Raw genomic sequence first — 265,099 nt, forward strand, 5'->3', positions numbered from 1 at the left:
ACCTAAATATTCTTAATTAAAATCTGCAGGTTTGCTTTTATTATGAACTTCAAGAAGAAGGGTAAATGAATAGGACTTTCTTTCAGCAAATTACAGGACAGTTATTTTAGTTGTTAAGAGGCACCAAGATCTTTTCCCACTACAATTCAGTTCATTTTTAAACACCCAGAAATGCATACCAAAGAAATTACATTGATCATGTTTTTGTCATTTTAGACAATGAGAAGCTGCTCACTTTGTATATATAGGGAAGCTGGATTTTGTTTCTGTCCAATTAATAATTTATGAAATAGCTAAACATGTTGATTGTTCTAGGGAATTTAACAGAGAAATTTGATGAGGATTGCTAAAAGGAGTTTAAATTAATGACTCAATATTGAGTACCAGCAGAATAATAGAGTTAACCATTTGATATGAGAGTTTACACATACCAAAGAACTTAACTCTGGAGGAAATTGTTTACCTGGAGATTATAAATACCTTATATTAAAAGAAAAAGCATGTGGGAGTCTTTTGTTTTGTGGTGGTTTTGTGTCTGTGTGTTTCTTAAGCATAACGACTTTTTTTTATTATTGTACATTTAGAACCCAAAAGTATGTGGCCAAATTCACCTCTAGGTGGAATTTCTGGATGAGGAAGACTTTACATTAATTTTAAGTGGGTCTATTGCCCTGAGATTCTGATGAATGAGAACTTGCAGTGGACAAGCAGTTAGTGAAGGAGGGGATTGTGGGCAGGGAGAGAAGGCAGCAGATGTCAAATAAGGATCTGGAAAACCTTGATAAGGTATTTTAACTTTGTTCCATTGAAAATTAGAGTAGGTAACTATCCAAAATGTTCTCTCCCTCTTCAGGAAGGCCAATAGATTAGTACAGTACCTTTGTATAAAATGAAGTCTGCAATCGACTGATTTAAAATCTTACACTAACTCTTTAATCTACAATTTTATTGTTTAAATTTTTTTTCTTCAAAATTCCTCTAAATCCACAAAACATTGGCATTTTCCCAGCTTCCGTGTCTAATTTTGGATCCCATCCAAGTCTCCAGTTGCTGCAGATATCCAATGGCAGACACAGAATAGTGGAACTTATTAACATGACATCTTTACCCCACTGCTCTGAAAGAAAACCATGCTAATGGCAGTTATGACAGTGAATGCAATCCACAATCTGCCATTGAGGTTTGTAATTACATCGTTTTAAAACAGTCCTAAATTATGCAGTGGGAAGAATACACTGATTTAATCCCAATTCAGTGAAATGGGAAACCAAGAGAAATTGGTGGGATAATAAGATAATATAATTTGAATAAGTGTCTTGCAGGGGATTTATGTGCTTTACAGACAATTAATTCCATTCCCACAATGATTATAAATTCTTAAAGCTTTTAAACTTTGAGATAATTTATAGTACGTAAAAAGAAAATGTTGCTGAGTTAAAATCAGAATTCATTAGTGTAGAGAATTTTATTTTCTTTAAACCCATTTACAAATGAAATTTTACTCACAGATTTGGAAAACATTAGAGGGATTTCAAGGCTATGCTTCCAAATGATATATAAAAAAAAAGGACAAAAATCCAGTGGTCTATTTGCCAAATACTCTTATAGCCATGATAATTATATACACAGGGTACTTTTTGCCTCATTGACTCTGCTTGTAAAGTTAGTGGCTGAGCAGTGACTCATATTACAGTACACCTGAATGTTCCTTTGTGTTTGTATTTAGGTTGTTCATCCCATTAGGACTTGCATTTCAAGAGTGCAAACTCAATCTTGCATATGCAGTTAGGATGGTCCTGTTCAGTATTAACATCTGGATTTTTTTAAAAACATTACGTGAATTCAGCAATGCCAGACCTTAGATGGGAAATATAAGCCTAATAAGCATTGGCTAAAACTTTGTCAAAAAAATTATTTTCTTGAGATGTAGAGAAGAACATTTGGATAACTCAAAATAAATAAAGGATAAAAAATGAGCAAGAAGAATTTCAAATAAAAGGCAAACCAGAAAGGAATAAGTGAATGGAAACTCATATCCAGGTATCACAGAGAATTTTATAAAAAAAGAGAACAAACATTATTTTACCTAGAAGTTGATTTTATTACTGGAGTTTATTTTAGATGTACAAAAATTTAGGGGATTCTTTCTTGGAATAAATTCAAGTTTATTTTTTATTTTTTGGCCGGTAGGTGAGTACCAGGGATTGAACTCACAGGCATCGAACACTGAGCTACATCCCCAACCCTATTTTGTATTTTATTTAGAGACAGGGTCTCACTGAGTTGCTTAGCACCTCGCTTTTGCTGAGGCTGGCTTTGAACTCACAATCCTCCTGTCTCAGCCTCTTGAGCCACTGGGATTACAGGCATGCTCCACCGTGCCTGGCTTCAAGTTTATCCCCACAGCAAGTACAAAGTGAGATTAGTATCATACATTGGTATCAACAGAAGAGACATCCAGTAATATGAGGCTGAACCTAGACTAATCTAGACTAGAAAGTGGTCTGAAACCAGACTAGAACGAGTATAGAACCCAAGTCAAACTTTGTCATAAATAATCTAGCTGTCACACTGCAGCACAGTTTTTCTCACCTGTTGTCTGTACTCCTGATCTCACCTTACCTCTATGCATGCATTTTTCTGAGGTTCAGGGAAGTGGAAGATGAAGTACCAGGAGGCCCAGGGGCCCTCCCCAGCCTGCTGTAGGCACCACAAGCATTTCGCCAACCTCCTTGTAAAAAGATGGCTCTGCAGATTTGGAACATGGGATGCTTAGCCTTCATGGTGAACCAAGATTACCACTAAAAGATGCAATGTCAGGAAACTACACAGGACTTAGCCTCAGCAGAGGATGGTCAAACATTTGAATAGAATGAGTAGAAGGGGTAACAGCTGGAAACTGTTACCAACTGATGGCAGAATATAACAATCTTACAAATATGCAAAGCAAGGAATTTGGTTGAATTGTTCTATAGCTGAAATGATAAGCTCATAATCATCATGTCAGAGTTGTTAGCATAACCTCATGCAATAAGATCCAGAGTGGAGTGTCTTTATCTCTGGGGTGTGGGACACACTGTTTACCCAGGAGATAAAAATTTCTGGCCCCAAACCATGAAAGAGTCAGTTTGAAGAAGTTGAAGCTCTCTATTCCTGAGTAGATTGACCTGCTTGTTGAGTAGAGGGTTGGGACCAATATGAAGCCTCCTGTGCTTTTTTTTTTTTTTTTAAGAGATTTCCTCAGAGTTACAAGCACCCTGAATTATACATTTCTTTCTAACAGTCAGTCGATAAACATAATTGTTGATTCTCACCCTCCGAGGCTGGTAGCAGAAAACGCTTGCACTTACGTAAGACGTCTATTCTAGTCCCCTCTCTGATTTGCTCTTGGAGCGTTTGCTTACTATATAAAATAAAGAGATGGAGTTTATATTCCAACACTAGAACTCTCTTTTAGTATGCTGCTATTTTAAGCAACTGGTTGTAAAAGTTAACTCCAACAGTGCTCATTGTTTACTTTAAAACAGAAGGCTCCAGCTGTGGAAGGCAGGAGGGAAGGCCAAGAAATATACACTATGATACAGATACTGCCACCATCATGCTGTCGTTTGACCCAGCAATTGAGGTAATCCTGCTATATGGGAACATTGAGCCCCCTCAATCATGTTCAGAACAAAATCACAGCAATGACTTCTTATTATAGTGTCTTATCATTGAAAAAAAGTGTGCTTTGGGGCTCAGGTTGTAGCTGACTGGGAGAGCAAATTCCTAACATGTGCAAGGTCTAGCTGGATCCTCAGGACTGGGGGAAAAAAAAAAATATATATATATATATATATATATATATATATATATATATATATATATATATATATATTTAACTATTATTTTGTTTGCTTCTTATAATTAGTTAATTAGTTCTTGGACAATCCAAAACCTGATTATGTATTCTTGTTTAAACTCATTTTTTTCTTTCCCTTTGATGCCATCCTAGGTGAGAAATGCATCCCTTTAAAGCACAGGGGCCTGGCCACACCCATTTCTTTACTCTTGTTTATCCTCTGTCTAAAATCCTACAGGATAAGGCCAAGCATCCATGCCAGCCATTCAATATGATTGACACTTCCCCCAGAGTGGGTTTTGCCTACTTCTGTCTATTCTGTTGACTCTGTTTGGCATATTCTATCCCCACCCCCCACCCAGAAAACCCTCAATCAGCCTTCAGGACCCAAGAGTTTCTTCCCATTTGCTGCAGTTTGGAGCTTGAATGTCCCCCAGAGGCCCACGTGTTGAAGGCTTGGTCCTCAACCTTCTGGGAGGTGATGGAACCTTCAGAAAGTGAGGCCTAGTGAAAGGAAGGTCATTGGGGAGCATGTCCTTAAAGGGGCTCTTGGGACCCCAGCCCGTTCCTATTTCTTTCCCTGTGTTTTCCAGCCACCATGAGATGAGGAACTTCTACTGCCACAAATTCCCTACTATGATATTCTGTTTTGCCACAGTTCTAAAAGCAACAGGGCTAAGCAATCAAGGATTGAAACCATAAGCCAAAATAAACCTTTCCTCCTTTAAGTCAATTATCTCAGGTATTTTGTCACAGTGACAGAGAGCTTACCAGAGACCATTTAACTGTCACAAGCCTCCCTTCTCCTGGCATCGCCGATGGCTTAACTGGAATACATTCAAACCTGTTTACCCATCATCAACAACCATATTGTATGGATATGGTCACACATCTCCCTGCCCTTTTGAGTATGAAGCTCAGGGAAATTCAAGGGGCAATGCTCATTCCTGGTGTACCTTCATGAACGCCTGGTTAATCTACAAGGATCCATTGAGCCTTTGGCTAGTAGATCTTAGAAGGGCCACCTTCTTCTTTTTTTTTTTCCCTCTGAGGAAGCAGCTGTGTTTGACAGGCAGAAAAAATTTCTGAGAATTGTGAATCAGTAAGAGTCAGAGTCCAATTAGGAGAAAGAAACCATACAGTAATTTGAACAGGGAGTATTTAATATAAATAATTATTATCCATAACAGGGATTGAAGTAACAAGGGATTGGCTACTAAGAAGTAAAGGGAACCCTAATAGGTTGACACAGGAATCCAGGTCAATGAGAAGGCACTGCCCCTTGGGCTAAGACAGAGTGCTCAAAGCAGGTCCCCTCTTCCTTCAGCCCCCTAAGTCTTATTGTAAAGGGTACGGCCATGACTCACTGATTGGTAGAGATGTCTCTGTGGTGCCCCATCAGTAGTAGATTCTGGAAATCCATCTTTTAGACCTGGCGACAACAGAAACAAAAGCTCTAATTGCCAAATGACTTGAACCTCGTGGATGAAGACACCCTAGGAAAGGTTGCTAGGATGGGTGGAGGCAGCAGGGGAGGAAATGGGTATTTCTTCAGGCCAGCCTATCTCATTTCATAACCTCTCCTTTTGTTTGATATCCTCTTAGGAGATGGTGCCCTCAAGATACTCTGAACTCATTGTCCGTGCTTCACAGGCTCTTGGCTGGCCACCTCTGTCCATTCTCCCACTCTCCATTGCAGCCAAAGCAGGCTCCTTTCAACTCACTGACCACTGCTCTCTCTTCCCCCTCCAGGTCATGGAACACTTTCCACCCCCTGCCCAGGAACCCTCCTGGGGGTCAGGTTCCTGGGGGCCTTGTGTTTGGGACTCTTCACATAGGCTTTTTCTTTACAGACTTTCAATGATTTTGAGGACACTTCTGCCGCTTGAGCAACCGTAAGTAAATGGAACTTGGGTGGAGTTACATCACCTCTCTGGCTCCTTTTGCCTTGTCAGTCACTGGAGGATGTAGCAGCAGTTCCGGGTTTGCACAAACCAAGTGCACATGCAGAGCCCTCTGACCAGAGAAACTACGCAGCCTCGCAGAAGCCCCCAGCAACATCAGCTGCTTTGATTCTCACTCCTGAGTAATGAGTTGAGAGTGCCTAAAGGAATTATTTCAGTGGTTTCCTTTGAAAATAATCTGAGGACTAGGGATATAGCTCAGTGGCAAAGCACCTGCCTGCAAGCCTGAAGCTAAGGGTTTCACTCCTCCTCCTGCTAAAGGGAAAAAAGAAATGTAGAATTTAGAGATCCTGCCTCCTAGGAATCCCAAGAAACTTATCTTTTGGAAAACTGTGGTTATGTCTTTGCTCCAAAATTTCAAGGACAGGTAACACAGGGGAGGATCTAGGAAATAAAGAAAGAAAAACGACCAGATATCCTGGCCCTGTGATGACCAAGAGCGGGAGTTGGATTCTGGGCTGTCATCTTTACATTCAAGAGTGGATCCTGAGCCTGGGATTATTTAGTGAATACATTTGAAGTGTTGCCATACACTCCTAAAGGAGGGTGAAATAGAGACATGAAGAGCTTGGGGGAAAAGTGTCAGGAATGTCTGGGGCTGGCTTCGGGTATTTACAGGGATAGCACTTTGTCAGTTATAAAACCTCTAAATCCCTGGAAATGACCATTCTCCCCGCATTTCTGATCCTGGAGACAGGAGAAGGGCCAGGAAGCAGCCTCATCCTCACAGTCCACATGGTTTGCTCAAGCTGTCTATCTCCACCCAGTGGATGGGCATCTGGCAGTGGGAAGGGTTGGCAGAGTCAATCAGGGTGGCTAGTGAGGCAGGGTTCAGGTAGCGTCTTGCCTGTTCTCTGGAGGGTTTCAAGGCTCCTGGGCTTTGGTAGATCATATTTTACAGGAATCCTGTCTCAGGCTGAGTTTGCAGAGGGCTGTGGGTTGGTGGAAGGCAACCACTCATGTCTTCACCCTTGGATGTATTCTGTTTTGTTTACACTGAGGCCAGCTCTCAGGGATTCCATGGGGAGGTTGAGAGGTTGAGAGAGAGAGAGCACAGGCAGACACAGAGCAGAGGAAACAGCCTGATAGGGGACCCAAGAGGCCCAAGTGTTCTGAAAGAAGCCAGGCACGGTGGTGCACACCTGTAATCCCAGCAGGTGGGGAGGCTGAGGCAGGAAGATTGTGAGTTCAAAGCCAGCCTCAGCAACTTAATGAGGACTTAAGCAACTTAGTGAGACCCTGTCTCCAAGTAAAATACAAAAAGGGCTACGATGTGGTTCGGTGATTAAGTGCCCCTGGGTTCAATATCTGGTATCAAAATAAATAAATAAAAAAGAGTTCTGAAAGGAAGTACTCTAGCATCCCACACTTTCCCCAATTGGATGCAATCAGAAAAGGAGGGTGTCCCTGGACCTGCCACAGTCAACACTATCAGCACCATAATGTACTCAGAGGAAGCCACTTCTTTTTGATCCACAGAGTCTCAGAGTTAGGGGTTCTCAGGAATGAAGGATAGAATTTTAACCACTGCACCCTTTAATTGTAGGGCCATTTAGTTGTCTTATTTTTGTAAGGAATACTTAATTTCTGGATTCTATAATTTCAGTGCAATTCAGTAACTATCCATTGAGTACACAGTACACAGAAGACCCAGAGACAAAAACATGGAAAGGACAAAGATGTTATTAGTGCTTTACAGACTGCATAAGTTTAAGCCCTAACTATGTCACTGATATATTCACTTACTTGTTTTGTTCACCAAATGTTTACTGAGTTCATTCAATCTCTTAATTATTCAGTGCCCCCATTGGGGGCAATTAAGCTATAGATACAGAAAAGAAAAAAAATGGATTTTAAGTTTGCCCTAAAATACAATGTGATAAGAACAATAATAGTCTGGAGTCAACCTCTCAATCTCTTTGACTTCTCAAAGATTCACTGAAGTGTGTTGCACCGTGTAAACCGACATTGTTCTCAGATGGGAGTGGCCAGGCATCTGCTCCCACAGCATTCCCTGTCTATATGACAATTGTCAATGAGGGAATGAGAGTGCTCCTTGTAAATTCTGTGTCAACAAGGGTGATGACGGTGTGCTCCTCCTCAATAGTCCACCTATTGTGAAGGAAGTCTGCTGAACCCTGACCCATTTTTAGGATCCATGGGAAGTTCAGTCCTGAAACTAAAGATCTGCCCACAGGTGACTGCTTCCCACTTTCTCCTTTGGTCTTTTGGGGAAGTGCTGAGCATGGATGGCAAGTCCTCAAACCCAACATGATATGCATCCTTTCTTTCTTCTATTCATCCAACCATTGACTTCCTGTTTTTTGAACTCACTGAATGGGACACTCCTTCAAATATTTATTTTCGGGCTCTTTTAGCTATGAAAAAGCAGTGTTGCCAACTGAACCATGACTGCTTCTCTGGTTAATCATAAGGTTTACAGGCCTTTCTGAGAACTCCCTGGGGAAAATGTGCCATGTAGAAACATCTACATTCCCATTCTGTTTTGCTACGGAAGACATAGTCAGTGCTGCCATACAGCAGGCCAGAATGCCAATCATAGTCAACATTCCACAGGGATTGACACTTCAAGAAGCACTTTCACATTGCATGATCTCATGGGATCCCTAAAAAACTGCAGTGTTAGATTATCATTCCTACATACATACTCCTTTGTTACGTGACCTTGCAGATCTCCCTTTTAAGATGTGGCATCTGTTTCCCAATGCTTAGTCTGTGGGTTTAGTCTCATAACTTTCTGTGGCCAAAAGAATGTGGCAGAATTGATATTTAGTCCATGTGTGTTAGTCTGCTCTAGCTGCTATAACAAACACCACAGACTGGGTGAATTAAACAACAGAAACTTATTATCTCACAGTTCTAGAGGCTGGAAATCCAAGATCAACATCTCACAGGGCTGAGCTCTGGTGAGGCCTCTCTTCCTGGCTTGCAGATGGCTGCCTTTTCACTGTGTCCCTCCCTCTGTGCATAGGCTGAGAGAGATCCTTGATGTCTCTTCTTTTTCAGTCGTATTGGATTAGGAGTCCAACCTTATAACCTCATTTAACTTTATTTTCTTCTCATAGGCCCTGACTCTAAATAAAGTCACATCAGAGGGTGAGGGCTTCCACATATCAATTTTGGGGTGACACAATTCTGTTGCTAATGCAAATCTAGGTTTCAAGGGGCCTTCCACTCTCTCAGTATCCTATTCCAACTTGAGAGAACACTGTGGGAAGAGAGACAGATGAGCTGTCCCTGCCACTATATGGCTACTGGCCAAACCGGCCACTAACTGAAGATGCAGGAGAATGTCTAGATGACACCAGAACCACCCAGCTGAGCCCTGTCCAAATTAGCGACCTGCAGAATTATTCCCAGATTCAATTGGTGGTATCTTAAGCCACCAAGTTTTAGCGTGGTTTGTTAAGCTAACTGATTTGCCAAAGGTAATTTTCATTTTGTTGAGCAAAAAATAGAATCTCAAAGAAATTCAGTGATCACCCAAGACTTTATTGCTCATTGTTGCTAAAAGGCTGAGTCTGTGGAATTCCTATCTTTGCTTTCTTCATTCTCCCCTGAACCACTCTGAGATTAGAGACAGATTTGGAGTCTAGAAACACAAAGATATTGAAATGCTGCAACTTATGGTGAAGCTTTTCCTGGCAAATCAGCTTCATTCCTTAGTTGGTTGAACTTTACAGAGAGTGAGTGAGTGAGTGAATGTGTGTGTGTGTCTTGTGTGTGTGTGTGTGTGTGTGTGTGTGTGTGTGTGTGTTGTGAATGCATGTCCCTGCATTTCCTCCAAAGGGTACCCCCAGTTTATCAGGCTTGTGGTGCCCAGTGCAGGCAGGTTTCCTCTGAGTCTAGCCTGGTAACTGCGTGTTGGTCCATGTATCCCCTCGTGGGCAGTGAATGGCTGTACTAGCTGTGTTGAATTTGGGCTTGCGTGTTTATGTCAACTGGACATCCACCACCTCTGGGTAAGAGTGAGCTTTTGCTTCAGTGTGCTCCTTAGCTAACCTTTCCACGACATACTGACGGCTGCTGGAGAAGCTGAGGCAAGAAACAGAACAGCACTGCAGAGAAGCACTCACTGTCTGGAAGATGACGGTGGTTTGAGAAGAGTGACAGTTAAGGACAATGAAGGAAAGTTGGAGTCACAGGACCTTGTGAGGATTTCCTGGTACTACAGTCCATGGAGCTCCCTCCCTCCACCAACAGTCATAACCCCAGCCTTCTGTTATAGCATCTTTGGTTACTTCCAGCGTTCTGCTCCTTAATGCTTCACACAATAATTCGAACACAGCTTTTGCACCCTGTAAAATAAAATCTTAAAAGTGGGCATGTTGGGTCAAAGAACATATACTTTACAATTTTGGAGAAAAATCATACAGATACTGTCAAATTGTCTCTATAAGTTTGTACCCAAACACTCCACAAGCAATGTATGAAAATGCTGTTTCCCCACAGCCTCACCAAGAGAGTCTGATCAAACTTTTGGATGTTTAGCTACCTACTAGGTAAGACTTGTCTATGCTCTGAGACATATGTATCTCAGAGCAGTTTTAGTTTGCATTTTTTTTTACTATGACTGAGCTATAGCATGTTTTCTGTGATTTTTATATGAACTCTGTTCTTATCCTTTGTCCACTTTTTCCATCACTATTGGTTAATTTTTTTTTAGTCATGAGATGTGCTAGTCTTTTTTCTTCAACTAGTTTCTTTTTAACTACATTTACATTATTATTATTATTTTTGCAGTACTGGGGTTTGAACCCAGCAACACTCTACCATTGAGCTATAAACCAGCCTTTTTAAATGTTTTTATTTGAAACAAAGTCTAAGTTGCTGAAGCTGGCCTTAAACTTTTATCTTTCTGCCTCAGCCTCACTAATCATTAGGATTACAGGCATGTGTTACTGCATCCAGCTTATTACTTTACTACTTTATTCTTTATCTTTTTTGTAGGGTGGTATTTTGTGCGGTTCTGTTGCTGTTGTTTGTTTTAGAATTTATTGTGGATCTGCAGTGAGATTGTCAGCTTCCTAAGTACAGTACCAATAGACTTCCATGTTCTGTTGTAGTATGAGGTTAGGTAACATTCATCCCAGTCACTATTTGGCTTACTGTATGAGTGAGAACTGAATGTTATCTGGAGATTGGAATCTCATCCATAAGGCCTTGAATAGTAGTCCCCCCGCAAAAGATAGATCCTTACCCCCAAACCTATGGATATGACCTTTCTTGAAAAAAGAATTCTTACAATTATAATTAAGAATCTTGGGCTGGGGTTGTGGCTCAGTGGTAGATTGCTTGCCTAGCATGTGCAAGGTTCGATACTCAAAAATAAAAATATTGTGTCCAACTACAACTAAAAAATAAAATATTTTTTAAAAAGAGCTTAAAATTGGGGGCTGGGGATGTGGCTCAAGCGGTAGCACACTCGCCTGGCATGCGTGCAGCCCGGGTTCAATCCTCAGCACCACATACAAACAAAGATGTTGTGTCCGCCGATAACTAAAAAATAAACATTAAACTTCTCTCTCTCTTTCTCTCTCTCAAAAAAAAAAAAAAAAAAAAAAAGCTTAAAATGAGCTCATTCTGGATTATCCAAGTGGGTTCTGCATAATTGTTCCCAGCTGTAAGCAGAGGACAGATGTATAGAGAGTGGTGGAAAAGGACATGTTCCTGGGGAGGCAGAGACTGACGTTAGGCATTCATAGCTCAAGGAATGCCTGGAGCCATCAGATGCTGGAAGAGGCAAGTACAGGAGCTGGAGCCTTGAGAGAAGTGTGGCCTTGCCAATATACTGATGGCCTCCGGAACTGTGAGAATAAAGTTGTGTTGCTTTAAGCCACCAAATTTGTGCTCATCTTTTATGGCAGACTCGGGAAATTAATATATCATCCTTCACTTATTTTGTCCCCTCTCTGTCACATTCAGTAAATATTTACTATTCTGCTCACTAGTTGTGAGAGGAGGAAAAGAATGAAGGAGCCAGAAAAAGCACAAACGAGGAGGGAAACTGTGAGGTTGGGGTGTAGTGAAGAGTTCCCATCACAAGAGAAGGAAGAAGGAAGAGAGGAAGAATGGGTGGAAGGAAGGGACGGAGGGAGGGAGGGAGGAAATAAAGGATGGGGTTGCCGTTTCTTTGTCCTCTTCTGGTCCTGATGGCCTCTCTCCCTCAACCTTTCTCAGTCCACTTATCTGCCACACTAAGCAAGTTCCTATTTGTGCTCTTCAGATTTTCTGTCCTAGGTCATTTTTCTGGTTTCCAATCTGGAGGCACCAGTCAAAGGGTTAGGAGCTGAGCAGAAACATGAGCCCTCCCTCAAAACTCCCTGTCCACATTCCACCAGTTACCCTGAAGAGTGACCGAGACCCACGCCATTCCTCAGTGCAGGGTCCCCGCAACCCAGGCAGGCACCCAAGCTTACACCGCCTCAAGCACCCACAGAATGCTTCTGCGGTCACATCGCCCCACTCTATCTGCCACCCACAACGTGAGTGAATTAATCAAAGGCAGTGGATTGCAAAGCAGGCCCTCCAAACAAATCCAAGGGCAGGGGAGGCAGCTGTCCTGACTTTTGTTGTTCTTCTGGGTTTGACCCGAGGTCTTCCGGGTTTGACTAGAGAGCCTCTGTGCTGCCTCTAGTGGTCTCTGGAAGTAATGCGCCCCTAAAGGACCACTGGTGCATGGGCGATTGGTTACTTTACATTTGTGAACAACATTTAGGGGTCATAGGAGCTCATCCTCTGCCCACGGGGCATTACAAATGTTCACCGTTTTTGGAAAATTTCATCTGCATTGTATCTAGGCCTTTTGATCATTTTTACAGACAGAAGATTTTTAACCATTTTAAAGTCAGTTTACTATTTTATTTGTCCATCTCCCGTTATTTAAAAAAATTTAAAATTTACATATCATAAAATCCATTTGAGGGGCTGGGGATGTAACACAGTGGTAGAGCACTTGCATAGCATCTGTGTCAGCCCTTGTATTCGATTCCCAATACTAACACTTTTTTTTTTTTTTTTAATTTTTAAAATCTCTTGCAGTGTACAGTTCTGTGAGTTTTGGCAAATTCAGAATGTTGTAACAACCACCCTAATCAGGAAACAGGACAGTTCTCCTCTCCAGAAAATTTCCCCACCATGCATCTTTATAGTCAAATCCTCTCTGGTCCTTCAAACCCTACTAACCACTGATACTATTTCTTCCCTATAGTGTTGTTTCTTCCAGAATGTCTTATAAATGGAATCCTACCATCTGCCACTTTTTAAGCCTTATTTCTTCCACTTAGCATACTGCAGGATTATCATAATGCATCCATGCTGAGAGTGTCAACAGTTCTGTTTTCTTTTCTTTTCTTTTTTTTTTTTTTTTTAATTGCTGACTGGTGGTACTCAGTTTAGTGGATGTACCATTGTTTGTTGACCGAGTTCCAAATGTAGGGTATCTGGATTGTTTCCAGGTTTTTGCAATTATGAACAATGCTGCTATAGTTATTTCAGTACAGCTTTTTGTCTGATACTAAGTTTTCATTTCTCTAAAGTAAATACATAGAACAAGTACATGTTTAAATTTGTGTACCATTTTATGTTCTTGCCATGTATGGGAATTCTTTACCAGTACTTGATATTGTCAGTTTTTGTAGTAACATTTTAAAAGACATGTAAAGGTTTATCACTGTGGTTTAAATTTTCGTTCTCTGGTGACTAATAATGTTGAACATCTTTCCATATGTTTTTTACTAGATATATAGATATCTTGGTAAAGTGTCCAAATCTCATGGGCACCCACACACACACAATTATTTATTTATTTATTTATTTATTTATTTATTTTATTTATAGTTTTCTTCTATTTGAGTTTTGAAAGTATATTCTGGATATAATTCCTTTGTCAAATATATGATTTGCAAATATTTTCTTCCACTCTGTAGCTTGTCTTTCATTTTCTTAACAATTTCTTTCACAGAGCAAAAGTATTTTATTTTCTGAATTCCAATTCAGCAATTTTTTTCTTGTATGTATTAGACTTTCAATGTCTTATCTAAGAACTCTTTGACAAACCTAATGTTATAAACATTTTTTCTTATTTTTTTCTTCTAAAATTTTATACTTTTATGTTTTACCTTTAGATCTATGTACCATTTAAGTTACTTCTTGCTTGTGATATGAAGCATATATTGACATAATTTTTATATTATATATACATATACATATATTATATATTATATTATATATATATTTCAAATTGTTCTAGCACCATCTGCTGAAAACCCTGTGCTTCCTCAATTGAATTGTCTTTGCACCTTTGTCAAAAAAATAAGTTGGAGCTGAATACGGTGGCACACACCTGTAATCCCAGCAACTCTGGAGGCTGAGACCAAAAGATCACAAGTTCAAGGTCAACCTGAGTAACTGAGTGAAAGTGAGACCCTCACCAACTTAGCAAGACCTTGTCTCAAAATAAAAAATAAAAAAGGACTGGGGCTATAGCTCAGTGGTAAAGAGCCCTTGGGTTCAATACCCTATACCAATAAATGAATAAATAATGGAACTATTTGTAAGAATGAACCTTTGGACTGTATTCTGCTGGTTGATTTATATTCTTTTTTTATCCTCTTGTGAATAACACATTAACTTGTCACTATGATTTCATGTAGATCTTAAAATCAGGCAGCATTAATGTCCCAACTTTTTTTCAAAGTTAAAATATGTTTATTCCAGTTCCTTTGATTTTTTCCATATAAATTTTAGAATCATATTGTCAATAACAAAAAAGAATTCTGCTGGTATTTTTATTGGAATTATAATAAAGCAATAGATTAATTTGGCAAGCATTAACATTTTAACAATATTTAGTCTTCCAGAACAATAGCACAATATCTCTCTTTGTGTTTGAATGCTTTCATTAGTGATTCAGCATTCAAAATATTTGCAAATATTTTGTTATATTTATAACTAAGTATTTTGGGTTTTGGAGCTATTGATAAATGTGATTTTTAAACTTTCAACTTCAAGTTATTCATTAATAGTATGTAAAAATATTACAGCCTGTGGCAGCCTGTGACTTGAAGACTTCAAAATTTTCTTATTGGTTCTAGAAGAATTTTTTCCATTGTTGTCATTTTGTTTTGTTTTTGTGCATTCCTTTAGTTTCAGAGGTAGAAAGCCATGATTATTGCAAATAGTGTGAATTTTATTATTTCTTTCCTATCCTTCCTTTTTACACTAACTATGCTCTTAAACAAGAATTGTGAGATTCTTGCTCTAATTTTAAACTCTGCCCCAATATTCAGGCAAAGTACTTTTCACCACTATGCATGATTTAGCTGTAGTTTTAGTAGGTGCCTTTTATCATGTTAAGAAAATTCCCTTCAAGTTTGTTGATTTTATCATCAATACATACTGAATTTGTTGAAAATTTCTTCTGCATCTGTGGATATGATCATGTCACTATTTTCCAATGTAAATCTACATTGCCTAATTTTCAGAAGGTGAACAAACCTTACATTCTTAAGATAAACCCTGTTTGCTCATGTTCTTCTCTTCCTGAGCTACCTCCTCTCATACACCCCAAACTGACCTACTCCAACTCCTTCTGTTTGGAGACAGTGACCTGAATGGTTAATGATTTGCCCAGGATCAAGCAAGCAGTTAGTGGAATTTGGTGAATTAAAACCCATGTCCTACAGAAAGAAATAAAAATAGGTATTGGGTTCGGGATGTATCTCAGTGGTAGAGCACTTGCCTAGCATACAAGTTTGATTCCCAGCACCATAAAGAGAGAGAGAGAGAGAGAGAGAGAGAGAGAGAGAGAGAGAGAGAGAGAGAATGAATATGAATGGATCTTCTTCAAGAATATGAATAGATCTTCTTCAAGATCTATGTCTTATCTGGACACAGTAGCGCACACCTGTAATCCCAGTGTCTTGGGTGGCTGAGGCAGGAGGATCATGTGTTCAAAGCCAGCCTCAGCAACTCAGTGAGGCACTAAGCAACTCAGTGAGGTGCTAGGCAATTTTGTATTTTATTTAGAGATCTTTTCTCTAAATAAAATACAAAAAAGGCTGGGGATGTGACTCAGTGGTTAAGTCCCCCTGAATCCCTGGTACCAAAAAAAAAAAAAATCCACCTCTTCAGAGAAGAGTATGCCCAAGATTTGAGAAGCAGTATAGTGTAGTGGTTAAGAGCAGGGAATCTGAAACCAGACCACCCTGTCTCAAATCCTGACCATGTGACCTTAAGTTTGTTTTCCCATGAATAAGTTCTAGATTTGCTAGAATATCTAATGGCCACCTAAAACTCAACACAACAAAACAAAAGGCTCTTTTCCCCTCAACCTAAAACTGTTCCTCCTCTTCTGTTCCCAATTTCAATAAATGCCAACCTCAACTCCCAGGAATCCAAGCCAGATACATGGCAAATACCTTTCTCCCTCCATTTCCCTCACCCCCACATTCAAAGCTACCAAATCTATATCCTAAATGTCACATGTAATCAAATCACGTGTTATCCGTTTCCAGATACTCCTATAGTGTGAGGCTATGGTTGCTTTTTTGCTTTTTCCAAATGGCTACAAGTATTCCCATAATTATTATGAAAGAATAAATTCATGATTTACATAAAATGTTAAGCATAATATCTAGATAATAGCAATAGAGTAATTTTTATTATTTAATACTCATCAAAATTTGATATTTATGAACACATAAATCTACAAAATAACAAATTTTAAAAAAATAAAATACTGAGCATTGACGGATATACATGGATTTCCTAATGATGTTTTCCACCCCAAATTCTCTGACTTTCTTAAGGAAGAGCAAAAACTTACTGAAAGTGACTCTTGTACTCTGTCGATTCAATATAGCAAAGGTCAAAGATTACTCTATGTATTTAAAAAGTTCTTTCTGTGAGCAAATCATTTAAACTTCAACCACACCTTAGCAATCCCAAGAAAAGATACATTCTTGGTTGATAAATAGCTCATAAAAAGGATCCTTATCTTTCCTAATTCTCTATCTTACTTTGAACACAACATTAAATAGCAAAGGTCTCATTGTAGAATGGCTAGCTCTTCTATTAAGTTTGGAAAAGCAAATTAATTATGATTGAGTTTTAAGATGATACAAGATCACAGTAAATGACCCTTGATTTAAAGTCTTGACTTTCTGAAGCAGAAAAAATAGCTAAACTATTTAGTGAAATCTTATTTCCTTTAGACTAATGCAGAAATATATTTAAGACAAATACTGAAGACTTCTTTCTATGGGGTATTATGTTGAAATTCTCCCTGTTTAGGTACACCTAAGGAGGAGTTGTAGATTTGGGATTCACAATGAACTCCATAGTAATTTATTCCTCATTGGCAGAACTAATTGATAAAAATAAATCACCAAAAGCACTTTTTCTTATTTCACAAAAAATAACTTATGTTAAATATTCATAAAATCTGTGTCTTATTAGTTTGTCTCCATGAAGCAAAATTACAGGCATATGATCCTTTGTCTCACACCTGCAAATCTCAGTGATTAAAATGTTTCTATTGCAAAACCATAACCTCTTCATTTCGAGACTTCTACAAAACATTCCTCCTCAAAGGCATGTATCTATAGGAATGCCTCATTTTAATAAACTATAAGTTACGGAAAGTTTGAATGTACAAAACAAATGGAAGGGACAGATTAGATGCTATTACCAAAAAAATTCTTTTCAAGGTTCATGAAAAATACTCTTAAATTTGAAACTACCACAGTTTCTGTAGGTGCAAAGAATATCTAGGGGTGAGGGCCCCAAAATGAAGATAGCAAAGCCCCAAGTTGTAGATAAATTTATAAGTAAACAAAACTGGTTTGGCATTACAATGTAAAGCTATTGGGAAAATATGATTCACTATGTTGATTTACATAGAAGATGGTGAATATCTAGTGAAAGGAAGGAGGTACATAATTCTTACATATCGGATTATATGTTTGGAAGATTTTGCCCCTGCTAAAAACCTAAATCTAGTAAGGAGAAAATATAAGCAATCTAAACATAGACATGTTCCAATGTTAATTAAGCTGATAGTTTATTTCTACCTAATTTTTTTTTTCACCAAGAGTGTTGAAGAGCTTATAACAATAGGCCAGGAATGGTGGAGCATGCCTGTAATCCCAGCTACTTGGGAGGCTAAGGCAGGAGGATGGCAAGTTCAAGGTCAGCCTGGGCAATTTAGCACAATCCCAGCTCAAATTTTTAAAAAATTTAAACAGGAATGGGGATGCAGCTCAGTGATACGGTGCTTGTCTAGCACATACAAGGCCCTGGTTTCAATCTCCAGTACTAAAGAGAAAAATTACAAAAACCTTAAAATAAGCATTTAGGAACCCAGGGGGAAAAAATTCAGTGTTATAATGATCTATTTATTAAAATGCTTTCTGATTTCATTTGTCAATTGATTACTGAAAGAAAAGTAACAGACTATAATCTACAGGACAGTCATGTAGGGACAAGTCAGGGGTAGCTGCTTGTGAGGAAGGGGCAGTTTTGATAGTTTCTAAATACAACTCTAAAACAAATCAATGAAAAATATGATGTCAACTAACTCAGGTCACCACACAATTCTCCATTAAGTTTGTAAAATATAAAATAATCTTTGCCTTTCAGTGACATAGAAAGACATTTCTTTTTGGTGTACATTCTTTTGTCATTTTCTAATATATGGAGCATAATTCTTTTTATTTTGTGGTGCTTCAGATTGAACCCAGGGCCAAGTGCATGCAAGGCAAGCACTCTACCATATCCCCAGCATACAGAAGCATAATTTTCCAGAATATAATTTGAGGCTATTAAATTATTAACCAACTTTGAGCTCCAAACTGTTATCTGACTCAGGGTGCCCACATACCCTTGTTCTGACTTCTAGACTATGTGCCTACAAAGGAGCTGGGGCTGGATGATCTTTGTTGAATGCAAAAATTAATAAGTTACCAATACCTCTAATCTCTGAGGATGACCAGGAGAAAGACTAGCAAACAGGATGGGAAGTGACTGTTATCAGATCCAGAGTGGGGTGTGTATTCCCTTGGGCATTTTTCAGGGTCTAAAGCACTTACGAAGTCTTGCTAACATCAAGATGATCTGGAAAAACCTCAAGATTACCCCCCTAGTAGTCCAGCTGGAAGCATCGAGTGTGGGAATTTTTCACCTCAGAGGGAGTTTAAGGAATACTCTGTCAGGACTTAACTTTTACAGACCCACTTGGGTCATTTGCCTACTTGACATATTTATTTACTATCATGGATGAAGACAACCTCCTGTAGCTGGGTATCCTTGAATCTCCTCACCACACATGTTGCTTTTTATAAGATGATTTAACTATGAAGTTGACTAAATAAGAATGACAACTTGGTCTTTTTATTTCAAATAAATTTTTTGAACTAATACATATCTTACTTTGTGATGACTTCTGTTTACTCAATTTATTTCCCAGATTCAGGATAGATAGCAACTATGGATCTGAGAACTGAAAGATGCCAGGAAGACTCTGGTGGGCAATTGCTGTGCATGATAAATGAAACTGACAGGTGTCTTGCCCTGCCCTCACAGGGTAGCAGGGAGTGAATTTGGGAGGATTCAGGTTGGACTTCCAGAAAGGCAGTGCTAGTCTTCGGGAGGGTCTGACTCAGGCAGTTTAAAGGGAATTGCTAAATTGCTTGAAGATATATTGCCAAAGCGATTTGGACCAAATCTTATGGTTAAAAAGTCCATTTATTAAGTAGATAACAAACTCTTGGGCAGATTTCTGGAATGAAAATGTTGCTTGGAATGTAGTCATGGTCCAAGTAAATGTTTTGCAGTAACATTCACAAACTATTACAGCCTACATACTCCCACTCTTCCCAACAGTAGTTAGGTAACATTTTTATGTTGGTACAAATTATTACTGATCAAAAATATGGCTAGCTGAACAAAAGATCAATTATAGGATCTTTCAGCCATACATAAGAAAAAAATGTACTTTATTGACTGGTGATTGTTTTCTCAAAGTATTATTATTATTATTATTATTATTAATTATTATTTAGGACCGAGGATTAAGCCCAGGGGCACTCTACACTGAGCTACATCCCAGTCCTTTTTATTTTTTGTTTTGAGACAGGGTCTCACTAAATTGCTGAGGCTGGCCTAGAACTTTCAGTCCTCCTGTCTTGCCCTCCTGAGTCATTTGGATTATAGGCATGTATCACCATGTCCACCTCCCAGTATCATTTATTAATGAATAGTATACTATTAAGGTTTTAAGGCCTCAGTGAATTACAATAAGACATTGTATAAATACTTCTATTCGTATATGTACTATTCATATAAATATATAGTTGATTCTGGTTTCTCTTGGAAGTTATGTTCTAAAATACCACTGCTTTACTGAAAAAAGTGTTAGGTTCCTGTGTGCCTTTTGTCACAGCATTTAGTCAGCTGATTAATGCATAACTTTGCTTTATGTGCACTTGCATCTAAACAATTCATATTTCCTATATACTGTTGAACAGTTGACATTGAATTCACAGCCAGCAGCACTAACACGTTTTCTTTACGATGCATATCACAGCCTCCTTGCTCTCCGGAGCACTGGTCTGAGCTCCAGCCCTGTGCTTGGGGGCCACCTGAAACAGTGAAATTACCCATGGAAAGCACAAAATGTGAGTCGAAAGGCACCAATAAACTAGGAAAAAGACATTTGTTTCTAGTATGGGAAGTGGTGCAAGAAAGCAGAGCACCCCCCCTTGGGCCACCCTCAGCCTTGGAATGTAAGTGCACAGGGGTGACAAATGCACATGTCTGTGAATGACTCCCTTAGGGACATGAGGACGGACTTTAGGGTTATAAATAAATTTTAGCAAGTCAGTGAATTCACAGATAGGGGGTCTGTGGATAATGAGGGTCCACTGAATGCATGTACTATGTCTACTTCTCTGATAACCAAATTACTCTGGGCCAATATTATTGGCAGTTGTGATGATCTGCAGCCACAGTGTCATTTCTAAAATGTCACAAGAGATTGTTATTCTTACTTAGCAAGTGGAATATTTGTGTACCCTGCCTTCTGGGGGCAAGTATATAGCTATAAAGTGTCCATTTCTCCTATTCCTGAAGATTCTTGAGCCCTTCAAAGACCACCCTATTTCTCTATGATAGGTTTTAAATGAAGAAATGCTAAATTTCTCTTTTTGAAAGTTAAAAGAAAATCTGAAACTCAAAAACCTCTTCCTCTATCTTGCCCTTGTCAGGAGCTGACCGTGGCTTTTTGTGTCTCTTGGCATGGCTCCATGGGGACAGGGTGGGGCGTGTAGACTTTGGATCTACTTATTGCCGGGATTTCCTGCGTGATCTTCAGCTGTACAATGAGGATCATAACATCTATTTCATCGCGCACTTGTGAAAAGTAGCAATAAGTTTTTATTTTATTCTTATCATTATAGAAGCAATAATAGTCCCACTCATACTAAATATGGATCATATATCAAATTCAGACTCCAGAGGAACTCCAGGGTGATTTAACAAAATAAACCTCTCCGGGGGTCACACCCGATTTGGACTGCCCACCTGAGCATTCAGCGTGGCCGTCCGGCACTGCTGCACCTCCTTGCCCCTGTGCTCCAGCCTGTGGCACCGGACAGCGTCCTGAGCACACTCATGTCCTCATCAAAAGCAAGCCATCAAAGCCATCAGCTCTCCCAAGAACATTAACTGCTGCCCCACCCTCTGCCGAACTCTGGTGGTCAAGGTCCGTGTAAAGGGCCCTTCAAAGAACTGATCACAGGATGCAGCCGAGGAAGGAGGGCTCGGCGCCAGCAAGGCTCCTCCCATCCCCTCCTCTCAGTCCCTCACTCCTCTTGGCTGTGTGCTACCTTTTGCATTCACATCACAGCTCCCAGCTACTGAGTCTTTATCTGTACCATGGGTAAAACACAGAGGATAGAAAACATTTTCTTGTTGAAGCCAAAGAGTTTTGATGGGAAGAGAAATTTGTCCCAAAAAGGGTGGGGGGGGGGGGCAGAAATCAGAACAGAAACATATATAACAGATGCTATGCTAGCAAATATATGTCAACATGGGTAGAATAGACACGGGGGCTGGGCCAGGCATGGGCTAAGACATTGATCAGAAAATAAAAGACTGCAATGATATGAAGTCACATTCTCCTGCACAAAGGTGGGAGGGATCCGCAAATAAAAACCCACAGTGGCCTTGCATCACCATGAAAGGCCGGGTGGCAATTTGATCAGCATGCAGCCTTGCATTCAGGTCCATTCTGTCACAGAATCCCTCATCCATCACAGGGCACCTGTGGTCTTTGCTTTTGGCAAGGTCATTGTCTAGAGAGATCATCTTTTTCTTTTTTTCTTGGATTGAACCCAGGAACGCTCAACCCCTAAGCCATATCCCCAGACCCCACCCCCACCCCCCACCCCCTCCTTTTTTAAATTTTGAGACAGGGTCTCCTAAGTTGCTGAGGCTGGCTTTGAAATTGTGATCCTCCTGCCTCAACCATGATTTCTTTAGAGACTTCCAACATTTCCCAACTCAAGGATTCTATAATTCTATATCTACATTTGGAGTGGACGCTCACCAAGCATATAGTGGTACAATCCTACAGGCTGCTTAAATATCAAAACACCTCCCTAACAGTTGCTAAACATTCAGTGTGAATCCTACCATGAGCTCCTAACTCTTTGGAGCCCTGGACCTTTCCAAGATCCAACAACTGAAGAGTTAACAGCTGTCGCAGGACAGGAACTCCAGGAGCTGCCTCTCCCTCAACAGCAGCATCTTTCCAATTAATTAGCCCCTGTGTTTTACCAATTGCTAAATATTTTTAATACCACTCATCCCTATTTCAGTCTCTCAAACTTGTTAAGCTTCATGAAAAATGCTCTGCCTATCTAGCCGTGTACTCCTACACCACTTTGGGAAGGAATTCAATGAAAACAATTGAGTATTTTGTATGAACAAATAAGGGGCAGGCTAGTTATGTATCTATCCACCTACTCCAAAAATAAAAAATTAAATGATTCTTGCATGAAACACAATCATAACACACGTCTCAAAAATCTAGTTACTAGAATTACAATATACTCCAAAACTACTGATAAATAGATTCACCCACCACTACTTACTGTGGAGTTAACTAAACTTACAACAAAATAAAACTTGAAGTTAAACTAACTGTAATTATAATTTAAAAACAAAAACATCAATTAATTAAAAATTATAATCATCTCTAGACAGCAGGATACTCAGAAAGTCTCCTCTCCAAATTCTTGGCATCCTCAGGTTCTGCATGCCACATTCATGACAGAGGCATTTTCATTGCAAGAATTGTGTGGCCATGACTCTGACAGAGGACTGAAGGAGAGTACTCAGTCAACTTAGACCAGTGCTATTTTGAGTATCATTGCTGTTTCTGCTCCTGGCTTCAAGTGGGTAACTATGGAATTCTTCTTAGGTCAAGATAGTACTTTGATGGTGTTCTGCTTACTCTTACTCAGAGCCAGGATGCTTTGGACAGGCAGGCCTAACATTTCTTCTGTGGTTAGAGAGGCACACTGGTCATGCTGAGAGTTCCTGGGGTTTCCCTGGCCCACCTAAGAGGCAGGATCAGGAACCAGGGAGTGGATACTCAGGACTGAAGATGGGAGAAGAGGCTCTGACCTGCAGCAAGCAGACCCTGGCAACTTGAGGAAAGGTCAGCCTGGCCAAGGAGAGGTGCAATCTTTGTGACAGTCATATGCAGATGCCCTGTTGCTGGCTTCCCTTTTCTCCACTGGGAAGTCCCCTGAGAGCCTCAGATCTTCAGTCAAGTCTGTTATGCCACAGCCTTGCTTAGTGGTCCCTGTCATGGGAGACACCCAGAAGCTCTTGGGAAGACCTTCTGAAGGCACTTTACTTGGATTTAAAAGGCTGGAAATGTAGAGAAACTTGGATATACCTAAAAATAGTCCAATTTGATTTACAAATACCAAATTGTAATAAACCATTATTTATGTAGGTTACCTGTTGCATGGAACTAAAGTCTTACATAAAAAAATGAAAGCACATGGCAGTCCACATCAGTCTTCACAAGCACCAGAACCCGAACCAAAGGACTTGGTTTTGTTTTATTTTTATTTTTTCCTTGAGGTTTGTGTCCCTCAGACCTGCCATTTCACATACCCCACATACTTAAGGAACCACTGGGATAAATATCTTAGTGCTGACCATCATGAAAAGCAGAAGAGGTAAGGGTTAGAAGTCAGCTATGACCACAAAACCATAGCATTTTTGTTTTTTGTTTTTCTGATCACCAGGCAAATAAGCTTTGTTCTAGTTTTGGAAAATATTAAAATGAAGAAAGTTTTGAAATTACATATAAATTTCATTTCTCAAAGTCACAATAATATATTTTGTACTTTTCTTCCAGGTTTTTTTCTACATGTTTTAAAAAATAAAACCGGTAAGATTCACTTTTTCTTTATTTACCATGTAATGAATGTTTCCGTCATTCAAAATCCTTTGGAGGTCTGGGTCATAGGTCAGTGGTATAGTGCTTGCCTACCCTAGGCAAGGCCCTGGGTTTGATCCCAATATGGCAAAACAATTAAATAAAAATAAATATAAATATAATTTTTTAAAAATCCCTTGGAAGTATAATTTGTCATGACTACATAGTATTTTATTTTATATAATGTATTGAATACACAAGTTTTCAGTGTTACAAAAATACACAAATAATATGAAACAGGAGCTCATAGCATTTGAAGTACAAATCTCACAACATAAAAAAATCCAAATTTATTAATATGAAAGAATTGCAAATTAGACAGTACAAGGCATTATTGTAAATCATAAATTACAAAACTTTAAAATATCTGAATATCCCTCAGGTTGGTGAAGACACGGAAAATCAATAGTCTCAAAAGCTAGATAGAAGAACTGGGGATGTAGTCCAGTGGCAGAATCCTTGCGTACGTAGCATGTACAAGATCCTGGGTTCAATCTCCAATACCCCCTCCCCCAAATCCAGAAACAGAACTAAAGAGAAATATACATTAATATATCAGAACTGCAGTGTTGTTTATAACATAGAAAACTGGAAATAATCCAAAGGCCCAATTAGAAGGTATTTGATAAATTAAAATATTTAAATTATGGCAAATTACTACAAACATTAAGTAGTCTTTAGAAAGAATAAGAGACTATACACACTCATATGCTCACATGAAAAGGTATTGAGGTATTATATATTGCTATAAAGTTAAAAATTAAAAGAACACTGCAAATACTTTGTACTCTACACACAAACTCCATTTAGTGTTGGAAACTGATTAGTTCCTAGAAATGGAAGCTCTAGCTGAATCAGCTGATTATATGAGTGCTTACAGCCCTGCCTTTAGGGAGATACATTTCTTGCATTCCATGTTGGCAATTGATTTTCTTGCTCCTTAAATTTTCTGAAATAATGGCATGGTTCCGGCTACAGTTCATGTAGTTCTTAGTCCATTCTTTCAAGTTAAGGCCTTGTTGATGACACCCTTCACAATGTCAAAGAATCTCCACAATTACTAATTTGCCCATTACTAATTTGCCATTCACGTCGGTCCTCTATTTCCATCTGCCATGTCGATTGAAGTACCTTGAACATTTGCAGCACTTCCATTTGAGAATCCAACATGATTCTCTTCTTTGCTTCTTTGGACCATGTGCAATACTTTCACCTGCAAACACTTTGCTATCAATAGGGGGTTAAACTTTGTACCTGAATTCAAAATAGCAGAAAAAGAATTATTGTGTTATATAACAATTATGACAGACCATGGAGCTTTCACTGGCTGGAAGCAGTTGCAGTAAGAGGCTGTCACTGGCCAAGAATGTGCAATCAAGTCTGCTCTTCTGGCTGTCCCTGGCTGAGAGTGTAGAACTGTGAGGAGTATGGGAAAAGTCCAACATGGCCTACTGTAAGGTCTATATATGATAATATTTGAGAGAGAAATACTTTTATTTCAATTATAATTAAGGTAGATTAAGGCAGATGTTTTTATAACCCCGTCTTTGGAAAAATATAGTATTACTTAAGGTTAACCTATGCAACATTTGGAGAAAATTACATTAATCAAATAATACTTATATCTGGGTTATGAGAATATCAGACAATTTTGCTTTTTACATTTTATACTGATGTACTATTTGAATGTTTTAGAGCAAGCATGATTACTTTTAAAAGCACAAAAAGCAATAATGATTCTAAAAACAACTTCTTTTTTTTGTGATACTGGAGATTGAACTCAGGGCCTTGCACATACGGGTCAAGAACTCTACCACTGAGCTAAATCCCCAGCCCTTCTTTCTTTTAAATTTTAAGACAAGGTCTCAATACGTTGCTGAGGCTGGCCTCAAATTTGCAATCCTCCTCCCAGCCTCAGTAGCTGGGATTACTGATGTGCACCACCGTGCCTGTCTTTTTAAAAGCATTTTTCATGAACAACTTTGTATAATTCTTCGTGCCCATTTCTGAATATTTCATCATGAAAAGCTCCTAAGAATGGAATTTTGTACTCAAAGATCAGTGATCTTAAAGGTCCCTGATACATTGACCTAGTGTTTTCCAGGATGTGGACCACTTCACACTTCTAGAAGTAGTTATGCATTCATTCATTCATTTATTCATGCAACCAACAAGTTTTTTTATGTAAACTTATTAAGCCTCTTATGTGTCTGCTACTCTGCCTAGAGCTGGGGTTAGCACTGTAAGCAATTCAGACTTGATCTTTACTTTGTAGATTATGTAGATGTTAATCAGATTGATGTGTAATTTTTAAAACTGTGATAGATGCTAGGAAAGTAAAATGCTATGAAAGCCCATTGGTGGAGGTGATGGGGAGAAGGAGTGGAATCCAAGGAAGAAGGAGCCAGCCCCCTCAAAGTCCCCAAGTATGGAAGAAACAAGGTACATTGAAGAAAAGAAGATCCTGGAGTTGGCATCCAAGGGGCACAGGGACAGTAGGCTGGGATGAGAGGTGGACAAGTCCAGATCAAATTGATTAGAGGTTTGGGGATGGCTATTTTAGATTATTGTTCAGCAAATGTTCATTCCCAGGTCCTCCCTCTGTGGGATGCAGTATACTCCCCGTCTTCTTTCCATTGCTATTGATCATGTGGCCAGGTGCTTTGACTAGCAAATATTAGCCATTGTGATATACAGTAAAGGATCAGGAATCTACATGGAGGGTGGAGTTTGGATTTAGGAGATCTCTGTGAAATGAGTATGCCTGGGTGGCCAGTTGCTCTCTAAAGAATGAGAGATGTTACCACCCCAGTTGATCTGGTGACAGAGTCTGGAGCAGAGCCACCCAGCTGTCCCACAGACTTATGAGCCAGTTTATGCCACTGAGTATGAGGATAGTTTGTTATGCAGCAATAACTGACTGATACAGGACCTTAATTCCACATTTAATAGGAATCTGAAGAAATATTTTAAGCAGAAAAGTCATTAGATGATATATACATATGTGTATACATACACACACACATATATATACATACACACATATACATATGTTAAAAACTTTGGGCTGCTGGGTGAAGTCAAGATTAAAGGAGTATAAGAGAGATCCAGGAAATGAGATAGGAAGCTATAGCTATAGTCCAAATGAAAGGTGATGATAGTGACTCATTGGGGTTATCATATCTGTTGTTTTATAATTATGAAGATAGCAGATAATAGGTTTTTTTAAAAAATGGTTGCTGTTTCAAGTTTTTCCTTAGTTCTGGCCCTGGAGCTACATTGCCTGCCCTTTTAATGTTTATTTTGAGACAGGGTTGCCTTAATTTGCCCAGGATGGCCTTGAACTTTTGGTGCCCTGCCTCAGTCTCCCAAGTCATGAGAGATGTTACACAAGTGTGGTGGCATACTCATGTAATGGCAACATAATTTATAATTTATTCACTTTATAAAATTAAAATCTGGAAACCTAATATAGTCCCTAAATTTGGGGAAGGTGTTTTACTTACCTATGAAGCACAAAATATGACAACCTTTTAAAGTTTTTTAAAATTTAATTTTAACTAATAAATAATTGGGTATAATAAGAAAAAATCATGTGATATAGGTAAGCAAAGTAAATATCTACCACTGGATTAAAGGATAAAGAAAATGTAATATATATACACACACACACACACACACACACACACACACCATGGAATGTTCTTCATCCTTTAAATAGAAGGAAATTCTGTCATTTGTGACAACATGGGTGAAATTGGAGGATGTCATGCTGAGTGAAATAAGTCAGATACAGAAAGACAACCTCTAAGATCTCAAACACATGCAGAATCCAGAGAAGTCAATCTCATGGAAACAGTAGAAAGACGGTTATCAGAAGGATCAGGAAAAGGGAGATTTTGATCAAAGGGCACAGAGTTTTAGTTGAGATGGAGGAAGGAATTTTAGTGATCTATTGTGCTATATGGTGACCACTGTTAATTAAAATACCTTGTACATTTCAAAACTACTGAAAGAATAGAATCTTAATGTTCTCAACAGCCCCCAAAAAGATAAGTTTGGGGGGTGTTGAGGTGGCATATATGTTAAACCCCTTGATAGGATCTTTCTGCAGAATACACATAGACCAAAACACCGCATAGCTCCCCACGAGTCTGGGGTCTTTTCACCTCCTGGCACTGTCTTTTCTCCTTGGCCTGTTCACTTACGTGTCTTCTCACACCTCTCTCACACAGACACTCCAAGTGGTTTTCTGGAATTTTCTCCTGTTGATGATTATATATTATTTCACTCTCTCTCAAGTTGTTTCCCAGACTTGTGAGAAGCATGCCTTTCCCTCTGCTGTGGTGTGCTTGGGAGACCATTTGTGACTTTATCAATGGTCAGGTATTCAGAAGGACTCGGGTCCTGTGTGACGTCACATTGGATGCTGGGTGATGTTCTTGGTGCCTGCTCCATTTCACAGACCTTGTGCCTATTTACCATGTGTCGCTCTGCTAGATCTCAGGCTGCCTGGCCTTGTCCTGGCTTTTACTACTCATCTCAGAAGGTATTGCCTGTGCAAAAGGGGGCACTTGATTTTTCTTGGTAAAGTTGCTCAAGACTCTTTCTGGGTTGGCGAGCAAAGATCTGACAAAATGCTTTCCTGCTTCAGTGTAGGCTGGCTGGTTTGTTGTTTCAGAAAACACAGCTCCATGGACCTTGAAGTTAGTACAGATTCTGGCTATCTTGGCAATACAGAGATAGGCAAGCTTAGTTTGGGGTTGTTTTCCATGTTTTCGGTGGTAATGGAGCAAGATTGCATCAGGGACTTCCAGGCATTTAAAAATCCTCAATTCTTTTCCTTTGTTTGAAAGGGGAACTATAATCTGATCACACCTGTCCTGAACTCCTCCAACAGTTTAAGAGTGCCTGGCATCCATGAATATGGCAACACGGCTTTAATAAAAGTATGGTTCACTTTTCTTTTATTATTCCAATGGTCCAGGACACTTAGGAGGCTGTCAATCTACTGGGGCACAAATTCGAATTGCTTCTTGTCTGACTCGTGCATGGGAAGCAAGTAACACAGCTACTGGGTAAACTGGCTAACCATCCAGCACTCACATCCCTCTGTGCCTTTGCCCAAGTACATACCAAGTACTCACTGCCCTGTGCTGCATAGACCAGTTAAGCTCTTGATGAATTCGTTTGAATGGAGATTATGGGAACTGTAAATATTTTGATTCAGGTCCTTGATTGAAGAATGAAGGCTGCAGAAAATTAGCCTGGGAAATGAGCACTTTTTACCATATTTACCCTTTTATTGAGCTCACTAAGTACCACTGTCAAGTATATTATATATGCATTATATCATTTGATCTTGAAAATAAATCCATCCTATTTGATTATTATCTCCTGTTACAAATAAAGAAACAAAAATTCAAATCAGATCAACAAGACTTTCTCTTTCTAAAATCACCCAATTATAAATGGCAGAGTGGGAACCAACTTATACTAGTGAGCCTCCTTAAACTATACCCCTACTTATTTGTACTTTTTAAAATGTAATGGGGCCTTCATTTTATTTCTGGATCCAATAGGAATTAAATAAATGTGATGCTTCTTAAGAGTAAGACCACTGACCCACAGAACCAGCTAGGAAATGGAATAAATCCTGTACCTGTAATGCTCTGTCTTATTCCAGTAGAGAACTGCGACCTGTGTTGACAACACAAGACAAATGTTTAAAATCCTAGCGCTGGGAGCAATTTAAGAGTGGCCTCCAATAGAGCCATTTCATCTTATGGCTGAGAACACTCAGTACAGCAATGTCAAGGAGCATGCTAAGGAATGTTAGCTAGTGTGTACTACCTTGCAAATGAGAGCTCAAACTAGAATTCATGCCTCCTGGCCCCCAATCGGGGCTTATCCAAGAGCACCATATTAAAGAAATATGAAAGTAACCTTTTGCTTTGTTCTACCTCCAACATTTTCATAAAGTCTACACATCAAATTCACAAATGATTGATGATTTCTTCTTTGCTTTTGTGAGCTAGATCCTACCCAGGTTACTTTCCAGTCTCACAAAAAGCAGGTACAAAGCAATATAAACTGAATGAATGTGCTGTTGAAAACGAGATGTTTGCAGAAGAAGAAGAAATGTATTCTGAAGCTCTGAAAAGAAACACACGCCTACAGTACACAGGGTGAGTCAGAGGGTGTGGTAAGAGCAAAACAGAAAACTGCTAATCACTCAGCAAGCCAAACAAAGCAAAGCCGCTTCGGAAACACCATTCTTCTTGCTCAAGGACAAAGGCTAATAGCAATCTGGTGCTTCAAGGCTGGTGCTTCATCCCTTGCAAGGAAGAGGTCATGAGCACAAGCTAAGTGCACAGTGCTGAGAACAGTGCATTGGCCCCTGCACTGCCCTGCCCTCGCCTCCACTTGGCCCCCTCTGGTTAGGCCTGGGCTACGTCAGGCCTGTTTCCCTACGGTGGCCTCGGAAATGGCCTCCCTGCTAAGTCATCATCTGCAGCTGGGGATTTGTCCGATTAATGCTGATTTGTCAGGTCAAGCCGGGCAGCAATATTTCTCTGTATCTTCCAGGCAAAGTCCAAACTCCTTAGCTGCACCCAAGAACTGCGTTGGTCTGGGCAGCTGGTTTATCATTTTCTGGTCCAGGAGTCCTCATTCTCCTGGTTTGTCTTCTCAGTGTGTGCAAAGCGTGCATTACACATTCCTGCCACCACTCTACTGGAAATTCCCAACACTGCCCTCCACCCCCTGCCTCCTCTGCATATTTCTGTGCCCTTCCCAAACATTCAGGCCTATCTCAGCACCACTGATGAGGCTCTCCCGGAGCATCCTAGCACACAAGGCCAGTGATGGTGGAGAAGAGGGAGATTCCTGGAGCACCCCAACACCAGGCACTTTGCTGCAGGTTCCCTCCTAGGGCACCTCATTAAATCTGTACAACCTGGGGGGCAAGTGTTGATATCTTGGCGGCAAATAACAGAAACCCCAATTCAAACTGGATTAACCCATGAAAAAGTTCTTGTTTCATTGAAGTGAAAAGTCCAGGGAAAGAGATGACCCCAAAGATGCCATCTTTCTTTATCTCCTGGCTCAGTTTCTGCAGAGTGGCCACAGAAGCCCGGAGATGTCATCTCTCAGCACCCAGGCCAGCAGGACCCAGTGAGACTCTCTCCTAGAATTCCCAGCCTAGGTCACATTGTGTCCCTATTGTCTCTGAATAGGTCATCAGGTCATATCCGAGGCAGTCATTGTGACCAGAGGAATGGAATTTGTGAGTGGCTTTGCCTAGTTTCCTGTGTTCTGCTCATGCGGGCCCCCATGAGGCACACAGCCCAACTTGGGTTCTGGAAAGGGAAGAGAGTTGCCAGAAAACCAAAAACCATACACTTCATAAAGGAGCCATGGAGCATTTTGATATTTAGTGAAATAAAGTAGACCAGCAGGGACTTTATTTTACTAAAAATAAAGTGCATGCCTCTCTGAGTAGTGTGATACAATCTCATCTCTCTCCATCCCCGATGTGAATCATCTCTTTGTCCAATGTATCCATACTGTATATGCTACCTGCCTGTTAGTCACTTAACAGTCACCTCAGATATTAGGTCAACTGTTGTGGTATCTTAAAACTTGTATTCAAGTAATGCTTTTTGAGAGAAAGAATAAAAAAGGAAGAGTCCATGTTCACATAATTTATATTACAATATTTCACATAATTCATATTATATGTTATAATTTTTCAATTTAATTATTGTTGCTATTAATCTCTTACTAAACTTAACTTACTAGTTAAAATTGTTCATTAGTATATATCTATAAGAAAACATAGGATGCATAGGTTTTGTTATTATCTACTGTTTCAGACATTTGCTGGGAGTCTTGGAAACTATTACCCTGCCAGATAAGAGGGAACTACTATATTTGGAATCAGAGTTCTTGCCAGGTGCATATTTTCATGTGGAGCATGACGAGCTAGCATAGGATAGTTGTGAAGTTAATTTTCATGCCTTGGGCTTTCCTAGTGACTCTTGTCATAAGGTAATGCTTCCTTCTTTTCTTGTGTGTGCTTTACTCTTTTTTCTTTCCTTTCCTTTCCCTTTCTCTTTTTCTTTCTTTCTTTCTTTCTTCCTTTCTTCCTTTCTTCCTTTCTTTCTTGTACTGGGGATTGAATCCAGGGATGCTTTACCACTGAGCTATAACCACAGTCCTTTTTATTTTTTATTTCTAGACAGGGGCCCTTTAGGTTGCTGAGGGTCTTGCTAAGTTGCCAAGACAGGCTTTGAACTTGCAATCCTGCTTCAGCTTCCCAAATTACTGGGATTATAGGCATGCAGTGTGTACTCTTGTGTGTTCTTTAGTTTCTAACTAATTCAGCATTTTTTCTTGTGCTTGAGTTGGTTTTTATTGCACTGTACAATTTCTCATCCCTTTGCAAATTGCCTTTCAAAATTAATAGTAAATTGACCTGTACAAGAAAATACACAAATTAGTTCATATGTTCATAGCCTTGCTAACAGTCCTTTCAAAATATTGCAAAATGCAAAACAAGCCTTCTAAATCATAATGGTAACACTGATAGCTCTGTGTCAAGCACTGGACTAAACCCTTTATGTTATCTACTTTTTACAGATACTTTCTGAGGTACATACTTAACTTGGCTCCACCTAACAGATTAAAGAACTGTTTGCATAGATTAAATTAGTTACCTAAAGCCACCAGGTCAAGATTCAAATGCATACTGTCTGTCTTCTTCACAAACATTCTAGAAAATGTGTTATTGCCATCTGAGCAGGCTTTCATGACATTGATACACACTGAAACAATAACATCCATGCAGTAATAAAGATAACTCAGAAGAAAAGAAGCTCTGTAATGTTCACACACTGGCATAAGGGGCTGACTTCCCTCAGTCTCAGAAGAATGTGGTACTTCGTGCTCTTAGACTTAGTTAATTACAAATATTTAGATGGTCACAAATTCATCCTATTCTCCAAGTGGAAGCTTGTGAAAGTTGGCTTCCTTTCCTTTTTTGCCTTCGATTTCCCACGCAGTAAACATCCTGACTCTCCTCTCCTCTCCCACCTCCAACACCGAGGAGGTGATATCTGCCAATGTGGGGAGAAGAGGCACAGAGGTGAATCACTGCCTCTTTTCTCTGTACCCTTCAGCCCCCAATTCAGACCACAAAGTGAAGCAGGTGTAAACAAAGAAGACCTGGAAGCTTCTCCTAGCTGGGCCCATCCTTCATGCTTTGAGAAACAAGGTAACATCAGAGAGGACATAAGGGTCATCTAACAGAGCTCCTTGCTCATGCAGGACACCCTTCTCCTCAGCATCCTAACAAGTAATGCATGAAAACTGTAGCCTGCATCCTTCCACTGACAGCTCACTGTCTTGAAGCATTAGCCTTGAGCCTTAAAACTTCTCGCGTCCCATGAATGCCTTCTCCCTCAAAATGATTAGAGTGAAAAACATACTCCAGACCTGTGGTGACCCTCAGCGATGCTCTCCCTTAGCATACCTCTACAACACAGCGGCGGGGAAGGGATGTGGGACAGTGAAAGGTAATTGAGTAAGGTGCCCGTCTTCACCCAGGGTGCATGTATCTCCAACATTCACAGCAGGGCAGCCAGGTGCATTAGCTGGCTCTCTGGATACTGCCCTCTGAGCCTCTTGGTTTGTAAAGGAAAAGTCGTCCTCTTTAGGCTTCTCAGCATGTTAAACAAAAATTAAGCCCTTTCTTTTTTAGTAGAATAGGGACTCACTTCCCATCCCCCTCTGTCTTTCTCCACCCTGCCTCTCTCTCTCACTCTCTCTTCTCAGAGCCCTTTCCTTTTTTAAAAAAAAACCTTTTAATCCTCTCTTTCTCTTTCATCTCTGTAAATATCTTCCCGAGGATTAGATTACGTATTTCTCATCCTGCAGATGCAGATAGAATATGTACTTTGGTGGTAGAGCGATGGAAGTCCTAATAATTTGTCCCAAAATGACTGTACCTAAGCCAGTGAGAGTGGAATTCACACATGGGAACACCAACCCTTGGAAAATTATAAGGAGATTGAATGGTGGCGAATTCGAGGATGCCTGAAGATGGCAGGTGAAGGATTCCCCAGAGTGAGTGCCACCTAGTGGCTTACTGGAGTAAGCACAAGGGGAAATTCCTACTGTGTATTGTAAATGCGTCTTTCTCCCCAAGGGGCTGCAAGCACGGTGCCCCCCAAGGGCATTTTCTTTTTTAAATCATCACTTATTATAATCTGAGTGAGGCATGGTGGACTTAAGTAATGCATGGGGCTGGAATTCCAACGCTCACCTCTCTTGCTCTAAAGCTAGTACTCTGTGTAACACACACCAAAGAAATTGCAAAGGTACACATTTGTGTACACATTTCCATGATCTCTATGCTAGAATTTAATACTGGTGATATTTACTTTTTTTTTTTTTGGTACCAGAGATTGAACCCAGGATGCTTAACTGCTTAGCCACATCCTCAGCCCTTTTTTATGTTTTATTTACAGACAGGGGTCTTACTGAGTTCCTTATGGTCTTGCTAAATTGCTGAGGCTGGCTTTGAACTTGTGATTCTCCTGCCTCAGCCTCCGAAGCCATTGGTATTACAGGCATGTGCTAAGCAGTTTGGTTTTAATGACAGCTTGAGATTTACTTTTTGATGATTTCGAGTAGACACCCAGATGCTAAGTCAGATAGGGTATAAGAGGAAGATTTCACAAATTTAAATTCAGACAGTACCACACATTGTAAATAAAAGGCTATTTTTTATAGCTTAAATTGATAGAAATTTGGAAGATGCACATCAGTTTATATTAAAGGTAGTATCTGCCTAATTCTTTACTTTTCAAGAGGGAAGAATTTTGACATTTCTGGTCCCAGAATTGAAGTAAAATGTTTTCCATCCACAGTTAAAAAGACTATGCCCCCCTCCACCATTGTCTTTTTTGAGACTATTAAGTTCAATGAAATGTCAATATTTATCATAAAACAGCCACCACCAAAAGCTGCTTTTGAAGAAATGCTGTCGAAGTGTATTAAATTTAAACAGCAAAAGTCTCTCACATAAATACACAAATAAAACCAGCTGGCCCCCTCAAAAGACCCTCAGGCAGATGTACTGGTGTTGCTCCACAGCCTTTGAACTAAATATGAGAGTCATTCATCTAAGGGATTGGCCCGAGATAAGAAAGGATAGGAGAAAAAGTGGACAGGCCCTTGGGTCACCATCATGAAGTCTCAAGGGGTTGTCTGACTGGCCAGCCCAGGCAGAGACCTGGAATGGCTCGTCCATCCAGCAAAAGCTAGCAGCCCTGACAGGCCCCAGTGCATATTTACAACAGTTCCTTTGCCCCCAAGGAGGGAAAAGGACACCTTCCTCGCTGTGCTTGTGTTAATAGCATGAAGCAAGGGTCCGTGCTATTGCTCTGCTTGGAAAGGAGAGTCATCCATTTATCATGTGAAAAATTCCTTGTACATGGATTCTTTGTGGCTTGAATTTCCAGGAACTCCCTACCAAAGGGAAGAGAAAGGTCACTTCTCTTCTACCCATGTATAAAAACATTGGTATGATATGAAAAAGAGATGTACTTTCTTTTTCTAAATTCCTGAGAAATTCAGACCTGATTTACTAAGGATCTCACAACACCATGCTTCACATGAACTTTTCCTTTTTTGGAGGGGCAGTACTGGGGATTGAACTCAGGGGCACTGGACCACTGAGCCACATCCCTAGCCTTATTTTGTATTGTATGTAGAGACAAGGTCTCACTGAGTTGCTTAGCACCTCACTTTTGCTGGCTTTGAACTCATGATCCTCCTGCCTCAGCCCCCTTGCCTCTGGGATTACAGGCGTGTGCCACCCACCGAGCCGGCTTCAGATGAATTTTGATGCTTGAAATAAAGCTCTCCAATTTCTCAGTAGTGTGTGAGCAGGAGTGGTGGTGAGGGGGACAGAGAAAAAAACTGAGACAGAGACAGAGAGAGATCAACAGAGAGAAAATGCAAGACAATAATCAATAATCCAGTTGATTTGTGAGATTTAATAAAAGCGGGGTGGGGGTGCAGTTTGCAGAAACAAGCAAGCATAAAGAAAATGGCCAGCACCTCCTCTAGTCTTCCGGGCAATGACCACCAGGGGTCCATACTGAGAATTCACTGAGATGGGCCCATCTACCCCGAAACCTAGTGCATCCGCAGCTGACTGGGGAGCCCCTGAGCACCCCTTGGGTAAACCTTCCAAGCAAGGCCACGGCCGACAGAGAATGAAGGCGAAGAGGGACTCAGAGATGGGAAGGATGGGGAGAGCCAGGAGAGAAGGAGGTGAGGTGGGGCGGGGGTGGGGAGGCTGGAGTGGGAAGGGATGGGGGAAAGCTGAGGAAGAAGAGGAAAGAAAGACTCATAAAGAGAGCTAGGAAGGGAAAGAGGGAACCAAAGATTGCCAAGAAGGACGACAAGAGGAAACGAAAAGAGAACACACAGAAGTCTGTGGCACCCATCTTTCCGGCATCACCCTTGGCAAATGCGTTTGCAGCAGCCCCCTGGCAGGGCCCCTGTCCTAGATGCATAGTAATGAAGCCTGGCGGCTGGGAATCTCTGTGTTCTGCAGGACGGACTGGTCTCGGGTTTCACGTGCTGGCTGGCCACGGCCTCTGGGGTCCCCGGGAGCAGGCACACTGCCTGGCACCTGCTGTCAGGCCTCCCTTATTCTAGCTGCGTTGGACACGCCCTCCCGGGCTTCAGGATGGCCAGGCCATGGGAAGGCAGTGAGAAGTCCCCCCGCCCCCACCGGGTGTGGACTTGGTTTCCAGCTCCACTGTCCAGGTTGTGGGAACCTCTCTGGGAGGGTCCGGTGTCTAGCCCTTGGGAGGAGGTCAAAGAGGCGGAAGCACAATAGCAGGCTGACCAAAGAGAAGCTTCTGGGCTTTGCTGTCTCCATTTACTTCTCATCAATAAGAACTCGTTTCCCCTTTCACTTGTTTGATCAAAACTGAGACAGATGCATTCCGTGATGATTTGTAGGGAAACAAGAACTTTCTTCTTCTTTCTTCCCCTGCCCCGCCCCCAACAGCTTACAGGAACAGTTGACTCAAACCTTCAGAAAGTTTATTCAAAAGCAGATCTGACCATGAATCAGAGAGAACAAAAGATATTTAAAAGGAGAGAGGTTAAAAAAGAGAAAGGGCAATTTGTCAAAGGGGCAGGACACAGAGTATTTATATTTCAGGTACCAGCTTTAGGCACACAGAAAATAAGTCCAAGAAGCAGGGAGGGATTTTTCTCCACTTCTGTCTCTTTTGTGCATTAAATCCCAAGAAACTATCCCATCAGAGTCCTAACATTTCAAAGCCGAAGGGACCAGAGAACATCCATTTGTTCTACACTTTTCATGTTCAGGATATGAAAAATGAGGCCGCAAATAAATCCCTGGATCGAGCTGCTTTTCCAAGATATTGGCACTTAAGTGGACACTCCTTGACTGTAGGGACTCAGGTGGTTGAATGGGTCAGTGTTTGGGGGACAGTGAGACTGAATTCCTCAGAGACCACTTTTTGTTTTGAGGAAGACAAAGGGAAGGAGGGAGGACATGGTCTACTCCCACAGGCTTTTCTACTCAGCAGCAGAACATTGCTGGAGCCTGCTGTACTTGACACCTATCTGCACCATTTGACCTTGGGGCAAGTGGCCTAACATTTCTGACCTCAGTTTCCTCATCTGTAAAATGAGGCCTTTGGAACTCCTACAGGGCAGTACAGATGCGCCTCCATTGATAAGGGCTTATATTGCAAGTTGAAAATGCACTTAATCAATCTGACCTACAGGATGTCACTGCTTAGTCACGTAGCATGGTGTAGGGTGATCTTGGGACTGACAGCTCTTGTGTTGCCCAGCATCAAAACGGGACCGCAGTGCATATCACCAGAAGGGAAAACACAAAATCAAAGTGCAGTTCCTACAGAACACCTGTTGCTCTCACACCATCGTAAAGTCAAAAATTGACATGAATCCAAGATAAGACATTGTAATTGTTACATAAACAATAAACATTCAATCTCGATGACGGTTACTTTTACTTAGAATGTTGCAAGGCCTGTTTTTATTCTGGGCGATCAATAAATGCCTGCTGAATGAAAAAACAAATGAATTTTGAAATTCTTAAGGCCAAGTCATCCCAAATTGCCCTCTATTGTTTGCTTTCAGTGACGATAACTATAACTAATGTTCAACTTTTAGTGTCTCTTTACAGAAAATTTTGTCATGTGACAAAAATCCCTATAAAATGGGAAAGAACATAGAGGTCAGTCAGCCTCCACTGGCTCCTGTCTCTCTGGGAACAGAAGCCCACACCATGACAATGGCCTGCAAGGTCACACAGGATTTACAATCCCCCCACCTGGAGCTCAGCTCCTGTTGCTCTCTCTTCTTCTTCATCCATGGAACTGACTGAATTCTGGCTCCTCACTCTTCCTTAGGTATACCTGGAAGACTTCCACCCCAGGAACCTTTGCACCTGTTGTTCCCTCAGCCAGAAATTCTATTCCCCCATTGGCTCTTCTCCCTCACTGTCATATGTCACCATCTTGGTGGTTCTGTCTTATCCCCAGCCCCTAGCAATTTCTTTTCAGCTATAAATCATATCGCTTCTGATATACTATGTATTTTATATTGTTGCTGGTCTATCCCCTCCTTCACTGCAATGTAATTTTCACAGGGCAGAGAGTTTTTTCCATTGTATCACTGCCATTTCACATGATACCATTTCCATTGTATCAAAACAGGACTTGGCATACAATAGACACTCAACACATATTTGTTAAATTTATGAACCTGGTAATTATTATACTGCTTTCCACCCCCCTCACTCAACTCCATAAAGAATCAGGTGAAGGGAAGGAAGGAAAGAAGGAAGGCAGACATGCTGGCTCACATTTACTGATAGTTCCCCAAAGCTAACTTTAAGTACTTTAGATGATGTTATGGTCTGGATATGCTTCCTGTGTTGGGAGTCAAATGTCACCTTCCCCACCTTCCCTGACCACTCCCACTCCCTTTGATTTTTTTTTTTTTGAAGACAGAGTCTCACAGTGCTGCCCAAGCTGGCCTCCAACTCCTAAGCTCAAGTGATTCCCCCTCAACCTCCCATGTGCTGGGACTGCAGGTACCTGCTACCTTTAAAATAGCAAAACGCTCCCATCATTCTTTCTTCTCATTTATCATACTCTAATTTTTTGCTCTTCTATCCCAATATATGTTTCTTTGTCGCCTGTTCCAGCATATAACTGTGGCAAGAAAAGGGATTTGGGGTTTTATTTACGGTTGCCTTCCAGAGCCAAAACAATGCTGGTACCTAGAAGATGCTCACTTAACCTCCCACATTCAGATGTGGGAAAATTGAAGCAGAGAGAGAATCTGATTGTCTTAACTAAAGTTGATAAACACTCAAAGACCTCTGCCTTCATCAAAGCTATCATCTCATTTGTTCTCAGCAGGTCTCTGAGTTAAGGATGGACAGTATTCACTCCATAAAATAGATGAGGAAACTTAGGTGTAGAGTTTTCACTTCATCACCCTGATAGTAAACCCCCTGGCTGTCTACAGGTCTGAATCCTTGTGTGCTTTTTTTGCTTTCTTCAATCCTCATACATGCTTTAAGTCTTGTATTTTTTTAAAATTATATTCTCAAACCATCCTCTCACGGGTCAAAGATGAAGTTGCCTGTCCAGGTGGACACCGTCTATTTTGCCTGAGACACCCTGAACCCCTCCTGCCTATTCCAGGATTCCTTAAGCTTTAGCTACAGTATACATGCCACGGTGGGCAACTTCTCAAAAATGCCTTTCCTATGCCTGGTGAAAGCAAAAACTGCTCTCCCAGATGACATGCTTAGACTCCTTCTCAGTGAGTACATCCTGGATCTGTTGTTCATTCTATCAAGCATTTACTATGTCTACCAGCTACAGTGAGAAACTGTCACAGTTTGCCCAGGACCCAGGGACCTCCCTGGGACACAAGACCTTCAGGGCTAACGCTAGGAAAGTTTCAAGCAAACCAAAATGAGTTGATCATCCAAACAGGCTGAGCTTTGTGGGTTTTGTGCTTGTCGATTTTTTTAAAATGCTACATTAGGGTGAATGAGGGCTGTCCAAAATGTCCACACCTCAATCTCCCAAACCTGTGAATAATGATCTTTTATGGCAAGAGGGACAGTGCAGATGTGATTAGGTTATAGTTGCAGGGTGTGTGAGAACCCCAGGCCACCTCACATGGTAAGCCAAATTGAAAGGGAAACAAAGGTCCTCGAATGGGGATGCCAGGCAAGTGGCGGGGAGCAGCCTAGCGCCTCAAAGGACTCCCAGCACCTGAATTTTGGAAATAAAGTTTATAAAGGCAAAACCACAAGGACAATTGAGGCACATGTAGGTCAGAAAAGGCCTTGTGAGACAGATATTTTGATTACATGGGAGAATTGTTTTGATTATACATTTTAGAGTCATTTTTGTTATACAACAGGGCCATAGTCAGGGACGCGGGAAGGTCCTACCGTTCTGTCAACACAGATACGGCTGTCAGGGGACAGAAAAGAAAACATTCTAAGAAAGCATAAAATGGAATCAGGTCAGAACAAAATGGCGTTACTTTGGTTCTTTTCCATTTCTGTTATGGATCTGAGGTGGGGAGATGATCCTGCACCACCCTGGGACCCTTGAGTGGAAGACAAAGCAGGCAAAGCAAGGATGGAAGGAGGGCGAGGGGAGGCCCTGTGACCACAGGCAGAGGCAGGAGGGACGGGCTTTGAAGACAGAGGAAGAGACTGCAGACCAGGAACGTGGGCAGCCTGAGAAGGTAGGAAATACCTTCTCCCACAGCTTGCAGAAGGAACAGAGCCCCACCAGCACCATGGTTTACAGAGTTCTTTCTTCCAGAAATGTAAGAAACTTGATTCACAATGTTGTAACCTAGCAACCCATAGCACATCTGCCTGCACCTTTTCCAGCCCCATCGCCCTCTTCCCACAGCCAGGAACCATTCTCTGCTTTTGAGGACTTGTGTGATTCCATCGGCCCACCAAGTAATCCAGAATGATCCTCTAACTTAAGATCAGCTAGTTAGCAACCTTAATTCCATCTGCAGATCCAGTTCCCCTTAGCCATGGATCAGAGGTTTGGGCGATTAAGAGGTAGACATCCGGAGGGTGTGGAGGAGCACAGCTGCCAACCTCCGCTGCAATCCCAAGCAGTGCCATTTTTAAGTGAAAACATATCCTTACATAATTATAGTATCTTTATATGCCATTATCAAAAGCTGGAGACAACCCAATGTGCTTTTACTGATGAGCAGATTATTTTACAAAACTGTGATGCAGCTTTCCAGGACAATCTATTCAGCTGAAATGAGTAGGTTGTCAGTATGGGCAGCAACATGGATGACTCATAGGTGCATGATGCTGAGGGGAGGAAAACAGGCCCAGGTGAATGCAGTTCTGATAACAACTGATAACAACCTATAGGCAGCAAATAGAACAGTGGTTGGCAGGAGCTGGGGATTGGGCTGGGGATGGGGTGACTGCAAAGGCACTTGAGAGAACATTTGGGGGTGGTAGAAATGTTCTATATCTTGATTGTGGTGATGGGTTCACAACTGATTTTGTCAAAACGCATAGAACCATATGGTAAACAGGGGACATTTTATGGTATGTAAATTAGATGTCCATAAACCTGAATTTTAAAGGGGTTTTTTTTGGAGGGGGGGTGAGAAGGGAAGGAGGTTTTGCATGAAAGATGTTACTTGTGTTGATGTCTGTCGTCCTAAAGAGGGACACATCAGGACTATTTCTTCACTTGAGTGGTCAGAGGTCGGGGTGATCAGCAGCACTGTGACTTTCATGGGCCACTTCCTCCATTAAAAAAAAAAAAAAGTTAAAGATTATGTTCTATGGACTGCACGGATACAATTTTTTTTCTTCTGGTTTTAGCAGAAATTAGAACTTTTTCATGGATCTTTAAAAGTAGTAAACCTTCATACTGTGTCTCCTGAGAAAGTCCACCCTGGTGTGACCCAACAAACTGAATGACCAGGAGTCGGAATGGTCCCTCAGTTCCTGGAGCTGTCATTGCACAGGTGGGAAGGGCTGATCCCGTAGGGGAACAAAGCGGTTCTGTGAGCTGGGGGAGGAAGAAGGCGCTGGCCTGGAGGACAGCAGAGAGTGAAGAGAGGCGCTGGCCATAAAACCAGCCCTAGGCAAAGGGACAAACAGGGAAAGGCCACTCTGAACCATTCACTCTGGCCCTGATTGAACATTACGTTCACCTGGGGAGTTAAAAAAAAAAAAAAAATCAATGTGGACCCAATCTCCAGAGTTTCTGGTTAAACCTGCCTGGGTTAGGGTTGGACAAGGATATTTATAAATATTTTCCAGAGAAGGTTAGAATGAAGCCTTTGGATTCCAGTTGGATATATTAGGACGGATTTGTTTATTTTAAAATATACACAGATAGATCTATATATGAATGCATTCGTGAGTGAATATGCACATGTATTTCCTGATTTCATCCTCTGAGATGGCCCAGAGGCAGTGATACCCTGTGTTAAAAGAGTACCTGCACCAGATCTTGCTTCTAAACACCACCCTCCAGGGAAGGAAGCAAGGCTCCCTGAAAAAATGGTGGGTTCTGAGGCCTGACACAGGGAAACTACAAGATTAATCTGGAACATCTTTGTGGTACAGTGGCCCCTGTCCCCTGGGGAGCCAGCTTCCAAGACATCACGGATGCCTAAACCAGGAAGACTACTGAACCCAACATACAAATTTATAAATAGTTTATAAATTAGGAACATAAAAGTTTAACAACACAAAATCCTAGGTTTATCTTGTTCTGTGGACAAGATGCACAGAACTGCCAAAAATAAAATAAGCAATAACTAAAAATAAAATAGAATAATTATAACAATGTACTGTAATAAAAGTTAAATGAATGTGGTCTCTCTCTCACCCTTGTTATGATGATAATGTGAGATGATTCAGTGCCTAGGTGTTGAGATGAAGTGAGATAAATGACGTAGGCACTCTGATGTGGTGTCAACTACTAAGGATCACTTGAACACAGCACTGTGGGACTTTGACAGTTTTATAACCAAGATGGCTACAAAGGGACTAACAGGCAGGTAGCATATACAGTGTGGACATGCTGCATAAAGGGAAGATTCATATCCCCGGTAGGAAGGAACAGGATGGTGAGCAATTTTATCCCACTATTTAGAAAGGAGCACAACTTACAACTTATGAATTGTTTGTTTCTGGAACTTTTCCATTTAATATCTTCAGACTGTGGTTGACCATGATCAATTAGAACTGCAGGAAGTGAAACCTCAGGTAAGGGGTGACCACTATACCAGAAAATATATTTTTTTTTGTACCAGAAATTGAATTCAGATTAACCACTCAGCCACATCCCCAGTTCTTTTTTTTTTTTTTTTTTTTGTATTTAATTTAGAGACAGGGTCTCATTGAGTTGCTTAGAGCCTCACTGAGTTAGGGCCTTGCTAAGTTGCTGAGGCTGGCTCTGAACTCATGATCCTCCTGCTTCAGACTGCCCAGTGGCAGAGCCCTACTGGGATTACAGGTGTGCAACACGGCGCCCAGCCAGAAAGTAATTAAAAAAAAAAAAAAACATAGGAATGAAAAGTGAGGGGCACAGATCAAAAGAACATTGGGGCCAGCCTGAAAGAGCTCCTAATGGCCAAAATTAGAATCATTTGTGCAACAAAATTTAAAAAGGACAGTATTGAATAATAACACAAAGCCTAAAATAATACCCATGGGTTTATACTAGTATAAATACATGATTTAAAAAAGTAAATAAGTGGGGGAGAAGGGAAAATTCTTCCTTTCAGACAGAATTCCAAATAATGATGTGAAAGAAATAAGAGCTACAGGAAAATGCCTTTAGGAAGCCAGAGCAAGGATCGCTGTGGACAAGATGCACAGGCGACCTTAAAATCACTGGGCAAAATTGGATATTTGTGTAACCTCAAAGCGCTTCCCTCAAAATATTTATTAGTTATTGTGGTGGATTTAACACATCATAGTTTTTAATTTATTTATGTATCCCTCCAAAATCAGGGGCTTCCTTCCCCACTCTGGAGTGTGGGTGGGACTTGATGCCTCACTGACTGATAGGTATGGAAAGGGAAGAGCAGTAATCCACAGGGGAGAAGCTGGGACCCACCATGACAGGGGACCAAGGTGAGCATCACCTGGGATAAGCTCTTTTGACACTGATCGGATGCCCCTGATCGGATGCACCAGGAAGGCCATTGGTATTTTTTCCCCAAGTCCATAACCCCAGGTTAACCAGGAGAATTTATCAGACAGATCGGAGGGAATTCCACAGGATATCTGACTGGGGATTCCAATCAGCCTCCAGGGACAAGAAGCCCTTTGCTAGGATAAGGCAGAAATTTGAGCTGAGTCACAAAGTGATAAAATGCCATCATCCATTTGAGGACAATGATGAGAAACTTGTTATGGTAAACTTCTGTAGTGGACACGGAGAGGGGTGGTGGAAAATGAGGGCAGAGGGGCAGCAGGTTAGTCTTTAATACCTTGCACACTATTGGTCTTGGGAAGCCATTATGATTTTTTAGACAAGATGTAACTGAATTTCATATTTGGTGTTAGTGTTTAAATTATTTTGCTGTTACTTAAATGCTTCATAACAATAATGATCATTTAAAACATCATGCACATTTATTTTTTGCAGGATGTGGATTTGTGTGGACAATAGAAGAAAAATATTTCAGAAAACATTTGTGGTTTTTTGTGTGTTTCTGAATAGTACCACACTCTCCCTAGTTAGATATCCTTGGAAGGGGCTGGGAAGAGGAAGGATTCTAATAGAAATGTAACAAGAAAGGAAGAGTTGAAGATCAGTTTCCTAAGGGCAAGGAAGGATTGTGTAAGAAATAATTTGCAAGCAAGACTGAGCCAAGACTGGTTGGATAGACCATAGAGTTAATCGTAATGTAACTGCAGACCAGAAAGGAAGAAACAAAACAGGTCCAGGCTTGTAGCCGCAGGAGTGACCTGTCAGTAGCTAGCTTAAAATTTTTTTCAGAAGCAGATCTCTAATAGAGGTGTGATATTCTCCTGAGCCTTTACAACAGTGTTGCAAGTGAAATATGTGGACAGGATCATCCAATTATTGATCCTATGTGCTGGAGTTGTCTAGAATGAGTAGATATGGGCCAGGAAAACTCAGTCTCCCAAAGAAACAAAACTTCCTTCCAACTCACTTCCATCTCGCAGGTGGAATCCTGTTTCTTTCTTTCTTTTTTTTTTTTTTTTTCTTTTTGGTAATAGGGATTGAACCCAGGGGTACTCAATGACTGAACCACATCCCCACCCAGCCCTTTTTATTTTTTTATTTAGAGACAGGGCTTGCTAAGTTGCTTAAGACCTCACAAAGTTGCTAAGAGAGGCTTTGAATTTGCGATCCTCCTGCCTCAGCCTCCCTAGCAGCTAGGATTAGAGTTGTGCACTGTACCACGCCCAGCTTTGAATCCTGTTTCTTAAAGGGATACCCAAGAGCTCCTTGTTAATGATATCAGACAACTTTTACATGACTGGTTCCTATCTAATTGTTAAAAATACACATCAAGGGCTAGGGTTGTAGCTCAGCGGTAGAGTGCTTGCCTAGCATGTGCGAGGCCCTAGGTTTGATCCTCAGCACCACATAAAAATAAATGAATAAAATAAAGGTATTGTGTCCAACAACAACTAAAAAATTAAATGTTTTTTAAAAAATCCATTGTCAGAAATCTATTTAGCCCAAACTGGAGCCAAACACACAATAGAATACTACATAATCATTATGTATGATGATAGGGATGATTTTGACATAGAAAGATTTCTATAAATACCTTGAATGAAAGGAAATAAATTCCACATGAATATGTACTAGTTCATAGAAATAATATTATATAAATTGTGCATGAGAGTATGTGCCTGCATATGTGCACAGAGGACTATATGGAAATGTATTCATTAGCTTGACATCTGATTATCTCTGAGAGATGGTGTTTTGACTTGTTTTTACATTTTCCTTTGGGCTTTTCTTGCCACTTTTAAATTATGAGTCTACATTTTATTTTTTAAGTATTTTTTAGTTGTATATGGACACAATACCTTTGCTTTCTTTATTTTTAAGTGATGCTGTGGATTGAACTCAGTGCCCCTCACGTGCAAGGCAAGTGCTCTATCACTGAGTTGTAACCCCAGTCCCTACATTTTATTTTTGTAATCAGAAAAGCAAACTATTTTCATGTTAAAGCAAAGCATTTATTACATTTCAAAAAGCTCATTGTACTCTGAATATTTCCTACATCAATAATTATGACTTCAAATAACTATAAACATTTTAAAAATAAAATTTTAAATTCAATTATTAAATAAATAATTAAATTAAAACAGTATTTTTATATAGCTGCACTATAGTTTATGTAAGATGTCTCTAGTTTGGGGCATTGGAGTCATTTTTAACTTTTGATAAGCGAATGGGTGAATATCTTGATGTACATATAAATTCTGGAGGCTTTTTTTATATATTTATTTTACTTTAGGTAGACATAATATCTTTATTTTACTTTTATGTGATGCTGAGGATCGAACCCAGTGCCTCACACATAAAATTTCCCCAAACTCTACCACTTGAGCCATAACTCCAGCCAAATCCTGGAGTGTTTGACTAGCTCATTGGAATACAGAGAAAAACTTACTGAAATAAAATGCATTTTATGAATATGATCAGATTGTCTACCCATTGCTCAGAGGATTTTTTTCTAGCTTTATTTGTGTATTTTTTTAAGTAAACTTTGCTATTCAATAACTAAAAACAAATAATCTTACTGGGCACAGTGGCACACACCTGTAATCTAGCTACTCAGAGGCCAAGGCAGGAGGATCCTTTGCCCCCAGGAGTTTGGGGCTAGCCTGGGCAACTTGGCAAAATCCCATCTTAAAATCCAAACTAACCAACCAAACAAACAAACAAAAAACAATTTGATTAATTTGGATTTGTTTAGTTCCTGGGGAGGCTGGACATTTTGCTGTTTTTTTTTAAAATATAAAGTACTAAATTTATAAATTATCTTTTGATGGCCTTTATTGATTTCAATTTAAATTGAGGAAGGGAGGTCATTGATTTATATGAAATCTTTTCTATCATAAGGTCATGTGGTCACTTCTATAATTTTGCAAATGTTTTGTTAACTTTATAGTCTTTCATTTTTTATTATATTTGATGTGGTTTTAAAAATAAATATAGAAGCAATGTGTGGCTTTTGTGTTCAAATCTATTGTATAGTTTTCTTTCATAATATTATCCCATTGATTTTTTACTCCTGAAAAGTTCTTCCACATTCCAGACTCAGATAGTTGGTCACTTAGTCATCTTCATTTGACAGCTTAATTATTTATATTAAGTTCCTTTGATATCCATGTATTTTGATGTTTGATATAGGAGGATGGTCTAAATTACTTTTTCCCAAATGGTTAACCTCCTTTGAGATACTCAGTTATGACTAAGTCTACTGCCTAATGATTGGACCAGCTTGAAAGTTATTTCTTCTGTAATAATTGGAAGAGTTCATGGCTTGCTAAAAGCAGCTTATCAAAAATTCGAACAGCCATCAATTATTAGCCCCCTCACCTTGTTTCACACCTATGCTACTTTCCTATTCCCGACTTCAGTGAGACATGAATCAACACTCCTTCCCCCATGTGGATTTCAGTATTTTAAATGGCAGCCCTGGAGTACAGCAGAGACAGGTACTGAATAGGAGTGCAAAAATGTGGCTACTGCAGAGTTGTCCTTATGCTTTACAGAGATAACTGATAGGTTCTCCACATCCAAGATTCCAAATCTTGGGTTGCATGGACACCTCCACTATCATATGCATCTCTTAGACATTTAGGTTCATAAAACTTCTTGAATGTGACAGAGTCTACTAATGTGTTTAATCCCTGGGCAGTTGTAATTTGCAACTGATTTCATGAATAGTTTTCCTAACTAGTTTAGAAAATTCGTGCATTGGGAAATGGTGGGTGGGTGGGTGGGGGGTCATACATGTCTCTGCCTAACTGCCCTCTTTACCCAGAAGTCCAGTAATATTTTCGTACTTAACCTATTTATTTCATTTGAATGAACTCTTCAGAGAGTCCCTCATACTAGCTTATCCAATGACCATGTAATAAACTTGTAGTATATGTAAAATATGCAAAACATCCCATGTTTCTTTGCTTCACTATTCATAAACTTGGAATTTGTTACCTGGTATTTTTGCCTAAAAAGTAACAGCATTTTAAGCCTCATAGCCACTGTAAATGTACTTTAAGCTAATTTCATCAACATGATAATTTCCTATAGGGCTTTCTTACTCAAAATCACTTCATCATAAAATTTCCCCAAACCTAATTTTTTTGTGTGAAAACAAAAATGTGCTTTCCATTCTAATGTGGGTCTAATTCTTCATGTGTCTTTAATAACTATCCCATTCCAGATGTTGACAAAAAATAACACATTAGCACCACGGCATCCTTATCCCTCAGCAGGATCTCCTGGGTGGGCTCTGTGGCTACTTTCATTCTGAGTGGAGTACAATTTCTCCTTAGTGAATTCATCTTTTAATGGACTTTTCTTGTGTATTATAGCAAAATAACCCTACTCAGCTCTGATCCACCCTCTGTAAGTGATTAGAGATAAGTGCACTTGTGAATATTCCGCTCTGATATGCTCATCAGTCACAAATAAACAGCGGAATCAACCTGCCCTTGGGGCTGCGGAGTCCAGATTTTAAACTATATGCACGATCATGTGGCACTTGATTCACCTGACTCTGCAATGACTCTAATTAGCCTTGTAAAGGGGCTGAAAATAAAAGAATTAAGAGGCTATCCTGACAGATCAGTGATGTGTTTCTTCTTTCCTTCCATCAAATGTTGAGAAACTTAACTGAGTTGGAAAAGCAGCTTCAGCTATTGCCTCTGGCACTGTGCTCCATTGTCCTTGGCTCTGGATTCCTGTTTCCATGGTCTTTTTTAAGGCTCCTCTCTGGGACCCCCACACCCCTATTCAGTGCATAGATCACTGCCTCTGTCCCTGAACCTAGCCGTGTGTCCACCCATTATGTTCTTGCTCCTCCAAACTTTGCTTACGAGGCCAGAAATGATGCTAATGGACATGCTTTCAAGGCCACAGTGTGTCAGAGCTAGATTTTCATCATTTCTTAAAAATAGAGAGTATGGGTTTTTCCATTATGTAGGAAAGAAAGAGAACCCAAAGTGTTTCTCAGACAAGAAGTATACTCTAAAGTTGTCATTAAAAGTCAAATTCATATGAAGCTATAGAGTTAGACTTGTGTAATTTTCTCTTCCTTCCTTTCTTTCTTTCCTTCTTTTTTTTCTTATCCAAAGGGATTTTTGTGTTAGATACCTGTTGTTCTGGTTGGTAAAAGTAAGAATACCTAGTTGTTTTCTGATTATAGAAAATACATTTATTTTCTGATTTTAGAAACTATTCCTACAAATGGCTTAGAGCAGTCATGCTCAAAGTATGGTCTCCAAGACAAGTACAGAAACTGAGAGATGATACCAAGTTTTGGCAAGGATATGTAGCAACTGAAGCTCTCATTTCCACATAGCTGATAGAAGTGCAAGCCAGTAAAGCCATTTTGGAAAACAATATTGGTAGTTTTTTGCAAAGTTAAAAAAAAAAAAAAAAAAGACTCATACATGTACCATAAAACACAGCAACCCCACTCAAGAAAAATAACATTAGATGTCCATACAAAGACTTATATGTAGAAGCAACTTGCAACAACCCAAATTTCTATTGAGAAACTGATGTGACTCTATTTTTGAAAATAAATAACAGTAGCTTCTACCTCAAGGCCTGTCCTAAGGAAGGGGATGTGACCCTTGTCCTTGGAAAAACTCACAGAGCCTTTCTAGGCAGATAACCACCCTGCTGAGTTGTTTGTCTGCAAATAACAGGAGAGATCTGCCCTGGCTCCAGGTGTCCCTGACTCAGTTAAGCTAGGTGAGGACCTATAGCAATCCCCTAGCAACCTCCAATCAGTATAAGACAGGGAAAATACCTGGGATGCCAGATGACCCCTCAGTAGTTTATGGTGGTTGATAACATGTTGGGAAACCATGTAGTTTAGCACCTATACCCCTCATGGCCTAAACCAATCAGTTCAAAGGAATCCCCCTCTTGTACTAACCAATCACCCCTACCCAACTTGTTCCCGCCAGTGAATGTGCTAATCAATGTTAAGAGTTGTTGTTGATTTTCCCGTGGTATGGAATGATTTGCTGTATGATATTGTGATGCATAGAGTATCCCCCCAAAACCTATAAAATCTCACTGAACAAAGAACCAGGACTCACTCCCTGGGACCACTTCGTCCGGAACGGTTGTGAGTCCAGGCTCGAGCTTGCAATAAAGACTCTTGTGTGATTGCATCGGATTTGGCTCCTGGAGGTCTATTGGGTCCCACGAATCTGGCATTACACTATAAACTGGTGAGTGAATACCAATTGTAGTGTATTCATCTTATAGAAAATTGCACAGCAAGAAAAAGGAATGATATATATGACTACATGGATGAGTATCAAAGACATTATTTTAGGTAAGAAGTCAAACACAGAAGTCTACATATATACTATTTGACTCCATTTATGTGAAATTCTATTAAAGGTAAAAACTATAGTTATAGGAAGCAGATCATTGGTTCCTGGAGCAGGGGAACAAGGTGAAGAGGATAGATTGCAAAGAGACAAGAGGAACTTTTTGGAAAATAGAACTATTCTACATCTTGATGTTGGCGGAGATTAAATGTCTGCATACAATAATCAAAGTTCATCCAATAGTACACTTAGACCAAATAAATTTTTTGTACAATATACCTCAATAAAATCAAGAACAAAAGAAAGAAGGGAGGAAAAGAAAGAACTATGCACTGAAAACAGGAAATATTTCTGAAAGTAAATGAAATGATAGAAGGGAAGAAATACAATTTCACTAGATCCCGAAAGGAGACAATTTTGAATCACAATCAATAAGCCTGAAGTGGAATGTTTTCATCTTATGCTCATCACAATGAGTTCTGCAACATCTTTGTAACACAAACACAGAGTGTCAGGACCCACAGTACATTTCATTCTTGCCACATTATGTCAGACCTTGTGAGTTGGGGAGCCCTGTTAGACATGGAGACATCTGAGCCTTCGCCACAATGTGCTCCACAGGCCTTCAGAGCAAGCCTTCAGGACAAGGTCCACTCTCTCTGAAAACAAAATGTTATTCTTACTATATTTCTCATTTTGTTTTACATTTTACCAGCACCTCAGAGATTAGCGTCAAAAACTTAATGCTTCCATCGATGGATCAAGGCTGTTTCTATGGCAACACTTCCAATTCTCACGAACTGCAATTTTATGTCAATTTACTATTAATGGAAGACAAAACAAAAGCAAGCAGACAGAACAGAGAAAACTTAGTGCCCAGCAGAGTCAGAGGAAAAGGGACTCAATGTGTCATATGCAAGGATTTTAATGTTGGTGGGCCATGAGGCTGTTTAGCACTTAACCATTTCATGGGCACATGATTTCATAGAGTCTTTGAGCTAAAACAGACCTTAAAAGTCGTCTAGAACCCCTTGGCCACACAAACTCAGTCCCAGAATAGAAAAGGATTGAATGAAGATCATTGGCTAGTAAGGGGCAAAGGGTCAAGACCAGAACCAGGATGTAGAATTTAAGCCTGGGGTTCGCCTTTCTCACCACATATTATCTCTTCCATCTGTTAGCTCCAACAGCTGAGGCTTAGCTAAATACTTTTTGTGGAAATCCATTGCGCTGAATACCAAGAGTTTCTCAGTCTGATCTACCAACAAGGAAACTGAGCCCCTCAATCATGGTCAAGCAGAACCATTGCCTGTGACTAAGAAGTAAAATTAGCAAGCCGTTATCCCTCAAGTCCCAACTGCAGGAAGCATACCCCACTCTAGGGATTTAATTTAAAATGAGATTTAACATAGAGTATTGGATGCATATGAAATTGGTGGAAGGACTGGAGGAGCAGGCTTAGGGCAGATTCCCAGGAACAATGCCCAGAACACAGCAGAATGGACCCACCATTCTGGATGGTGGACTATATTTGTTGGTGGATCAAACTATCACATCTCTTCCAACCAGGAAGGTAGAAATCAATAGGATGCCACTGGAAGTATTGATTCCAAGAAAATGCCAGTACAGATAAGATTCAGGATCAATTAGAGTCTCTGGAGACCAAACATTGAACCACCCCTGGGCATAAAAAAAGAAACAAAAGCAAAAAAAAAAAAAAAAAAAAAAAAGCTAGATTCTATAACCATACCTGACATCAGAAAACAGACCAAAGAGGCAACAGGAAGATACTTCAATCTCATTTCCACCTTTCAGTTTCTGGTGAATGCATCTCATAGCAGGACCTAATTTGCACCCAGAACCTTAGCTGCTGGGAAGTTTAGAAATGTAGTGTTTGTTCATATCTGTTTGTTTGTTTTGATTCTGTACCGGAAGGTCACCAAAATAAGGAGGGAATAAATGCTGAGTTTCAGTTGAATATGTTCAGGTGATGGAATTTTCTGGAATATAATCCAGCGAGCTAGTTGTCATTAGTGTAAATTCACAACAGCTTAGAGCACTAGTGAAGCCGAACTCCTTGAGTGGTAGGAGTCAAGTCAAAAAATACCCCGACCCACCTCCAGAAGGAGGGAATTGAAGGTCAATCAGTCACCCAGAGAGCATTTGACAGAGTGGATTAAAAACGTTAAAGCATATAGTCTATGACTCAGTAATTCTCTTTTTCTTACTTGGAGAAACAATTGAACATGTGCATATAAAAGTGTGTATGGGAATGTTGATTTCAAATACTTTGCAGTGGTTAAAAAAAAATTAGGGTTACCATACTATTCACCACTAAGGTAAAGACTAAATAAACTATTCAGATCAACTAACAAACAATTAATGAAGTTTTACAGGTACATATTTCTTCTCCTGGAGTGATTTACAAAAAAAAAAAAAAAATACAAAAAAATGGTCAGCATCAAGTCCAAGGGTCTTGAACCCTCAGACAGATCAAGGATATGATGAGGTTAGAATGATGGAGGATTCATGAAATTTCCAGGGGTAAGGGAATTCCTGTAATCCTCTTCAGGTGTAATGGAGGGGCTTTTACAGAAAACACAGCATAGGGTCTGTATAATTAAGAAAGGGGGGCAGAATAGACCAGGGTACAATTCACACCCAGGAAATCTCAAGTGGAAAACGGCTGCTTTATGCAGGAGACAAAGAAACCTGATGCGTTAAGAAAAGCCCCCACCTCAGAATGTGGAAAGGAAATGATGGATGGGGGTTTTCTTGGCTTGGAGTAGCCAGGTGGGAGAGAGAGCTTTGAAGTTCTGCCCAAGCAGACCCACCTGTAAGGATAAGAGTGATGACCTGGGCGGTGGGAACACGAGGTTAAGGGAATAATTGTATAAGATGGGTCCATTCTGCTGGCTCCCACATGATTTTTCTTCCAAGAAGAAATTTACCTGCAGCCCTCCCTGACCTAAGTGGACAGGATATGTCACATTCCTCAGCAAACAACCTGTTATCTGTAGGAGAAACAGAGGTCCCAAATAATGTTGATAAGAGGAACCCAAGTTACCCTGAGGGCACTTTTGTGACTTCTACAGACCAGATCCCAGAACTCAGGGAGATAAGGATAATTCCTCCTAACCTTAAAATCTGTAAGAATTCCTGGTTAAGAATCCAGTTAAAACCACTCAGCCTGGGCCAAAGTGGCCTAGGGTTGCCATGACATGGGGACTTGAAAGTTGGATATTATCTTGCTGTCAGTCAAAAGTCAAGAGGTGGATCTGGGCATGACTCTCCGGAATCTTCTCTGGGATCCCCAATAAACTGGAGGGCAGGACAGGCACATTGTCTGTCTCCTCTCTGAGAGGACCCAGCCTCTCCCTTGGGAGTGTCCACTTTCCTTTTTCCTATCCCTTCAATAAACTCATTTCCTTCACTCTGAGCAACATGTCTGAAATCTTTCTGACTTGATCTCAAGACTCAGGGTTTGAAGGGGGTTAGTTTTCATGCCACCTCAGTTTCCAGAAAGGCCCATCCCTGTGACAAAGGAACCATGGAGGGTGGGAACAGGCAGCCCAGGGGGCACCACCTGGGGCAGCTGGGGAGCAGCTCCAGAGCTCTGGAGGGCTGCACCAAGAGGGATTCATTTCTTAGGACTGACGTAACAAAGGAATACAAGTTGAGTGGCTTAAAACAAGAGCAATTTATTGTTTCACAGTTTTAGAAGTCCAAAATCACAGGGTTAGTAGGCCCACGCTTCCCTCCAAAATCTCTGGGGAAGAATATTTCCGTACCTCTTTCTAACTTGGGGCGGCCAACCAACCGTGGTATTCTTTGGTGGCAGAATAACTCCAATCTCTGCCTCTATCTTTCCACGGCCTTATCTCTTCTGGGTGTTTCTTATGTACCTTCAAATTCCTTTTCTTTTAAGGATACCAGGCATTGGATTTCAGACCCATCCTAGTCCTGTATAACCTCATTTTAATTTGAGTACACCAGCCAAGACCATTTTCCCAAAGGAAAGCACACTCCCAGATACTGGGGTCTAGGATTTTAGCATATCTTTTGAGGAGACAGAATTCAACCCCAAATATGAGGAAAGTGAGCAAACCTAGGAAGAGACAGCTATGAAACTAACCTGGATGAGTTTTTTTTTTACCAAGAAGACCCAATAGGTAAAAAATATGTAGTCCCCTTATATTTCCTCCCTCCTGCCTTGGCCTTTGAAAGCAAAGGTGAGCAATCAGGAAGCAGCTGGGGATTGGTAAGGAGCAGGACAGATTGCTGCACATCTTTCTTGCAAGGCAGACATCCACTAACTACAACGTTGGAGGGAGAAAGAAGACTTATCTTTAAATGAAAACTAAAGTGGTCATCAGTATCTTGTGTTGGACATTCCAAAAACCTTATTTTGGAAAATTTCAAGCATACAAAAAAGAAAAAAAAAAACCAGAAGAGTGAATTCCTTGTTTACCATCACTCATCTTCAACAGTTTACCAATGACCAGTCTTTTTTTTTTTAATCTATGCTCTCATCCACATCTCCTTTCCCTAGACAATTTTGAAGCAAATCCCAGCAATTACATAATCCAGAGAGAGTTCATCCAGTGCTATTTCAACCTGTGTCCTGAAAAATAAAAACTTTAAAAAAATGAATCATAACTCAGTATCATTGTCACACACCCATTATCACACATCTCTTAATAACATGAAATATCTGCTGAATGAGTAAGTTCACCTCTTGGCTGCATAACGTATTTCATATATTTTCTTTGTTCACCTGAGGAGGAAAAAGGATCTATTTATATACTGCAATTAGTTGCTGTTTTTTCACTTCTAATCTGCAGATCATTCTTCTCTTTCCCCTTTTCTCCTTTTACTGTTTTTTTTTTTTTTTTTGGTAAAGAAATGGAGTCTTTGTCCTGTAGTGGTTCCCATTGTCTAGACATGACTCACTACATCTCCTTGGTGTTGTTTAACATGTTCTTCTACCCAAGTCCCTATATTTTCTATAATTTTGATGTTAGATCTAGAGCCCATTGGAATCATTTGAGAGCTCTGAAACCCCCGAAGCCCAGGTGAATCCCAGACCTATTGCATCAAAAATTCAAAGGGTGAAGCTGAAGCATCAGAATGTTTTTAAAACTTCTGCTGTTGTGTATTAAAAAAAATAAAATAAAAATTTTTTTTTTTAAAAAACAGAAAATATAAATGAAGCCCAGGTATTCAGCAGTCCTGGGCTGAAGTCTTCAAGCCTTTTCATCTTCTTTAACTCTTTGACTTCTGTTTTGGGCAATAAAATTTCTTGTGAGAATCAAAAGTCAAAAAAAAAAAAAAAACTTCTCAAAATGATCTCAGGGTGCAATAAACATTGAAAACTACCCATCTAGAGTTTTGATCCTAGTTAGATTCAGTTTTTTTCCCTTGTGACATAGAACGTGTTTGTTGTGTACTCTGCACTGGATAGTTTAAATTTCCAAGCTGACCTTCTGTTTTATGACAAAGAAGTTAGAAATATCTATTACCTAAGACTGGTCAGAAAGCCCCGAGGGTGGCCCTGTTTTTCATCTAGTGGCAGGACGATTATCCCCCCTGGACAAGTTCTAAAGAATAATGGGAGGGAAAATAACATGCGTTTGATCATGTCACAAATTGTCCTTGATCAATGAGCCAGCAACACATAAATGCAGAGAAAAATATCTAAAAGGGAACATGCAAAACCAATACCAGTGATTTACCTCTGGAAAGTAATGGAGTTTGATGCGGCAGCAGTAAGGGGTGTATATGTGTTCATGGAGAATTTTAGCTTTACCTCCAACATTTAACCAACATTTAAATTTTAGATGGAGAATAGAACATATATGAATTATGTAAGTAAATATGCTGAAAAGAAAGAAAAAATTTTCCGTAGTTTTATTGGTGCATATGTACATAATGGTGGGACTCATTGTTACATTTTCATACATGCACACAATGTATCAACATAATTAGGCCAATATCATTTCCCAGGATATCTCCTTTCTACCCGTCTCCCTCCCCCTGGTCTCCTTCCTCTACTTTACTGACCTTCTATTGATTTTCATGAGATCCCCTCTTCACCTTTCTTTTCTATTTACTGTTCTAGCTTCTACATATGAGCGAAAACATATGATCCTTGACTTTCCTGTTTGGCTTATTTCACTTAACATAATTATCTCAACTTCCATCCATTTTCCTGCAAATGACATGATTTCATTTTTCTTTATGGCTGAATAAAATTCTATTATGTATATATACCATGTTTTCTTTCTCCATTCATCTGTTAACAGATACTTAGGCTGGTTCCATAGTTTGGCTATTGTGAATTATACCCCTATTAACAGAGGTATGCTTATATCTCTATAGGATGCTCATTTTAATTATTTTTTTAGTTGTTTATTTTTTCACATTTTTATTGGTTCATTATAGTTGTACATAGTGGTGGGATCTGTTGTTATATATTCATACATGCACACAATATAATTTGGCCAATATCATTCCCCAGTATTTCCACCACCTGTTTCCCAGATTTTAACTCTTCAGGATAAAAACCAAGAAGTGGTATTTGGGGGCCATATAGTGGCTTCAATCCTCATCTTTTAAGGACACTATATACTGATTTCCATAGTGAATATACTAATTTACACTATATACCAACAGTGTAAAGTGTTTCCTTTTCTCCACATCCTCTCCAGAATGTATTAATATTTCATGGCTACCATTCTGACTGGAGTGAGATAAAACCTCAGTGTGGTTTTGATTTGTGTTTCCAAAATTGCTAAAGATGTTGAATTTTTTTCATATACTTGTTGGCCATTTGTATTTTTTCTTTTGAGAAGTCTCTGTTTAGTTCATTTGCCCATTTATTAGTTGGGGGGGTGGGGGTGGGGTGATAATTTCTTGAGTTTTAAAAATATATTCTGGATGTTAATCCTCTGTCAGAAGAATCACTAGCAAAGATTTTCTCCCATTCTATAGGTTTTCTCTTTGTATTCTCAATGGTTTCCTTTACCATGCAGAAGATTTTAATTTGATACCAACCCATTTGTTAACTCTTGTCATTATTTCCTGAGCTTTATGTGTCCTACTGAGAAAGTCGTTGCCCGTGCCTCTCTGTTGGAGCGTTGACCCTGTTTTTTTCAAGGAGTTGCATAGGTCTACTTCCTAGGTCTTTGAGTTAACTTTTGTGCAGGGTAAGAAATAAGGATCTAGTCTCTTTTCTTCTACGTATGGATAGCCAGTTTTCTGCACTATTTGTTAAGAAAATAGATTTTTTTAAAAGAGAGAGTGAGAGAGGAGAGAGAGAGAGAGAGACAGAATTTTAATATTTATTTTTTAGATTTTGGCAGACACAACATCTTTGTTTGTATGTGGTGCTGAGGATCGAACCCAGGCCGCACGCATGCCAGGCGAGCACGCTACCGCTTGAGCCACATCCCCAGCCCAAGAAAATAGATTTTTAACATTAAATTATATTATTTTTTCCAATATAAAAACATATACTTGTTATAGAAAATTTGAAAAAGTATGGAAAAAAGACATCTTTACATTATCCTTTCACAGATAGCCATTGTTAACCTTTGATATACTTCATCTAGATTTATTTTTACATATTTTAAAAATTAATTTATTATGAACAACAACACCTTCCTTGATTTTTAATCTTCTTCTTGCTGGTTTGGTAGCTACTAGTCCTCTGCTTGGAAAAATTCAATAAGGCCTAATAATAATTATTTTGTTAATATAACATTTTTCTTAAATGTTTTGTTAGCTATAATACTCACAAAAACTTGATGAAATGTGTTGTTTTATTGATCCCATTTTATAGATGAGGAAACTGGAGCTTGGGAGAAGATATATAGCTTGCCCACAGATAGCCACGTCCAATCACCTTTTCTAGCTAAATGCGGGGATGATGCTGACCCAGGGAGCATCTCTTCCCTGAAGTTGCAAGACTTCCAGGATCAAAAGCCCTTCAGGTCTGGGTGTGCAATCCAGAGGTAGAGTGTCTGCCTGGCATGCATGAGGTCCTGGGTTATAATCCCAGAAACAACAACAACAACAACAAAACAAATAAATAAAAACAAGTGCTGCGAAGTCCTGACTCCCACAGTGAGCCAGGAGTGACGTAACTGAGAACTCAGAAGCTAAAAGCCACCAGGCAGCTAGAAGACAACAGCAGGGATGAATTGTGGAAAGAATGGAAGTTTCTAGCTAAATACCAGTGACAGTGTTGTCACCCCAGATGGGCCAGGTGTGAGTGGAGGAATCAGGAGCTGAAGCCCATCCATCACAATGTACTGCTTAGTACAGAGGACAAATAAGTGCACCCCTATTCCTTGAGTCTTCTACCATGGAATTGTCATAGAATATCTATTGGTCTGTCCTTCTCCCCTCCCTTCCTACTCCCTGCAGAAAGAACCAGAAAAGCTGGCTGTGAAGGCCAGCACCTTTCCCTGGGTGCTCTGGAGTACATAAAGCCAGAGGACATTTCCTCCTGCCTGCTATGATAAGCTATTGCTGGTGACTTCTGACCTATACATTTGACACCTAGGAAGAGATTTATTGTATTTGGTTAAGAGTTTGGAAGACATGCTCCTAATTACATAATGTATCACTGTCTAATGTCTCTGGTTTTCCTTCACCTATGTTTGCATTACATTTACCACTGAAATGTAAAAATTGAAAGGTATAGAAAGCCGAGTTTCTAAAAAGTAGAAAAATATCAAAAATACTTGAAGAAGTAAATGTGCTACTTATTTGAATATTATTATTATTATTATTATTATTATTATTATTATTATTATTGGCAGCAGTCAGCCTACAAGCCTTTTTAAGATTTTTCCCTTGTGTTGTCAAAAAATCTATTTCATACAAGTGGCAGCAGAGGGCGCTCATCTTACAGGTTAATTTCTATCTGAACTTTCTGTGCGGGAAAACACTTGTCAAAATGCCTGTGTATGTCAACAAGTTTATGGTTTCTTAAAATGTGTGTGTGTGTGTGTGTGTGTGTGTGTGTGTGTGTGTGTAAAACAAAAGAGAGAAGATGACAGACAGATAGATGGATAGATATTAGACTGATAGATAAAATAGAAATCACTTTTGTGGCTCCTCCCCTATCCAGTAATTCCCAAACCATGTGTGATTGTTTTAGTCATCCTTTTTGTCACTTTAACCAAAAGACCTGATAAGAATAAGTAGAGGAGGAAAGGTTTATTTTGGCTCAGAGTTTCAGAGGTCTCAGTCCATATAGACAGCTGACTCTATTGCTTGGGCCTCAGGTGAGGCAGAAAGGATGCAGGAAAACAGCACAGAACATGATACTAAGAAACAGAGAGAGGATTCCACTCACCAGGGACAAAATATAAGCCCTAAATCCGTGTCCCAGTGACCTACATCCTCCAGGCACACCCTACCTGCCTACACATACCATCCAATTATTCCGCATCAATGGATTAATCATTGATTAAGTTACAACTCTAAAGATTTATTCATTTCACCTGTGCACATTCTGGCATTGTCTCACACATGAGCTTCTGAGGGCCCCCTTCCCTTGAGAGCCCGGGGCTGTGGCACATGCCTGTAATCCCAGCAGCTCAGGAGCCTGAGACAGGAGAATCGTGGGAGTTTGAAGCCAACCTCAGCAAAAGTGAGGCGCTATGACCCTGTCTCTAAATAAAATACAAAATATGTCTGGAGATGTGGCTCAGTGGTCGAGTGCCCCTAAGTTCAATCTCTAGTACCAAAAAACAACAACAACAACAACAACACTAACAAAAAAATCCCAATTATGTTCCCCTTGAATAATTAACACTTTTTCTCCTTAAGCATGTTGCTTTTCTGTTTCACCATGGAAACCTTCCATCATGTGCTCAGGAAGCTGGGGCTCTGGAGTACTGCCCTCCCACTCTCCAGTGCATGCGCTTTCTCCCAGGGTCTTCTCTGGAGGACCATAGCCATTTCTGGAGCTTGTCCAGGAAAGAAGAAAGTAGATCTAGTTCCTTCTGCTATGACTTTGGTTATGCTATCTGCGCAAACTGCTCTAACACACCTTCCCAATGTCTTTTCCCTTGGTCTCCCCTCTTCTCCCGCATATCTCTTCCTCCAAACCTTTCTTCAGTATTCCATCTGTCATCGTTCTCTACCTCAAGGTCATATGCATCACCATGTAAGCTACACACCTGTGGTAGCCAGCCTCCTAGATGGCCCCATGGTTTAGTCAGCTTTTTTTGCCACTGTGACTAAAAGACCTGACAAGCGAAATTTTAGAGGAAGAAAAATTTATTTTTGGCTCATAGTTTTAGAGGTCTCCATCCACAGACAGCCTGGTCCATTCCTTGGGGCTCAAAGTGAGGCGGAAAATCATAGTGGAAGAGTAGATGGAGGAAAGTGGCTCAGGATATGGCCAGGAAAGAGAGAGAGAGAGAGAGAGAGAGGGGCTCCATTTGTCAGATAAAAAAATATATATATCCCAAAGTCATACCCCCAATGACTCACCTCCTCCAGCTACACCCTACTCACCTTCTGTTACCACTCAGTTATTCCCATCAGCGGATTAATTCATGGAATGGGTTAAGGCTCTCATAACCCAATTGTTTCTCCTCTAAACCTTCTTGTGTTACCTTACACATGAGCTTTGGGGAGCCACCTCATACCCAAACCATAACACCCCATGATCCCTACCTCCTTGTATATACACCTTAAATACTGCCTTTACGTGTAGCAGAGCTGGCCTGTATTACCATTAGGATATTATGGGAATGAAGTTCTGTGAATTCCAAAGTTAAGGTCACAAAATACATGTGCTTTCCACCTTGCTCTCTCTTAGATCCCTGAGCCTGCTGCCATGTTGTGAGGATACACAAGTGGTTTTGTGGAGGGTTCATATGTCAAGGACCTAAGTCCTACCAACAACTAACAATACATTCCCATGCGAGTACCAACCTTGTGAACAAGCCACCCTTAAAGTAAATTCCCCAGCACCAATAAAGTCTGCAGATGCCTGCAACCCTGTCAACCTCTTGTCTACAGCCTCCCAAGAAACCCTGAGCCAAAAGCACCCAGCAAAGTAGCTTCTGAATTCCTAACCCACAGAAACTGTGAGATAATAAATGTTTGTTGTTTTAAGATAGTAAGTAGGTTTGGGGTAATTTGCTGTGTAGCAATAAAAACTAAGACTCTTTTCATCATGCCTGACAACACAGTTAGCACTGCATGCATGTCTTTGTGGTTTCACATCCTTGTGGTTAAAGGCCTCCAATGGCTCATCACTAATTTGGGGATAAAACCCAAACCCTTTCACACAGCTTAGGTCTTTCCAGATCTGGCTCCTGCGTGCCTCCCAGCCTCACCCGGCCCACTCTGCCTTTCCTCCCCTATCTCTCTGACTACTCTGAAACACACTGCATCTCCCTGCATGTGGATGGATAAAATTGCCAGATAAAATATAGCTTGCCCAGTGAATTTTGAATTTCAGATAAACAACCAATAATTGGTATGGTTATACAATATAGGGGGCACTCCTATGCTAAAAATAGTGTGCAGCACATTCCCATTCTATAACATTATCCTGTTGTTTATCTGAAATTCATATTTCACAGGGCATCCTGTACTTTTAGGTGCTAAATCTGGCAACCCTGCAGATGTGAGCTGATTTCTCTCAGCTCCTACTCATCCACCAGCTAGGTTGCTGCAGCTCCCCTGGTTACCTTCCTGTCCTGCAAGATTCTAGAAAGAAATCGGCATCTCTAGAAAGCCCACACTGGCTCCCCCTTCACACATATCCCCAGGACAGATCTGATGTGCCTGCCACAAGCTCCCACCCCAGCCTGTCACAGCTCTTCACATCACACACTGCCATTACAGCAGGCCTCCTCATCCAGGAAGGGTACATTCTGAGACCCCCATAGGAATGCCTGAAACCACAGATAGTACTGATTCCTATGTAGAATTGTTTTTCAAATGCATACATACCTACAATAAAGTTTAATTTATAAATTTGCCACAGTAAGAAATTAACAACCACAATTAATACAAAGAAAAAGTTTAACGATATATTGTAATAAAAATATGTGAATGTGGTTCCTCCCCCTTTCTTGGGTCAAGGCTAATACTAACATAGTTTGATTGCTGCTGTCCCTGGGTAATGAAACTGTAGGAAGTGAAACTGTAGACCAGGCAGAATAACTATTAAATTGCCTGGCACAGTAAGATTCTGATTCTGAGCTCCTATCTTACTTATCATACAGCCTCTGGACCAAAAGGAATGACGGATCATGGTTTACAAGTACTGGGCATTTACTGTAAGCTAGTCACTATTCTAAGATGTTTCACATATATTTTAACTTGTGAATCTTCATATAAAGACAAATGAAGTACTAGTAATAACCCAGTTTTACTGTGAAGAAACTGAGGCCAGAAGAGGCTATGCTCCTTCCCCAGTGGCATTAAACAATTGGGGCTCAAACCCAGTTGTCCAACTCCAGAGCCCAGCTTCTCATGGTAAACTAGAGACACTGCCTCTGTATGGTGGCTGACAAGTGTTTGGTGGATGAATGTGAGAACTAATTATGCAAATCAGCTAGTTAAGTGCTTCAAATATGGACCCCTCTACTTCTTCCCCTTCCAGCCCTCTCCATCCACTACTGCCTGGCACAAAGATGGTACCTACCTCAGGGGCAAAGGCCAAATAACTCTTTTGGTCTGTTTTTCCATCTTCAATTCCTGCCCACAGATCCAGGGTACCACTATGATCTGACTTAGAAATAAAAACCAAGAGAGCACTGTGGTTACTAGCATGAATTCTAGAGCAAAACTTCCCCAGCTCAGATCTCAGCTCTACTCTTTTTTTTTTTTTCTTTTAGTTGTCAATGGACCTTTACTTTAGGTAAATATGCAGTGCTAAGAATCGAACCCAGTGCCTACTACTGAGCACAACCCCAACCTCTCAGTTCTACTCTTTGCCAGCTATGTAACTTTGAACGAGGCCTCAGGACTTAGATTTTTCATCTGAGAAGAGTATATGATAGTTTTTTAATTCATAGAGTACTGTTGAGGATTCAATGAAATTAAAGAAAGAAAACACACCTTCACAGGGCCTGAAACAGTATGTACTTAATAAATGTCTGCTGTGAGCATTGTTATTATTATTCCACTCAGCCCCAGAGCAGATATCTGCAGACCCAGCACCTCCATGAACTTTCCTGACTTCCCTGGCCTCCTTCCTCTGTGCAGTTTCAGATAGCCATTAGAGAGCTGAGCCACTGTGCCCATAGGGAAGCAAAGCACTCTCACTCTTGGGGACATTTTTATTGTTGCATTTTAATTATACATAGTAGTGGGATTCATTGTAACATATTCATAAGTGCATCTAACATAGTGTGGTCAATTTCATTCCCCAGTATCTCCCTATTCCTCTCTTTCTTCCCCCAATGTTCCTCTTTCTCTACTGTACTGATCCCCTTCTTTTCTCATGAGACACCCCTCTATTATTCCCCTTTTTTTCTCTGTAGCTCCCACATATGAGAGAAAACACATACCTGTGAATTTCTTAGTCTGACTTATTTCATTTAGCATGATATTCTCCAGTTCCATCCATTTTCCTGCAAATGACATAATTTCATTTTTCTTTATAGCTAAATAAAATTTCATTATGTATATATACCACATTTTCTTTATCCATTTATCTCTTGACAGAGACCTAGGCTGGTTCCATAATTTGGCTATTGGGAATTACACTGGTACAAATATGGGTATATATGTATCACTATAGTATTCTGACTTTAATTATTTTTAATAAACACCAAGGAATGATATACTTCTCACTTAACTTAATGATAGTATGCCCATGATGGCTGATGGCTAACATTTTTGAGCATGCTGGGTATTGTGCTGAGTACTTGACATGTGTAACCTCACTTAATCCCCACAACAACACTGTGAGGTTTGGTACCATTATTATCCCTATTGTATGGATAGAAAACTAAGCAATTACTATAAGTTATGCAGCTAGTTATAGAAGAACCCAATTTTTAATTCTATGGTATGGTATGGACGTAGAATCTTCAGTGATCTCCTTCCCTCCAGCTCCCAGGTTTCTGTGACAAACCTACCTAGCACTTCTTGCAGTGGATCCTTATGACATAATACATTTTGCTACACAGGAGATCACCTGGGAAGCTGATTTACTGAGCTACTCCAGATAAAATGGATTAAAATTTCTGGAGGGTAGAACAAAAACATTGGCTATTTTATAAGGTTTCTCTGGACGATCCCAACATGCAGCCAGAGTTGAGAGACACTCCTCTTGGAGCCATTTCCAATGGATGTTTGTGCAGAAGAATCTGGTGTAACAGAATTAACCACCATAGTCAGATGATGCTGTATGGCCAAAGAAAGAGGCAACAGATCCAGAAGTATTCAGAGAACCATTTTGCAGGGACTTACAGACAGACACATAGTCAAGAGTGGCATCAAGATCACGACTTGGGTCAAAGGCAGGGGACTTGGATAATGAGCAGGACAAAGGTGGCTTTCATCCAGACCAGAATGGACCTGGTTGTACTGTGCTAACACAAACATGTAGAGCACGTTCCTGGCTCTTGCCAGGGTCCAGCCACAATGCTCCACCTACCCCTCTATGGTTTTATCTATAGTGTGCTAGGAAACTACATGAGGAAAACAGACCAGGATTACTCAGTGGGAAATCATGGCAGTGACAACTCAATATGGCTGTAGTCACATCAAGCCAACTGTCTACAGATGTGTGAAAATTTAAACAAATTCCTGAGACCCTTCTATCAGAATGGTTTCTGCTCCTCCCCCTCTAAGAGCAGTCTCTGAACAAACAGTGGAGGTGTGGCTATCTCACAGGTCTCAGAACTTTCCTTTATTCATCTAATAATACATACATAATAGGATTGACTCACACTAATATAGAGGTAAGTGCTTCCCTCAGACCCTTAAAGAAAAAAACACTCCCAGGTGCCTACTGCACTCACAGGAACCTGCAAGTCAGCATCTCCTTCTCTTTTGCACCTGACAACACCTTGACTCATTATAGCCCCAACCCTGGGAGGTCATACCAATGTATTATAATAATCTCTATTTACATAGGTATAGCTTTCATCTGTTAGGGTTCTTTGGATGCAAGCAATAGCAACCAACTCTGACTAAAGTTGAGAAATAAATTATTGAAAACACAAGTGGGTCATAGACTCCAAGGAACAGCAGTGACCATGGAAAAGAAAGGAATTGGGGTGCCCATAAGAATCAAGGAGGCAGAATCTCTTCAAGAAACCACCTTAGAGATGCTGGTTTCCATCTGACCCTATTCCCAAGATTAATACCATAAGACCATATTTGGCTCATATGACTGTCCCCTGGCACCATGATTGACAATTCCAACACTACCTTGAACAGAATCACTTCCCAAAGCACAATTGAGATGCTGTAACAGAAGGACCTGGGGCTGGTACTGGACTGGCAAAGCCATTAGATGTTCGCTCTAGCACTGTGCCAATTACAAGATTTTACGTATGAAAGTAACATCCTATGAGATGAGAGATGCAGGGAATGTTCATTTCAGGTAAATCTGTCTCCTAATTGCTAATTCCTTCATGTTAGTGATAAATACTTCATAAAAAAATTTAAAGCCCTGCACATTCATAGCTATCATAATGTGGCTTTGCAAATCAAAGAGATCATACCTATTTGAATTGCCTACCATTATATGTGCAGAAGCAGAGCAAGGAAAAAATTTGTGGAGTCTGAGTATCATGGTTTTGACCTGGAACATATTCTAAAGGCTCAAGTGTTGAATGCTTGATCCCCAGGGCAGCAAGGTTAAGAGGTGTGCTTCTTGGGAAGTGATCAGACGATGAGGCCTCTGACCTCATGGATGGATTTGCCCATTGATGGATTCATAGCTTGATGGCATTATTGGGAGGTGGAAACTTTAGGACTGGAGTCTTTTGGAGGTCACTAGGGGCATTTTCTGGAAGGATATATCCTGTCCCCAACACCCCTCTCTCTCTCTCCTCCCTGCTTCCAGGCTGCCAAGGGATAAAACAATTTTGTTCTTCCACAACCTTCTGCCATGATGTTCTGTCTTACCACGGGCCCAGAGACAATGGAGCCAGCCAACTTTGGACTGAAACCTCAGAAATCATGAGTCAAATTAATCTTCATCCTTTAAATTGATTTTCTCAGGTATTTTATTATAGCAATAAAAAGCTAACAAAGCCTCTAAGTTTAGCCCCTACTTATGTCACCTCCTCTGCATCTTGTCAAGCATTTCAGGTCGGACCATCTAGTAGCAGTCAGCCATACACTGAAAGGCAGTATCAGTTAGTAGTCAAGAATGCACTGAGGCCATACCACCTAGGTTCAGCACCTATTTCTGCTATTTATTACTTATGTGTCTTGGGGAAGATGTTTAATCTCTCTATATCTCAGTGTGGCATAAATGCAAAATAAAGATGATAATAAATTAATACCTGTAAATGGTAAAAGAGTTAATATCAATGAAGTACTTCATTCAATATCTGACCCCTAGTAATTATTTGTATTTGTCTGCTTTTTGTTGCTAGAACAAAATAACTGAGTATTTTATGTAGAACAGAGGTTTATTTAGCTCATAGTTGGGAGGCAGAAAGTCCAAACAGTATGGCACTGGCTCTGGCAAGGTCCCCTTTAGCTACACTAAAGCAAGCCATGTGCAAGAGGGAGAGATCACATGACAAGACAGGAAGCCAGAAAGCTTCAAGAGTCAGGCTTGCTATTTTGTAACAATCCACTCTCACAGCAACTAATTCACTCTGAGAGAGCAATATTAATCTTTCTGTGGGTAATGCTCCCAGCAACCTCATCATCTTCCACTAGGTCCCACCTCTTAAAAGTTCCACCCTCTCTTAATACCACCACCCTGGGGACCAAACATCCAACACCTGATCCTTTGGGGGACACACTCAAGCCATACTGAAACCATGATACTCCTCTATGTTTGCTGCTATTAGTATATCACGGTTTCAATTCATGAAGAGAATTTCCAGGAGATTATAACTAGTAGCCTATCCTCATTTATAAAGTTGGAGGTTTATAGCAAGCCCTTTCCCCGGGTCACAGACCAAATTTCTCTGGGAGTGAAGTACAGATTTTCATGATTATCGATGGCTCTTTCCTTCATCTTTCCCTCACTTCTTTTGGCCCATCCCATTGCCTTTCTGCTATGATTGACTAGCCTAGCATGACAGTTCCCAAAGCTGATCCCAATGATGGTTCACAACAAATACAGCCTATTTATCTATGAAGTAAAAGGTCAGCTAAGAGCCTGCTCACGTGACCAACCCTTTCTGTTTTATTAGTTTCATGATGTAGAGGTATGAGCACCCTGAAGTAACAAATAGCCATTACCTCTCTTCCTCTCATCACTCTCATCCCACATTCTTCCCAACTTCTTCAATCATCTTGGGTTGCATAATTAGTAATAAAAAATTCAGGACACCCTGTTAAGTTCGAATTTCTGGAAAGCAATGGTTACTTTTGTATTTGTTGTTGAACTGGAATTCAAATTTATCCAGGGGTCTTGTATTTTATCTGGTACAATTATACTAACCCACCATGAACACAAGTGCCGCTAAACTTCCTAAATGGTAGGATAACAAAAGCTCTACCCAACTCTATTTGGGATTCAGGACGCCAAGAGGCTGGCATCTGTTGAAGCCATATCTGCCAAGCCAAACAAAACACATTTCCTGGTGACATAATTCCACCGGATGCTAGAGACCTATGCTCAAATAAACTTGGGAAACTGCATTCTCTTTAACTCCATTCACTTCCATTCCAGTGTACAGATTATTCTGTCCAGTATTTTGGTTCTATCTTGTTTTGTTATTCACATAATAATGGTAATATTATTTTATATACTATATTAGATTGTATAACATACAATATTATCTATGTAATAAATATATATTTAACATTACAGATTTACACAGTAAACAATTTGGATTTGCCACCTTTTAAACCAATTTCTTTGCTCATCATTCTCTCTTGAATTTCAGACTTTCTTTCTAGAATCCACTTTTCTCTTTGAAAAAATGTATCATTTTAGTGAAAAAGAAATAAAGTTCCTTTTAGTGAAAATTTGTTGGGGGCAAAAACTTAGTTTTGAATATCTGTATTTCACCTTCTTTCTTGAAAGATAATTTTAGCATAGAATTCTATGTTGATGATTATTTTTCTTCCAACATTTCTCTCAGCATTCCATTGTTTTCCGGCTTTGGTGTTGTTGTTGAAAAGTCTGCTGTCATGCTGCCTAATTTGCCATTTCTTTGTACATAAACCTGTATCTTATTTTTTCTTTGTCTTCATAGTCCCATTATAATAGGTTTAGGAATGGATTTATTTAGTTAAGTATGCTTAGGATTCATTTTGATTCTGAACCTATAAATTAATATCTTCCCTAAACTCCAGATTGTTTTCTGCCATTGCCTATTCACATAATATCTTCTCTTTCTATCTTGTCTCTCCTTCTGGGACTCCTATTTGACATAGTAATCTGTTTCTTTTTAAATTCTCCATATTTCTGTCTCTGTGCTGTGATCTGGATAGTTTCTTCAGATATATCTTCTGGTTTACCAATTGTGTAGCTAGCAATGTCTTACCTGCTGTTCAATCTGAACATTGGATTTTGTTTTCAATAATGATGTTTCTTATTTCTCGAAATTCAATTTGTTTCTTTTTCATATGTGCCTGGTCTTTTTTAAAGCATGTTTTATTAACATGTATTAATCATGAAAATTAATGGGTTTCACTGTGACATTTCAAAATGCATGTGTTGTGCTTTGATCATATCCACCTTACTTTCTCCTCTATCCTACCCTTCCCTCTTTAATCCTTCCTTTCAAATCATCTTTTTCCTTGTTCATGCTTTTTACTCTCTTTTTTCTTTAAGTATTTTAATTTTATATTTTATATACAATAGTTCTAATATCTAAAATCATTGAATATAAAATTTTGATGCTAATCATTTCTGCAAACTCATGACAATTGGTTTCCTTAAGGGTTTTGTAATTGTGGTTATTGACTCTTATTCAACGGGCTTTGTATGTGTGAATATTTAAAAATTTTCATGGCGATTAGTCTGTCCAGAGGAATTTTTGTTTGGTTGTCCTAGGCACTCTAGAGCTTTACAATCTGAAATCATATTATTAGTTTTTTGCCTTGTGATTCTCAGATGATAAATGTTGTCCATGATTATGAATTACATTGGGAAACTTTTCTCTGTATCTATAATATCAATCAAGACAGAAACATTTCCTTATCTTCCCCCTTTTCTGTGAAATAATTTTTTCCTCATTTTCTCTTTCACCTGACAAAGTAGCTATATGAGGATCCAAACCTAGTGCAGAGGTTTCAGTCCTAACCCCTATTCTTCATGCAGCTACAAAAACTCGGAGTGCTGGATTTTCATGATTGAAAATTCTCTCAGTTGAGATGCAGCTGTATCCTGAAAATAGTCCTAATTTTGCTCAACTATGCATATAAAATCATATATTTTATTCAGAATTTTTAGTGTTTTGTAAAGAGAAGTTATTTTAGGATGCCCAGTTTAATGTTACTGGAAAATAGGGCCCCAAACTGCATTCTGTACCTCACTCTTAGAGGTTCATTGATGGCAGCATATTGGTTCTGAAGTCAATAAGCCAATGAAGACTTACATCAGTATTTCTTGAATGTTTTGTTGACCCTGAAACCTTTTGTTCAAATAATACCTACACTTAAGAGCTAGTAATTCCCGGGACATTCTTTAGGAAACACTGACCTAATGATTTAAATAGAGATAGTAAGTGAGAGAGTCTGGCTGCTAATAGATGGAGGTCCTTCTTGATAAACTTGAGGAATTGCCAAGAAGAATCCTGCAAAATAATTGTGTTTTTGTTTATAAGGGTTTCGGGGATTTTTGTGATGTTTTGGATTTGAGGGGTTTCATTTTTTTGTTTTGTTTTGTTTTGTTTTGGTCCTAGAAGCACTATGCACATTTGCACCCCTTTGGCCAGTGCACAGAGCTAATGTTATCTTTCTTTACACAGGAAGGAAAGGAAGTACTTTCCATTCTAGTTCTTGTTTTCATACCCCAAAAGTTTCCATGGTTTTATTCTGGGTGCTGAAACTTTCCAAACCCCAGTGTCATGCAGTAAATTTGGTGGAACAGTTGTATAAAATCTGTTCTGCCATTTTTGAATAAGGAAACTTATTATATTTATTTTTAGACCATAAAACGTCTATTTTTCTGACAGCTCAGGAACAACCGATATTGAAATAGAACTTCACATAGAGCTACTTCTGATTGAAGGACAGAAGTTAAGCTAGCTCTCCAAAAGTTGAAAAAGTTTAAATGAGCTGCCTAAACAGAACATAATCCTACACAATGTTCAATTGAGTCATGCTGGATTAATACGGACATGTCATAAAATTCTTGTAATGTACAGCACAGATATTCCAAGCGCTTCTGGAGCAATATTTTTCTAAATTATAGAGCTACATACTTAGGGAAATTCATTTTATGGATATTTTCAAACACTAGGAGAAGAGCATATTGTTTTGGAACCTAATGCAATGTGATGTCAAAATTGAAATTTATATAGAAAACAAATAGGAAAGACCAGATTTTATTAGGAAGTGTTTTCATTGTTTGGAAAGTTCCAGTAAAAGATATCAGAAAACTAGGAAATTAACTGGAGGTCTCTTCAGACATACATTCTGCCTTTAAATTTTCATCACCACATTTATACTGCAGATTTACTAAACAAGCTTCTAGAAAAACATAAACCCTCCAAAGAAAGGCCAATAAATAGCCAATTAATCAGTCAATGCATATTAAAAATTTTTGCCCTTCAAGCAATTCACAGAAGCAATGGAAAGTTTCCAGTGTAATCTGGGAAGTAGGATATGTATTTGTGAAAAGCTAAAAAAAGAGACATCTCCGATTTCACAGGTGTTGTTATGACACCCCTGATGCAGCCCCTCTGAACTTCCAGTTGGAATGCCTATGAAGATGCAGACAAGAGTGAAAACTCAGGACACAAAGAAAAACAAAAACTTCCAGAATATGATTCTCTAATCATTGAAAATAATAGTGAAGCTACAGTTTTTTAAAAAATTTTTCTTCTTGCATTTCACTAAATGAAACCACAAAAACAGCCCTCTTAAAGATGTCCCTCCTTGACTAGAAGAACCTAGAGCATAGGATCAGGAGAACACCATGAAATCCAGGCAGCCCTGTCTACTGGGTACATATTACTTTTGGGATTTATGAGAGTACCATTACCACCCCCGCCCCATGTTCACCCTACCACTGTCTTTTAAATGCATCTGAAATTTCAATTCCAAGAACACAGACAGCAGAAAAAGTAGGAAAGACCCACATTGGCACATGCTGTTCTGGGAACTGTGATGTCCAATAGTTGTAGGACTCCTAACTGTAACTTGAGGCAGAAAAATTATGTATTTCATGTGCTCCATTGGAGACTCAGACAGTGAAGTTAGGCAGTCTCTCCTTAAGACAGAAAAAATAGATGTAAATGATACAGATTTGCTAAATTCTAGGATTTAGGCAGAGAGTATTTGAAGATAGGTAGATGCATGGGGAAGGGTCTAAAAAATGTACTATAAAATAAAGACAAGCCTACTGTGGCCAGGTGAACAAAGGCAAATACAGTGATCCTTCTGTGTTCAAAAGTTTCACACCAGGTTCAACCAAACTTAGATGAAAAATACTTGGAAAAAAATTGCATCTGCATTAAACATGTACTGACTTTTCTTCTTGTCATCTTTTCCCAAACAATATACTGTAACAAGTATTTACACAGCATTTATGCAGCATTAGGGTACTGTAAGTAATCTAAAGATGATTTAAAGCATACAGGGGGATGTATATAGTTTATATACAAACACTGTGTCTTTATAGAAGACACAGTGTTTGTATATAAAGACTTGAACATGTATAGATTTTGGTATCCCTGGGTGTCCTAGAATCAATCCTCCCCAAATACCAAAGAATGACTGTACCAAATAGCATGTGATATGAATCATGGGACAAGCTTTTATGGTACAAATTTACATGACCAACAAAAAGAAGTATCAGTTGCTCCCTCCAACTCCCCGTTCTCTTATCATCCCATGATAAGAGAGAAGCAATGTTGCTGGATATATAACACATTTATGGTCTAGAGGAGAGACTCTGCCTCTCTGCTCCTCTATCTTTCTATAATGCAAATAGGAGGAAAAACTTGTAGGTGAGGAATAAGCTACTGGGGGGAGTGCTAAGCATTTTGGATGCACAGGTAATCTTGCATTCAATTGTTAGAAAACTCAAGCACTCGGAGTACCTGGAAACCTTTGGAGAAACTAGATTCGAGCTGCTGGAAGAAACTTCAAAGTGAGACCAAGTTATCCCATTCCTAGGTTTCCCACTACCAGTCAGCTAAGCTTTTGGGGTTGTATAACAAATAGCACTATTTGTCTCTCTTTAAGAATCTATCCTGCTCTGGACATGGTGCACATACCTGTAATCCCAGCAACTCAAAAGGCTGAGGCAGGAGATCACAAGTTCTAAACCAGTCTCAGCAATTTAGCAAGACCTAAGCAAATTAGTGAGACCCTGTCTCAAAACAAAAATTTATGAAAAGGGCTAGGAATGTAACTCAGTGGTTAAACACCCCTGGATTCAACCCCTGGTACAACTAGAAAAAGAAAAATCTACTCTGTGACCCTGGACACAATAAAACATGAACCTGTCCAGTGAGGAAAGAAAAATGAAATTTTCAATGAGATTTTCAGCATTTTTAATACCAACAAAAGAGACAGTCATGGAGAAATTTTTTTCATTGCATACACTAATTCCTCGTGGTGATTGTGAGCCATGTTGGGTTCAAGCTTATATTCAGCAGATTACTACGGGCATGAAAACGAATTGGGTCCAGTATATTTTTCATCTAAATATTCTATTTAGGATGTGATCTCTTCTTATGGACATGTGCATAGATCAAGCTCATGGCTGAGTTATATTTGTTATCATAGGGACATCTCATATGTGGGTGCCCTTAATGATTCATTCCTGAGTGATGTAGTGGTCTGATTATACAGCAAGTCCTCCAAGAATAACTCATGAGCCTATGTAGAGGCATATTTCAGTCAACATAAAGACAGAACACTCTATAGCTAGGAGCATCTCTTAAAATTCCACCCATTTTCCAGAGCAATCAGTGTAGTCTTCCACAGGACTTGTCCCCGTGGAGAGAGGCTGTCCTATTAACACCGCTTTCTTGTCAGGACACAAATCTTGCATTTGAGACTCCCGCTCTAGCAGCAGCTCCAGGTGGGAACATCAAAATGTCTGTTGGATGAACAGCCCCCAGCTCATGAATTTGACTGAAGACTTGACACCAGATTTTGATCTTCGGTTGGATGAACCATTTCCATTTCATAATGGAATTTTCTTGGCATTTTCTCACTTCATGTGTCTTAGGTTCAAAAAGAATGGACAGGTTGTAGGTTCAGAGGTGTCACTTTTTTTTTTCTTCAATGAGACAATCTGTTTCTGTTAAATGAAGTTCAGAAACAGGGTTGAACTATTCTGCAATGGAGGGAAGTCTCAAAGTTGGAAGATTTAAAGACCAGAAAATTCTAGTAGAAAGTAGAATCTCATTGCCAAAAGCAATAATCGATGAGATAAGTGCTACAGTTTGGACATGTCCTTCAAAAAAGCAGGATCAGGGGAGGAAAGGGGATGGGGAATCACTGAGGAATGAAATCTACCAAACTATGCTATGTCCATGTACAAATATACCACAATGGAGATATATATAAGAATGAATGTGTGCATATATATTAAATTATAACACAGTGACTAACAAAACAATAACAATGATAGAGAGGAGATCAGTAGAGTATAGCAAGTGGGTCTGGGGAGGGTGGAGAGAAGAAAAAGGGAATCAAGATTGATCAAATTATGTTATGTACATGTCAAAAATGACATAATGAATCCCACCCCACTGTTATGTATAATTACAATGCACCAATTTAAAAAAAAAAAAATTTAAATCACACATTAAAAGCAATTCCCCATGCAACAGTGCTAGGAGGTGGGGCTTAATGAGAGATGATTAGGCAGTGACAGCTATACCTTCTCAATAGATGGATGCCATTATCAGAGGAACAGGTTCACTGTAAAATGGAGGATGCGGGTTCCCTCTTCCCTCTGCTTCCCCCTACCAGCCCTGCTCTCTCAGCTCCCACCATGACTCTGTAGCAAGAAGGCCCTTGTCAGATGCCAACCCCTCCATCTTGGAATTCTCAGCCTCTGCAACAGTAAGCTAATAAATTTCCTTTCTTCATAAATTATTCAGTCTCAGGTATTCTGTTACAGAAGCACAAAATGCCATCCTTTAAGGGTGGATGTAATTTCCAAGGTCTGGACTGGCTCAGGAGCAGAGATTGCATTAGTGCTCCTTTGTCTGCCTCTGGGGCTTCTCATTGCAGGAAGACATTCCTGCCTGTCTGGTGAAGGATCACAGACGATTTAGTAAAACGTCTATGTGGGATGTGTTGTAAGCAACCCAAGTATTAGGTTCTAACTTTACAGCTTATAGCTGTAAAGTCGACAGTGTCTCTCTGGCAGTTGTGGAATATCTCTTTGGGCTGCTGCCTAAGTTCCTCCTCAAGAAAGACAATTGGAACTGAAACTGTGTACCATCTTTTGAGTCAGAGGCCAGCCATCTCCAGATAACACTGTGTGACCAGCAGAAAGGTCTGTGAAAACAGCGTTTGTAGGGGGAGCCATGATTAAGACGTCATGAATTTAATAGACTATGTGAAACTCTCTTATTAAAAGAGCTGCTCACATTATTAGGAATTGAAAACTAGGGTGTGCACATGTCTCTGTAACAAAATAGGAAAAATATACTACACACCTTGTTAAATAAAAGCAGCGTGCCTTCATCTACTTCCCAAAGACATAGGAAGAGGCAAAAACAGTATGAAAAGCTGCATACAAGATGTAGATAGTGGCTTCAATCAGCTCTCTTCCAGGACCAGCTCATTATTTAGTTCTTGCTATCCACAGCCAGCCATCAAGCCCCATCCCCATCTCCAACTTTTTTGATGAAAAAAAGGACCGGACCATTGAACTAGTAGAGAGTGGGCTTTTAAACTTAGTCTAGATCTACACATGTAGGATGAGAATAATTCCTTTATCCCTGCCAGCTATGTAACTCTGCTTCAAATGCATACTCCTTTTTAGCATAATATACAGTTTACTCCTAGGAGTAAAAACAACTGTAGTAGCCATAGAAAGGCAGTTATATGGATGCTCATTCAGCATCTGTGCCCATTCCAGTTATACAGTCTGATAAAGAAATTGCAAATATAGTTCAATCAAATAAATAGGCATACTCAGCCATAAAAAACAGTCACTTTATGACTTTTGCCAATAAATAGATTGATTTGGAGACTATCATGCTCAGTGTGATAAGCCAATTCAAAAAAAAAAACAGGGGTCAAATATCTCTGATATGTAGATGCTAATACACAATAAAAGATTGGTGGGAATAAGAGAAGTTCAGTGGATTAGACAACGGGAAAAGAAAGGAGAGGTGGGAAGAGGAAACACAGTAGAATGAATCGGACATGACTTTCCTATGTTCATCTGTGAATACATCACCAGTGAAACTCCACATCATGTTCAACCACAAGAATGGAATCCTAATTAGAATAAGTTATACTCCATGTATGTATAATATGTCAAAATATACTCTACTGTCATGTGTATCCAAAAGGAACAAATAATAAAAATAAATAAGTATTTTCTAAAAATAAAATACATTGAAATTAAAAAATATAGGCAGGCGCTCAAAGAAATTGTGATCCAGAACCTTCAACTAGAAGAAATCTTAGTCTTGACTCCTGACAGAGGGGTTAATTTATCATGCTTGAGCCCTGAAATCTTTCTAAGGCAATTGTGAAACAGGTTCTAGACCTAGTCCTCTTTAAATTTGAATGAGATTAAATTTGTACAGTGAGATTTGTGGAAGATTGCACCCAGCCTCAGAAGACAGTAACAAAGGCTGCACTGAATATCTCAATAATGATTAATTCTTTTTTTAATATTTAGTTTTTAAGTATAGGTGGATACAATATCTTTACTCTTATATGGTGCTGAGGATCGAACCCAGCGCCTCACACATACTAGGCAAGCGCTCTATCTCTGAGCCACATACCCAACCCTCAATAATGATTAATTCTATATATCAATTTGATTGGACTAGGAATGGCCAGATAGCTGGCATAACATTTCTGTGTGTGTCTATGAGTATTTTTCTGAAAAAGATTAGCACTTGTATCAGCAGACTGAGTAAAAATTATGAGAATATCTTCCTTCTTATTATCCAACCCAGAGGGCCTTCATAGAACAAAGAGCCAAGTGGGAGCAGCTTGACTTTCTGCTTGAGTGGGGACATCCATCTTCTCCTGCCTTTAGGTATTTATCTTGGTTCTCAGGCCCTTGAACTTGGAACCTCAGCTTGCACCCATTTACTCCCCTGGTTCTCAGCCTTCAGGTTTTGACTGGACTACACCACCCACTTTTCTGGCCTCCAGCTTACAAATGGCAAACTGTGGTCCTTCTCAGCCTCCATGATCTCCCAAGCCAATCCCTCATAATAAATCCTCATAATAAACCTCTCTCTCTCTCTCTCTCTCTCTCTCTCTCTCTCTCTCTCTCTCACTCACACACACACACACACACACACACACACACACACACATTTATATCAGTGGGTTCCACTGATAGATGGATTCAACAAACTGAATCAAAAATATTCAGGAAAAAATCTATCTGTATTGAATATTTCTTGTCATTATTCCCTAAATAATATGGTAAACCAATTATTCATGTAGTGTTCACCTTGTATTACATACTATGAGTAATCTAGAGATGATTTGAAACTTATAGAAGAATATGTGTACATTATATGAAAAATACTATGCCATTTAACATAAGGGACTTGAGCATCCTTGGATTTTGGTATCTGCAAGGGGTCCTGGAACGCATCCCCTGTGCACACTATATGTGCTACTGGTTCTGTTTCTCTGAAGAGCCTTAAATAACACAATCTCTTTATGTCCCTGTTTTAACTGCCATGGATCAAAAATAATAATTATAACATTAAAATCTAAACTGCTATGCTGATGCCTCTTATTTCCATATTCCACTTTAAGGTGAAGCATATATTGCCTAAAAATACTATTGCACCCTTTAAGTACTCCCAGAACAAAGGAGTAGAGATGGGTTTGCCATATGGCGACCTCCATAAATATTTTAAGTGGATGAATAAATAGATGCTCTACTGCTCATAAGATAAACTTCTCCTGGACATTTTTGTTGAGGTGGGGTGGATATATTAGAAGATATATTCTAGCCAAATCAGAGATTAATGAAAATTAGCATAGTGAGAATAGAAAAATTATAGTTTTAGACAATAAGGAGATATGTCCTTCAAATTCTCTTGAATTATATATTTCAGGGCACATTCTGCAGTCTCAGAAAAACATCTGCCCTTGTGTTATTTCAATTTTCCAGTCATCTTATTTCTCTCTTTCTTTCCCAGTATGAGGATATATATGTCTTGAACCATAGTCTCCACCCAATAAAGATGGATGGAATATTTTGACTTGTTTTATGATTATTTAAAACAATAGCTGCTGTTGTTCTTCCAGAACTCGCTAACAATGGCTAAGATTTTACTCTGTGCCTGAAGACATACTCAACAAAAAGTCTTTTATTGCTCCCTCGATAAAAGCAGAATTACATAGAACAACATAACATTTATGTAGCTGGGCAGTTTGAGTAATGTTATTTTTTTATTCCAATCTGTATTTTTTCATTTATATATGACAGTGGAATGCATTACAATTCTTACTACACAGAGAGCACAATTTTTTATATCTCTGGTTGTACACAAAATATATTGTGTCTTCATACCTGTACTTTGGTTAATAATAATCATCACATTCCACCATCATTTCTAACCCCATACCCCTTCCCTTTCCCTCCCACCCCTCTGCCCTATCTAGAGTTTGCCTATTCCTCTCATGCTCCCGCTCCCTATCCCACTATGAATCAGCCTCCTTATATCAAAGAAAACATTTGGAATTTGGTTTTTTTGGGATTGGCAAACTTCACTTAGCATTATCTTATCCAACTCCATCCATTTACCTGCAAATGCCATGATTTTATGAGTAATGCTATTTTGCATCTTCAATGCAAAATAGCATTACTCATAAAATTATTATAAAATTATTTTCAATGATTCTAAAGAGTCTTTTAGTTTGAGAAAATTTAACACCCCGGGCAGATGCTCCCTGCCATCAGATCTTACTCCACACCCTATGTGGGATTTGTCAATACTTCTTGGGTAACTGGACTTCAAGACACACCCAATGTGAGCTTGAGTGTGTAAAATCTATGAAGAAAAGACCACAGAGAAATACATGAAGTGTATGGACCAATTATTCCTATACATTGAGAATCTGGGAGATTAAATATTTTTTTCCTTTTGTATTTTCAAATGAACTTTTTTTTTGCAATCATTACAAATCAATGCCATTTAAGCAAAATCAGAACATATGTATGTTCATATTATTAACCAAGTAAAGAAAAAGAAATGTATTAACGGAAAGATGGCTGGAAGGAAGAATGCCAAAATTTAATGTTCTCTGCATGATTTAATTTTGTTTCTGTCTTTACACGTTTCCCAATTTTCTATAATTAGCAGAGCATGTATTAATTTTTAATGTGAAAAAAATCACTATTTTCTTAAATAACAATTGATTAATACAAGGCACCCAATGATCAAAAAAAAAAGTGGTGGGAAAATGTTCAAAAAGAAGCAAGATTATTGGAGGGATGTTCGCTGTGGCCTATGTATTAGGAATGGACTCCTGGGACAGTTTTTGCTGGGCTTGAAGTAGGAGCAGGTGTAACTGGGAAGAGGAAGGAATAGGTTATCCCAGGCCAGGACAGTGTCCTGCTCACAGGGTGCAGGTAAGACATTTTGATTGAAGCAGAGACTCCATCAGGGCAATGATGGGGAATGAGCATAAAGTGGGGCTCCATTACTGAGGTGGGCTCTGGGACCCAGTGAAGTACCCTGAGTTATTCTGAAGCACAACATTAGTTGACACCATAAATGCCCAAAGCAGCCCAGGAGATGACCTCAGTTACATTCGGGTAGTTGTTTCCTGCAACCAGTGGCCTAGTTCCAAAATCAACAAGACATCCTTTATACTTGGTGACCTGTATTCTATCTCCTGCTGCCTGCTCTTTAGTAACTCTTCCTCTCTGCCCAAAGCCCTTCACTTCCTGGCTCCACTCATCTATTCCCCCTGTAGTGAGTTCCCTTCTTTACAAAACCATTCCATACTCTGCCTCCCACCCATCCTTATCCAAGAGCCAATTTTTCTTCCCTAGATGTTGTTGATGAACAATATATTACCCAATTCTAGGATCTCATAATAACAGAGAAATTACTTGTAAGTTTAACATTTACTCTTCATATTTTTAAGAGGTGCCTGTTAACCCGTTGTGTTCAGAACAATAGAGGAAGGGAGGTCAATTTATTTGAGTTATTTGCTTCATCTGCAAATTAATAAAACCACCAGTTCAACTCCTCAGACCTAATAACTTCTAACTCTTTGCAAAGATTGAGGGCTGTAGGAAGCAGGATCAAAGTGAGCCTCTAAGTCCATGCCAGTTCCAGGGAGGGCTGATGCTGGCCCATGATAGTGGCAAGTAATTTCTCAGCTGGTCAAGGCTGGTGAGTGGTGGTTTTGAGGGAAAAAAAAAAAGGCCTACATTTTAAGGATCACAGACAGGGAGAATTGGGACTTCCTTTGACCCCTAGAGTCAGGTCACATACTTTCCCACTTACCCCACCACCCACCTGCTCGGTGTGCACCCTGCCTGACCCCGTGCCCACAGCAGGAAGGAGGAGGAGGAAGGAGAGATGTGTGTGGGACAGCACTCTGTAAGCTGGAGGGGGTGGCAGGGTGATATGTGGAACAGATGCAGGGGCTGGTTATTATTAGTGCCCTTGGTAAACAGGAGAGCTGCTTATACAAGAATGAAATCAGCTGTTTTTGAACTGGGGCAAGTTCCAAGGATGACTGCCTCCATTCTCCTCTCAACTTGATCTGACTCCATGAAACTTGGAAACCGCTTCCTCTGCTTCTAATTTCTCCATCCTCAGTCTGATTGCTACAGCCAGATATAATAATAATAACAACAACAACAATAACAAACATAGTAATAATTACTGCTGGGACGAATCATTCCAGAAACACTTCTAAGACTTCATGTAAAACAATTTTTCTTGCAACCACCCTCTGATGGAGGGGCTACTGTTGCAACTGTTCTACAGATGATGATTCTAAAGCCCAAATAATTTAGGTGACTTGCCAAAGACAATTCAACTGGTAGGTGGCAAGGCAGGGATTTGAACCTGTGTGCTATTCCTAACCGTTCTGATGCACCACCTTAATCGCTTAATCTCATTAAACTTGGCTTTCATCGTGTGTGTAAGGAAGCTGGGTTCCATAATTCACAGGGAGCAGAGAACAAACTCCCCAGTCTGGGAGTCAGGTTTTTTCATGCTCTGACCTTGTCCTACATATCCAGCCTCATCTCTGGCTATCATGCTCTGGCCAAATGAAGTTCTTCAGTATCCCCTTGGCATCTATGCATGCCCAGTTCTTTGTGGCTATCCCTTCTCCTCCTCTCTTGCAGCTCAGGGGAGTGCCTGCCTTCCCCATCCTATCCCCAGTGTCTGGGACAAAGCTTTGAATAAGAAAACCTACACACAAAGGACACTCAATTATTCAGTTACTTTATCTTTTCCTCACACCTGACTGCTCATGATTCCCCCACATTGAGAAACTCTTATCTGGCCCCACCAGACTGGCTAGGTATCTGGCCCTTCCTCCAGGAATTAAATTGGCAAAATTCTACATCTATTTTGGTACAATCTATTACGGTCCTTTTAAAACATGATGCCTCTAAGACTCTGGACAAACAGATCGATAAAATCTCAAGCATTTGACTGAACCATCCCCATCCCAAGAAACACCTTTATTTATCTGTCAATAATATCTCTCCAATCATTTCAGTTTCTGACTCCTTCCACACATTTCTCACTGTAACTCGGATGACAAGCTCCTCTGCCACCTGCCTGGTGTCTCCAGGTTCTCTGTCTTAAATAGGCATTTGAGTCTCTTGGGGATTCTGATTAAGGCAGTCAGGTGAAACCTGAAATTCTGCCTTCTTAAGGAGTTCTCAAGTGATGCTAGTGCTGATCTGCAGACCAAACTTTGAGAAAGCTCAACATAATGCTAACTCAGTATAGCAGATCAACTCTGTTTTACTCTCTACCAGGTTAGGCGCAATTAAGGGGTTGCCCCCAGGTTGTTTGCCGGAGACCCTGATGCAACCTAGGAAAACCCTCTCATTTGGCAAAATCTGCAATCCCTATTGCTACCTTGTTATGTTTTAGAGCTAGAATGTGCCCAAAGTTTTATACATTGAAGACTTGATCCCCAGTGCAGCAATGTTCAGAGGTGGGGCTTTGGGGAAGTGATTGGATCATGAGTGCTCTAACCTCATCAGTGGTTTATTGCATTTTACAGATTCATAATTCATATGGACTATTGGGAGATGGTGGAAGCTGTAGGAATTGGGACCTAGTTGAAAGGAGTAGGCGCTGTGGGGCATGACCTTGGGGACTGTATCTTGTCGTGGTCCTTTTCTCCCACTCTTCTTCCCAGCTACCATGAGATGAGAAGCTTTCATCCACCATGCCGTTCCACCATCATGTTTCTCTGCCCTGGAGATGGCTGATCATGGGTCGAAACCTCTGAAACCATGAAACAAAATAAACCTTTCTGCCTCTGAGTTTTTTTCCCCCTCAGGTATTTTGTCCCAGTGATAAAAAGCTGACTAAAACATACCTCATGCTTTTTCCTTCTGTGCTATCACATCTTCCTCCTACAATAACACCCAGCCACCACCACCACCTTATCTGTGGTTTCTTTTTCTTTTTTTTTTTTTAAGACTTTCTTATTTTTTTTATTTAATTTTTTATTTGTTTTGAATTAGTTACACATGACAGTAGAATGCACTTATATACTTTGATATATCATTCATAGATGGGATATAATTTCTCATTTTTCTGAGTATACATATTGTAGAATCACATTGGTCATACAGTCACATACATACCTACAGTCATAATGTCTGTTTCATTCTACTGTCTTTCTTATCCCCGCATCCCCTGCCTCTACACTTTCCGTTATTCTTATCAACTGTGACTTTAAAATAGCAAAAGGAAAAAAGGCAGAAATAAAAAATTCAGAGGTTTAAAATTGTGTGCCCTTCCAATAGCATGAGGAAATCTCTGCCATTCTGCTGGGGACATCAATCATCCCTTTGTCCAGCATATCCATACTGTATATGCTACCTGCCTACTAGTCACTTAGTAGCCATCTTGGTTACGGGATTGACTGTGGTATTACCATGCTTGTGTTTGAGTAATGCTTATTCTACTTAACAATGGTCCCCAAAGCACAAGAGTAGTGATGCTGGTAATTCACATATGCCAAAGAGAAGCTCTAAGGTGCTTTCTTTAAGTGAAAAGGTAGACATCCATCATAGGCAAATAAGTATAGGAAAAGCACAGTACTGTGTCGATAAAGTTCACTACTATCATCAGTTTCAGTAATCCGCATTGTTCTTGGAACATGTTCTCCTCACAGGAGGGAGACTATTTCCTCTCCTCCCTCCGACTTTGATCCATAACAGTCAAGAACCCACAGCAGTGCTGGTCGGATGGGCTCCCGACTAAAGAAATTCAGCGTGTGTTTTCTGCTACCCAGAGTCTGTGATTATAATAACAATGTCTACACACAATTTTTAGCCAGTCTGAAGGTTGCTCACCGCTGTGGGATGTGTGTACCACAAAGAGGGGAAACACGTGGGAAGAGACTCAGCAAAAAAGCTCAGAAGAACATTCCGTACTTCATGTTTTATTTGATTATTTATTATAAGCATCATTATTCTTCCCTGTAATCATAGAGAAAAGAAAACATACAATTGGAGCTGAGGGATGTTGATGGAGTCCTGGGGAAGACTCCAGGGGCCCTCCGACAGCAGGACTGTCACACTGCGGAAGACAGAGGAGGGGAGGATGGGCTGCAAAGCTCCCACAGCCTCCAGCCGAGCTGCCCACGCCTGGCAGCCAAGGAGGCCCCCTCAGGGGTTCCTCCTTCATCACCTCCCGACACTATGACTCTGAAACTTTATTATTTTATGGAACCCTTTTGGTAATCTGAATCTGAGGAAAGGCAGGGCCTCTGTAGGCCTGAAAGCCCAGAAAAACACTGTCTCCTCAAAATTTTAGGGGTTCACAGGTTTTCCAAAGACACAAGAAGCAGGCCCTAGGTTGAAAACTATGTGTCCAAGAGAAACACAAAAGAGCAATGCTCAAGAAATTGTCTGGAAATGAGAAGCAGAATCATTGAGTGCAGAGAATGTCCAATGTGAAGTGATAAAGTCTGCATTCACATCCAGATGCGCCATCACTAGCATGTGAATTTGAAGGTAGCTGCTAGGATGTGGATAGGCAGTCAATGTTAGAGGAACATAGCACTCCGCTTTGGAAGGCACCTGAGGCCTCCTAAGAGAAGAGTCTTTCCCAGAAGAGGTAGTTATGCATCTCTCTCCAAGTAGGAGCAACCTTGTCCTTGTTTCCCTTCCCATGACTTCCCATGACCTGCCTCATTCAACAGGGTCTAATTGGCCTGGGGCAGATCAACACACCTTCCTCCACACCCCAGGAAAAACCCCTGTGTTCAGACTGCCCTGTAAAGCCCCAAGGAGCTGAAGGCCCAAGAAGCTGGAGAGATTCTTATAGGCACTATGTGAAGTCCTTGATACAAAAAAAAAAAAAACCTAAGAGGCTGGGGTTGTAGCTCAGTGGTAGAGCACTTGCCTCGTACGTGTGAGGCCCTGGGTTCAATCCTCAGCACCTCACAAAAATAAGTAAATACATAAAAATAAAGATATTGTGTCCATCTACAACTAAAAGAATATTTTTTTAAAAAAGAAACCTAAGAACAATTGTATTTCTATACCAAGGGGCTTTTTAAAACACTTCAAATTGGAGGGTCAAGGCTTCAAAGAGCATAATGACTGGCTGTTTATCTCCATTACCCTCTGCTTCTGGTACATCTGTGAACATGTTCTGACCTCAGACTGTGGGTGGGATGCAGGAAGGATGCTGCCTGTGCATTAGTGTGCGTCTGGAAACCAGCCTAGAGAGCTTTGGAAAGTCTGCCAAGACGACATAAATAGCATATAGCCTCCCTTCAAATCTCAACTTGAAAATGGCACCGTAAATCTTTGGATTTAAAAATTTCAGGATGTTCTAAACCATTTGACAGGTTTTACTAGAAAGAGAAGTTGCAATGGGTAAATGAGAAAATTTTATTTGGGGTAGATCGTAGACTTGAGTATGAAAGCAAAACAAATTCAAGTTTCTAGAAGAAAATAGAGGAGATATCTTTTATGACTGTCTTAGTCTGATTGTGCTACTAGAACAAAATATCACAGGCCATATGATTTATAAAGAACTAAAATCGATTTATGATAATTCTGGAGGCTGCAAGTTCAAGCTGAAGGCACCACCAGCAGGTTTAGTGCCCAGGGAAAGCCCTGTCTTTGCTTCCAAGATGGTGCCCTGATGCTGCACCCTCTGAGGTGACAAATGCTGTTATCAGAAAGTGAGGCTTTGGGAAGATATATAAATCTCAAGGGTAGAGGCCTCAGGAATGGGATTAGTGCCTTATAAAAAGAAACACAAGAAAAAGGATCTGTGTCTTGGCTATGGGATGATACATCCAGAAAACTACCATCTGCAAACCAGGAAGACAGCCCTCACCAGACACTGAATTGGCCAGTACCTTGACTTTGGATTCCCAACCTCCAGAATTGTGAGAAATTAATGTTTGTTGTTTAAATCACTCTGTCTATAATATTTTATTATAGTATCCAGAACTGACTTAGACTGTAAGGATTTTTTTTTAAAAAAGTGAGAAATAGCTGGCAAGTTGATTATCAAGTCTCTCTTGCATTTGAACTCATTCAAGGCCACCTTTAGCTATTGTTTGATGCTCTGGAAACTCCAGCTTGCCGGTGCACAGTCCTTCTCTCCTTGTTACATGTATCTTTCTTTCTTTCTTTCCCTTAAATTTAAATTTCTGGGTCTGGGGACATTGATGTGGTTCAACACCCTCCTCCTCAAGTTCCTAACCAATTTTTATTACTTCAGGACTGTAAACAAAGAAATACACAAGCAGGTCAATGGATTTATTCTCTATTACTGCAAAATGCATGCCTAAACAGTCCCTTCTTGTGGTGATACAAATTTCTTTGTCAAGATACTCAAGATTACTATAGACTGAAACGTGGTCTTTTACTATAATTGCTCTTTCTCAAGCATAAATGCTCATGACTATCATCTCATTTAGTAAATTATCCTTGTTCCTTCCTCAAACCCATCATTTGGTTATTCTGTTGTGCTCTTGGTGCTGGATTCCTCCTCCTGCTCTTGACACCCCACACTCCTTCAGAACATTTACAACCCACCAGTGCTCACAGTGACATGAGTTCCTTATTCAGCTAATGGCATCGTCTGCCAAGGATAGTTTGGGAATATTGGATCATAGCATCCTTTCACAGCCTGTGAGTATGTTCTGTGCTTAGAGTTAGAGATACGGTTTTAGAAAGTAGTATTTCAAATCCAGTTAATCTCAATTTTCTTTAGATTCAGTGTGTAGCGAGCTCAAGTTCACGCCGATTTTCTTCCTGAGCAGGTCCTGCTGTTTTGATAATGCTTCCAAGTAGTCAAAGGAAAGTTAAATTTGTACACAAGACCATTTCTAGGAAATTTATCATAATTTTTTGTATCTTATACATCCTGCTGGTCTCCATCAACAGGTAGGACTTGCAGTCCCAAGTAGAACTTTCTTCCTTTTTGTTTTGTTCTAACCAGATTTATGAGAATCGGCTCTCCTCTCTGGCAGACACCACTCACTGTCTACTCAGTATTCATTTTCCTCTGACACCAACCCACTTCTTCTCTGAACGCAGTACTTTGATTTTGCTCCAGGGAGTACAATAGTCTCTCCTTATCTACAGTTTCACTTTGTGCAGTTTCCCCCCTAAACTCGCCTCCTTCATGAACTATTGTCTGAAAATGTTAATGGTAAAAATTCCAGAAATAAATTGCAAGTTTTAAATTGTGCTTCACTGTTCAGAATAATGTGATGAAAACTCTTCTGATGCTGCTCCATCCTCCCTGGGATATGATCATCTTTTTGTCCAGAGTATCTACACTGCATTTACTACCCGCCCATTAGACACTTGGCAGCCTTTTGATAATCAGATTGACAGATGTCATAGTTTAGTGTTTCCATACAGGCTCTGGTACTCTCCACCATTTCAAGAATCTGTTGGGGATCTCAGAATGTATCCCCTGCATATAAGAGGAGACTCTAGTACTATGCAGTGCATTTACACCAAGCATGGCAATTTCATTCCCTCTGGCCTTTGTTCTAGTGCTGGCCACGCGCCCCAGTATTGCCCCTGTAGTGTTCACAGACATCTACTGGATGGAGCTTCAGGAAGAGTGGTTTTGGCTGTCTGTTTTTTTTTTCTGTTAGAAAGATCGAGCCTGCTTGTCATGGCCTTTTCCCTTTGCTGTACATTTCCTGGCTTCCTCCTTTTTCTTGTCTAGAATGCAATGTGATGCTATAGCCCAGTCATTTCTCCTACAACCATCGTGCATTGTCTCACAAGTTAACTTTTGGTAGTAGCCACCATGTGACCAAAAGGTAACCACCAGGGAAATATGGAGATATCAGTTTTAATGTTGTCAAGCTCTTAGATCAATATCAGGGAACTGCCTAACTCTGGACTTCTTGTTATGTGAACCTCTCATGGTTGAGGCCTCTCTAGTTGGTCTTCTGTTACTGGCACTCCTAGCAGATGTGCTCCCTTATCATGAAGACAAGAGGAACAGATTCACATGGAGCACCTTCTGAATATCAGGGAGCAGGCCATTTTTTCCAGGATAGCTCTAGCTCCTCAGCACTATGAAATGGCTCTTAGTCTCTCTGTTTACAGAGTATGACACAATTTCAAGGGATTATAGAAAGATAGATGGCAGAGGAAACCCAGCCCTGTCTGACTCTAGTGTCCAAGCTCTGGCTATACAAACAGACTCTCAGATAAGGTAGGTGGAAACTTGTTCTTTGGGGCTGAAATTTGAGCCTCTGGGTACTTTGAGGTAGGGAAATATAGTTATCAGTTTTTGCTTTCTTTTATTATTATTATTATTATTTCGGATACTGACAAGCACAGTGAAGAAATTTAAAAAGAATTACACATGGAGAGTTAGGGGAGAATAACCCTAGTGACTTCAGATAGGGACATCAGAAACGTTTATATGAGAAGATAGTAATGGAGTAGAATCCTGAATAGTAAGAATGAGCCAATCCATCAAGATCTGGAGGCAAGCATTCCAGATAATGGAAACCGTATGGGCAAAGGCTCCCAGCGTGGACAAACTTGATGTGTAGCTAGAAATGAGTATAATGAGTCAGGAGGCAGGAGACGAAGTGGAGAGGCAGGAAGGTCAGATGACATAGGGTCTTATGGACGACTAAAAAGAATCTAGAAGGTGTTATGAAGGCTGACTACTTGATCTGATTTATCTTTTTAAAGACCACTTTGCAGTTATGTGGAGAATGAACAGTATGGAGGCCAAGAATGAAGGCAGGAAAACAAGTTGGAAGGCTGTGCCCTGTTGCAGGTGAGAGATTAATGTGGCCCAGAAAGGGTGGCAAATAGTGAAGGTAGGAAAAGGGGTAGAATTAGGGTAAATTTTGAAAGTAGAATTAACAAAGCTTGATTTGGATCCAGGAAGCAAAGATAATCCCTAAGCAGCTGTGGGAAGTGGAGAAAATAATGACACAGAGGCAGAAAGGGAAAAGTCAGCCTCTTGGCTTTGTGTTTATTTACATAAGATGGTGTAAGCAATCTTGTGACCTTAGGAGGTCATAAGAGGATGCTGGACACTCTTTATATTGTATTTGCTAGGCTAGAGGAGGCTAAGGTGGATCTTTGTGGGAGGGCACTTTTTAGGAAAAGGATTTAGAAACTAAGAGTTCCCTTTAGGACATGTGACCTTATGCTTATAAAGTGTTATGGTTTGGATATAAGATGTCCCCCAAAAGCTTACTTGTGAGACAATGCAAGATGGTTGGAGGAGAAATGACTGGGCTGTGAGAATCTGAATCCACCATGGAAGTGGTGAGGTGTAGTGTGATGCCAGATTCGTGGGACCCCAATAGACCTCCAGGAGCCGAATCCGATGCAATCACACAAGAGTGTTTATTGCAAGCTCGAGCCTGGACTCACAACCGTTCCCGACGCAGCGGTCCCAGGGAGTGAGTTCCGGTCCTTTGTCCAGTGAGATTTTATAGGTTTTGGGGGGATATTCTATGCGACACAACATCACACAGCAAATCATTCCATACCGCAGGAAAATCAAACAACAACTCTTAACATTGATTAGCACATTCACTGGCGGGAACAAGTGGGTAGGGGTGATTGGTTAGTACAGGAGGGGGATTCCTTTGAACTGATTGGTTTAAGCCATGAGGGGTGTACGTGCTAAACTACATGGTTTCCCAACATGTTATCAACCACCATAAACTACTGGGGGATCATCTGGCATCCCAGGAATTTTCCCTGTCTCATGCTGATTGGTGGTTGCTAGGGGGTTGCTATGGGTCCTCACCTAGCCTAACTGAGACAGGGACACCTGGCGCCCCAGATCTCTCCTGTTATTTGCAGACAAACAACTCAGAAGGGTGGTTATCTGCCTAGAAAGGCTCTGTGGGTTTTTCCAAGGACAAGGGTCACGCCCCCTTCCTTAGGACAGGCCTTGAGGTAGAAGCTGCTGTTATTTATTTTCAAAAATGGAGTCACATCAGTTTCTCAGTAGCTGGAGGGGGTGGTGCATTGGGGGTGTGCCTTTGGGGTATATATTTTGTATCTGGTGAGTGGAGACCTCTCTCTGCTTTCTGATCATCATGTGAGCTGCTTCCCACTGCCACACTCTCCCTCCATCATGTTCAGCCTCACTCACCTCAAGGCCTGAGCCACCCTTGTATGGACTAAGACCTCTGAAACTATGAGCCCCTAAAAAAAACCTCTCCTCCTTTACAGTTGTTCTGGTCGGGTCCTTTAGTCACAGCAGTGAAAAAGCTGACTAAAACAGAAAACATGCACACAGAGATGCTGATGGGGAAGTTAAATAATATAACAATGAATAGACATAAGGCCCTTCATCCTTGTTTCTGTGCTTCACACTCCGTCTTGTGAATTCAACAGCTGCTATTGAACAGTTGCTGTCACCAAATGCAGAAATCCAGATAAAGGAAACTTACACAAAAGTAAATAGCTTGCCCCAGTTCCCACAACAGGTAAGTGGGTGGGCAGCCAGGGCACAAAATAGGTACTTAAAATTCTAAGCCCCCTGCTCCTGCCCACGCCCCCTGGGCCCACCCAGCAGGAGGTTCCCTGGGGAGAGCTTCCAACCCCTTTCTAGTCTACTGTGCAAATCCAGAGCAGAGGTGGGGCCTGCTGACAGCCTGGGACTTCCTCCTGCCAGGCCACTAAGCCTCTTTGGGGCTCTTCTCTGGACAACCTCAATCCCTTCTTAAGGAAAAAAGGAAAAGATTTTCTTTTTTTTCACAGGCTAATGAGATTTTCACCTCTGTTTTAAGTTTATTCAATCCAAAAAGCTTTCAATTTTAGAGCAAAGATTGATTCTTTCCGATTACAGCTCTTAGGGATTTTCTTTTTTTTTTTAGGTTGACACTCCCTGACCATAAAGAAAATATTCTCAAATGTTCTTGTGAAGAGGAGAGAGAAGCTGTTCAGTTTTTAAGTTGGCAGCCGATCCGCTGCCAACAAGCCCATTAAGGCTCCTGCCCAGGGTTATTTAACCTGTAACGATTTCTTTAAAAGCTCCTGGATGCCTGTGTGGTGGAGAACAGTGAATCCTGTCATTACTCAGAGTGAAGATGAACCCGGGTTCCACCCTCTGAGGGCAGCCAGGCAGCAATAGTAGCAGATAAAGATGGATGTCAGAGCCAGGAGCAAGGGCTAAGGTCTTCAGAGGGAGGGGAATGACACCCAGGAACAAAAGGAAGGCCAGACTTTATCTTCTTGTTTATTTTCACAGAATGGTGTGAGCAAAGTGCTTGTGATCTTAGGGGTCCATAAAAGAACACCAGGTTACAGGTTATACTGCCACGGTGGGTTGGTGTGCCAAGAGGGATGGTGAGCTCCAAACAGCAGCATTTGAAGCTCAGTTTCAAAGGAACATTTTCTTTTACACATTTCAGTGGGGTACACAATACAGATTTCCATCCCCTGTTTCTGTCTTTTCCCCTGTTTTTCTCCCAGATAATTTCAATGAGAAAAAAAATCTGTCACCTCTAACAAAATGCACCACGTTGATGTTCTAGGCTTGAATAGCGCTTCTTCCTTTTGCTTTTCCATCCCACAGTCTTTTCAGTTATATAAAACCAGCTATTATCCAAGGGCCTTTTTGCTTATTGAGCTTTAATTTTGGTGCAATTTATGAACAATTTTAATAATGGGTCTGATTCACTAGGGCTGGAAACACCAGGGTTTTTACCTACTGAACAATCCTGAAGACTTTGGATTACCCTGAAGTTCTTTTCTCCTGTCCAGTTTGCTTAAGAGGGAAAAGGCAATCCAGACTATTTTCTGGATTACAGGCCATATCTCCCCCCACCAAAGAACTCAGAGTCCAGAAACACCCAGGCAGCTCTGCACATTTTCATTTGCACAGTCACTTCTACCAAGGAAAACAATGTATGGGGGATGGGTGAGCAGGAATGGAGAAGAGGCTGGATGAATGGATTTCCAATAATCCTAAAGCACCAAGCTTTTGTGATTTTTGGATGATTATTTGTAAATAACCATAAATATGTTATTAAGATGGAAGCCCAGCAATTCCAAACCAAAGGGAGCACTTGCGCTTTTCAAAAGAAGGATGTTGATCATTTGGTAGGTCAGCTAATTAGCTGTTGCCTCCTCCGCCACTTAGAATTTTCTCCTTGCACGAATTCAACTACGTACCACGAAGACTGCATTGCATCTCACATCTACTTCCTGTGTCCTCTCTCATTTCTTTATTATGACAATACAGGGGCCACCTTTATTATCTGTTTCCTAGATGAGTAAAATGAGGCTCAAGGAAGTGAAACCCACAGGTGATGAAAATCAATCAGGGCCGAGTTCCATTTCCCCAGATGTGCAGATTGAACACCCAAGAAACGCCAAAGCAAGTGTAGGTTCTAGCAAGTTTTCTTTAAAGGATGGAACAGAGACAGACTTCTCTGCAGAGAAGGAGTCCAGAGCTGGTATCTAAAGAAGTAGGGGTGTCGGGTAACTATTACATCCTTTTTATCCATGTTAGAACTCCTTTCTTCCCATGCTCTCCTTCTCCCTCTTATCACAGGAAAGCAGGGAGCTCAAACTCCAAACCTCAGTTCTTGGGTTCTGGCAAAAGAAAATTTAAAGATAGAAACCAAAAGCCATGCAAGAGAACTTTATTATAGGGGAAAGTAAAGTAAGAGCAGAGTGAGGCTCAAGCAGAGAGCACTCTCGGGAGAGAGAGTGGGCCGTCTTGGAACAGAGGATGATAAAGGAGACAACGCTGTCTCCAAGTTTATTACTGTTTGATGTTTACCAGGAGACCTGGGGGCCACCTTGTGCACTCTTTGCCAGTCCAGTTCAACTCCTCCTCCACATCCAGTGGTGGAGTTTTTGACCTCTCTGGAACTGTCATAGTGGCCATCCTATTTAGGGGAGCTTCATCTACAAGTCAATCCCATGTTAATGTGTGCACTGGGGTCAGTAGCTAGTCAGAAGTTACCTTAGTGCACCTACGCTACTAAAGGAATCTTCCTTCCAGACAAATGTTTATTTACACAAGATGGCGTAAGCAATCTTGTAATCTTAAGAGGCCATAAGAGATGCTAGGACATTCTTTATACCATATTTGCTAGGCTAGTGAAGGCTAAGGTGGATCTTTGTGGGAGGGCACTGTGGTAAGAAAAGGATTTAGAAACTAACAGTTCCCTTTGGGACATGTGACCTTATGCTTGCAAAGTGTTATGGTTTGGATGTAAGATGTCTCCCAAAAGCTCACTTGTGAGACAATACAAGATGGTTGGAGGAGAAATGACTGGGCTATGAGAATCTGAATCCAACCAGTGAATTAATCTTCTGATAGGGATTAGCTGAGTGGTAACTTAAGTGGTGGGGTGTAGCTGGAGGAGGTGGTGCATTGGGGGCGTACCTTTGATGTTTACCCACAGCCATAATTTCTAGCTTCACATAAACATCAGTGGCCCTGTCAAGAGTTAGTCCCATTAATCCTTTTCTCTTGATTGATTTTCAACTGGCTCCCTTGCTTCTGTTAATTTTCTTCAAATTAACTACCTCCCTTTGCTTTCTCATCTACATTGGAAGTTGTTTAAAGACGGCCTTAAAACGGCTCAGGAGGCTGAGGCAGGAGGATTGAGAGTTCAAAGCCAGCCTCAACAAAAGCCAGGTGCTAAGCAACTCAGTGATACCCTGTCGCTAAATATAATACAAAATAAGGCTGGGGATGTGGCTCGGTGGTTGAGTGCCCCTGAGTTCAATCACCAGTACCCACCCACCCCCAAAAAAGAACACTTGTAACCTTGCCTGCATTTCACTGCTCATTGCTAGCTACTACCTAATACCTTATCTTGCCTCTCTTCTCCCCATTCTTAGTAAGTAACCAAAAAGTGGTTGGGCCAAAAGGTAAAGATGGATTGAACCAAGAATGAGAACTATGTCGCCTAGGGGTACTGGCAGGAAGGGACCAATCCAGGAGGCATTAATTAACAACTCTTACAACTCCCTGCAGGAAGGAATAATTCCTGGGGCAAGTTACCTTAGCAACAGGTTGGAGGGGGAGGGAGCATGGCTTTGGAGATGACAGCATTTGATTTCGTTTCCTTTCCAACCAGCCCCCATCTTCCCAACCAGATCCAATTATTTATTATCTACATTGACTGCCTTTTGTCCCCTAGCTTCAGAAGGACTGGGAATTAAGACAGAAACCAAAATTAAGGCTTTGCTGTTGAAACCTACATGCACCTTCATTATGTAGGGTCAGCTAGCTATGGCTTCAGTTTGTCAGAAAATTCTTTAATGGGAGATGTTTTTTAAGGATCTTTTTTTTTTTTTTTTTAAAGTTCAAGCTAATACCATGATGATTGGTCTCATTACTTAACAGAACATTCTGGCTGTAAGTCTGCAAACTATTAACTTCTTAAAAATAAGACCAGGGATTAACTGAGTGGTAGGGTGTGGCTGGAGGAGGTGGGCATTGGGGGGGTGTGACTTTGCAGTATATATTTCTGCCTAGTGGAGTCTTTCTCCGCTTCCTGATCATCAAGTAAGCCACTTCCTTCCACCACATTCTTCTGCCATGATGTCCTGCCTTACCTTGAGCACAGAGGAATGGAGCCAGCTGCCTATGGACGAGACCTCTGAAACTGTGAGCCCCCAAATAAACTTTTCCCCCTCTACAGTTGTTCTCATTGGGCCTTTTAGTCACAGCTGTGAAGAAGCTGAATAAAACAAGCATTTAAAAAAAACAATTGAGATAAAATTAAATTCCACTTTCAAAAAATATTGTATATATTAATATACACATAAGGAAAAATGATATTGAAAAATATACTCCAAATTTTTAACATCTGAGGTAACTGGATTAAGAAAGAAATACAAATACAAATAAAACACATTATAGTATCTCTGTGCTGCAAATGGACCCAGAGATATATTTTTAAATTCCAGATCCTCACTGTCCACAGTATGATTTTGGGCAAAGTTACTTAACCCCTTTATCTAATTTTCTGCATTGACATTTGGGGACACTGAGCATAGTGTACACTTCACAGTATTCCATCACTGATGGAATGAAACAGTGCCTATGATGTACCCAGCACACAATCAGCTGTTCTTGCTACTGTTATCACTTTATGACCATCTCCCATCAATTCACATCTCTATAAACAGAAGGTCACCATATCGTGGCTCACCTCCCTCAGCAGATATAATAGAAAGCTCACTGCAATTGCAAAAATCAATAGCATTCATCACAGGAAATGTGAGAACCAGAACTTTAGTCTCTCCATCTCTTTACCCTCCAAAAGCAGAGGAAAGGGAAGTGGTGAGATCATAGTTACATGGAAGAGGAAGAAGACAACCTTCCTCCAATCCATCCAGTTGTGCCAATGGCAGAAGGAGCTGCCTTTGGCTGTTGGTCTTGGCTTCTGTCTACTTTTTTTCTGGCTTATGTTTATGGGGGTAGGGGACCAATTTACATATTACCTACTAAGAACACTCCAGGCATTTAAGGTTAAATTATTGTTCGCTAACATCTAGAGGCAAGTCAAGAACGTGTACTAATGAATTTCAATTTCATTAATTTTTTTTTTTTAATGACCAAGAAAGTCAGAGACATTCCAGCACTGGGACAACAGTCCCCGTGGAGGTGGAGGAGAAGGCAAGGGTGTCAACATGGCGGGGTAAATCTGCATACAAGACTGTGAGATGCCTCTTTCCTGCACAGATCCAAGAATTTCCACTGACAGGTTGACTTCTCCAATGAGAAGATGGAAGATCCTTTTCTAGAAAAATGTAACAGACTTAGAGAAAAATATCTTCAAATGCTGAAGGCTGCATCCTTCCTGGTCCCCTGCAGAGAGACTGAGCCTTATCAAGGCTCACTCACAGAAAGGGAGCTGCCAACCAGCACACAGGCACACAGACTTCTTTAACACATGGCTTGACAACAAAAGAAAGAGAGACACAAGAAAAGCAACAAAAGGGATCTTGGGAACATAGAAACAATGCTAGAAACAGAAGAAAATTTGTCCCCCTCCCACACACACCCCCCAAAAAAAATCAGAGATAAAAGAAGATATCACATCCAGGGAACAAGAGCAATCATGTAACAAGAAAAAACTCTAAGAAATGAGAACGTTTCAAAGAAAGCCCCAGGAAAGTTCACCAAACAGCAGAGAAAATGTTAAATGTTAAAATTAGGGTATCTGTCTAGATGTCTATACCATATAAAACTAGATTTGTGTATATATTATTTTGTCCAAATATATATTATATGCACACACAATATTATTATTTATTAAAAGCACCAGAGTTTATTCTCTCTTAATTGGAGGCAGGCAGGCTGAGGTTAATATGGCAGCTCCACAGAAACTTCTAGGCAAATATTTTGTTCTGGCTTTTTGTGGCTTCTATAATCAAATTCACTTCTTGGTTTAAGATAGCTGCTAGAGGGGCTGGGGTTGTAGCTCAGTAGCAGAGTGTTTGCCTAGCATGGGTGAGGCACTGGGTTTGATCCTCAGCACCACATCAACATAAATAAATAAACATATTATGTCCATCTACAATGAAAAACAAAACAAAAACAACAAAAGAGCTACTGGAGCTCTGACTATCATGTCTACTTTCTAGCATTAAGAAGAAAGAGTCAGGAAGGGCACTGTTCTCAAAGGCAGTTTTCCAAGAAACCCTGTATTAATGCCTCCACTTAAGTCTTTTGTCCAGAACTTAGTTACTTCATCTAATTTAATTGCAAAGGAGTCTAGGAATGTACGCTTTTATCTGGATACTTTGGCATGATCATTAATAAGTATTTTCCTACAAGGGAAGATGGGGAGGATTTAAATACTTAGGTAGGCAATTAGCAGTCTACTACAAGGTCCAATTTTTGATTAATGGGAAGTCTACCAGGGGTGAACCGAGAAAATGGATGGGAAGAAATTACTCATAAATACTCAGAATTACAATCAGGAAATTGCTTCCAGATAGATTGCCTGAGAAAGGATCCAAACAAGGCCCATGTTGGCAATATTTCAGATTGCTGGACTTAGAAAATCCAAGATAAGTTCCCAGAGGATCAGGGCTAAGTATGGCAGGGGACTTCTCCACCATACCATGGGGTGCCAGAAGGTGTGGGTATGGGGAGAGCGCTGCCAAAATTCTGAGAAAACTGACTTTATCCTAGAGTTCTGTATCTGGTAAAACTAACCATCAAATGTGTAGACACTTTCAACTATTGAAGAATGCTCTAGGTGAAAATTCAAGAAAGGGGAGAATATGGGATCCAGGAAACAGGACAGCCAGCCTGGGAGGCAGGGGCTGGGGGAAGTTCCCAGGAGGACAGCTGTTCAGCAGATCCACAGAGCAACTAGTCCAGTTGCAGTAGGAGAACAGAATGGATAGAGGATTTGAAATTTGCATGGAGAAACTGTAGGAGGGTGTAAGAAAATTTAGCAGTAGATACAAAGAAAACGAAGCAAACATTAAAAAAAATTTAAAAATGAGGCAATTACAAAAGTTAAATCCTCGTGGACTATGATGGAAGTCAGGCAATAACATCTAAAATAGATTAACTGAGAAATGGAAGTTTATGCATATTTTTAAGAATGTGGACACAGACAAGAAGATAAAAGACTAAAAGAGTTGAGAATAGTTGGCTCTGCAGAAGAGGAATGGGGGGCAACCAGAACAAGGAAATTCTGGTTTTCATACAAACTCATCAGCACTATGTTTAAACAATGCACATTATCTTTGATGTTTCAAAAATGAATTTTTTTAACAATTAAAATAGTTCCCCTTCTACTAAATTATCCAAACTACTGCAATGCCATTCTCCATTGGAATGAGATAAACAAAATATTAAATAAAATAAACTAGTATTGATCTAGCGTTAAGCCTGTCTATATTAGAGCTTCAATACTCTATCCGCTAATCCTATAGATTCTAGAAATCAAGGTTTCCTCAGATTTTGTTTATCTCCATCTCAGCGCCCACAAGAAATGCCATTCTATCTCAGAGAGGCAGTCGCTGACGGCACACAAACACACACACACAAGCAGATGGCATTTCTATCCATTTTCCCTTATTCAATTTGAAGGTTTTAGAACAAAAGATACACTGGAATGGTTTACTAAGCACCAGACTGTTCAGTTCCGGCGTCCTTAGAAACCCAGTTTAACTGTGGATGAGGGGTGAGGTGGGGGAGCCAAAATGCATTAATGAGATAAATTGCAGAGAGAAAGAATCTGTCAAACTGAATCAGGGAAGGAGACAGCTAACAAAACATCTCTCCCAAGATAGGTATTATGTGAAAACTCACTGTGTTAAGTTTGTCACTAAGAAATCTAGCTAGTCAAAGAAGCATTTTGCTGGGCTGACAGGGACAGGACCACACGTGTGTGCTGGGTTGTTTGACATGCGCCCACGTGCCCAGGTGTTCCCTTTCTTTCCTGCTCTCTTTGAAAGAGCAGGTGATTGAAGAGGCCAGGGAGATTTCCTCCCCTTTTACATTGGAACCAAAGACTCTCAGTGGGCCTTTGAAGAGGGGAGCAATATAAGAGGCTGATTTAGGTTTCCCCTTGCTTCTAAGTTGGGGCTCCGCACTGATCCCAATCAAGAGAAAGAGGGAGGGTTCCATTCTACCGTGATGGACTTCCATATCCTACTTCCTTTCTGGCTTGTGATTTGACCCCTGGTGAAACGTCGTTTTTATTTTATAATTCAGACTTTTCATTTGCTAGTGGGACCTAGCCCTTAGTCTCACTCCAAATAAGCACTGGATTTTTGAAATCAAGGTGCCCTCAGGGGTAATGTCACTCCCAGGTTGAACCATCAAATGAGGAGAGAACTTCTCCAAAAGTTGGATTTCTGGGTGTCCCCATTTCCATCACTGGAGTCTGCTCATGCTGGCATGTGAAGTGAAGAGAGCAGATCATGTGTGTATGGATATAGTATATAGATGGTGTGTGTTTTTCAGAGAAATGCATTTAAAAACCATCAATGGGACTGAAGGCGTAGTTTAGTGATAGGGCACCTACTTAGCGGGTTCGAGACCCCAGGTTCAATGTCCAGCACCACAAACAAAAACAAAAGCACTAAAACAACAGAAAACCAACTATCTATGTTTATCTTTGTATGTGGGACAATTATGGGATAATATGTAATTTGGCTTCTTTGTAATTTCAGTACTTTCCAAATTTTCTCTGCAGGGAGACAAGAAACATATATTACTTTATCATTAAAAACAAAATTAAACATACCTTGAATAAAATGTTTTTCTTTCTGTTTAAAGCAAAAGAAGATATGGTCCTTGCCTGCCTGGGGAGCAGGAGGAGCAGGAAAGGGAATTTGTTAATGGAGTTGCCACCATAAGGTTGTATTAGTCCATTTTATGTTGCTGTAATAGAATACTTGATAAAGGGAAATGTATAAAGAAAATAAGTTTATTTGGCTTATGATTCAGATGGTTAGAAAAACCAAACAGCATCTGGCAAGGGCCCCCTGGTTGCATCACAACATGGTAAATGGCATCATATGGCGGTAGCACACACAAGAATGATCACATGCTAAGAGAGGACTCAAGAGAGCAAGGAGGGTCCAGGATTGATCTTTTATAACAATCTGCTCTCTTGAGAACTAATCCACCCCAAAGAGCCCTAAATCCTTCTGGGAGGCCAGCATTAATCCCTTCACAAGAATGGTCTTGCCCTAATCTCTTCCTACTAGGTTGACCTTTTAAAGTTTCCACTACCTTTCAATGCTGGGACCAAGCTTCCAGCACATGTGGAAAAATCACAGTCAAACTACAGCTGTGTCTTCATTTGCCCACACATGGACGACCGCACTGAGTCCTGTTCTCAGAGACAGCATTGGGCAGTGGCTAAGAGCAGAAGCCAGGGGCTGACTCTTTGCTACTATGAGAATAAAATTAGTTGACACAAGAATAGTGCTTAGAACAGTGATTGGCACCTAGGTAGGCACATTTATCTGATCAATTTACTTATTATTTTTTCATTTCATTTCATTCATTGGCCTTCCCCCATCCCTTCAGTTTCTATCCTCTCCAACACAATGAGCAATTTTTTTTTCCTAAAGGAATTTCCAGGTATATTTCTAACCTGTGCAGGTCTTGGATGTGTGGAGATATACTGGAAGTTATACCCTGAAATTCCTGTGCATTTTTTCTGAAGGATCACATGGTCTTTGCTATCATAATCTGGCTCGGCTGCTGATATTTCCTTCTTCAGAAAGCTTTTCCAGGGTCATTCCTTCCCCCTTCTCCTCTAAGTGCTTCCTGAATATTCTGTTGAATAGCTAAGAAAAAGGATAAATATTTTCAGCTGATTAAGACATACTTTGATTTATGATCATCTCCTTTCAAGCATTTTCAAAATACGATCTCTATTCTCTCTAAGCTGTAGAGACCAGTGGACCATGCCATTGGAGGACAAGCATGCTATTCTTTTATCTTTTGTTTGGGGGGGGTAGGGTGTGAGTACCAGGGATTGAACTCAGGGCACTCAGCCACTGAGCCACATCCTTAGCCCTATTTTGTATTTTATTTAGAGACAGGGTCTCACTGAGTTCCTTAGTGCCTTGCCTTTTCTGAGGCTGGCTTTGAACTCGTGATCCTCCTGCCTCATCCTCCCAAGCCACTGGCATGCACCACCATGCCTGGCTGCTATTATTTTATACTGTGTGGCACAATATCTTCCTTAGACCTTACATAATCACTGTTCAACACATAGCAGCACTGAGGTGGTGGTTGGGCTGTGACGGAGGAACGCAGAGCTAAACTTATATTTGAACTTGCTATGAAAGAGTAAGACAAAGTTTGTCTTTTTTGATAACTGACCAAGTCCTGGCTATGTCACCTGGTAGACTCACCTTTCTAACATTCTCTGTTGTTGTTAAGTAATAATTGAGCACCACGTGACATGCCATACTTGTTATCATCTTACTGTGCAGAATGCCAGGACTTTCAAGAACAGTTGGTGCCTGATCATCCCAGCAAACAGCACCTCTGTTTAGGGAGTTTAAGCACAAACAGCCCCAAATGGCAGAACAATCTTGAGTGTTACTGTCTGTTTAACCTTGGTCCAGTTTTTTTTGTTTGTTTGTTTTAACATTTGGAATGTGTGGGACCATTGTTCTGAATTTTGCCCCACTATTTTTAAAAAAGCTACAAAGTTACAAAGTGGAGATCTGGGTCAGGATTGCTCAGAAACAATTTGCTTTCATATTCTAACACTCTGTTCCCAAGGGCTGCATTACTTCACACCATGCAAGTCCAGCTGAAGTCCCTTCTCACCGAGGGAAATTCGTCTGACTTGTTACCTCTAAGCTGTGATCCTTCTGATGCAGAATTTTTCCTGGATGTGTGAGAAAAAGAGGGCTGGATACTGTTTTTATTAATGTATTAGTCAATTCAAAATTTATGGAGTGTTAACTTATTAAGTGATACCTAATGCGTGCTGAGTGCTTGTGGCACTAGGACCCTGACACCATTTGTGCCCTTAGGATACAAATGAATAAACAGTTATGAGCCATGCTGTGAGTGCTGAAGTCAAATAGGGAGAAAGTGTTGAGTGTTCAGGGGTCCCTGTGGTTAAGAAAGCTTTCTTGGAATAGGGAACATTGACATTGAAGGAGGAGGAGGAGTTCACCAGGAAATAGAGAAAAGGTTTTACATACCAAGGAATGGCTCCTGTAAAGGCAGAGAGAGTCGGGAGAGCACAGGAGAATCCAGTGGTACCAGTCCTTTGGGGACAGTGGAGCACAGTGTGATGCTGGGGAAGGGGAGGAACCCAGGATGAGACAGGGTTGAGGATCTTTATAAATAACACTAAGTACTTGGGCTTTATCCTGAGATCAAAAGAAAGTGATGGAAGAAATTTAAGAAGATGATTTAGATGATAAAAATTTCACGGCTGCAGAGTCGAGCGAATGGTTGGGAGGAGGGCATAGAACACTGGAGTCAGTAAAGGAAGTTTGGAGATGATGGCAATAGACCAGCCCTGAATTAAAGCAGTGACCACAGGAGACAACACAGAACAGAGGTATCTGAGAAGCAGAATGAGAAAGATTTTGTGATGGATCAGAAGGTGGTGGTCAATATCAGGGAGAAGATGGAGGACCTGGGTTTGGTACTTGATAGAATCAATGGGTGTTACTGTCACTAGGAGAAACAAGGAATCCAGAAGAAGGCTGGAATTCTCTTAAAAGGGCTTCCATCATGACATAATATCTCCTACCAGGATGGAGGTCACGGTGGGCACAATGAAGCTGAGAGGCCATGAGTCAAGCATCCAGTGAACATGTGCAATAATGGCAGGCCCCAGGCTAGGCAGGGAGAGGACAGGCTGGTTGCATGGTGGCAAAATAAAGGATTTGAGATGTGAGGAGGACACACAGGACACACAACTTTTCTCACCAGCCTAGGATTTTTGCAAGCCCATTAACTCCTAAACTTCCTTTTCCTCATTGCATATGGCGACCAAACCCTCCACTGGTGGTGGATGATCACTACAATAACACAAGTACTGTTAAGGGAAAGCTCTTAATAAACTGTAGGTCACTACAACCCAAAAGACCATTTCAACCAACAAGAGGAAAGGAAAGTTTGCCTTCTGAGAAATGGACCACATGAGTACAACAGAGCCCTGAAATGACAGGTGAGGAAAACGAATCTTAAAGGGTGACAGACCTGAAGAGAAGTGAGGAGGACACACAGGATCCATCGCCCCTTGTTCCTCTACCGCATTGATCGTCCCTTCTACCACACTATAAAATGAGGTGACCTTTTTGTAGAGAAAGGAAAATGCTCTGAAATAGCATGCATGGGGAGGTTGTAACGTGGAATGCTTCTCATTTTAAATAATAATTATCATTTAGAAGGTGTTTTTACTGAATGCAGATTAATTAAAACAGTAAAAGCTCCTTACATCTCTGTGACCCCTCATAGGAAAATGAAGTGCATTCAATTTTAAGAATTTCATAGAATCCAATTCTTAGTCATCTGCCAATGACACTCGGGCACAGCAGAAATCATTGCACCCATTTGTAGATGAGAGAAGTGAGATTTTGAGGATCTAACAAGCTACTGATAGAATGAAATTCACACAGGGAGTTGGTAACAGCTTAATCCATATCTTTTACTTTAAGGTCCACACTTTCAATACTACTTTACACTATCTATTTAGAAGGATCGAAGGTCTTGAAAACTTTGTAAAATATTGTTCAGCAAATCCTTTCTCAGTGTCTCTAGGAAGGAATTTCAGAGAATTCCTTGTTTCATGTGCAACTCTCATGTTTTCCTAAATTTTGAAACCCTTTTCACCACTGGCTGTTTTCTCTTCACCACATGTTAGGAGCAAAACTTCCTTTTGACTGTTTCTCCCCTTGTGGGTGTGATCCTGTCTTTCTCCTTCTCTTCTTGATCAAGGTTTTTTTTTTTTTTTTAAATCAGTGCACACCACATACAGTGTGTTCTGAGCTCCCCCGGCTCCTTTTCACATCACGGTCCCCTAAGATCCGGGCTTCTGCTTGATCTACCATGCTGAATTTGTAAATACAAGAGTTACCAATGACCTTCCCTTATTGTCACAATTTTTGGCCATTGAATGTGGCACCTACATGCTGAACGATACTATAGTCATGTCTTCTCTCCTCATTGGTTTCTGCAGCCTTAATTGCTCTGAGCCCTTCTCTTTCTCTGAACCATCTGCTCTTTTCCTCTCTCTCTCTCTCTCTCTCTCTCTCTCTCTCTCTCTCTCTCTCTGGAATTGAATTCAGGGGCACTTAACCACAGAACTACAACCCCAGCCCTTTTTTATTTTTTACTTAGAGACACCTGCCCAAGATGGAGCCTCCTCTCTATGCAGGCCCTTCACAGAAGGCTCCGTTCTGCCTTCTTCCCTGCCACTGCCATAGACCCTCACGTTCCTCAAGGATTTTATGAGTTGCTTAGGGTCTCACTTTTGCTGAGGCTGGCTTTGAACTCGTGATTCTCCTGCCTCAGCCTCCCAAGCCCCTGGGATTACAGACTTGCACCACCAGGGCCCAGCTCTCTCATTTGCTTTGTAGACTGGTTCCTCTCTCCCTGCCTTTTCAGTAAAGCTCTGTGTTCTCCACAGTTCTCTACCTTCCTATCTTCTCATAAGTAAGTGAAATAGATCTCAACTTTTTGTGTTCTAGCACATTCTGGAACAACAGAATTTTTGGAAGCAGCAAAGTGGGATGAAAATTGCATCCCAAATTAACAAATTACCCGCCTGGTCTCCTATTGGCCTGGAGCTGCTGGTTGAGTAGAATTCTTGCTCTCTTTTCTCTGCTATGCTCTGAAGTCCAGTTTCTCAGCCTAGGAACCTGCATGGCCTCAGCCTGGTGCTCAGCAGTGGCCTCCATGGCCGTTGGCTCGCCTGTCCAAGATGGAGCCTCCTCTCTATGTAGAAGGCTCCAATCTGCCTTCTTCCCTGCACCTGGGTTGTGCTGACTGGGAAGCCACTGCCATAGACCCTCACACTCCTCGGAGATTTTATCTTTTTTAATTATTATTGCACAAAATGCACATAACAGAAAATTCACCCTTTAAACCATGTAAAAGTGTACAAATCAGTGGCATTAAGTTCTTTCACATTTAGTGTGCAATACCACATCTGTTTCCAGAACACTTTTATTCCCCAAATGGAGACCCTGTTCCATTGAAGAGTCACTCTCCAGAGCCCCCATATCCACCCCTAGCAACCACGGTCTCTAGTGAATCTGTCTTTTCATATAAATGGATTCACACAATGTTGTGACTTTTTTGGTTGGCTTTTCTCACCTAGCATATTGTTTACAAGGTTCATCCATGTTGGAGCACATGTGAATACTTCATTCTTTTTTATTACTGAATAATGTTTGATTATACGGACATATTACATTTTGTGTAGCCATTCATCCCCTGATAGAAATTTGTGTTGTGTTCATCTTTTGGCTATTATGGATAATGTTGCTATGAAAACTCATATACAGTAGTCCCCATTATCTACAATTTCCCTTCTGAGATTTCAGTAACCTTAGTCAACTGAAGCCTGAAAATACTAAAACTCTAGAAATACACATCACATAAGTTTTAAATTGCTTGTGTTCAAATAATCCTCATTTTACTCACTAATGGCTCCAAAACACAAGAGTAATCATGTTGAAATTTTTAATTTAGTATGTTGTTATAATTGATCTGTAAGTTATTGTTGATAATCTCTTACTGTACCTAATTTGTAAGTTAAACTTTTCATAGATTTGTATGTTTAGGGAAAAAACATAGTAAATATAGGGTTTGGTACTATGGCAGTTCCAGACACTCACTGGGGGTCTTGAATATACCCCCAGCACTAAGCTGCTTGGACTTTCAGCTTCTAAAACCATGAGATAATTAATACTCTTTCTTTTTGACAGGTAAACAGTCCTTGAGTAATTCATTATAGTGATGAAAAACAAAGCAATATTCCAGGTAAGAGATTTCTGTGAATGTCCTAGAGAGAGGTCTTGGGCTCTGGTCCCAGAGACGCAGGTAGACAGATTCAACAGATAAGGTCTGACAACTAATGTTTGGATGGGTGGGGGTTGGGCAACACTGAGAGTAGGTCAGGCTTGGCAGGAAGACCCTAAGTTTGGATTCAGACATGGGCAGTTTAAGGTTCCTGAGCTATCAAGCTCTTTCAAACTCTGTTCCCTGAAATGTTCTTCCTCCCCCAGTTTCTAGCAGGAGAAATCCCTGTTCATCCACGGAAGCTCAGCTCAGATATCACTGTCTCTTTTCTCCCCCCACCCAGAGTCCTTCATTTCTTCTGTCTTGCCTCTCCCTGCAGAGCAGATTCCTCCACTACATAGATTTGCAATACTCTATTTTCAAGCTTGTGTCATCTATAATCTGATGACTCCCTGGGGGCAGGGCTGTGAATCCATCTTTACACCCTTGGCACCAGTGCACTATCACCATGAAATAGCTCATCTATAAATACATGAAAGATGAAAGTGATGCATGCAAACATTTAAGATTTCTATAGTGCCTTGCTCTTGAAAAGCTCAAGAAGTTACGAAACAGACAAGTGTGCATTTGCCAGTGTCTTTGTTGCAAGAAGAAGGTGTGAAAGGTGAACTATCACAGGCATTTGGTGAAGGAGAATAGGCAGATTTTGCCCTTTACCAGGTCACTACATATGCTTGCAAGGTTAGAAACCGAATCTCCGTGGCGTAAATAAACAGGAACTATTTTTCTCACATAAGAAATAGTCCAGAGGTGGAGAGTTACTGGCTTTGGTTCAAGTGTCTAACAACCATACTGACTCTATTTTCCTCTCTGCTGTCCTGATTATTTTATTTATTTATTTATTTATTTTGAGGGTACCGGGATTGAACTCAGGGGCACTCAACAACTGAGCTACATCCCCAGCCCTATTTTTTGTTGTTGTTGTTTTTTTGTTTTGTTTTGTTTTGTTTTTTTAACTTAGAGACAGGGTCTCACTGAGTTGCTTAGCACCACCCTTTTGCTGAGGCTGGCTTTGAACTTGAGATCCTCCTGTCTCAGCCTACTGAGCCACTGGGATTACAGGTGTGTGTCACCATGCCTGGCTGTTGTCCTAATTATATGGACTGTTTGGCCTCATGTTCATTGTCTTGTGGTTGCTATTTAGGTTTGAGGCATAAAGAGATTGGGAAATGGAAGGACAGAGCCAGAAGCCCCAGCCAACCCCCTATTTCAACTCATTGACCCAAACTGGGTGGATGATTTCCTTAGCTTCAAGAAAGGTTTGACAATCAGGAATGGGATTGTCATGGCAGTCTTGGACCAATCGTGACCCAAGATTCTGGCTATAGGGAAGAAGGGGAGAATGGTTTGATGATTGGGAAAGTGACTCACAGGGTCTGCCAAGAATAGCCAGGGCCTTCTCAAAATTACATGAATCCTGGTGGAAGTAGGTGGGAATGAATCCTCCTGTAATGTTCAAGATGCTAATGGCAGGAATACTACACAAGGATATGAGACACTGGGCACTTGAATAAAAAGCCCTATTAAGCTCTCAAGCCCAAATGACCCCATTTTCCAGATTCCTCACTTATCACCTTTCCATCCCTTCGAACCAGGCATTTTTAAAAATAGATCAATTCATGCCAGCACCTATCCATCTCATAACATAAATAGCAGCCTTCCCATCCAACTAGCTCATGCTCGGGCTGCTCAGCAGAAGACCTGATGGGAACTCTCCAGGCCCACAGAAATAACTTCTCTGCAAATTCACCTTTTCTTCCTTGTTGAATCAGAACACTACTAGTTAAGTATTTAACGAGTGAGCATTAACAGTGCAGAGAAGGAGAGTTCCTGGATAAATGCTTTGCATTTTTTTTCCACATCCAAAATGGCTTGTGGCTTTTAGATTGGAGCATGTGCTTCAGGTTTCCTGTGGGTGATCATGTAGTATGGCTGTAAAGGAGGAAAGGACAAGAGGATGCAGGACAAAAGTGGGGAAACAAGCACCCACTCACTGCTGCATATGCCCTTCTTCACCTAAATCAAGAGAAAAAAAGCATGTTCTTGGCAAGACAGGAGTGAAAGACATCCTGAGTGTAATATTAATCTTTGCTATAAACATAAGCCTACACACTGTCAGGCTATAAACATGAGTAATTAAGAAAGTAGCTGAGGGTTGCTTGGGGAACATACTGCGACAGCAGCTGTTACACATCTGAACCTGGAGACAGGTTGCAATTCTTGCGTGAGAGCCCTGCTGTTGGCATTGACTGCTCCCTTACCTATGGTCCCAGGAACTTCTACAAGCCTCCAAGAAGCATGAAGCACAGGTCTCTCCTCCACTCCAGACCTTCTCAGTTAGTGACCCTGCCTCCCTCACCAGCACACCTTGATGGCCCTCTAGGATATCTGGCTCATGAAGAGTCAAGAGTCCAGGAGTACACCCTTAGCTGGCAGGCATGCCCAGGAGATAGGAGACAGAGAATGCTTACCAAACCATTACCGCACCTAGGGTAATAGAGTACACCCAGCCTCAGACACAAACCTGCAACTCTCAAGGATCTGAACATGAAGTGTGACAGGGATTTGCTGGTCACACCAAGTTCCTCAGTTTTCAAAGAGCCCTTTTACCCCACCTCAAAGAAACTACCTCCTCAATTCACCCAGCTAAATCTGCTCACCCTCAGTTCTGGCCGAAGAACCTTCCACTCCTGGACAGTCTTCTCTGACCTGTCTCTTCTATGCGGGCTCACGAGTCCCCTGGACCAACCCCGCTTGATTCTTTCTGTCTTGCCCATTTGTTGATTCCCCTTTCTATACCTCGAACTCCGTGAAGACAAGAGGCTATCTTGTTCCCACTTTCGTCCCTATTCTGGAACTCAATACGAGCTCGGAATTTTTTTTTTTTTAATAGATCAAAGGAGTGGCGGGTCCCCACAGTGGCGGGGCTGGGCCATGGGTCACCGGCACTAAGGGCTCCTATCTGGGGAAGTCCAGTCCTAGGCCCCACTCTCCTCCAGGCTCAGACTTGGGACTCTGTACCTGGGAGGCGCGCCGCGCGGCTGGGACCCGCCTCCCGGGTGCTGGAGCGACCCCGCCCTCCCGGGCCAAGTCCCTGCGCTAGGCGGCCGCGGCTCCCGGGCTGGAGCCGGCGAGCAGGTGGGGGCGGCGGCCCCGCCTCCGCGTCCCGGCAGCACCAGAGCTGGCGGCCGGGGAGCCAGCAGGGCACACCAAGCGCGCAGCACCGAGCGCCGCGCGGCCTCAGCGGCGTCGCCTGGAGCACGGGCGCTGCGGGACGGAGCCCAGAGCGGGGAGGCGGCGGGGACGGCCGCCCCACCTCGAGTCCAGACCCGTCCAGGGCACGGCCATCTGCAGGTAGCGGCTCTGCGCGCGTGTCCCGATCGGTGTCCGTGGGGGAAAGGGTGATCCGTGGCGTCCTCTCAGGCCAATCCCGAGGCGGAGTGGCCTCGGGTAGAGGCAGGTTGCTGTGCGCACGCCAGTGCCAAAGGGACCCCCGCCAGAACTGCAACCCCAGGTCCGGGCCGCTATCCAGGCGCTGCTCTGCGCCGCCCTAGTGCCCGCCACCATCTCCCAGACGCTTCACTCAGGCCGGGCCAGAAAAGGGCCAGGGAGGGAACAAGGTCACGGTGGGGTTGCCCGGTGACCTCCCGGGACCCGAGTCCCCAGTGAACAGCTGCTGGTACCAAGGCCTCCTCAGCCTGGTCCTTCGCGAAGCTCTCCTTTCCTCTTCACCCCCAGAACAAAAGACGGGTCTCGCTGGGGTGGGGAGTGTCGCGGGAAAGGCTGAGTGGAACTAAAAAGAGCTGGTAAATTGCAAAGCCGTAGGTGGCTTTGAGAATACAGGAGTAGCCTCCAGTAAGAAAACCAACTCCAGAGACTTGAAGTGACTTGTCCAAGGTCACACAGCTCTTGGTGACAGCGGAGACTAATGCCCAGGTGTCCGGATTCCTCTCCGAAGCTCATCTCCAGTAGTAAGTATATTCCAGACCCGGTGGGCTGGTAGACACTGGCACTCAGGAACCTGGTCCTCTAAGGGTGGTGTGCCGGCACAGGGGCAGCATGGGGAGCGAATGTGCTCTGCTCCCTGGAAAGTAGTTCTGCAGGGAGAGGCCAGGAGAGCTGTTCCCAGAGCTCTGGGTCAGATCAGCAGCATCCCTGACCTTCAGTTCGCTTTGTGATCTGCAGCATTTGGAAGGAAAGTTACTCTGTAGCAGGAAGTTGGGCTGATGTTCCCTTCTCTGAGCCTCAGGTCCTTGGCTGTAAATGAGGGCCTTTGTTTGGCACGACCTGTGTGATTTAGAAAGTTTGTGCTTCTCAGCCTTGTCCTTGTCAGAATTTTTTGGCACTCTAGAGACAAGATTAGAAGTGTGTATCTTTCGGTCAGCATTTAATAATTATCAGAGAGACTCTAAGCTTCTCAAAAAACATTTTGGGGTGGGAAATGCCTCTGGGGATGTGGCTTAGGGGTAGAGCACTTTCCTGGCATGGTTGAGCCCTAGGTTTAATCCCCAGGCCTGGACTGAGGAGGGGAGAAGTGGTGTTAAACTCCAGACAAAGCTAACTCATAGCAAGTAGAGGTCAGAAGAGGAGCTGCCTTTGGACTTTGTTACTGACCTGGACAGGGCTAAGGGAGGCTTCTAGGATGCTGGAAATGCTCCCTACCTTGACATTGGAGCATCTAAAAATTTATGAAGTCATGCCTTATGTCCTTGAGACTTGTGCATTTAAGTTATGTTAGTTTACTTTAATAAAAAAGTAAATAAAGATTTAATGCTAAAATCCACTCACTATGGTAGCATAAAGATCTCTTCAGTTTTCCAACTAATGTATTTTAGAGATACATTTAAAAACTACAAAATCAACTCAGAAAAAACAAGGGGGAGGTAACAAGGAAGAATAAAAAAGTTAAGAAATAATGGGAAATGGCACATACACTCTAGAGTGCTTCACAAATGCCTGCATGTGTGTTACCTCATATGATTCACAGCAGTTCTTTAAAGGGAGTATCATTCTTGTGCTTTTGTACTGAAGAGAAAATAAAAAGTGACAGTGGTTAAATGACTTGTTCAGGGAAGCTGAGGATAAGAATCTGGGTACGTGGACTTAAAATTCAAGGCATGAGCCATAAACAGGCATTTTGGGGGCACCCCAGTCAAGGCAGAGTGGTAATGGTGACAGTGACTTGTAGGCCAGTGTCTAAGGCGGTAGGGCTGCCATGCCCCCTCTTTGAGTTCCTTCCAGGAGTCTGTTTTCGTGCAGTTGTGAATGTGGCATTGTGTTACATGAAGTTAGCCAGCAGCAGAAGGGATGGAGGAAGTGTGTGTGTGTCTAAGAACATACAGTTTTAGGAACAGGAGAAAGCCAGCTGGTCCAGCCTGGCAACGCTCTTTTTTGGAGATTTATTGTTCAGAAATCATATAGTACAGGTTGTGATTTTGCAGTCACTCCAACACACACACACACACAGAGAACAAAAAACTAGAAACTTAGTAAAGATCTGAGAAACCAAAAAAGGGCTTAACTATAGAGGAAAACATGGAATTTTTACTAGGGAGGAACAGTCAACTTTTCCTGCATTTTAGAAATTTATGAATACATGTTTATTAATGCTAAAGTTTTAAACATGGACAAAAATAACTGAGCAGAAGGAAGGATACTTGTTTTCTAACGAGCATGTTCTAAATATACATTAACTGGAGGGCAGAAGTATTTGAAACTTTAGGGTACGCAACTTTAGGGTACGAGGGAGAAATCCTGAAAAGTCTGTTCTGATGTGTATTCTAATAATTTTATACTTCTGCCTAAAATTTGGAACTTAGAGAAGTAGAAACATGTTAGTTTTTTACCAGCCAGTTTCAAATTGCAGAGTTCCATGCTTGGCTTAATCCTGGAATGCAGAGGTTTGGTGTAAAGACCCTGGGTTAAGTGGGGCAATGATAGAGGTAACTCTGGGTGAGTCCCCTCAGCCAAGTGCCATCAAATATGCTCGTGCATCACAAAGTTATCTTTAGGAGAGTTTTGCCTTGTCACTGTAGTGTTCCTACCATCTGGCTGCTAGAATATTTAGAAAGGAATTGTAATATTTGACTGACTTTGCTGATGGCCTGACAAAACAAACTTGAAGCAGGAACTATTAAATAAGAGTTCAGGTTGGTGAGAAAATGATTAATTACTTCTAATTTTGCTACTGCACAAAACCAGAGAGATGAGTCGTTCCCCTGCCGGATGCTGAGCAGGTAGAGCTCATAAGTGTTCTCAATGGCTTCAGCCACCAAAGCACTGGGAACTCCCGTTTTGCAATTTGAGGAGGCTCTCGGACTGTTCAAGAGTGAATCCCCCTCTGTTATGCAGCCAGGCAGTGTGCAATGAACTGTAGCATTCAAGTGCCAAACAGATAAGGTGAAATAGAGCAAATGGGGCAAAAACACTGAGCAGGCATTATGTGATCCAGGCAGCGTGGGGGAAGATGTTCCAGGGCATCCTGAAGGAGTATTCATCGTGTGTGGGCGAGGTATTCCAGTAAGACTGTGACTCTGGGATGGTGGATCCAAAGGAGAAGCCTGCCTGTGGACTAGTTAGCTCTAAGGTTAGCTGAGAGAAGGCAGCCGCTAGCTCCAGAATTTTGAGTTCCTGGGGACAGGTGTTCCATGTGAGTGCATACATATATCAAAGCAAGGACCCTGGCTGCCATCCACTGATCCTTAAGAGCTAATGGCTAAATGGTGCTGGGGCTAGGCTAAGAGCTTCTTACATACAAAATCATCACAAGGGAGCTAATTCTTATTTCTGTTTTAAAGAGAACCCAGAGATGAGGGCTAAACTGCTTTCAGATTGATCCTGTCTTCTGTCAGCCATCGCATCCTAATCCCATGATGCCCTAACCTACCTGACTCTCCCTTATAGCCCTTGAGTTCCTGGAGGGAAGATGCTAGGACTACTTTTCCCAGCACCTGCACCACTCCTGGCAGATGACAAATATTCCCTATAAGCTGTTGAATGAATGAACGAATGAATGAATGAGTGGATGAATGAGTGTTCCAAGATCAAAAGCCCGTTATTTTTTGGATTGTCTGTTGTTTCAACTTTCACTGTCTCATCCTCTCTGTTGATATGGATCATCTGGCATGATTGTATGGACCAGATGGATAATAGGTTTCTCTTTCAGGGCTGAACAATGCTGACCTCGGCCTTCAAAATCAGAAGGCCTCTACTTCTTTAAGAAAATAAGCATTATTTTTCTTTTGTATAAGTTATGTAATTCAGATGATCTGAGTTTGAGTCTTGCATTTATCACTTATTTGCTGTGTGATATTAGATAAATTATTTAACCTCTGTGTGTTTCAGTTTTCTCATCTATAAAATTACTTATATTTAAGGTAAATAAGATAAGCTGAAATCTTAGGACAGTACCTCATTCATAGCAATGTTCAGTAAATTAGCAGTATTTTTGCTATGATGACAATCTTCTATGATTACTTCAAAAAGTTATTTGCCTAAATAGTCTTTGTTCCATAAAGCATTTGAAGAGTTTATAAAATTAGGCATTAAACAACCTAAAATTAATAGATAATGAACTGGGCTAACGAGAATGCACGAGTGGAAAGTGAGACTGAATCAGAGATAATTTAGAGAACAAGAATATATGAGGTGAAAATAGTTTCCAGAGATGGGATTAATATTTTGCCAGAGCTTCCCAGCAGCCAAAACAAAAAGGGAAACACAAATAGTTATCTGATCCACAGCAACCATGAGATAAAAGCAAATCGTTTACACAGATTTTTCTGGTCCTGAAACCTGGGATAACTTTGTCCTGAATTTACTATTGCCATAGAGATCCAAGTCTTCCACATGATCCCTGCCTAATGAGAATAAAAGTTTTGTGGTATAAGACAAGTGTTTCCTAGAACTTTATTGACATAATCCCATAGCACTGTCCCCTTACTTTTCTGTAAGAGGCCAGAACACCATGATACAGGATTTTTCTATTTCCTTAACTATGCTTACTAGGTGCCTGAAAGAGTAGAAAGACTCTTCCTTCCAAGGATAATTCTTTTGAGTCAGGTGGACAATCCCATCTTCAAGAATGTTAGTCTGAAAGCCATTTAAATGAGCCAGATCAGCTTATACCATACTGAAAAAGTCCGAGGGTGTCATTGTTGTGTATATTCATAGATAGATGATTGTTTATTCATGAATTTTCTTGATACTGGTAATTCATTGTTTCCCTTTAGATGCAAATTCTTATCACCCTATTTGGGAAGGAAAAAAATACAATGCTATTAAAAAGAAATGATACTGTATTTTTAAATATTTTTTAATAACTGAAATAATAATGATCATGTTGCCTGCTTCTCTCTTGCCATATATATATATATATATATATATATATATATATATATATATATACACACACACACACACACACATGCGCACGTGCACGCATACATACACACACAGAGATAAATAGAGCTATCTATATATATACATAAAGATATTTAGATACCTATCTCTATATGTGTGTATGTGTGTCCCAATATGATTTATATACCTTAGTGATTGCATTCAACTGCCAAAGAAAACAAAAACAGAGCATGTATCTGAATTTACCTTCAACAGATACAAAGTTTATTTGTCATGTGGTACTAGACTCTCAATAAAGGAAGCCTGGGCTTGGTGCAGGAGCTCACATGATGCTATCAGAGATCAGCCTCTTTCCATCTTCCTATTTCTCCATCCTCTAACCTGTAGGACTTCACCCCAAATCTGGTTGCCTCATGGTCCCAAGATAACTTCTGTATCTCCAGGCTTATTTCTACAGTCTAGGCAAGAAGAAAGAGAAAATGCACCTAGCTAAAGAGTGAAGGTCATTCTAGAAGGATGGTTTTACTTTTATTCAGAAAATGATGTCCCCCACCCCAGACTTCCACTTATATTTCATCGGCCAAAACATTGTCACAGGGTTGCTCTAAATGTAAGACAGTCTGAGAAATCAAATATTTTTAGCTGGGTAAATTGCAACACTCCCAAATTAGGGGCTCTGTTCTGAGGAGGAAGAGGAAATGGTTATTGAGTAGGCAACTAGAAGTATCAGCCGCCTGACTGCCATTATTAGCCATGTTCTTGACTTAATTAGAAATCAAAGAAGGTGACTCAGTAATTTTAAATGTTATACTTTTATAGATCTTCATGGAATTAGCACTAGAGAACGAAACAAACCCCACTGCCAATGTGAATATTCCTAAATCGCTATTATGGGTCCTGCTTCTTTTCTGAATTTCAGATCTACATGTCCATTTGCCAAAGTACCTCAAATTCAGTGTGTTTCTAATTAAACTCACTTCTCCCTGCCTGTTCACCACCACTCCCATTTTCTCCTGCTCTTCCTTGGTTAACACTCAACTGTCTTACAAGGAACCCTGGACTTATCCTGGGTTCTTCCTTCTCCCTTATCCCAGATGTCCAGTCTGATTTCCTCCTTGATTCTGGCCCATTGCTGTTACTCTAATTCAAATTAACACTTGGCTTTGCTTGTGTGGATCCCCAAAAGGGTCTGTCTGCTATTTCTTCTCCCTACAATCCCTTTCTCATGGTAGCTCCCAGGATGCTGTTTTGAAACCATCAATGTCTAACAATGTCTTTCTTTAATATATATATATATATATATATATATATATATATATATATATATATATATATATTATTAACAATATGTGATTGTGCAGATTAGTGAGAGTTCCTGCAATATTTCTATACATGTATACATTGTCCATTGATCTAAAATCCTACAAAATAAAGCCCAGACCCCAACTCCATGATAGCCTGGCTGTGCTCCTCACACCATAGGCCCTTTGTGGGCACCCAACACAGCACTTCTGCAACCTCTGCAGCCACCAGGGGCCTGGCCCAGAGGGTCCTTTCTTGTGCTTTTTACCTATCTGTGACCTGTGGAAACTATTACTTACCTTTTCATTCATGTTTCCAAAGTGCTTTATATTTCTATTGATGTTTTTTGCCTTGGATTCTCTTTTGCTTGATATTTATAATGCTGTGCCCATTTGTTTGTTGTTATAAATAACGACTTTATTAAGGTACAATTCAGTTGTCACAGAGTTCACCTTTTCAAATCTCCGTGGTTTATAGAATATTCACAGTTGTGCAGCCATCACCATAATTTCAAGTCATTTCCACCACCCCAAAGAGCCTACTATTTATTTCTATGGGCTTACCTATTCTGGACATTTCCTATAAATAGAATCACACAGATGTGGCCTTTTTTGGTTGACTTTTCCTCCTTAGCATAAAGATTTTAAGTTCGAGCCATACTGTAGCAGGTATCAGTTCTTCATTTCTTTCCTTGCTGGAAAATATGCCATTGTTTGACATACTGCATTTTGTTTTTCCATTTGTAAGTTGATGGACATCTGCATTGTGTACACATTTGGTTTATTTTGGATAATGCTACTGTGAGTGTTCAAGTACAGTAGCATTGTGTGGACATGTTTGACTCTCTTCAATAGATACTTAGGAACAGAATTGCTTGAGTCTCATGGTGACTCTGTTTTATGTTGAAGAATTGTCAATCTTTTCCAAATTGGCTGCACCATTTACCAGCAGTGTATGAGGATTCTGCACCAGTACTTAAGTGTTTGGGTTATTATTTTCAACTTGTAAACATAATTTTGTTTTAGCAGTGTTTCTTGTAAAGAAAATGTAACCGATTTAAGAAGAATGATTTAAATAGTTCATATTTTAGTAAAGGAATCTAAAAATCTGTTTGCTGTTATTGCAACTGCTGATACATGGGGATTTATTTTGGTTTTACGTGCTATTTGCCTTATTGTCACCTCTATTTTCCTCTTCTTTTTAAAATATTTTTTTAAGATGTAGATGCATACAATACCTTTATTTTATTTATTTATTTTTTCTGTGGTGCTGAGGATTGAACCCAGGGCCTCACACATGCTATATAAGTGCTCTACCACTGAGCCCTCATCCTCTTCCTCTTTTTTTTTTTGAAAAGTGCCCAGCACACAGTAATTCTCAATAAGTGTTAGCTGTTATAAGGTGTCGCTTGTGGACAAGAAACATTTATCAATTTATTTATCTATTAATATTTATTGATCATCTGCTATTCAAGTCTGTAGTTTCACTTAGTAACCAGCATGGTGCCTAACATACAGAGATCAGTAAATATAAGTTGTATACATGTATCAAATTACCACACTATCCCCCGTATATCCCCCACAATTATTAAGTGTCAATAAAAATAATAAATATTTACTGCTCTGCACAAACTACCCAGAGGCGGATGTGCTCAGCAAAAGCTCGGGGAATAATGGAAAGAGCAGATTTGGGATCAGACTCACTTGGTTCCGTCTGTTTTTGTCACATCCTGGTTATCTGAGCAGGGAGATTACATCTTTGAGTCTTCATTTCCTCATCTGTGAAATGCGAATGACAGTATCTGTCAACCAAAGTGTTTAGGGGGATGAAGGTAAATATGTGAATAATGATTAATGGATGCAGGGAACATAGTCTAGAACATGAGAGCTATCATTTTTGTTGAACTGTCCATCAGGTTTTTTGTTGTTGTTTTGCAGTGCTGGAGATTAAACCCAAGGCTTCGCTCACGCTAGGCAAGTGCTCTACCACTGAGCTATCCTCCCAGTCCCAATGTCAATCAGTATTAAGACATCAACCAGGTCTGCCCAGGAAATAAAGTCATAGAGAAAAATGAAACTGCCCCCTTTCCTATATGTTTGACATAAATTACAACTGCTATATCAGAGGAGGGGACATTTCCTCCCTCAAAGGTGTACTTCCTACTTCCTCTTAAAAACACAAAAATGTGGAGTCTCCATTGTGTTCACTGGCGCTGTTATCTATTCTAACATTCTTCCAAAAATTGAATGAAATATTTTTGTTTCAATTGTGCTTCATTATAGCAAGTCAGAGAAAATATAAAATATCTTCAGAAATATGTAAGATAAAAAAAAAGAGAGAAGTACAAAACACTCACATATATGAAAAAGAAATAAGTAAGACGAAAAATATGACAAACAAGCAAACATTTTCCTGAGTTTAAAATTCACCTTCCTTACATTTTAACAGCTTTTGCATGCATTATTGTTGTTCTGGGTTTTGCTGGAATGAACGTGCCCTCAGGTTTCAGAACTTCACCTGCAGACTTCTAGAAGGAAGGCTAAGTGTCCTCGGTTCAGGCCCAATATTGTGCCTTCCTGGCATTCATGGATGAGCAATGAGTTTTAAATGATGATATTTGACATTATTTACATAAATTACATATGCTAAAGAATGACAAGCCGGAATACCTGTCTGTAGGACCTGCAGTACTCTTGGGCTGGGGAAACAAAGCCACCAGTTGTTATTTCAGACCTGTGCACCTCTTGGCCAGCACCCGTTCATGCATTTAATGAATGGCAAAGATCAGTTACAGCTGGAACTAATTCACAAATGATTCATGCCCAATTAAGAAGCAAGTCGTAAAGCTATTCTTACTGTGTCTTAACCATGTGTTAACAGAAGTATTAAACCTTAGGGGTTGGTTTGAGAAGAATTATTTTATTCAACTCTTGCCTGTTTTCTAGTGCGCTTGGTCATCCACCTTTGATACTTGCAGGTGGCTGTGGTGGTAGTTTCAGTTGGTTCAGAAGTCTGTGCAGGGACATCTTCAGCTCTTGCTACTGCTCTTGACAGCTCTGGCAGCTGCTCAGGTGGACCAAATCCTCAAGACAAATTTCCTGTTTTTCTTTATTCATTGTGTTTACTCTTTAGGCATGCAGAGATCTCCTAATTCAAATAGCACAGAGCGTTTTGAACAATGTTTACAATTCTTGCAAAGAAGTAGTTTTAGCAATCCTGAACTTTTAGGTTCTTAATTAATTTTTGGAATATATAATAGTGCACATGATATATACTTCAAAAAGTGTAAAAAGAATGTACACTGTGAAGTCTTTCTCACACCCCATTCTCAGGCCACCTAGTTGTCAAGGGTTCTTCCAGATAATTTCTACATTTATAAATATGTATATGTATACATAAACACGCACATACAGACACACAAATAAAGGCACACCCAGTCTATTTTCTGCCTGATTTTTTTCACTTAATATAACTTGGAGATCATTTCATGTTGGTAGACATAGGGTTACTTCATTCTTCTGAACACTATCTAGTATGCCATTATAGGGTATGAATTATAATTTAATATTTCATTTCCCAGTTGATAGGAATATAGATTATTTATCCTCTTACAGTATTTTAAAATTGCTGAAATGAACGTCACTGCATGGACTATTTCTCACTGGTCTAAGTATATCAGAAATTCCTAAAATTTAAAAGTGCATGTTAAAATTTTGATACATTTGTCCATTACCCTTTATAGAGCCTTACTAATTTATATTTCCATTAATAATTATGAGAGTGACTGATTCCCTGCACTCTCTCCAACACATATTTATCAGACTTTTGAACTTTGCCAACCTGATTGGTAAAAAGGGTATTTTATTGTGGTTTGACTAGCATTTATTTTCTCATTATGAATATGGCAGAACATCTTCAATGTGTGTTAATGCCACTTGTATTCCTTAGCTATGAACCATTTAGGCCCTTTGTGCATTTTTATTGAATTATTGATCTTTATTATAGGGTTTATAGGACCACCTTATATAGGAAGTAAAACATCCATTTTACTATCATTTTTTAAGATCTACTGTAATTGCCCTCCCACATGTAGTATAACTTCTTATGATATAATTTTCCTCCAGTATGTAGTGTGAGTTTATTTATTGTTTTGTATACATATTTATTAGTTTGCAGAAATCTTTATAGCTTTTATAAAAGTCATTTTGACATCAAGAATTTTAAAATTCACTCATATTTTGTTTTAGTATAATTAATTTCCTTTTCTAGATATTAAAATTTTGATGCTTTGGAATTTATTTTGCTATAAGGCATAAGATCTTTACATTGATATCTAACTTTATTTTTTCCAGATTGCTACCCACTTTTCTCAATAATTTTTATTGAATAACTTCCTCCCACATGCAGTGTCTTTTTATTTTTTTTTTTTAACATAGCCAACATTTCCTAAAATACTTAGATCTATTTTTGGGCTTTCGGTTTCATTACCTCACCAATTCTTAATATGCCAGTACCAAATTTGTTTGATATCCAGTGATTTTAGTTTTCCATGTGAACTTTGGAATCCACTAGCCTAGTTCTAAAAAGAAAGCAAGTTGGTATTAGTCTTATGATCACCTTAAATTTATAGATAAATATAGAGAAAATTAACATTTGTATGATTTAGTCTTTCTGATCAAGGGTAAAATATGTTTTTTTCCAGGTCCTCTTTGTTTCTCAGATAATTTTTGGATTTTGTTTTTGAAGAGCCACTTTTTAAATTCTTTTATGACTTGAAATAATTTTTCTATTGATTCTCTCAGGTTTTTCATGTACATTGCCATATTATTTTGGAAAAAATGATAATTGAGCCTCCTTCTTTCCAATTAGTATGATTTTCTTTTTTTTTTTTTCCTAATTGAGTTGACCACTACATCTAGGATGATAATATATGATAGTAGCAACAGTATTCATTCTTGTCTTGTTCCTTACTTTAATTGAAATTTATTCACTCTTTCCCTATTTACCATGATGTATTTTAAAATGTTTTACATATTTTGGGGCAGCTATGAAGATCTTACGATTTTCTTTTAATATCCCCAGTATGGTGAATCATATCAGTAGTTTTTCTGGCATGGAAATGCCCTTGCCTTTGAACTGTAGTTGGGTGATGTGTGTTATTCAGTGTGTTGCAGAATTTGATTATTAATGCTTAATATTTTGGTCCTTTATATTCATAAATGAGATTGGTCAGTAGGGCCTTTCTTTTTGTCTTTTTCTTTTTCTGTTTTGTCTTGGTTCTGTCTTTCCCAGGCTTGGGTCTGACTGCTAACTGCTAAGTATACGCTGGGTGGAATCCAGCTCCTGGGTGGCCCTCAAACTTTTTGATGGTGGATCTTGAACCATTTTTGCTGTTTCTTCTGTTGAGATTTTCTGTCTTGTATTGGTCACTTTAGTAATTCACATTTCACTAGAGAGTTGTCTATCTGATTTAAACAAAATCTTACAATCTTTTGTAGCTATCATCATTTCTCCATTTTCTTATTCTATATGTTTGAGCTTTTTCTTCTCATTTTTTAGTTAGATGATTATTTATTTTATTGTTTTCTGTTATTCAGAGAATAAGCTTTTGGACTTACTAGCTCTAACATTTACATTTTTTTTCTAATTCCTAAATATGTTTTCACATTCATAAATAGAAGTTAATTCCTTCCTTTCTTATGCTTCCTTTAGGTTTATATTATTGTTATTCACACTTCCTGGGAGATTTTCGGTCTTTATTTAATTTAATCAATTTATTTATTTTGGAGGTGGGCACTGGGAATTGAACTCAGGGGTACTCAACCACTGAGCCACATTCCCAATCTTACTTACTCTTTATTTAGAGACCTTCTTGAATTTAGAAAAATGGGCTTCTTTCATTGAAGAGGCAAAATAAAGCAAGCTTCCTTTTGGCAGACCACCTTGATTTCCAAAAACCCACCACAACATTTCTTAGGAAAATTATGTTTGAAATAACTTTGGTTTTAGAGAAGATGGTATGCTATTTTTAATTTCTCACACCTCTACAAATTAGGAAAGAAGAAAAACCTTTTGCCCTTTTAAGATGGAGAAATAGCTGGGCATGAAAGTCAGAATTAGGGCCTGTTCTCCTATCCCTCATAAAACTTCTCTTTGATTATGTTATTTTCCAACATACCAGGAGAGATCTTTCTTGTGGGCACTGTGAACCTTGAGAACCAACATTCAAAATATATTTCCCACACTGATAGTTAGGTCTATTGTTGGCCAGGAACATCTCTTGCGTGCCTCTTGCCTTCTTATTGTAGTATGCCATAATGTCTCTAATAATCATTAAGATTATTTCATTAGGATTGTGAAACTCACAGGTAGAACTTTCATGATGAGTTGCTGCCAAGTATAGCTCCACCTTTTACTTGAGCAAAAAATATGTGTGTGTGTGCATATATGTGTGTGTGTGCATATATATATAATACACACACATATATATCAATATATCATTGTCTAGATTTATAAATATCTCAATATCAAGGCAATTAGATGTGGCATTTGAGCATTACCTTTGGCCTTGGCAATACCAAGATATTTAAGATATAGTCCCTATCTTTGAGCCTTTGAGGAACCCATGGTCCAGTGAAGGAAGTTATGCAGATATAGGAAAAGACTATATCTGCTTTGCACCGTAATAAAAGGGTCCAAAGAATACTGTAGGTTCATTTATCTCTGCCGAAGAGAGAGAGAGAAAACAAAACAATCTATACCAAGAAGCTGGAACTAGAGCAGAGTTTTAAAGGATGATTAAGAATTTTCTAGGTGGTAAAGGCCATGACATGTAAGCTAAATAGCATGGACAAATTCATAGAGGAAAAGGTATGTGTCTTAGTCCATTTTCTATTGCTCTAACAAAGTACCCGAGGCTAGGTAAGTTACAAAGAGTTCTGGAGGCAGGGAAGTTGACGATCAGGCAGCTGTATCTGACAAGGGCCTCAGGCTATTTCATAACACGGCAGATACCGTCACACGAGAAAGTAAGTGGACGAAGCAAGCTGACCTTGCTGTCACAATAACGAATTCAGTTCCACTACACCTAACCTCCCTCCATGAGATGAGCATTAATGCCTTCAGAGGGCAGTGCTCCAAGGACTTAATCATCTTCCACTAGGCCCCTCTCTGAAGGGTCCCACCAGGTTCCCACCAAGTCTCAATCCCATTACATTGGGGACCAGGCTTCCAGCACATGGACCCTTTGGGACAGATCATAGCCAGACCATAACAATACACATGAAAATGTCAATATTGTGTTGCAGGTAAAGTGTAGGAGGCTCCAAATGGAGTAGAGAAGCAGATGTAGAGTTTTATTCCAAGGCCAAGAGCCTGAAGAGGAGTATACTTCCCATCTATGTGTGAGTCTGAAGTGACAGCTGCCCGTCAGGCTATCAGGCTTTGCTGTGGATGAACTGTGCTGGATGGAATCTGCCTATTGACTGAGACAAAGATGGCTCCCCGTAACTTGAAACTGGATAAGGGACCTTTGGTACCAGAATCTCCTTGGACCTCCTTTGACCCAAAGCAGGAGCATCAGGAATAATGAGAAAGCACACAAGCTGACCTAATGTCTCACGTGTAACACTTGAAAAGAGAAAGGTTCTATCCTTTGTCCTTTTTTTTTTTTTTTTTCTGGGCACCGGGGATTGAACTCAGGGACACTCCACCACTGAGCCTCCCCCAGAGCCCTATTGTATATTTTATTTAGAGACAGGATCACACTGAGTTGCTTAGTGCCTCAATTTTGCTGAGGCTGGCTTTGAACTTGTGATCCTCCTGCCTCAGCCTCCTGAGCCACTGGGATTACATGCAGGTTCTGTCTTTTCTGTACCCTGTGCCATAGCATTTACTCAGTGGTTCTCAGAAGGGCATTTCAGGGGTACTCACAATCCTACCTGAGGTGTACCACCTAGTCTGAAGAGAACGAAAACACCTTCCTTATAAACCTAACATGGTAAAATAAAGAGGTGAACATTCATTTTGTGAAGTAATTCATAATTTTGTAATATTGATTATAGATTGCCATTGAATAATAACCACCTCGTTCTATCAAGGTATGCCTCTACTTTCCAAAACTAGACTTGCCATTTTTCAGAGGCATCACTATTATATAAGACAAAGCTTACTTATAAATATGTGATCAATACTATGTACTTTTAATAAACCCAGTTTTGTTTTTAGTTAATTTAAGGGGTGGGAGGACAGGAAACCAATATTTTCTCCTTTCACCCTTGGAAACTGCACACACAATGATTTTCTTGGCCTTCTACCTTGATTTAAATGCCTGAGTCAGTGATAAATATCATCAATATCTCCGTTTCTCCATCAAATGCTATTCAAATATGATAATGAATTCAGTGAATGAACTGGAACAGATTTGCATTTCAGGAAGTCTTATAAAAGGGAACCAGTTTGTGAGCTCCTCGTGGGTGTGACATGAGGTTCACATTAGATCATGACTGCTGCGTGTCTCCGTTTTGGAATTCACATGGACCAGTCTGTGGCTGATGACTGACTATGGCAACCAGGTAGCACGGAGCCAGTTCCATTTCAAGAGTGTGTCTCCCCCGTTTCCCAGGCAATTGCTCCTGCCCTCTGCGTGAGAGGAGCGTGGGCACTCAGCTAGTTTCCCTTTCCCTGTGGTAGGTCATTTCTAATTCCAAGTACAGTCTGCTGTTCTCAAGGATCCAGCCAGCTCAAAGTACATGAATCTACACATCAATGAATCTTTTCTGTTGAGGACACATTTGACAACTTATGGGACAGAGTTTTCATCATCCTAGATATTCTAGAGCAGGAACCCTTAGTGAGCATTGAGATCCTTTGCTGGTAAGATATTCCCAACAATTCTGATTCTCTGGGCCTGGGTGGAGGAGACTGCCTTTCTGACAAGCTTCTCCAAGGACGGTTCCCAGAGCAGCAGCCTTGGCCTCACCTGGGGGAGCCTGTTGAAACTGCAGAGCTCCAGGCCTGCCCCAGACCCACTGGTCCAACTGAGTTGGAACGTGCATTTAACAAGTCCTCTGGGGTGGTCATTCTCCATGAAAGATTGGTAACTGCTGCTCTGGATCCTTCTCCCAAAGCTCTGCTTAGCTCCATGGGGAAACATGACAGGAGAGGTAGATAAACATTTTTATTTTAATAATTGTTGTCTATGTATGTATGTGTGTATTTATTTAGCAGTCCTGGGGATTAAACCCAAGGCCTTACAGATACTGGGTTTTGCCACTGAGCTATATTCCTAGCCCTTTTTTTATTTTATTTTTAAAAGTTTTTATTGTTTCATTTTAGTTATACCCGACAGTAGGATCCATTTTGATATTATACAAGCATGGAATATATCTTATTCTCATTCAGACCCACCCGCTGCTACCTTTCCTTTATTGATCTTTCTGCCGTTTACCTATAGTTATTATTATTTTAAAATTAACTTCTTGTGGAATTCACTGTGGTGTAATCATATATGTACATAGGAAAGATGTGAGATACTTTCCACTGTCTTTCCTGTTCCCGTCCCTGGTCCCTTCCCTTCATCCCCCTTTGTCTCATCCGATGAACGTCTATCCTTTCCACCCCGCCTTGTTGTGGGTGAGTTTTCACATATAAAGAGAATATTTGACTTTTTTTTTTTTTTTGAGGAGGTCGGGGGGGTGCTTGGCTTATTTCACTTAGCATGATTTACTGGCAAATATCAAAGTCATTCTTCTTTATGCCCAGTCCTTTTTAAAAAGTTTTATTTTGAGAAAGAGTCTTACTAAGTTGCCAGTGGTGGCCTCAAATTTGTGATTCTCCTCTGCCTGTACCTCCTGAATAGCTTATAGATTATAAGCGTGTGCTACTGTGCTCAGCTATTATGTTCATTCTTATTATTACCTTCCATTTATGACAAATGGTATTATTTTACCATTTATGGTTGAAACTTAAAGTTTCTTTTTCAAAATAAGCTTATTTACCTAAAATCATGAGTTTATTTATAGTGTTAAATAAATATAAGTTCAGATGGTGTGAATGTCACACAAACTATAAGTCATATGTATACAAGTGACTTAAATTAGCATGGTGCTTAGGAGCCTGATTTCTGGAGCCAGACACCCTGAGTTTGAATATCAGCACCTCCACTAATTCACTGTGTGATTTAGGGCAAGAGTCTTAACCTTTCTGTTCCTTTCTGAATTACTACGTGAAAACCTGTAAATATGGTACCAGTCCCATAGAAAGGGCATGCCAGGGCTAATTCATTTTACTATCATCTAGAGCAAGAATGCTCTGGAATTTTTCATCCTTTTTTATTTTATTTTTTAAAGTATCTTTATTTTATTTATTTTTTATGTGGTGCTAAGGATCGAACCCAGGGCCTCGCACATGCTAGGGGAACGCTCTACCGCTGAGCTGCGACCCCAGCCCTATCCTGCACTTCTTAATTCCCCCTGCTCTGTTGCCTACATACTCAGGCAAATATGCCTCACTTCCTAAAATCAAGGCTAAATGTTTCTAGGATTTTTCTACCACAGAGAGTGAGAACAGCAGCTTCCACGTGGCCAATGGAAGACAGACCCACTTGGGAGTAGTGGCAGGCGGCCAAGGTCTCCCCGGTGGGAGTCAGGGAGCTGGCTGCCTCAGAGCCTGCTCACTGGATGCTGAGGAAGTGACCACTCATGTTGCTTTCACCATCACCTGGAGAGAAGGCGTAAAAGACGAAATTCCTTCATAACTTGTAATTTTGAAACTCTACTCTGTGTATTCTGAGAGGCCTTCCACGAGGGCTTTGCACATGGACTTGCGGGTTATGCTTTCCTGGCTGCAGGAAACATTTGAACAATCTATCCTTAAGGTGGCAGGACTCTAGGAGACATCATGTGAGCCGGGGACACCTGGGGGTTCATTCACCTCCGTTAGTTTGAGGGTAAAAAACACCTCTGTTCTTTTCTCTGATTTCACAGCCAAAAAATACCAAAACTCAGCAGGACCGTATGGAGAGGTAAGAAATTAGAAATGCACTGAGGACCTTATCTTCAGATCCCTGTTGAGATATATTTTTAGAACTAACAAATGATGCTTTTGTAAAATGGTAGCAGTAATTTTTTCTTGCTTAAAAAAAAAAAGCACATTTTCTATTTGTGAGCAGCTGTAATCTGACAGACTATTCTTAGGGAGAAAAATCCTTAGATGTTTTGATGAGAGCAACCAGTGTGTAAAATTGTTTACTCTGAGTTATTTCTTTCTGAGATAATTCACAAAGCACAGCTGGAATAGAGACGTATATAACTTTTTATATTAACCAGCTTGGCAAGCCCAGTGCACATCTATTTCTGAATGGGCATAGTCTGGCTGATCAGGTAGGAAAAGGAGGCGACTAGCAGGACAGGAGGAAGAACAGTTCATCAACTGCATCGAGAGGAAGGTCCACACTCCCTATGCCAAAAGATCTCCCAATAAAGAGGTCACACTATGGTAGTCTATGAGCTCCGTGTGACCCGCCAACATGTTCTGTTGGCACTCTGGGGCTGAAAAATTCTTTAACAGAGCTGGCAATGTAGCTCAGTGACTTGAGTTCTTGCCTAGTGTATGCAAGGCCTGGATTCAATACCCAGTACCACCAAAAAAATAAATGAATAAAACTAAATAGAGTGCTTTTAGAGTTACATGGAGATGGCCTTCATATTCTTGTGTTTTGCATCTGCTGATTAAACCAACTATGGATTGAAAATACTTGGAGAAAATATCGCATCTGTACTGAACATATGCAGACTTTTTCCTTGTCGTTAGCTCCTAAATGATCCAGTGCAACAACTATTTATGTGGCATTTACATTGTATTAGTATTATAAGTAATCTAGAAATGATTCAGAGTTTAATGGTTGAATGTGTGTAGGTTATATGTAAATACTGTGCCATTATAGATCATGAATTTGAGCATCTGAGGATTTTGTTATCTGTGAGGGCTCCTAGGACCACAGTTACCAAGGGATAACTGGACTTACCCACATTTAAAAATTTTATTTTACATAAGAATTTGGATATGGAGCTTTCCCTAGGGAAAATAAAAGAGCATTGGCCAATGCTGAGCTTGCACTCCTTTGGAATATCACATCGGTCGCCAGAGTTGAGAGGGGGCCTCTGCTCCAGACCCAGGCCTCACCCATTAGTGTTGTCCCTTCTGTACCCTGTTCATCTGTATCTACCCTGCCCCTGAGTCAGTGTTCTCCTGCTGCAAGGGATGCTGGGAAAAAGAGCTCCTGGCTTCTGGTTGTCTCATCTTGTGAGAAATTCTCAGGCACAGGAAAAGTGGCTCAACATGGTGGGTGGCCACAAGACAAATGTCCACCCCAACCCAGGGAAGGAGACACTTGCAGAGTAGTTGGACACCATCTAAGCCTCTGTGTTCCCAGCCTTCTCTACTTCTTTTTCTCACATGCAGAGCCCTGCAGCTGGCTTGCGTTCTCCCACTTCTGTCTCTGTTTATAAACTACTTTTGTACATTTACAAAGTACAAAAGCTAACTAGAGTAGAACCCAGACACCTGTGTGCCTGTTGAAAAATGCAGTAGCTTCTACCAATTGTTTATTTATTACACCCCTCCTCAAGTTCGAAATGACGATGGCATTCCTCAGCAGTCCCTGCATCTCTTGGGGGCGTTTATCCCACTCCTACTTCTATTACAGTTATTCATGGTGGTGATGGGGATTAATATGGTGTCCAGTGGAGTATCTGATCAGGATCTGCACTGCTTTCTCTGCAAAGAGGACCTAGACTGTGGTCTTTATTCAAGCCTGACAGCAAACTGTTAATTAATCATTCTAGCTCCTGTTTTACAGATAAAAGAAGTGTAGGCCACTAAGCTGAAGCAACTTGTCCAAGGTCATGTCACTGAGGTCTGTCTGACTCTAAGACCAGCACTGTCTCTGTGTTCAGGGCCTCACCTGGGAGCACATGTTGGCTGTTTCCGTTACCATTCTCTAATGGTGCTTAAATAGCTAATGTGCATTTTAATGCCGTTTTTCAGTTATTTTGTGAGTTAAAAGTACAAAAGCCTTTGAGAACCTAGCTTTTTAAAAGAATCCTAAACATTTTATATATTTCAGAACAAAATAATATTTTTAAATGGGTCGGTAGAGCACAAAGCATCAAAGAGCTCATGGGTACAGCCTGTAACTTCCAGGAGCTCTGTATTCTTGTCAGATCTTAACGAATACTTCTCTAGATAATTGCTTAATTATTATATCTGTCAAGGAAAAAGCCTTCACAGCCATCAAGTACTGCATATAAAAATACCCTTTAATCCCAGACGTGGAAAAACCATTCCCTGTGATTTCAGTAAGGCAGAATCCCCATGGTACCTAATCATTCTCAGATTCCTAAGGACAAGAGTAGATGGAGAACAAGAGCCCATGGGGAGAAGCAAGGGGAAAGATTGTTCTCACCTTTGTGTCCCTTTCATTGAAGGCCCCCCCAAATATTTTAAGTTTTTGCAAAATGGAAACAGAGAAGGAATGGAGTCTGAATCGTGCCAATTTAATAAAATAATGTGGTGCTGTAGAATTGAGTCCAAAAGACCTGGACTTTCAACTCAGCATTGCTGCTCTTTCTGAAATGTACTAGGAGAGATAAAATGTGGTTTTGTGTTACATGGAAATGCCAGGATCTACTCCATGATTGTTGAGAGAATTCAGTGAAATAATGTATTCAAAGTCCCTAAAGCTGTGCTGAGCGTTTACTAGGGGTTCCAACAGTTATATTGCTGATCCTCATTATTTGCAAATTCCATTTTTGCAAATTCACCTTCTTGCTAAAATGTATTTGTGACTCTAAAATAGTGTTCATGGTGCTTTTGTGGTCACTCACAGACATGGGGAAAGTGGTAAAAATATAAGTCGCCCAGCAGGCATATTCCCAGCTGAAGTGGGACAAGGTGACACTCTGTCTTCTTGCTTTAGCTCTTACACCATAAACAAGCTCTCAGGCTATTTCATGCCTCATTTTAAAAATGTTTGTGCTTTTTCTGTTTAGCAAAGCACAGTGCTGATGTGCTGTCTAGTGTCGTAAGCCCAAGAAAGCTGTATGTGCCCTAGGGAGAAAAGCTTCATTCAGTCATGAGTCATCCTGCTGTTGGCCATGAGTCCTGTTGTTCTGTTCAGGCCCTCAGTGAATTGGATGATGCCCACCCACATTGGTGAGGGAGAGCTATATTCAGTCTACAGATTCAAATGCTAACCTCTTTCAGAAACAACCTCACAGATACACTCAGAAATGATGTTCTGCCAACTATCTGGGAATCCCTCAGCCCAGTCAAGTTGACACATAAAATTAACCATCACACTCAAGTGTTTATTTATTACATCCCTCCTCAAGTTCCAAATGATGATGGCATTCCTCAGCAGTCCCTACATCTCTTCAGGGTGTTTATCCCACTCCTACTTCTATTACAGTTATTCATAGTGGTGATTGGGGATTAATATGGTGTCCAGTAGAGTGCTTGATCCCAGCCATCAAGTACAGCATTTTATGATTTTATACAGAGAGCGTAACTATGGTGACCAATAAGAATTGACTATATTCACTGGTAGCAATGGCATACACCTATAATCCCAGAGGCTCGGGAAGGAAGAAGGATCACAAGTTTAAAGCCAGTCTCAGCAAAAACAAGGCACTAAGCAACTCAGTGAGACCCTGTCTCTAAATAAAATACAAAATAGGGCTGGGGATGTGGCTCAGTGTTTGAATGTTCCTGAGTTCGATCTCCACTACCCCCGCCCCAAAAAAAAGAAAGAAAAGAAAAAAGAAAAATTGACTGTATTCTATATAGTTCCTATGTTAGAAAGGTTAAATATTAGTGACTAACAAAGTAACTCCAACAACTCCATGACTTAAAACGATAGAAGTTTATTTTTTCACGTCTGTAATGTCTCATCAGGTGTTTGAAAGGAAATCTTACAAAAGGTGAGCCAGGAACCCATACTAAAGCTACATGGATGCAGGCTCACAATAATTGAAACAAGGATAAATTATCAGCTACTTGTATTTGACATTTTCTTTCACAGAGGCATCCTTTCATCTTATGGTTCTGCTAACACATAGGACCTTTGCTTATGGAGAAAGGAGTCCTGAGTAGAAGGCCTTAAGAGCCAGCCCAGAAATAGAGCACCTCACCTGTGCTGTGTTCTGTTGGCCAGAGCTCAGTCACAGGGTTACACCTACCTGCAAGGGAGGCTGGGAAATGGAATTGAGCTGTGTGCTAAGGGAGTTCATGAATCGCCCTGCCATAGTTTCTCTTAGAAGTTATTTCCTATGGTTATTTTTCCTCAGGTAAGGAGCATTTAAGTTTTTCTTTCTTTTCTTTTCTTTTTTTTAGGTTTTTATTCCAAATCCTTTTCAGTTCTTTACTAGGGAAAGAAGATCTAGCCCCTCTCATGTGTCTTAGTTAAAAGATGAAGTCCTTACATAATGAGACCTTTCTTTATTCCTTTTTTTCTATTAATACTTCAGCCAAACCTTTAATCTCTGACTGAAAATATTTTTTGCCACCGAACAAAAGATTATGTAAAGAATATACCCAATGCCTCTGTGAAAGAAAATGTCAAATACAAATAGCTGATAATTTATACTTGATTCAATTAAATTGTAAGCCTGCATCCAAGTTGCTTTAGTGGCTATAAAACAGTAGCTTTATCTGACTTATTATTATATTTATCAGGTTTTGAATGAAACAACATTGACACTCCTTGAAAAAAGCATGCACTACCTCTGATATCTCTGCTTCGATTTACTATGGCCTTATGCTGTGGCCTTATGCAGTCCTTCTATTCTCATTTTAACACTGAGGAAAGAGGAAATAACAATGTTCATCAGTACCTCCCACCCCAGCCTTTAGAGAGAATATTATACAAGAAAAGTGTAGTCTTATTAAAGGATCACCTCTTTGGAGTTCTTAGGAAATTCCATGCATCTCTTTAGAATTATAAGGAAAATCATCATGAATTTTTTCCCCAAAGTTGCATTTACCTGTATATTTTCTTCCACTTGTAACTTTTATATAATTTTAGAGGATTTTTTAAATCCTGCTGAACAGAGGCTGATACCATATGATCAAGCAGTACCTTGTCTAGGTATACACCTAAAAGAATCAAAAGCAAGGTCCTAAGGAGATGTTTGTACACCAAGGCCCACAGCAGCATTTTTCACAATTTTTTAGAGCAATTCAGGTGCCCAGCAACAGATGAATGGTTAAACAAAATGTGGTATTGACCTGGAATAATCAGGAATGAGTTCTGATATATGCTATAACATGAGTGAACATAGAAAACATTAATGCTAAGTGAAATAAGGCAGACTCAGGCAAACATTGTATGGTCCCACATAAGTGAAGTACTTACAAGAGGCAAATTCATGATACAGAAAGTAGAACAGAGCTGGTGGTGGGGAGATCAATGAAGAGTTATTGTTTAATGGGTACAGTTTTTCTTGGGATGGTGGAAAATATTTGGGAAGGGATAAGATCATTGTCGAAAAGCCTTGTTAATGTACTTAATACCAATGAATGGTTTACTTAAAAATAGTTAAAACAATACATTTTATATTATTTTTATTCTGCCACAATAAATAAAAATCACATTAAAAGGAGACTGGACTTTGGACCTTTAAGCCTGAGTTCCAGTCCAAGGTCAACCAGGGGGTATGACTTTGAGCAAAGAACTTCATGTCTCTGAGTGGCATATTGCTTACCTATAAAAATGAGAATGTTACTACTGGCCTTAGAGGATTGTCGTAGAAATTAATGTGATTGGCCTGTCACATAATAGGCACTGTGTAAAAAGATAAAGAGAACTAAACATATTAAGTAAGCAAAATCCAGTAGACTATGTGAAGGTTAAAAGGGTCATAATTGTGGGGATTCTTTAATATAGGTTTTTTATCCTTACAGTGTGACTTGATATGGGTTTTAAGTCTTCATCTGCATCCAGACACACGTGTGCTCTGCAGACAAGTACATTTATCTGAAGATTAGATATCAACTATTTGAAATAGATATCAACTATTTGAAATATCTGAAATAGAACCTTATTTGCAGAATCATGCCTAAAAGCCCTAGGTGTGCAGATGCCAGATTAAAGTCTATGTAGAGGAGAAGTGCATGCCTACACCCAGAGGTTGTGCAGAAACTATGATATGGGGACAGCAAGGAAAGTCAGAGCTGACAGGAGAGAAAGAGGCAGGAGAATGACTAAGGCCCCTGGAAGCTTTGCTTGAGGCTTGCATCATGAGTAATGTTAAGCCTGTGACATTCAGAAAAGGTTAAATTTCATTCTGTTTGCTCTGCTTAGGAAGTTGGGAGTCTATGCAGTATGCATTGAAAAGGATAAAACTGCAGGTTCAATGATAACGATGTGGATTTCAGTTATCTGGAAAAATCCTTATAGAAGGAAGTGTGGCTGTTTCTCTATATACTCGATTTTTTTTTAATATTTATTTTTTAGTTATAGGTGGACACAATGTCTTTATTTACTTTATGTGGTGCTGAGGACAAAATAGCTGAATTCTATCAGCTTTATCACCTAATTATCTCTAGAATCTGGTCGGTTCCCTGCATTTAGCCTGAGGCCAGCCTTGCACTGGGCTCTGTGAGTGAATGAATGAATTCAATGAATTAATGAACAAGCCAAAGAAGGAAACCGTGTACAATATGCATGTGTCTGTAACACATGAACTGCCTGCATATAAAGAAAGACATCCATGTTTAAAACTATCCCTCTTTTTCTTTTTCAGAGCAGAAACCCCTCTCTTGGGACCGTTCATAAACAAGAGACACCAACACTGCCATGCCAGTGCCGCCGCCGCCCCCACCTCCTCTGCCTCCACCTCCCCCGCCTCTGGGAGCTCCTCCCCCGCCTCTGGGAGCTCCTCCCCCTCCCCCACCATCAGCACCTCCGGTAAGACCTGTTTTATTTAGTGTCTGGTTTGCTTCGGAGCTTCGGGTGCTTGGATTACACTATAGGGAAAGGTTCTCAATGTTCAGAAGCAACCACTACCTAGCCCCGCTGTGGCAGGTGGACCTCAGGCAGCTCTGACAGCTTCAGGATCTGATTCCAAACCAGCCTGGGTCAGGTATCTGTCTCTTCTATTCCTCGGCAGCACCCACCTGCACTGTTCACGTCGCCTCCCTTTGACTCCTGCCGCCGGGTACAGGCTCCTTGAGTTTCCCTACGTGTCTTTCCACCTCACTGGGAGCCTCACGTGCCAGGCCCTGCCAAAGCGCACAGCTGAGGAGGCATTGCAAAATCAAGTTCCGGTGGTAAATGGGAAGGTGATAGATAATGACACCTTGGACTTCAGTCCGTGGTTCTACGTTCAAGCATGTCAAGTGTCATGTGAAATGCCACAATGAAAAATATAAATCACTAAAACTGCACAAGACTAAATTCTTTCTGTTTCAGTTTGTGCTACTGGACACTCTCCTGGTTTCATAGTTTGGTTTGGGTTAAGTAGGGGCCGCAGAGGGTGGTCATTTTGTTTTAGAACACGGATTCTCAATCTCCTCACCACTGATATTTGGGTCCAGATAATTCTTGTTGGAGGAGCAGGCTGCCCTGTTCATTTTAGGATACTTAACCACAACCCTAGCCTCTGCCTACCAGATGCCAGTAGAATCCCTCAAACATGGCAATAAAAAATGTCCCCGGGTATTGTGAAATGTCCCCTGGTGGGGGACAAAATATATAGAAAGAATAGGAATAAGTATTAAAGTTTCCCTGATGAATTCAATCCCACACGGTAGAATTCGGTCATCATGAAGTGTTGAGCGGTTTATAAGTGAATGAAACATATAAATTATCATATGGATCCTAAACAGATTGCTCCCACTAAGGAACAGTTTATAATAATTTTAAATATGATGATACAGGATGAATCACCAGAATAAATGAACTGACCAAAACCCATGTTATTGGAGATTTGGGGAATGACCTATTTTTAAACCTTGCTGGTGACCCACAGCTATCTGGGCTCAATACATGTAGAACAAGCCTTTCTGGAGTTCTCTAGTAGATAAAGCAAACCTGAATGAATTTCCCCTGGTTTTATTTTAAAGACTAATGTAAGTATTTAACCCTAAAAAAAACAAAAGGAATTTATACACGGATATGGACAACAAAACTCTTTATTCTAGTGAAAAGTAATAGATCTTAAGTGGTTTATGATAAAACCTTAAATGTATTATGTTATGCTGTTAATTAAAAATTTTATTAAGCTTTGGTGTTAATTAAAAATTACATCTATGCTGATTACGAAAAGGTAGAGAAAAATGGTGAATTAACAACATAATTTTGCGTATAATGAAATCAGCTATAAGTATCAAAGATTAGAAGAAATTCAATAATACTGGTAATAAATTTTAATATTTCGTTAGGGAATTTGTTTCCTTTAAAGATGCTAAAATTCAAAATAAATAATCATAATTCTATATTTGGTTACTGTTTTGCATTCCCTCCCTCATTTCTTTTTTTCAGCCCTCCCCCCCTTTTGGGCCATCTATCTTACAGAAGAACAGGTCAATTTGAGAGGAAACTAACCACATACATTTTAATATTCTTTGAAACATTTTTCTGCAAACTTGGAAAAATATTTACAATATTTATTAAAGACAAAAATTAATGTCCTTAGTATATGAAGAGCTCTTACAGATCAGTATAAAAAAGGGTAAATAGAGAAATGGGTATGGAATAGGACGGAGCAGAGGAAATACAAATATTTTGACCTCCACTACAGTTGAATCAATGTAAATTAAACCTACAGGTTGAGCTTGCCTAATCCAAAAACCTAGTATCTAAAATGCTCCATCTTGAGCATCATGTCATTTTTGAACATTAACATGATGCTCACAATGTTTTGGGTTTTGTAGCATTTCAGATTCAGGATTTTTGATTAGGGATGCTCAATCAGTATAGTCTATGTAAGTATTTCAAAATCTGAATGCATCAGAAATCTGAAACCCTCTGGTCCCAGCATGTCAGGTAAGGGATGTTCATCTTGTAATGAGAAACCATTTTCCTCCATCAGTTTGGTAATGGTACATCTTAAATATTGGCTGGAGTGTTAGGAACCAGGTTCTTATAATACTTAGTTAGGGGCAAAAAAAAGTGTTCAAATTCCCTAAGACACAATTTGTCAATAAAGACCAAACCCTTCAGAAAATGAATATACTCTATGACCTAGTTTTACCTCAAGCAATTTTTCTTTAACTATTCATCACAGATTAATAGAAATACAGGATATCAACGAAAGTATTACTATAGTAACAACCAAAAAAGAAACAAAAGAACTAAAATTCTAATTTTCAATTTAATAAATAAATAATCCACAAAATGTATGTATCCGGCAGCCATTAAAATTACATTCAAATTATTTTGCAATTTCCACTGTATAATTTATTCAACAACAGCCATCCATGAAAGCTGAAATCACTTCATGAAAGGTTGTTTGGGTTCTCAGGATGTTCTCAGGACCCCAATTCCTGTTCTCAGGAATTTTGAAAATAAATGTCAACCACAGATGACAATGTGTGTGCTGTGTGTGTGCGCTGTGTTGAGGATCCAACTCAGTGGCCTTTTGTATGGTAGGCAAGTACTCTACCACTGAGCTATACTCCAGCTCTTTTGGGGGGAAGAGGGGGTACAGACTACTTTTAATTACAAAGGGGAAAATTTCCCCTTAAAATGGATCAAACTTAGTATCAGCTATAGTGGAATGACTGACAGCACAAGCCACTGTGATACATTTAGAACTACACAGCATCACCCTGTAGTAATCTGCTGAAAATGAATGTACTCATGAGCAAACATTCAGACACATCCAGAATATGGGACATAGAGTCTGGCAAGCTGGAGCCCATGGCCCAAATCCATACACATCACCCATTTTCTTACAGCCCTTGAGCTAAGAATGGCTTTTACATTTCCAAATATCTGGAAAAAAATCAAAAGTAAAGTTTCATGGCCCATGAAAATTATGTGGAATCTTAGCCCTTAAATAGAGTTAATTGGAGCACAGCCTTCATTTACATATTGTCTGTGGCTGTTTTTATGCTACAGAGGCAGAATCACCAATTAAAGAAAATGTGATTTTCCCCCCCAAACAGATTCCATTCTTCTAATGAGTACACATTTATTTTAAATATTGACTCAATTATTATTAACAATTTTTGAATTTTGACAATAAATATTTTGTGGAAATTTGTTGTCTCTTTTGTTATATAAGTACATACATGTTATCCTTGATTTTGCCTCTTGGCTCACAGTGCCTACAATATTTACTGTCTGTTCCTCTCCAGAAAAGATTTGCCAACACCTGTCCCACAGCCAGCTGGCCTGGCTCAGCCTTCCACTCGTCACCAGCATCCAGTGGTCTTGGTACACTTGCATCAGATCTTAGCCTCTATGCTTCATGTCTCAGCATCCCCTCTCAACTGTGGCCCACCCCACCTTGCCTGATCTGGCCCCTGCCTGCCTCTCCTACTGAGCCCCGATCCTGGGGTCTCCCACCTTAGATCTCTAGCATGGCTGTCTTTTCCACTTGGAAGACCCTTTCTGCTACTCTCAGCTTAGAGGTCACTTCTTCCTACGCCACACAGGCTTTAGACATATTTTTAAAACCCTCCTTCAGATCTGTGGTCCATCTTTAACTCTGGTTTGTGTTTGATGTTTTGTCATTTTTTTGTGTGTGTCCCTTGTACCTGGCTCGAAATAAACAAGAATGAGTGAGTAGGTGAGTGAACGAAATGAATGAGTATCTGTGTGAATAGGGTTTGGAAATGGAGTTGAAGTTTTTCATAACCAGTGCTCAGAACTCCAAACATCAATGCTGTTGAAAAAACAATTACTCAGTGATACTTGTTAAAGGGCTGGAAAGAAGACTGTGTTCAGACCACAGTGACAGGCACCACTGCAGCGGGAGTTTCCCATGGGGGAGAGAGATTGGGCTCAACTCAATACAGCGTGAGCAAGTGGGAATTTGTAGCCAAGGGATATGTGGTCCTGCTGAGGACAGGCCGGGTTGATCAGACCCCAGCTAGGGGAAGGTACAGACAACCAAATAGAGAGCATTATCTAAACTAACTTAGCCAAGTTCTTTGCCAAAACTGGATTTTGCAAGGAAGTACATAAATGAGCCTAGGAGAAGGTGCGGAAGCTAACTACAGCTAGGTCAAGCAGAAAATCCTTGTCAATGCAGAGATTCCCACCCCCCCCCTCCATCTCTTTGCTCCCCACTTCCCTGTCTTCATCCCCCCATTTCTGATGCATATCTTCTCTTTTTCCAAGAATGTGGGAGCAGAGGAGGGAGAAGGGCCAGGGGCCTGCTGGAGCCTCTGGAGTGAGCCCTCTCTAGACCCGGACAGTTCTGCCATCCTGTTTTCCTGCAGCTGATTTCTCTCTTTCCAGCAAAACTCCTTTGTCTCAGCCTTTTAAAATCCAGTAACAATATCAAAATTGCCCTCAGGGTGCTTTGGTCCTCTTATACGTAAATAATTGTTGCTTTGTCTACCTAAATTGTTGTTGTTTTTAACATATCTAAAAAATATATGATGGGTTTGATTTTTAAAATGCAGCAGAATTTTACTGAACTTTTGCTTTCAAATGTTCTTTGACCCCTCCTGTTCAAGTGTCCCTGGACCTAGTATGCAAGCTGGGTGAATCAGCTCCTTGAGGGCCTGTGAGGTGTTTTCTTGCTATAATCCCATTTGACACATGGTACATTCTGTCCAAGAGGATGCAAATGTAGTCACTCACCAGCTGATACATTTTGGAGTTGGGTTGCCCAGGCAGAACCTGACCGGTTCGTGGCCATAGCACATGTATTTATTTATAAAATAGACTTGTGGGTTTTTGTGGCATTATTTTTTTTTATTTTAGTTGTCAATGGACCTTTATTTTATTTATTTATATCTGGTGCTGAGAATCGAACCCAGTGCCTCACACATGCTAGGCCAGCGCTCTACCACTGAGCTATAGCCCCAGCCCCATGGCATTATTTTTTAATGTTGCTGTTCAGGTTAAAACATCCTCAGAAGGAAGCAGTTGTCCTAGGGTTGGCCATACTTATTGCTTAAACACCAAAGGAAAACTGACTTGTAATCATGCTTTCCCACTAAAAGCAACACTCTAATGAGGAAGACACCACAGCGCTGTATATTTTTGCCTGCTGTTTTGGGGTATAATTGTTAATACGAATACTAAGGAGAAATTACAAGCAGACATCTATCCTGGCCCCTCACTGTTCAGCTTCCTTAAGGTGTTTGCCAGTCTTTGCATTCAGGAAACTTGGTGGCATTGTTTTTCTCTGTGGAGTCTAAGAAATGCATGATTTATGATAAAAGTAGATTTAACAGTGCTGGAAATACCAGCTGTGACTTTCAAGGGGAGGTTTTCCCACCACCTCTAGCACGCAAAGGCTTGCGATATAGGACAACATGCCAATCTGTGAAAGGCAATGTGGAAAATGCAGTGTTCTCTGAAGTCCCATGGGAGACATGAAGACTTGTATTCGCTCTTGTTAAAAAGAAGAAGTGGGGGTGAAGTGTTCTTGGTGGAAGGGCGCTTAGCAGAACTGCATATTATACTAAGTTCTGTAATTTGCATGTTTACTGGTGCATGTGGAATAATGAAAGGCTCACAAATTCTTAAATACTGTCACTCACATAGGTTCTCCTGATGTTGTAGTGCTTTGGTTAGTGTTGCTAATGAGAGAGGTTTACCAAGGATCGATAGTGGCCGCTGGAATAAGGAGAAGGTTTTTGCATGATGCCATGCTATTAGGATCATATTAAGTTGACATTTGGTCTCTGCTTACCAGTTTGCAAAACTACACCTTTGTCTTCAAGTAATTTTAAAACCTGATTCTCCCGCTCTGTCGGCTTGCACCAGGAGCAGTAACCCAGCTTTAGTGAAAACAGAGCCTGTCTTTGCAACAGATCTCCTGTCTATGAGAGAGAGGGGTGTGTCAGGACCTGCCACTCATACTTCCAAAGAGCCATTCAGAATGGTATTGAAATGTGTTTTTTCTGTCACAGCTGTGAGGTGGGTAGGGTGACAAGGACAAAAAGGAAAAGGCTGGCAGGAGGTGCAGGAGGTGGCGATTATGCACTAATAATGTCTAGGACTCTGCCAGAAGGCCTGGGTGTTCTTGTGAAAGGCCTTTCTCAAGTATTACAGGAGCATTGGAGCAGGAGCTGCTCTCATGCATCTAGGCAACCCGGGGTTATGACAAGAAGCTGACATGGGGTACAATGCCAGAGGGTGACCCTTGGATGTGGCCCATTTCTGAAGTGATCATTCCTCACTGGAATTTTATTTTACACCTGAATATTCTGGCTCTTTGCCTTTGAAATGCCTTTAAAACTCCAGTGCAACTAACAATTCCTAGAAAACTGCCCATGAGCCTTTCCCCCCTCCCCCAAGTGTCTTTTCAGCTGTGCGTGGTTTTGATTAGGAAAGGACACCATGGTTTGGAGCCTGAGTCTTTGGGGCTACATGCCTGATCCCCTAACCGCTCTCACCTCCTTCACCATCCTTGTGATAAAAGGAAAAACAAAGCAAAACAAAAAAATCCCACCAAGCTCAGGTTGCAGCAAGCAAAGAGCTATGCAGCCTCAACCAGGCAGAAGAGACTGCAGTGAGATGGAGGCACTGGCCCACTGAGCTCATCTGTGTGGACAGGACATCTCTGCTGCCAGCAGCTTGTGGGTCCTGTCTCCTAGAATGTTGACTAAAAGGACAGGTATGTGGAATGAGAAAAGCAGGGTACATCCCTAAGCAGTGTGGCCCCAGCTGTATAGAAGAAAATACGCCTGCTCATGTGAGCCAGATTGATTGTGAGGACACAGATGTCCTCTCTGGGTTTCACAGATGGGGGAGGGGTGGTGGGTAATTTTTATTTTCATTTTTTGTGTAATTTCACATTTTTCCAAATATCTACATGGAATCTTTTTAATTTTATAATTAAATTTTTTTAAAGTAATGATCTCTTGCCAATTGGCTGAGTTGGACTGAATTATAATAGTGTATAGCAACAATCATAAACATTCACTCTGCCACAATGCAGAGGAACTCAGTTTTGTCTTGTCTTTAGCTATTGTGCCTCAGGTACCATGCTAAGCATGTAATATGAATTATAAATTCATGTCTATAATCCAGGGAGGTCAACACTGATAGTGCTGTTGTGCAGATGATGGAACTGGGGCAGAGAGAGAAGTGACTCACTCAGGGGCACATAGCTATTAACTGGACAGGGTGTGGTTTGAACCCCAGCCGCATGGCACCAGTCCTTGCGCTGAACTGGTAAGTCAACTGCTCTTTGATGTAAACTCCAAGGGCATTGAGTCTACTGGAATTCTCAGGGAAGCAATTCTCAAGGATTGCTTCTACCTATTTGAATCTAAAAACCAGGAAATCAATGGATCCCATTCTCCAAACCCCAGACACATCTTCCAGATTTCCTTCCTGTATGCCTTCCTGTATTCCTTTCCTGCTCCTATGACCATTCTTTTCTTTTCTTTTTCTTTGTGGATCCATTTTTTTCCCCAACTTGCTCTGTTGGTTTTCCCCCTCTAAATAGAACAAAAAAAAATTGCAAGTTTCCATTTGAGATAAAGTCACGGTTTACAGCAGAGAATCAACATTACAGAAGTGGCTACAATGCAGAGGAACTCAGTTTTGTCTTGTCTTTAGCTTACAGCTGCCTGGGGATGAGCTCAGAAAGATAGGGTCTCTGATGCTGGGCACACAGTGGGGACAGTCAATGCCACTTAAGCTCAGTTTCAGGAGACCATGTCCTTAACCTTGACTGACCATCATCAAGCTTTGGCTGCACAGAATTCCTGGGTCTGTGCCTCAGGAGAGTTTAGAACCTGAATCCAGAGAACCCTAAGCTTGTCATGGATCACTGCTCAGTCATGGAAATGCTGAGTAGAGAATTGGATTCTCAGACCAGGATTCTGAAGGTTCTATTGCCTCTTCATCATTTCCCACCTGAGAGTTCCTTGAAGCCTCATCTTTAAAGAGCCCTCTTGACCTCTGAATTAGTCATCTTGCTTCTTCCTATGATTGCTTCTTCAATCATTTGAGCTGTCTCTTGAAAAATCAAGGGATGATTGAGGGATGAAAGAGGGTCTTGGGGCCCATGGACACACGGTAATAGTGAGTGACTCAAAGAGAGGGTCTGTGCCTAGGTCAGTGCCAGCACCTAGCAGGAACTGCCTTTCTGAGCTACTGACTTTGCTGAAGACCCTGTAAGTCATTAGACAAACCTGCAATGACCAAAAAACCACTACTTTACATTTTCCCCTTGCCTAAGGCTTGAAAGCCTGTGCATGTTCAATACATTCAAATTTCAGTAAGAACATTTGATAAAGCAAATGCAATTATATCAGAAGTAACTTTAGGGGCAGCAACAATTAGTATTTGGGCGTGACTTTAAAAGCTCTTAAGTATCCTTTGGCACAACATCACCATTCCAATTTTCTATTGTTCTGTAAAAGAGTAGACCCTGTACTTTTGCTTTTCAATAGACATTTAAAAACTCACAGAAAGTACACAGTGTACCTGTTTTGTAGATGGTAGCAATAGATTTCCATCTGGAGCAGTAGATTTCCATTTTAATAAGATCTGCTCATAATAGAACAGTAGAAATGTGCTTTCAGGCTGGTCGAAGCAGGATTCTACCTGTACCATGTACAGGGTCTAAAACTCAAAGGTGTAAAAGCTAAAAGCGTGTTTGTGTCCCATAGCCCACGGGTCAGCACTTACTGTTTTAATCAGGATCATGTAATGATGCAGCATAGTATGTTTAAAACAAAAATCCATAGATTTTAGACTTATGCCGATTGGAAATTGAATCCCAGGTGTGCTATTATTTCCTAGCTATAGAATATCAAGTGAATTACTTAACAACTCTGAGCTTCAGTTTCCTTATCTGTTAGTGGGAATCACAATGGTCACTTCTAGGGAAGGTTGCTCCTAGCACAGAAGTCTCCCGAAGGAAGGCACTTTGGTCTGTGTTGCTCACAGTGCATCCTCAACACTTTGGATGGCACCTGTCTCATGGTGACCTTTGAAAATACATGTGGAATAAATTAATCAAGGGGGTTTTGAAAGGATTCAATAAGCTAACAACAGCAGCTGTTGTTTACAAAGTGCCTGCTTAATAAATGGTAGCTACTATTATTTCAGAGACCAGAAAACAACTGGATAAATCTTGTACTGATGCATACAAGTCAAAAGGTCAGAGCAAAGCAGAGATCAGACACCAGAAATGAAGATCAAGGTGGGGAGCCTGAGTTATCCACAGTGGGAGAGTCTGAAAATAACCTCCAAACAGGGGAATAGAAGTTACCTTGTAGGTTTTCTGGGCATCCAAACCCACTTTGCCAGTACCCCGTTCCTGCAGGCTGTCTGGGGAGTTAAGGGTTTGTCTTCTTTTTTATTCTGTGGACTAAGCTGAGGGGACCTGGGTCCACAAGAGTTGCAGGAACTACATGGAATCAGCCACAGGTCAGAACCACCTGGCTTCAGCTGTGGCCTCATCTCAACTGGGGTGACCAACAATGTGTGCGTGGAGATCTGGGGGTATCCTTTAACATCCACTCAGAGAAATAATTGCATGGTTCAAATATTTAAGACATTTGGAGGAGGCTTTGCTTTCCCAGCTGCCATTAGATTTGTCATTTGATGAGCAGCTTTGGCAGCAGCAGACCACGACACTGAAGGGAAGGACACACATTTCCCTGGAAGGTTTAACGGTGATGCCTGTGTGAGAATTTTAAATCACCTGGCTCCCTGCCCCTCTCTAAAGCAGAGGACACAGTTGCTTGGGTCTCATGGCAGTTCCAGGATGCTGAGATTCAAATGCCATGGCTTGGTCTTTCACTGCCGGAGCAAAACATTCATTTAAAACTCATCAGAAAAGACAGTAGAATGAATCAGACACCACTTTCTTATGTTTATATATGAATACACCATCCGTGTAACTGCTCATCATGGTGAACCACTAGAATGGGATCCTAATTAGAATAAGTTATACTCCATGTTTGTATAATATGTCAGAGTACACTCTATTGGAATGTATATCTAAAAAGAACAAATTAAAAAAATCATGAAAAAATTAAATTAATCAGGGAAATTTGAACACAGATATCTTCTTTATTTTGGTTTATATAAGCAAATTAATTTTATGACTTATTTTATTTAATAATATTGTTATTGTTTAAGAGTTATTTTATTTTATAATAAAATCTGTGGAAGATACACTATTGGATATATGTTTTGAACAAGCAGGGATTTGGAGGAGGGAAGTGATTGGTGTGGAGGCATAGATTGGCTAGGAGCTGATAAGCACTGAAGCTGGATGGTGATATCTGGGGGGTTATTCTACTTCACTCCATTTGTATATGTTAACAATTTTCTATAGCTAAAAAAACGTTAATGAACATTAACAAACTCTTGTTTAATTCAAAATATAGGTGATTTGACAGAACCAGGGAGTTCTGTAGCAAGCTTTCACTAATTCAGAAGGGCATTTGAGATCAACTGTTACAGGCTTTCCAGTTTTACAAAACGAGACCCACGTTAGTGCAGGTTTTCTGCTGGAAATTCTGTACGTCACTGAGATTTGGTCCCTCCGCTTCCCCACTCGGTCTAACTCCTGTTTTGCTGGGGACTCCTGAGCAGGGTTTTTAGCTTGCCCTACAGCTGAAGGGTTGATCCACAGGGTGAGAAATACAGTGGCTTGGTTTCCCTCCCAAGGAGAGTCCATACAGGTGACTTTGAGCAGGAATGTCCAAAGCTCTGGGCTCCCCCATCACAGCCTCCCTTGGTAGTTTTTATTCAAATAAACCTTAAGACCAAGCAAAGCCCAGATAACAATGTTTTGTGACACTGTTGCAGTTCCTGTTCTCTGGCTGGTCCAAGGACATCTGGCTTAGCTGGTGTTCTTTCCTCAGACAAAGCATAGAGGACATGGGGGATGATCATTAAAGCAGTTCTCCCTGTCAGCAACTCCCCTTAAGCCCAAGGTCTCCAAATATGGAAGAATTTTCACCTTCAGCATTCTCTCATCTCTGACGAAATGTGTCTTGTGACTGTTACTAGGAAAGCAAACTGTGAGATAAAACCTCTGGGTGTAGAGATAGCCAGCAGAAGTGTGTGTTATGGAGGTGTGTGTGTGTGTGTGTGTGTGTGTAAATGTATATAGTATAATTATATATATATTACATATATAATGTTAAAGATGAATCTGAGGCAATCATTAAAGGAAAAAGAGGTTCTTGATTGTGCTGGTGAAGGATCTTAGCATGGATGGATGCTAAGATCTCTTAGGGGAGTTTTCTAAGACATTAAATCTAAGGCAATGTTGAATAATTACTTAGGAGCTAACCAATATCAGAAAAATATTTTGTATTTTCTTCTGAGTTGCTCCCCCCCACCCCGCCATTTTTCATCTTGCTCATTTCTCCAGCCATGTGCAAACTCACATACTAGTTCCTCTTTACTTTCGAGGGTTGTCACTTTAGCCCAGTCTTCTCTTCCTTTTTTAATCAGGTTTTCAGTTGAATCATCCATTCCTGATCCTCATGGGGAAAAACCATGGCTCTTTTCCTCACCAGGACCATTCAACACCATTCCCTGCCCACCACTGACTTATGTCCAAATGAACCATATAGTTTTGTGTTCAAGGCATAAAATTTCCATTGGCAACAGTGCCAGTCTTCCCTGTTTGGCTTGGATAAGAACAGTACTCAAGTGATAGACCTGGAAGACACTGTGACCTTTGTGAAGTTCAATGTTATTTCTTCTGGCAGTATCTTGGCAGGACCAGCCATATGGCTATTTGTGCGTGAAAGCTGGGCCACCTCTGGTCAGGTGCCCCAGGAGCTCAGCTTCCTCACAGGGGCCTCACCAGCGCCCTCTGTGTCACCTTGGGCTTCTCTGTCCTTCGCCTCTCAGGTCCTCACTGTAGGACAGGTGCACAGAGGCTTACAGGCACTGTTGGTTTTCTTTTTGCTTCATTCTGCTTGGGTTCCATTTCATTCTAATTGTTGCTAGATAATGCCTGAAGAGAAAAGCTATTCTAAAGCTGTAAATGTGTTCTTCAAAGGCTGGATTCTCAAATGTAAAAATCAGGGGATATTGGATGAGGGATGGAGATGTGACCACACCATACTAGCTCCTAGGGCTTATGTGAGGAACTGTGTAAACACTCTTTAAAACTCATGCAAGCTCACACATGCTCTTGTTCTTTGAGGAAATTAACTAAAATGTGGCAGCGATATCAGGACACATTATTCTGGAACATGTTGCTTTACTGTCTAGATGCCAGGAGAACCCAAACCAGTAGGAATCAACTCAGCCTGAGCACCCTGATATGCTACTTTGATTGATGCCCAGAGCACTAAACCACAGGGCCCTCTGGCCCACCATAATTTCTGGAATGTAGCCATCTTACCTGGAGGCAGATCTTACCAAGCCTCTTGTTCTCTTTGCTGCCAAGTATAGTTACCCAGCTCAGGATTTCTGACACAGACCCAGTGGTAATTCTGAGATAAGAAGTTGAATGCATGTAGTTTACTTGGGGCCTCCACCCTGCTGGGAATCCCTGGGAGACTAGCAGAGCCTTCCTTGATCTGCCCACCAATTCTTGTTCCTCCCATAGCACCTCCAGCAGTCCGTCTCCCCATCTAGGAGTTCCTCTGGCAGAGATCACAGCAGTTAGCCCAAAAGGCCATTGTCTGAAGCCAGGCTTGGGGCTAGGCTGAGCACCTATGCCTGAAGCACCCATAGCATCTGCCATAGTCCTACTTATCACCAAGGTAGCTTCAGAGAGGGAGAAAGTGAGCCACAGCAAGGTTAAGTACTGGCTCAGAGTCACATAGCTGCTAGAAGGGATCCGTTACCTGCGTTCTGTTCCTTCAATCTCATTGCCTCCTGGGCTACGGTTGTGGCAGAGATGGCTGGGAAACCCCCTAAAACTGGGAGTAGGGCTGGCCATGATGGCCTTCTCTGATAGTGCTGCTCCAATAGGACCTTTGTATGCTAATGTATCCCCTTCTTTCAGCCATGGTGGCTAAGATTTCTGAGCAGACTGCATTTGTTTCCATCCAAGCTGTGTGGCTTTGAAAGGCCAGATTACTTAAGTTTTCTGTGCCTTAATTAGAAAGTTTTCTATTTAATTATGGTCACTATGAAGACAAATTAATGCATGCGCAATGCTTAGCAGGAAGCAAGGACCATAAAGTTATTCATTGTTGATGATGTTTTACATGTGGATGCTCTTTTCCATTTTGCTAACATTTTCCTGGCTTAGGAATTAATGTGAACATGTGTAAAACAAAAGTGCACATTTCACTGCAGCATTCATGTCTGATAGGCACCTGGCCCAGCCTAAACACCATTACACTTAAGATGACTTGTTGATTGCCTGTCTTCACCGGGTGTTGGTAAAACTCCCTGAGTAAGGAGAAAATGCTTGCCTTGCCCTTCCCAGCATCAGCAGTGTGAGTCGGGTGCCCAGCCTTGGGATCTGCTCAGGAGATGAACAATAGATAATTAAGAGCACGCTTACCCTTGGGTTGCTGGGAACCCCAGGGGCCATGTGGCATAGCCACACCACTGCTGCTGGTGCCACCAGCATAAAAAGAATTTAAGTTGTTACACAAAAAATGTATTCCTCCCAGGATTTTCTCTGTATGTATAAAACACCCTCCTAAAGCCCTCAGAATAATTTTTAGCTGTGGCTCAATTTTATTCCCAACTGAGATGAAATTGGAAGCTAAACTATGGGATGTAGCATTTGGATGTGCACTATTAACATCTGCCATTAATTATCAGTATTAATATTTTATTATAGATAACACTGTGTGGTAAGAGGTGGACTGATTTTAACATCTCTTTGAACCTTGATACGCTCTTTACGATGGGTGAGTTCCAAATTGAAGGATCCTGTTTTACAGATGAAGAACTCAGACCCAGTGAGTTGTACAGACCACACTGCAGCAGATGGACCTGCTGAGCTGCTCTTCACAATTATAAAGTTCTTTTTGGTCTATGTCAGAGGCACCGGTAGCAGTAGCCTCACCACCATGTCCAGACTCCATGTGTTACAGGATGAAACTGCCCTCTCCCACCAACACATTCACATCTGGAAGTTCTAATCCCAGGCCCTCCAAATGTGACTGTGGTTGAAGATGAGGTCTTAGAAGAGGTAATTAAGGTAAAATAAGGCTGGTGGAGGAGGCCCTATACCACCAAAACTGGTTTCCTTGAGAGGAGACTGGGACATAGACACACACACACTCATAGGGAAGACCCCATGAGACCAGAGAGAAGATGGTCATCCAGAAGCCCTGAAGCGTAGCCTCAGAAGGAATTAACCTGGCCTTCACCTTGATCTTGGATTTCTAGCCTCTGGGACTATGAGGGAAAAAAAAAAAATCCTGCTGTTTGTGCCACCTTGTCTGTGGTGCTTTATCACAGGCACCTGAGCAGACTCATACAGAGCACCTTTAATGGCACACATGCGCACTGCTGACTCCATCAGCTGCTCCGAACACACCTGAGGAAAGACCCCTGGGGCACCTGTCTTTCCAGATGTGGCCATCTCAAAACAGAAGCTGCAGCTTAGTTCTACTGTCCTGTGTTGCTATGTGTTCAAAACCCCAAGTTCCTTGTACTGTTTTGTTGTGTTTTGTCTTATTTTCTAGAAAAATGCAGAATCTCTGATTTGAAGGAGCTTTTCGATTCTAAAATCTGTTTAGGCCTTTGTTTCTGATTACAGAAGTGCTGAGTGTGTTGCCGAAGTAATACATTTCAGAATCAATGGACAGATAACTGCTATTTCTAGATGCTTATATGGAGACTCCTGTCAATTCCTTGCAACCCTGGATCATTTTAACATCCATTATAGGACGATCTTTCAGCAAGCACAAAGCAATTTGCCTGGCTTACCTGCCACACAGTGGCTCTCCCTCCCTTCTTGGGAGCTCCCTGTTCCTAATGGATGGTTGCTGGCATGATAGGGCTGGACTATGACCAGATGAGAAGGGCAGAGCCAGAGTAAGCCTCGGCAGGTCTCTATGTAGACCTGGAGTTGCAAAAGTACAACCGCAGAAAACATGAGACGTGAGGGGTAACCTGTCTGCTTTTTGCAAGTGGCCTCACTTCTTCCATTTGTATTTTTATTTTTGTCTCCTTCACCTTTCCTAGCTCTACCTAGATTTGCTTTATTGCTTTATCCCTGTTGCTGGAGCCAGCAAATAACAATATAGGACATTCGGTTAAATTAGAATTTTAGCAAATAATTATTTAAGTATAAGTATAGAGCAAATATGTCATAGTAAAAAAAATTCTTATTGTTTAGCTGAAATTCAAATTTATCTGGACATCTTATATTTTATCTGGCAACCTGATCTGTCTCTTAATATGCCACATGTGCGTTTGTTTCTCTTATGTGAATGTCTGTAGAGGTAGATATAGAGACAGAGGGAGAGCAATCTCCTTCACAGATCTGCTTCTTTTTCCCCCTGGGAACTATCACACATTCCCCACTTTCATTCTTTTTGTTTGTTTGTTTGTTTAATTTTTTTTTTTTTTTTTTGGTACTAGGGATTGAACCTAGGGGTACTTACCCACTGAGCCACATCCCCAGCCCTTTTTTGTATTTTACTTAGAGACAGGGTCTCGCTAAGTTGCTGAGGCTGGTTTTGAACTCTTGATCCTCCTGCCTCAGAGTCCTGAGTCACTGGGATTACAGGTGTGTGTCACCATGTCTGGCTCCCACCTTCATTCTTATAATGGGGAGGCTGCAAACATTTCTCCCATCTCCTTTGTTCAAGTTTTTGCATTCTTTCCCCTATTGAATATTTCCCTAATCAATTCTTTTAAACTATAATTTGAAAAAGTTTGAGAAATAAATGCTTTTTCACTCTCTTTATATTCCCTTAGTAAATCTGAAAATCTACCAGTCAATTTATGGGCATAAATTATTCTAAAAATTGGGGTTTGTTGCAGATCATGAAGATAGGCTGCAGTTTCTACCTTCAGATTAGACATATGAAAAGGGAAGAATACCAAGGATTGTATATCCATTACAGTCAAGAATGGAGTGTAGCAGGAGGGGGAACTGGGTGATAATGGACTTCAGTCATTTCTGGATCTGGTTTAAATGGCTGTCTTCCTCACCAGAGTAGAGGGAAGGGTAAAAAGGTGAGGGCACTCACTCTGGGTTCTCACCTCCTTAACTTTGCTCCCTAAGCACCTCTCTCACCTCACCTTGACCCAGCCTTGACCCTTGACCCTTGACATAGTGCAGTTGAACTTTGTCCCCCATAACGTAGCATTGCACAAGCTAAACTAAGTTGCCTCTCTTAAAAAGAAATCACAGCAACATTTTGGAAGATTCACTTTTCTTGCTTTTGAGTTATGTTTCACCCCATTCCACAAAAAGTTGAGACCACTATTTTTTAAAATTCTCCTACCACAAAGTTTTTCTAAACCCCTTTCATAGTATGTGGCTTGTACAGATCCTTTTTTTTAATTTCCTGATTTGCAAGGTTTCTGATTCACTTTTTAATAACATTAATCAGGTATCCATCAGTTCAGGGACAAGATACACTTCCCAGATTACCAATTCTCATGGACCAGCTTTTGGCCATTGGTATTAACTGGGGTTTCCACCATTCCCCCCAACCAGTGACTTCAGTGACAGGGTGCTTTCATGTTACACTTCTCTTTAAATACTTCCATACACACATTAGAATGTACCTGTATGCATGTGATTTCATTTTAGTAGACTTTATTTTTAGAACAGTTTTAGTTGACAGCAAAATTGAGCATACAGTACAGAATTCCCATGTACTCCTGTCCCCACGCACAGCCTCCCCCACTATGAACATCAGAATTGTTATCAAAATGTAAATTCTGTGTTTTGTTAAAGATTCATCGACTTTAAAACCATTCTTTTAAAGGTGTTATTATTCATATGAACAGCATAAGTACCAAAGATTATTAGGATCTTTAAAATGTGGTTTCCCTAAAAAATGTGTGTGTGTTACTTTTCTATAATCAGTGCCTTACATTTCTATAACACTGTCATATTTCCTGCCAGTAGAAATATTTTTGGTTCTTGAAATTAAATATACTAGTGATCAGAATAGTAGCTGGCACATCAAAGGCAGTTGATGTTGAGTCTGATGTTCTAATACTTAAAAAGTCTTGAGACTTCAGAAGCTTTAGTGATGCTCTGCCCACGCAGGGCTATACCTTCTTTTTCTGGGGTGGGGTTAAGCTCGCCAAGACAACAGGGAGGCAGAGAGCCATTGGAAGGACTGCCAGAGAAGACAGGTCTCCTTTAGGGAAGTGATGGTTTCATCAGCATGCCACCCTGGTTACATACAGCCTCAGTCAGCAGGTCTAATTTTAGGAGGTGCAAGACAAAAATACAGTGGAGAGGAGTGAACTAAAAATAGGCCCCTTACCCTGTTACCATCCACTTCCTCGGAGGGTTGGCATGTTCCCGGGAAGCCAAGTTCTCTCCCTGCTACAGTGGGCATGCAGACATCCCATAGTTATGGAGAACAGTGAAAGACGCGTCCTGAGTCACTGCAGCTGTCTCGACCTTCAGTTTTCTTCTACTCCCCTCCAGAATTGCTGGATCCAATTGAACAGCTGCTTCTGTGTTTTTCAGGGAGGATTTGCACCAACCCTATTTTATTAAAAAATATACCAGGCGTGCCATTGATGAGAGTGTGTTGTATGAGGCACACTCCTGCCATTCTCAGGGGGAAAAAATTTGTTTTTACTTTTAATTTGCACTCTACTTTTCATATTGAAGAATGAGTTTCATTTTAGTCAGTTTTTAAAGGATTAATATGTACAAGGCATTGTGCTAAGTACTGGAAGGATGGATTGAGACATCATTTCTACTTCATGGAGCCTACTTGGGGGAGCCAGATGCATGTCAGGATGGGAAATAGATGCTCTCTGCAGCTGCACAGAATCACTTGGGGGGCTGCCTTTGGAGAAATATCTTAATGAAAGCTGTAGGAGGGAACAGTTGTAACCTGGCTAGAGCAGGCAACAATAAGGACAGCTTATCTGCACCTCCTGGGGCAAGGGCGAGAATTGGCTCTATGTACCTGAGAGGTGACAATAGTGAAGAAGGGAATAAGAGAGAGGAGTCCCAACACTGGTTTGAAGATGGTGACTGAGGGGATGCTGGGCCAGATGAAATTCTCCTGTGTTGGGATGGTGGTCAAAGGTCATTTGAGGGTCAGGGATGCCCCTCACTCAGTGGGAAATTGTTGTCAATTCCTGAGATAGAAAGCTTTTCTCTTCTCCACCCATATGGCAGTAAATCTGCTATGCTTCATGTGGATTTTTTTTTTTTTTTTTTTTTTTTGCGGGGGGGGAGGTGTTTCATTGTGTTTGATTTGGTGAGGGAGTAGCACTGACAGCTCAGGCCATGTTTGTGAGACCACAAGGAGTAGATCAAAGACAGCTGTTTGAAAGTAGGAACCTGGAACCAAACATAACCCCGGAACGTAAGTCCCCTGACCTTGCAGAAATCTCTGGAGGCTTTGGGCTTCCTGAGAGCTTCCAGTAGGGCCTCTGAACAAGTCTTCTCTACATCTCAGGATCAGGGAAATCTAGCTCCATCTGCTCTACTGGATTAAACTCGTAAAATAAGTAAGAATATAAGAGAATAATAGTAGAGATGCCAAGAAGGAAATAATTAATTCTAACTCTTGAATTACTATTGTGGTCTCTGAAAGAGCCTCTGTAGCTGGGCCTGGGAAGATGCAGGTGATTTCAAGAGACAGAGTTGGAAGAGGAGGCTGTGTCAGATTGAGGAAGTGCAGGAGATTGACTGTGAGGCACCAGGTGTGTGAGCAGCACAGGGAATGAGTGTGTGGCTGGGATGTAGCATGTTGGGGCGGTTAGGCCCTGATCAGATCCTGGAAGCCCTTAAACACTATGCCAAGTGAGTTTTACCCAATTCTATGGATGACTGATCTAGATCTAGAGAAGAATATTGAAGAAACAACATGAAAATTTAATTGCAGGGATAGGAGAACATTCAAATGCAGGACTCCCAGCCTTCTCACTTCCACCTACACCCCTGGAGGGTGGCCTACTGAGATCAGAGCTGTGGTTTAAGGGGTGTGGGTGAGAAGTGGAGAGAGTGTGAACACAAGAAGCTGTAGTGGGACTGGAAAGGGCGGTAGGAATTTGAGATGTGTTTTGGAGAGGGTTGATAGCAGGTAAAGCTGACGAATCATTGATAGAAGGAATTGTTGGTTTCAAGTGTGGTTGACTTGAGGGATATTGCTTAGATCCATATTACAAGAGGAATAACAGGTGGCAGGAATGTGTGCATGTGTGTGTGTGTGTGTGTGTGTGTATGCATGCATGTGTGTTTGGTGGGTCGTGTGGTGGAGATAATGTGTTTATTTTGGATGTGTTGAGTTTAAGGACATTTACTTGGAGATGTTCAGCAGCCAGTTGGAAACATAAACCCAGAAGCTGCAAATTCAGCTCCTTCTGAAATGATCTGTCTGTGTTACATAAAATGCCATTGAGGCCCAAAGATGGTGGACATAGACTTCAGGTGTTTCTATTCTGCTGATGTATTTCCAATCCTTACCCAGAAAGTAGTGTGCAGAAGTGTCTGGCTGCCCTTTCTCTTGTCTCTACCCAAAGAAGATTCTCAGCAAATACTTTTGTAAGTGAGAGCGGTAACCTCAGTTTGGCAATGCTAAGAGGAACAGGAGAGTTTGTACTTTTCTTGCAAATTCTGCATGGAGCTATCTAATTTACTATATTTACTTGCATTTGACCTTTCATCCTCATGCATATGGATGTACCGACTATTTTTCTAAGAAAAGAAATACAACTTTGCAAAATAGGTTTGATAAAAATACATAAGGTAAAAGGATGGGGGGGTATTTCAACCTTAAACTTGCCTTCCTACAGGTTGTCCTTTCTTTCTCTTTGTTTTTACCCTATAAGCATAAATTTGTGATACCTTCTATTTGTCATATATTTGCTTATTTTAGATATTGTTCATTTGTTGTGTATTTTTATAGATATTTCCATCCTAAAAAACAACAACCTGAGGCTGTTTTTATAGAGAACTTTAGGACAAAATGTTGTGCTTAATAAATCCAGAAAGTCAAATAAATATATACTGAATTCCTGGTGTGCAGCAGTCTCTGGGCTTCTGGGTTCTAAAACAAAGGAACTGACATTTGCCCCTCCACGCTGCTGTGAAACCCACGCATCATAAATATACAGAAAGATTTGTAAGCTGCAAATGTTTGCAATTATAGGACTATGTCCCTGTTGTTTGGGGAGAATCAGCAGGTGAGTTTTCAGAAAGCACTTCGTGGAGATAGTATATTTGAGACAGACTGAGACATTGTACATTCTTAACCAGAGGAAGGACTGATGACATTCATGGAAGTCTAGGTGTTTTGCAATAATTATGCCATGTAGTGATTGAAGGGTCTGGTAGTTGCAGGAAGGGAACAAGATATCATCCTGGCACCCCACAGCAGCCCTGAGGGACATAATCCCAGGAGTATTCTTCCCAGAGCATGTTCATATTAGCTTCTTGGCCAGTGGTAACTCCTGGCCCATTAACCTGTTCCATGAAGGCCATGTGCACACAGACTAGACCTTTAGACAACTGAGTTTGAATTCAAGATGAAACTCAGGAGAGACTGTCCTTGTCCTTAAGAAAATAAGAGGCATTGTTGTTTTGGATGTTGAAATGTTTGGATAATGGATCTCCCTGACCCTGGGACATGATAAGGGTGGTCACTTGGGCTGGGAAGAACCTGACCATTTGTTGGCCTGAGATATATTTTTACTGTTCTGCAAATGAACAGAGATTAGAACTTGGTGAGTGGCCCAGTGGGCATGGCAAATAAATGCCATGGTTTAAAAAATGAAGTAGTGCAGAAAGTGGTAATGAAGGAGAAAACAGTCTGTAGGTGAGCCCAGGTTGAGTGAATTAGGTACTTGTTCTTTTTGGCTTTCGGAATATAAGAGATGATAAACTTGAAGGGGGAGAGGGGGGATTTAAATTGTAATCTCTAAATAATATGACAACACTGTTATTTCTTTCTTTATCACACTGAGACATCATCTATTGACTTGCTGCTATGAGAGATGGGGATTGAATTCCCTTACATCACCTCTCACCTTCTCCTCCCTGTCTTCTTCCTTTCTTTTGGTTCTTACTGTGCTATTTTGACTTCCTCTTGTGGTTGCTTTTGATCTTTAAATAATACACTTGAGCCTCCGTTGGTTGTGGTCAGCATTTGACAGTGTGCTCTGACCCTTTCTTATGTGAAATGGGACCATCAGTGCCCCTACTCTTTGCTCCATCTCTTTTCTGTCTTTTATTTGCCAAATTTTCTTAGCTGTATTTTTATTTTTATTTTTTCATTTTTCAAATTTGCATATTGTAAGATTGACTTTTTTCCTCAGGGAGGGTGATGGGTCTGTGGATTATAACGTATATATGGATTTGTGCACCGTAAGAATACAGTATAAATCCATCACTCCCAAAGCTCTCTGGTGCCACCCCTTTGAAGTCACACCCTTCTTCCATCTGTAATCCTGGTGGCCACTTGTCTTCCTTTTCATTTTCTCATGAGTATTCCACTGCTGGGCATTGTCCACAGTTTGTTAATCCATTCACTGGCTCAGTTCATTCAGGTGACTTCCAGGTTTGGGTGATTATGAGTAAAGCTGCTATAAATATTTGTGTATAGGATTTTGTATGAACCTAAGTCTTTGTTTTTCCAGGGTAAATACCTAGCTGTGAGATTACTGGGTCATATGTTAAGTGTATGTCTGACTTTATAACATGCCAAACTGTGGTGCTTCACAGTCCCACCAACGATGTGCATGGGTTCCAGTGTGCTGCGTTCTTTTCAGCATGGGATATTGTAGGTGCTTTTCTGTTTCTTTGTTATTTTGGTTTGTTGGTTTGGTTTTTGCAGGTTAGCCATTGTCCAGGTGTGTAGTAGTCTCCCATCATGGTTTAATTTGCATTTCCCTGATGACTAATGATAGCAAACATCTGTTCTGTTCTCATCTACCTTCTGTATATTCTTTTTGGTGAAATAACTGTTTAAGTCTTTTGTCCTTTATGTTAACTGGGGTTTTTGTTTTCTTATTGTTGAGTTTTGAGAGTTCTTTATATATTCTAAATGTAAGTCCTTTATTGCACACATTTTTTTTCTTCCAGTCTGTAACTTATCTTTTCATCCTGTTAACAGTTTTTCCAACACAACAGTTTAAATGTTTTATGGAGTCTAACTTTGTAATTTTTTTTCTTTGATTGGTTGTGATTTTTGTGTCTTGTCTAAGAACTCTTTGCTTAATTCCAAATCACAAAGAATTCTACTTCATTTTCTTCTAAAAAAATACTACAATTTTACATTTTATGATCCATTTGTGGATCAATTGTGATCCCATTTTAGGGTAATTTCTACAAGGTATGAGGCTTAGGCTGAGTTCTGTCTTTTTGCATACAGGTATCCAGTTGTTCCAACATTTGTTCTAAAGTCTATCCTTTTTTCAGGAAACTACTTCACATTTTTGTCAAAAATCCATTAACCACACTTAGGTGGCCCTATTTCTGAACTCTCTAATCTATCTATCCCATTGATGTGTGTGTGTGTTTCCTGGACAGCGCCAGACCATCCTGATTACTGTAGTAATGAGGTACCTAAAATGAGGTACCCAAGTCCTCCAGCTTCACTCTTCTTTTGCAAGCTGTTTTGTCTATTTAGTTCCTTTGCTTTTTCATATACATTTTAAAGTCAACACACTTATGTCTATTTTAAAATCTGGGATTTTGATTTGAATTGCATTGAATTTATAGATCAACCTGGGGAGAATTAGCATCTTTACCATATTTAAGAATTCTTCCTTTCATTGACATTCTGTGGTTTTAAAAATCCATGTCCAGTACATTTTTTGATTAATAATTTGAAGGTTTTTTAAAAAATTTTTTTGATTTCCAGTTGTTTATTGCTAGTATACAGAAATATGATGGATTTTTTTGGTTGACCTTATATCTACTCTGACCTTACTAACTCACTAGAAGTTTCCTAAATAGAAAACCATGCTCCCTGAGTGCAGCTTTTTATTTAAATATATATATATATATATGCTGTAAATGGACATATACCTCAATTTTGTTTATTTTATTTATGCAATGCTGGGGATCGAACCCAGGGCCTCGCACATGTGAGGCAAGTGCTCTACCCCTGAGCCACAACCCCAACCCACAAGTGCAGTGTTGATATCTTCCTTTTCAATCTGCATGCTGTTTATTTCTTTGTGTTATCTTATTTCACTTACTAGGATTTACATTATGATGTCAAATAAGATTGATGAGAGGGAACATCCTTGCTTTGTTCCTGGTCTTAAGAGGAAAATATTCTTCCTTCAAGTATGATGTTATAGTGTTTTTATCAATGCCCTCTATCAGGATGATGAAGTTCCCCTCCATTTCTTGTTCAGTAAGAGTTTTTAATCATGAATGGATGTTGGATTTCGTCAGATGCTTTTTCTGCATTGGTTAATGCAATCAATGAGATTTTTGATTGTCCTTTGTGGAACCAGATATTCCTATATGCATTCCCAGAATAAACCCCACTTAGTTGTAGTCTATTGTTCTTTCTAAATATTCCCAGATCCATCAACTTCTGTATAGTTAAGGATAATAACATGTGTCTTCTATCATAGTTTAGTATTTCCTGCTTTGTCTATAAAAGTTGAACATTCCTGAAAAACAATATTTTCAGGATTACAAAGTAGAAATATTATTCATATGAAACTTTTCCTGGACAGCTTCCTCTTTTCCCTGGAATCACAGATTCTCTTTGTTTTTACTAGGGGTGAAGAGGAAAGGAGAGGAGACAGTCTTTCTTCCTTTGATACCTAATATCATCCATCTTTTATCCACAGTCTCTTGCTTGGAATCTATTCCATTCTTTCCCAATCTGAACTGGCTGTTTCCTAGGCCTGCGACACAGCTGTCATCCAGTGATTTCTTTTTTTAAATCCCTGTCTTTATTCCAGGGAACATGAGCTTTAAAACAGGAAAAGGTGGGAGTGCGTCGGAAACTATTGGAGAGAGCTGGTATTAATAGCTCACATTAATTAATTACTAGGTGCCAAGCACTGTTTTAAATTCATTATATAGATTACCTCATTTAATTCTCACCACAGTTTATATGGCTGTTGTTATTCTCTTTCCAATTTTACAGATGAGAAAAATGGAGGCCTACAGAGGTCAGGTAATTTACCTTAAATTACTAATAAATAGTAGATCCAGGATCTCATTCAAGATGGTGGGACTCCAGAGTCCACATTTTCAATGCAAAGAAGGACTGTGTTTACTCATGGAAAACTGATAGAAGGGAATGTTTTCATTTGTTTGTTTGTTTGTTTTGGTACTGGGGATTAAACTCAGGGGCCCTTAACTACTGAGCCATATCCCCAGGCCTTTTTATTTTTTATTTTGAGATAGGGTCTCACTAAATTGCCTTGGGCCTCATTGAATGGCTGAGGCTGGCTTCGAACTTGTGAATCAGCTGCCACAACCTCCTGAGTTGCTGGGATTAGGGGCATGCACCTTGGCGCCAACCATAGAAAGAGTTCTTAATCCACCAAGAACACTTGGCCACTGGCAAACAGGACTCAGTTGCTTCCTTAAGTGAAAACTCAGTGAGAATAGTAAAAAGGGACCTGGGCTCTGCTCTTCTCCTGTACAACAACACTGCGTGCTTAACTACCAGCCAGCAAATATGTTGTTGGCAGCCCAACCAGCAACAAAAGCAGTGGCTCAGGAAGAACCGAGGAAGTCAAGGGCAAGGGCGTGGATCATAGAGACACCAGAAGGGGTGTGGAGGTTCTCCTGAAAACAAAAGGATGGTTTGGGTCCAGATAGGAAAGGAAGGCAAGCCTCCATTCTTTTTTTTTTTTTTTTCCTTCTCTTTCCACATATTTTTACTGGTGCATTATAGTTGTACATGATGGTGGGATTTGTTGTTACATATTCGTACGTGCACACAATAGAACAATATAATTTGACCAATATCACTTCCCAGCACTTATCCCTGTCTCCCATTTTCCCATCCCTGGTCTCTTTCTTCAACTGAATCCCCTTTGATTTTCATAATATCCCTGCCCCCTCTCACCTTTCTTTTCTTTTTTCCTCTCTAGCTTCCACATATGAGAGAAAACATACAACCTTGACCTTTAATATAATGTTCTCAAGTTCCATTCATTTTCCTATAAATAACAATAACACAATTTCATTCTTCTTTATGCCTGAATAAAATTCTATTGTGTCTATATACCACGTTTTCTTTATCCATTTATTCATTGGTGGACACCTCGTCACATCCCACAGTTTGGCTATTGTGAATTATGCCACTATAAACATGGTTTGCATGTATCACTATATTACAATGACTTTAAATTTTTAGGATAAATACCAAGGAAAATAGCTGGGTCATGTGGTAGTTCTGTGCCTAGTCTTTTGAGGAACCTCCACACTGATTTCCATAGTGGTTATACTAATTTGCAAATCCATCGACGGTATAAAAGTTCCTTTTTCTCCAGTATTTATTATTATTTGTATTCTCAATGACTGCCATTCTGACTGATGTGAGATGAAATGTCAGTGTAGTTTCAATTTTACATTTCCCTAAATGCTAATGATGCTGAACATTTTTTCACATATTTGTTGACCATCTGTATTTCTTCTTTTGAGATGTGTCTGTTTAATTCATTAACCCAGTTATTAATTGAAGGGTTTTTTTTTCTTTTTGGTGTTAAGTTTTTTTTAGTTCTTTATATACTCTGGATATTAATCCTCTGTCAGAAAAAATAGCTAGCAAATATTTTCTCCGTCCTATGGTTTCTCTCTTTACATTCCTAATTGTTTCCTTTGCTGAGCAGAAGCTTTTTAATTATATGCCATTCTATTTATTAACTCTTGTCATTATTTTCTGAGCTTTAGGGGTCCTACTAAGAAAGTCACTGCCTGTGCCTATATGCTGGAGTGTTGACCCTATGTTTTTTTCTAGGGGTTGCATAGTTTCTGGTCTAATTCCTCGGTCTTTGATCAATTTTGAGTTGATATTTGTGCAGGGTGAGAGATAAGGGTCTAGTTTCATTTTTCCACACATAGATAACTAGTTTTCCCAGCACCAACATTTGTTCAATAGGCTGTCTTTTTTCCAGTGTATGTTTTTGGCAACTTTGTCAAGGATCAGAGGACTGTAGATGTGTGTGGGTTTGTCTCTGTGTCTTCTATTCTGAACCACTGATCCATGTGTCTGTTTTATGCTGGTACCATGCAGTTTTTTGTTACTATAGTTCTGTAGTATAATTTGAAGTCAGGTTTTGTCATGCGTCCAGCATTACTTTTTGGACTCAGAATTGCTTTGGCTATTCTGGATCTTTTATTCTTTCAAATAAATTTTAGGACTATTTTTTTTTCTAGTTCTGTGAAGAATGTCATTGGTATTTTGAAGGAGATTGCATTGAGTTTCTAGGTGGGAAAACCCTCCATTCTTCATCAGCCGTGCCCAGAACTGGAGTGAGAGCCAAGGGTGATGACAGAATTTTGAAGCACGTATGTCAGGCAGCCCAGATCTGCTGCTCCAGGGGACCAGCCCAGAGAGGTCTGGAAGCAGGCTTAGAAATGGATGAGAACCCCTGGGTGCTCTTCTTAGGCAAAGCTGCAGATCATTGTTTTTCTAGGATCCAATCCAAGCCCAGACTCAGAGACTCCTATTGAATTCTCCATGCAAAAGGCCTAGAAAAATGACAGTGAGAAAAAGAAGTCTAAATCCACTTACATTATCATCTGTAACTGACACAATACTCTGAAAACATCTCACACTTGCCAGAAATTTTGAAATTTCTCCCTTAGCTATTTTTGTTGCTTTTGTCTCCTTTTATATGTGGGCCGTGTTCATGATCCCTAATATTTCAGAAGCAACATGAGGAAGCCATTTGCTGAAAACCCTGCATTTTACCTTTAGCCAATAGAGAGGCATGAAAGGAGATCTGGGGCTCAACTCTGGAAAGAAAGAGGTGGAGCAGTAAGACTGGTGCATAAGAGGCTCTGTGTACCTGACAAGGGAGTTTCAGGTACAGGTAATTTACAGCTGAGATATCAGCCATACAGCGTAGGGTTACTCTGTGCAGTTTCCACTTGAAGTGTCCCTGGTCCTCCCTTGCCAAGGCAGCTGCTGGCTCACATTTAGTGCACTTACCGGCTCTTCTCCTTCCACCTTGACCATCCTTTCTGGCCCTGGCAGAGGCCTAGCACTTAGCTTCTATGGTACCAGCCTTCTCTGAAAGCTTTTATCTTACACACACACACACACACACACACATGCATGCACACCCCACAGCCCTTCCTTTTCCTTCTCTGATGCCCTTTCCCTGCCTGCTCCTTCCTGCTCTGGTTCCTTGTGAAGCAGCATCTACCCTGGTTCCAGGCCAGAGGGCAGTTTTCCCCCGCCCCACCCCCACCGCCAGCTGCAGGCCTGCCCTGCATTTCCTGGGTGATGACATTATGGAAGAGGTTTGCAGCTTAGTGGTTATGAGTGCCAGACTGACCTGGGATTACCTCTCAGCTCTACCCTTCCTGGCAGCAGGTGGTCAGCTTCACTTCTGTGCCTCATCTGTCAAGTGGACAGAATCCTCACAACCAGGACCTACATCCAAGGGTTGCTCAAGGGCCCCTGTAATGAGTTAATTCTCTCAGGGTACTTGGGACAAGGTCTGGCACATATAAATGCCTTCCCATTACTTTTTGTTATTGTGATGTTGTTATTGTCACCTCATTGCAGGTTGCCCCCTGTTTTAGTCAGCTTTCTCGATGCTGTGACTAAAGTAGACCCCACCAGAGAACTATAGAGGAGGAAAGTTTATTTGGGGGCTCACAGTTTCAGCGGTCTCAGTCCATAGACAACAGGTTTTATTCTTCGGAGCTCCAGGTGAGGCAGGGATATCATGGTGGAAGAGTGTGGTGGAGGGAAGTGGCTCATGTGATGATCAGAAAGCAGAGAGCGACTCCACTTGCCAGATACAAAATATATACCCCAAAGCCAGGTCCCCAGTGACCCACCTCCTCTAGCCACACCCTACCCTCTTTCAGTTTCCGCTCAGTCAGTCCCATCATGGCATTAATTCATTGAGTTAAGACTCTCGTAACCCAAGCTTTTCTCCTCTAAATCTCTTGCACTGTCTCACACATGAGCTTTTGGGGTACACCTCACATCCAAACCATACCAGAGCCCCTTGTTAATTCCCTTCCCCAGACACCAAAACTACCTCTATGTGCACACTAAAGTAGAGGAGGAGGTGGGTCTTCCCAAAAGCTTGATTACTTCAAATGAAAGAGGGGACAGAGCCATAAGTATCTTTGAGAGTTCAAACTTGGATGAGTGAGGAAGGCATTTAGCAAAAATGGGAATGCTGGTGCCATCAGCTGGAATTAAGGACAGTGGTGTTATTTCATGAATTTGCAAATTAATCAGTTGGGAGTGGGGCATGTTTCTTTCTTTTTATTTATTTATTTATTTATTTTGGAGGGAGATAGCACTTTTTGTCTAAAGTAAAAAGAAAATATAAAAGAAACCTCACCAGTTTTTGAGCTACTGTTCAAACTATGAATTCTTTATTATCTCTTCCTCATATTGTACCTTGACTCCTAGCCTCAGGCTCTTTTTTAAATCTATTTTTTAATCTTTGAATTAATGAGGTTGTTCTTTGCAGGTCCAGTGTGGGTTTTTTTTTTTTAAACCAAATTTTACTCATAATTTAAAATTTACACTTAAAAACCTGGGAACATTGCCACCATTGAAAACGAGAGTGATGACAAATTGAATTCTCACTTGCAAGGATAGAGTGGCCAAGGAATAGAAAGTGAGAGGACCATCTGGAAGAACCTGGGCTGTGAGATGCCCTCCCAGGACAGCAGATTCTTCTCCCACACCTGCATGTTGTGTGGGAGCCGTCGGTTGTCAGAGCCAAAGATCCAGGGTTAAGGCCTACATGGAATTCATGTCAACAAATACTGATAGATTGCTCATGTAGTTAAAAAAAAAAAAAAAAAGAAAGAAAGAAAAGCTGTCTTCCCTCATAATAGAAAGTGGCTTAGATCCTACTCTCAAAAACAAGAGACAAATATGTAAAGGCTGTAATATTGGACAAGATATAAATAGTGTCATAGAGAGCTACAAATGATGTGCTTTGGCAGTAGGAAAAGACTAATTGAGGAAGTTAAAAAAAAAAAAAAAGTCTTCGTAAACTGTTCTTGCTGTGTAGCTTACGAGGGAGGTAAAAGGTTTGGGAAATATGGCAGGGCTATGGTGAGGGCATTCCCAGAAGAGACAGGAGCCTGAGCACAGGCTGCAAAGCAGGAAACAAGAAACACCGGAACAATCTAGAATGGAGGCCTATCACAGCCTGGGAAGGCTACCTGGGGGCAGTATGAGTGGATTCCTCCTTTCAGTTAATAGTGGAGAGCCACAAGGGCATTTGGTGAAGGGAAATCAGGTGATTAGTGCTTTAAAGATGACCCTCTGAAGGCAATCTCAAAGGTGGATTGAGATTCTAGTTTTAGAGGCCAGCTAAGAAGGTTGGATCTAGAAAATAAATTATAAAACACACACATATAAACCTATATATACCCACAAATATATATAAATGTGTCTATGTATATATACTATAAGCACACACTTATGGAACAGCACACATACACACTCGTACACACATACATACATACACTCTCTGAGAACAAGATCCTGACAGTCGAACCCCTGCGGCCCCTGGCCCAGTCAACACTCATGTCTTAAACATCATTGGGTTACATCAGTAACTAAGTAGTTTTCTCTACTGATTTCTGTTAACCATCACTCAAGTCCCCTCTCTCCAGAAGTTTCCATGAACTATTTATAAATTTATTTTATCGTTTAAAACTAATATCCACCACATGAATTTAAAGATGTGTTTTTGTCTGATATCCAACCCACCACCTATATGTTTATTGCCTTTCTGAATCTGTAGCTCTACGATAGTTGGATCTCTAATCCCTGCCTCTAAACCTGGCCTTGCTGGCCTTGTTTATACATCTCAAATCCCTCTCTCGCCACACTCCTTCATTTCTACTCTTCTCATCCCTGACATTAATTCTCCTACTTTTCTAATTATTCCCTATTGAAGGGACCTTGAACTCATATTGGGATTTAAATTGCTAAAAATAAGTGATGAAATTTATCACCATAAGTGTAGTTTGTATCTAGAAAAGGATCGTCAAACTCTTTATAACACTAGTTGGAAAAATGCTATCATTCATAGGTACACGCAGGCTAGCAAGAGGAAATGGGGGTCAAGTCCAGCCAGTGACGTTAAGGGAGGACTTTGTGCTATTCTGAGTGAGGTGGAAAGCCATTGCAGGGCATGAGTGGAGTGACATGACCCAGAGGGCAGATGCTCTGCTGGGGGCAAGAGTTGCTCCCAGAGCATAGACAGGGCTCTTACCTGGCCTTCCTGGATCCACCGACTCCTTGGAAGACTGCCAAGAGATAAGTGTGAAAAGAGCAAAGAGCACAGCTTGTTCAAGCCAAGTTCTGTAGGTGAACTCCAGTGTGGAATGGAAAGTCTAAACTGGTCCCTAAAGTCCTAGGGGAAGCATGGGGATTTGAATGAATTCCTCAGAGCAGTGGGGATACAGCAAAGAGTGATGCAATAAATGATATGTCCCTTAAAAGGATCACTCTGGCTGCTGTGGAGGAGGGCAAGACAAGAGGCAGGAAGAGCAAGTGGTGGACTGCAGAGAGATTGGTGGGCTTCCTTAAGGCAGCATCACAGGGATGGAGAAGAGGGGCCAGATTCCAGAGAAATCACTCAGGAAAAAAGAACTGGAGTTTGGAATGGACTGGCTGCTGGGAACGAGATAGCAAGGAGGTGTGCCACACAGTAACAATCCAAGTTGTGCCAGAGGTTGAGATAAACTTAATGGGTGGGCTTTTTTTTTTTTTAACGGGTGTAAAGAACAGGATCAGACTCACCTACAGCCTGCAGCCCCAGTGAAAAGCTCCTAATTCTGCTTTACCTACAGATAAGAGAAGCAACACAGCATGAGGTAGCTCTACTCACAGGCCTATAGACACTTTGGTTTAAGACATCAGGCTTTAGAAAAGGAGGTTAAAGGGTTCATTCTTTTTGCTCATGGATTTGAATTGCAATTTGAAGTTCTAAAAATGAGACACAGAACTGTCAGATCCCAATATGCCTCATTCTTGAACAGCTTGACTTCTGTACATTTGGGACACAGGGAACATTCTGTCAGGCCCAACACAAGAGAGTTCATTTTTTTTTTTTTTTCTGAAAATATTTCAATCTCTATTCTGGATCCTGGGTTCCCTGTGTTCTACATAAAGACGGTAGCAGCAGGCAGGAGACTCCGCCATTCTGGCATGTTCTTGTGATTCAGACTTGGGAATGAACTGCAAGTGCCCTGGCTGCTGACACCAGTCTGTGTCAAGTGTGAGAAGGGGTAGGCTGAGGGCTGGGTGATGAGCAGGCCACGTGCCTGGAAACCGGGCACTGCTATTAGTTTTTTAACAGCCACCATGGAGACTGCGAGACTGAAACCGTATCAGGCTGACTGGGTTTAGATCATCTTTGAGAGCAATAACCTGCTTGATTTGGATCAGCTGGCTAGATTTGTATTAGCATTTGTCACAAAAACCAGGATCAGACAGATGCAGGAATGGCATATGGTGGCAAGGTGGCAAATAACAGGGGACGTGCATTTCAAACAGTATCGTGGCTGACTCATTTGTTGGAATGACAAGCCCTTATAAATGCAAAGACCTTATAACTTATCAAGATAAGAAGAAAGGCCTCTGGCCAATTTCATCTGACCCTTGGCTCTGTTAGTGCTGTCATTCGATTTCGGTGCTTCTAATCTTCTTACTGGCTCACTTCAAGTTTTCCCTCTTTACACTGAAGGGGATGAGCTAATGTGCATATTTTGCATCTTTTCGGATCCTGGGCTATTTCTTTTGAAGCTTGTTGTAGGGAAACTGAGTGAACCAAAGCTTCGTGTGGAACCCAGTCGATCTTCATACTCAATAATGTGGTTAACATTAGTTATCTTTGAAATGATGGCTTGATTTTGGGTTTTGGTGTAAATAGTTGCAGTGGGAAAAGTGTCCAGGCGTGGCTTTCTTTCCCTTTATGATATTTTTAGTGTAGTTACCAGTGATCAGGATTTGCAGAGAATAAAACAGCCAGGAATCTTCCATTCTGTTACTGCATCCCGTAACCACAGTAACAAGAATTCTTAGAGTTGTTGAAGAATTTTTGAAAAGGAAATTATGGATAAATATTAAGGATGGAGTAAGAACATATCTCATTGGGTACTATGATCTTCAATGTGAGAATGAAGACATCCTCTTGTAGAAAACCTATTAAGTCTAGATATATATGGACGCCTTAGTTACGCAGTTCATAATTCTTCTGTGCCTCACTGGAGAGGAGAGGGTGGAAGGATACCAGGTGAGGGGGAGCCCTCTAGAGGACAATCACCAAAGCAGACACTGGAGCAGGAAAAAACTAGAAGTACGGGAGAAGGAATGTTAAATTTAGGGCAGATCTGAACTGATGGTGTAAAGGTAATGTAACTTGCCATGTGCTTCTGCTGATGTTGTGGTGGAGCAAAATGGTGACTTTAGCAGCTTAAGAGCTGCCAGGCTGTGGTTTTGCACGCTGACCCACAGCAGCTCTACGTAGTATCATTTAACCATAGAAGCTTGCAGTGGCTAGCAGGTACCTGTCACTGAAAACCACAGCAGCAGAAGCAGGAAACAAAGCAACAGGGACAGAACGATCCCCTTAGTGCAGTAAAAGTCCCTAAGTGTATGAGCTAAGAGTCCCTAGGCTGTTGACAAGCTTGCACCCATATACAAAATATAGACTGCACCCTCCAATAGAACTGCACCAACTCCCTTGCCTTGATGTACCCAAAACCTGCTTATAAGGGGCTGAGGTTGTAGCTCAGTGGCAAAGCACTCGCCTCAAATGCGTGAGGCCCTGGGTTTAATCCCCAGCACCATATTAAAAAAAAAAAAAAAGTAAACAAAACTTGCTTATATACCAGAGTAAAAACCATGCTGTACTCAGGGCTCAGACTTTGGGAATTATCCCTCTGGGCTCTGGTGCTACTAATAAAGTGTTGCTGCCAGTTCTTGGTGTCCTGACCCTCATTTCCTGCCACATATAGAACATATTTATTAACAAATCGGTCATATAGCATCATCAGGGATTTATTGATGCATGTGCTAAGTAGGTACTAAAATAAAAATCATTATTTCCACTCCGAGTAATTCACAGCCCTAATCTGCAACACCTGGGATAGGCAAGGTCAGGAAGTGGGGTGCATTGTGGTAATAAATAGGAAATTGAGGGTGAGTTGGATGAGGGGACCCCTCTCCCAGGGATAGTGACAGGTAGGGTTTTCTCTGCATTCCAGGTGCTTCTTTAAATGGAAAAATGTGCCTTATAAACCCTGACCTGAGTTGGGCCATGAATATCATTATAACTCACTGCTGTTTATCTTATGCCCAAGAAGAAATTGATGAAGCACTTCCTCTCCTGTGTCCCTGACCATAATACACATAAGATTGTAATACCAAATTTATACCAAAAAATTAATACCCTGTTGGCAAGGGTTTTAGTATTTCTGTTGATCCCTTACTTATAAATAAAATGAAAGAAGAGTTTAAAAATCTTAAACTTTGCCGTGTAAAATGACTTCTGACATCAATGGTTTTAGAGGATATTTTTAGAGCATGTTGTATGGGAAATATCCTGCTGTCTGTGTGCGGTTAGATATTCATAGTATATATATCTATGTGTATATCTAAATCTATCCAATCAATTAGGGTTGGACCACTTGCTCACAGGTGCCTTAATGACCATCATTCATAAGCCCATCTCAAAAATCATATTTGTAGGAAATAAGATCCAGACAGTGAAGCTCATACCTGTCAAAGCCAGCATAAGATTCATAACCTGAGCTTAGTCAGCCAGTGAAATTATGGACTCAGCACATTTAAGCCCAAACCACAGTGGCCTTCACTTCTAGTCTGAGTCACTACAGGGCCCCTGAGTTTCTAGTCAGCAAGCCTGCTTTGCCATTTGTTGAAGAGAAAATAGTGATAGCAAGGATATATAAATTCCAGGTACATGTCAGGGGCCCTCCTAGGTCTCACATCTTCCCTGAAGACTGCTGGGCTGATACATGTGGCCATATCTGAACCCTCTGTGGTCTTCCTCTCTATGGGACTCAATGGGTGCTCTATCGTGTAATAGGTTGGCTAAACTCCTTGTGTGTTCATGACCCTGGCACATGTGCATGCCCTTGAGAGCAAGGACAATGTCTTACACCTCTTAAGTGTAGTTCATGCCTCTATTCATTCATCTGCACAGAAAATAATTATTGAACCTATCTGAGGCCAGGTCCTGTTCTACTCTTTGAGGATATACTAATAGAGAGTCCTTGGGGTTAATGAACATAAAACTCATAGCCAGAACCATGGAAAGATAACTATAAACTTGTATGCCCTGATAAACGTGACAAAGGAAAATGAAATATGACACTCTAAGACAGAAGAGTTCATGATCTTATTTAAATTTGGGAGCAGAAAAGACTCCAAAATGATAATATTTAAACTGAAACCCAGAGAAACATAGTCTTTTCTTCAGTAGGGACTAGGAAGTATTTCTTGCCTTGAAAAGTGTTTGATGGTCTCTAAATTCGCATGGCATTAACGTCCTAAGTACAGGGAATCTCCATGGCTGTGTCTCCCAATGCAGCCTCTCCCTCCCCTTTTGCCAACCTCCCACACCTTTTATCTGGAAGGAAAGCAGTTGGATCTCAGGACTACTTGCAGAATTAGGACAAAGTTGTTCTTACTAAGATACTTATGAAGCATTTCAGCAGTCTCTAGGACACATAAACTCAAGATAGAATGTGACCTTTATCACTAGTGTTGCAAAGTAAAAAGTATGTGGCCTTCAGGATTCAGCCCATTTAGAGTTGAATCCCAATCCCGTGACCTCCAAGAGATGGTTTCATAGACTCAGTTTCTTCCTCTGTGAAAGGGAGGACAAGGTCTCTTGAAACTCACAAGGATTCGTGAAGACTGATGTGACACATCCAGGCACAGAGCTATCAGTCACTCAGTCACTATAGCCCTGCCCCACCTTTCTCTGAACCTTCTGGGCCCCAGTTTCTGTGGAACCCCACAGTTCTTCTCTCTGCTCCAAAAATCACATGAAGATTGCTATCACTTCCCTCAAAACCGCTCCCAGAGTCCAAATTGGCTTCAGTTAAGAGACGTTAACAGGCCCATGATGGGCCACCTGGGCCCTAACCTTGGAAGGATGTGACCACCAAGGGACTGAGCTGAACACCTCAGTACTGCTCAGCGTAGTCTAGAGCCAAATGGTGCAGGAGCATCTCCCATCCACAAGGTAGGGGCAGTCTAGGATTTGGTCCAGGGGTAACCTAGGGACACCAAGCAGAGTAATCATTCAGAACCTGGAAGCAGGAAGTAGGGACGCACAGATGGAAGCCCAAATGTGTGGGTGCAGCTTACCAGGAAGCGGGGAAAGGGGCTATGATTGAGGTTCTCCTTGAAGCCTCCAGGACTTTATGCACAAGATGGGCACTTGGCTTGAGACTTCTAAAAGAAAGAGTCCATTCTAGGCTTCAGGGAGAGAGGTGTGGGCGGGGGTGAGGCAGTCTCCAGTGATAGCTGCAGGTAACTGCCTGGACGAGGTCAGCTTTGGGGAGGGGGTATGGAAGTAGGAGAGCTCCCAGCACTCTGGCCGTTCTGCTCCTCTGTGAAGGTTACATGCAATTATAGTCAAACCTCTTCCTCTTTTACAGGTCAGCACTGACACTTCAGGCTTGAGGAAGCCAGATCCGAAAGGTCGGAGTGCCCTGTTGGCTGATATCCAGCAAGGAACTCGCCTACGAAAAGTCACACAGATCAATGACCGCAGTGCCCCACAAATCGAGAGTAAGCAAGCAGTTCAATCAGGCCTACCGCAAGCCCAGGGCAGGGGCACAGGGCAGGGCACAGCCACAGTCCCCTGGCTGGGTTGCATTAGTGATGCAGTACACACCAGGCCATCTCAGACCTGTTCAGTGGACAGGCAGATGGGCAAGAGAGTGAGATGTTTTAGAGTGCATCTTCCATCACTTTTCAAAGGCTAAAAGTTAAAAAACAAAACAAAGCAAAAATCCCACGGTGGCTTAACTTTTTTATCCATTGTATAAAATACATATAACACAATTTACCAATTTTACCATTTTAAAACCTTTAGCGGCATTTACTATATCCACAATGTTGTTGGAACCATTCCCTCTATCTAGTTCCAGAACATTTTTATTACCCCAAAAAGAAAATCCTGCACTCATTAGCAGTCACTCCACTCCTCCCAGCCCAGCCCCTGGCAGTCACTAACCTACTTTCTGTCTCTATGGATGTGCTTATTCTGGTTTTTTCATAGGAATGGAATCATGTCCTCTGTGGCCTTTTGGTGACTGGCTTCTCTCAGGCCAGCATTTTCAAGCTCCATCCATAATACAGTATGTGTCAGTACTTCAGCCCTCTCACACAGTTTCGTCTTATGGATGTACCACATTTTGTGTGTCCATCATGGGGTAACATAAAGATCCCTTACCCTGTGCCAACATAGTCCTCAAACTTAACTATAGGCGACAAAGCTCTCAACTGGAGTTTTTGTTTTTCACAAGGAAAAAGATGTGTTCAAAATTCTATCTCACAAGATCATATGACTGTAGCCTTCTGTCTTCCAGAATATAATAGGAGCCTGTGTGCAGGTCAGATAACTCACGTTGAATTCTGCTTCTGCCACCAGGCAAATCAAGGGGCCTCTTGTTGTTTTTTGTTGTTGTTGTTTTTTGTTTTGGTACTAGGAATGAAACACAGGCTCTATCACTGAACTACACCCCTATACACCCCAAGCCCCAGGGAACTTCTTTGAGGCTCGGTTAGCTCATCTGCAAAATGAAGGAGATAATAATACCTGCTCTTTTTTCTACGGGGGGGTAGTGTTCAGATTATGGAAGATTGAATTATTTAATAATGTAAGGTAATGGGTCTTTATATATTTTGCAATGATGTGCATGATGGTCCTAAAGCTAATCCTAAAAACACAATTGTGTCTCATATGATAACACACAAAGACACTTTCTTTGAGGGGGGCAGTACTGGGGATTGAACTCAGGGGCACTCAACCACTGAGCCACATCTCCAGCCCTATTGTGTATTTAATTATTTAGAGACAGGGACTCAATGAGTTGTGTAGCACCTCACTTTTTCTGAGGCTGGCTTTGAAAACACGATCCTCCTGCTTCAGCCTCCTGAGAGGCTGGGATTACAGACACGCGGCATCACACCCAGCCAAAGACATGTTTTTAAAAAAGGGTTTTCAAAATTGATTATAATATAAATTAGTTTCCATTTAGATCCACTGTCTACTTGGCTATGCTCAATTAACAAATTAATCCATTTTGTTGGAACACCCCACTTCATAATGACTCCAGTAAGTAATGTATATTAATACTCAGAATAATCTGTCTACTTTCAGCCACCAGTGGGCACTGTGTCCTAACTTCTCCCTGCATAATAGCTTCAGGCTATAAATACATTCTGTCAGTGATTTTTGCCTCCACTGAATATCTTTTCAGGTTCTGCAATTGGTAATCACACACATCTCAAAGGCTAGAGTTAGTGATGTCCAAGCTTTCAGGCTTCCTGTTTTACAGAAGAAGTTTAGGGAATCATAGGGTGGGCCCAGTGTCTGAGAACCCAGGGGAAGGAAAATTCTGAAGTAGAAATCATTGCAGACCTTCACTTTCTGCTTGTAGTTCTGGTCAACCCACTGTGGACAGCAAGTTAAGATGGTGGGCTGAATCAAATCCATAGGTTTTCTTTGTCTAGTCTTCCCAATGCCAAGCTGTGAATAGGACCAACTCTACACCTTCTGTGTTTAGGTTTTCTAATTTGCAGTGTACTGCTGATTCCCCATCAGCATCCAGCAAATGGATAGAATTCAGGTCCCTTTGTTTGGTCGCCTTTCAGGGCGGCTGGCCACAAATGGTTAGCTCTGTGACAGGGCTGGAGAGGGCAGCAGACATATGTAGGCACATGAGTCTGCCGAGTATCAAGGCAGAGGCACCTGGGGAAGATGCTGAGTGCAAGGGCGACACTGGAAAGAAGACAATGGGACACTGCTGAGACGTGTCAAATCCCAGAGTGAGAAGGAACTGCTCAGCTCTGCTCACACATTTCACCACTTGCTCTTCTCTTTGAAGGTTCGAAAGCAAGCAACAAAGAAGGAGGAGGCTCTGCCAACTCCCGAGGAGGAAACACACCCCCAGTCCTGGGAGATCTCTTCGCTGGTGGCTTTCCTGTGTTGCGACCAGCAGGCCAGAGGGATGTAGCAGGTAAGGAAAAGTTTGGACTAGCTACATCATAGTCTAAATCTTCTTAACTCATGGAACCAACTGGGCAATCCACATGTGACCAGTTGGTTCCACATGTGCCCAGGGACATGTGTTTTATAAACAGTCATATTAGAGATCATGTATTTGGAAAGTTAAACACTGGAAGTTTCTAAAGCACAGAATTGTTCATGAGGGATCTTTCAAATCATCATCCTAACTAAACTGTTGTAATAATTGAAGAGCAACTTGTATTATTTAGCAATGGTGTAATGCTTGCCCAGACAGAAGGTGCAAATCCTAATAGATCATCATAATGACATCACTGTGGACTCACTAGAGATGCATGAGTTGTAATGGTTTTCATTCATTGTATCAATTAGACGTTGCTATATAACAGAACACAGAGACTTAAGAGTTTTAAATGACCATTTATTATTTAGCCTATAATTCTGTGGGTTAGCAATGTGGAATGATCTCAGCTCTACTCCCTCAGCATCTGCAAACCTGCAGGTTAGGTAGGTGGCTTTCCTTTATCTTAGATTTCTCCTGTTTTTCCTGTCTCTGAGGCTCAGCTGTAACCACTGGCTTGACTCACCTCAGGTCCACGTGGTCTCTCAGTCTCCAGCAGGCTGCTCAAGGGCTTGTTATCATGGTGGTGGCAAGGCTCCAAAATAAAAGGAAGATGTGTATAAAGTCACTTGAGGCTTAGTCTTGGAAGCTACTGAGAAGTAACTTGGAAGGCTAGGAAGTGTTAATTCCTATCACATCCAAAGCAAGTGACAAAGATGTGGAAATAGACTTCATCTCTTGATATCATATTCAATCATATTAAAAGGTTATGTTAATAGTCAATCATATTCAAAGATTACAGAATTAGGCATGAGAGGGTAATTTAGGCCATTATTACAATCAGTCCATTGCAGTTATGTGTGCTTTAGCGGGCAATGCATGTTTTAAAACTTTTGCATTCAAATTGGGCATATATATATATATATATATATATATCAATCATAAGAAAAAAAAGTGATTTCCTACTATTGTGCTCTTTAGCCAACAAGATGAATAAACTCCAGGGATATCACTGACCCAGAGACTGTCAGGCTCCAAATATTCCTGGTACCTGATCTTCCACCACATGAGCAGGAAGCAGAGGATTTTTGTACTCAGAGGATTTTTGACTCACTTTCAGGGTTTTTGAATCTTGGATTCACGATGTTTTTAATCATTTAAAAAGTTTGTATTGGTTATTCAAGAGTAGGCTCTGCTTTTTAAATTTATGATTCTTTTAAATTTCACTTGGCAACTGGGCATCTAGGTAGACCCTGACTTATTTAGGGAGCTGCCTGGGTTTTCTGTCATCATCTCTGTAAACTATGGGAACAGGTTTCAGAACTTTTAGGCTGGATTCTCTGTGCTGATCCCTGCCCTAGACATCATATAAAATATAGATCTTGTCCCTGGAAAGACCAGGTAGGGGCTTTCTACTCCTGGGCATAGGCAGCCAGCTGTTCTGGCCCCTGAAATTAAGTTAATTCCTCACGACAAAGATATGTCTTCCAGAATCTCCTCAAAGAAAATCTTCAACACAGGGATGACACCACCACCTGCCTTAAGAACAACCAAGCTCTAGTAGTATTGCCCAGGTGACTGTCACATCATAGCCAGAGGGCTACCAGTGGGAAAACCCAGACACCATACTCCTGCCCACTTATCTTCTTCTCCCAGGGGCACTTCTTCTATGCCTTTGGCCTAGCTTTTGATATCAAGTCCTTCAGGAATGATTTGTACCCAGTATGGGGGAAACACTGGAGATTCATATGGGATGAAAAGCTCCAGAACCCCTCACTGGACACTGGGGTTTATAATCTGAAATAAAAGCTGCCCCTATGCTGCAGCACCCAGGAAGTTGTATGTGTGAGAAGCAAGCATTTTTTCAAGTGTTTTCCACATATTGCCATAACGTATAGGGGTAGTGAAAAAGGGGAAAGTGTGTTCCCCAGAACTCCAAATACAGGAGGGACTGTATTTGGAATAAATATTTGAATATGCCTCCTGAAAGGACAGTGACAGTCCCTCTGACAGTGACCTCTCTTAAAATCATATTTAAACAATGATTGCAGAACTTCAGTGCATTAAGCAGGAAGAGGAACTTTTTTCTCCTTAGCAAGAGGCAAGGGAGGGGGAAGAAGAGCATCAGCACTGTGGTGCAAGGTTGTATCAAGAGTCAGAGCTCCCTCCAAGGACCCCATATCCATCCCAGTCCTCCATAAAGTCCACCAAACACAAAGGAGCAATTTGTTGTTGCCCCTGAGTTTAAGAGGTATTGGATTTCAATGATGTGGTTGGCCTGAGGTTGTGGCTCAGTGGTAGAGTGCTTGCTAGCATGTATGAGGCCCTGGGTTCCATCCTCAGCACCACAGGAAAATAAATAAATAAAATAAAAGTACTGTGTCCAACTACAACTAAAAAATAAATATTTTTTTAAAAAATGATGTGGTTAAGGAGACACATAGAGGATGAGAAATTCAGAGATCAGGAAACAGCCAGCCCTTTGAAAATTAGAGTAAGTTTTTGGGAAAGAGGGCTTTGAACTCTTAGAGGCCATGTAACTAGGAGGTTCAAGGTCATTGGACCTGGAATGTGGAGGACAAGTGTTTCCCTGCTGATTTCCCTTATGCATTCAGGGAATCATGAATTTTATGTTTGCAATATAGAAACAAAGGATGTCCTTGTTCATAAAAGGCCAGCAGTGAGGAAAACCTCCCTAGCCAGGTGTTTGGGCTTGGTATACCTAAGGATCCAAACCAGAGCATAAGGGCAACTGCACCTGGCAGGTAAAGGTGGATGAATGTGAGATGAGGAAGGGCACAGGTCAGAGCAGTCCTGCGTCCTGGGCTGGAAGTGAGAAGGCTACTGGCAGGTGAGAACAGAATAGTAAGATTAGGGTCTGACCTGGGCGTGTCTGGAAGGACAGCTCCTTGATGCTCAGAAGGACCTTGGCGCTCATCCAGCTGGTCCCAGGAGCCACCCACAGGCTTGAGCTTCTTCCTTTCTCTGTTGTGGAACTAACCCAGAATTTGTTTCATTTCTAGGTGGCAAGACAGGGCAGGCCCCTGGTTCTCGAGCGCCTTCTCCCCGGCTTCCCACCAAAACCATTAGTGGCCCGCTTAACCCCCCTGCATCTCCCAGGCTAGGCAATGCCTCTGAGGCCCAAGGCGCTGCCAGGATAGTCCCTCCTCGCCCCAATGTGCCCGCCCCACCTCCACCTCCTCCGCCCCTACCTCCACCTCTACCACCGTCTTCCCCCACCAAGGCCTCACTGGTGTCCCCACCCGGCCTACCGACCAAAGGGAGCTCTCCTGCCATTGCACCCACTGTCCCCTGCCCTCCTCCGCCTCCACCTCCGCCCCTTCCTCCGACCCCACCCCCTCTGCCCCCGGCCTCCCTACTCAGTGACAAGGCCGTGAGGCCTCAGCTGGCCCCCTTGCACCTCCCGCCCATCCCGCCCCCGCTCCCTCTCCTCCCACCCTGTGGGTATCCAGGACTCAACGAGGAGCCTGCCAGCCCCGCGCAAGAGGTGCCAGAGCCTCCCGCCCCGCCGCCGCCGCCCCCGCCGCCGCCCCCACTCCCCCTGTATGCTTCCTGTTCGCCCAGGGCTTCGGCGCCAGCGCCTCCCTGGCCAGGCGCTAACAACAGCAGCGAAACCCCTCCCCCGCTGCCCCCCAAGTCCCCCAGCTTCCAGGCCCAACAGCAGAAGGCCAGCGCGCAGGGCTTGCCCGCACCACCTGGCCCTCTGGGACCTCAGCCGCTCCTGCAGAAGAGGAGGATCTGCAGAGGCCCAGGTAAAGCAGCCCAGACCGCGGAGCCCCGTGCAAACCGTGGGGTGGCTCCAATCTCAGAATCTTGTTTTAGTCCAGAGCTACTCAGTGCCTCTGGGTAAAACCTTGTCCCTCTATGGGACTTTATTGTTGGAAGTTTTCATTTTAGAGACGCAAACCAAGGGCCAGGGGGACTGGGAGACTTGTCCCAGATCCTGCAGAAGGTAAGGGAGGGATTCTGGCCATGATCCTCTTGCCACCACTGGCTGGGACCCTGGACAACCACCTAGCTGTCTGTGTGTCCTTCTCTGTAAGATGGGGACAGCAATCTTTCTACCTCCTGGGGTTGTTGTAAAGATGGAGGCCTTGTATGTGTTGTGCTTGGAACAGGGAATAGCAAGTGAGCTCTAGAGAAGAGTTTTGTTTTTTCTATGGACTTTCTATCTCCAGATCTACTCCTCGGGAGGGGCTTGTTTCCCAGCCCAGGTCTCTGGTTTAGTCTTCTCCTGAGTTATTCCAGTCTGGCTCCCAGCCTGAATCTTCACTGGCCCTCAGCAGATTGGATTCACATTCTGCCATTTGGCAGATTCTCAGCTGACTGGAGAAAACGGGGCCTGTATCTTTAGCCAAAAAGCAAAAGTAATTCTTCACCTACAGAGCAGAGAGGATTGTGAATTGAGTGTTGATGGCTCATGACTTACTTCACTGGTCCCTGTGGTGGTAGACTTCATGCACTGTTGACGCCTTTCCACACAGAAGGTGCCACCACACATCCATACACACCTGCATTCACACACACAACTCAAACACAACTACACGCACTCTCTCAGCTTTACACACAAACACCCTAATAAATGCATACTCCATACACACACCCATGTACATACTCACTTAACACATATACAACTCCCCCACACACATATCCATGCACATATTTTTTGTTCTGTCAGTAAATCTTTCGATGCAGAAAGTTTCTTAAATGTATTTACTTAAATTAAAAACAATGCCAGCTTATTGTGGAGCAAATAGAAATAATATTGCCTAGAGATGAAAACTGTCATTTGGATGTCATTTTCATTTTTTTTCTGAATACATGTACATTTACATGCTTAATACCATTTTGTACTTAAAATTTTTTATTTTTATTTGATACTATATTAAAAGCAGTTTTGTCAAATTATTAAAATGTATAAGTAAATTAAAATGATAATGAGTACATATATTTGATTCCCTGTTTTTGTTATTATGAATAACAGTGTAGGAAATACTTTTATAGAGAATTTTAGTCCATACTTTGGATATTTTTTATTTTTTAATTAATTTATTTTTTTTCTTATGTGGTGCTGACGATTAAACCTAGTGGTTCACACAAGCAAGGCAAGCACTCTACCACTGAGCCATAACCCCAGCCCTACTTTGGATATTTTTTAAAGGATAGGTTTCTAAGAGAGAATTCCTAGCACAAAGGGCAAGGATATTTTTAAGACTGTTGAACAGAAGAGATAAGGTTTTAATCATTCTTCTTTCAACTGACTGGTCACCAGGAGGCCCAGCATTGAGAGTGGTGAGCCCCTCTGGTATCTGTGATTTTAAATGTCCATGATGGAGTGGAAAGAAAAACATGTCTTGGATTTGGAGAGATTTGAGTTCAGATCCTGGGTTCCCTGCATACTCCTGTGAAATATGATGCCAGTTGCTTGGGTTTTTTGTTGTTGTTGTTGTTGTCTGTTTGTTTGTTTGTTTTATCTTGATTTTTTTTTTTAAACTCTGACAAGTAGGAATAACAACAGCACCTTTAACAGGGCATTGCTGTGACTATGTGGCGAGGGCTTGAGCGTGGCTGGGGCGGCAGCCTGTTTTTTCCTTCCTTCCTTCTCCTTTCCCACAAGGAGGGGCAAGTTCCCATCCAGAGGAGGATCAGCAGTCTCTTTAGCCCTTTAGTCTCCTTGTGTGATCAAATAACTCCTAGGTGCCTAGGAAGAGAAGAGTAAGAGAAAGACACCTGGGACAGTCCCTTTGGGCAGACCCTGCAGGGAAAGCAGGAGCTCGGAGGGCACCACTCTGCTGCTGCTGCTGCTGCTGCTGGAACCCCCACCTGCTCCAGAAGGCTTGCCTGGCCTCTCCCTTGGTGTCTTTGGACGTGAACTTGATTTCACTTATAAAATGGGGGTAACTTCTACTTCAGCTCAACTTGGGAAAAGGGAAAGAAGTTGTAATTGTAAGCAACTAGCACAGGGAACGGTGGTGTACTGGCAAAGTGATGGTGGCAATGTCATTGGGGAAATAAGCAGCAGTGGGGTACCTGTAATGAGGAGCCAGGACACTGGGCTGTAGACTGCCAAGGGTCCCACAGACTAGCACATGTGACCAGGGAAAGCTTGAGGGTGTAGGTTGGATTTGAGTTGGGCCTTGGTGGTCGGGAAGGATCCAGGTTGGTCCTGAAGGAGAATAAGCAGATTGCAATGCAGAAGAGCTGGTGAGGGCAGAGCCCAGTGGGAGCAGAATTTGAGGGTAGGAACATGCCCCTACAACCCATTCTTCTGGCCTCCCTCTGGGCCCTCACCTAGCAGCTACCTTTGCTGTTCCTACCACTCTGTAGTGGGGCCATTCCTTGGGCTGTACCATCTTTCTTTTGTGGGGGAGTATCTTGGGATTGAACTCAGGGGCACTCAACCACTGAGCCACATCTCCAGTCCTATTTTGAATTTTATTTAGAGACAGGGTCTTACTGAGTTGCTTAACATATTGCTTTTCCTGAGGTTGGCTTTGAACACACAATCCTCCTGCCTCAGCCTCTCAAGCCGCTGGGATTACAGGCATGCCCTACCATGCCCAGAGGGCTGTACCATCTTATAATGAGGGTCATCATTAATATTTTCACAACTATGGAGCACTTATTGTATACCACTTGACTGAAATCAATTCATTTAGTCCTCTCAGTCCTAGGAGGTATGTGTCCTAGTATTCTCATTTTACAGATAAGAAAACTGAGGCACAAAGAACCTATTATTTGTCCCAATGAGAGAATTGTGATTCAATCTCAGTTTGGCTCAAGCAGTTGCCCTTTTAATCACTATATCATATTATATCCAGAGATCTAAACATCTAATCTCTCACATAAAGTTATAACATCACTGTCCCCATTCCTAAATCTGAATGCCCTGTCATCTTTCCCATAAGGGACCAGTGGGGGAAAGCTAAATCCACCTCCAGCACCTCCTGCAAGATCACCCACCACTGAGCTTTCAAGCAAGAGCCAGCAGAACCCTGCCTGGACCCCCACCCAGCAGCCCGGAGGTCAGCTGCGGAATGGAAGTGTGCACATCACTGGTAAGCAGGATGCACACCTGGAGGGCTGGTGCCAGTGAGGAAGTGATTTTCCCTGGCCCCTGGAGAGAGCTTACTGTTTCCCAATGAACTGTGGGCTCACACAAATACAGGACAGCCTACAGGGCCTGTGAAATAGGGTTTCTTTCACCACTTTCACTATAGTTTCAGGGCCTACTCTTAGACTTCTGACTCAGATTAGAGAACAGAAAGAAAACCAGCATTTGAATTCTCTCTTTCTGTGTATGTCTGTCTCTCTCCATGGAATCTGAGAGACCAGAGTGCCAGAGAGACCAGAGTGATTTGGATAAGGGCAAGGAGTGGGTGGAAGGCCCACGAGGTAGGGGGACAATTGGAGCAAAACTATGGAAGTAGGAAGTTAAAGGCACCTGGAGTTGGATGTGACTGCAACACCTCTGCCCCCCTTCTGTGTGCTGGGCTGTGGTCAGACACAAGACCCAGCTCAAAAGGCAGGAGTCAGCCCAGGAAAGGGAGACTTGACCACTCCTCTTCTCTCCCCAGGAACTCACTTCTGCCCCCTAAGGAGCTTCCTTAAGATGTTAGTTGGAGTCAGTTTGGTGGGTGATGGGAAATCACTGTTGATCTCACTCTACTTCCCCTCCTCCCAGCCAAGCAGTAAAGCTTGAAAGGTGGATGGATGTCTTGGGGGGAATAGCCCTCCCATCAACACCTTTGGACAGAGCAAGCAAGCAGAACACAGTGCATTTGCTTAGAGTGGCGTGTGTTCTCCTGGAGCGATCCAACGTGGGACCTGCCGTAACCCAACTAAACTTTACCATTTCCCACATGTGCAGATGACTTTGAGTCTAAATTCACGTTCCATTCTGTGGAAGACTTCCCCCCTCCGGATGAATACAAACCATGCCAGAAGATTTACCCCAGCAAGGTCCCCCGAAGTAAGTATTACCTTGACAAAAAAAAAAAAAAAAAAGACTTCTGGCTTTTCCTGACACTCCTAAAGTAGGTGCTCAGTGTGCATTGATTGACCAGAGACTGCCTGAAGGGTGACATCATGATTTTATTGTCCTGCTGCAAGGATACAGTGTGTTTATATTTAATCAGAACATGTATTTGTCCTTGCACATAAGAGTTCATTTGGAGATTTTGTTTTTATTTTTGTTTTTTGCACAACACCAGGGTTAACTGGCATCACATTTGGATGCCTAAATTTACCACATATCCCTTTCCTCCTGGGACTTTTGGCTAGGGAGCTAAACGCTCCCAAACAACACTGAAATGGGATACAGGGACTGTACTGGGAAAGAAATAGAATTCTCCCCAATTCAGAATTCTGACAAATCATGCAATGGAAAATATCCTTAGGCCAATGGTTCTCAACCATGGCTACCTACTGGAATGACCTAGGAGCTTTTAAAAGTCCTGAACTCCATGCTGCCTCTCATCAAAATATCCAGGGTGGGACCCAGATGTCACTATTTTTGAGAGCTGCCAGGTGATTCTGGTGTACAGTCTAGGTTGAGACTCAGCCAGGAGAAGGCCTCCAGCTGATTGAACAGTGTGATCAGGCTCCAAGAGAGGCTTTAATACAGCTCACCTGTTCAGACCTGAGAAGAGAGGAGGAGACTGAGGCAGAAACAGCAGGGAAGCGAGAGAAAAGCGAAGAGTGGGGTTCGACCACACTGTTGCATCTCGCTTGTTAAACACTGTCGCTGCTCACTTGTTAAATTGAGCCAATTCTTGTGCAGTGCTGAGCCAGCCGGACTGGAAGAGGGGTGGTCAGAGGCAGCAGATTGAATAGTATGGGGTGAGAGTTGGATGTGTGCCTACCCTTGTTAAGGTACATAAACAAGTCAGGATGGCACCTGTTATTTTGCCAGAGAAATGTTAGAGTCTGTAAACAAGTCTGCATGGTGCCTGGCAAAATGCCAGAGGGAATGGTTTGTGAAGTAACAAAAGTGAGCCATTAAGTGTGGAGATTCCTTATTGGTTGACTGCTGTATCTATTTTATGCTAATTAGATAAGCTATGTAAAATGTATAAATACCACTCCTGTCCTACAATAAACGGCTTCCATTCCTGCTGTATCAACGTACACAAGTCATTCGCCCCCCCCCCCCCCCCCCGGATATTTTGCTGCAGCCAGACTGCGGCATACCCTATTGCCTAAGTAAGGACCCCGTTCCACTCACCTGAGCACCCTAATGAAAAGTCATCAGAGTCCAGGGCTAGCTTGAGACCAGGAATTGGGGACCAAGTTCAGTGGCCCTGTCCTCTCAGAGGGGCCTTGGTGAGGTCCCTTCTGCAGAGGAGCAGAGGTGCTCCAGCCTGCTCTGGTCAGGGCAGAGGGCTCTCAGCACCAGCCTGGACAGAGTTCCCTCTTCTGGCTGTGGGACTGCCTGTCAGAGAGAGGGGCCTTGTGTCCTCTTTTAATCACAGGTAAATACCATTTTTCTGACTTGAGAGAAAGGGAGTGGATTGTTATAAAGGCGGATGGGGGAGAAATCACATCTCTTTAGGTGTTAAAAAGACTGAAGAGCCAACAGTTGGAGGAGGCAGGTGCTGCACGGGTCTCACGTTCCTGCTCAGTTCAGCAAATGTGTGCACACTGCCCTTGCACAGCAGGCACCCTGCAGGCACCAGAGGCTGCAGAGTAAGAAGTAAGGTCCCCACACCACCTCTGCCATGCACACTCCTGAGAAATGAGTGAGAAGTTAGCCACCACACATGACAGTGTCTTAATGACTGGAGTGTTAGGGGCATTGAGGGGAAGGAGTAAAAGGTGGGGTCACAGTGGCCTAGAGAGAGGGCAATGTTTGCACATGCCCAGGAGAGAACATGATAGCATGGTGCATTTAGGAACCATAAGTCCCCCGTGGTACTTTAGGCATAAGGCTACACAGGCTGTCATAGGTGACAAGTTGGGGAGTGTCAGTAAATAACACCCTTTTCTCATCTCATGAAATAAGCACAATAATCTTGTGAAATAAGATATCAGTATGAAGACTTAGGGGTCCCCGTTCTCATTGGGCATGACTTAGGAAGTCAGCAGTGGCAGACTTCATACTGCCCATGGTGCCTGAGAATTGGAGAGCTACAGTCCTCAGCCCCACTCAGCCTGCCCAGCAGGGAGGGCACAGCTGGCAGTCTGTGCTCTATGCCTCATCGCAAGAGAAATGTTTGCATCAGTGCCCACCTCAAAAGTAATCCCCTGCTGCTCAGAAAGGAACAGAAAAAAAAATGTCTGCTAAATGAACTGACATCTTACAGATGACAAAGGGAAATTGCAATTTCAAAAATAAGGTGACTATTTTCGATTGACGTGGCATCAGTGGACATGAAATACTTCGGGAGATTCCCTCAAAATTAAACGAGCATATTCTTGCCATCCTTGTGAATCACAGGGGAGAGCCTTGTTAATGATGTTAACTGCACATTTCTCCGTGCAGTTTTCCTCTCCTCTCTATTGAACTGGTTCCCCAAGACATTGGAGCCTTCACGGTCCAGGAGTCATTGTTGTTTCTGTGAGACACGTGGGTTCTCATGCTCAGGGGTGGCAGTGCTCACTCTGTCTCATCCTGCTTGTTTTCTCTCCCCTTCCTTCTACAGAGCATGCATGCTAAAGTACACACATACCCGAATACACAAATGCCCTAATATTTAGCTTTTCCAATGGAACTGACAGCTTTTCGCTGTCTCTGCTCTGCAGTTAATGGCTATTTTTTTTTCCCATTGGTAAGATGATTTTGTCTAGTTATTTAAATATTTTAGTGATGCATTAGGTTCTTCAATGATTTAAATATAAAACATATGACCTGTGTTAGTCACTCTTCCTTTACTGTAATACAATAATCAAGATAATCAATTGAAGACAGAAAAGATTATTTGGCTTACAGTTTCAGAGGTTTCAGTCCATGGTCGACTGGCCCAGTGCTTTTGGGTTTGTGGTAAGGCAGTATCTTATGCAGATGGTGGAGCAAAGCTTGGGGCAGCCAGGGATCAAAAGAGAGAAAGACACTAGGGTCAATAGTCCCCTTTAAGGGCACACCCCCATGACCTAAGACTTCCCACTAGATTCCACCCTTTAAAGGTCTCCACCAAACCACAAGAGCGCCACAGGCCGAGGACCAAGCCTTGAAGACATGGGCCTTTGGGGGACTTTCAAGATCCAACCTATTGCACGACCCATCAATTCCCTCCAGGGTATAGAACAAAAGAATTTTAAGCTAGTCTTCAAACAAAGCACTACACTATGAATGCTGTTCAGAAACATTCATAGCAGCATAATTCACAATCACCAAAAAGTAGAAATGACTGATAAATTCATAGACAATGATCATCCTGTAATGAGATATGATTCAGCAATAAAAATGAATGAAGTACTGAGACATGCTAGGGCATGAATGATGCTTGAAAACATGCTAAGTTAAAGAAACCAAACAGGACAACATGATTGTAGGGTCCCATTTATATGAAATGTCCAAAATAGGCAAATCCATAGAGTCAGAAAGTTAGAATAGGCATTCCAGGGGCTGAGGGTTTGGAAAATGGGGAGTGACTGCTAATGGGTATGGAGTTTCCTTTTTGGGGTGATGAAAGTGTTCCAAACTCCAGAGTACTTTTCATCTTGTAAAACTGAAACTCTACACCCATGGATTAATAACTCCATTCTACTTTCTGTCTCTATGATTTTGAGTACTCTAAGTACTTCCAATAAGTAGAATCATACACTATTTGCTCTTTAAAAAAATATTTATTTTTTAGTTGGACACAATATCTTTATTTATTTATTTGTATGTGGTGCTGAGGATCAAACCCAGGGCCTCACATGTGCTAAATGAGCGCTCTGCCACTGAGCCACAACCCCAGCCCCCTATTTGCTTTTTGTTACAGGCTGATTTCACTTAGCATGATGTCCTCAAAGTTCATCCATGTAATTTATGTCAGAATGTCCTTCCTTTTTAAGGCAGAATAATATTCCATTATATATGTATGTATACACACACACACACACACACACATACACAAATACCACATTTTATTTATCTATTCACTGGCTGATTAGGTTCTGCCACATTTCAGCTTTTAAAAATATTTGCTGCTATGAACAGAGGTATACAAATGTCTCCTTAAGACTCTGATTGTCACGGCACACAATTAAACCACTCAGGGTCACTCCACGTGAACTGGGCTGGCATGAAATAATGACACAGAAATACCTTTTTCTTTGGGTTTTATGACAGCTCTTCTGATCTAGCTCCCACAAAGGAGGCAAGGCAGGCAAGAAAGAGAAAGAGCACACCTCAAACCCAGTTTTATTAGGGAAAAGCCATTCAAATGAAGCAAGCAGTCAGGTTTCAGGGGGCTTAATCTAGCTTCGAGATGTCTCCCAGGTCAGCAGGTTGACTGACATCTTGGAAGGCCATACCCATCTCATGTGCTGTGTAATGATCAAAGGCAGAACAAGCGAAAGGGACACATCCGTGCACAGCCCAGACAGAGCTGCATCGTCAGTCCAGTCCGCTTGTGTGTTGAAAATGCTCACAGCTCACACACACACAGCCCATGGCTGGCTTGCCACATCTCTATATTCCCATCAGTCAAAGCTAGGGGGCGCTCAGCTCCTATGAGGCAGCTCCCAACACCTGATTTCAAACTCTTCTGGGGTATATATCTCAAAGTAGAATGGCTGGGTTGTATGGTAATTTCTATTTTTAATTGGTTGAGGAACCTCCATACCAGTTCCCATAGCAGCTCCATTATTTTACATTTTCACAAAAAGCACATAAGGGGGTTCTAGTTTTTCTCCATCCTTATCAACCCTGATTTTAAGTTTTAAATTTTAATTTCATTTCATAGTAGACAGTCTAGTGAGTGCAAAGTGGTATCTCATTGAAGTCCAACTCCTCTTTGAAAAGAATTATTTTATGTTTAAAGTAAAACTTGGCCACCATTATTTCCAGGAACTGTGCAACTTCTCCGCTAGGCACTGCAATGACTTTAGCAGTATTGGGTGGATCATGTCTCAGAAATTAAAAAGGATGAGATGTTCCAAAGCTGAGAGAATCCGTAGAAAAAGCACACCTCAGGGGGAGAGTAATTATTTCTGCCTTTGTAGTGGGCAGTTGGGCAGGACCCTCTGCCCCAGCGAGCTTTTCTCGGCTACTCCTGATAGTTACTGTCAACCACAGCCCTTCATAAACTGTCTTCCAGCCTCCTACTCCTTCACCACAACTTCTGCCTTTCCTGGGCATTTCTTTATTTCTCTAAACCTGCGAAGGTGCTTTGATGTCTACAAAATCTGTCCCTTGATCTACTCTGTCCCTGAGCCTTCTCTGCTCCTCTTTGAGCCAGCACTGTCTCCCTGTGTCACTTCCTCTCCTCCTGTTCTCTCTCCTGCTGAGTCCTCCCAGTCCTTCTCCCCTCCCTGCTGTGGCAAGAGCTGCAATCAAGGCCACCAGTGGACCTCCCCCTTGCCAAATCCCATGTTCAGAAGCATCAGGGTAGTATACAACCCCGTCTTCCAAAGCTCTTCTCCCACTTAAGATTTCCCAACATCTCTCCCTCTCCTTTCTACTTCCACTGAATTCTGATGGCTCCTCCATTTTTTTTTTAAATACCAAAACCTCAGAATCATCTTCAACTTCTTTCTCTTCTCCCACATTCAACTTAGCAGTAAACTCTAGGGCATCTTCCAGTGAAATGCATCTAGAATCTGATCTCTCTTACCTCTTCTTGCATTTCTTTCCCAAATTACCTCAGGAACCTGCTAACAGGCTTCCCTGCCTCCCAATGTAGCACAAGTGATGTGTCTAAAGCCCAAGCCCAATCAAGCTGCCCTCTGCCTCAGAGCCTCCAGTAAATTCTCATCTTGCTCCAAGTCAATGAAAAGTTTTTATCATGGTTCATAAGGCCTACATGAACTGTCCCTCTCCTCTTGAACCACTCTCCTCCCACCTTACTTTGCTCTAACACCACCTCAATTTCTAGAACATTCAAAGCACAATTCTGCCTCTGGGTTCTTAGCATCTGCTTTTCCTTATGTATGAGACATTTTCCTCAGATAGCCACAGACTCATTCTCTACTTCCTGTGGATCAAATGGTACCTGTCTATCAGCTCGGGCTGCCAAAACAAAATACCGTAGACTGGCTGGCTTAACAGACGTATATTTTCTCACAGTCGAGAAGCTGAAAAGATTAGGTGCTGGCTGATTCGGTTTCCAGAGAGCCACCTTCTCGCTGAACTCACATGGCAGAGAGGAAGAACCACTTTCTAGTATGAGGGCACTAATCCCATCAGGGGGCCCACCCACATGACCTCATCTAACCCTGATCACCTCCCAAAAGCACATCTGCCAATACCATCACACTGGTATTGAGATCTCCACATGTGAATTTGAGAAGGGGGGACACAATTCAGTCCACAGCAGTACCTTATCAGACAATCCTTGACTGATGTAAAATAGTAGGTCTCTCTGGCTCATCACTTTTTATTCTCTTCACACTGTTTTTTAATAGTCTTCAAGGTATTTATCCCCTGCTGACATGTGATGTGTTTACCTGCCCCTTGTCTGTCTTCCCCCATACAGGGTAAGACCTGCATGGCAGAGAAGGCACCAATTTTATGCACTGGCCCATCTCCAGCTCTCAGAATGGAGTCAGGCATGCACTCAGTAAATACTTGTTGAATAAAAAGGCTCACTCATGTATACATTGCTCGACTATTTACAGAATAAAAAATTTGGAAATATCACAAATCTCCATCAGTGGAGTTTAAAAAATTAAAGCAGAGCCACAAGATGGAACAACAGGAAAACATTAAAACAACGTTGCCGAATATTTAGCACATTGGGAAAACATCAACACCATCTTGTTGAATAAAATAATACCAAAAAAGTATACAAAAAATAAATACAATCTATTTTTTTGTTGTTGTTGTTATTACAGGATTAAACCCAAGGATGCTTAACCACTGAGCCACATCCCCAGCCCTTTTTTTTTTTTTTTTTTAATTTTGAGACAGGGTCTCACTGAGTTGCTTAGGGCCTCACTAAATTGCTGTGGCTTTGAACTTGGCATCCTCCTGCCTCAGCCTCCCGAACTACTGGGATTACCGTTGTATGGCTCTGCGTCCTGCTTATGATTTAAATTTTAAAATAAATAAATAAAATTAACTTGTGTGTTGATGGAGAAAAAGAGAATTTGATCAAACAGAGGAAGAGAATAGAAATACACCAAAATATGAAGTGATTGTCACTCAGTGCTTGTCTGTGTTGTCTAAATTCTTTTGATAAATGAATACTGCTTTCAGTAATCATTGAAACTTTTAGATTTGCAAATTATTGGGAGAAGAGAAGAAGATTAGCCCACCCACAGGTCCATCTACCTGTGCAGGAAGGGAGGCATGTGGCATGTAGGGTGACCTCTCTTAGCTTGGGCTTAGTCCAGAGGAGATGTGCTCAAAGGGATGATGAGTCTCCTGGGCCCATCAGTTCTGTGATAGCAGTGACAGTAGGGAAGGAGAGAAAAGGCCAGATGGAAGGTTTAGATCCAATGGAACCTGTTATTCCCTTCACTTAGAGATGACAAAAAGGCCCTTTGGTGCCATCTGGCTTCATGTACAGCTGGAGAAACCAAGGCAGAGTACAGAGGCCTGCCTCTGCTGCCTGTGGTCAGGGCTAGTTCAGATCTCTGCTCCACGTCCAGAGTGATCTTTGCATCTCGGCACGCTACCTCCTCACTTTCCTGCCACGGTGGACTGAGGTTAGGCACACCGTTGGCCCTGCACTGATGGTTAGGTCTGCTCCTCACACGAGTCTGCCTTTCCCGAGCCCACCTTCCCAGCTCCCAGGAATTGCACTCCAAGGCTGGTAGAAGAATCTCCAGGGGGCCCTGCCTTAATGGCCAGCCAAGTTTCTAAATCCTTTCTGGACCCTCTCCAAGTCCTACATATCTATTCTCATGTCACTTGGTTACAGAATGAATTTTTTTCCCGCTAATATGAAAATGTGGCTTTGGCTGGAGAAAGATACAAGGCGAGCTTTGAAGGAAAAAAAAGGCTGAAAGCCAGCTTGGCCCTGGGTCCTGCTCCTTCATCCCTGGCACAGACATTCCTCTTTCAACCTCACAGTGCAGAGGAGTGTGCACCACGACTGCTGCTCCCAGTGTTCCTCAGGGCCACAGCTGCATTAGCAGGGAAGCAGAGCCCTCGGTTTGCAGGAGATTGCAGCAAAGGCAGCAACGTTCACTCCGTGGGCTCTGCCAGTGCAGTAGGGGCTGGATGGAGACGGGGAAGAGATGTAAAAAGATTTCTTACTCTGAGCTCTAGTACCGAAAGTTTGAAAACTGTAGTTTGGATGAATATGAAATACCTTTCCATGGGGAATAGCTGGTGTGATGGACAGTTTCCGCAGAACGGCCCCACTTGAAGAATTCCAGAAGATTCTACTGACATTTTATAAGGGGAAATCCCTTCAAAGCCATTTTTAAATCCAAAGCACTCTGTCTAACCCTGACAATGTCCCCACCACTCACTTCTGGCACCAGTGAAATTTCTCTTGCACTAAGGCCGGAGTTGTCTTTTCTATTTTATGGAGAACTCACTGATTCTCCTTTAACCTCTTTGCTCTTGTTTCCAGGCATCTGTATCAAAACTAGGGAGAACTGTTTACCTGGGGAAGCCTGTTTTTTTACCTAATGGTCTTCAAATGGGGACATGTTGGCCCCCAGGGACCAGTCAGCCATGTATAGAGTCAGGTTTGAGTTTACAATTGGGCATGGGCCTGGGGCAGGGTGTGACTGGCACCTAGTAACAGAGAGACCAGTTCTGCTGTTAAATGTCCTACAGCACAGAGGACGGCCTCACCACAAAGAATCGTAGAGACCAAAATGTTAATAAAGCCTGGATTGTGAAACCCAGACCTAGAAGATTTTTCTGTAGTAGACAGGAGTTTCTGAAATTTAAAAATAGTCATTCCCAAGGCTGTCTTCTCACGGGGTATCAGTTCAGGGGCTGTCAGTGCCTTTTTACTTTTACTCAAATTGGCTCAAAAATCCGAGATTCCCTGCATCATTTGCTCCAAAATATCTTTATTCTAGACCCAGTGCACTCATTAATTTAAAAAAATGTTTTAATGAAAGTTACAGTACCCATTTATTAATGTTTTGTTAAGTTTCAGAGACCCTTCTGAGTGATAGTTCATTTTTAAAACTGTACCATACAAAGTTGTCCCAATGGTTAATATATGCTCATGGTAGAAAACCTTCAGAAGTATTTATTCACAGGAATTTTAAAAAATAATAATTCTACTCAAGAGGAAACATTTCCATTTATTAATTGTGTTTTTAGTGAATTTTAAAAATAATCGAGACTGTTCTATTTTATACAATTTAGTTCCTCCAAACCAAGACTTTGTAAAAAGACAGCTGCTTCGTACTCCATTATATGATACTGAACTCTAGATTACCTAGAACCTTTGGTTGAACACAGGTTATTATCAGTTTTTCGATATCATAAATAATTTGTGATTGTTGTTTCTTTATTACATGCTGTTTTTTAAGTAGCACAGCAACCTGGACTGTCCTGGGGGCTTTGAGTCTAACTGACTCTGGCATGGTGCCTGGTACACTGTAGATGGGTAGAGCTGAAGGTTGTGGTAAGCCACGAGTCAGGAAGCGCTAACAAGTTTGAAGATGATGGGCCTCTCTAGATGCTGTCCTTGCAGCATGGACATGAGGACCCTGTGTCTGTGGTCTGTGGCTTTGAGGGTGGGGCGGAAGCACAGTCCAGGGCCAGGAGCCCAGTGGTCTCAGGTTTCCAGGATCACCTTGCCCTGGGTTCCTTTCTGGTGTGGAAGTGCTGGCTGAGCCGGTTTCTTGGTGGAGTGGGCCCAGCCCTCCCCAGTCCAATCAATGATGAAATCTTCCTTGTTTCTCTCAGGCCGCACACCTGGTCCCTGGCTCCAGACCGAGGCAGCTGGACAGAGCTCGGATGACATCAAAGGCAGAAATGCTCAGGTAACATAGCCCTCAGGGAGATTCTCCTGGGGAGCACGGAAAGGCTCAACGGCTGGGCAGCCTTCCTCACACTCGTTTTCTTCGTGGAAAGCCATTTTGGCATGGCTTTGTTTCAAGCCAGAATGGAACACTTAGAATTCAAGAGCTGAAGCATGGAAGGGGCCCCCAGAATCACTACCACATGCAGAAGCAAGTTGAGCCACTCAGAACCCCCTGTGGACTCATTCTGCTGTCATCACCCCAGTCCCTGCCCATTCTTCCCTGAGTAGCATAGTTTGAGAAGCCTGTGAGAAAAACCCTGTGGCATTTATAAAATCTAATTCAGTGTTCTCTCTCACCTGTAGAATACGTGGCTCCTTTTGGCACCCTTAAAGCTTTTTCCTCCATCGATATTATAATTGATTTTGGCCAGATTGCCTCACAAGCCAAGTCCTTTGGCTATAGGAAATTGACAAGGCCAAGAGGGAGACCACACGGGTGCTTTTGTGCCAAGACAGTCTTGGAAGAAATGCCCTTGCTCTCACCCCATGCAACTAGAAGTGTCTCCTAACCTGGGCAGAGGTGACATCTCCCACTGTACACAATGGAGTCTCACGTTTAAAAGTCCTTTGTTTCTTTGAAAACATGTACAGGCCTACTCTGGCCTCGTCCTGTTTCAGGGTTCTGTGTGACAGACAACAGGCTGGCTTGCTGGAACACTGGTGGCCATCCCGCAGAGGGAGGGAATGTGAAGGAAAGTGACCCAAAGAAGGAAGGGCCTCAGTTCCCAAAAGCCAAGGTAGTCCCTGGGACAGGTGGTAGGTACTTCCTCTGGCAAACAGCATTTCCCTTTTTTAACCTCAGCTAACCCAAGAATTGCAATGTCCATTCTCAGATGACAGGTTCAAAACAGGTGTACAACTGTAGTTAAAGAAGCATATGCACATAAAAAAGAAAGAAGAGAGGAAGAATATACACAGAATTGTCACGAGGTGGAGAGGATTCTGAGAGGATGATCGGATAAGACACACCAGAAATCTGTCTCCCCACCTGAACAACAATTGCACTGGCAAAACCCATCTGGTGGATTTGGAGTGGAACTCTGTGTAGAACTCTGGGGTCTATTGAAGGCTTGCAAGGTCCAGGGGATGCTTGGAGAATAAGTCAGAATTGATTTTAGGCGATTTCAGCTTGTAATAGTAGCTGCTGAGCATTCCCCACCCCAGCCAGCCCCATGGCAGGCAGCTATGCATGTGTTCTTGGAGTAACTTGCACCCAGTTTGGGGGAGCCAAGAAGGGCAAAGGAAAAAAAATACCCCCATCCTCCACACGTTGGGGATCTGGGCTTTAATTGCCCACTGCTGTTTCTGATAACGTGGGTGCAGGTAAAGAGGTGGCATCCCCCTGCACCTCTTCCCACCACTGCAGGTCTCTCTCCTTCTGGCTGAAGCAACCTCCAGGAGAATTTTTTTTCTTCCCTTCATTTTACTGTTTCTACTTTTGGAAGCCAAACAGCAAGCTGTTTGAAAGCAACTTCATATGTAGGGGAAATTAGGAAGTAACCACGTATGTTTAAGGGAAAAGGCATAGGCTCCAGAAAGACCTGAGAAGACCTTAAATTTACACCTCAAGCTGATTCTTGGCACAGAGATAACATACAAAAAATAAGATAAAAATAGAATAAAATTAAAAATGATAACAAATACTTCTAGAAAATTCTGGGGAGGAAGAGGATCTGCTTTCTAGTGTTATGGCATTGTTTGATTCAGATATCATTCCCAACAACAAAAAAGAAAATCACAAATTACACAAAGAAGTAGAAGAGTGAAGACCATTCAGCAACAACAACAAAAGTATCTTTGAAAAAGGGTTGATGGCAGATCTATTAGACAAAGAGTTTAAAACAGCAGTCTTAAAAATGTTCATGCTGGGCATGGTGGCACATCCCTGTAATCCCAACAACTTGGGAGGCTAAGATGGGAGGATAGCAAGTTCGAAGCCAGCCTCAGCAACTTAGTGATGCTCTAAGCAGCTTAGTGAGAACCTGTCTCAAAACAAAAAATTTTAAAAAGGGTTGGGGATGTAGCTCAGTGGTAAAATGCCCCTAGATTCAATCCCCCCTACAGAAAGTAAGTAAATAAATAAGTTAATGGCAACTCTGTTTTTTTTAATAGTAGCTGGACACAATACCTTTATTTTACTTTTATGTGGTGCTGAGGATCGAACCCAGGGCCTCATACATACTACGCAAGTGCTCTACCAACTGAGCTATAGTCCCAGCCCAAAAGGCAACTGTCTTAAAGTTGCTCAAAAAAGTAAAGGAAAATGTGGATAAATTCAAGCAAATGATGTGTGAACAAAATGGAAATATCAGTAAAAAGAAAGAAAACATAGAAATTCTGAAGCTGAAAAATACAACTGAAATGAAAAATTCACTAGAGAAATGAAAGGCAGACTTGAGTCAGCAGAAAAACAGATTCAGTGAACTAGAAGAAAGGAGAGTCAAAATTATTAAGTCTGAAGAAAAGTGAACAGAGCTATGGGACACCATCGGGTGTTTTCAGGGAGACGAGAGGGGCATAGAAAGAATGTTTAAAGAAATAACAGCTGAAACTTCACAAATTTGATTAGAGGCATGAATAAAAACGTCCAAAAAGCTCAGTAAACTCTAAGTAAGATGAACACAAAGAGACTAACATCAAGGCACACTATAATAAAACTTCTGAAGAACAGGGGATCTCAAAAGCAATAAGAGAATCGATTTGTCACATACCAGGTATCCTCAGGAAGGTTACTGGCAGATTTCTCATCAGAACTTTGGAGAGGACAAGGTGGTAAGCTAATATATTGAAAGTATTAAAAAGAAAAAAAACTGTCAACCAAGAATCCTATATTTGGCAAAACTGTCCTTTAGAAGTGAGGAAGAAATTAAGACATTCACATATAACAAAAGCTGAGGGAGTCTGTTCTCCCTCGCCTGCCCCATATCTCTGGCTTCCAGGAATCTCATGCCTTCCGTCTCAGATCACCTTCCTGCACATTCCATGCAGCCCTGCAAAATGGTCCAGTGTAGACACTGCCCGTAGAAGATGATCACTGCTTTTTACTTTCTTCCTTGTATACTTCCGTAATTTCTACAAGGAATGTATTGCTCTTGTGATCAGCAAAATAGAATCATCATCATAATTATAGTCTCATATATTTATATGGCTCTTTACAGTTTTTAGTTGGTTTGTATATGTTATCTCATTTGATCCTTTTAATCACCCTGTGATCAAACTGGAGAGAAACTTCTAATGCCATTTTGTTTTTCAGTGCTGGGGATTAAACCCAGGGACTCACATATGCTAAGCAAGTGCCTGACCACTGAACTACACTCCCAGCCCCAATGTCATTTATACAAAACAGAAAACTAGGTTCCAGAGGCTGATGGGTTTGTCGAAGGTCACATGCCCAGACCTTCTGAGCTTCCTCTGGTGCTCCTAACACTATATATATATCACTGCTCTTCCTGGTGTGTTAGAAGAGCCTTCCTCACCGTCAACAGGGCAAGGCTAGATGGGACATTATGCAGGATCAGGTCTCCAGCCTCATGACAGGCACAAACCTAAATCACCCCAGACTGATGCTTTTTGTCTCTGCCCGTCCAGTCAAGGATGGATTAAAAGTCTCTTTGGACATCCCCCCCGAGATCTCTGGAGATCATCTTCAATCATTTTCACTGCAGTGAGACACAAAGCAGCGCCCAGAGAAACCAGTGGGCTCTGGCCAGCACACAGTGCCCGGGGAGTGCTCTCTCCCTCATGGATGTTGGGCTGGAAGTCTGAGGGTCTGACTTCCTTTCTCCCTTTTCCCTTGCCCTGACCTGGTATCTCCAGCATGTTCTTGGTTTTTCCTGAACTTCCTGCACGGTCAACTGCTGGTTCTTGGTCTCTTCTAAATGCTCGTAGGTCAGAATTTTAGGTTGCCACACATAAACTTCATGCCCCATCTGGTTTGCCACCATGACTCCTTGGGTTAAAAAACCTCTCCTTATACATGATGGGACCATCTTCCCAGCCTTGGTGGTCCTATGTGAATGAGGAAAAGCTGTGTTTCCCACCCTTGAGTGCAGTGAGTCTTCTAACCCCACCTGGTAATCTTCTGTCATGTTTCCACAGTTATCTCTAAAGACACTCCGGTGAGAAGACGGATGAAGCCAAGGTCCAGGGGTTCCATGTCACAGGATGAACGTGTCAGGCCCCACCATACTCAAGCTGTATTCAGTCGACATACAGGCTCTGAAAGGAGCGCTTATTTATTGTAAATACGTGGTTTGCACGGGCTTTAAAGCAACATTTTAGTCCACTTTGAGTTATTTCAGTAATATTTTTAAAGACAACCACTGTTTCTCCATTATTTAAAATGTATCTTGGCATTGTCTATACAGACAGAGCCCTGCCCCACTCCATTGTGTCTATCCTGTGACTGTAAATATGCTTATGGGCTGGCCCTTCCTAGATTCTGAACCATTTTTAGAGCGTCCTTAGTTTGTAGGTGGTCACAAAGTCCTAAGTAGTCACAAAAGCTTCTTATTGGCATGACTTTATACTCTCATTGCACCAACTGCAAAATCAAACCAAATAATGCCTTATAAACGATGCAGCTCAGAGGAAGTAGTGTGTGCCCATACCCCGACGGTGCCGCGCAGCCTCCGGGGAGTGAGATGTCACATCTCACTTCCATTTTGCAGTACAGGGATGTCTTTTTGCTGCCTAATGTAAATATACTGCAGTGTAAAGGCAGGAGTGGGCTCAGCCCCTCCAGTGCCTTCCACAGGGCCCTTTTGTAACTGAATTATCCTACAAGTAGCCAATGCTCTTACTGTTTACAGTGCTCCTAGTGCCCATGTCTCCGTCACTTCCCTCTTGTCCCTCCAAGTTCCCAGCCCCGTCCTGGTAGTCCAGGTGAGGTCACCTTTATGAGATTTTGGTATTTTTTTTCCTTTAGGAAAAAACATACACTAATTCTGATTATCATGAACAGCTAATTCTATCCCAGAGGTCTCCCAACCTCCCAAAGAGGTTGCAAAGATTTCCATGGAAAATATGAGAAATGTGTAGAACAAAATGTCTGAAGAAATATATGCCTCAAATACCTGGCCACAGCCCCACCCTGAGAATCTGGGAACCACCCATAGGCCACACCCAGCCCCCTTCCCAACTGAGGGAAGATGTCACAGGCCCACAGCTTCCCCTTCCCCTGGGCTGGGCACCTGGGGGCGGGTGGACATTCAGCTCCCTGATGATGCAGAGTCCAGCTGGGCTGGAGCTGCCCCTCACCTTTTCCTTGAGCCAGCCAGGGCATGGAAGTGGACAGGGAACGCTGACACGGATAAAGGAGAGAGACTAGGAGGAAACAGACTGAGATCCCTGAGGAAATCGGAGAGGGAGAAGAGGAGGATAGCAGAAAACAAGTTTGCTTTGGAACAACCCACTCATGCCCTTGAACCTTGAGGATGCGGGACAGTGAGCCACAGTGAGCTGGGTTTGGCCAACTTGACTGCAGACCCCTCGCTGTGGTCTGGAGCCCATCAAGCTGGTGTCCTGCATCGGTGTGTGCTTGCTCATTCCAGATGGGAGAAACTGAGTCAGCGTCAAGTATGCATCTCTGGGGCACGACTCAGGCCAAATCGTAACAGCTAAAATCAGTGAGAAAGAAGCTTTCGCAGGCCTTTTGCATTATTGATTTCTTGTATTGGTTCTGGAAGTTTTCCAAGAAGTCCAGATTTCATTTGGGGGACAGTATCCACTCTGCCTTCCCTCTGGTTGCATAAAATATTTACAAGAGCTTTAATTTGCATAATGGAGAAGGCCCTAGACACAGACAGTTCCACTTTGGAGTGGACTGCCGGCCCTGGTGAGGCATTCATAAGTCCTGCTGGGATAGAAAATTTATAATAAAACCATTCAAGAACAGAGGGAAGGAAGGAGCAGAAACCAAAAAATGGCAAATAGGGAGCAACCTCAGGAATCCGGCACCACGTGTGTCCTCAAGACCTGTCACTGAACGCGCACCCTCCAAGCTTGAGCAGTGTACAGGCTGAGCCCCTTGACCGTGGACTCATCAGAGAGGCGTCCCTGCCACCTCCCACATCCTCACTGACCCTGTTGTCTGTGACTCTCCCCCTGTTTCACCTGTATTTTATATTTATTGATGCCTTCCTCTGCAGATTCATTTCTTTGTACCTAATAAACTAACTTTAATAAGTGGAATGCTTCTGAGGTCATTTCTTAGTGAAAACCCATCTATGGGTACTGATCTAAGCCAATTTTTTAATGGTAACATATTTAGGAGATACTGTGTGATATTTTGAACGTACGATGTATAATGATCAATTTTGAGTACCAAGGCCAAACATTTTGGGGGGGGCACCAGGGATTGAACTCAGGAGCAGTCAACCACTGAGCCACATCCCCAGCCCTATTTTATATTTTAAGACAGGGCCTCACTGAGTTGCTTAGCTTTTGCTGAGGCTGGCTTTGAACTTGCAACCCTCCTACCCCAACCTCCCAAGTTGCTGGGATTACAGGCATGTACCACCGTGCCTGGGAAAGCCAAGGATTAGAAGTTTAAGGATTGGAAGGGCTTCTGAGAAGGCCACAACAAAATGGATGTTTACATGGACCCCGTGCTTGCTATAACATACAGTGATGGAAACAGAGCCTTTCTTCTTTGAGCCAGTTTACTGAGTATTTGGTTAAACCAAGCCTAGGGTTTGGGGGGTACTTTTCAGGTATGTTTTTTAAAATAGCTAAAATTAGCCAAGTGGGGTGGTACACACCTGTAATCCCAGCAACTGGGGAGGCTGAGGCAGAAGGATCCCAAGTTCAAGGCCAGCCTCAGCAACTTAGTGAGGCTCTAAGCAACTCAGCAAGACCCTGTCTCAAAATTAAAAAATAAAAAGACTGGGGATGTAGCTCAGTGGTCAAGTGCTCCTGGGTTAAATTCCCAGTACCTAATAACAATAATAATAATAAAGTAGATAACTATATTTATTCAGTTTTATTAATATAGAATGGGCAGAGTGTATTGTTCATAAATTCTGCTAAATTGTGTTAAAATGGAAAAAAAAAACTTTAAGCCTAAAATGCACTTGGACCCCCACTTCCTTAATTCAGCAAACCTCTCCAAAAAGCCTCCTGTGTGAAGCAAAACCATCTCCATCTCCATTAAAAGTGTTTTAGGTAGACTCTGAAGCCTGCTCTGGGGGAGATGTGGCTTCTCTGCTAGGTGAGCTGGCTCAGAATGACAGCTTAGAAAACGCACACAGATTTGAGTCTCTATCATCTTGTATGAGTTTGGGAAAGTAAATTACTTGTCCTGTGCTTTAGTTGCATTACATGGATGTGTACCTGGGCACATAGAGATGAAGTCACATGAGCAGGCCCTGACCCTTCAGTCACTTCAGTCAGGCAAGGGCACACCCCACCCTCTGAGGAGCCACCAGTTTGCGTATTTCATGCTCAGTCACAAACAGGGCTCTGCTGGCTGCCTCCCAGTTGCTCCCTTTTGTCGCTGGCTGAGCTGCTGGGACCACGCTTCGCTAGCTGTGCTGTGGGATAACAAAGCAGGAGGGGTAATTAAAATTCATAGATGTTCCGAAAATAAATCTCATCTAGAAACTAATTTGAAAGCTAGCTACTACATGCTTTGCATCCTAATGAGTTAAGGAGCTGACATTCTTTTTTCCTGCTGCCATATTGGTGGAGGTACCAATAAGCTCTTTAGTGACCAAAAAAGGCCAGTCTGAGTGGGGAAGAAGAGCAAGGGCCCAGGATAATCTACAAGGTAGGTGATGAATTCTAAAGTCCAGGCAGGTGGTAAAGGAGCTGAGCTGTACACTGAAGCAACTTCACACTGAGGCACCCCTTAGGAAATTAAGAATGGGAGAGGTGAGAGGAACAACTTCATGAGAAGAGCTGTAGATTCCAGAAGCCCTTCCAGGAGTTCCAGATTTTCTTCCAGAATTTCTAGGAGTTCCAGAATCTCAGACTGTGCCCCAAAAGGTTTGGCATCCTTCATGAACCCATTCTGTCATGGGTTGAATTATGTCCCCCACAAAATTCATATATAGAAGTCCTTGCCTCCAGTATATCTCAGGATGGTACCTTATTTGGAAATAGAATCACTGAAGATATAATTGTTTTAAATGAAGTCATACTGAAGTGGGCCCTAAGTTCAATAGGGCTAGTTTTCTTATAAAAAGGGAAAATTGGACATTGCCATACACATGGGGATAATGTGGTATAAGAGGAAAGCAGAGGTTGGGATGACGCTAAAGATTTCCAGCAAAGCACCAGAAGCTGGTCAGGAGACATGGAACAGATTGCCTCTCACAGTTCTCAGATGGAACCAGCCCCACAGACACTATGATCTTGCACATCACATCTAGGCTCCAAAGCCATGGAACAATAAATTTCTCCTGCTTATACAATCCAGTCTGTGGTACTTTGTTATAGCAACCCTACAAACTCATACCTACTCTTGGAGCTTTTCAGGAGTGTGTTACTTTAATGAAAAAAAAAAATAGGTGGGCAGTAGCAATTCCTTATGTCAATGGAGCAGTCGTCTAATCTGATCTTGACTCGGGTCACTTGTTGCAGGTGGCTTAGTCCTATTTCCTGAACAAGACAATCAATTTTGCATGCCATAAGAGCAGAGAGAACTTTTTTTCTTAAGAAACATCCTTGTGTCATGGAGCTGCTAAACCTTTAGAAGGAGGAGACTCAGCATAGATAGCATCAGCCATTCTGATGATCTAGACTCTAGACTTCCAATTCTAGTTCTTTCTTTCTTTTTTTAAATTGTGGTTAAATACACAACATAAAATTTGCCATCTTAATTGTTTTTTGTGTCCAGTTTAACTGAAGGGCACCTATACTGTTAAGCAGCCACCACCACCATCCAGCTCCAGAACTCTTCATCTTGTAGAACTTCAACTCTGTACCCATCAAACAACAATCCTCTATTTCTCCCTCCTCCCAACCCGTGGCAACCACTCTTCCTCTTCCTTCTCCTAGATTTGACAACTCTAGGTATTTCACATAAAGAGAATTGTACACTTCCTCCTGTAACTTGTTTATTTTACTCAGCATAACATCTTGAATGTTCATACATGTGGTGGCATGGGTCAGAATTTCCTTCTCTTTTTAAAAGCTGAAGACTATTCTATTGTATGGTGTCACGGAACATGGCTAAACCGGTCAGCGTCACTCCAAGTGAATTTTGTCTGACTAAATAAAGACACAGACACAGAAAGTACTTTTTTGGGTTCAATGACCGCTCCTCAGCCATAGCTCCTACAGGAGGGGCAAGGTAGGCAAGAAAGAGGAGGAGCACTCCTGGAACCCGGGTTTTATTGGGGAGAAGCCACTCAAATGAGGCAAGGGTAGGGTTACAAGAAACAAGTGGGTGTAATCCAACCCCATTTGGTGACGCCCACTCCTGGAGGTAGAGTCCAAACGCATTGCAGTGGGTGCAATACCTGTTCAGTACCTCCTCACTCAGGATTTAAAGGTGTGTACCTAGCTCCTGTCCAGAGCGACTCCCCAACAGTATGCTTATACTACATTTTGTTTATCCATCCATACATCTATGGATACTTGCCTACACATTTTTGCTATTGTAAATAATGCTATTATGAACCTGTAAGTACAAATATCTCTTCTGGGCCCTGATTTCCATTCTTTTGTAAAGATACTTAGAAATGGAATCACTGGGTCACATGGTAGCCCTTTTTTAAAACATTTTTTTAGCAACCTCCATACCATTTTGCACAATGGATGTGCCATCTTACATTCCCATCAGTAATCTACAAGGGTTCCTGTTTGCTACTTTTTGTTTTAAGTTGTAATCCTGATGGGTGTGACTCGATTTCTCATTGTAGTTTTGTGTTTACTTTTAAAGAGTGAATTTACCCAAAGAATGGTACCTAATGCAGGAAATTGCTGAGTTGATTGTTTTTTCTGAAGATTTCCAGCAGAAAACACATCCCCTTCCACACATTTCCTGTGTGGTGACTGATGCCAGCATTTTTTCATGAAACACAAGACAGAAGAGGCCACTGGACATTAACTTCAGTATTTTTTATTGTATGCTTGATGCATTTAGAGACAATCCCAAGGGCAAGCACTGGATAAAGGGACATTACCTGGTTTGTAGATAGTTGTACAAAAGACTGTTAAGACTACATGGTCAGTTCCCACTGCAGGAAACGAAGACTTTCTTTTTTATAATTCGCTGCCAGTGGCATTTTCCAGCTAATACATTTAAACTCTCACAACATGATTGCAAACATGTATATATTGGTTCCCACAAGAATTCTGCATGTGACATTTCAAGATGTATGGTGTCAATATCAGATAAAGCACATTTTGACAAAAACCTAAGGAGAGCAGCGGGGACTTAAGACTGCGTGGAATGAAATGCCACAGCTACAGGAAGCATACAGTAGAACTGGGACAGCCAGGCATGTGACCTGCCACTCCTCCCCCTCCCAGAGAGCATGCCCAGTGAGGTGGGTCCCCTTGCTTTCTTCTCCCTGTGCTTTCTAAAGCTAAGAGCTCAGTTGAAGACTTCTCCAATGAAGGATGGGTGGGTCTCCAATCAGGAATGCAATTAGAGAGCTCATGACAGACACAGGGTCCCACCTGTCTTCCCTGCTATCAGCCAGAGCTATGTGTCACCTGTACGGAGGTGAGATGACATCTGTTAGGATGCACAGTCATTTTCTTAGTCAGCAGTTACTTTTTAGACCTAATGATTCATCCAATACTAAAGGAACTTCGTAGCTAAGATCTAAGAGGCATATGCCTGCTCTGTTAGCTTGTAGGGTAGCTCCTAATAATAACATCAGGTCTTACATTACAGGGCACTAATGAATCTCCATAATTTTGGTTATGTCCTTATTCTACCTAAGGTTCAAGCCACCTCCAAAAATGAAAGCACTACTATTTCTGCTTTGCTAATTTACTTTCACTGGAGTGTCTGCCCTTGATCTGAGGGCCGTCTTCACTTATGGTAAATCCCACCTAATAGACAAGACTAACTAGCTTATGATAGGTTACAGGGGAGGTGGGGGAGAGATTCTGTCCTTTATGGCCATGACTTCTTTCTGCACAAAGCATGCTCTGGCACCCCACCTTCTTAAAAGATATACAAATGGTATTTAGGAAGCTATTTACACATGGTGACCTTTAAACATTAGTTTCACGCTTCATCTTGAATATTCATTTTCCTATATAACCTTCAGAAAAGCAATCCCTGGAAAAGAAATTATCCATGTAATAAGCATTCTTCCAAAGCAAAATCTGTTAGAAGCATTTAAAAGCAAACATTCCCCCTACAACAGCCTACTCAAAATTCAACAACATATTTCTGACTGTTGTCACTAAACGTGAGTACAGCCACATCAGCAGACTGCTTGCTCCGTTGTCTTTCCCCACCCTTCCCAAATGCACAAAGAAACCTGAGCACTGTTATTCAGGTTTGACTGTACACAGACCCCCACCTCCATTGCCTGTTGGGAGGCACTAGGCCCACACAGAGGGCAGGCACACCCTCTAGCGGTAAGACATCGACATTACAGCTGTGATTGATATACAGTTGACCCTTTCCTGCCTGCAATGTCCACAAACAGAAGTAGCCACTGTGTTTCCCACTGCACAACTGGCTGGATAAAGACAACGAGTTGCTACGGTCATCTGTGACCTGGGCCATAGTAATAAAAGCAGGCCTTGGTGTGATTTATTTGCACTAGACTTCTGATCAAATCCTGTATTACCCTGACTATCTCAGACAGGTCAGGTCTATTAAAATGCTTCCTAACCTGTGCAGGTGAGACCATGCATTGAAAGAGAGGATTTCTGCAACACCTCATTTTAAATAACCACTCCTCAGTTAGACTTTGGAAGGTAAGTACCTACATCATTCTCGAACTTCATCCTTTTCCCCCTTAGCAGCTATAGACACTTCTAGAATGGCCACTCCACCTAAGAGGAGATCCTCAACTCATCAGCAGTGAAAGCTCAGGTGAAACCTACACTACAGGCTGCCACTACTGGCTGCCATAAACTTGGTCAGCGGAAATAGTCTTCCCATCTTTACTTAGTGATTTTACATACAGAATTTACAAAACTGCTGAATAGAAAGTTCATGGCAAATCTATACATACACTCTTGTAGAAAGAAAATATTCATTCCCATAAAATTTCTGAGGCTGGGGACAAGGCTCAGTGATAGAGAGCATTTGAGTGCTTGCCTTGCATACTCAAGGCTGTGGGTTTCATCCCCAGAACAACAAAAAAAAAAAAAAAAGAAAAAGAAAAACGTTAAAAAAATCTCTGATCCTTGGTATTCTACCCACATAATGAGCGGCTGTGTCACTTTCAGCCCTCATGGGCTATGACATATCTGCTGAGGAGTGACTACCCCTGAGCCATTTCCAAGTCTACTTATCCAATATTTCCTTTTGCTAAAATCATGTCAAGGATGATGAAGCATCATTAGACCCAAAGAGCACTCTCCCGCTAGCTGCTCTATTATCAGACACTCTTATCAGTCATCTCTGCCACTTTGCCATTGCAGGAGTTGGGAGAGAGTTCAATAGATGAAGGCAAGCCCCACCACTTCCTGCCCACTTCCACTACCAGTCTGGAAGCAGCTGCAGGGCATGAGGACTAAGCGGGAAGATCCAGGCGGTCAGCTGCTTCAGACACCCATGTGTGCATTCTGACAGGCTGGGCAGGAGGGGTGGAGTTGGACTGTGACCCCACAGAGATGTGCTCTTATATCTGTCTGTCCACCTTCTTGCCCTCTGAAAGCCCAGTATGGAGCCCACCTGGTCTTCCTTGCCTACTTTTCTGTGATCTACTAGTGGGTCAAATCCTATGATATTGAAGCAGATCAGCTCAGCTGGAGTCTCTCTGCTGAGATAAAGTAGCGACTGCTCGAATCTCAGCAACTTCAACTGCAATCTAAACAGTCAAGATTTTTTTTCCTTTTCTTTCCGTCATTAGCTGAGAGTCACAGTTGCATGGGGTGGGACTACGCCGCAGGGCCACTGAATGAATCCTAGATTAAATGCTGGTAACTAGACCGGGAGTTGTCCCTACCCAAGGCCCCATCTACATGGTAGGTGCACTGCTCTGTAGGGATAGCAGCGTGTCTTTTGGGAGACCCACTTGTCGATCCTGGGAGGTCACTGGCACAGCTCCCTGAACCTCTAAGGTGTGTAGGTTCTGGCTAACAGTGCTGCCCAGCTCTCCTGCATATGAAGCAGGGTTGGGTCCACCACACACGAGTACAGCGCATGGAAATCAGGTCCTTGGAGACCATGGACACTAGGACACAGCTGGGGCTGCTGAGAGGCCCCTTTATTCCCTCCCATTGGCTTCGTTCCCCAGGGAACACCTGTGGAAACTGCGGTGCCCACAGGCATGCGCCCAGGTGAAGAGCAGCTGGGGAGGTGCCCCCTGCCCTCCACACACACGGGAGCCTGTGTACGCCAACAAACGCCTTTTGTTAACCTGGAAGAAACGGGTACTGAAAGACTAAGACTTCAAAAGAGCTTGCTTTTCCCACCAACTCAACACGGCGGAGCCTGTCTTTCAAGCCTCCATGAACTCTAGTCCTTCAAGAGGCTAATGTGTCCATTGTCACTGAAATACAAGAATAGCAGCTTCAGATCCACAATTTGTCACACAACTGAACGTGAGAGGCCAGAGGGATACGTGTTACATAGCAAAGGAAGGGGACCTACACAGCTGAGAAAGAGACATTTAGAGACACAAGATAACAGTTGGATCTGGCTTCAGAAAAGGAGACCACCTGATAACTTTTCTCATTTTTCTCAAACAGGAGAGTGGTTTGTTTTGCTGGTCATTTAGTCAGGTGGGAAGTTTTAAATAAGAAGGGGAAAGGGAATGCTCACTTCACTTAAAGAACTTAATCTCCGTGTCGACACAGTCATAGAAAAGGTCCCCCACCTCGGCGGGGTCTGGGGGCTCAGGGCTGCTCAGGATTTCTTCCATGGCTTCCAGGCCTTGCTTCTCCAGCTCCATCATGGTCTTCTTCAGCATGCGGCCCTGCTCCTGAGGAAGGACACAGCCTTTGCACAGTCAGCACAACAGTGGGATTGTGGCTGTGGACACTGAGCCTCGGGGGTTCCGCTGGCTTCCTGCTCACAGTCCCATCCACCCACTCTGATCTGTTCCCAAACCACTGCCCCGAGGGCCGTTCTAGAATGTGGCTGCTTCAGGATAAAATCCAGACTCCTGAGCGGCATTCAGGGAAGGCCCTAATGAGAAGAAAGTTCTTGTGGGCCTGACCCCTTGCCTCACCTCTTCCTCGTCTTCAGCCAGACTGAAATTACCTTCTCCATCTCATGATACTTTCCCCCACTGTACAGTGAGTCTTCCCTCTAGCAGGTCCTTCCCTATGTCAACACTTGGGCAACTTGTGCTGGGACACAATGGCTGGGACATAGGAGGTGTACGGCAAAGATGTTTGCTGAGTGCTCAATGAATGTTCATCTCCTGGGCACTCTTTTTAGGAGATGGTAAGAACTCTTCCTCCAAGAAGGACTCGCTCATTTACAGTGGGTGACACTGAAGGCTTTCATTTACCCAATTAGTCCCAGAACTGAGAAGCCACTCTCCTTACTCATCCACTACTTTCTGATTCAACCCAAGAGTCATTTCTAAATTTCAAAACCCACCAATCCCATGGGCTCTTTCTACCCCTACATTCTCATTGCTTGATACCCAGAAAACCAGACACCACTAGGTGACATTTTGAGTCTACCTGGGGCTTTCTGTCATCCACCTAGAAAATAAGCCCTGTCAGAAACTTTATTAACCAAGCTTCGATCATAGAAGCAGTTTGACTTTGAAAAAGTACTCTTTAAAAAAAATGGGAACTTAGCTGGGCATGGTGACACACGTGTGCCTGTAATCCCAGTGGCTTGGGAGGCTGCAGCAGGAGGATCATAGGTTCAAAGACAGCCTCAGCAATTTAGTGAACCCTTAAGCAACTCAGTGAGACCCTGACTCTAAATTTAAAAGGGAAGGGGGACTGGGGATGTGGTTCAGTGGTTAAGTGCCCCTAGGTTCAATCCCTGGTACCAAAAAAAGAAAGAAAAACTGGGAATTTGAGAATCTTTTTCTAAATGATATTGGTAGTATGGGAAAATATGCTTAACATAAAATTTGGTACATGGTGGTTGTGCAACCACCACCACCATCCATCTCCAGAGCATTTTTGGAGAATTACTTTTTGGAAATGGCATATGTTTGCATCTTTAAATAAAGCACTGCTAATCAAGTATAGCTTCTTAGCCCTAAAAGATTGCAAAGAATTTTTAGAAAGCACAGAAGCAGGTCTTCCTTCTAGAACTGCACATCTCTATTCCTCCTAAGTCAACAGTAAATGAGAGAGAGAGCTTGGCCTACTGAGTTCCAGAACATGAGAGGTAGAGGCTTTATTTTGCTTGGTTTCAGGAGATTGGGTAGGAAAATGAGCCCCAGCACTCTAGGAAGGCCTGTGGGACCTGACTTCCCGGGAGGAGACTGCCTAAGAGAAGAGGAGGCTAACGGACTCCCTGACTCCTTCCTCACGGACCTCATTACCCTCCCTGAACCCTCACCCAGGCTCACCTGGTCACTCTCGATGACAGCACGTGCCCACTCGTGGGCCTTGTACAGCTCATGCCGGCGGTCTGGTTTCTCCTGGAACCGAGGCTCCTTTTTAGCAGGGTCATCATCCCCAAAACAGGGAGACTGTGCTTTGGGAACGAGTTTTACATCATCAACAAAGATGAAAGGCTTGAATATGGACCTGGAAAGAAAGGACAGTCAGACTGAGCATAGGGCGTGAGGACACCCAGAGACTGACTCTGTATTCAGCAATCATTTTCAGAGCCAACTCGTGGCAGGTGGGTGTGTGCCAAGAGAAACACACTGCATGTTTTAGTAACTATTTTAATAAAACTAACAGCCATTTACAAGCTGCAAATTCTCCTATTTACAGTGAGGAGACACCGAAACAGACTTTTTCTGTCCTGGAAAGAGCATCCGAGAGGAAGGACTCTTTTAAGTTGTATAAAGTAAGGCAAAAAAGACGCATAGTGTTCTGGGAAAAGGTGGAATGGATGGTCAATTTGAGATGAAAGGTCTGCCCCTTTCCCTCCTGGAAAGGAAGGGTCTTTTGGTTTTGAGATTCTCATTGGAAAATCTTTGTAAGATCTCTCACAGCCTCAAGGAGGGGACAGATTAAGACAGATGAAGCAGAAGTTCCCAGAGACCCCAGAGGGGACACCTGCAGAGAAGCAGAAATCTGGCTGTGTGAAAGCAGGTGCTGGGCAGAGTGAGGGGCCGATGCCCCTTTATTCTTTGATCCAGCTCTTCTGGCAGGACTGATGGCTGGCAGGCAGGCGTGTGTGAATATCCTTGTGCGTGGCTTACACACATCATCTCACACACACACACACACACACACACACACACACACACACCAAGAGAGCCATGCACGTCAAGAGCTGTGGCCTGGCATTCCAGGCCAGTGTCACAGCTGATGAACAATGGGAAGGACACTTATTCTCCCCTCTCCACACCCGGAGAAAACACTGCTGGGCAGAGGGGCACTCCTGGTAGGCATGGGCACTACTGGACTTGCGGCCTGATGTTAGCCAAGCCGTGGGGCAGCGCCTGCAGTAATGATAGGAGAGCGTGAGCCACGTGCACATCTCATGTGTTTTCAATTTATCAGATTTGGACTTTTCTTTGCCCTTCCATGGGTGTACCCTGTCCCACTCCAAGGAGACTCCATTGGGTTAGAAGTGAGCTTGGATGCTGACTTTTTCAGCCCAGAAGTGTTAAGATGTGAGGCAGCCAGAGTAACCTTGCCATTGTGCCCTGAAAATACATTCATGTGCACCATGATCTGAAAAGGACTGGTGATCAGTCACCTTTGCTCCCACAGCTGTGTCCTTGGACTTACAGCATCAGCATCCCTGCCCTGTCCTGTCCTGCTGAAGCAGAATCTGCATTTTTAACAAGATCCCGGGGGATTCATAACATCTGGGTCTGAGAAGCACAGTCACAGAGAACAGTAGTGGGAAATAACCTCTCTGTTAATTCCCTGAGGTGATCACAGGAAAGGGCTTGAGAGAGCACTGACACTGGTCACAGCATCTAATTTAACCTGCATGTCAAAGGCAATGAGAATTTGCACCCCACGGTGATGGAGTGAGTGGTACTAACTAAGGATGCGTGTCGGGGACTCTGCCATCCTCTGCAGGTGATACATATCATTCATATGGGAGACTGGTCCCCTCCTCTGCCCTGCTGCTGGGGAACACAAGGTGGGCCAATCTGGGAGGAATCAAGGCATATCCCTCCTTAGCCACCATCAAAGGAAGTCGCCCAAGACATAGGGAAGCTACTTACACCCCCTACGGCCTCTTGGAAACAGATTGTTCCTTTTCCCTTCTACTGACTGTTGGATATGAAAAATGAATACAAAACTTCAAACTGTCAAAACCAATTCTGATTACCTGGGAAGTGGGAGAGAAAGAGTGAGCCCAGCACAGAAGGGCATCCAGAGCTGTCTCTGGGGCCCTCTGGTCTCCAATGGCACAACTACATCCCAAGCAACAAGAGTCCTATCAGATCCTGCAGAACCAGACAGCACCAGGGGTGTTCTGAGGGGTTCCTGATTTTTCCCAGTGCTGGGGACTGAATCCAGGGCCTCATGCTCACTAGACACACACTCTGTCAATGAGCCCAGCCCTGCCCAGAGTGTTCCGAAAAGCCAGTGTTCATCATACAGGAGTTGGCACACAATGGCCGGCAGGCTCCGTGTCTAACATAGAGACTCTCTGCTGACAGGGGCCTGGAGGTCCCAAGCCCACTCCTCAGTCCACACCTTACTCGGTCACAGGGCTCTGCACTGGGTAGAACCAGTGACAGCATGGCTCCCCATGGTGTGAGGCTCTGTAGTGGGACTGATGCAGGCTCCAGCACCAGCAGCCAAGGGAGTTGCAGGCTCCAGCAGAGCCCACTGCACCCTGGCTACAAGGGGGGCCCTTGGAGAGGAGGCCCGTCTCCCAGCCCCAGGCCACGATGATGTTCACTGCTACTTCTTACAGGCCCACACTGCACCTTTGTTCTCTAGCACTTAAAGCTGGAGTGGAGTAACCTCCTCACTGGGAAACCTGCCTTTATATTCCTGGAGCCTAAGTGCCTTGCTCACCAGGTGTCTCTTCGGACACACTGACCCAAGGGAGAACCTTGCCTGCCAGAGGGGCTGGAAAGAGACATCTTGGCAGCACCTGCTGGGCTGAGTTGCCTTGTGACACGTGGGACAAAGAACAGACTGGGACTGGGAATGGGGGCAGGAGTACTCTCTCTGCCTCTGACCAGCTGGGGGCTGATGTTTTCCCTTTCTTGGGCTCACCTGGACTAAAGTGGTCCCTTCCAACTTCTAAAGCTATCTTGCCATTTCTATGTCTTTGTCCTGAGACCTGTGAACTTGTAACTCCACTTCAATCCAAAGTCACAGTCTTCTGCACCCAATATATAGGACATTGGTAGTAAAGAATGCTCTGTTTGATATAACTTCAAACCCAGTCGAAGCCCCCTGGAATATGGAGATTAATTCATGACAGCGTCTAGCAGCTTTTCTAAAATAAGAGGTACTGTATGTTCAGACATCCCACCTATCGGTTTGATCTTAAAAATAAAAATATGAGCAGGTGCCCATAATATTTTAAGCAGCCTAAGATTTCCAAAAACTTCTTTCCATACTCTGTGAGGAAGTCAGCATCCTCAACTGCTAAAAACACAAAGCATAAATTTGTCAAGGTGTTTAAAGGAAGAATTTTTGAGATTCAATAAATTATATAAATAATAAAAATTTTAAAATAAAATTATTTATAGAATAAGAAATATAATTATTGTTGACAATACACTGCAATAATATTAATATTAATTTAAATGAGAATTTGGAAATTATCTATAATTCAGGGATGATCATTTGTACCTATGTACTATATCTCAAAAAGGGGAACCTAGCTAACTCGGTGGTTCCAAATATTGTGACTTCTTACCAATCCTTATTGAAAACACATTAAAAACCTAAATTGATGGGCTAGGGTTGTGGCTCAGTGGTAGAGCACATGCCTAGCACCTGTGAGGCACTGGGTTTGATCCTCAGCATTGAATAATAAAAAAAAAAAAAAAAAAGTAAAATAAAGTCATATAAAAAAAGACATCATTAATAAAATTTTTTAAAAATCCAAATGGATAAAGAGCTACACTGGCATGTTCCCATATTTGAACCTCAGATAGCAGCTTCTTCAATACCACTTGAAGAAATGTATGGCAACTGATAACCCAGAAATATTAAATGACATGACCAAGGTCACATATCTAACTATGTCAAAGCTGAAACTGGGTGATGACCACTCCTCTCCACCACCTTTCCAGGAAGAGGCTCACTTCATCGTGTATGTGGAGTGACCCAGAGTGTGTCCTGTAGTTGACTCTAAGTGGGACATAGCAGAGAGGCTCCAGACAGCTCACTGTCCTTCAGAAAGGTCACCTAGACAGAACTCACTGTGGTCTTTCAGCCGCTCCACATTATGACATGAATATAAGATGTTAGGTCCAAAGGGAGCAAGTGCTTCCAATGGCCAAGGGCATCACAGGGCTGGTTTATGAGGTTTGAAGCCAGGAGAGTACTTTAAGAGACTCTACTGAGGGGGCTGGGCTATAGCTCAGCAGTAGAGCACTTGCCTAGCATACATGAGGCACTGGGTTTGACCCTCAGCACCACATAAAAATAAATAAAATAAAGAGACTCTACTGAGGGACACTGAAGCCTATAAGACCATGAACAACACTACAGGGAGCCATATCCTTGCCACCTTCAGCTCTCAACGAGACAGGTCTAAGGTCTGAGGCACACAGCCTCATGACACATGGCACAGCTTGGTCTTCCAAGATCTGACTCAGAGACGTGCAGGAAGTTTAGCCTTGAATGACACTTTGAACACTGCCACAAAACATTTCCACTGGTGGCACTTTGCCTTATCTGCCCATTTTTCTTTCCAGAACCCTCTGGTGGATGCACCAAACCAATGTTTAAAGAAAAAAAAAAAAATCTGTTTTCCCATAATTTGTTTTCTCATTTGGAAGAACAAAAAAATAATCATGAAAATCTATGAAGTTTTACAGCCTAGCACAAATTTCAGTGTTTGCATTTGCATCTCCTGGCTCTGCTCTTCTCATGTTCATTTGTCCTTCATTCAGCAAATACATGTTGGGTCTGACTCAGTGCCTGACAAATATTAGGGAGGCAGCAGTGAATACACAGGGCAAAACTTCTGTCCTATTTTACAGGTGAGATGACTGAGGCTCACAGAATCCTAGTGCTTTGTCCAAAGTCACATTCCTAACCAACAGTGGACCTACAGCTAAACTCGGACCTTCTACATCCAAAGTCTGTTTTCCCTACTACTTCCCAACCTTGTATCCTGTTGGTATTTTTTATATACATTGTGTAACTGCGAAAAAATAAGGACTTTTTTTCTGGGAGTTGAGATTTTATTATCTGTGGCCAGTCACCCGTTCCAGCCACAAAGTTCCAGCCATAAATGTGGCTCTGTTCTTGCTGAAGATGTGGACACTCCCCAGCAATGAAACCAGGCTGGTCTTGTAACCCAGAATCCCCGCAAATCCATGAGGATCTTTAGTCCCTCAAAGAAAAACACAAGCTCCTGCTCAGATAAATCTGCTACACCATGAACCAATCTGAAAGGCATTTATAATAACTGGTTTCCCTCAAAAGACAGGTGTCCTTCTGAGTGGTTCATCTATGGGCCGTTCCAGCTCTAGTGTGACAATATGTCACCTGAATCATATTGTCAGAGTCATACCTGGCTGAGAGCAAAACCAGTCAGTGAAGAGAATTTTGGAGAATTTTTTGGAGCATAAGATAACCTTGGGGATGGAGATTTGGATCCAGAAGCTTGGGAGGTTTGGAAAGTCCAAAGTATAGGGTGGAGAGAAGTAGTATGGGAAGAGTTCAGAATGAAAGGAGGGGAGGGAGCCATTTGCCTTGGGCTCTCAGCTCTGTATATCTGCAGGCAGGACTGATGTGGCTGCCAAGGCATCCCGGGTTTCCAATAACAAAAAGGTAACCCCCGCAGCTGAGATTTGAAAGATCCAAATGACAGTCTTAGCCAATCTAATTTAGCCTCTCAATGGTAGTGCACTGGGAGAAGACAATGAAACAAAGAAAGCTCAGAAAGAAAAAGAGGGAGGGGAGACACCCACCATGACCCAGGGTTCTTAAATTACCTTCTCTAATCCTTTTGGTTTACCAATCCTATATCTTTGATTGTTAGTCTATAAGGACCTCTCGGTGCTATACTGGTCTGACAACTACATCTTTAAAAATAATAAGCCCAGATTTATGGTATTTGCAGAATTCTTTGGTATAAATACTCCCTCTGTGGCCCTTTTCAAGACAATAGTGGTATCACAGAACATGGAGCTGGGCAGAGAGACCCACGATCAGCTCTCCTTGCCTCGAGCACGCTCTAAGACTCTACATCTTACCCTGTCTCAAAATGGCAAGGCACCTCTCCAAGTATTCTTTCTCTCCCAGTTCTTCCTATCAACGTAGCTTTGACGACTACTAGCTTCCATTAAAATGGCTTCCAAAGGTCAGAACAAGTACACTGAAGTCTATCAGGTATCACTGCATCAGTGATCAAGGCACAGCGGACCCAAGGGAATATGAATATGATGGAATTTGCCTTCTCCACAAAGCTAATTAAATGACTTTTCCTGTCCCTCAGTCATTCAAACTCTGAGTTTTGTATCTCTTTCCAACTCTCAAACTTGCAAGGTAGTTGGTACATGATAAGAAGGAAGGAGAGTTCAGGCACAGTGTCGCCCACCCGTAATCCCAGCAGCTCTGCTCGGGAGGCTGAGGCAGGAGGATGGCAAGTTCAAAGCCAACCTCAGCAATGGCCAGGCTTTAAGCAACTCAGTTAGACCCTGTCTCTAAATAAAAACGAAATAGGGCTAGGGATGTGGCTCATTGGTCAAGCGCCCCTGAAATCAATCCCCAGTACCCTACCTGCAAAAGTCCACTACTTTGACACTATCTCCCAAAAAAGTCTCTCTAACATTTTTAGCACTGGCAGGAGTCAGCTAAGACCTCCTCAGTGTTATGACCCAAAAACCTGAGAATAAGTATTTATGCTTCATGCTGACAAAATGCACAATGTTGAGCATGCCCAATTAGAGTGAAACATCGAAATGTGAATAAGAAAAAAATAACCTATGACAGTTCTACAGTCATGGTAGGAGACGCAGCCCATTTAACCAGGAAAGATAAAAATTAATGTCTTCCGGAAGGGCCTTAATCTTCTACAAGGTCTTTTCAATTAATTTAACCATGAATAATTTCCTTTTTGAATTACTTGAAATTTTCCATTTTAAATATCAGAAGGCTATTTCTCAACCCATTTCTGTAATTAGATTAAGCCCCGTACTTCACGCTGGGAAACAGAATTCCTTTCTATTCGTTTTCTGACAACCCAAAGTCCTGGGTCCTAAGGAGAGTTAAAGCAAGTATCTGAGACTTCAGAGACAAGAGAGTTGTTTCAGTTCAACCCACTCCTGTTTCCTAAAGAATAATGTCCAAATATCTTAGCAGAACATTCCAGATGCTTCAAAATAGAACCTAAATGCCCTGTGTACCCCACAGACCAGCAGAGTCCTCACAAGATACCTCCAAGACATCAGTGATAGGGGAGAAAACAAGTCACAGTCCGTCAGCAGGGAGGGTGGTAGGAGCCCAAAATCTGGGACCAAGTTGTAGGTGGAAGGTGGGCCCATGGAACCAAGGGTTCAGAACTGAGAGATCAACCCAAGAGAAATCAGCTGGAATCAAAAAAAGGAGAACCCAGAACACCACAGAGTGGTTGAAGCTGGCCGTTAGGGACCCAGTGAAGGTGGCTGGGCTTGTTTATAAAGGGTGGGAGGAGGAAGAGATAGAAACCTGATCCCCAGCCTCATCTACAGGAGGAAGCAGGGCCCATCGACCTGTGTTCTGCCCCTTCATGCCTCTGTGCCTCTATACAGGTAGTTCTTCTACCTAAAGTGCCATTACTGCTTTTTGTACCTAATAAACTCTCACTTCTCCCACAGCGCTCACCTCTCCTCTGCAAAGTTCTTCCCTGTACCACCACATCTGTGCCACCTCTTTCTTGTACACACACCTCACCTCTAGTACTGAACAAGCACAATATTTGGTATGCAGTAGGTGCTTAACAAGTTTTTGTTGAGTGAATGAAAAGTTAAAAATAGTTGGGGGTGGGGGTTGTGGCTCAGTGATAGAGTGCTTGCCTAGCATGTATGAGGCCCTGGGTTTGATCCTCAGCACCACATAAAAATAAATAAATAAAATAAAGATTAAAAGAAAAAGAATAGTTTACACTAAATTCAATAGTTGCATATGGTGTTAGAAAGTTCTACTGATATTGGCAATAGTTCAAAAAATGAGGCCATCGGGTCAGAAGTGCTTGGCTTTCCCCCTGAGTCATCTAAGACAGAGAAAGAGAGACAGAAGGAAGGGGAAAAAAGAGTCCTTTGATAGACACAATCCTTGTCTCATATTCCTGAATCAAGAGGAGAAAAACTATTGTCAGCATCTAAAGGAATGAAATTTAACAGCTGCAGATTCTTTGGTAATGAATTCAAAGGTTTAACAACTGATATTCAAAAAATTATAATAGTGTGTGGTCAGTGGAACACCTGAAAAACACCAGAGAATCAACTGATGTAGGTAGTCTCCTAGGGCTTTTCATACTGAGGATCAGACGTACCTGACAGATTCAAGGTCCACCTGAAGATTCTGATATAAAAGGTTTGGATCAAGGCATCTTGGCCCAAAAACTCCCCCCCCCAAGCTTTTGTAATAGTGAATGCAGTTATTGTAATAGTGAATGAAGGCACTGAATGGTTGCCTCCAAGCCACTGATGATGTCACCTGTGGTATACGCAGCTGAACATTAAAGGAGATGGGGTAGCTGTCTGCTTGGTAGGTCAGAGAGAACCCTCATTAATAACAATTAAGGGCTGGGGATTTAGCTTGGTGGGTAGGGTGCTTGCCTTATATGCTCAAGGCTCTGGGCTCTATCCCCAGCACCACAAAAAAAAAATAATAATAATAATCATTAATTAATTAGTAATAATAGTTAAGCCTACCATGTACTTACCTGGATCATCTCATGTGATCCTCCCAAAAAGCGTGTAAAGGTAGGGCTGGTATTATTCCCACTGCACAGTTATAAGAACGGGAGCTTAGAGAGGCTAAGTAGCTTATCCAGCTACTAGGTGACAGAAGTGGGATTCCAAATCCTGACCAGTTATTCCAGAGGCTGTGTTCTTAGCCACTGTGCAATACTGTGCAATGCTGTCTTTTTGCTAAAGTATTTGGGAAAAAAAAGTACCTCCCTAAAACACAGCGTCTTAATGAAAGCTGCTTCAATCTGTATCACCTCTGGACCATTTTGTCCAATAATGCACAGGAACTAATTCTTTTGATAAATCTTGGACACATCTCCCCCCAACACACACACACCCTGTCTTTTGTTCATCTCTGTATCCCTATATCCAAATAGCACAATGTTTGGCCCATTACATATGCTCAGTAACTATTTGATGAATTTAAAGACAATTCTGCAACCATAATAACCACCATGTGACTATACCAAGCCCTCCACTTAATCAAAGCTCCTGTGCTATGCTGCCCACATTGAAACAGACTGAAAACTGTGAGTTGGCTACCCATGGGGAGGACACGGCCAGCATGAACACACTGATGAGCTTCCAAGGGATACACATGCTTTCTCTCTGTGACTATATATTGAACAAACCTGGAAGGATCTGGGGTCCCAGTGAAGTAGTGGATGCACGGCGAGCTTCTATTCTGAGGCAGGACAGACACTATACTGGCTGTGGTGAGGAAAGATTCAGAGTCTATGCAGACTCCACTGGCTTTGTCCCGTAAGATGTCAATCATTGTCTGTACAGTGATGCTTTCTGAAAAAGAGAGATGGATAGCGGGCATGTAACTGTGGCACGTTGTTAGCCAAAACCCATTCACTCCTTTCTTTTTTACATTAATAAGCCCCTGAAATTAAATCTGGAAACATAACCACTCAATGACAGAATACATGTCCCAGCTTTCTTTGTGACTAAGTCTGGCCATGTGGTCAATTCTGACCAATGGGAGGTCAGTAGAAATGGTATGGGCAACTTCCTGGTCACATCCACATCCTTGCCTTTCATTTTTCTCCCTTCCTGTTTGCTGGGAGATGCCAACAATCAGGCCACAAATGGAGGTCCAGCCCTAAACTATCCATATACATCTGGACTATCCCATGGGAAAGGAAGAACTTCCGTGTTCTTCAAGCCACATTAATTTGGAGTCTCTCTGTTACAGCACTTAGCTACACCTCAACTAGTACAATAACTCAATATATATATATATCCTTTAGGAAGTGTATGCAGTCTGGAAACAGACCCCCAAGCTAGTGCTATTTGGGATCAATACTAAATTTGGAGAATGATCTCCCTACAATCAGAAATATACACAGAGTGAGGCATTTAGAATATTTGGAGGCTTTAAGATTATTGTCTCTGAATTGAGATGAATGAATAAACAAATCCTTGAGCCAGGCGGGGTGGTACATGCCTATAATCCCAGCAGCTCAGGAGGCTGAGACAGGAGGATCGTGTGTTCAAAGCCAGACTTAGCTATGTAGCAAGGCCCTAAGCAACTTAGCAAGACCCTGTCTCTACATAAAATATAAGAATGGGGCTGGGGATGTGGCTTAGTGGTTAAGCACCCATGGGTTCTATCCCCGGTACAAAAACAAAAAAAATCTTTGTATGGGATCCCACATCTACAGGCTCCTCTCTGGTTATAATTCATTAAAAGGCTATTTCAGTCTGTGTTCACAAAGACAGAATCAAAACATCTCATAGGGAGAGAATTTGCTAGCACAATGCATATCCTCTTTATAAATCTCTATAACATGTCACAACTAAAAATATTTTAAATGTCTTTGATTTTTTTTTTTAACTATCCAGTGTTCAAACTTTCTTACTTTCTCAAAAATTAGGTATTGATTTGGAGTTTTTCATTTGTTTGTTGTGGGGGACTGCAGGGCTGTAGATGGAACCCGGGGCCCTGAGAATGAATGCTCAGCATGGGCTCTACCACTATACTACATCTCTAGTCCTGGTGTAGGATTTGAATCAGAATCCAACAGGTTGGCAATATCTCTTGAATATTTTAATCTCTGCCTCTTGATTTTTCTTCTTGCACCTTATTTGTCATAGAAATCAGGTCATTCTTCCTGTAGAGTTTCACACAAGCTGGACTTGCACGTGGCATCCTCCTGGTGGAACTGAAGATGTTCCTCTTTTCTGTGCATTTCCTATAACCTAGAGGTTTCCTATAACCAGAAGTTTCATCAGATTTAAGGATACTGTTATGCTACGAACTACTGAACAACTTTCATCAAGCTAGTTTTGATTTCATTAAAAATCTTTAGAAGTTCTTTTTCAAATTCTCATTTTAAAATGAATACTTTCTTACCTTCCTATCCAGAATATATGACTTAAGTTTCACAGCAAAAGCCCTAAAGTATTCTTCTAGATGACAGAAAAGGAAACTTTTTTCTTAAAGGATCAGGTAGAGATTATTTTAGGCCTATGGACCATACGGTCTCATTTTAACTTCCCTGTTGCAATGGCTCAAATTCACCAGTGCAGCATGAAGGCAGAAATAAACAACACATAAATAACAGGTGTGTGCTACAGCTTGGATTCTGAACATCCTGAAAGGCCCTTGTGTTAACAGCTTGGTTTCCCCCCTGCAGTGCTACTGGGAGGTGGTGGACCTTTAGGAGGTGGGGCTTAGTAGAAGGAAGTTAGATCCTTGAGGGCGTGCCCTTGAAGAGGATATTGAGACCCTGGCTCCTCCCCATCACCCCTCCCAAACAAGCATTTCCTAGCTGCCATGAGGTGTGCTATGTCTTTGCCATGTGCTCTTATGTTGATGTGCTACCATATCACACGCCCAAAAGCAATGGAGCCAACCGACCATGGACTGAAACCTCTGAAACTATGAGCCAAAATAAATCTTTCCTCCTTATAAGTTTGTTTATCTCAGGTATTTTGTCACAGTGACAAAAAGATGACCAACAGAGTGTGTCTATTCCAATTAAATTTTATTTACAAAACGGGCAGCTGCTGCAGGATGTAATTTGCTGACTCTCGTTCTAATGGATCAAAAGTTTAATTTATACCATGCTTGTAATCCCAGCAGTTCAGGAGGCTGAGGCAAGAGGATTCCGAGTTCAAAGCCAGCCTCAGCAAAAAGCGAGGCACTAGGACTGGGGTTATGGCTCAGCAGTAGAGCACTCGCCTATCATGCATGAGGCCCTGGGTTCAATCCTCAGCACCACATAAAAATAAATAAATAAAGATATTGTGTCCGACTTACAACTAAAAAAATAGATATTAAAAAAAAAAAAAGAAGCCAGGTGCTAAGCAACTCAGACCCTGTCTCTAAACAAAATAACAAAATAGGGCTGGGGATGTGGCTCAGTGATTGAGTGCCCCTGAGTTCAAAAAAAAGTTCAACTTACAAAATACATACACAACTAGCAAAGATAAAATGTGACCAGTGTGGGTTTTTTGGAAAACTTTCCTCTCTGGCACAAAAAATGGTAAACTATCTAATCAATACACTTACCTAAATATGGATTCTGATTAAGTCAGTAACTGGTAGCAGAGAGAGGGTTGATGAAGAGAATTCAAGACACTTCTACTCAACAAAGGTTCATGGAACAAAGGACTATGCAAGTATCACAAGAGGATCTTAAGATGAATAAAAGATAACACCCCTGCCCTCAAGGCCCAGCAGACTAGTGGAAAAGAGGAAACTATAAGGAGAAAATAAGCCAAATATATAACTGAGCTATAAGGAGTAGACTTATTTGCAATAAGTATCACAAAGGACAACATGATAACATCAATGTTCAAAGAAAAAAATAACATCAGTAAAAACAAGGGACCTCCATGGGCAAGAAAATATTGTGTAAAAATAAGTATGAGTTGTCTTCTTGCCTGGAAACCAGGGAATTTGGGTTAAAGTGAGTCTTTATGTCTAAAGTCCATTCTCTACCCCTCCTCTTCATCCTTCCAAATCCAGACCAGTGCTCTGCAATAGCTACAAGCAAAGTGTGAGAAGGAGAATCCTAAAGGACAGCTCGACTCACCTTCTTGCTTTTCTAAGCTGTCTTTGCCTGCACAGTTGTCTGGGTGGTCATCAGCTGGAGAAAAAATCTGGGAAAAATTGAACTCATCCTCTCCCATCCACCAGCCTTGACTCTGAGCGTAAGTCCTGAGTTCAGGGTGCTCCGCGTCCATCTTTGTAGTGAGGGAAAGCTGATTGCAGATGCACTTTACTCCCTCTGCAGAGTACAAAGCAAGTACACTTAGGAAAACTTAATCAGGAAATGGAAATTCATGGGAAATCCTTCCTTGGAACACTAACTTTATAGGAAGGAATGAATTCAAATTTTGAAGCAAGAAACACAATCTTGGTCCCCTTTCTAGTTCCACCAATATTGACTGGCATCATCACATTTTAAATGTGTAATAACTTTATTGCTCTTGAATTCACAATCAAAATGAAATACACAAGGCCCTTCATTCTAAATAACCCCAAGTGGTGCATTACCTACAAGAGAAGTGAAAGGTCCTTTGAAAGAGGTAATGCTGACAAGATTTAGAAATTCCTCCAAAAAATGTTCTGTAGCATCCACAGGTCCCTCCCTCCCCAGTCTGACTCTTTTTCACCTGGAAGCACATGTTATACCACCCCGACTCACCCAAATACATACACACACACACACACACACACACACACACACACACACAATCTATAATGCAAATCAGATACTTCTTTGTTCAACATTTTTTCAACATTTAGAAAACCACATGGCAATGATAATGAATCATTTCAGAACAAGGAATGGCCAGACATAGTGGCACATGCCTTTAATCCCAGCAGCTCAGGAGGCTGAAGCAGGAAGATCTCAAGTTCAAAGCCAGCCTCAGCAATTGAGCGAGACTATAAACAACCTAGTGAGACCCTGTCTCAAAATTTTAAAAAATTTAATAAAGGACTGGGGTCAATCACTGGTGCAAAAAAAAAAAAAAGTGGGGAGAATGTACCTATAAATATATGTGTGTCTAGATGTATGTGTGAAAAATATATGGAAATATTTTCCTTATAAATATATGTATACCTAAATGAACTCAGAAAGGACTGCCCTCTGAGTACACTCTCCCTTAATGAATGAGGATTAGGTGAGAAATACTCTCAGCTGAAGACTTGCTCTGTTTCTTCAATTTCTTTCTTCCTTTTTTTTTTTTTTTTTTCAGTTTGTATATGGACACAATACTTTTATTTATTTATTTATATGTGGTGCTGAGAATTGAGCCCAGTGCCTCTATATGCTAGGCAAGTGCTCTGCCACTGAGCTATAACTCCAGCCCTGTTTCCTCCATTTCTGTATTTGCAGGCTGAGCTTCAAACACATGGAGAGCAACTTGGCCTTTGAGCTTGAGATGGTGTTCAGAGTGTAAACATTAAGCTATCAGGGCTAGTGCACAAGACCCATTCACAATTGTTGCTCCCAGGGAACATGCTGAGCTTCCAAATTCTTGAACAATAAAGTGGGAGAAAGCAAGTCAGCCTAAACTATAAGCTGCTATAGAGCCATCACTTCCTAAAACCCAGTCCCTAGAGGCAGGCTCAGTGCTGGGCTAAGTGCACCCAGGATGTGTTGCTTCACTGATTTAAACTTCCAAAATAAGCACTCCTGGATGATGGGCACTGGTCTGGATTTGGAAGGATTTTTTTTCAGAGCGTACCATAGGAGTCAAATTATAAACAATTTTAAATTTTTTTAAAATTTGTTTTAGCCTAAACTGGTGATTTTGACATCATTTATACTAAGTTTTGTTTTTTTGTTTTTTCATAAACAGCTCCACAGATGTTACTCTCCTAGAGGGCTGATTTATGGTTGACATTTGCTTTTAGGAATCACCATTTGGAGGACAGAGCGCATTAATCCTACTGCCATCGATCACACTACTGCTGGGATCACAGGACAAGAAATCGATAAGCCCAAGAAATGGTTGTGTGTGTGTTTTTTTTAATTTGAATGTTTAGTGAAAGACAACATTCATTTTGTGGAGATGGATTTTTTAAGCTATATTTTGAAGGGGCTCGGCTTTTGAAATGAAGTTATAGATCAAAACATCTTTGATTCTACTTAAAAGTAATATGATGGCTTTGAAGCATAGCCCACTAGCCTTCTCAATGGAACCATTCAACAGGAAGACTTCAGGGGCTGGGTTGTGGCTCAGCGGTAGAGTGCTGAGGCCCTGGGTTCGATCCTCGGCACCACATAAAAATAAATAAAATAAAGGTATTGTATCTATCCACGGTTCTTCCTCTTGGAAGGGCCTTATAGTAAGGAGTTCGAGGGCTGGGGTTGTGGCTCAGTGGTAGAGTGCTTGCTTAGTGTGTGTGAGGCACTGGGTTCAATCCCCAATACCCCATATTAAAAAAAATACTAAATAAACAAAAGTATTGTGTCCATCTACAACTAAAAACATTAAAGAAAGGAGTGTGAGGTTCCTGCACTGTGGGAGAGATGGAGACCTAATGAGCCACACAGGTTGCCCTTGTCCTATAAATACTGAAAGAGTTGGGCAAAGTGGGCACAGGCCCTGCTGATTCCATGCTAGGTAGAGAGGGGTAAAGAAATTCCTGTGGTTGCTGAGGGACCCCCTAGCCCATTCAATAGTCTTATGGGAATGAGAAAACACCACTCCCTTATCCAGGCAGACACCGCCTTCACACAGTTTGACCAGAAAACCACTATCCAGATTTCTCTGCCTCCAGGGGCAACTAACTGTGTATGGGGTTCAATGTGCCCAACATCCAGAGAAGCCCTGATCACTGGACTTTGTGCACAGGAAACAAGCATGACTTTCAATTACTGAACCAGATCTGCTTCTAACTCAGGTCAGATCTGGCACCAGTCACCCCTTAAGGAGACTGTGGCAAACAGGTTTCATCCCAACATCATTTCTGATTCATTGGTAAATTAGGTTGAAAAAAAATACATAGGCCAACTATAGGTTCAATAAGAAGTATGCAGGAATCTACCAGCCATGTCTTTGTGGACACAGGAGGGAAGAGTGGCAGTGCATGTGCTATGCATTTATCATTCTGTCCTAAAGAATGTAAGAGTATGTCACTGGCCAATCCTCAGAACCCTTGGGAGCCTTTTAACCCATTCTGGGATCCAATCCCATCTAGAATATGAGAGTGCTGAGGTACTGATTCAAGGTCACCAGTCCCACCTCTAATGCTTCCTTCCCTGTGCTGTCTTAGGAGCCAGGGCCACAGAGCAGCAATTTTATGAGCACTAAATCCTTCCATGAGGATTATCAAGTTCTCTGCCCTTCTAGGAACATTGCCTCACAGAGAAATGGCCTGACTGGTCTAGAGTAGTACTGAATAGTCTTCGCACAGATCCAAACTCCTTCTTTTAGAGGACCATTCCAACCACAAATACAGGGCACTGTAGCTGCTTCGAACTCAGGTCAGTTTCCCGTTGAAGGGATTTGTCGATCTATTCTCAATGACCACCTTGGTCAATAGAGTAACGGTTTGAGTCATGCAGCAGCCTGTAGTCAGAATTGGTTCCTGCCCGGAAAGCAAACAGAAAATAGGAAATGTTAGGAATATGCTTCCCAAGGGCCTGCATCCCTTCACTCTAGATTCAGAAAACCCAAGGTGCATCTCCAGAAACAGATGCCCAGAAGTGAACGGTGCGCTTAGGCATGAAGAGCCAGTACAGTCAGGGGCTGCATGGTAGCATGATTTCTCTGGGTCTGGTGCTGTGGGTCCAGCCAACATCCATCTCAGTCTTTCACATGCTCAAAACCACTCACCTGTGATTTTCTCAGCAGCCCAGTATTTCCCTATGGTCTCAAGCACCCAGGCCTCGTCTCGATCCACAAGCAGATACGCACTTTGGAAGCTATGGCAGGAGTTTGCATCTTCATAATAATTCCCACCTTGTCCATGTTCTTCCAACAAGGAGACGATGACATCTAAGGCTTCTTTAGCTGTTGTCCCTCTTTCTAAACCAAGCCTGAAGTTAGGAAACAAGAAGTGTTCCTCAGTCATTTCAACCCACATGATTATTGTCATAGCAACCAAAGACCAAGACAAGACCCAAGCCTGAAGCACACCAATGCATGTACGATGTTCAATTTGCAGATCAACATGCAAACCAATCAACGGTACTTTCAACTCAGAATACCTCTATCACACGTTCAGTACAAAGGCAAAAATCATCCCCCTTCTGCACAGACAGAATCAGGAACCAGCAGCTTTTTCCCCTGGAAAGGAAGGTCGGCCCCCTCTTTCTCTGTGGTGACTCCATCTCCCATGAATCTGTCTGGCTCAGCTCTAGCCCTCAGCAAGCGCTGTGCTTCCTCCTGACTCCTACCTAGACAAAAGGAAATCTCTGCCCAGCCCAGCTTTGCTCGCCATCATTCTATACAGGTGTTTTGGTTATTGCTACATATTGTGTCCCCTCAAAATTCATATGACGAAACCCTATCACCCAATATAATGATACTAGGCAAGGGGGCCTTTGGGAAATGACTAATAATGGAGGAACCTTATGATGGGATTAGTGTTTGTATGAAGGAGGCCTCAAGAGCTGCCTTGCCCCATCTACCATGTGAGGACACAGTAAGAAGGCACCACCTGTGAGTCAGATATGCGTTCACACCAGACACCAAACGTTGGCACCTTGAACTTGGACTTCCCAGCTCCCAAACTATGAGAAATAAGTTTCTGTTGTTTATCAGCATCCTATTTATAGTTATCTCAGTCTAGATGGTCTAAGACAATTAGTAATAACAGTATTTGATTACTAATCATTCTCCTCTGTGTATATAATTTGCTCAGAGATCTCATTAGAAATGGTTGTCTAGAAGGACATGCTCCATCCTTTTTCTACGTATTTCCCTCCTACCTATTAGCCTACAGCAACTGGTGTGGCTTACAGCTTCAGTTATCAAAAGAACACACCTTCCTTCTGAAGTGAGACATCCATCCTGGTCCTTCCAATTAATAAACCCTTTAAAGAGAGTACAGATACTGCCCTCTGTGTGACCATAGGCAGTTTACATAATACATTTGAACTTCAGTTTTATGACATCCATAAAATTAGTTCCTCTATCATTGGGTTACAATGAATATGAGTTTCATGAGATAATGAACATGAAAATAGATGGCCTGGGGCTGGGGATATGGCTCAGTGGTAGAGCATTTTCCTGGCAGGCATGAGGCCCTGGGGTCCAATCCCCAACACTGCAAAAGAAAAAAAAAAAAGAATGGCATAGTGCCTAGGACCAAATAAATGATGAGTAGATTTCAGGGGGCAGAACACTGTTGCAGAGAAATCTGCAATTCAGAAATAAAGAACTAACTTCTCGCTCGGGTTTAACTACTCACAGGCAGTATGATCTTAAGTAACATCTTCTTTTCAAACCTCTATTTTCTTCTTGGTAAAGTAAAAACATTTCTACCTCCCTCCTCGGGCTGGTATGAAAGAAGATGGTACATCATACGTATTCAGTTCATTTATTCATCTGATCATTCAAATTGTAAGTCTGCTGGCAAAAATTCAAGAGTCTTAGAGCAAAGCTACTGAGACGGTGGTACAAGCCTGTTCTTGGTGAATTGTCAACACAAGAAGCAGCAGCTATTAAAATCCACCCAATTCAGTGCTTTCTGAAGGAGCATTCCACTGTGCTGCCATGGAGAAGAAGAGATAATGTAGCCACAAGCTATGGACTTATTCCGTAACAGGCTTATTTTCATAGTCGATTTATTACGTACCGATTCATTTGAAATTTCTCATTCTAAGCTCATTTAAGAAGGCTTGGTTACAAAGCTCTGATCTACAAAGCTGAACCCTAACGCCTTAGGAGAGTGATACAAAATTTTAAAAATAACCCTGATCCTTTTGTGGTTCACAAGCATGGGGATCGGGGTTGCCCACTGTTGTCTGGGAGACGCCTCCCTCAAACCTTGTTACCACGTTGGCACAGTACCCACCTGACATGAAAAGAAAAAAAAAAAAAAAAAAGAACAAGCTCACTGAAAGATAGAATTAAGTAGACTTTTCCCTGCTCAAGCTTGTCTTCTCCAAAAAGGAGCCACAAGAGAGCTCATCTTATCTTGAGGATCTGGAACAAACCAGTGTGCTGTGAGACCTGCATCACCAGAACCGAATCTGGAAGGCCTCCTTCCTCCTTCCCAGGGTCCCTGGTGGGCCCTAGTCACAATGCTTCCTACACCCGCTCCAGCAGATTCTGCTCCCAGGGCCTTTGCAGGGCCCCAACTGACCTATGCAAATCTATGTAGGGACAGGTGAACACAGAGTCGTGCTCAGTAGCCCCGTCTTTGGAGGCTGGGATCTCTAATGTTCTCTGGATATTCAGCCTGTTTACCTTCCACTGAAATCCACAATGTGTGCTCTTGCCTCCAACCTGACTTGGATGCCCTACATGCACAGCAGGACCTCAGCAACCCACTACAGACATAATTGTGGTTTCACTCTCCTCCTCCTCAGACCAGGACCATGGGTGGCTCCGTGAACCCACCCGACCATCTCCAGCTGGTCTCCCAACCACAAAATGAAGACAGGATCACCAGCTCCTCAGTGCAAGGCCATGAAGAACATCAGGGTTCTGTACTCTCCTCTGAGACTGAGAGATGCAGGAGAATCCCATGTTACTGAGTGTGGAGGAAATGCCACCGTTACCAGGCCTGTGGTAATCCTGGGACACACCCAGCATCCAGAGGCCTATTTTAATGCTGTTTTCAACTGCCTTGCCTCCTAGATGGAGTAGATTCATGTGGTTCCAAATAAGAACAGCACTTTTCTGGCCCCAGTGCCTCATTTTCCTTCCACCACCACACGTTAGCCTGGGTAAGATCAAGATAGGGAAAGGGATAAAATTAAATGAGCCAAAGTCATAGTCTCATTCTGAGATCTACTTTCAGTGTAACTCAGATCCTTCCAAACTGTATGCTTTGTCCAGGTTGTTCTGGGCCTGAGAGTTAACTGCTCCTAAATGCAATTCCTAGTTTTATGGGAAAATATTTATTTGGGGCTCACAGTCTTGTCACAGGTATGTCAAGCTAGCCCCACCCAATCCTGAAAGATTTACACATCTCACAAGGAAGAAGAGAAACACCTGCACTTTCTTTACTTAAAGCCCCTTTAAGAACTCTGCATATCTTTTCAATATCTATGCCTCTAGAGATAAGAGGGACCCTGTCCCTTTGTATGCCAAATAAGGTAAAATTAAGTTATAGCTAGATTTACTGTGGGATATGTAATTGCTGCCCCTGAGAAACAAATGAAAACAGTCGACGCCCCTCCCCTTAGCCTGGTGTTCTTAGAGGACTCTGCCAATTACCTTCCTTCTTCCCATAATCAACAAGTTTGTAAGTCCCCTCGGGGTAACAGCTGTTATGGCTTAGATATGAGGTGTCCCCCCAAAAGCTCATGTGAGACAATGCAAGAGTTTAGAGGTGAAATGATTGGGTTATAGGAGCCTTCGGTGCATCAAGGCTCTGATATGGATTAACTGGGTGGTAACTATAGGCTGAAAGGGTGTGGCTGGAGAAGGTGGGTCACCAGGGGTGTGCCTTTGGGGTTTATATTCTGTCCCTGGAAAACGGAGCTTTTCTCTGCTTCTGGTGCCCAGGTCCTGAGCTGCTTCCCCCATCACACCTTTCTCCATGATGCTCTGCTTCACCTGGGCCCAGGGCAATGGAGTTGGCCGTTTATGGACTAAGACCTCTGAAACCATGAGCCAAATAAACTTTTATGTCTCTAATTGTTCTTGTCCGATCTTTTGGTGATAGCAGCTAAAAATCTGACTAAAACAATAGCCTTCTGGACACTAAAAAATTCCCAACCTTCAGCCAGAGGGCTGGACGCAGGAAGGTAAGGCTGTGAACTGATCGTACATGTCCCCCCGTCCCCAAAATTTGTATGTTGAAGCCCAACCCCCAATGTGATGGTACTTAGAGGTGCCTTTGGAAGGTGATTAGGTCATGAGGATGCAGCCCTTGTGATGAGATTAGGGTCTTTATGAAAGAGACACCAGATCTTGTCCTCTTTCTGCTGTCTGCCACGTAAAGGCACAAAGAACAGGCAGTGTCTGCAAACCAGAAAGTGAGTGCTCACCAGACACTGGATCTGCTGGCACCCCGATCTTGAACTTCCCAACCTCCAGAAGAGAAATAAACATCTGTTGTTTAAACTCTCCAGTCTATGGCACCTTTATCATAGCAGCCCAAACCAACTAGGAAAGGTCACAAGTGGATGTTAAGTGCTGCATTGATTTGCGAATTTAAAACTCATGGAAACACATGGTTTTGGACTGCACTTCTGCACTAGGCTCCAACATACCAGACCAGACCAGACCAGACCAAAAGGGAATCGCGCAGGCCAAATGCCCCACAATCAAACTAAAAGCTTTGCTAGGTGCAGTGGCACACGTCTATAATCCCAGCAGCTCCGGAGGCTGAGGCAAGAGAATCACAAATTCAAATCAGCCTCGGTAATTTAGCAAGGCCCTAAACAACGTAACCTGTCTCTAAATAAAATTCAAAAAGGGCTAGGGAGGGGCTGGGGTTGTGGCTCAGCGGTAGAGGGCTCACCTAGCAAGTGCGAGGCTGGATTTGATCCTCAGCACCACATAAAAACAAATAAACAAAATAAAGGTATTGTGTACAACTAAAAAAAATTTTTTAAATAAAGGGCTGGGGAGGGGCTGGGGTTGTGGCTCAGCGGTAGAGTGCTTGCCTCCCATGTGTGCGGCACTGGGTTCAATCCTCAGCACCACATAAACATAAATAAACAAAATAAAGGTATTGTGTCCACCTACAACTAAAATACTTTAAAAAAAAAAGAGTTAAAAATATAAATTTAAAAAAAAGGGCTGGGGATATAGCTCAGTGGTTAAGTGCTCCTGAGTTCAATCCCTGGTACCAAGGGGGTGGGAGGGACTGAAGCTTTAAGGGAGCACGAAATACTCCAATTTTTTTATTAAAACAATAGATTCCAGTCTGTCTGAGTCAGCATAACAAGGAAGTCCCTTCTGCTTTCACACTTCCAAAAAAGTAACCTAAAATAACCTAATGTTAACCAATCCATTTTTCCCCTGCTCTTCTGTTTCCTTGTTTCCATTTTATAAAACCACTGTTCTGCTATTGCCTCATGGGAACTCTGTTTTGCAGAATGAAGGCTACCCGGATTCATGCGTCACAAATAAATGTCAACTTGATCTCAAACTAAATTTGCCATCTTTTTGACTTTTGACCGAAGACAGGGTGTGTGATCTTTGGGCTCGGTTCCACCTCTCAGTGTCTGAGCTTCCTGTCTCATTAGAGTAGGACTGTGATCTAATGCAGAGAGGAGTGGTTCACCTGAGGTTAGCAGGTCCTGGTATTTCTGGCCCAGCCACCATCTAGCCTTGGTGCTGTGGGCAAGTCCTTAAACTCCAGCTTCCTCATCTACTAAATGTAAGTAAACAAACAGACCAATGTCATGGCTGGTTGTGAGAACTGAATGAAATACATGCACATATGTCTTCCTAGAGTGATCAGCCAGCTAGAACTAATGGCAGTTCTTTCCTCCTACAGTGATCAGCCTCCCTTCAAATCACCTGTGAGTTTCCACATGCGTGAACCACCTAAAGATAAACTACAGGGCTTTCCAAATTTTCACATTGGCTTCTTTCCAGTGACTTTTGTATTGTTGTTCTTGCCATGCTGAGGGGCTAACGAGATTTGTCCAGAATTATAAAATATTCTGAAATACTGAGATTGACTGGGTTTTTGTGCCAACATTAAACACAGATAGGATGAGCAAAAGTCAATCTGCAGATAAAGAAAAGAATAAAGCAGTTATGCAAAGAAGAGACTTGGAACCCTGAAGGAATGGGGTGACCTGTCCTAGCCAGCTGTACCAGTGTTATCAAGGAAAATGCTAAATAAACCCTCTATTTTCACTTGCTCTTAATTGACTTATAAAAAAAACACAGTAATTTTGGAGGACACACAGCTAGGCAATAACATTATTAATCCCCCACTGGCTTTGCTGTAGATGATACCTGTGGGTTATGACAACAGCTCTCTAGGGCCCTTCAGGGACCTGAGGCCCACTGTTGCTGAAGGCACTGACTCTTCCCTTGGGCCTACAGATGTCGGATGGGCAACTAGGATGGGATAAAAAGGCTGGCATCTCTATCTTCATACTGTGTCTCTCTCCTTTGTTGCCTCAACATCTGAGCCTGATTCTACTCAGCCCTGCTAAGAACACGGGAGAAATGTTTTCTGCAAAGTATAATATGGGGTTGACTTGACCAGACTTGCCTTGTGGCTCTCAGTCTCCCCACTTCAAGGCTAAAGGCACCTACCAGCTTCCAGGACCAAAGTACCAGATCATAAAAGGAATGAAAAGAGGTGACACCAGAGTTCCTGGTAGATCTCTGCCTATCCCCAGAAAAGACAGAACTATTCCTCCCCTTCCTTAGCCTCTCTCTCTTCCTCATGATTCCTTTCCTATGTATGTAACCCCTCGACTCTGGAGTTGAGAAGCTAATTTGTGAGCAAAACCCTTTCTCTTCCATTCTTTGGTCATAAAGTCATAAAGAAAGAAAGGTAATAAAGCCTTTTTTTCTCCCCAGTTTCTCAACTCTCAGACATGATTCTTCCATGGGTCCAGCCTCCAAAGCTGAGTCTAGTAACATCAGCTCAGAGAGCAGAGGGTTAAATTTCAGGAATTCTGGACCAATTGTTAAGCAACTGGTAGCATGAAATCTGTCTTGGTGGGGGCATTACATCACGGGAAGTAGAAAAGTCCACAAACCAGGGCTGCGCCCCCCCAGTTGATTACTAAACATTTCCCAGCATACAGCAGACTAATGGATCCTAAAAGCTTTCTAGTCCATTATCATGACAGCCAGACCCAGGATTGTAAGAGACACCTTGACATTCAGTTAATAAATTCCCCCCCTTTATGTTAGCTCCTGTCAGCTGCCTGACACTTAAAACCAGCCTCATGAAATGCAGAAATGTCTGTGTCTATGTGCCTTTTCTTGGGGTTGAGGATAGGAATGGGGGGCACTGGTTGACACAGTCCCACAGAGATCTGTGGATAGTAAAAATAAAAAGTAAACAAATACATAAAAAAACAAAGCTTGGCTTTTAGCATCAGCATCAGTGGAAGTATTGATGCTCTTGCCCTAATGCTTGCATTCACGCAAGCCTCTAAGAAACACGTATGAGTTGTACCTTTATTTTAAATCCAGTGCCTGTTAGAATGCTACTGTCATTCATTTATGTCTCTTTGAACTGAGGTTGGATTTGACATATGGATGGAAAACCCAAAGGATCAGGATATTTATGAAAACTGCTGTACTTTTTTTAAATATTCCATTAAAGTCTAGCAGATACTTGGAGTGTAAAATATAAACAGCTTCCTCTCACAGGAGCTATCCAGGAAAGAACTGGAATCCAAGCACAGAGGACAAGTCAGGTCAGAGAAAGTAGGGGCACCTCATACAGCAATTCCTAGGGTGATACTGAGTCTGACATCAAAAGGATGGAACCAACCCACAGCGAGTTCCCCCTGCAGCAGCGCTATTCTGTCCTTGTCACCCCTCATAACCTTCTGGAGGGATTGTTCAAACAGATTGCTGGCCCCACCCCCAGATTCGGCAGAGGTCTGGTGAGGAGTGGGGACTGATGATATCTAACAGGTTCCCAGGCCATGTTTGCTCACCGTTCACACTTTGAGAAACAATGTTCTAGAACCTGGTCACTCAAACTGTGGTTGGTGAATCCTCAACATTAATATTTCCTGGAGCTTCCTACAAATACACATAAGAGGGAGTTTGGTTGCTCTGAAATGGTCCCTTAGAATCTCACCAGACTTGGCTGAACTGATCCTAGCCAGTTTAAAGCTGAGACCAAACCCTGAACTCAAAGATCCATGCAAGGTGCAGATAACAGAGGCCCCACTCTGAAGAGCCTGCCTGTCACAGGGTCCTCCTCACTCCCTTTTTATTGCGGAAGCTACACAGGGCTAGCCAGAGCAAGAGTTAAAACTAAATAGCTAAAGTTCAGCCCTTACCCTGTCATCTATTCCTGACATATGTTATTATTCCAGACCTCGCTAGCTATCACAACACCAATTATGTGCCAAATTTATCTTTGCTGTCTATATCCCTGAGTCTTGCAGATAGATCCAAGTCAAAAACTCCTCCTCAAAGCATCCCAAATGTGTCCAGTCTATGACAATATCTGAACATAGAGCAGAGCTTGCTGACCATCCTCACTTTGTGAACCAGTGCTCTAGAACTTGTTTCAGTGCTTATATCCTGGAATTCTGTGCCACACATGTGATGTCCAATCTCCTTGAGTCACCTCTCTCCTACTGTCGTCTCTTATATTGTTCATACAATTTGCATTGCTCAACTTTCTGTCTCCTCCCTGCAACCACATTAAAATCTTGATGAAGCTTTGAGCTTCTTTATGCACTCAGGGTCAAGCACAAAGTAGATATTCAGTAAACTCCTGTTGCCTTATGGGTTGATAATCTTGAAAAGATCAATCTGAAGCATATAAGAAAAAAATTATCAAAATAATGGCATTTGTTGGTGAATGGATGGAAATGGAGAAAACCATGCTAAGTGAAATAAGCCAGACTCAGAAAATCAAGGGTTGAATGTTTTCCTCTTATCTGTGGAGCAAACAAAGGAAAGAAGGCAGTTTAGTCACTCATTCAAAATTCTGTTGGTGATCACCCGTTAGTTGCCAGGCCCACAGTTTCCACGGATTGTAACATGGGGTAGAGGACCAAACAGACAAAGATCCCTGCCCCATCCAGCTTCCACATCCAGTTCCTTCTGGTGCATGCTGGCTGGGAGAGGAGGGAAAGAAAGAAGAAACAACTGAGAGGTAGAGGGTGAAGGAGGGTGGTCATCGCTCTGGCGGTTTTTTAAAATTTTAAGTGTTTTATGTATCTTTTCTTTGACATATAGTCATATATTTCAAATACAATAAAATTTACCCATTTTAAACTATGAGACTCAGTGGTTTTAGTCTATTCATAAAGTTGTACCACTAGCATCATGATTCGAGTATAGAACATTTTCAGATGTCCCCAGTAGAAACCTCACCCCCGTTAGGACTCACTCACCAGTCCTCACCCCCACGCGAACCTAGGCAACCACTAATCCACCTTCTGCCTCTCTGGATTTGCCTCTTCTGTATTATTTCATACAAATGGAACTGTACAATATATGACATTGTGCCTGCCTTCTTTCACTCGGTATAATGTTTTCAACATCATCGTGTAGCATATGATGGTACTTGATTCTTTTTTATTACTGAAAAATATTCCATGTTAGCCTATTCTCTTTTTTTCCCCATCATCTGAAAGTTTCTATCAAAAGGCACACATCAGCTCTGGGAGGATTGTGTTACCAAATGTGAGGTTCAGTAGGAAATAAATCTCATCCCCATTCCAGACTGTTCTGTCTGGGCAGTTATTTCAAAGAATCACCATGCAGTACCTGACCAGATCCATCCCCAGTAAGGCTTCCGTCTCAGCAGCCGGTTCTCTGGCGGTGACGGCTTCATTGGCTATGCACACGCCGTGCTCATTGGCTCCCATTTCTGCCCCCCAAAGCCAGGCGGGTCTGCTTATCACTATGGCATGTGTCCTCGGAACTTGGTCAATTGAAATGTAAGTGCACTAAAAAATGAAGACAAGAAAGAAAGCACCGTCACCTGTCGGGTACCTCTTGGTTTCCACCCAGGCTCTCACAATGGACCATCACATCAGTCATAGAGCCAAAAACCAAAAGGCCGTGTGAACGTCCAGCTTTAAAAGACACCTGGAGTCGCAATGCAGCTCAAAGGTTTCCATGGTGAGTCCAGTCTGTTTCGTTCAAGCCAATCTGCTCATAGTGCTTCCACATCTGTAATCATCTTGCACCAGGTATTCAACCAACCTCTGTCCTGAACACTCTGTATCTGGCCATCTCCAGAGCCACAGATGACCACCAGCATTTCAAATGAATATAGCTATTAATTTCCATTTGCAAAAATCCTGATGGATCCGGGTTTCTGAACTTTTCTGAAGGTATAGAGCTCTTTGATCAAAAGAAACCTCACCCAGAAGCCCGACACAGAACGCAGCTAAAAGGGAAGATGCTTTGTCTGAAGAAAGAAAGTTCCCTGAGACCCCAACAATAATTCCTAGAGTTTCCCTGAACTCAGTTTGACAACCTACATGATTTCAGTAATGGCAGAAAAGGAAGAAATGGTTCCATGATATTGGCATGGAACCATGGCATTCCAACATGCACCTCCTTACACATTGCTTTCCAGTCTGGGCCACTGGATTCTCACACTAAGGCAGTGAGAATTCTCTAAGGCAGTGAGGCAGGCACAGGAGGAAACAGATCCATGGAGGTGTGTTTCTAGGGGCTGTCAGCAACACAGTACAAGCCACTTAGACTTGCATGTCTTAACCTTCTCTGGGCTGCCCGATCTTTACCTGAGGGAGCTAACTTAGATCACACTATTTCTCCCAAAAGTATTTTTAACTGCAATACATTTTCTTCATAAAAACTCTTGCACAGAAGCGGAAACACAATAAAACCGGTCAAAGTGAGCTGGGGCAAAAAGATGAGCAGTGTGGGACCAGGACAGGTGGGGACATACTCACATCCTTGCTTGCTTTTTTCCCTTAAGCTCCCTACCCTGTGGCCCACAAGGGGACTGGGCTGGGCACAAAGCTCTCCAAGGCCCCTATAACACACTCTCTGTGTGGTAGATGCAGTGTGGGCCACTAGATTGCAAAGAGCTCTTGAGCTCCCAGGGAATCATTTTATGAGCCACAGTGTCATTTACATTTTAAATCGGGCAGCTGAAAGCCCTGGATTACTGAAGCCTAGGCTTTTTTTTTTTTTTTTCCCAAGACAGTTCTATCGACTGAATACAACCCAGAAATCTATTCTGCATTGATTTCCTGTAATCTCTGCTCCTCAAGTAAAAGCTGAAATGCACGCAGCAAACACAGTGGTTTGGTCAGGTGATATCTGTGTCTGCACAATCCACGTCACAGGTTGCACTGCAGTGGGGGGATGTTATTTCACTTGATACATATTTGTAAACTGCAAGCTAATTAAGTCCAGGGGTTGCCAAGAAACCCTTAAGATTTTGGTGGCAAATGAACAATAAAACATACTCTTGAAATGTTTTTCTCTATTCCATTCCCAAAATTTATTTATTTTAATAAATGATTCATCTAGAGCAAAAGGCCAGCCAAAATAGGAATCGCAACTATGTTCCCTGTGCTTTTCTAAGTTGAACTGAAGGTTCTACCTTAAAATTGCATTCCTCCATGTTAAAAAACAAGAAGCCTTTCAGGCATTGCAATGGTTTTGATGTTGAGGGACCCCCAAAAGCCCAGGTGTTAAAGGGCCTTGATCCTCAGGGTGGTGCTACTGGGAGGTGACAGGACCTTTAAGAGGTGGGGCTAATGGGTAGTCTTTAGGTCACTGGCCCTTGAAGAGGATTGTGGGACCCCAGCTTCTTACTCTTTCTCCTCTGCTCCCTGGCTCTTGAAGTTAAGCCATTTTCCTCTGCCATGACGAGCTGCCTCATCCCAGGCCCAAAGCAACAGGGCAAACCAATCCTGGGCTGGAGCCTCCTAAACCGTGAGCTCAAATAACCCTTTTCTCTGTATAGGTTAAGTGTTTCAAGTATCTGTTACTGAAATGAAAAGCTGACAAAGACAGGCATTGGCCAAGATTTTCCAAAAGCCCAGTCCCCACTAAACACAAGTGACAAATTCTGTCTTGAAAAGAAAGAATGGGGAAGGAATCTCAGCTTCTTAAAAGAGATTTATCATGATTTTTTTTTAAAGCCAGGAAAAAAGTAGAAATAGGAAATGGTTTTATTGATTTGTCCTCAAATACATTTTTTACACATTTATACCCATTTACCAATTATTTATAGAGCACCCACTACATTCAAAGTATTTTGTGCCAAGTGTTGCTGGCAGAAAATCAATGAGGATGGCTGTTTTCTGTCCCTTGGTTGGGAAAGAAGAAGGTCTATCCACATAAATTGTGTAACTGCCACACGACTCCAGTGTCATGGAAGCCTGTCCATGTCATACTCATGGCGTTCTGCCCCTTCCTTCTTATCAGCCCTGCTTTGTTTTTTACATTTCCCATTCCATTCATCCTACTTACCACCTGATAAAATATCACACAGCTGATCCATGCTATCTCCCCAAAAGCTAGAAGGTAAGCTGCAGGAAAGGAGGAAGTCTTTGTTGTTTAGTCCATTTACATATCAAGGCTGGTCCACAGTGGGCACCAGTAAGCTTTATTTTTAATGAATGGATAGATGGATGGTAAAGATCTAAGGAAGCATAACAAAGGTCCAAAGGAAAGAGGGAACACAGGTAAGTGGCCAGAGGTTTTTATCAAGTGGTGACATTTGAGTTGATTTGGAAAAAACATGTCAGACATCAAGATATTCCAGACGGCTGGGCATGGTGGCACATGCCCATAATTCCAGCAACTCTGGAGGCCGAGGCAGGAGGATCACAAGTTCCAAATGAGTCTCAACAACTTAGCAAGGCCCTAAAGCAACTTGGCAAGGCCCTAAACAACTTAGCAAGATCTTGTCTTAAAACAAAAATTAAAAAGGGCTGGGGATGTGGCTCAGTGGTAAAACACCCTGGGTTCAATCCCCGATACAAAAAAAAAAAAAAAAGATATTTTCTGGAGAGAGCAAAGAGCCTAAGAAAAGGCAGAAATGGGATGTCTGTGGTGTATTCATGGTCCAGGGAGGTCCCCACCGTGCAGTTGAGGGCAGCCACTCTGACAACACTGAGGCACAGAACTGCAAAGGCTCAACAAGGATTGACAAAAATGTTGCACATTGAATCAAAAAGACCAGATGGCCCTTGTGGGAGTTCAAACTGTAGGCAGCCAACCTGACAATTTCCGGGCCAAATTGAGAATGATGAGGAAGGAAGGGGATCCCCAAATAGCCAGATGGGACAGATCAGCCCCTCATAAGCACTAGAACTAAAAGCCAACATGGCCACATCCCCCTCATGTGCTGGGAACCTCAGGGAGCCTGTAACACATGCCCCTGGCGGACTCTTTGTCATAGACCAAGGAAGCCTGGGACTAACAAGGGCCCTTCTGTGACAGTTATTCATGCCCGCTCCATTGTGTTTTAAATGTGGCTAATCACAGCCACCTCTGGGGAGCGGGGCCGGGGAGGGGAGGGATGAACACATTACCCTCATAAGCATGGGTGATTTAAAATCCCAGGTTAGGACCAAAACTCACAAAATAATGAAATTTATACCAGAGGTAATTAGCTAAACTCTGTAAAGCCAGCCATCTAGAACATAAACTCCACAGGCAGTCTTTTCTTTCTTCTTTCTTTCTTTTTTTAAATAAAATTCACTGACCTTGACAACTGCTACATTATTAATGAGGCTGACACAGAAGTGGGATTTGAGGTGGCAGAGGAGGTTTTCACAGGAGAAAATATCCATCCAGCACCTGAAATCTTGTTTCAAAGTAGAAAAAACAAATGAGTGCCTCAAGTCAAAATTCCTAGCTAAATTTCTTTTAGAAAAGAAAAGGAAAGTGTTTCAGCCCTTGGATGGATCCTAAGAGGTGGCTGCCATCTCAGCTTTGGTTAATAAGCCATTCAAGTGAACTGTGAAAAAAGGATGAATGATTTGTTTTGCGGCCCCATGGCTACTCCCTCCCTGACTCTCATAAAACAAATCTGTCAGCAAGTATGACTTTGGGGTGTCAGAGCCTCATAACAATATAAGAATCCCCAGAGCAGCCAGGGAGCATGATAAGGTTTGCTTCCAAATGTGGACTCAACCTCCTGTGAACTCTGGGATTTTAAAGGACCATCCTGTCCTGAGCCTGCCCCTCTCGGTGGCTACAGGGGACACCTACCATGTGGGATGGTGGAAAAGATGAGCCTTGAAAAGGCCCTACAGAAAAGATAAAAACAATGATCCTGCAGAGCAAGCCTTTTATTGTTCTACAGGAATGGGTCAAAAATGAAAAGCAAGATCAGCTTCCTGCTGGCGCCTACCCTGCCCCACGTCCCAGCCACACTATTTGTGGACATCGCCCAGTGAAAGGGGGAGTAGCCGCTCACACAATAGGCGGTTCAGCTAATGAAATGCAACCATTGTGCCTCTCTTACTGTACTCAGATGGTGAACACAACCCTGGCACCACCAGTGAAAACCATTATGGGATACATTGATGAGTCAGCCAAACTTTTATGGTGGAGAGAGAACAGGCAGGGAAATGGAAGGCTTCAGAGAAGTGGCTTTTAATTTTAGGAAAAATGCAACCCTAAAGCAGATTGCTCAGGGTCACTGAGGGTTTGTTCGTTTATTTTTAAATTTTTAATCCCAGTGTGTGCCTACTATTTGGTTGTGCATCCTTAAAGTTCGTAAGAGTCTAAATAAATAGTTGACTAAAGAAGGTGGGGAGGTCAGAGGGCAACACCATTGACCACACTTTAGAATTGCTTTGGATTTTCCTGAAGCTTTAAGAGATCTCTGGGGATGGGCCATGCAGAGGCCTGGGGTCAGGGGTAGGTTCTCCTGTAAGCCAGGGCAAGGCTTCTGGTTTCACACAGCTCCTGGTCCAGGTGTGGAAGGACAGAAAACAGACACAGGAAGAAAAGTATATAGGCTACCCATGGAGCTCTGCTTAGCTCGCTGGGATACTAGAATGTCTTATGCTTTCTCATTGGAAGAAATAACCTCCAGAGCTAAAATTCAGGATTCTACCTAATTCTCTCTCTCTCTCTCTCTCTCTCTCTCTCTCTCTCTCTCTCTCTCACACACACACACACACACACACACACACACACACTCACACACCGCAAAACACAGCCTCCATCTGGACAATTTTTCTTTTTTTTTTTTTTTTTTTTTTTTTTGTTTTTTTTTTAAGATAGATGGTGGGGGGCGAGAGAAAGAGAGAGAGAATTTTTTTAATATTTATTTTTTAGTTTTCGGCGGACACAACATCTTTGTTTGTATGTGGTGCTGAGGATCCAACCCCGACCAGACACATGCCAGGCAAGCACGCTACCGCTTGAGCCACATCCCCAGCCCCTGGACAATTTTTCTAACAATTTTCTCAAGCCATTGCAAATTCTAAATTGTCTCTTCTTATAAATATTTTCACTGGTGAAGAAAAGGGACAGGATCTACAAAAAGCTCACCCCAAATCATGAGAATACTGAGTCCACAGAGCACTTTGTATAGTGAAAAACAGATATAAATTAGAATTAATTTTCAAGGAATGGAAAAAATGAAGGAGGAAAATAATGGAAATGAGATTTATTAATAAATATTAACAGACTCCTTCAAAAAAAATTATGTGTCCTTGCTACCAAGGGTTCTCTCCGTCTCCATAAACTGGTATAATTAGCTTCTTGGGCACCAAATGTAAAAAAAGTAAAATTTAGCTGAAATCCATTGTTTTTCTGGAATAATATTCTAATAATGGTTCAATATTTTTCTAAATGGTAAGTGCAACCATGTAAGAATAAAACTATGCTATCTGTGGGTGTGTATGCACATATACGCGCGTGCGCGCGCGCACACACACACACACACACACACACACAGCACATCATAACCCAGGAAGTTTTCATCTGCTTCCTCAACCTCCCCACATCCAGAGGGAAAAGCTGTAATTGGAGTAAGTTGAGGGGTGTTCTGTGATGCATGGTGGTACAGCATCCTCAGAAAGAGAAGACAGGCTTTCAAACTAGATACATAGTTATCCATCCTACTTGAAAGCCAAAGACAAGCTGTTAAAAAAACAGAATCCACATGGGAAAGACTAAAGAATATCAAATTAAGACGTTCCAATCTGCCAACTCTGCAGCTGAATAAAAACACACGGTGTAATTTTAGAAACTGAGCAACTCTGTGCTGAAGGATCTTATTGCTTATTCTCCCAGCCTCAAGTAAAATGAGTTTGCCATATGGTATATGACAGGACTGATGGATGGGAGGATGAAGGGCGGGTGAGTAGTCAAGGTGGAAGGGAAGCCACCTGGAAGGACGGGCCAGAGGGAAGGATGAGTGGGTGGATAAGCAATCAGGATGACTTTTCGTACATGGTTATTCTCAGGATGAGAGTTCCTGGGACCTCAACAGTTCAGTATGAGGTTTCTAGGGAATTCTTAGGATATGTGTTTAGAGTATCATGAAATGGATGAGGAATAGATTGGTTCTTATGGGAAGTTCTTACTCCTCAAAGTTTAAAAAAAAAAAATCTGTGTGCTAATGGCGTTTTTATGAAAGTTGTATGACAATAACTGTGGCTCATACACCCAAATATGAGAAGGAATCCAGCATTTTGTCCTTGGGACAAGGACACAATGGAGACAGGTGTAACTATAAGGGAGTTAAACAGTAAATTTGGAAAGCAGACTCAAAAGCATGTGCTAAAGATAGAGAGTTTGGGCACTGACACCTGGAGTCACAGAGTCTCTCAGCACAGGTCAATTATTAAAAAACAAAAGAAAAAAAAATCCCTCTCTTCACAATGCCAAGCTTAAGAGGTTACATATCATACCATCCAACTACACGTTTCCATGGAGACATTAGAGAGGGATTGCCAGGGGTTGGGGAAAAGTATGAACTGGTCAGGAGCATGGAGGGTCTCCAGGACTATAAAAGCATTCTCCATGACACCATAATGATGGGCACATGTCATTACATGTGTGTCAAAGCCCACAGGATATATGGCACAAAGAGTCAATGTTAGGCTTTAGTCAATAACAGTGCATAACAATGGCTCATCAATCATAACCAGTGAACCACACCAGGGCACAGGGGAGACTAGGAGGCAGAGCGAGGGAGTATATGGGAACTGTCTGCTTTCTCTTCATAGCTCTGTAAACACAAATGTGCCCTTAAAAAAAAAAGTCTAAATGACAAACAAAAATCTTTTTCAATGAGAGACGGGCAGAGCTGTATCCTGGAAAAAAAAAAAAAAATCTGGTAACTCTGCAGGGAAAAGGATCCAGGAGAAAGACACATGAGGATGAACAAGAATATATCCGAGGACTAGGGCTGTAGCTCAGCGGAATAGCACTCGTCTGGCACGTGTGAGGCACTGGGTTCAATCCTTAGTACTGCATAAAAATAAAACTGCACCTATTCACATAAGAGAACAAGATTTAACCTGGAGCACACCTGAGTGACAATATACATGAATTAACAGGTAAAAGTAAGTCTATTCCCTAAAATGACTATAGCCACGAGAGTAGAACAAGAGGAGTTATTTAGCCTATTTTTCCCTCAGAGTAAACTTTTCTGAAACACTTATTTCAGACATGATTATAAATGGCTTATGTATAATGTTGTAGATACTAGGGCTACTTAACAAATCATTCCAGTTTAGTGGTATAAAATAACCATTTATTAAGCTCACATGTTTAACAGGTCAGGAATGTGAACAGCAAACAGCAGGGATGGTGTGTCTCCACTCCAAAGACTGGGGCCTGGAACCATCTGGAAGGTCTTTCATTCACATGTCTGGCAGTTGATGCAGGTTGTTGACTAGCGAACTTCAGCTCTTCTCCAAGTGGGCCCCTCCCTATGGTCTCTGTATGTGGAAAAGTTTGGGTTCCTCCCAGCATGATAAATGACTGGCTTCTTAGGGCTACAGTCAGAGATCCAGATAGAAGCTATGTCCTTTTACCACCCAGCCCTGAAAGGCACATAGCATTCCGTTCACATGCCCCACAGGTCAGAGCAATCACTAAGGTACATGGTAGGGGTGAGAGATGTAGACCACATCTGCCCCTATCCCTGGGAGGAGTGCCCCTCACACTGTAAGAAGTGCATATAAGGTGAGATTTGGTGCAGCCAATTTGGGGAAATTAAATCTGTCCATGTGAAAATCAAAGTTTATTTATATGCTCTCTCAGGGGCAAAAATAGAATTAGTCAGGGAAGACAGACAAGGAAGGTCAGTAACCACTCGAATCAACAAACTTCACCCACTCTACCATGTTCCAGAAAAAGAGAAATACTCAGACCCAAATGACACAGATATTCATGCACGGATGAAAACCAATTGAACCTAACATGTTCATCAAAGAAACTAGCACTCTTCTCCCACATCAAAGACTCACTGTAGTCTAGGGGCTTGGACTGAATTAGCAGCTTAATTCAAGAGGCATGTGGTTCTGGTGAAAGCCCCGTAGGACACAGTCCACCACTGCTCCATCCACAGACAGCCTACGTCTAGTCACGCTCAACTTTGCCTGTTCATTCCAGTGCCTTTGTCAAATTCACCCAAAATAAGCAGCTCTTCATAGAATTCTGCTGCTCTTTGGTGCTGACTTGTGCTTTCAAAGGATAGAAACAAAACCAGTGATTTAAGATTCAGAAAAAAACAAAAACAACAACAAAAAAACACTGTACACATTGATGCACTAATTTAAAACCAAACATGACGACCAGGAAAAAAAAATCCATTTATTTTAACAGCCTTAAAACACTAAAAAGGAGAGGAGAGAAAATAGTTTTGTTCATTTACTAGTTCCAACATTTTTCTCCAAAAAACAACAAACACTTATTTGTTAGTTGTGTGCGTGCACACATACACAACCCTAAGTACATATACCATAACCATGAAGTTTATTTCATGAATGCAATCATGGCTCAATTACCAGATGAATAGAAAGAAAAAAAACTAGGTTATTAGATTATTTCCGTAATCATGAAAAGACCTTCATCAAAACTTAATACCTATTCCCAAGTTGTTGTTGTTTACATTAAAAATAAGAATTCATATAGATCTTTTAACATGATAAAACAACATAAATCTTAGTCCCAAAGCCATCATCTTACTCAATAGGGAAGCACTAGAGGCAACCCTACTCAGGTCAGAAACAAAGGCAAAAAAAAAAATGTCAGAAACATGGAGTTTAAGATATGAGTCAGAGCAATCAGACAAGAAAATAATTAGAGATGTAAGAGAATCAAAGTCCCATTATTTGGTGTTGATTCTTAACAATACACCTGGAAAACCCAAGAGAATTTATAATAAAAGAGAATACAACCCAATAAAAGAATGTGATAAAATAGTAAATTAATTAAGATAGCCATCATGGAAAGTTGACAAAACACTCTAGGAATATGCAGACACAGGCGCTGTCATAACATTACTGGTGGGAATGCAAAGTGGTAAACTACCTAAGGAAGGAAGTTTGACAATATTTAACAAAATTACATGTTTATTTACCTTGTGACCCAGTATTACCACTTCTAGGCATCTATCCCTAAGAAAGAAAGACTGACAAAAGAAAAAAGTATATTTGTTAAAGCACTCAAAACATGAATTGATTGATAATTTGTAATATGACAAAAATAAATAAACCAAGACTAGATACTGTGGTAGATGCATGTGGCTATTATTCATTTCAGCACTCTTTATAATAGCAAAAGACTGGAAGACCACCCAAATGTCCCCCAGCATTCGGGGGCTGCTTAAACTATGGTTCATTGTAGAACGGAACACTCTACAGCTCAAAATAAGGAATGAAGAGTTCCTGTATATACCATATGCCCTGATTCTCAAGATAGTATTTTAGTCGGAAAAAATAAATAAATAAAGGATAGAGGTATATGTGGATGCTACTATTAACCTTAGAAAGGAGAAAAGGTGGGGCTGAGGTTGTGGCTCAGTGGTGGAGTACTTGCCTAGCATGCATGAGGCAGTGGGTTCCATCCTCAGCCCCATGTAAATGTAAAATAAAGATATTGTGTCCACCTAAAACTAAAAACTAAATATTTTTTTTTAAAAAAAGGAGGAAGGGGACCTGGAAAAATACATATATATTATGTATGATTTTTACACATACGTACATTTTTAATGAGAAGGATAAACCAAAAAAATCTTCTAAAACATGGTTAACTGTGTAGAGAAAAGAAAATGGAATAAAAGAGACAAGGACAGACATAGTACTTTGAATATATCTTTTTTAAAGATTTGACTTTAGGGCTGGAGTTGTATGTAGCTCAGTGGTAGAGTGCTTGCCTATAAAGATCTGACCTTAGAACCATGTAAAATTTTACTTAATTATAAAACAAGGACCATAAGGAACAGAGAATTCTCCACATACCCTCATTTTTAAGGCTGTGAGCCAACGTGAATGAAAATGGGAATCCGCAGAAATCACATGACAATCTGATGGGTGAGCAGGCTTCCAAGAAAGAAGTCAGGGTTTGGAGGCAGAGCCAGAGAAGGATCCTCAGCGTGGAGGAACTGAGACATGCGCGTGACTTACCTCGACCTTGCTCTCCGGTTCGTGGTCAGCAGCGGAGAAATACACAATCTCCTGCACTTCATCCCTGGGCCTGGCTGAATTTTTCCCAAACACCACCAGACCATCCTTAGCACGCGGCGGGAAGGCCACAAAGCAGTAACTTGGAGGAGCTCCCGCCATCCTGAAAAGAGAGCACCCGTGAGAACAGGAGCGGACCTGACGGAGAACCTTCCAAGGGCGAGTTCTGCAAACGCATTTCACCAGCGGGAACAGATTCTCCATGGAACTGTGCGCAGTGAGCTCATGAAGCGATCCCAGCTGGCCGTGAAGGTGGGGTGCCTGGAGTCGAACCACAGAGTCACAGAGACCAGATATTGTTTAGTACTCCGTGGGATTAAATGAGCTCAGATTCTCCACACACCGAAGTGGCAGCCAAAAGTGCAGTGGCGTGGGAGAAAGCAAAGGGGATTATTGTTCCTGGCAGAAAACACACACACACACACACACACACACACAGAGAGAGAGAGAGAGCAATCTGTCAAACGAATAAATGAATTAACAAGTATCCAGTCGTTCCTTGGTATTCAAGGGAATTGGTTCCAGGACCCCTCACAGATAACAAAATCCACAGCTGCTCAGTCTCTTATACAAAATGATGTCTATTATTTGCATATAACTTACCCACATCCTTCTGCACACTTTAAATCATTTCTAGATTATTTATAATACCTAATAAGATGTAGATGCTATGTAAATAGTTCATATGCTGTATTATTTAAGGAATAATAAGGAAAAAAAGTCTTTATGTGTTTATTACAGATGCACAACACACCAATGCTGCATTTTGGATCCACAGTTGGTTGAATCCACAGATGTGGGAACCTGAAGATCAGTGGGCTGAGGGTACTCTGTAGAGATGCACTCACTACCAGATCTAAAGATGCATGGCAACTGATTATCAGATTTGGAGGTGTGATCAGAAAATGGATCTAAAGATAAACTGAAAGAGACCACCGGCCCCTTTTAAAATATAGTGTTACTCTACCTCAATGACATATTATTCAAGCACACTTGGCTTTCCCTCCTACCCCTCCAGTGGCTCCTGGGCTGGCTAGGTCTCTTCTAAATGACCATTGTGCATCCTCACTTCTTGATCCTTCCTTCCTTGTTTAATGCTCTCCCCACCCTCCAAGGGAAAATTCTTCCATGCCCAGAGCTTCCCTTGTTAATTGAGCACCCATGAGGTACACACAGTTAACTTCAGCTCAGTTCTCAATTTGAGCTCCCAACCCATAGACCCAACTGTCTCCCTGGTATCCAAAGTTGATTTCAGCCTCTTCCCCCAAAGGGGGCCCTTCCAACCTTCCCTCTCAGAGGCCAGCTCCATCATCCATCCCAGTAGAGTCTCTGGAATTCAGGAATCATCCCTATCATCTACTTCTACTTTACCCAACAGGTCACCAAGTCCTATAGATTCAGTCTCCTAAATCTCTATGGAAACTAGCTACTTCCCTCCATTCTACTGCCACCACCCTACACCAAGGCCACCATCATCTCATCATCTCCAGCCTAGACCAGGCAGTAGTCTTTTAAGGGGCTGCTGCAAAACTTCCATTATTTCCCTTCAAAAACATCCTCCACATTGCAGCCAAAGAGATCTTTGCAGAAGGAAGATTTAATCATGTATTTCTGCTTAAAATACTTCAGAGGCTGCCCACCACTCTTAGAATAAACATCAAAACTCACTCTCACAACTCCAGAGCACAGGCCTTTTTCCAGTTCCCCGAATACTCTCAGGGCCTTTGCACATGCTCCACAGTTTTTCCTGAGAATTCCTTTCCATGCTTCCTTACACCAAAATGATTTGCCTAGTTTCTTTTGCAGCTTCACATACCAGCTCAAATGTACTGTAATTTATGTCACTATACCATTCAGTCTCATAGAATACTGTTCTTTCCCTTTATCTAAATAATTTATATAATTGCTTTCTTACCAAAAATTAATATTTACCTTCTCCTTCCTCTCTCCAAAAAAACCTAAGCAATATGAAATCAGGAACTGTGTCTTTGTATTTGCACACCCAGCTCTACACAATGTCTTATGCAGAATAGATGTTCATGAAATAATAGATAAGTGCCCTTTTCTTGTTTTCTAACATCTCACAAACTGAAGGTGACTTTACAACTCTCTTTCCTCACCACCACACCCCTGCACCTGGCCTGAATGCCCTTGGATTATTCTTTATGTCATTCCGGATCAGATTCAAAATGTTTTTTTTTTTTTTTCAGGAAGACTTCTATAAAAGACTGCCATTTATTCAGCATCCACAAGCACTAATGCATCCAATTTGTTCTAGAATAATGCATGTTCATTGCTTGTAAATATATTTCCTTATCTGTTTCTAAAAGCTCTCTGAGGCTAGGGGCCATGAAATCCAACTATAGAAGCCCCCACATTACAGGCCCTCAACAACGTTACATGTTGAACCAACCATATTGTATTTTTTAATTTATTTAATTTTTTTAAATACATGACAGCAGAATGCATTACAATTCTTATTACACATATAGAGCACAGTTTTTCATATCTCTGTTTGTATATAATGTAGGTTGACACCCAATTCATGTCTTCATACATGTATTTTGGATAATGATGTCCATCACATTCCACCATCCTTGCTAATAACCCTGCTTCCTCCCTTTCCCTCCCTCCCCTCTTACCTATCTGGAATTCATCTGGGAAGAATAGATGAATTATATTGTATTTGTATCATCAATTATCCAATTCAAACACTTTTTTCTTTCTTTCTTTTTAAAAAATTTTTATATCAGCTATATTGTATTTATTTGCATCATTGATAACCCAATTCAAACACTTTTTTTCTTTTCTTTCTTCCTTTTTTTAAATTTTTTTATTTGTGAATCCCAAATATAAGTTATCAGTAAATCAGTGTTTTCAGAAAAGCACTAGACTGGATCCAAAGCTCAGCTCTACCACCTAGTAGCTGTGTGACCTTGAGCAAGTCATTTTACCTCTGTGAGCCTGGATTTCCTCTTCTGCAAATGTTTTGCCCCAGCCCACAATTCTTATGACTATCAAATAAAATGATTCATTGGGTGTGGTAGCGCACACTTGTAATACCAGCAGCTAGGGAGGCTGAGGCAGGAGGATCACGAGTTCAAAGCCAGCTTCAGCAATGTCGAGGTGCTAAGCAACTCAGTGAGACCTTGTCTCTAAATAAAATACCCAATACGGCCGGGGATGTGGCTCAGTGATCAAATGCCCGAGTTCAAATCCCAAGTACCCCAAATAAATAAATAAATAAAATGATGCTTGAGAATGTATTTTGCAAACTGTGGAGGCTACATAAGAAGATACTCTGGGTTTTAATTTTTAAAACAGAGTAACATCTCAAGATTTCTGCTAAGCAGGCCATCTAAAATTGACTTGCCTCATCCATGCCCAGAGGAGTCATCAAATCATAGAGTCAGCAATATTCTATGTTTGGAAACATACTGCAATTTCAATGTCCAGGTTACTTCAGTCTCATCTGTATATGTCCACCCAGGGCTGACAGAGTTTCCTTCCTCTCACATTGCTTATGGAAGCCTCCTCCCTAGGGTGCAAAGAAATGGGAGACCCCTTCCCCAACTCGAAAATCCATTCCCTCCTAGCCTAGAAAAAATAGCCTCTCTCCCTCCATGAGAAAGAAAAACCAGGAAGATAAAGTCTTCCCCAGGTTCACAAAAACTGCTTCATCTGACAGCAATAAGCCAAGAATCAAAGTGCACCAGAATGACTATAAAATAAAATGTCTTTACGAAGGTTTCCTAGAATATGAGCGTGGGAGGAACTGCTGGAGGGTGAAATAAGGTGTAGCCAACCCAGAAGCAGCCATGCAGGGGACAGGAGGTGTTTGCTGTGCTTTAGTTTCTGAGTATGTAACAGAACTTCCCTTCCTCCCCCTGCCACCGCGCCATTTCAAAAGGGCTGGTGTCTCATCCAGGAACAGAACCTCATTTTATTCCATCTTGAAAAATGTTAGGAATCCACTGGTCTTGCATTTACAAGAGTCATCTGTAGAAAATAAACAAATCCCACAGGATCTTTAACAAACACCTATTCTTCATCTGGCATCTGCTTGCTCAACAAGTCAACTAGGTCACTTGACCATGACAAGGACATAGGCAGCAGAAGCCCAGGGGTGTGTAGGAATGCTAGGAGGAAGCAGAATTTCAAAGTCTGTTAGGGGAAAAAATTAAGTGTATCACAACCAGCCATAAACTAATAGAGTCTAACAATCCATTTTCTTTGGCTGAGTCTCCAATATATTCACTGACTAACCGCAGAGATGACTTAGCAAGACTTTTTTTTTTTTGGACTCTGAATTAACAAAGTCCAAGAGAACTTTCTACGGTGATGGAAATGTCCAGTCCCTGCTCTCAATCTCTCAATATGATAACCACTAGCCTAATGTGACTCTGGAAGTGTAATTATTATGGTCAAGGAACTGACTTTTCAATTTTATTCAAAACATGAATTGGCTTATATATAAGTGGCTTGTAAGAACTCAACTGGGCAGAGCAGCAATCCATTTCCTGCAGAAAGTCAGAAATGAAGATTTCCATGGAAAGACTTTGGAAGATCCCAAAGAACTTATTTGTGAAATCCCCACGTTTTCTAGGTACAAAATGTGCTATCATCCATAAAAATTGAATTAGCAAAGAGAGGCAGGGTACTTCTGGAAGACTGGAATAAAATGATTAGGGCAGCTACTGGACTCACCAGGCTGACTGAGTCTACAGAAGCTCCTTCCATCAGGAGCTAAAAACGGTAGCTCTACATGCCAATTCCATTTCTCCTGATATGAGTCTCCTAATTCTAACTCGGAATCCACCATGAAAGTGGCCTTCACTTCCTCTTTGTGTACATGTCTGCTCAATTCCTCTCTCTGGTTCCTAAATAAATTTTGGAAACCTTCACTTTTCTTCAAATCTCCCACCATCTCCTTAGAAAAGGTATCTCCCTTCCCATTCCATAAATGAGAGGTGGGTGAGAGGGTGGGAGGCTGTTGCAGGGAGAAGGTGTGCAGATGGGCTGTAGTGTTATGCTGTAGGCCTGATGCTGAATCCAGGTAATGCCAAGTCAGCATCTTCCAAACTGTATGTTGTAGCCTTCATGTGGATTATTATATCAACTGAATTAATAAGAACAATATTTTCTTGGAAAACCATTTTTAGAAATATAGATATCTGCCAGGTGCAGTGGCATATATAACTGTAATCCCAACCACTCGGGAGGCTAAGGCAGGAATATCACAAGTTCAAAGCCAGCTTCAGCAAGGCCCTAAGCAACTTGCTGAGACTCTGTCTCAAAATTTAAAAGATAAATAAATAAAAAGGGCTAGGAATATGGTTCAATTGTTAAATATTCCTAGGTTAAATCCCCAGTACCAAAAAATTTAAAAATTAATAAAATATAGGTATCTCACAGAGTAAGGGCTAAGTGCTGACATAAGCGACTCTATGTTGGACTGTAAACATCTGCTTACATGATCCTGTGCATGCAATGGATAGAGGCTGAGCATTTTTCTCTCTTGCTGTGGATCTCAAGGAAAAAGCCTTAAAAGCAGTAGACTTAAAGGGCAGGCCTACTGAATAAGGCTGCATTGTGGCAAATGCCAATTAGGATTCTTGCCAAGTTAGCAATAAACTAACAGTTCTAATTAATGAGACACTCCAATTTAACTTCCATCATGGGTTAAGCTGACAGGCATTTCCTAAGAAGTTCTCATTGAGCATGTTTGAAAGTGCATTTCTCTGTAGTCTGTACTTTTATATTTATGTTCTCTAAGTTCTGCAACTGAAATTATTTTTAAGGTTGTATGCTGTTGGAGGAGAGGGGTTGAAAGATGGGAGGTTGAGATAAGGATGCAAATTGGAAATATGAAAATGTCTTGGTGCTGATATCATTTTTGTGGTGGACAAAAGAAATCAGATAATTCATTAGCTGGCAGGGTATGAATAAAATATCTCCCAGTCCCCACCCCCAGTTAGTTCTCAGGGTAAGCTACCAGTTTTCTGCACTAACACTTTCTGAAATGTTAGAAATATTCTATTTGTGCCATCCAATATTGAAATGTGCCTAGTGCAAATGAAGTATCGAGCTTCTTTCTCTCTTTTTATTTATTTATTTTTGTGGTGCTGGAAATTGAACCCAGGGCCTTCTGGATGCTGGGCAAGCACTCTACCACTGAGCAATAACCCCAGCCCAATAACTGAATCTTTAATTAATTTAAAATAGAGGCTGGGGCATAGCTCAGTGGTACCACGCATGCTTAGCATGTGCAAGACCCTGGACTCAATACCCAGCACTGCAAAAGAATTACGTTAAATTAAACAGCTGGTACAATTTGGGTCTTAAATGTCCCCCCAAGGGCACATGTGTTAAAGGTTTAGTTCCATAGCTTGGGAAATGGTAAAAAGAGGCAGGACTTACTGGAAGGTTTTAGGTTATTGAAGGTGTACCCTCAAAGGGTTCATGGGACCTTGGTCTCTTCCTCCCTCTCTTTTGCCAGGAAGTGAGTAGAGCTTTGTTCTATCACGTGTTCCCCACCATGATGTGCTATCTCACCACAGGCCCAAAAGCAACACGGATGACCAAGCATGTACTGAAACCTCCAAAACTATGAACCAAAATAAACACTCTTTCTCTGTAAGCTGATTATCTCAGGTACTTGTTAGACTAATGGAAAGCTGACATCATGCTGAGTTAAATAGGCCAGTCACAGTACAGGTTGAGTATTTCCTATCTAAAATGCCTAGTACCAGAAGTGTTTCAGATTTCAAATGTTTTCAGAGTTGTTTGCATTTCTACATTGGAGATATCTTGGGGATGGGACTCAAATCTAATACAAAGTTCACTTATGCTTATCTACAGAGCCTGAAATTAATTTTATGCAGTGCTTTTGTGTGCCTGTGTTTGGGCTGTGACCTGTCATTTAAGGTTAGGTGTGGAATTTTCCACTTGTGGTTTTGGGACAGAACTCAAAAAGTTTTAGATTTCAAATTTCCGATTTTTTTGGAAAGCACATACAACCTGTACTATGTGCTCTCATCTATTGAAGCTACCTAGAGGAGTCAAACATGCAGAAACAGAAAGCAGAGTGGCAGTAGCTATGGTCAGGGAGAAGAAGGGAAGAGGGAGTTGTTTAATGGGTAGAGAGTTTCCATTCTGCAAGATGAAAAAGTTCTGGAGATTGCTTTTACAACAGTGTAAATATATTTAACACCACTTTATTGTACAATGAGAAATGCTAAGATGATTAAATATGTGTTATGTGTTTCTGACCACAATTTAAAATTTTTAAAAAATTAAATAGTCACATTTGGCTAAGAGCTGTGGCATTGAACCACACTGCTACACTGCAGTAGTATCTCCCTAACCTCAGTCTCTAACCACCGCGGACTTCCCTGGGGATTCATGGCCTCCTCTGGGAACATGGTATTGGCAATCGCCTGGAGCTCGCTGCAAAGGAGCTGCTGCTACAACATTCACCCTGACTGGTGGCAAGAGGATGGCCTTCAGGCTTGTGGGACTAGAGTGCTGCGCTCCTGTAGCTAGGAGACCACTGGCAGAATGTCTAGACAAGGAGGGAGGAAGCCGCATGGGAGAAAAGGTCTTTGTCCTCAAGTTCAGTGAGGAGTTATTGAAGGCATGAATGCTGTGGGCGTGGGCAGGGGCTTTCTTTGCTTGACTGCCAAACTGCCCTGCCCCTTTATCTCAGCGAAGCTAGAGTGACCCTCATCAGTCACCTTAGTCAGTAATAAGAAAGCGCTGAGATGCCAAAGAGGAAGAAAATGACTTTCTATGTGAGCTATGGCCTTGTTAACTGTCTTGCAAATAACTGTGACAAACTGCCTTTTCTGACACAAAGAATGGAACCCCAATCTCAAGCCAGGATTCCCTACTCTCCATCCTCCCAGCTTTCCTGAGTAAGTTTAAATTCAATGTCTGTAAATTACCACTTTCCAGAATAGCAAAGCAATGATTTTACTATTTTATTCACTGATAAATTCGCTTTGAAAATTATTGACATTCCTGCTGAACTGAAAACGAGACAAATGATACTCATTTATAAATTGATTTTCCCTGTCATATAGTTGCTATTAAAATAGTAAGGATTAATGAAGTGTTTGGGAAAGAAAATATCTAACTAAAAATTGAAATATAAATACCAGCTGATGATAATCATACACATAAATTAGCCCAGACTCACAAAGTACTGCCTAAGAGAAAGACAGATCTGCTAAGTATTTTTTTTTAAAAAAAACTAATATAGTAGAGCATAGTTTTAGGTCTCTATAGCCAAGGAATTCAAGCTCTGAACTGTCAATCCCTTGATTGAAGAACTATCAAGAGAGACCATATGGGGTATTAAGTAATGTTAGTTTTCTGACACTAACAAATACTTGAGATAATTAACTTATAAAGAGAAAAGGTCAATTTGGCTCACAGTTTGGGAGGTTTCAGTCCATGATCTGTTGGCCCTGTTACTTTGGCTCTGTGGCAAGGCAGTGCATCATGGCAGGAGCACATGACAGAGCAAAGTTATTCACCTCATGGCTGGGAATCAAAAAATGAGAGATGGAAGGGGCTGGATTCTCACTATCCCCTTTGAGGGCACACTTCAGTGACCTAAGATCTCTCACTGCCACTGGGCCCCAGCTCATAATGGTGCCACCATCTCCTCGTAGCACTAAGCTGGGGAATAAGCCTTTAAACACATGGGTCTTTGGGGAACATTCCAGATGCAAGCCTTAGCAGGAAGCAGATGCTGGAGCCCACCTGGGTTCAAATCTCAGCCATGTCCCTACCCCAAACCATTCATAAAAGGGACAGTGAGGTAGTGCACTCCTCCCAGGGTTTCCATGAGATCTGAATGGCACTTAATAGTACCAACAAAGTGCTCCAGATACCCTCTGGACACACAATGAAAGAATGAAGGATGCATGCCGCAGCCTGTTCCTGTGTCAGAGTCTATTTGTTCAGACTCCAGAAATACTGTTTTTCCTGAAATATCTAAGTGCCCTTTCACTTTCTGAATGTTTGCTTCATCGTCATCAGTGTCCTTTAAGAGCTGCTTACCATTTCCCTTTCTAATGTCAAGGGAAAAGTCACTTGATGGTTAGGTCCTGGGTCTTACCTCCCAAACTTCAAAAGATATACTTGCCAGCAGCGTGGTACAGGATGCATGCGGGGAAGAGGCAGGTTGTAGATTGCTTAACCCAGAGTGTTGCCCTAGATAATGTGTTTTTTTGTTTGTTTGTTTTGTTTTTTTAAATATTTTCTTAGTTGCTGGAAATCGAACCCAGTGCCTCACACGTATGAGGCAAATGCTCTACCACTGAGCTATAACTCCAGCCCCCTAGACAGTGTTTTTAAGAAAACTGAATTAACAGCTAACATTTTAAGTCTAGAGATCTCCCAGAGACATTCAGGTATTTGTACTTTGCTGACAACTCAGAGATCTGGCAGCACTGAGTCACATCCTGTGTGACAGTGAGATGAGTTGGGAAGTGGCTCCTTCAAAAGGTCCTGTACTCCTCCAGGACCCCTCTATTACCTGTCCCTATTGTCCCCGGGTGGTGGGGGTGGAGAATGGCAGGCTTTAGAAACACAGACCCAGGTCCCAGCCAGACTCCACCCACTAATTCTGATGGAAATGGGACTGAGAACCCATATACAATATAGCACCAGGGATTAAATGTGAGCATATGGAAAACACCCAGTGTTGCAGCTGTATACAGGAGGCACTCAATAAGTGTTTGCGTTCCCTTCCTATTTCTCACTGGTGATGCATTTGCAGGTCTACACCAGTACCCACTACCTTCCCTCTCTCATCAGTAGTTGGCCCCAAACTCCTCAGATACACTCACATTCCAAAGTACCACTGAAATGTACTGAAAGGCTCAAATCTTTTGATCTAATTATCAGATATCAAAGGCTACAGATGACACAAGGGGATGCTCTCAACAAAATCAAGACTACAGGAAACTAGAGAACAAAGCTGGCTTCTTCAACAGCAACAATTAAAAACGAAACAGCAGGGGGCCGGGGGTGGGGGGAGAAAGAGAACAAGTTATTTAAGAGGTACAACAACCAATTGCAGTATTTGGATCCTGATTTAAACAAACTGTACAAAAGTTTGTCACGGCAGCTAGGGTAATGTGGGGGGACGTTGGTTAGGTATTTGTCAGATGATTAATATTTTAGACAGGACATGATGTCTATGAACGAGCCCATGTCCTAAAAAGACACACACTGAAATGGTCCCATGAGGAAGACTGTGATATAATGCAGGGTGGGGTGACGGGGTGACAGGGCAAGGGCACAGACCAAACAAGACCGGCTAGGAGATTAAAACCTTTGGAGCTGGGTGGTAGCACACAGGGTTGACTCTATTTTTCTCCTTACTTTTGTGGATGCTTGAAACTTTCCATAATAGATAACTTTATGTGAAGCACATAAAATGTTTAAAATTATTTTAAGATTGAAGAGAGTCCTGGATGTTTTCTTAGAATGTCCACTGACAGCTTAACTTGTCCACTCAGATACTTGAGGAAGGAAGGTAGGGCTAGGAAGGATGGGGAGAGGTTCTGGTGGGGCTTGGGAGTGTTTGTGCACTAGGGGGAAAAGAAGAGCTCCAGTTCTCTCTCTAGCTTCATTTTCTGTCTTTTCTTCAAGTTTTAGACATTTGTCTCTGCTCAGCAAACCACAAGTGCCCCAGGGCAAGAGCCATGTAAATCCTCACTTCCCAGGCACCTCACACAGAGACTGGCACAGTTCAAGACCTCACTATATGTTTGTTGAGCAAATGAAAGGAAGAATGGTATTTATATCTCATCTTCAGTGAGAGAAAAAGATCAGCAGAATCCAGTTTGGACCAAACGCTCCCAGTCTGCAGTTCAGTTCATGGTACTGAGATCTGGCCAAGCGTGGAGTGGTCTAAGGGAGCTTGTTAAAATGGCAGATTCCTAGGCACCCCTCCTCAGGGATTCTGTTCAGCAGGTCCAAGCTGAGATCACAGAAAGGATAGTTTCAACAAACCCAAGGGATTCTGAGGCAACCAATTCAAACTGGTGTGTAATATCCACAGATAGGGTTCTCAAACATCTTTGTCTTTCAAAAGTATTATTCACTTTATCTGTCTGGTTCTTTTGTTCACTGTGGAAACTTTCAACACAACAAAACAGAGTAGTCCAATAAATCCCCTTAAGACATCCACCAACCTCAAGGGCCATCAGCTTATTTTAAGGAAACCTTTTAATTTTATCTGAATTCAGACCCAGCACTGGCAGCAAGACCCTCTGCCTGGGAGATGGAAGCGGCTGAAGTCGTGACCCAGGTTAACTTGAAAGAGAAAGGTTTGGGTTGTTTTCTGGTCTGACAGAGTTGTAGATGACTGTGCTTCCTCCATCCCTTTGGCTTGAAAACTGGAAATCAAACTACATGACAATCAGGAAGATTTGGATTAATTGTTATTTAAGTACTTTAAAGAATTAAAGTCCCATTCAACCTTGTTTTTTGTTGTTGTTTTTGTTTTTGTTTTTTTGTGCTAGGGATGGAACCTAGGACTATACACCTGCAAAGAGCATCTCTATATTGAACTACACCCCAGTGCTCATTGAACTCTTTAAGAATACCTTTTTGAGCCAGGCATAGTAGTGCACACCTGTAAACCCAGTGGCTTGGGAGGCTGGGGCAGGAGAATGCAGGCTCAAAGCTAGCCTCAGCAATGGCGAGGCACTAAGCAATTTAATGAGACCCTGTCTCTAAATAAAATATAAAATAGGCTGGAGATGGGCTGGGGTTGTGGCTCAGCGGTAGAGCCCTCACCTAGCATGTACGAAGCCCTGGGTTCGGTCTTCAGCACCATATAAAAATGAATAAATAAAGGTATTGTGTCCAACTACAACTAAAAAATAAATTTAAAAAAAAATAGGCTGGGGATGTGGCTCAGTGGTTAAGTGCCCCTGAGTTCAATCCCAAGTCCTCCCCCAAACCAAAAAAAAAAAAAAAAAAAATCACAAACTAATTTGTTATTTAATTCCAAAATTACAATCTGAAGGATGGGGATATAGCTCAATGGTAAAATGTTTGCCTAGCAAGTACAAAGCCCTGGGTTCAATCCCCAGGACCACAAAAATACAAACAAACAAAAAAAAAAATCCTATAATTTAGATGATTAAAGATAGGAAAATTTTTCTATTTAAAGTTGAAAAACCAAAATCCCAAAACATCAGTGACTACTCAACTTGACCATAACCCCTGATATGGACCTCTGTTAGTATACCTCCATATACTGCAAATATACCCACTTACATGATCATAAGAAAAAAATATATTTATGTTATGTAATGAGCTATTTACACATATTTTGAGAAGTTAGGAAATATATCAGTACATGGGAGAAAGCTAATGAAATGAAAAAAGGACACATAAATGTACATATGGTACCATTTAATTTATTCATGTTATCTGTAAAGATGCCACAGAAAATTACAACAAAATGCAACAAAAGTATTAGGAATAGTAATAATAAGACTAGTGGATCATAGTTTTATAAATAATTTCTTAACCTCTATATATTCAAGCATTTTCAAATTTTCTACATGAAAAGAAAGAATCTGTAATAAAAATATTTTTAAAACCCAGAAGAGTTGCAGTCAAAATAATCTATCATTCGGGCTGGGGTTGTGACTCAGTGCTAGAGCGCTTGTCTGCCATGTATGAGGAACTGAGTTCAGTCCTTAGCACCACATATGGCTAAATAAAATAAAGATTCTGTGTCCATCTACAACTAAAAATATTTTTTAAAAATAACAGTCTATTATTCAATTCACTGCAGTGAATAAATATGGCCCTATCACAGGGCAAAGACTTAGGGGTGGAGGAAAATCCCACAGCTCAACCAAGGCACATGAACTACATTTACCTTTAGCTGCATCTGATTCCGCATCTGATTCTGAAAATGATATGATATTCATATCATATTTACAAGATATGGCCACAATGAGAAATATAAATTAAGCAAAATACCTAACTTAATGTTGTTTCATGTGACAGACTAGTAACTAAGGAAATGGAGTTTTCTATAATACGATGAAATGTTGTAGTTCAAAATCTATTATCTACTCATATGTAACTATTACTTTTCCAAAGTATTTTTCAAGTCCAATAAAATATTTTTGTATGATGTTTCCCAACTTTTCAATGTCAAAATTTTTTCATGATCAAAATAGACTCTACTGTCATGTATAACTAAAAAGAACAAATAAAAACTTTTTTTTAAATAATGTCATTACAGTTGGCTAGGGAAAAATATGTAATAAGTATGTGGTGAATTTAGAAACATTTTCGATGAATTTGTATATACTCAATGACAACACAATCTCTATATACTTGAAAAATATCTGTCTCATTATTCTGTGCATATCCAATGTTGGGGCAAACCTGAATTCAAGGATCACCTGCAAAAACTCCACCCCCTCCTGTACTCTGCTACCCATTCTCTGAAGGTTCACTTAAAATATGATTCCATGTTTTACAAAGGCAAGCTGCATGAATGCAAGGGCTCTTTAAGAGACTCTGAAGTGAAGGAAAAGAGAGAAACTGAGTGACATTCGTTCCTCCCTGGTACAATTTTTTTTAAATGCAGGAAGTAGGCAACTTAAGTAGGATTCATTTTTCACTCAAGCCAGCCAAATTAGAAAAATATGGTCAGATCATTGCAAGGAAGATGCTCTCTTGCATATGACAGACTGGAAGATAGTTTTCCATCTTTCACAGGAAATGAAGGAATGAAAGGATAGAGGAATGAAGGAAGAGGGAAGAAAGAAAACACTTGTACCACATTAGTGATATAGGTAAGTAGTACACAGTCAGAATAATTACTCTAAAGAAGCTACATAAGGGCTAGAAAGGGAGATGCACATTATGGGTACTGTTGTTCTTCATCTGTAAAATGGGGCTATGATGTCAACCATGCATAGTTGGGAGATTAGATAATATGTAAAGAGCATAGGAAATAAAGGTGCATTTGAGAAAAGTTTGTTCCTTGATCATGTTCTTAAAGAGCAGAGTCCTGGAAATAAATTAAAAAAAAAGAAGAAGAAGAAGAATATGCGTTTAAAATAGGCAGCCTGTGGTTAGCTGCCAAAAACATTCTTGGTGGGAAATCCTTGGGAACTACTAAGGGCGCTGCATCTAGGGTCCTTTCATTTCCCTCTGTTCTCATTTCTGACATTGCTGCCATTGTGTCCACTAATCTGGCAAGGGTGCATTGAATTATGACCTTCCTCTCCCCACCATCTGTTTTCCTCTCCCATCTAAACAGCACATTGTCTATTCTGATCTCTTTCCTTTAATGTGATTTGATATGTACCTGTTAACTCTGTGAAATGGGATTTTAAAACAATCTTCCCATTCATTCTTAAAATGGAAGTTTACTCTCTGTCACTGTAAAAAAATATATAGCTTAAACATCCATTCCCCACAGAAGAAATAAAGTCATAAAATATAAATCCTGCCGGTATAAAACCAGAGGATTACTTTATGTTTAATGGAATGAAATTAAAAACCACTTAGTAAAGATCCATTAATACTCAAGCTATTTGCTGTGTTTTGCCATGAGCAAATTTATCCCATTTTATTATCAAAAAGGAGTCCATATACATACGTATGAACATATTAGCATATATGTGTATACATGTAATTTATGTAACTAGACAATGTATAGATAGGTTGACAGATAAGAAACTCAAAGTATTAACATCTAATTGAGAGTTGGGAGTGGGCGTGTGGATGAGGATATAGAAATAGAAACTTTAAATTTCACTTTGCCTGGTTACATAATTTAAACATTTTTACAGCAAGGTCATATTACTTTATTGGCTTTTTAAATTATTTTTTAATCTGATAATTTTAGTGACTAAGAAGAATACTTTAAGATATTCCATTTATTCTTTCAGGTCACTAGGGCAGTACTAAGTACAATAAAAAAAAATACACTAAGGCTTCACTTTGAGAGAAAAGAAAAATATTCTGGAGAGCTTTTGATTACTACATAATTCAAATTAGGATTTCTAAGAGGTCAGATGAATTACCAACATGCATTTTGAGCCTCTAGTCACGTTCAAGCACTGTGTTCAACGCAAGGGGAAATAGGCTGTTTTCAAGGTCATTGGGAAGAGGTGGTGCTCGTGGACACAACCAAGAGAGGAGGAGTTAACTGACTTAAAACATCATTAAGAAATGTCTGTGGGAGCTCTCAAGATACCTTGCTCACCTCAGGAGAGTCGATTAGGCCCTGGGAGATTTAAGTTAGATGTATAATCAGTAAGAACAGAGGAGGCACCCCGAGCCATCTCCCAGCTTCTGCTGAGGCTGGAGCTGGGAACCCCCGTCCCTATCCCCCCTCTACTGGCATCTTGCCATTCTGTCCAGTCTCTTCAACCCCTGGGTGATGACATCAGGAGTTTCTGAGTAAGCGACAACAGGCAGATGTGACTAACACACACATGCTTAAGAGCTGCTGAGAAGAATCCTGCACAGAAGGCTCAGGCTGAGTGGGGTGGAGGAAGAGGCTGGAACACCACTCAGCACAGGCTAGGCGGGAGTGCCAGGGGCAGCGGCTGATCTATCTGGGACACAAAGTAGGTGATGCTCTGCTTCACTCCAATGACTCTTTGCTACATTTCCTGGCTCTTCCATTGGTTTATTTCCCAAGTCAGACTTTTTTGGTATGTATGTGGGGCTGGGGATTGAACTCAGGACCTTAGCGTGTACTAGGTAAGCACACTGCCCCTGAGCTCGAACCCCAGCCCAAACTTCTCTTTAAATTGGCAAAGTATTTCCAGAGATCCCCTGGACCTGTGAGTGGAATTAAACTGTATACATTCGTTTGATGGGGTAACTAACATAAACATAATCATACAATCTAAAATTTTACCTTAGAACATTCAGCATTCACTATGTGTTTAATGTTATACTGCTAAAAATATGTATAAATAAATGTGCATAATCTTTTAATCTTCACAATAACTCCATCACATGGGTAGTATTTCCACTTCACAGATGAGAACACTGAGATTAAGAATGGCGAAGTAATTTGGCCTGGTTGTATAACAAGAAAGGATTTCAGAGGGGAATTCAGATTCCAAAATGCCCTTAACAACAAAGCTGCCCAAACTCCATCCAGCCAAAAGCAGAAAGTATTTTTCCTTAGTGTAAGTTTTCCTTCAGTCCACCATTAGAGTTTTGTACTTCGCCTTAGATTCTTCCAACTTTCTGATAAATTTACTGGAGAGATGCCCAAATCCTCAATGAAGAAAACTAAGGCTTTACAGGGACAAGGAAGATCTGAATGTCAGGGAAATGTTCCTGTTCTTTACTGGAAAGAACCAGTTACACAGAAGTGTCAGTCTTCCTTAAGTTAATTAGCAGAGTCAATATGGCAGCAATCAGCACACAAATAGAGCTTTTGCAAAAAAATATGTCAAAAGTGATCTTGAGGGCTAGACACGCAACTCCCTGGTAGTGGACATGCTTAGCATGTTCAAGATCTTGAGTTCAATCGTCAGCATTACCAATTAAAGAAAAAAAAAAGTTCATCTGCAAAAGATATGTGGGATTAACCAACAAGTTGCAGAGATAAAACCAAATGAGAAATGACTAGCCCCACATGGCATTAAACTACATTGCAAAATTTCAGTATTAAGATAGCTTGTATACTGTAGGCAAAACTAGATTAACAGAGTAGAAAATCCAAAAATATAATTATAAATCATGGGAAATTAGTGTACAGTGAAGGCCAAATTTGAGGTGAAAGGTGTACTAAACAAAAGAATATAATGCTGGAATAATTGATTCTGTGGGATAGAAAGAAGGGAAGAAATCTGTCCCAGTCACGAACTCACTCCCATCCAAAGTAAGTTACTTTAAATAAAAATTTTTTAATTTTTACAAAATAAAGCTATAAAATATAAAACATCTGAATAAATGTTTTTTTAAATACTCTTAGAAAGGTAAAAACCTACCTAAGCAAGCAAAAATAAATAATAAAACCAACAACTCACAAAGGAAAATATTGAAGACTTAATTTAAAATAGTGTAAACTTCTTAAGGAACAAACCTTTTAAACGAAATACTGAGATATGCATTTGTAACATCTATCAAAAAGAAATATTTTCCTTCATATATAAAGAGCTCTTCCAAATTAATAAGAAAAAGATCACCCAAAGAAAAAATATGAAAAGCACAAAAACACTACCAGGTAGTGTGCACACCTATAATCCCAATGACTCAGGAGGCTGAAGCAGAAGTGTCACAAGTTTAAGACAGTCTTATTAATTTACCAATACCCTGTCTCAAAATAAAAAGGCCTGAGAATGTAATTCAGTGGTTGTGTGCCCCTGGATTCACTCCCCAGTACTGCACACAAACCCAAACCCACACACAACTTCTAGTTCTGCTTTCACAGTTCTGGAGTTACTGATTCATGAGTCAGAAAATTCAAATTATAGAAAAACCATCTGACTTTAGTACAGCTTCAAAGTTATTTTAAAATAGACTTATTACTTACTTTACTTAAAATTGGATATTCAAAAAATTAGGTATATAGCCCATTTTAGGTTTTTTTTAGAAAGAAATTTGTTTAATGGTTCTCCACAAACAGCTAATTTTTTAATCAAAGAATTCACTTCTTATCTTGAAGATTTTAGTCAAAAATAGGTTTTGATTCTTAATTACAGCTGCAGACCCATCACTAGAAATGTGAATGTGAAGTTGATGGCTCAAGAATTTAAATGGGCTTGAATTAAGAAACTAAGGTATAGTCCCTTTACTTACAAGTTTTAAATTTCAGGTCAGTTTGGTTCCCCATTGCTCAGTGTTTGCCATCCTAATAATAAACCCCTTAGGTTTTAAAAGGTGCCCTGTGGAACTCTAAACCAAGAGTAAGAGGACCTGGATTTGGGTCCTCATGGTCAGCTGCCAGCCATATGGCCTTGGTGGTCCATCTGCCCTGCTTCTGCTTCCCTATTATAAAAGGGGGGTTCACAACAAGCCTGCTCAGGATGCCTCCAGCTATGCCACTCCTGACCTTCAGCCTCATCTTCCCACTTGCTCCTTCATCTCTTCCTTCCTAAAAGACAAGATGGCTGGCAGCACAGCAATGAAAAAGGAATGGAAAGCTGCATTTAAAAAAAGGGGGGGGGGATCCTAAAATGAGTCACCTTTCAAGAATTTGCCATTCTCTGGTGCCTGGGTCTTGCTCATCATGCTACATCAGCTCTTCTAATGAAACTTGTTATTTGTATTTGTTGTGTGCACTATTCTTGGATTACGTTTACACGACACATCCATTCCTTTTAAAAGCAGCTGTAGGTACAAAATATCCAAGTTGTGCATCAAACAGACATCTTTAGTTATCTTTAGTTAAGCCTGAAGAAAATCAGATCAAAATCTTAATTCTGAATAGGTTTTATAACCAGCTTTTGACAAGTTAGGGGAAATAATTGCAGCTCCCCAAACTTCCCACTTACTCCCCAAGACCATGCTTACATGCTAAAATCTAACCAGTTCCATGAATCACTTCCTGATACCAAGAGAGCCTCACCAAGGCTTAAGTCACGGGGCAGCTGCTGTTGGCTGTAGTCTGTGCTGCTTCCCCGCCTGGCCTGATTTTTCATGCTGCCATTTTGAATTAACATAGGTTTCATCTGCAAGTAATGCGTCTTCAAGTCAGGCGTGGATCACAGTAGACACCCACCACCACAACCACCACCACCATCACCATGGCGAAACTGGACACAAGCCTCATTCAAGACACCTGCAAGCTAATACTAATCAGAAAAGCTGTATCATTTAACGAAATCCTACCAAGTCAGCTTTGAGTCACAGAAAATAAGAGTTTCCTTAGATTCATACGGGTGTAATGGGCATTTTTTAATCCCTAAATACGAATTCTAACAATTCTCTAAAATTCTATCTTCTCTTTTGCTTTGCAGACCTCAATGAGTGAGTGATGTGCCGGAGAGAAAAAGCAAACTGAAGCGCCAACGATATACTGAGGTGGACCATCATCTCAGAAACACATCACTGCCTTTCACCCATAGGCGCCCTGAAGCCAGCACGTTAACCTGCCCTGACCCCTCTCGCACCCCCAGGAACGCCCGGGTGCCGCTCGCGGGGAAGTTGAGTCAAGTCCTGCGCGCGGCCAGCCTACACCGGAGCAACAGCGCGCGCAAGCCCGTAATTGGAAGACAGACCGGGACACCCTTGGGCTGTAGCCGACAGGGTGGACGCAGGGGGCAGAGCTGGGCCAAGGGCAGCGGCCTCGCCACGCAGCCGTGTTCGCAGCCAGTCTGCCAGCGCGGCAGGTGCGTTAGCTCCGAGAAGGTGCCAGGCTCGCTCCTTCACCCACGCTGCGCCGGGGCGAGCTCGGAACCCCGAATCCCGCCAGACACCCGAACGATGGAGGAATGGGGTGGGGGGCAAAGTCACACATTCAGGGGGTGGCAACTTGGCTGCCAGGAAAGAAAACAGGAAGAGCAGCCGGGAGATGTTATGAGTTAAAGGCAGGTGCAGGGAAGGACAGGGTTGGAGTACGGAGGGCGGGGTGGGGGGCAGGTTCCAAACAGGCTGCAGTGCCTGCACCCCGGGGTGGGGCGTCTCTCTCCTTCGCCCTCGCATTCCCTAAACCTAATTCACCCCAGACCCTTTGCCGAAGCCACCTTTCTTCCCATCCCCAAGACTCCCCAGCCTGTCTGAGCCAACCCTGGAGGGCAATAGGCCCGGGATAGCCCTACTTGCAGGCTCCGAAGGCGGCAGGCGACCAGACGCTGGGGACTGCGATGGCGGATGGAGTGAAACCCGCCCGGGGAAACGGTGCTGCAAAGGCCCGGAGCTCCCAGTCGTGACCCGCCGCGGCTCTCACCTGCGGAGCGGCGGGATCCGGGCTCGGCCCTGCGATGCGGTGCTGTGACCGGTGAGGCTGAGTGCGCAGCGGCTGGATTACTGCGGCGACATCAGGAGCTGCAACTGCAGTGTCGGAGGCGGCCGCCGGGCGCTTCCCCCTTCTTAGACTCCGGGCTTTCAGTCCCACCGCCCCCTGCTAACAGCTGGCCGGGATCACGTGACCGCGAGGCCCACCCTCGGCGTCTCAGCGCTCTGGGCCCCAGGGCCCCGCCGCACCCGCCACGTCTGGCTCGCGGGGGCTGGAGCGCTGAGCTCCACCTGGAAGGGGAGGGGGCCGGGGAGCGGGAGGGGCGGCCGAGGGGCCAGATAACGCTACACAAAGTGGCTCCCTCTTTGCTTGATTTTGATTTCTTGGTCACAACTCTATCGAACGGAAAAACCCGAGCTTTAATAAGACAGCTTCCTCCCGGCGCCTCTCCCTGACCCCGCGGTTGGTTGCTACATCCTGGCCTCCGCGCCTAAGCAAAATTTCCCCGCGGAGAAAAGTGTTCTGCAACCGCTTGACTTGCCCAAGTCAACTCCCTGGTTTTAAAGAACCATTTTGATAAGGGCAGACTTTATTAAGCCTGGCACTTGGACACTGTGACCCAAAGAGTTGAAGTAACTATTCCAAGGTCACATAGCAAGTAGCAAAGCCAGAATTCCATGCTGGGGTTAATAAATTTTTTTGGGGGGGGGGAGGCGTGAGGGTCAAGGTCGTGGTCAAGACATGATAGTCCATCTGTTGCTAAAACAAGACTACCTTTTTATTAATTAATAAGAAAAGACCATATAAAATGATACAAAGAGAGTTCACAGGAAAAGGAATTCAATACCACCCAGTAGCATGAGAAGATATCCGACTTCACATACCTGCAAACCAAATCTAAAAAGTAGCATTTTCTACCTGTCAGATTTGTAAAAATAAAAGTTTTATACCTCATGGTATAAAACAATTTGGCAATATCTCTCAAAATAACAAATTCATGTATAGTCTTTGACCCAATTATTCCACTTCTAGAATTTATCCTAGAGATATACTAACACAGGTGTGAAATGAGTGCAAGGTCATCCATTGCAACGGTACATCGCTAGCAAAGATTGGAAACAAGTGTCCATGAAAAGAAGGCCTTTCAAATACATGACAGCTTATCAATACCATGGAAGGCTATCCGGCTTTTTAAAAGTCTCTTTTTCTTTAAGGATGCTCTCTGTGTACTGATACAAAAAGATTTTCAACCTATATTAAGCAGAAGGTTTTTTTGAAAAAAAAAATTTTAAATCTAGGTGAAGAACATAGAACATTGTGTGTCTTAACTTTTGTTAGAAGAAAAATATCATATGCCTGTACTTTTATTTTCAAATTCATAGGCTGTCTCCTATGTTTTCAAATGCACAGAATATCTTTGGAAGGATACATAAGAAATGTAATAGTAGAAGCACCGGGAAGGAGAGCTGGGTGAGTGGTTGCTAAGGAAGGAAGGAGACTTTTTCCCATGTGCTTTGAATGTTGTGCCCTCATTTAATACTTGCAACACAAGTAAAAGACAGTGGGAGAGAACTGAGGAAATGAGTGTAAATAATACAGAATAAAGCATTGGTTCACACTCTTAGAGCACAAAAGTGTCTTAATTGTTCATTTACTCCAACTAAGGAAATGGCAACACTTTAAGTGTAAATAATCAGCATTGGAAACTCCTAAAGGTCTTATTCCTAGGGCCTGGCCCAGATGTCTTGAATTCAGGGTCTCTAGGGTGGGAGCCAGGGAATTTGCATTTTTTCAAGCTCTTCAGTTGTTTCTCTTGCTATTAAAGTGTGACAGTCACTGTTATAAATGTCTAGTTTAAAAGCATGCCATAAATCACCATCACTATAAAAGCAAATGCAATTCTATAACTTTCTGTGTTCATTGGTTGTCATTTCTCATGTAAAGGACAGCATCTGCACATCATGCTATCTTTTGGTGGCAGCCATGATCTTAGGACCCACACAGTGGGGATGGCCAACATACCTGCTTCCCTGAAATCTTTAAAGCCTATTGGTGTTTCCCCACATGTCTATAGAGACTGAGGCAGAAGAAGAGAAGATATAGAGGCCCCCACAGTCCCCAGGCTCTGCACCAAGAGGCTTATTACATGGTCTTCTT

At 41.6% G+C, this 265,099-nt stretch overlaps 2 protein-coding genes and 1 non-coding gene across 5 annotated transcripts; 2 read left to right on the forward strand and 1 right to left on the reverse strand.

The window, feature by feature from the left end:
* The first annotated feature begins 109,032 nt into the window (after positions 1–109,032).
* Wipf3 (WAS/WASL interacting protein family member 3) lies at positions 109,033–196,444 on the forward strand. Of its 2 annotated transcripts, none has more exons than XM_076863671.2 (9): positions 109,033–109,117; positions 133,231–133,394; positions 169,519–169,651; positions 171,976–172,107; positions 175,200–175,949; positions 179,106–179,255; positions 180,068–180,169; positions 190,172–190,248; positions 194,388–196,444. In XM_076863671.2, the coding sequence occupies exons 2-9, from the start codon at positions 133,284–133,286 to the stop codon at positions 194,409–194,411; spliced, it is 1,479 nt and encodes a 492-aa protein (XP_076719786.2). In that variant the 5' UTR covers positions 109,033–109,117; positions 133,231–133,283; the 3' UTR covers positions 194,412–196,444. The 2 variants fall into 2 exon arrangements, with proteins under 2 accessions (XP_076719786.2, XP_076719797.2); XM_076863682.2 differs by lacking the exon at positions 109,033–109,117 and adding an exon at positions 109,662–109,734.
* A 3,932-nt stretch (positions 196,445–200,376) lies between these two features.
* Scrn1 (secernin 1) lies at positions 200,377–243,114 on the reverse strand. Of its 2 annotated transcripts, none has more exons than XM_076863694.2 (7): positions 242,956–243,114; positions 232,127–232,308; positions 222,398–222,600; positions 218,638–218,832; positions 215,221–215,386; positions 205,922–206,102; positions 200,377–204,358 (listed from the first exon to the last, which is right to left on the reverse strand). In XM_076863694.2, exons 1-7 carry the CDS (start codon positions 243,112–243,114, stop codon positions 204,200–204,202), a joined length of 1,245 nt encoding a protein of 414 aa, XP_076719809.2. In that variant the 3' UTR covers positions 200,377–204,199. The 2 variants fall into 2 exon arrangements, with proteins under 2 accessions (XP_076719809.2, XP_076719820.2); XM_076863705.2 differs by lacking the exon at positions 242,956–243,114 and adding an exon at positions 240,091–240,265.
* LOC143384393 (small nucleolar RNA U13) lies at positions 224,485–224,588 on the forward strand. Its single transcript, XR_013089310.1, has one exon. It is a non-coding gene; the product is annotated as a small nucleolar RNA U13 (small nucleolar RNA).
* Positions 243,115–265,099: the final 21,985 nt, after the last annotated feature.

Source organism: Callospermophilus lateralis, chromosome 1 (genome assembly GCF_048772815.1).
Source record: "Callospermophilus lateralis isolate mCalLat2 chromosome 1, mCalLat2.hap1, whole genome shotgun sequence".
Taxonomy (NCBI): Eukaryota; Metazoa; Chordata; class Mammalia; order Rodentia; family Sciuridae; genus Callospermophilus; species Callospermophilus lateralis.

Bases quoted from the DNA above. Each gene is read 5' to 3' on its own strand.
- Wipf3 (XM_076863671.2), top strand. From the start codon at position 133,284: ATGCCAGTGCCGCCGCCGCCCCCACCTCCTCTGCCTCCACCTCCCCCG. The intron at 172,108-175,199 runs GTAAGGAAAAGT...TTTCATTTCTAG, and splicing joins AGGCCAGAGGGATGTAGCAG to GTGGCAAGACAGGGCAGGCC. The intron at 175,950-179,105 runs GTAAAGCAGCCC...CTTTCCCATAAG, and splicing joins GAGGATCTGCAGAGGCCCAG to GGACCAGTGGGGGAAAGCTA.
- Scrn1 (XM_076863694.2), bottom strand. From the start codon at position 243,114: ATGGCGGGAGCTCCTCCAAGTTACTGCTTTGTGGCCTTCCCGCCGCGT. The intron at 215,387-218,637 runs GTGAGTCGAGCT...TCTCTTTTTCAG, and splicing joins CAGCTTAGAAAAGCAAGAAG to AAAGCATCACTGTACAGACA. The intron at 206,103-215,220 runs GTTTGTTCAATA...CTTTCTTTCCAG, and splicing joins GGGACCCCAGATCCTTCCAG to GTCCATATTCAAGCCTTTCA.